The sequence below is a fragment of the Caretta caretta genome, chromosome 8 (assembly GCF_965140235.1).
Source record: "Caretta caretta isolate rCarCar2 chromosome 8, rCarCar1.hap1, whole genome shotgun sequence".
Classification (NCBI taxonomy): domain Eukaryota; kingdom Metazoa; phylum Chordata; order Testudines; family Cheloniidae; genus Caretta; species Caretta caretta.
Window position 1 is genome coordinate 96,344,953 of NC_134213.1, and position 279,487 is coordinate 96,624,439.

At 45.3% G+C, this 279,487-nt stretch overlaps 4 protein-coding genes and 1 pseudogene across 13 annotated transcripts; 3 read left to right on the forward strand and 2 right to left on the reverse strand.

Annotated features, from left to right (window-relative positions):
• Positions 1 to 35,710: 35,710 nt before the first annotated feature.
• On the forward strand, positions 35,711 to 173,541 carry SSBP3 (single stranded DNA binding protein 3). 6 transcript variants are annotated; one of them, XM_048859758.2, is made up of 18 exons: positions 35,714 to 36,292; positions 37,066 to 37,138; positions 37,345 to 37,406; positions 39,410 to 39,494; positions 130,676 to 130,765; positions 153,155 to 153,235; positions 153,940 to 153,999; positions 157,503 to 157,569; positions 157,669 to 157,745; positions 162,632 to 162,720; positions 162,875 to 162,923; positions 163,746 to 163,781; positions 164,361 to 164,415; positions 166,033 to 166,103; positions 169,523 to 169,601; positions 170,463 to 170,491; positions 170,830 to 170,931; positions 172,115 to 173,541. In XM_048859758.2, the coding sequence occupies exons 1-18, from the start codon at positions 36,237 to 36,239 to the stop codon at positions 172,142 to 172,144; spliced, it is 1,191 nt and encodes a 396-aa protein (XP_048715715.1). In that variant the 5' UTR covers positions 35,714 to 36,236; the 3' UTR covers positions 172,145 to 173,541. The 6 variants fall into 6 exon arrangements, with proteins under 6 accessions (XP_048715721.1, XP_048715717.1, XP_048715715.1 ...); XM_048859759.2 differs by having other exon boundaries at positions 35,896 to 36,292; positions 162,656 to 162,720; XM_048859760.2 differs by lacking the exon at positions 153,155 to 153,235 and having other exon boundaries at positions 35,712 to 36,292.
• A 22,791-nt stretch (positions 173,542 to 196,332) lies between these two features.
• MRPL37 (mitochondrial ribosomal protein L37) lies at positions 196,333 to 204,363 on the reverse strand. Its single transcript, XM_048861249.2, has 7 exons — positions 203,865 to 204,363; positions 201,749 to 201,932; positions 201,150 to 201,265; positions 200,407 to 200,592; positions 199,957 to 200,114; positions 197,182 to 197,385; positions 196,333 to 196,568 (listed from the first exon to the last, which is right to left on the reverse strand). Exons 1-7 carry the CDS (start codon positions 204,250 to 204,252, stop codon positions 196,464 to 196,466), a joined length of 1,341 nt encoding a protein of 446 aa, XP_048717206.1. The 5' UTR covers positions 204,253 to 204,363; the 3' UTR covers positions 196,333 to 196,463.
• Positions 204,364 to 204,452: 89 nt separating this feature from the next.
• Positions 204,453 to 219,135, forward strand: CYB5RL (cytochrome b5 reductase like). Of its 5 annotated transcripts, none has more exons than XM_048861251.2 (7): positions 204,453 to 204,523; positions 207,582 to 207,761; positions 209,038 to 209,186; positions 210,186 to 210,273; positions 213,452 to 213,556; positions 215,952 to 216,155; positions 217,902 to 219,135. In XM_048861251.2, the coding sequence occupies exons 2-7, from the start codon at positions 207,585 to 207,587 to the stop codon at positions 218,103 to 218,105; spliced, it is 927 nt and encodes a 308-aa protein (XP_048717208.1). In that variant the 5' UTR covers positions 204,453 to 204,523; positions 207,582 to 207,584; the 3' UTR covers positions 218,106 to 219,135. The 5 variants fall into 5 exon arrangements, with proteins under 5 accessions (XP_048717208.1, XP_048717209.1, XP_048717207.1 ...); XM_048861252.2 differs by having other exon boundaries at positions 204,459 to 204,558; positions 218,300 to 219,135; XM_048861250.2 differs by having other exon boundaries at positions 204,467 to 204,558.
• Positions 219,136 to 219,727: 592 nt separating this feature from the next.
• LOC125641390 (uncharacterized) lies at positions 219,728 to 227,153 on the reverse strand (annotated as a pseudogene).
• Positions 227,154 to 233,676: 6,523 nt separating this feature from the next.
• CDCP2 (CUB domain containing protein 2) lies at positions 233,677 to 259,903 on the forward strand. Its single transcript, XM_048861474.2, has 6 exons — positions 233,677 to 233,820; positions 244,546 to 244,893; positions 245,703 to 246,044; positions 247,412 to 247,765; positions 257,799 to 257,977; positions 259,398 to 259,903. The coding sequence occupies exons 1-6, from the start codon at positions 233,745 to 233,747 to the stop codon at positions 259,713 to 259,715; spliced, it is 1,617 nt and encodes a 538-aa protein (XP_048717431.2). The 5' UTR covers positions 233,677 to 233,744; the 3' UTR covers positions 259,716 to 259,903.
• Positions 259,904 to 279,487: the final 19,584 nt, after the last annotated feature.

Sequence of the window (279,487 nt, forward strand, 5' to 3'; positions counted from 1 at the left end):
ACTATTTTTCACTGCCAGTAAGCCAACACTCTCTGGACAAGGCTTGACGTGCCAAATCTGTTGTAACAAAACATTAAGGGGACAGGGAAGCGTTTTCTAAAGGAAGTAAAAGACAAAACTCCTAAGGTGAAACATCTGCATTAGCCTGCAGAGAAGCTGATCAGGGAAGGGACTGCAGCAACAGCATTCAGGTGCACTGCCAATCCCCAACTCACTAAACAGAGCTCAAACTGGGAGTGAAAGAGCTGTGGTTCTCCTCTGAGCTCCATCTCCTGTCCAAGTCCCGCCAACTTGAGAAGACAGCACAATGCCACTTGCAGTAGATCATGTTCTGAACTGCACAATCTTACCTGCTGGGCTGGGCTCCTCAGGTTTGCCCACGCTCCCTCAGCTATACCCACAGGCAAAACTAGATTAAGACCCAAGCATGACAGCCACACGCCTAGGTCACTGCCAAATGTCAAGATGCACAGGTGTGTGCCACCCCCAGAAGATTAGCTAATGAGTCCAGGACATTTTCCAGGCTTCAGTGTTCCCAGAGTCGTGTCCTCCCAATAGAGGTATTTTCCTGCTCTTTTCAGACTAGCCATTTCGCTCCCTGTTCTCTGGGCAAGGACAGCTATTGTTGAATAGCCACATCACTCCCCACCCTAGTCAACTGATTCCTATATCCACACAGAGATATCCCAGAGATTAAAGTTGGAACATTTGGACCAGTCTACCACGGTCCAGTGTTCTTGAAGGGCAACGGTGACCCAAGGACCTCTATATGCCAACTGGCAAAGAGTACAGGGATCCCCTAGGTTCACCCAAAGGGCACCATGCAAGTCTCTAATAAAAGCCTGTATCACACAGGTCATCATAACAACTGCAAAATTTCCATATGGATGTTGTGTAAGGAATTATGTATATACACCAAAAATATGTTCTTAAGGTCTATGACTAGGGACTGGTCACCAGAAAGGTGAAAGGCAGGTTTTCTTTCAGACAAGAAATGTTTGTCTGTCTGTTTACTTGTAAATTAAGTATGGTTCACAATGGGCCTTCACTTGCAGTCTGAGCCAAATGTTAAAGAAGGATTGTGAGATCTTCAAAAGAGGAAATTTGCAGGACGAAGTGAAACAGCCAGGGAGAGCCCTGGTTACAAGTAAGGACAATTTGGGGGGTATAACTAATGGGTATGGAGGTGCACCCTCATCCTTCACTTAGGAAGTAAACCAACAGTGAGTTTGCTTCATGAAAAAGGGATCTCAGATAGGTTTGGTTGAAAATGTAGAAAAAAACTTTAGGTGAAAAACATTTTTAGACAGGAGGATAACTGGTTAGTTAAGTTTAGGTTCTAGAATGCATGTTATGATTTTGTTTCATATGGAACCAGTGCTTCATCTGTAATGAGAGAGGTGCCAGGGCTCAAGCAATTTTTTATTTTCATAACAGACTTGGCAAACCCAGAGGTGCCAGGGCTATGAACTGCCAGCCTAGAGGTGCCAGGGCTCAGCCCTAGCACAAATTAAGCCCTGTGTGTAAACTTTCATTCCCATCTCTCACACTGGTAATTACTTGAACCTCTTCATTCTTAAAATAAGTTTCCTTTTGTTTTACTGTTGAACCAAAGTACTGTGTGCATTACGGGAACAGGGGTCAAAGGTAAAACTGGTTAACTGTGGTACGCTGTTCCTTTGGGAACAGGGCACCTGGGATTTCTGAGGATATCTAGTGATCAGGGGCTGGACACTTCGGAGGGACTCAGGGGCTGGGGTGTATCTACTGCCAACCTTCAAGGCAGGGTTGGGGTAGCTCAGAGGAGCGGACAGGCTGGTTGGGTTAAGGAGCAAACACCCGGCTAGCACATACCAGACTCCCTCACACTGAAAGCAGGTGGTAACAAAGTGGCTCACAGCCCTGGGTCCCCCAAAAAGTGTCATAGCAACCCAACCACATCTCAAGGGGTGGCGGGGGGGCAGATCTGAGCTAGTCTAACATAGCTACGGATCAACTCCATTAGGATATTCTACTTACATGGTTTAAGTCAAGTCTAGGAGGCTGCCTGAAGTCAAGTTGTACTTGACCTCTGGTACCTAAAGAGCTGCTACTTGATATCCATTATTTAAACTATTTTTACTGTAAGTGTGAGGGGGAAATCAAGCATTAATTTTACCATTGGTCTTGGAAACGCTGCTGGATTAGCACGTTCATAAACACCGCCCTTGGATACCACGGTGTAGGCACTTTACATATACTTAAGGATAGACCTAGGCTGGCCTCAGTTATCTGCAGAATAGTCACAGCTGGCTGATGACTGTGTATGAGGAGCAGTTCTCCTGCAGTGGGGCAATGAAGACCATTTGGAAGTACTGCTTACAGGACCCCAGGCTGATGTTCATGGCTACTTGTCTGAGGACAGGAAGAGACAGACAGAAGTGGCACTTGAAAAGCAACGTACTTTGTACTATGAATGAGAACACCCCCCTGAAAGGAAGTTACCTTACTGCACCAGTTGCACCCCTGTAGCATTTCTAGTGAAGATGCTCTATGCCAACGGGACAGAGCTCTCCCAGAAGCAGAATAAAACCACCTCTGTTAGCGGTGGTATAGCCCTGTCCACACAGCACTTATGTCAGTGTAACTTATGTCACTCAGGGGGTGGTTTATTCACACCCAAGTGACGTAAGGTAGGCTGACATAAGCTGTAGTGTAGACATAGACTCAGAAGTAGTAGAGCCAGGAGTAGGTAATGGCTCAGATACAAGATCTCCCTCCCCAGACAATGCCACAGAAAGGACCTTTGAGCATGGGGAAGAACTGAATGATCTGAGAAGGAGAAGGTGTTAGTGCCACTCATGAATGGGTGTAATGAAGGTGCAAGTAGATCTGGGCTATACTTAATATTTCCTCTCTCTTTCTGGGATTTAAAGAACAGTTTTCTCCACCCCCAGCCCACATGTACTTGGATCTCCAGGGCACTTTTGGAACATACAGCAGCCAAACTGTCCAGGTTCAGCTAGTTCAAGGTCAGATGATCTGCTGGAGTGAAGAGAACACGTGGGTGACAAAATGCAGCTTGAAACTCTCTAACATTCACCTTCAGAAACACATTCCTACTGCATTTGTAATGGAGAACGCAGTTGGGTATTTTCACACTGCAAAGAGATGTCATTTCATAATTTTACCATAAACTGCAGGTCATAAATGAAACAGTGGAGCAGCGACTTGGATCATATGTCCAAATAAATCACTTCATGGAAGCCCACATACAGGCAGAGATAGCAATAAACTCTTCCTTGTGCCTTTTGAAATACAACCTTACTTGGCCGTGGCCTCCTTACATCTAACAAAGCTTCAGAAATATCCAAAGGGCAGTGCACAAACAAAAGCAGCAGATATTAACTGGTTACTGCTCTATCAAAGAGGGTCTTCACTACCTCTGTTTTCTCCCCCTTCAGTCATTTCCCATTCACCCCCTTTTGAAAAGATCTGATCAATTTTTCCTAGTGATCACCCCATTTCTCTCTCTCATGCTCGCTTGTCCTGTTTTCCTCCTCTCCCCCTTGGCTTCACCTTGTAGCACTTAACGGAGGACACCACTGGTAGTGATAAAATGGCTGTTCCTGAAAATTTATGGAGTTTATCAGTGAATAACTCCTGGAGGTGAAGTGGTCATTGAGCTGTAAGTGGGAGCTGTTTATTTAGTCATAAACTCCTACAATAGCACTGGTATGGCTCCTTTCCCCAGGATTTCTTCCCAAGAAACGTTTGGGATAGGGGACTTTTAAAAGTCACAAGAATTATCTCCATATGAGGAGAGATTAATAAGACTGGGACTTTTCAGCTTGGAAAAGAGGTGACTAAGGGGGGGTGGGGGGAGAGACATGATAGAGGTCTATAAAATCCTGACTGGTGTGGAGAAAGTAAATAAGGAAGTGTTATTTACTCCTTCGCATAATACAAGAACAAGGGGCTACCAAATGAAATTAATGGGTAGCAGGTTTAAAACAAACACAAGGAAGTATTTTTTCACGCAACGCATGGTCAACCTCTGGAACTCCCTGCCAGAGGGTGTTGTGAAGGACAATACTATAACAGGGTTCAAAAGGGAGCTAGATAGATTCATGGAAGATAGGTCCACCAATGCTATTAGCCAGGATGGGCAGGGATGGTGTCCCTAGCCTCTGTTTGCCAGAAGCTGGGATTGGGTGACAGGGCATGGATCACTTCATGATACCCTGTCTGTTCATTCCCTTTAGGGCACCTACCATTGGCCACTGTCAGAGGACAGGATACTGGGCTTGATGGACCTTTGGTCTGACCCAGTATGGCTGTTCTTATCTGTTTGGGGATTTTCAGGGAGATGACACATTTCTGGCCTGGTCCAGGCAAGTATTAACATTCAGCCCCAGTTTAAACCTCAAGAGGAGGTAGGAGTATGACACAGCATGCGTTTCCTATTTCCCATAATTTGTGATATTTGGTTTTTGGAATGAGGGGGAACCTCATGTAAAAGTGGGAGAGAAAGGGTTAAGTACAGTTTCTCAGGGCTGGGCTGAGCACAGAGTTAGGGCAAACCATTTGAATTCATATCATGATTAGGGGAGGGGACTTCAGGGCTGGAGCCATCAAGTTTGCAGCTCCTAGCCAAAGGGGGTTGGTTGTGTTTCAGCAAGAACAATCTTGGCAAGTCCTCCTCTAGAACCTGGTGATCCCTGCATCAGACTTGAAGGGTTCTCCACCCGCATGGGGTACAGCATGAGAAATAAGCCACATGAAACCTACATCATCCTAGCATTGCTGCGTGACTAGGGTGTGGCTGTTTGCTCAAAGCATGGATGGGTTTGCCCCAGGTAAGCACCCAAAAGCATGGATGATTAGACCACCCTTAGCTGAACAGCTTGGTCTGCAAAATTAAAACTAAAAGCCCGGCAAGAACAGGGTCTTGAACAACTTTCGCACTCCCATTGAATGCACACACATTAAAACAATACACTCAAAAAGCCCAGTTGAGTCCTAGCTTACGGTGGACACTGTGCAATTCGTTATGTAACGCTATCTTTCCAGAAGCAGTTTTATTTCACATCCAGGCCAGCTACTGTGTCTTCCTGGTTTATCTGTTTTTTGAATTTATGATTTAACAACATTTGCAGATCCCTCGATTGTTCCTTCAAAGTAGGAATGACTGAATGATCTGCAAATACTCTGGATATTTGAGTGACTGGAGTCTGACAGTTCTCCAAACTCATAAATTTTAGATGTAAGCTATGATTCTATATTAATCATTGTATTGTCTCCCATTGATACTGTACACAGGGGAAACACTGTTGCCTTTCAGTGGCAAGATCCTTTCTAGGGAACAGTACCCATCAATATTCTGTAAGACGACATCTAGAGTTCATCCCACCTCATTCTCAAATGTGAACCAAGAAGCCTCCACTGCATTTTCACCTAACACATGCAGTATGTTCCCCACAGGTTTCTAAGGCTCCTTCTATCATTCTGCAGACATTTAATATATCAAAAGTCATTTCAACTCTTGTCCAGCAACATTTCCTCTTGCAGCAGGTTTATCTTTGAAGGGCAGGTAGTTCCAGATTGTTGGACTTTTAAGCCCATCCTGCCACCACATTGCATCTAGGAGACACACAAGGTGGGTCCTCCTTATTACAACAATTGAGCTATGTATCTAGTGCCACCATTATGTGGGTCTCTTGGAGTAAGAGAGCATTGCACTGGTAAACAACAGTTGGTCCACTTGCTGGAGCAGCACCATTAGCCTAAATTGCCATGCAATGCCTTGAGTTTGAAAGGCGTTCTACCAAACCTTGATTCCATTCTGTGGGAACTAAGAGGAAGGGCACATGCAGTGACCATGCTGATGTCAGTTTGGGGACCAGGATCAAGGATTTTGTATCCCTCTCTCTACAATCTGTTTGTCAGACTTGAACAGTCTGGGAGAGACACACCAATGTCATCGGGGAGTCCTTAGCAAACCAGCTCCTTATCAATGGAGATACCCTGACACTGACCTTACCCCATGACTACTTGTGGAGTAAGACACTGTTCCGTGTGAGTAAGGGGATTGCAGTCCAGCCTTATGAAAGTTTGGCTGCCCTTCCCCCCCCCCCCCCGCCACCCAGTCCCAAGGCTGTCGCAGGTTGCCAGGCATGTGTAGATAAAGGAAGGATCCCTGAGCAATAGTCAGGCTGAATCTAGTCAACTGCCAGTTCAGAAAACCAGTCTGTCAAGAATGGAAGAGCTTTGTTTTGTTGACCCCTCCACCCACGAATCTATCTGCATCTGAGACACTGCCATTCACTTCTGTCTCTTGGAGCCTCTCTCTAAAACTCCAGCCACATCACCTGGTTCCAGTGGTGCCTGAGGGTAGATCTACACATCTACACTTCAAAGAGAAACCCAGGGCACCCCGTCTCAGAGCCCCGGGCAATTGACTCAGACTTCAGCTGCAAGACTACAAGTAGCAACATAGATATTTTTCAGAGTAACAGCCGTGTTAGTCTGTATTCGCAAAAAGAAAAGGAGGACTTGTGGCACCTTAGAGACTAACCAATTTATTTGAGCATAAGCTTTCGTGAGCTACAGCTCACTTCATCGGATGCATACAGTATAGCATAGATATTGGAGCCCAGGCTCCAGCCCTAACATCTATGTGCTATCATTATACCCACAGCCTGAGCGCCACAAGCTGGAGACACAGAGCTTTCTATGGTTTGGATGGAACATTCTTGTATCCTGGGCTGATGGTTTACTCCAACCCTTTCCCCTTCCTTTCAATCTTCACCTCAGCTCAATACCCACCTGCCCTCCACACACATATCTCTCCGCCCCAGCCCTCTAACTCCATTTCCCTTCCATGTCCCCTCTCCCTTCACTCTCTTCCATTTAGCTGATCCCCTTCTCCATCGCCGCCCCCAGAAATCATGGCACTAACATGCTGTTTGCTGCCATCACATTGTTCACTTTGCTCGTGTGTTCTACCCCTTCCACTATCCTGTAGGTCTTGTCTATTTAGATTCTAAGCTCTTCAGGACGGGGACTCTGACCCTGTTTGTACAGGGCCTAGCACCATGGAGCACCATTTCTGGTTGGGCCTTACACGCTACAGAAACAAACAGGATTAACACCAACAGGCACTGAAGTTCGGGTTTCTTCATTTTTACACGGTAATTAAAGTGCATTAGTTACCTTACTGTAAAAGCCTAGTGGAGACAAGGCACTGTCGTTTTACTGCAATGTTGTCTAGGCAAGGTGAACCACAGGTGGGGTGCAGGAAGATTTGTGTTGACCTCACCCAGCTACCTTGCAGTACAAACTACCTGCAACTTATCTCCACTAGAATTTTACAGCGAGGTAGCCAGTGTGCACTAGTTACCTCATTAAAACCCTGCACCTTTTTGGACAGTGAAGACGACACTGTCTCAGTCTCCTCTGATGTATTTTTCTAAGCCATTTTGCATGCATCCACACTAGACCAAGATTGTGGAGGGAAAGTGCATTAAACTGAGCAACTGCCACGGGAAGAAATGAAAATCTACTTTTACCCTGAAAGATGTGAAGACAAATATCATGAGGGTTTTTTGTAAAAATAGGGTCTAAGTCAGCGGGTCTCAAACTGGGGTCTGTGGACCCCTGGCACTCCACGAGGGTACTCCAGGGGGTCCACAAGTCATGTTCAGGGCCACCGACCCCACTGATCAACTCCTCCACTCCCTCCCAGCCCTGTGCAGGAGGTGCTGGGAGGAAAGGGGAGGAGCAGGGACGGGGCACGCTTGAGGGAGAGGGTTGAAAGAGGCGGGGCAAGGGGGCAGGGCCTGCGGCTGAGCAGGGGTTGAGCACCCCCAGGGAAAATTAGAAGCCAGTTTGGGGGTCCATGAAAATTTTAAAATCAAAATGAGGGTCTTCAGGTTCCTCAAGTTTGAGAGCTGCTGGTCTAAGTGAATGATCCTTTAGGTCAAACTGCCTAGTAGCAATGCAAGATTTAAGGTGGTGGGGGGGAAATGAAAACCCATTTGACCCCAAACAATTTGGGGGAGGGGTGGAATTGTTGTAGGGTTAACAGTTCCCTTTATACGGCATTAGGATTTTCTACCCAGTACTGAGCTCCAGGTAGGGAAGTAGGATCCAGGATTCCTAGGTTGTCTTTCCATCTCCATCAAGTTACCTTGGGCAAATCATTTCATTGTGCCTTAAGAATTTTTCAGATGGAAATTTTAAGTTACAAACTTAGCTGCTTCCCAAGGGTGTCTGAGAGACTTAATGTATGTGAGGCACTTGGAGACCCTGAGATGAAACAGGCCATACATCGGAAGTATAAATTATGTATTTTTAACTCTCAGGGAGACTAAGAAGCTGGTTTACATTCTCAAAAAGAAAAGGAGTACTTGTGGCACCTTAGAGACTAACAAATTTATTACATTCTGCGTCTGGCTACAGGGCTGGTTCCACCTCTGCTCCCCTCCCTTAGAGCACCCCCGCTGAGCTCAGGCCTTCACCTCTCCTGAGATGGAATTTTGCAAGAGCAGGATCTAGGCTGCAATACCCTGTGTTTCAACTTTGCTTACCCAGTAGCTCCAACTGGGTTCAGCAACTCCTGTTCTTCCCTTTGAGACACGAAAGATTGGTGAACAGTGCGACCAGAAAACCTGCTTACACCAAAGTACTGGTATTTACCACATTGGGAACAAAGCACAAGAGAAAAGGCTTTTAAAAAAAAAAAAAAAAACCACCCCACCAGTTGTCTAAATGCACATCTGTCTTCCCTAGGGCTTACCGTCCCTCCGACGTTAACCCAGGCAGGCCCAGCTTCTTCAGACCCCCAAGCAGGTGCCTGTCGCAGCCTGGTTCCTCTCCAAACAGCAAAAAGAAAAGGAGTACTTGTGGCACCTTAGAGACTAACCAATTTATTTGAGCATAAGCTTTCGTGAGCTAACGAAAGCTTATGCTCAAATAAATTGGTTAGTCTCTAAGGTGCCACAAGTACTCCTTTTCTTTTTGCGAATACAGACTAACACGGCTGTTACTCTGAAACCTCTCCAAACAGCAACTCTGCAATTACCTCCCTCCTCTTCAGAGAGTCCCCTCGGTTTCCTGGTTCTCAGCCTTGGCCCTGCTAATCAAAACCAGCTCAGCAGGAGGTCAAGCCAGACTCCTCAGAGCCAATGGCTTTGTGCCATTGTCCTATAACAACCCTCAAGCATTTACTAAGGGTTAGTTTGCCCTGGGTTATTCATCTCCCCCCTCCTGCTTGCTCCTCCCGACAGCCTGCTATTTCACAGTAGCCATTCCTATATGCAGTACGTACAAGTTACAGAGCAGCTCCCATAGAGAAACCAAGGTGGGTGAGGTAAAAATCTTTTATTGGACCAATGTCTCAAAAGAGAGAGAGAGAAACCTTCGAGCCACACAGAGCTCTTGTTTTCTCTTATGCATTGTTCCTAATGGGACCCGAAGAAGAGCTCTGGGCAGCTCAAAAGCGTGTCTCTCTCACCAAGGTAAGTTGGTCCAATAAAAGATTTTTACCTCACCCACCTGGTCTTGAATACCCTGGGACCAACATGGCGACAGCTACGCTGCATTGAGCAGCTCCATGTCCACCACACTCCCCTCTCTGTATAGGGATACAAGATCACCAGAGACGCCCTGCCTGCCTCATGCAAACTGTCGGCCAAAAGCAATAGCAACTCATGAGTGTACTGTGAGAGTCCACGGTTTTCTTAAAGGCCCAGGTCTGGAGACAAGCAATGACATGAAAATCTCAGCTTTCATTACGTAAGTGAGTTTCCAGCCGTCATGGTTGTAGAGAAAAGCTTGAAAGTGTGACCCGAGGGAACACTAACTGCTCAAACCCCAGAAGGCAAACTCAATTTTTTTTGGAGCCCGACTCATGATTTTGAATGCCTGGAGTTGGTGATACAACTACCACCAGCAGGGCTCAATGTGGTATTTCTAGGAAACAGCTGGGCCTGGAAAAGTCAAGACCATTGCTATACAGATGCTCATTCCATTGAATATTGCACTAACGTTTTTCCAAACTAGGGGGCCATGCCTATGCTTCTCTTTGTAACCAATCCTTCTCTGTAGGAACAGACTGTGTTTAGTACCGTCCTTTCAGTTATGAAGCCACATTTTGCTACCTATGCACATAACGGTTGAGGGGATTATGCCCTCTGTGCAGAAGGGAGTTAATGGCCACGTCCCGCATTTACAGAGAAGGAAAGAAGTCTCCTTCCTAAATTGCTACACTAGCCCACCCAGTTACAAATGCAGTTCTGCTCTGAGAAGTGCAGACAGAAAATGCTGGGGGGGGGGGGGGGGGGGTTTACATGTTTCTCAGTCCCCAGCAACTCTTCAGCTGAAATTTGCCAAGTTAATCAGCAGTATTTAAAAAAAAAACAAACACACACACACACACCCCCCACATTTCCCTCTCTGAGAGCCCCACAAACTCACCCTGGGCTCAGAGTCAAGCTGGGATCTTCCTGTCTTGGACATCACAGTAAAGATTCTGCAGAACAGGGTTAGGTAGGTATATGAGAGCAGAACTTGAGCATCCTCAGAATTGTTAACTCAACTGCAGAGTCAAGCCAAGGTAGTATCCAACTCATTCTTCCACTACTGCTGCTGTGCTAATAGGAGAAGAAAACCTCTTTTGGTCACCAGTGGCGTAGAGACCATTACTCACAGGAAGCAGGTGGGGTCTTCCTTACATTGGGGGTGCAGGGGGGGGGTGTTGGCTAAAACAAACCCAAGTTCTTTCTAAAAAGAAAAGGAGTACTTGTGGCGCCTTAGAGACTAACCAATTTATTTGAGCATAAGCTTTCGTGAGCTATAGCTCACTTCTTTCTAATTTCCATGGAAGGCTTTCAGAATTCCCCTCCCAAACCAACTCCTGAGCTCAGGCAGAAGACCCCAAAGACACTTGGCTCTCAGCTCCCCCAACAGCTGATTTATCAGGATCATGTCCCTTTAAGAGAGGGGCCACCAGCAGGATTTGAGAGAAAGGGCTTAAAGGAAGGTTCCTCTCTTCTAGGATTGTACACTGGGTATGTTAGTCACAGATCAACCCCAGGCTAGCCCTGCCCTGAGGCACCAAATAGCAAAGCCTGAGCCAGGAAGGACACTTGGAGCCAAAGCACCAGCATAGTACAAGCAAAACTGAAGGTGGGCTCATCAGCCTTTTTTGGCTCTCTCTGTGGGTGGCGGTGGGGAAGCATCCCATATAAAAGCATGTTGGGCCCGGTTAGAGCACAGCCAGCCAAAGGCAAAGACATGTTAGTCATCCTGTTTTCTAACAGACTGATTTTTCCTAGCATTGACCTGGCTGCAAACTCTTCTCGCTACCCCAATTCCACCCCGCCCTGCAGAGACACTGCGCCTTTTCTTCATGTAACTAGATACAACGCTTGACACTCACCAGCAGGAGAAAAACCCTTATTATCCACAAAGCTTAAACTGTAGCTCTAAGTAGCTGTGGAACGGCCGAACATGTGGCTCAAACAAGCAACGTTTTGAAGATGCTCCCAAGCAGAGCTTGGGAGCCCCATTGGCGCTCACCTGGGAGCTTGGAATACAAGCCCAGCTACTCTCTGGCTTGGTGGCCACGGGGCTTGTCCTGCTGTCAAGCTCAACTCACAACACAGGGAGAGACAGTTAGCGGTGTACATTTGGTCTAGCTGCTGTGTCCATTTCCTGGTCTCTCCGAAGAGAAAATAAGAGCCCTGAGGTTAAAGCACTGGACTGCACTCAGCTTCCTGCTCTGCTACAGATGTGCTGTGCAGCCTTGGGCAAGTCACTTAGGGTAGGTTTACACCACCAACAGCTGGGAGCAAGCCTCCCCACCCGGGCGGGCAGATTCGCACCATCAGGGCTCGAGCGAGCACTAAAAATAGCAGCATAGACATTGCAGCTTGGGCGGTCTTGAGAGCACGAGTCACAATGTCTCCAGCTCTTTTTATCAGGCTAGCCTGAGCCCCAACTAGTTGGTCTCCCCGGGCTGGGGCTCTCTCCTGGTGGCAGCGCAGACATACCATTAGCCTCCCTGTGCTGCAGTTTTTGCTCTGGTAAGGGGAATGATGCCACCTACCTCCCTGCGGCAAGGACAGGCTTAGTGAACTGACCTTCGTACAGTGCTTCGAGCTCCTGGGATGGGAGGCTGCGTAGCACAGAACGGTGAAATGACAGTGTCCAGAACAGGCACCTGATTACACTCAGAGTCAACTGGAAACCTGAGTGCCTCGGGGTGGAGATTTTACTGGGTTCTTAACCCTCGTACAGCTCTCAGCTACTGCAGCGACAGATGCCACAGAAATGCCTTCTGAGATAGAAGCCTGCTGTGGTATTCCCCAGCTGCTGTGCTCTTAGTTTATAGCGTGGGACTTTCGGTCAGGGAAAATGTTGCTTTAAGGGAGGTTTCCCCTCGTTTATTTACTAGTGCAATGCACGGGGGGATTGATGCCTTGGCCAGAGTGCTGGAAATTGTGCAGCTGAGAAGTAAGTGTATGGTTTGGGTCAACTGTACAACATCCCTGTGTCCCAATTAGCCCTGACTGTTCTCTTCCAAAGTAACGCCAATTGCTTATTCACACTCATATGCCTCTTGCTGCGTCCCCAGGGAGTAGGTTACCTACAGGAGCCATCCAGACCTCTAGGGGCAGAGCCGTGACAATTTACAGCTGCTGAGGAGCTGCCCCCCTCGTATTTACTGTAAGGAAAATGACGTGGTTTTTATAGATCAGAACCAAGTTAGTGCTTTGAGCAGTGGGAGCCCCGGAGAGCCAAGTCCTCTCTCCAAAGCACAGGGACAACATGGACAGCAGCAGTGCTGGCTTCAGCAAGCTGACCCCTGGCCGCCACACACACCCCCCTCTTTCCTGCAAAGAGGAGAGCCAGTAGTTCAGCAGCCATAACCCATTCAGTCCCAGTCTGGGGAAACTAAGTCAGGCGTAAAATCTGGACACACATCAGCTTGAGCTGGGATCCCAGCAGCTTAATTTTACACCCACTACAGTAAATGGACGACGACGACACTGGGCCAGATCTGGATCAGTTAACCTGAGGTGAAGAGCTCCCAAACCTTTTAATCAACAGCATAAATCTTGCTTTATTCCCAGAGAGCCTGGTGTAGGGTTAGAGAGGGAAGCCAAGGCTAGCGGATAGGGAGCTATATGGGAACTCCTCCTCTGACCTGCTGTGTCACCTTGGGCCAGTCACTTCCCCTCTCTGCGCCAGCTTCCTCTCCCACCATTGGCCTGGCCTGGCCTATTTCAGATACACACCCACCCCTGACTGCAGCAGACGTAGGCCTACCTGAGCCAGCTCACTGAAAATAGCAGTGTGCCCATGGCAGCTGCCCAAGTACAACCCTGCCTGTGCCCTTGGCTATGTACTCAGGTGGCCAGCTGGCTTCCCAGCTATGGTTAGCAATCCAGCTTATATGTGCTTCAGTCAGACACCCTGACTGCAGTGTGGACACACCCTTAGACCAGGAACTTTATAGCCGTACTAGGTGTTAGTACAGTACCTGGCCCAACGGGGCTCTGATCTCAGTTGGGGCTAGGTGGAATTGTAATACAGACAAGACTTCTGCTTCTAGATACAGTGGATTCCACATGCCAATCCCTCCCCCATAGTTCTCAGCTTGGAACCTGCTCAGAAGGAAAGATTGGAAGCTGTTTGAAGTCACAGGACTGCACCATTTAATTATTTCTTTTTGCCTCTTGTGGAAGCCAGTTAATGCAGCTTCCAAGGGCTCAGAAAGGCAGCACTGCCAGCAAGGAGGTTATCTAATGGCGACACACCAAGTTTTACTGATCTGGTAATCAGGAGACTCCTCAGTGCTGCGACTCACCTGAGGCAAATCTAACTGGATTCTCTCTCTCTCTCAAAAAAAAAAAAAAAAAAAATAGCCCCTACTCCGAAAGCCTGCTCGACTCAGAGGGTAACAAGCCTCCCTCAAGCCAGTCCCCAGCCTAGTGGCCGCTCCTCCTCTGTGATTCCACCTTGGAAACCCACCACTGTGCATCTGCCCCACCCATTCAGCAACTGGGGAACAAACTCTGGCACATCCTGTTCTGAGCCCTGGACCCTAGAAATCAACCTCCCAGAGCAAGCCAAGCCAACATACCACCTGCTCCAACAGCAGCATTGCTGCCCCATTGGAACCACTGCCAGGCAGACTGGAATGGGAGTCCAAGGGGAAGGAGCTCCCCCTGGAAGAGGCAGGAGAGCCGCTTTCTGGCTAGGGGACAGCCCAAATCAATGCTTTCTATGAAGGGAGGAGAACCGCCCCTGTTATAGCGGGGGAGGTGGGAATCGCAATTCTCCCAGCTTTGTCACAACCCAGCCTGGCCTCGAGAAGAAGGGTGATTAGAGCCCTGCTCCAGTGCCTTAGCCACCAGGAGATCTGAGGTCACTCCTAGCTTAGGCACAGGCTTCCTGGGTGAGCTCGGGCAAGTCACGGTGCCTCAGTCCCCTATCTGTGAAGTGGGGATACTCCTTCCTGTCGTCTACTGTGTGTCTGCTCTCGTTAACTGGCAAGTTCTGCAGGGAAGGGAAAAATCTCTTACCATGTATAGGTACCCCTAGCACAGTAGGGTTCTGATCTTGGTCCAGAGCCTCTAGGTGTTACTGTAAGACAAGTAGTAATACTATTCTGTGCACCTCTGGGCCCATCCAAACTCAGTGCCTCAGACTCCCAATACCATCCACCTCACCCGGGAACGACGAGACTTACAACACATCAAGATCCTTGGATTAGAAGCCCTGTATCATTGCGGGAGGGCCATTAGGACACATCTTTCTGCCTCACCTGCATGTTGGCTCTCAGATGTGCTCTCAGGAGTTTTGTTCCCCCTGCACTCCACCGCCACCCATATTTCCTGCTGGTAGTCTTCTTCTGTGACATCTTGCTCAGATGTTTGCAGCTGGATAACCTGTAGACAAAGGTTGCCTGGAATTAGCATATCAGGCATAATTTGTATTTTTTATAAGACAGTACTAGCTAGAGACCCCAGCCCAGGTTGGGGGCCCATTGTGATCAGCACCATAAAGACACATTAAGAGAGATTTCCTGCACCTCAGAGTTTACTGCATGTATGCCTCCCTCCTTCAAATGAGATGAAAAAGGGACGTCCTGATGAGTTGTCATTAAAGATCCATGGCACTTTGAGGAAATAGGGCATTTCACCCCAGTGTCCTACTGGCCACATTTTAATTCTGATTGTTACACTCCAGCCACTTCCTTTCCATGCCAACGGCAGGAGAAGCCATTCCGGGGTGTCAGGTGCATAGCTTGCAGAGAGCGTTGGCACCCTTCCCAATGAGGTGCTGTATCAACGCAGCACATCACCACATCTCATTCAAAGCTAAGGCCCATCCAGCCTCGCAGAACGTTCACGTCTCTGCTCTATGACAGGAGCAAAGCGCCGTTAGAAAGTGCCGTGGGAACCTGGTCCTCAGCTTAGAGCTCACCCTGACCTCTCCCCCAACAAAGGAGGAGCTTGCAAGCCAAGGGATACTTGCAGGTGTTTGCAAGCTGGTTTGTAGAGTACCAAGCAAGCCAGGGAGGTATAACACCTTCCTAGCAAGAAGCTTGTCTAAGTACGATTCACTAGAAAGTGATACCAGCACAGGCTCCCTGGCCAGGGAGGATCGGTCACAGAGCCAAGTCAAGCAAGACACCCAGGGTACCCCAATGGCTTCCATTCTCGGGCTGAGGAATACCAGCTTCTCTTTCAGACAAGGTTTAAGTGAACCTGGGCAAGTTAAACAGGATCAGACCCTGAACCTTCCTCAAACCTCAGACTGGGGTGGAGCCTATAAGAAATTGGTTAACATTGGACAGAGGTTAAGTTTTTGTTTCCCTGAGTTTCTGCCCTTCCTGGTTCAAGCCAGAAGCAGTAGTGGCTAGATGCTCAGAGAAAGGCTGGAGATGCCGCAGGAACAACTAACCTGGCAGTTTCAAAAGGTGTGGAACCAAGGAAGCACCTGGAAGTCTAGATGCCTCTCAGAGCATCTTGCAAATTCACCATTCACAGACAGGAGCATTGACAATTTGCTGAGTTTTCACCCAGAAGAGCTACCAACTCCAAACCAGGGCTCCCATGCCAGTCCTGAAGAGCACACTGGTCAAGAGACATGGGAGGCATTCGTGACCTTTGGGCTGTGAGCTATGACCTGGATAACCCAGCAGTACTTCTTCATGTTACTGAAATCCTTCTCAGCCACAAACTCACACCAGAGTTTCCTGGGGTGCCCAAATAGCAAGCTCATGTCAAGGTTTGAAAAAGCTCTGGGGAAGATTTGAAGCATGGAGAGAGAAGCATGATTAGAGAAGAGGACCGAGCTCTGGATTCCATCACTGAGTCAGTCACTCAACGATCCCGGGCAAGTCACAATTTTACGTACAGCGGATAGTTTGATGGCTACCTTTAACAGCACTATTAATTATGTTACTACTTGGTTCATATTCATTTCCCTTCCCCTGCCATCTTCCCTTTTTCTGTTGGGAAAACAATCTTGGTGTTTGTTTTGAAAATGCTGTTTAAAGAAATATAGACTAGTCAAGTCAGACGAAAGTCCTTGGGGAAACATAGCTATTGGCTATTGCCATAAATCCCAGCTAAGGTCAATGGAAGCTGGTATGTGCTCAGGATTCTTGAAAACCTAGCCATTTATTTAGTTACCCAAATACAGGAAAGTGAAAAAAATATGTAGGAATTTAGGGTTAGGACTCTATTCCCCCTTCCCCTCCTCCCGATCTTGGCCTAAATGCTTATCCAATCCTTTTGGTTTTTCATAAAGACCAAAAAAAAAAAAAAAACATTCAAAAACGTATAGGATTATTTTGCTTAGTAACAGTCAAGTGTTAAAATGGGGGTGAATACACCAAGATTGTTCCCCCACCAAAAACTTTAAAAAAATTTACAGATGAGTTTGTTTTAGTTATATGCCCCAGTCTCATCAGCAATCTGATCATCATCCTGGCTTTAAGAAGTCAGAACAACTCCAAGCGTGGCTCGCTGGATTGTCTAAAGTTTCTAAGAAAATTTTTAACTTGCACTAAATGAATTAGAAATTAATGACTTAATTCACTTCACCTCTTTCTGGGAGCAAGTTTTCCGGAACAGATTAAAATTATCTCAAAATGTATTCACTATTCAGAATTATTTGCTGAGTAGTTTCTGGGAATAATTCTTGTTTGGTGCATCATCGACAGCTTGGAGCTATTGGATAGTCAACCTCTAAGCTGTTTGATTAGACATCAGAAGCAGAAATTTATCACATAACCTGTTGAGCTAAGCATGACACTTAGGCAAGTTGCATTTGCTCTGCACACACACACTCCTGCCTCTAAACAGTCACTAGAAGAGCTGCAGAACAGAGACATAAAAAGAAGTGCAAAGGGCTCTAGATCTGCAAGGTGCTCAGACACCACAGCAACTGGCAATATAGAAATGTCTTCTCAGCAGTCTGCGTTCCCCACCTCCTCTAAAAGCAGAGTCCACACAACACGTGAAGCCTAAAAATCATCCCCTTCCTGAGTTTGGCTTTATTAACTAACAAGCGAGCAAGAAAGGGGACATCAAACCTTCTCTGTGGGTTTGGCTGTTCAGCTCCTCTGTTGGGACACAGCCTATATCCTAAATCCCCTCAGACCAAGGGATTTCAGACTGGTCCACACTTAAAATGATATAGAAGCACAGCTGCACGGATGGAGCTGCACCGCTGTAGTTAATGTCAATGGGAGAAGCCCTCCCATCGATAGAGCGCTATCTACACTGGGGATTAGGCATCGCTCATAGGGTGTGGATTTTTTATACTCCGAGTGACATAGGTAAGTTTGCAGTGTTGACCAGGGCTCAGTGAGTTAGCAGAACCCCCTTAACCCTTTCCCGTCTGGAACACCGCATGCTAACGGAGTGGGGCATTTCAGGCGAACACTGACAGCCTGTAGCAAGTCTATAAATAAACTGAGCAAACAGCCACACCAAGCTGCAGCTTCACATGAACAGTCCCAGCACATTTTGCGGTAGGAGCTCAGCTGGGATTACTGAGAATCTGAACACACTCGGATCCATGGAACATTTCGATCTGGAGCCAAACTTTGTGCTTCAGCCCACTTCTGGATGCAATCTAACCCTTCCAATTTACTCTATTAGCACCCTGTAGTATGCTTCAAAACAGTGTACCCGTCCCATTAACACTACGTCCACATGTAAACGATTTTTAAGAGAAAGCTGCATTCAGAATGGGTGCCTGGGACCGGGGACTTCCCCAGGCAATAAAAAAAAAAAAAATTGCTTCGAACATGGCTTCACAGCCACCAGGCTCATCCAGTGACATCACATGGAAGATGTGATACAAGAATACATTTGTTATGCCAGCCACATGGTCAGTGAAGCTGTATACTGAGGAACACAATTTTCAGGAGTTCCCCAGGCAAAGGCCTTATCTCTAAAGCAAACCAGTTCTGCTCGGTTCCCCAGAATAGCACTTGCAGCTCCTCACGGTGCTTTTCTCTCCCCTCCCCATCATTTAGATGATCTCACTAAAGCAGAGACACCCTCAGTTCCCTGCTGGGTTAGCTTCCTGTATACCAATAAATCACAGCTGATTTGACTGCTGTGACAAAGAACTACTGTTTCAATTAAAGAAGCAGGGGAAAAAAATTAAGCTGCTTAAACCAATGTACTTTTCATAGGTCCATGGAAAATGAGAGTCTGGAAAGCCCTGCATTTCATACAACTGGCAGACAAAAGGTATTCTGCGGGGTCATAACAGGACCCCAACCCCAGGCAGATTCAGCAGGGGACTAGCAAGCAATACAAAATAAAAGGAAAAAAGGAAATCAACAAGCCACAAACATTGGCAGTTAAAAGGAGGGATTCTACAGCACATAGGTGCTCGGAGGGTTCATTCATGCACGTGTACGAGGTGGAAATACTATGTGAGCAGTACTAGAGAAATACCTCTCAGTTGCATTACTTGCAAGGAACTGATCTCGTGCAAATACAAGCTCTAAGGAGACACTGCACACAAACTGAAGTGAAACCTGTGTAGATACTACAGAAGCTGAGTTCAGAGGCTAAATGTTGAGACAGCCATCTTACTGCAGTGACTGCTGGTAACAGTTCAGCAAGGATTCCACAGTCCGAAACATTTTTAGCATAAAATGCAACCATTACAGAATTGATGTTGGGGGAGGGGAGAAGAGATAAAGAGGGGACACGCTTGTACCGGAGCTATTGTTCCAGAAACCTTATGTGAAAGCTTTAGTAAATCTCAGTGGTTAGTATATAAATGCTATGCAATTCTTTACCAAGAGAAGGAGTATTCGATGGCGCTTTTTAATTTCACATTCTTTTGTTTTTCGGCTAGCAATAGATCATACAGACCGTGACAGACACGGACTGTCTTCCTAGAACTGCTGCAGGTGCAGCAGCAGTCCCACTATAGCTCCATCACCATGGTGGAGCAGCCAGCCTGAATTTGAGTGAGTGGCGCTGTGACCTGGCACACAGAGTCACAACACCGCTTAAGTGAAGTCGTTTCAGTTCACATGCAAACCCACACCCGTGGATGAGTGGGCAAAGGTTGTCTTCCCCCACAGCTGAGACTCATTTCCTATTCCCAACAGAGCCCAGGAGGGAGGAAGGAAGTGGGTAAAGGAACCACTTCCTTCTCCAGCAGCATTAAGCTATCAGGCAGAGATGGGAATTCACTGGCACTTACTGGAGGGGAACATCACTGAAGTGTATTACCACCCCCCGATCTTTATGTTTCTTTCCTTCCATCTCTGCTCCTCCTCACTTTTACTACTGCATTTCCTGTCATTGTGACTTTTATACCAAACAATGCCTCTTTCGGGGGCACCAAAGCATATAAAGAAGGAACCAGAGCAAGAAAAATGCAAGTAGCAAAGGGTGGCATTAGAAAGACTTTTACAATTCAGAAATATTGGCTGAAACGCATGCATATGTATATATTGGCTGTTTGTAGTTATTCACATTAAAAGGTAGGAGCCCAGAAGTGAATGTTTGCTTAGGGCCCAGTGATGAGTCAGTCTGGCCCTGTTTAGGGGGAGAATCTGGATTTCTGTGCATTAGTTGAAGGCTCCAGAACAGGCAAAGATGCAGAGGCCTCATTTGGATAAGACCCCAGGCCTTTGGCTGCTTTCTTGGAGCCGTCCGATTCTACAGCATTAGGTAAAGCTCAACATTTTCATCTCTTCCTTTTCTCCCTTATGGAAAACGCCCATAGAATTTAGCAGGGATGGAACAGAGAGTCTGATAGAATTGACTCTTAAAAGCTACAGAATTTGATGAAAAATGCTCCCCTTTCTGTAGGGTGACTGAAACATGCTATGGAGCTCTCTAACAAGTTCTGTAAGATGGACCAAAAGCCTATAAAAAAAGTCATAATTTGCTATGGCACTTCTCCATGACACTCCCCCTCCCCCGCACACCCCTGTAGGGAATAGGAAGGACCTTTTCCCATTAATGATTAGCTGAGATGAAAGATCAGTGAGCAAGTCCCACCAATGAATTCCAATGGGAACACCTTGGTGACAAGCCCAGCTCCCTCTCACATCTTCTGGGCTTCCCCTCAGGGCGCAGTCCCTGGGCTCCATCTTTTGGATCAGTCTCTAGCTAGTAGGGTTCCAGTTAATGGGATGCCCCCAAGGCCCTTCTTGCTCTCCTTGCCCATCCCCACCACTGCTTTTAGAGGGCGAGACACACGGCTCTGTTACTCAGCTCTTCCCCCAGCCCACTTGTCAGTCTTCCTCCCTGCAGATAGTTCCACTGCCTGATTTTGCTGCTGTTCAGAGATTTCCCCAAGCAGCCCCACAGCAAAATGGGCAGGACTCTTTTCAGCTTCACTGCGGGCCACCTGGCTGTGCATAGCAGATGTGGAAGTGCCAAGTTCCCCTCAGCTGCTGTGGAAAGGCAGGATCAGCAGTAGAGGCCCTGGAGCGCTGTCTGCAGACTCAGTAACGCAGCTGTGCCTGGGCTCATTTTGGCAAAGTCTCCTCACAACATTTTAAAAACAAAACTAAAGCTGGGAGGCTGCAGAAACCGATAACGGATTCCCTGCTTCCCCCCTCCGCAAAGTCACCAGAACTCACCAGTGGCAAAAAAAGGGAGGTTTTCCCCGAGCTCACCCTGATGCTGCTCCTCTGCAGTATTGCCTCAGTGCAGTCCACACCCTTCTCCTGCTGTATCCCTCACAGAGCCGGAGGGCCCAACATTCCACATGGGGGACTCTCTTTTCCTTCCTTCATTGACCCGATTATTAACTGTAGCATTGGTCCCACCTGATGTTCCAGGTGGGCTGGGCATGAACAAGTCCTGCTCCATTGCTAACCCACAGACCGACTAAGTCTCCTATGACCTGACAGCGTTGACACCTCAGCAGCAGCCATTACAAAGCAATAATCAGCAGCGAAAGGGTTAAAATAACTTCTGACAATATGAAGGGTGTTCCTCCCACAATCTACTGCACTCCTGCCCTGCAAGGAACTCAAGCCGAACCCAGTTTGTGCAGTATGTCTCCAGGTGACCTGGCTTCTTCCATCCTAGAACTGAAGCCGGGCAGTCCTACGGATGAACAGAAGAGGACGGTAATACCAGGTGCCAAGGAAGAAGAAAAGGGAAATATTTGCAGAGTTCAATAAGAGACCCACGGAAGGAAAGTCACAACTGAGAATTCAGTTAAGATGAAGCAAGAACCAGAGCAAAAAGTCTTTCTATTAAAGGTGCAAAAGATCTGTGGGGTCATTGGACAGGGCCTTAGCTGAACCCTCCCCAGGACAGTTTAGCAGCAAAGGAGATGCACACGCTGCAGAATAATGTTAACCAGCAGTCCGGGAGTTAAGGGGACCAGCTCCTGAGACTGACTTTAGAAAGGAAAAAAAGATACATGACAGGATCACCTCACAAAAGGAATAAGAAAGTTAGGTTTCCTCCACACTGGGGGTGGAAACTGCAAGGTCTTTAAGTACAGCTGTTAGAGCTTTAACTCAGCCAGGATTGCCCCTAATTAAAGCCTAGGCCAATCTAATTAACTTGGGAAGTGCCCAGATCCTATGGGGATGGGTGCCAATACAAAACCTGACAGGAACAGAGAAGAGTATCTCGGGTAATCAGTAGCATGGCTTGATTTTAATAAGTGACTATTGATTACAAAACAATTATACTAAACATAGGGACAACATGAACTACAGACAAGCAGAACCCCACCCGCCACACACAGTGTCCTGGATGCTATGCCCCCGCCCCTTAGTACCTTATGTATCCCTCATTAGCACATCTGCACAGCTCTTTAGAGAAGTCAGAAGTTCTTCAATTCCTCAGTGATGTCACAATTCTTAAGAGGCTCATAGAGAGTAGTTTTCTACCATATAAACAACCACCACCTTTTGAGAGTGGGAAAACCAACAGTTTTTCCACCTTCTCAGGATCAGTCTCTTGACACCACCCAGAGCAGCTACAATCCTTTTTTCAAAAGAGGTTTTGTAAGCCCCACATACTGCAGAAAAAGCCATAGAGCAAATCTGAGTTCCCATCACATAAGGCTCTGCATGATTGCAGGGATTTGCCCACGCGAAGCCTATTGAAGGATCCCAGCCATAATTCTAGGTCAACTGGTATGTTTTATACTGTTGCAAAATCCAACCGCAGCGCCAAATATTAGGACGCTACCAAGTAATGAGTCCACAATTCCCAGAACCCTGCCTGTGCTATAGGCCACATTTGTAGCAGTTCAGTAAGTTCCATGTAGGACATTAAGTTGTTGCAATTCCATTTTAGATCCAGTAGCATATCTTGTTATCTAGTTCAGCTTATACAGCCTGGCTTTATAACACCCGTACAAAACAAAACATCTTGGCCTACATAGGGTAGGGAGATTGCTTTAGAAATTTGCTCGCTACAGCCACATTGAAATCAGTTCAGCCAGCATGTGTATGCTCCCAGCTTAGATAGGAGTTTAGAGTTACCAAGGTAGGCAAGGTACCAGGGCCCTTAGAGCTCAGACTCCCGAGGTAGGCAGCAGAGAATAGAATAAGACTAGTGATGGGCAAATCTCCAAAGTAGAGAATCAGAAGGTCCTTTGATCTAGAAATCAGGTTGGAAATCCGAGGAGAACACACATGTGAAGATTTGATGCTGTCTGTCCTGGACAAAATCAAGAAGTGCAAAGATATGTGGAACTAAAGCTTCGACCAACAGTAAGGAACACATGCCTAACAATTCTGGTAGGATTTTACAAGGGAGTTTGGGGTGGGGAGAGATCAGTGGTGGAGTCAAATCAAGAATGGAACTAGCTCAAGGAAATTAACTGTACTTATGAGCTTTCAGGACAGCATCAGATAAAAGATCAATGTAGCAGGAGGAAAGATGTACTTGGGCTGAGGCATAGGACTGAGAGTTAGGAGACCTAGATTCTAATTCTAGTTCCACCACAGGCTTCTTGTTTGACCTTGGGCAAGTAAAGGAACCTCCCGATCTGCAAAATAAGAGCAAGAACAGTCCCCTACCTCTAAGGGGTGGTGGGAGGGCCAGTTCATTAGCATGTGGCCAGGCCTGAGAGTCGTGAGGTACACCCCAGCAGTGCCTGCAGATAAATGGGCAGGGTGTGGGGGCAGTGACAGGGCAAGCAAGAGTATCTTTCCCTTTACTGTGGTAGGAGAAACGCTAAAACCGGAAAGCAGAACTCAAATGGGAGTTGGCCACTTCCCCTTTCCTATCACTGTTTAGGATATGGTCGGCCTACTGTGCAGCCACAGACTTTTAGGTCTCATTACCCGTTTACTCTGACCTTTCCACAAGCTAGTGAACTCCCCTTGCCCATCCCACCCCAGAGCTCACCACTGTTGCCCATTAGAAATCAGGAGAACCCATGTGCTAGCAACACAGGGCTCCACACACTGAAGTGGGTCTGTCCCCTCAGAAGCCTCCCCTAGCCAAACAAAGGACAATGTGGTTTTATGTCAGTCTTGTCTAAGGTATTTCTATATCTAAACCAAACACACACTTACCAGCTCCCTTTCAGCAGCCCTGTCAGAAATCCCTTGTACGCAGCACCCACCATTTTGATCACTTTATGCACTGAGGCTGTATTGCCCTGTGGGAGCAATAATGACTCAGCTGTCTGAGGATTTTTCCATGATGCTGGTTTGCTCATTGAGGGGATATTTAATTGCACAGCTAGATATCCCTTTAAGGGAGAGAAGAGCTAGAAGGAAAGCAGGTGTAGAACACAATAGAAAGGTCTGACTCACCAGCCTCTCAGCAGTTGACACTGATGTACACAAGTGGGGTAAGAAAACTGGATAGAGAGGCAGGACCTTATCCAAGGTATCAGGGTGATTAGCATGTGATGTTTTGCTGTTAATTTGTTTGCTATTTACTGCATCAAGTTTTCTCTGGAGTCAACCCTGCCCTGCCAACTCTGTAGCAATTGAGAATGGAGAATAGAAATACGGTTATCCACTTTAGTTTGAGATCAGAAGCAAAATATGACTACTCAGTAATGGTCACTTTAGGCTAGGTTCTCAAAGCGGAGTCAAGTGTCCTAACATCTAATTCCTAAGCACCCTGCTTCCTAGTAGAATTCACAGTCCGCAGCTTGGTGCCCAGGTTCCCCATGCATTGTGTGGGGAGAGTTAGGCACCGAAAAAAGGAATTCACAGAAGCCACCAAACTGAACAGGGAGCCGCTTAAGCTAGCCAGGAGTGAAACACAGAGAACAGAAGTAGGACGTAGGGACCAAATCCACAATAGTACTTAGGTGGCTGGTTCCCATGATCTGGGTGGGTCCTCCTGCCCTCAAACAAATTATTTTGCCCTTACATAAATAGTTTTTAAGTATCTAATCAGATACTCAGGCTAAGTTCACAACAATCCTGGGAAACAATATAGTTTGGTCTTAACGTACCAAACGGAGAATGCCCCCAGAGACAGTTCACTCTCAAAGGCGCAATCTCTGTTAGAAACTCTGGACAGAAAGGCATACAGAAGACAGCATAACAGAAGTGCTCTGTCATTTGTGTTTTCTTTCATAACAGAACTCCTGTTGTCGATAATAGTGATTATTTTGCTTCGTTATAACAGTGGCATAGCTAGGAATGGAAATTTGGGTGAGCCCCAATGTATGGTGGATGGGCAATGTCCAATACCCACCTTCAGAGTGCATGGTTTAAAAAAAAAAACAGACTGATAATTAAGTTGAGTTCTCCCCTGGAGTTTGTCAACCCTTTCCAGCAATTCCTCCCCCGGCCCCAAAGAACAGAGAGAAATCCATCCCCTTATAGCCCATGGGTTAGAGCATTCATGTAGGATGTAGGAGAGCTGCTTTCAGACTCATGCTCAGCCTGATTTGGAGCAGAGACTTGTATTGGGGTTTTCCCACTGCTCTGCTGCTGACCCTCTGTGACCTTGGGCAAATCGCTTCACCTCTCCTGTTTTCCCTTCCTCCCTTGATCTGTCTCATCTGTTTAGACTGTAAGTTCTTTGGGACAGGGATTTTAAATTATTATGTGTTTCTACCACCAAAGAGGCCTTGATCCTAGCATTTCTAGGTGCTACTGTATAAAAACAAATAATAACTGCACGTATCTGTATCCTGGCTGATAGAGGATGGAGTAATAAGGGAAATGGAGTAGTGGTTGGCTGACAACACACAGGACAGAAATATAACTTGAGATCTCATATACTGTTAAGTATAAAGAGACTAGGAAGGATCTGGGGGGCTGAAATTCTAAAACCTTTGGCATGAGGCTTAGAAGCAGTTCAAAACAACTAATTAAATTCTGGTCTGCTTAATCAGAGGTATTGAACACCAGTCAGAAGAAATTATTCCAGCATTTTGTATGGTGCTGTTTGAAGCCACACTTGGCATCTCATTCTCACTTCTCATCTTCTTATGAGGAAAGGAAAAGAACATACGTAGAGAATAGCGAGTGTACAGCAGATGGTGACCAGAATGATTCAGGGACTTGAGGAACTAGTTGAAATGATAGTGGTGTTCTTTGGAAAAGAAGACACATCATTTACAATATATGCAATGTAACGTTCTGAATGAAAAATTCTGCAAGACTACCTGAGCTCTTGCAAAGACGAAGAGTTTGTGAACTAAAATAGGATCCTAAATAAACATGAGCTCCTATATATAATATATTCTAAATGATTGTTGTGAAGGTCAAGTGTATAAAAGGGTTCAAAAAAGAACTAGATAAGGTCATGGAGGATAGGTCCAACAATGGCAATTAGCCAGGATGGGCAGGGTGCAAAACCATGCTCTGAAGTGTCCTAGCCTCTGTTTGCCAGAAGCTGGGAATGGGCAACAGGGGATGGATCACTTTATGATTACCTGTTCTGTTCATTCCCTCTGGGGCACCTGGCACTGGCCACTGTCGAAAGACAGGATACTGGGCTAGATGGATCTTTGGTCTGACCCAGTATGGCCGTTCTTATGTTCTTTATATGTAACACAGTGTTTCCCAAACTTGGGACACCGCTTGTTCAGGGAAAGCCTCTGGTGGGCCCGCCTGGTTTGTTTACCTGCCCTGTCCACAGGTTCGGCCGATCACAGCTCCCACTGGCCGCGGTTCGCTGTGCCCGGCCAATGGGGGCTGCGGGAAGTGGCATGGGCCGAGGGATGTACTGGCCGCCGCGTCCCACAGTCCCCATTGGCTGGGCACAGCGAACCACAGCCAGTGGGAGCCGTGATCGGCCAAACCTGCGAACGTGGCCGGTAAACAAACTGGCCGGGCCCCTCAGGGGCTTTCCCTGAACAAGTGGCATCCCAAGTTTGGGAAACACTGATGTAACAGATTATAGGCTACAACTGATTTATGTAACATAGTGGTGGTATGTAACAGAGAGGAGTAGTTCCTTTCACAACCACATATTTTGGAGAGTGGGGTGGGAGGAGGTATTGTTTCATGGTCTCTGTGTATATAATGTCTTCTGCAGTTTCCACAGTATGCATCCGATGAAGTGAGCTGTAGCTCACGAAAGCTTATGCTCAAATAAATTGGTTAGTCTCTAAGGTGCCACAAGTACTCCTTTTCTTTTTACATATTTTCTGATGCTCCCTCACTACAAGGTTGCCTTTATATGATGCCTTTCTGTGGCTGGCCCTTTAAATCTGGCTGAGCCAAACAGCTACAACCCTAACCTTTTGGGCCAAAATCATTGGAAACAGTGAAGATGGTAACATGAAGATAACATACAATGAATGCTGGGACATAAGTGGTCGACGTGTAGGGAAAAAAATCAATATGCCTCACATCAGTAGGGTTAAAGTGTGGACAAAGGATCTTAGTGAAAAGAAAGGCCTAAAAGAGGTTAAAATCTATAGCTGTGGACAAATGCTTTATAATTGGAAAATTATACCTCCTGAGGTAGATATGGAATTATATAATGAAACTGAAAGAAGAAAAGAAGTGTTAAATGTGCAGGAAGAGTGGGAGAAGCATTGTGTATTCCTACACTCAGAATCAAGAAAGCTGTAAGGCTATCAAATTTTGTAGCCGTTTTGATGGCTGAACTGGCAGGGATAATGCTTACATTAAATTGGGTCAGAGATGTACACCCAACTGCCACGGTCATCTTGGCAATCACTACTGCCAATCAGAAATAGCCCTTCAGATAGCAGAAATGATACACTTAGTGCAATATTACTGTTAACAACAGAATTGACACAGTGGGGTATAATCATAGTACAGTAGAACTTCAGAGTTACAGACACCAGACTTATGAACAGACCAGTCAAAAAGTTTACTACGCAGAAGAAAGTTCAAAGCTGCATTAAGTCAATGGTCAGTTGTAAACTTTTGAAAGAACAACCATAACATTTTGTCCAGTTACCAACATTTCAGAGTTACAAACAAGCTCCATTCGGAGGGTCTACTGTAATAGCACACGTAGGGGTAGTAGGCAATGAGCCAGCAGACAAAGCGGCAAAAAATGCTGTTAAAAAGGAGCAAGCTGATTTAGAGATTCCCTTTAAATAAAGTGGAGTTTCAAAATCTAATTAAAAATGAGTTAACAGAGGAATGGCAGGAAACACAGGCAAAAGAAACAAAGGGGAAACGATTCCGTGAAACATGCCCAAGAGTGGAAAATGCTGAGATACTCCAAGACCCTGAGAGAAAGCATGAAGTGGCTCTATTTGGCATTTGAAATGGCCATTGTGGCTTAAATAGTAATTTGTTTCCAATAAACAAAGGCAAAAATGGATTATGTGGGAGGTGCAAGGTCCAGGAAATGGTTGATCATCTCATTTGGGTGTGCAAAGCATTTACCATTGAAAGGGGGTATTTATAAGAAAAACTTAGAAGCCTTCCGGTATCAAAATTTCTCTGCAATGCCTAGTAAGAGCATCAGGAAAATGGGGCCCTATAAAAAAAAGCAATAATGAAATTCTTCAAGAACATTGGGAAAGGTGACATATTTTAATTCTTGAATTGTGCTTAGCTGCCATGGACTCAGCTAGGGAGTCTGCTGTGCCATGAAACACAAGAAGTAGAAGCTACAATCCTAGAGTGGCCATTTTGCAACTGGGAGCCGCTGCTGCTTGTGTGTTCTTCTCTTTCTCTCAGGCAAGTACACTGAATTCCAGTCTTGCTTTTGCCCTTCTTATTCGTAAGGCAATGGCACATTCTCATAGCATTCTCAACTCTTTTAAAAGGAGGGAAGAGAAACGTGCGCAACATGGCAGCAGGTTCAAGAGAGGCAGTTGAAACCAAGAGCAGTGGACTTCAGAGAAAAGCAGCTAAAATGATTAGAGCATTTTTAAGCAGTCCTGTTGCTTTCATTATTTAAAACCAAGCAAGGCCCTAGAAAATACCCAACAAGGAGAAACCTGTGCTAGGGAAATAACTTAATTGAGCTTTTTCTAGATTCACCAGAGCTTGACTGTACATGAGACAATTGATACAGGCTTACATGACCATGCTAGATACACTTGCTGGTCTTCAGTCTTTGATTTCCTGTTTAAACTTTATAGAGCTACCGAAGTAAGTTTCATATCTATGGTAAAATGTTATTTCAATTAGTCGCCTTCCAATCTTTATTGGCAGTTGTGTCCAGAATTCTGGTTTATAAACTAATGTGATCATTAGGCTGCAGAAGTGGGAAAACGAAGGGAGGAGTGAGGAGTGGGCGGCTGCCTTCCCACTAGATGAAATCATAGCGATCATCAGGGACAGCCCAATGAAAAGCATGCTGCAGTAATCCACTATGGGGTGACAAAGGTGTAGCTAATCAAGGCAAAGTTTCTGTCTGACACCTTCTAGCCAAGCACAGCTGAAATGACAGAGCTAGCTGTACTTCCAGAAGCAACCCAGCATTGGATAAAACCTCAGCATTGGAATCTTTAGAAATAAACAGCAGGCACACACTTGAAGATACATTACTTCTGTCATTGCCTCTTTGCCCCAAGCAGCCAATATTATTCCTGTTGTATCCCAGCTGAACTTCAGCCAGCTACTTCCCATCTGTAACCCAGTTTTGCTAGACACTGGGATAGTGTTCAGGTCCAATGAAGCAGCAATGTAGAGGTGACTGTACCTGCTGTATCTTCTGATGGCAAATCATCTCGCTATTTGCCCTAGTGGCCTAAACAGGGAGGATGGTAGACAGAATCTTGCAGCACTACATTTGAGACCCTGGGGCAGATGACCAATCGCCTCTTGCTATTCTGTCCAGTGCAAGAGAAAATGGGAGCGTACTCAAGGGCAACTTAATCTGTCCTTGCGGACCTGCCTCTCAATCTATTCCAGGATCCAGAGGCTTGTCAGCAATACCTCACAGCTGACAGCATCAAGGGCAGCTGATGAATCTGAAAAATTCAGTGTGGAAATGTTATATGTGCCATCACCAGGAGATCAGTGAAGGCTTCGTATCACACCAAAAACAGGTGGAAAAGGCTCAAGGAAATCCAAGTCCAGTTTTTGTCTATGTTGCTTCACCATCTTCTTGGTACCTTTTCCCCCCAAAAAAGATTGTCAGCAGCAAACAGTGGGGCTGTTTTTGGTTTGTTTGTTTGAGCACGGGAAAAACCAGTCTTTTGTTGAAGGGCTCCTAGCACCTGGTCCTTCTACGGGGAGGTGTTGAGGCTCTCCACCTACAATGTCTCCCCTGAGATCCGCAGGGTGTGTCTCAATCACCAGTCGAAACCAGAAGCTCCCCTATCACCTCAAGAACAGTAAGCAAAACTGGATGACAGACGGCTACTCCACCACAAACAGATCTGCTCATCCGGTCCCAGTCGGAACTATCTGATCACCCTGTAGCTGAGCGAAGGCAGCCTGGATTCACCAGGCTGTCCACTCCTAGGCACAGTTCGGCTGGACTGTCCTTTGGGGGAACATGTTTGAAAAGACCCAGCAGCAGCAGCCTTGTGGGGAGGGATAGCGCAGCGGTGTGAGCATTGGCCTGCTAAACCCAGGGTTGTGAGTTCAATCCCTGAGGGGGCCATTTAGGTATCTGGGGCAAAAATTTGGGATTGGTCCTGCTTTGAGCAGGGGGTTGGACTAGATGACCTCCTGAAGTCCTGTCCAACCCTGATATTCTGTGATCACACAGCACTGAAGAATAAAAAAAGGGAGTTTAGTGAGGCAAAACCTGAGCCAACCAATCAGATTGCTAGGATGCCTATTACTCACTGATAAAGAGTTAAATTATAAGACTCCATTCAGGAAAGCAAAGTATAAAGAAAGCCTGCACGCTTATGGCTAAAGATTCTGATGGGCCACATTGCACTAGAGCTGTTCTCAAATCAAAATTCAGCAGAAGAGTGAGAATCTGTTACTCTATTGAAACAACATATTATTGTGTCAGGTAAAATGATTTAGCTTTGCTCCAGTCACTTCTTACATGGACACCACCACCGGAGGAGGTTTGTAGCTTTACTGAATGCCTTAAACCAGCCAGGAGCGGCAGGTCTCATGTAAAATAGTGTTGACTTTAGTGGTGTTTTGTGAAATTAGATTTCAAATTAAAGCAAAGATCTATTTAATTTTTTTTAAAAGCTTCCAGGGGCATTTACAGTTTTTGTTAATTTAACCAGATCATAGCACATTGTAGAGAGATTTTTTAAAAAAATATTGCTATTCAAAATGTTTGAGGCCCTGATCTTTCAAGTACTGACATGCACAAACAATCCCATTTGTTCCAATGGAACTACTGCAATTACTCCTGCATGTAAGTATTTGCAGGATTGGGGCCTGGGTTATTGCCTACCTTGCAGAAGTTTTGTGAGACTTGATGATGCTGAGTTTGCAAGAGCAATGGGACTGCTCATGTGCATAAAGTTATTAAAGTGTGTAAGTGTTTTCAGGGTTAGGGCCAATGTTTGTAAAGTGCAAATGATAATTGTTAATATTTTATTCTGAAAAATTCTTTAACCAGCTTGAAGTGCTATAGACTTTGAAAGCAGGTTTCTGGCTCTTGTTTGGAGAATGAGATCAGAACAACAACATCAAGGTAGAGGCAAAGTCTGAAAAAGGGTCTCTTTCCAGCCTTTTCCTTATTTTTAGTGCTGATCCAACATCTGTTCCCGTGGAAACTGTAACTATAAGCCAGTAGCTGAGAGCAGCAGTTCTTGTTAGTTTCAGTTGCTGGCTTTCAGTTCCTGTTTATGCCCAGATTTCCATAGAAATGGCCATTGGAAGGTGAAGACAAGGAAAGGTAAGGATTATAAAATACAGCTTTTGAAAGCTTGATCTTGAGAGAAGAATGCTTGGTACAAGGATTATAACTGTGGTTAAAATCAGAACTCCCGAATGCTATTTCTGACTCTGTAACAAACTTGTTGCTTGACCTTGGTCAAGCCACTTAACCTGCGTTTGTCTCAGATTCTCCAGCGGTACAATGAATCAAATACTTAAACCTAACTCCTGGCAGTGTTCTGAAATGTATTGAAGGCTTGGAGTTCCATAGCAAGAGCTGCTATAGAACTGCAAAGGATTATTTCCATTGCTTCAAGTTGTTCTACAGAAACGGTGTGAGGAAAACTGCTGCTAGACGGTGGGCAACCAGCAGCAGAGAAGGAAATCCTAGGGTTCAGCTCCTGGCTGCCTGCTGAGATCTGCACGTCCTACTTTCAAAATTCAGCCACTGGCTTTCAGTGGAAGTTGTGCTTAGAGGTTGCAGGATCAAGCCATTTACAAACCAAAAGGGTTTAAAATAGTACCTAACCTCAGTGGAAAAGCCCAAAAATGTATCTAATCCTACTGATCCAGGACTGTTCCCTAGAGTGGTTTTCTAGTCTGTTGTCTAAATGAAATATTAAGTTTTGCATTAAACTGGGTGAATGTGCTAAGTTAAGGGAGGACTTGCTGGCTGAATTGTGACCTGGTGGTTGTCTGGATACATGCACAGCCTGACTTCTGACTAGCCAATTAGATTTCTTCTGCTGCCAGGCTGTGAAGTCCCCATTTTCATTAAACCCCTTCTAAAGCATGGAACCGCCCTGCCCTCAATAAGTGATCAGGTTATTATTAGATTGCTCAGTTTGAACAAATTTGGCGATGTTTTAATAGCTTTGGAGATAATAAAAGACAGTCTAAAATGTGCTTCATAGCATATAACAAATGCCAGTGTGGCGGAGGGCTCTATGTCAGCTGGCATGACATGTCATGAAGTAGGATCTGGCTAGTGCAGCTTTGGGGGACTGGAAATGGAACAGGGCAAGGCCAGGGAAGACCAGGATGAAACTATTCGTGCTGAATGTCGGTTACCAGTGCTGTCTGGGACATTCTACACATAAAACTACATTTAGGTAGCTTTTGATCGGAGCATTTGCAGGTGACCTGGGTCGAACTTGCAAATATAACAAACTTAAAATATAAATTAATATTTTTCACAGTTCATCCCTTTCCCCATTTTTGAAGATGTTTAGTGGAGATGAAGGTTGGCTCCCTCCCAGCCCAGCATGCCCCTACTTGGGCTTGCAGTGAAGTCAGAATGCTGAATCTATCACATCATTCTAATTCCCCTGGTAACCAAGTGATGTCACAAACATCGGCCTCTGATTCACTGCAGCATCCACCAGCAGAAGTTGGGCAGTCAGGGAGAAAGCTTTTATTCTACAACAGAAGTCTGCAAAAATGGCAAAGAAATGGGGCAGAGGGTAACGGGCTCAAGCATTTAGCCTGAAGACACGATCTTTTTGTTGAAGTTTTCCCCAGTGTGATGTCACTTTAAATTTAAAAAAAGCTAGTTTCTAAAGAGAGAGCCCCCCACTTAGAGTAACCCTGGTTCAGAAACAGGATCTGTTGTCCCACCCTGCCACTGCTGCTGTTCTTGTTTGCTTCAACTGACATTCCTAACGTGGGTGGGGAAACTGTCCACTCTCTGCATGATGTCAGTATCCCTCTGTCCTGCAGGCAAGTGCCAGGGGCTAAAGTAAGGAGGAGGATCTACTCTGATAAAAGCAAGAGGGAGATCTCACTCCTCCTTGCCCTGACATGGAGGAGTCCCTCACAGTCCTCCCTCCTCTGTGGTTGGCACTGAGAGCTCCCACTCCTGTTTCCATCTACTTTAATAATATTTGTAGGGAATAAATAGATACTGGCACTCTCCACCTGGAGCTTCCTACATGCACTTAAAAAAACCAGAAACCCTCCTTTCCTCTTCACCTGCTACCTACACTGTCTGCTGAGCCTCTGGAGTCAAGCCATCCCTGGAAGGATGACCATTGGAAGGGGCTGAGTGCAAATGACTAGCATCAGGAGTCAGTAGTGCATACTGAAAGCCATCTCCGTCTACCAGCTGTGCTCCCAAAGTATATGCCAACACTTGCCATAAAATACTGCTCCATACTCGCCAGGCATTTGTTTTTGGTGGTGGGGCAAAGGGTACTGTTTTATTTTTAGAATGAATTATCACTAGCATTAGTATCCCTTATTTAAGTAACATTGCAGGAATTACACATGTATTCTGTGAGGGTGAAGAAATGTTCTTCTTGGGAAGTAGCTGAATTTTGTCCAAATGTGCCTCACAAACATAGCTAATCCCCACCCAAAGGGCACAACTAGCCCATATTCTAATAATAATCTTGCAAGTAAAGGGCAGGGAAGAGATGGTTACAACTTGGCTGACGAGTGATAGATAAGAGAGCTAACCTTTGTGTTTTACAAACCAAAGATTTAAGGAAGTTCACACTAACAATTGTAGCAGCCTAATTTGATTACTGCTGGCTGGCTCAGAGAAACCCGATTTACTCCTGATACAAAAAATGGCTGGAAACCCTTTTATATTCTATGTAGAGTGTGTCTCCCCCTCCCCTGCTCCATGCCCACCCCTCTTCTCTCCCACACAGTCACACACGCAAATCTTATTTAAAACTTAAGAGTTTCCACAGTAGACTGCTCAGCAGCCCCCTTGAATATTACCTTTCCAAATAAATCTCAGTGACCCCGCAGTGAACAGATTAAGTCAAGGGGCGTGCACAGCGTTTAGGGCTTTCGCATTTTTTGGGAGACCATTGCATTCATGGGCACACATTACTCCAAAAAAAAAAAAAAAGCCACCTAGAGTCTCCTTTCCAGACAGGCACATAGACACCGCTCTTTCCTGGCGTGGAAAAGTCCCTTTTAAAAAATGCACATTAGCACAACGGCAGTGAAATTTAATGGGCTGGTGTGGTGTTTTAGCTTAGATTAACCGGGAGGCTGAGTTTCCCTACTTCCACTGTGTTTTCCCCGGGACACTGACCTAGCCTCTAATTGTTTGGTGATAGGCATGTAAGGGGGAGGGGCGTTACTTGTTTATTGGAACAGCGCAGTTAAAAAAAATCAACCAAGGCGAACAGTTTCAAGGCTCCCCTTAGGATATATCCAAACAGGCAGCCAATCGGCGCGTACACGGCTTTTTCAGCTTGTCTCTTTTAAAGGGACAGTACCAACCAGCTTATATCACCTTTAAAGAGAAACAGACATGAAGGAATGGGCTGGAAACACCGCCTCTCCCGCCCCCCTCCTCCCAATCAAGAGTTTTTAACTTCACACTGGAGAGAGAGGCATGAATTGCAAATTCTGGCCTGTGGCTCTGTCGGTTAAGACAGGCTCCAGCCAGGCTCCTCGCCTGGGTCACGGAGCTCGAACCCTCGTCAATTTCCTCCCTCATCCTGGACTTTCAAGTTTGCCTTGTTTAAAAAGCAGGCGCCTGCCCCACGCCCCCAGTCACTTCCGATGGCTCCGGCGCTGCGCCAGGCTCCCCCCTGTCCCCGGCGTGAGGCGCTCCGAGTCCTCGCCTGCCAACGGCAGGGCAATTCGGACGCGGGGTGGCATGGTCCCCCGAGACAGCTTGGGCTGGGTGCCTAGGAGCACCCAGCGCTTCCCCACGAGGGGAAATAGCCTCAAGAAAAAAAGTGAGCAGCGAGGGGGGGGGGTGAGGCACGGGGCTACACGGGGGGTACGGGTAGACTGGGGGCAGCTGAGGGTAAAGGGATTTAAGAGCAAGGCAGGGGAGGGGTGGAAAAGGGCGGCTGGGGAGGGTGGCCGCTGGGGGTCTTGGGACTAGAGGAGGGTAGGGGAACGGGGCGTTAGGGCAAGGGAGCTAGCGGGGGTGGCTCATAGGGGTGGAACAGGGTGGAGAGGGAGGTGGGAGGTGAAAGAGGGGAAGGGTGGGGGAATTAGGGGGCAGGGCACGTGGGAGATAGGTGGGAACACTGGGAGGGAAGAGGAAGCCAGAGGGTGAGGTAGGCAGGACCAGCACACCCCCAGGCCTCCAGCAGCAGGAGAAGCCCCACACCCCATGGGGCCCTTTACGAGGCAGGCTGAAGGCGGCCGCCTCCGCCTACCGCGGAATAGCCCAGCTCTCGCATTTAGCTCCGTATTACCTTAACATGCCGCTTGGGGGCGGGGCGGCCCCGCCCCCCGCCGGTCGCCGATTGGCCGGGGCGTGTATCAATTGTGGAACGTTGACGCCCGCCGCGTTCCATCCCAGGGTAGCCACGTTCGGTTGAGCTCGGAGTAGCCGTGGTGGTGGCGGCAGCCGGGGAAGGAGCTGGGGCAGGAGCGGTTCCAGGGTGATGGGGGCCAGGCTGGGGCTGGGGCTTTGACAGCTGGAGCCGGAGCGAGCCAGCGGGGAGGCAGCCAAGGCCGGGGCGAGCCAGAGCGAGGGGATCGGGGCTGGGAGACCAAGCGGCACCGAAGAGACCTAGGCAGCGGCGGCAGAGCCAGTGGCGGCTTCGCCTCCTCCTTCCTGCGGACCATGTTCGCCAAAGGCAAAGGCTCGGCGGTGCCCTCGGACGGGCAGGCTCGAGAAAAGTAAGCAGGGCTTGCGGCGCTGGGCGAGCCCCGATGTTGGAGCGGGGTTCGGGGAGCTGGAGGTTCGGATTGGGCTGGAGGCTCCGCTCTCACGGGGTCTCCCTTAGGGCATTTTTCAGACTTGGCTGCTGCTCTGTCCGGGGCGGGGGGACGGGGACGGACGGGACGACGGGGACGTGCTGCTTCCACCGCGTCCTTTTGTCTGACCCTGTCTGTCCGTCCATGCAAGTGTAAGGGGCGAGGGGCTTTGTTTGGGCACGATCACTTGCTCCCCGTCTGGCCCCCTGGCTTAGTGCTGGCTGCTGGAGTTTGTAAGCTGGGGCAGGCAGAGGAGGTTGGGGCAAAGGGACTGGAGACGAAGCATTCTGTCCTCCCGCCCCCTCCCTATATCCTTATACCCTCAGCTTTCCTCATGCACTTCCAGGGTTGAACCAACCTTTCCCCCCCTTTTGTGTGTGTGGAGTTGCTGGGGCTCTGGCTTGCCCGCGGCTGGCTCAGTGACTGGGGATGCTGGCTGCATGCTGGATTGTGCATGTGCCTTGAGAAGTAATTTTGTTTCCTGCACGAAAGTAGGGTCAACTTTTGGGGCGGGAGGGGGGGTAGAGGAAGGGCAGTTTCCATCGCTCCCACTCTGGGGGTGGTGGTGGGGCCTTTCCTGCCATAGGTTTTGGCATGCATCTCCCAGGAGAGGAGGCACTGTTTTGTCGGAGTGGGACGGTTTCATGAAGTATTTCCCAGTGTAATGGTGTCTCTCTCTTTCTGTACTTTTACAGGTTAGCTTTATACGTCTATGAATATTTGCTGCATGTAGGAGCGCAGAAATCAGCACAGACCTTTTTATCAGAGGTAAGTGTCTCTATTTATTTTTGACCCCCCCCTCCCCTGATAGCCTTTGTTTTCAGAAGCAGCCACTGTGGCCTCCATTTTGAATTTTTATCACCTTTTGCCATTTATTGCTAGTTGGCCTCAGAGCCTCCTGGCTATTTGGAGGAGCGTCCTCTCTCCTCTCGCTCCGCCTCATCTAACCGATTTGCACGCTTTCTTGTTTGTAGATCCGATGGGAAAAAAATATCACACTAGGAGAGCCTCCTGGGTTTCTACATTCATGGTGGTGGTAAGTGTGCATTCCTAGTTCCCCCTGAAAAAAATAAAAGAAAAATGTTTGATCTTAACCCGCCTGTAAGAAGAAAAAAAATAGCCTAGGTAAAAGTTTTGGCTTGATCCATGTCTCATTTGATAAATAAATGCTGTGTAGTAACAGGGTATGGTGGTGAACTGTGGCCTTTTACTAAGGGATAAAATTTTTTTTTTCCTTTGGCATGAGTAGAAACTTGTCCTTTGTTACAAGGAAGAAGGGGAGAACTTCCTGTTGGTTTCTTTCTTCTTCTCGCTGGATAGTCAGGGTATCAAAATAAATGCTTGCCTGTCCCTCTGCATCATTCTAAAGCAAGGGCAGAAAGGATCTCTTGCTTTCTTTGAGATGGTGATTCAGGATGACTTGATCTTTTGGGGGCTCTTTTTGGGTGAGGGGAGGAGATGCCATTTTCCATTCAGTGCCGACTGGTGGAAATAACAGTTAGACAGACCCAGTAAGAGGTCTGTTTTTGTGGCTTATCTTTGGCAAAGGTGTTTTGTTGTGGCAAACTTGCAGGGCTCCTAAGTTTCTGGAGAATCTACTGTTCTGCCCTGAGAAGCAAGGGAAGACTAATTGCGTCCATGAATTACTGTTAATGGATTTCAAATGCCTTTTCATTTAAAGTTTGCAGTAGCGTTGTGAGCATGCGGCAGGTGTGTTGTTTTTTGTTTGTTTGTTGTTTTTTTAAATAAACCAAACAAACATACTGGCTAGACTGAGAGAGATTTTGGTCATATTGCCAAAATTCAGGAAAACCAGGCATACACGCCTCCCAGTTTTCCAGAGCAGACACTTTGCGTTTGGGAGTGGCTGAGACTGGAGCCGCTGTGAGTTCCCCTGCAGCCAGTCATGGAGAATGTTGTATTAGCTGAGAAAACCAGTTCCTAATTGCATTTGCCAACTTAGTGCAGGATGCTTATGACATACAAAGCATATAGCGTAGACTCGTCTCGGAAGATCAGATCTGTGGTATTACTGGACCTGTGGAGGGAATTGGGTTATGTTGCATACATAGGCAGTCTAACTTCTGCCCCTGCCTGCATGTTGGGTAACATGGTTAAAGAAGAAGGGTTTGGGGAACATGGTATAGAATGAAGGCTTTTGGATCCTGCAAAACGGGTTTCTCTCTGCCTGCTGCCATATATATGCTAATACTGTCACTGGATTGCCATCCAGTCAACTTCAGGCTCTCAAGTGGCAAGATGCTGCCCTGCAATCAGTGCAGGTCAACAAGAAGTAATGAGTCAGTACCTACATGCTATGCTGAGTGGGGCTCTCTGTATCTGAGGGAGAGTAGTCTAGGGGCGCTTTGAGATGTTCTTAACTAGAAATCCTGTGCGCAGTCAACACCAAAGCGATCAAAGAGAGTTTTATGTATGGCTTCCCATGCCAAAGTGAAATTTCTGTGTTTGGGTTGTACTCATTGTGGGAATACTTCCTACATGTGAGAAGCGTTATTTCAAGGTTCAGTAGATTAACACTGGAACTTGAAGCTCCAGACTGGATTCTTGTAAAGGGTTGCTCAAAATTTTAAGTGTAGAAAGGAGGTTTGAACAAGCTGAAACAGCTGGCTACTGGAACACCTTTTGGGGGTAGGAGAGAAGAGGCATCCTGAGATGACAATGTTGATAACCTCTTAAGTTGAGGTTTTAGAAGTCCATGAATTACCTTTCTTCATTTCAGCAGATTGCCAGCTCACTGTAACTGTTACCAGGACTAATTTTGTCTCTTAAAATGTTTAAGGTGACCCAGTTTGAAATGCTTTTATTTGGAGTTGTTGCTAGAAGGTTTGAATGGAATGAAATGGGATGCATGATTCTGATGGACTTTAAATGTTCTCGACTACAGGCCAATTGAGGTGGAAAGCTGTTTACCTTTACTGAACTGTTGGCACAGTTTGTACTATGGCCCTGTACATTTGCTGTTTAGTATATAGGTAATAATTAGTAACTGGATCCTGTTTTGCTTTTTCTGCCATGCAGTGTATTTTGGGACCTTTACTGTGCAGCTCCTGAAAGGCGAGATACTTGTGAACATTCAAGTGAAGCAAAAGCCTTTCATGATTACGTGAGTAACCAATTTTTAATCCTTGTTGTAATTAGGGGGTCAGATAGCTTGATCCTCTTCAACACACCAAAAGCAAACTTAGCCAACTGGCCGTACTTTTTTTTTTTAAATCACGAGTGTTCTGACTTGGTTGAACAGTATTCCATAATGTTGCAATTATGTAAATTAGTTCAGATGTTTATCTTGAGTGCTTAAAGGTATTCCGACTATTGGTGGAATTAAGTAGTTTTGTATAACAATGGACACCAAAGCATTACTGTAGCTGTGCTTTGGGGGAGCACTACTGAGATTTCTTATGTTGAGGACATCTCCTTTACCTTTTTCTGTGCAACAAAAAGGCTGGTATGTAATCTATGGATCTGAAAAGGGGGAAATCTTCAAAGTGCAGTTTCTTTAGTGGTGGGGGGGGGGCACGGACTCTCTCCACTCATTGCAGACAAAGTGCACTTAGGGCTACTAGGAAGCTTGCGCTGGACGTCCAATAATCCTGTCTCAAAAATATCAATATAAAGGTACTTCATTTCATTAAGACTGCATTGCAGTCTTTTTCTTTAACCCGTTTTTGTTGAAGGTCCGGTTTTTAAGGGCTGTGGAGTGTCTGGAAGAGAGAAATTATTTGAAAATGATTTAGGTATTGGTTGGGAGTGAACAGGTTGGACAGGCTATATTCTGGGATTGGATGTGAAGCAGTGACTGTTTGTTCTTCAGATTTATGTCCAGGGGATCCCAGGTAAATAACAGATGTGCATAATAAGGGTATCGGCAGCTGGCTTTTTTTTTTTTTTTTTTTTCGGTAATACAGGGCAAAATGCTTTCTGAGCAACTCCATGACTAGAAGTCACAGGGCTGCTGTTGCTTGAGGCTTTGCAGCCTTCTGAAACTGTTGGTGGACATGTTAGGCTGACTGTTCTGTGTACTCCTAGGCAAACTTTGCAAATTGTCAGTCTCTGGGATGGAATTGTTCTAAAGACCCTGGCTTGCTGGCAGTGGTGATTTCAGAGTGGAAGGATTTGAAGATGCTTGATAAGAGCAGACTTTGTTCTTTTTGGATCAGGTCATATCAGCATGGCCTCCGAGGTACACCTTTAAAACTGCAGTAGCCAGATAATCTTGCTGGTGCTCTGAGTGTTTTATGAAACAATTTGGCACTTAAATCAGACTTGACTAGTGGGAATCTTCCTCTGTCATCAGTGTCACTTCTACCATGACCTCTTCCAGGGCGGAATCCAGGGTAATAAAGGGTGGAGCTGTGGAGGGGGGAAATGCTCCTGCGCAGACGAGACTGCTCAATTAAGACTCTAGCATTCACATGAACTTGAACATAAGTTGTTAGGATAGTGACCGTGGAATGTGAACTGAGGAATTGATGCAAGCTTGGGCTAGGTTGCTACAGGAAAATGTCAGTGAGCTTCATTTTACTATCAGCAACAGCAGCCCTCTTCTTCCTGTCCAGCTCAGTATCTTCAGGAGAAAATGGTACAGAACCTTTTCCTTTCCTGTTGTTACTGCCGTGAACCTGCCTGTGCATCTGCCAGTCTCCTTTAGAACATATGTAAGGTTTTGTCCTGTAAATATGACGCAGTGGATGAGTTCCAGACCACACTAAAGACCTCCCAACTGCTCCATCCGTTGCCTGGTGAGGCATTTGTTGCTGGGGTGGCAAAGCATGAAAGCTCATGGGATATAAATAGTGAAGTGCTGTTTGAAAATATTTGCTGTGAATGTGTTAAAGGTGGTGTTTCCATCAAGCTAGCACATGTTTTCAGAACTGGTTAAAAAATAAATGTCTCAATAGTGGTTCAGGATGCAGAAGTAGAATTCCCCCTTGATATAAGCCAATCGGGAATTGCTGAGCTGTCCCCTAGAGAAATACAAGGGGAAACCGGCAGAAATTGCTCCGATTTCCTTGGGTCTGTGTGTTCTACTGTGATTTTTCCTCTCTTCCTTGGAATTTTGTTTTGTGACTTGCTGACCATTGGTGAATACTCTTGTATCACATGTGCCATTCCGTATGCACTGCAGATTTCAGAATATTTCAAATGATGTGGCAAGGTCCTTCATGTATTGTTTTTTAGATAGATTGAATTAAAAGCTTAGACTTCATAATCAAGAGTATGAGATACAAAGTGACTGACTACTTGCCAGCAGACCTTTCATATTAAGGCTAACTTTGATAACTCAAGTTCCTGAAAACTCTGCTGGAGATTGCAGCTGTGTCCTAGTGGACAGTTATTCTTGAAGCATCTCTTCTGTAATTTTCAGTTTCCTGAATGTGTTAAGACTCCATGATTGGCACAGCAGGCCAGATTTTTTTTGGGGTGGGTCTTATATGCACAACAAAAGGTGTGCTTGATTGTATTCACAGCCAAGATATAGCAATGCTAGCAGCAGCCTTACAATAGTGTCTGAGGATTTAGTGTATTTAGAGAAATTAATCTTTTTTAGCTTGGTAATAATTCTAACAATAGGCATGAGTGCATTAGAGTCACAGACTTCTTTAATACATGTTGCTTTAAGCTTACAGCAAATAGACACAATCCTGATTGTTGTTTGATTCTCAGTGTAATACAGTTTCATAACAGCCCTAATACTTTACCTTTTTAGTTTTATTATGAAGACTCATAAGAAGATTTGCTTTCTCCCCATTCCTCTCCCTTCTTAGTTACAGTTTTATTCTCATCATCCTCTCATTGGCCTTAAAGTGGTTGATTACGTTTCTGCTTCACGTTGTTGCTTACTGCAGATGCTTAAGGGTTTTTTCCTCAAGAATCAATGTTTTCACAGCAGGAGAATGTAGTGTACTTTACAGGGTGAGGAAACTACCTGTATAAAACTTAAATATTGACCAAAGAAAGAGCAAACGATAACCTTTTTATGTGAATAGGAACCCATTTCTCCGAGAGACAGGTACATGGCCCATGGCTCTTGTGTGAGTGCTCTGAAAATGCAGAGAGACATAGCACGTTCATGGGGCAGTGATGCTAGATTCTCCTTCAATGGCAACACCAAAGCGGTCTCTTGTTGACGCACTAGTCTTTTCCATTGGGAGTTCTGTTGTAGGGTGGTGTTCGTGCCAGTCTTTGTTTATGTAATATGTGGAAGGATGAGGAGGCAGAGGATATTCTTGTTTGGGGAGGTGGAGTCGGGGGAAAATTTATCCCCTCAGGGTTACTAAGGAGCGCCGAAGTCTAAATGGAGGCTCTTGTCACCTTCTGAACTTCCTCTTAAATTACTGTTCCAAAGCAGAACATCTGTTGCTGAAGCTGAAAGGAGTGTTGAAAATGTGTGAAGAACTGCCTGCAAATCTTGCATGACCTAAAGTTATGGGGCTGCTCAGTGGTTTGAACCAGGGTTTGATTCCTTATCCCTTGCTCATTGAGTGTGAAGGGGCTGGCAGTACTGTTCCTGTGCGGTTTGCAAATCGTGAACAGAGTGGCCAGATAACTAATAGTGTGTGTTGGATGTGGTAAAAATAACCCATTATACAGCATGTCACAGATTTGTAGAACATTGTTTAATCATCACCAATTACAGAACTTGGTTTTTGGAGGTTGCACATGTCTGCAATGCATAAAACGACATTTATTTACCAATAGACTTTGCAGTTGCTCCGATATACATTTGTGGACTACTCTCAACTTTCACCTTTGTGTAAATGGAGCACTGTAAAATAATCAGCTCTAGATGTTTTGGTCTTAAAACCGCTCGTGCCTGGTGCCTAGCACAGAAATCATACACCAGTTTGAAATACACTTTAAACTTGGAAAGTTTCCCTTCCATGCTGCTTTCCCATTGTTTACCTTGGAGGTGTGGTCATTGGGCCACATGAAGAGGCACATCTCTCAAGATCAGCTGGCTTAGGGAACACACGCTTTGGAGTAAGAGCAGCAGCATGCTTCATTAGCAGAGCGTTAAGTGTGGTATTTGCATGCTGTGTAATTTCCATTTCACTTCCCAATATAACCTTATGAAAACTAATAGTAGCAGCAGGAGAAATTACCAATTTCCCCCATCACATTTTAATATTTAAATAAAAATCACTCTTTCACTTCAGTCTCTCACGACTTTTCATGACGTCTTGATTAACCCAGGTCCTCACCTGGTTAGGAAATGCCGTTTCCACAGAGTTTGAGCTCTTAGCTTAGTTTGAAAGATGCTGTGCTTTGGATGAGATGCTGTGCCATAATACCTGGTAGTGGGAGCGTAATGTATAAGAGCAGGATTGTGTTAGGGGTCATTATTCTATCCAGACCAAGCCAAACACTGTAGCTTTCCAGTGTGTGTGAAAAGCCAACACTCCTCAATAAATTATTCTTGTCTGTAGCTTTGCTATAGCCAGCCTATTCCACAACATCTACAGAAACAGTTTATCCAATAGTAAAAAGCATTAAAAATTATGTTCATTTTAAGCTGCATACGTTGATTTCCAGTGGACTCTTCTAATTTGACCTTGTCTGAACTTTGTACGCAATCCTTATCAATTAATGTACTTTATTTTTTGGATCTTGCGTGCAGTGGGAATCTGGTCGAATTGGATACGTTTTATTCTCTGCTTCATTTTGGGGTTGTGAAAACATCAAAAGGGAGTGTGAGGGAGAAATATCCAAAATCTGTCTCCAGTTTCAGTATTTTTGTGTGCGTTTCCAATAGAAAATGTTATATTCTCTCTGGAGGTTACTGTTATTGGCACGGCTGCCTTTATCTTGCTTCTAGGCAAAGCCCCTCTGTAAGCACACTCATATTACAGTGTGCGCTGTGTTGCCAGACACTCTTGTTGCAGGTTTCATTGTGCATCTTCTGAGCCGGTGAGCTACAAAGGGATTGTACAGCATGACAGGGAATTTCAACCACCACGTTATCTCAGAATTGGCCGATTGATGGTTGCAGTTCAGCATTTCAACATTGTGAAAGCCAATACAATTTGAGTTAGCTGTGATGACTGCCAGTTTAAATACCGCAGTGAATTTCCGTCAAATAGCTAATACATAGAATGGGGAATTGCAGAAAACTTGATCACCAGAACCACTTTAGTCGATTTTGGCCTCAAGCTACAGAAAATGAACTTAAATCTAGTTGACTGTCGCTACATACTTTTTGTGGCATTATTCTGTCTGCACAACCTCCTTCAAGCTGAACTTGAGAGGGCGAGAAGTATCGAGAAAAATCGCTCTTTGGTCACGAGATTTGAAAAAAACACAAAAACCAATCCCCCCCCCCTTTGCATTCATATATAGGTTTCAAAAGGTGTCTGTCCCCCTTAGGGCGGCTGATGGGGTAAGAATACTAGATCATTGGATTGTGTCTGTATGTAAAATAAAGCACTGGGTTTTTTTTTTAATGGTTTAAATGATTTTTAAAAATGTAAATCAACCCAGCTCTTCCTGTCCAACTTCTCCTGTCTTGTTGAAAGATGCATTTCTAAAGGATTAATGGGCAGTGCACGGAAAGCTGTGATTAGTCCTGGAAAAGATGGTATGGCTGGTTCTGCAAAAATATCTCATTTGCTTCACATGTCTAATAGTCCATGGTTTTTTTCTTTCTTTTGAAGGTCTAAAAATCACCTGTTGTGTTAAACGGTACCTTTTGGAAATCCCTTATGCCAGGGGTTCTCAAACTTCATTGCACTGGGACCCCTTCTGACAACAAAAATTACTACAGGACCCCAAGAGGGGGTCCCAAGCCTGAGCCTGCCCAAGCCCCACTGCCTTCGGGGATGGAGAGGGGGCAAAGCCCATGTCCCGCAGTCCCAGGTGAGGGCCCAAAACCAAAGCCCAAGGGCTTCAGCCCCAGGCAGGGGGCCTATAACCTAAGCCCTGATGGCCAGGGCTGAAGCCCTTGGGCTTGGGCCCTAGCATGTCTAAGCTAGTCCTGGCAACCCCTGTTACCAGATGTGCCCGTTACTTTTGGGTATGCTCATTTATTAGGGTTACTCTTCGGGGTGTTTGGGGGTTGGGGTTCTGTAATTCTATTAATGTACAGTAACTCCTCACCTAATGTTGTGGTTATGTTTCTGAAAAATGCAACTTTAAGCGAATCCAATTTCCCCATAAGAATTAATGTAAATGGGGGGATTAGGTTCCAGGGAATTTTTTTTTGCCAGACAAAAGACTGTATAGTGTGTGTGATATATATGCATGCACACACAGTATAAGTTTTAAACAAACAAGTAAATACTGTACACAGTGATGATGATTGTGAAGCTTGGTTGAGGTCGTGGAGTCAGAGGGTGGGATATTTCCCAGGGAATGCCTTACTGCTAAATGATTAACTAGTAATTGGCTAAGCCCACAAGGGTTAACTCGTTGTTAAGGTAGCCTCACACTCTACAAGGCAGAATGAACGGAGGGAGGGGAGACAGCATGGCAGACAGAGACGCACCCTGTGTGTGCGAGAGAGGTGCGCGTTTCCCCTTTAAGCATGCTGACACCACTCTTAAGTACCCTACCTTGTTAAATTAATCAGCAAGCTGAGACCACAGCTCCTGCCAGGAAGCTCGCTTGGTCCTGAACCCTGTGTTGTCCCTTCAGCTCTATGGAGATGGGGTAAGCGGGGTGCAGGAGCAGGGGGAAACCCTGACATTGCCTCCGTCTCCCCCCCACCAAGTAAGCAGGAGGCTCTGGAGAGCTGTTCCAAGGCAGAAGGCAGGAGCAGCACATGGCAGTGAGGGGAGGGACAGCTGAACTGCCATTGCTAGCCTGCTGGGCGGCTGCTGTACAGGGAACTTAGGGGAGCAGGGAGCTGATAGTGGGGCTACTGGTCCGCTTGGGTTCAAGCCCCCACCAGCTAGCTGCAACGGGCTGCTCCTCCTGCAAGCAGTGGACAAAGCAGGCGGCTGCCAAAGGATGTTATAAGGAAACATTGCACAACTTTAAATGAGCATGTTCCCGAACTGATCAGCAACGTAACAACATTAACCGGGATGACTTTAAATGAGGACTTACTGTACTGCCTATGTCATTTGTGTGTTCATATGGAGCTCTACTCCTTCCTTCTGCAAGTCCCCTCCCAGTGGAGCTATCCTGCAGGACCTAGGTTCCCCAGGGTTGGGTTCCTCCAGCCCTAGAACCAGATGAGCACACACACACACTAACAGAGCAGGTCTGAGCAGACCAGGTCAATCAGCACTCTCAAGGTGTGACAACCCCTTCTTTATTGAATAGTAGTGATAACTACACAAGGAGAGCCTAAACCAACATAGGTTACATTAATACCTGAGATAGAAAAGAAAATAGAGAGAGAGAGAGAGAGAGCTCATCCACTCCATGGAACTTGAACTGTTCAGGGTTCCCAGGTGATGGTGGTAGCTCAGGGTCCTGAGTGCTGGAGTCAGGCAGAGCCCCCAGCACAATCAGTTAGGAGACGGAGCCCAGTGGAACAGATGCAGAGTTTGGGTCCATGCATCAGAACGCTGACTGGAGGGTGAGTAGGAATTTTTGTCGAGAAAATAAAATGGTTCAAGGGAGAACGCTAGATTTGTTTATAGGTAAACTGATGACTTAAGGGTTTTCTTTAGGCTAGACAATAGGAGCTGATCACTCTTTGCTATGGGTGATGTTTTCTTCCAGGGAGCTCACAATGCAACTAGGCTGCTTCAGTATTTTGGAAATCATTCAAGGATTCATTACTAGAATTGGCCTGGTAACTGCTGAGCTGGGTGTGTGCAGGCGTAGGTTTATTAACATCTGGAGCAGAGATCCCCCATGATGCAGTGCGTCCCTGCTTTTCTGGTCCCAGAGTTCAGTGCGGTTCTCTGTTCTCCATTCTGTATGCAAATGGAGATGTCTCCCTGTCCCATCTTTCATGCAGATGGGGCTAGGGAAGTTGACTCTGTTCTTCATTTTGTATGCTAATGGAGACATCTTAATCTTGTCACCCTTGTCAGGAGGGGTCTAGGTGTGTCTCCGAACCCCAGTCACTGCTCTCTGGAAGTCTTTTCTCTGATCGGTTTGGCTCAAGTAGAGACTGGGGGTATGGGGAGGGGTGTCTTTCATACCCAACCCACAGTTTGAGAACCGCTGCCTTACGCGATGCAGAGACAGCAGGTGTGGTGTTAATATTTTTTTTCTAAAAGGCTTAAATTATTGGTGTTAACACACAAATTTAATCAATAGGGGACAAGCTGAGGCTCCTTCAATAGAGCCTCATCTGGGCAGAATAAGATAATATGTATTTCAGTCCTGCTCCCTCAATGGCCACACACCAAGTATAGGATCCAGACAGTGGTTTTTGAACTCTGAAAACTAAGCTGCCAACTCCTCAGGCCAAGACTGTTCTCTGCAAGTGCTGTACTGTGGAAGGTGTTGCCTTCTCAGGGAGGTGATGTGCCCTAAGGTATCTGTAGAGGTATTCTCCACTCCTATTACTCCTTCACTACCAACAAAAAAAACCTCAGCTTTTTTGTGGCCTTGTTTCCACAACTTCCACTAACCTGGCAGTCTGTGCTAGTTTAAATGTGATTGCACAATGCCTTTGTTTGGTGCCCTTTAAACTAGTGTCTGTAGGGGATGATCTTGGTGTTTTAAAGATTTTTTTTTTCTTTTTTTCCCCCTATCCATTGGTCTAAACTGTAGCTCTAACATTGTACATTGTAGCTGTTAAGATCTGTTTTGTCAGTGTCCTCTGTTCTTGGGACAGGATTGTTTACCATTTCAAATCTGTGCATCTCAGTGTGGAAGGCAGGATGTTGTGTCCCCTTAAGAGAGTGGTTCTCAACCTTTCCAGGCTACTGTACTCCATTCAGGAGTCTGATTTGTCTTGCGTACCCCAAGTTTCACCTCATTTAAAAACTACTTGCCTACAAAATCAGACATAAAAATATAAAAGTGACTCAGCGCTCTATTATTGAAAAATTGCTGACTTTCTCTTTTTTTACCATATAATTATAAAATAGAACTATTGGGATATAAATATTATACTTCCAGCTCAACATATAGAGTAGTATAAAACAAGTCTTCATCTGTATGAAATTTTAGTTTGTACTGACTACTTTTTATGTAGCCTGTTGTAAAACTAGGCAAATATCTAGATGAGTTGATATACCCCAGGAAGACCTTTGCTTTCCCCAGGGGCACCCATACCCCTGATTGAGAACCACTGCCCTAAGAGATGTAAAGTGTTTGGATGTGTATTAGGTAGGCTAACCATGGACTCAGTTGATAAATCGTGTTGCAGTTGTTCTGGGTATTCAGTGTCTATTCTAGACCATTCACGTGCATGGTTCTTGGTACCACTTCAGCACCAATGAAGAGCTGTTGTTCTTGGCTTATGTGTAGTAGACCCATATCGTAAGACTTCATAGTGGTTGCTATGCTGTGCAACCGTGTCTTCTCAGGACTTCAGAGAGCTGGTCTTAAGCACCTCTCCTTTCGCGTCCGTTAAAGTGATGAGCAATATAGCGCCTATGAGGCCAATCGGATTCCGTCTGTTAGAGGACATCGGTGCGCACACGTGCTAGCCACTTCGTTGCATACTCTACCATTTAAAAATTTGTCCCCAAAGGCTGGGGTTGACAGGAGTTTAATGCCATCAGTTAGGAGCCTCTTGTAGCCGATCAGTGACCAACTAGGAAGTCAGTTACATCTGTACTGCGCTCTCTGGCCACAGCATCTTTTACAGTAGCAGTGATGCTGGAACTCCAGTTCTGCTGCTGCAAAAGAGCAGAACCTGTTCCATGCAGTAATTTTGAAGAATCCGATTTTGTCACGTTTCCATTGAAAAGAGGACATGGACAGAGGGGGTTGCCAGCAAACTTCACTCCCTTGTGGCTTTGGTAAGGAGATGCTTGCACAGGCACAAACTAAACAGACTGCTTCCCTGGTAAGAAATATGCCTGTTCTGTCTCCAAGGCATGTTCATATCCGTTCAGTAGGGCCAGAGTTTCCCAATAGGTAACGGAACAGAGGAATTTTCTTAACATTTGGCACCTTTGCAGGATTATCCGTAAAACCCCTAAAAGGAACGTAGAATTTTCTCCCAACCTAGCAACATGCTGATTTTACAATCTTCTGCACATGTCTACCCATCTCTTTTTGGATGGAGGCATTTGAGGGGAAAGGATGGTGGTCTTTTCAAGAAGAATAAATCCATGTGCCTTTAAGAGTTTCAACAACAGTCTCCAAAGCAGACGCTTACGTAACTTTTTAGGTGTCTCTTTCCCCGCCCTCCCCATAGAAGTTCACTTTTTAATGAGCCAAAGCTGATAAATATCAGCTGTCCAGACAAGTTTATTTAAGATATGTAAAAGCAAAACTGTATCATTAAAATACACCCCCCTTCATTTAAGCTCTCAGTTTAAAGTTGCGCTGTTTTAATAGCATTGACGGTTCTTGCAGACAAAACCATCTCTTTTTGCCTTGGAATGATAACGTGCGTATAGCAAGGATTATTGAAGTGTTGGATAGTTGCACCTTCGTTTAGTTGATATTGATGGAAAAACAAGTTTAGGGCACTCTGAAGTCATGGCGCAGAACTTACGCTATATTCTTTGTGATTGGGGTTCCTAAATATTTATCCTGTTCTGTCCCTAATGAAAACAAATTGTCAACAGTTGTTCAGTAACTGACTAAATTAAAATCTGTAATTAGTCAATTAGATTAAAGAGTTGGCACAACCTGATTGTATCATGCTGGTTAGGTTATTAAGAGAAAGGGTGTGATTTTTAATTACTGAATGCTAATTTTGACAGTTTCAAATAGAAACAGACGTTTTTCCCCCCCTCTGATTCTGACTGCCTCTGTAAAGTAAGACCGCCACATTTATTTTATGTCAACAAATAGTGGGAAGATGCAAACTTTTCAGATTAAATCCCTTGTGGATTTAAACCCGAGAAAGAGTTGGGTGGAAAAAAGTTACATTAAACAAAATGTTTTAAAAAATGGTCTTTCGAAGACCATCAGTAGCAAAGTAAATCACTTTGTATTATAGCCAGGAAACACGTGCAGATGGAATTCGTGTGCCGCCCCCCAGCTCTGAAGTTGAGCACACCACGAACTGAGGCCGCCGATAGATCCAAATCTAACAATGCTCTTGTAGCAAATAAAATGATCCAATCATAGATTTGTTGGATGTGGTGGTTGTTTGGGGGTTGGGGAGTAGGAAATCTCCCCTCCTCCCCCACCTGTGGGTGTTGCAAATCACACTTCCCAACGTAAGGCTTAAGAAGCTCAAAGGTCTGTATGTCTGTGTTTTCTCTCTCTTCTCTCTCTCCCCCCACCCCCCAACACACACACATACACAATGTTCTTGCTTGCTGAGATCACGTGTGTTGTGTGTTAGCTTTTTGGGGGTGGCGGGAGGAGGGTTACTTTGTATCATTCTTTCTCCTCCCTGCTTTCCCCTGCTTAATGGCCATTTTGACCACCCTTTAGCCAATCGATGTTTAGTGCTGAGATTTCAGTGATACAGAAGTGAGTCATTTTTTCAACAACCCCCTTTCTGCCCCCCATACTGTTAGCTTTAGTCACCATTGGAGGGGCCTTGGTGGCATTTGGAAAGTGAAGCCAGTCAAGGAGTAGTAGGTGGTTAGGGAGTGGGAATCACTTCCCCAGGCAGTATAAAAGGCTACTTTTTGTTTGTGATGCAGGATTCCATTGTTTGCTTCAGGAAAACACAGCCATGTGTAATGTCAAGCACCCAGGCTGAGCTGTTCTGAGACGCTTGCTGTAGAAATCCCTCCATGGGCTCTAGGTGTTTTGTCTGTGATTGACCCCCGTCTCAGTGGAAGTTTGGAGGTGGGTGTTCTTTAGGGCCCAGACGCTGACAGATTTGTAGCTCTGGATAAATCCAAAGCTTGTAAGCCTTCATTCATTTCCTTTGTGGTCCTTTCAGAGGAACAAAGAAAATGAAGCAGAAGGTGCATATGCAGTTCACGTATGAAGCCAGGGTGACGATGACCTCTTTTATTGGGGAGCTCAGAGAGCTCTCTGAACCAACAGTATGGGCCAGCCAGGTACTACAAGGGGTGCAACAAAGGGTGTGTTTGTGGGGCAAGGTTCTTGTTCAGAGGCAGCAGAATTTCATTCTAGAGTTGAAAGGCCAGAAGAGACTACCAGATCAGCTGGTCTGACCTCCTGTATGTCCCAGGCCACCAGCACCCACATACTAAACCCAACCACAGAAATGAGACCAAAGCAATACAGCCCTCAGGAGAAAACATGTATCTGCTTCTCTGATTGGCAATTGAAGATTTGTTAGGTCAGTGCAACATGTATCGGTATGAGCGAGGCTTTCCTGTTCTCCTGATCATTTCCTTCCTTACCTTGGAAACTTGGATTTTCTCCTACCTTTTGTTACATATTTTCCCTTTTCAAACCACCTCTTGCTCCATTGAAAACAGCTGCAGGCCAGTCCTAGGAAGCTAACCGAATACTCGGGGTTTTTAGAATACCGCATGTGCATTTGTGTGCTGCAGCTGCAACAGCCTGTAAAACAGAATAAAAAGTAACCTTTGCCCAGATGCTGAATAAATTAAATGGCAACTGATTGTGCAGAATCCTTGCTTGTGCACAGGGTTTTAGAGGCGGTGTCCGTACCACTGTTGGGTAATTTCCTTTCTTTAAGGAGTCATGTAAAGGTAGAGGATTAAAGAATGGGAGAGGGGAGAAACCTAATGCTGAAACTGGTTTATCCGATTGACTGTAGTCCAGCTGCGAGAGAATGGACATAGAACTGCCTTGGTTCTATACATTCTTGCGCAACTAAACATCAAATGTTGGGTGTCTGAGTGTTAACGCCTGACAAATGGCTTTGGATGCACTATGCAGTTGGATGGCTTTCTGAGGTTTCATCTCCCAAGAACCACAGATACAGTTCATTTTGTGATAAGCGTTCCTGCTATTTAGTAGGAGCCTCAGAGTGGAGCTTGTCCTTTAAAAGCATAAACTTTTGACACGTTGCTGGTGCTTGTGATTTTGTTTACCAATTACGGTAGAATCAAAAGTGACTTGAACTCCCCCTTCCGGGGGAAAAAAAGAGTACTTTGTCAAGAGAGCTCGTTGCTGACCTTTTTTCCTTTTCAGTTCCAAACTGCTGGCGAGTGAATGCAAGGGGAGAAACGCTTGCCTATGCAGATTATAAACGCTCTGCGACCCGTTCTCTTTTATTACGGGGCAGTGTGGTCTAGTGAGCAGAGCACCGACTTGATACTTGGCAGACATAGGCTGTGTTCCCAGTTGTGCCGCTGTTGACCTGTTGTGTGACCTTCCCCTTTGTGTCTTTGATTTTCCTCTGACTTCTCCATGTAGTTTGTAAGCTGTTTGGGGCATAGACTCTGAGTGTTTACAGCACCCAGCACAGTGCGATCTGGCTCCTCGGTTGGAGGGGACCCTTCAGGTGCTCCAACAAGAAGTAATACATTATAACAATGGTAGGGTGTCATTTTAGTTGAAAATACTTGTCCATTTGTACAATCTCTTCATACCTTTGGGGAAAGTGGAAAGTACCCCTTCTGATTTGCCATTTTTAAAATAATCCACCAACCCCAGGGGACAACGGTATGTAAATTGTGCATTTCATAACCTTTATAGGACATGTAGAAAGAAACCAGATTGCTTCTGAACCTTCTGCTAGGTGTTCCAGCTTTCCCTCTTCTATCCATGCCTACCAAATAGCTTTTGTCCATCCAGGGAGTGAGTGGATGCAGCTTTTCAGACAACCTATGCAAACCCCTTCCCATGAGTCAGCTAATCTGTCACAGCACAGCCATAACTAGGTAAAATTCAGATCACATTTGTCACTTGCTGGCTTCTTTTGTCAGGAGTTGGCATTGAAACCTGCTCACCAGGTTCTGAGTAAACAGACCTATATGTTGTAATCTGCCACAATTTATATGAGCAGAAATGAGTGGGTCTGCAGGGCTTGTAACAGGGTTGTTGAAGCAATAATTGTGCCCGATAACTGATTCAGGTTGCAGAACAATTGTGAAGATCGTTAACTTAGCGAGCACTTTCCCCGCTCTGTGATCATCTGTGATCACCTCATGGTGAAAGGCTGTGAGATTCAGAATTGAGGGTGGAAGGGGAGTTAAGGGAAGAATACTGAAAGCCTTTTTAAAAAAAAACCAAACAAACCCCAAATGGAGCCAGAGATGGGAGTGCTGCTGTTTCTTTAAACTGAAAACGCTGTTGGTTTACTGCTAACTGTGGGGGAGGGGTGATGTTTTACCCTGGTGACTTGCTGAGAGTGAGGTTTGTAGCAAGCTTAAGCCCTGATACAGCAGGATGGGAGGAGCAAGGAGTAGCCGCTGCCTTACCAGTTCAGCACACTGTGTAGTTTAGAGGTTTCCTTGGCTTTACTGAATTAGCACGTCTTTTATTTTCTGACCAGAAAGTTAAATTACACACCGTGCTTGAGGATGAGCAGGAGTTTGTGCCTTTTGAGATCACAACGGTGCATGGTCTGGGGCGCGAGCACGGAGCAGAACAGGGGTGTTGGGAATGAATACCGTGCTCTCTCCTCACCATGTGGAGTTACATCATTAAAGCACAAGATTCTAGCAGAGTGTGGCTTTGGCTGACTTCCCCTCTCCCCGGTGTAGAAAGCATCCCCTTCTGGCCCGGCCCTGACTTGACAGGAACATTTCTCTTCTCAAAATAAACAAAGGTCCGCGGCTTTGAACGTCTGATCTTTGCCACTTGCATCAACAGTGAATCTACCTGCCAAGGAGCTGGTGAGAGTGGGGCCTGTTCTCAGTGACAGGGCATTGTTGGCTTTGGCAAAGGGAGTGGGGTGGGAGATTGGGGTGGGGGACTGCAAGGTGAGGATGAGTGCGTACTGAAAACCTTGTGCTTTTCTCCTTCAAACTCATGTGGATTAGTCTGTTGGAAAACCTAAGACTTCCTTCCCCGTTTTTATATGACTAGAGCATCATTTCCTTCCTGTCCTCTTTATCCCCATTTCGCCTGCCCCGCAGCCTTCCTCTCCCAAGCTGCTCCAGCCCTGTGTTGTGTGCATGCAGTGGACCTGAGGAGTTTATTAACCTAAGCCTTCACTTCGCTGCCTACAGTGCTTTTGCACTCCTCAGAGATGCCCAGCGTCACAGCGGGGCTCTCAGCCCCTTGTGTGGTGTGCCCCCTCCCACCCAGTGAAAATAAAAGTGAAATTTAGAGACTGAGAATGTCTACATTACAACAGCACAGCTACAGCGCAGTAGTGTTGACGCTGCCTTTGTCGACAGAATGGGGTTTTCCATCAATGTAGCTAATCCACCTCTCGGAGAGGCTGTAGCTAGATTGCCAGGCCGCAGGCGGAATGCTGCCATTTGTGTCTACACTGGAGCTCAGGGCAACTTCTCTACGTCACACACAGTGCAACGTTTTTCACAGCCCTGAGCCAATGTGGCTAGGTCGACCTAAGTGTTAGGTGTGGGCTTAGGCACGGAAAGTTTCACTTAGCGGCTTCTGGGCAGCAGACATGCTGAGGGCACTGAAGCTGGTTGGGTAATGCTGTGGAAGTAGAGGGTGACACAGGTCCATCTGCAGGAGCGCTATGGTACTGCAGTGGTGAGTTTCTTTTGTTGTTGGGCCTGTGTGCTTTGTGTTAAAGGAAGAGGGGAAAATCCAGTCTTCTGCCAAAGATGTAAAGGTTAAACGTGTGTTGGTGGACACTGCTTGTGTTGGAATAATGGGACTCCCCGTGTGCAGAGCAAAGTGGTGGGGGACAGAGAGGCTAGTGAAATGGTGCTGGGCTTGACAGGGAGAATAATGCTTTGCATGGAGCCTTCCAACGCTCTTCTGACCCACAGGACTGCCTGCCTTCGTCACTCCTCTTAATTCATGGAAATTGCCATGAAAAGACAGATGGTTTTTAAAAGTTGATTTCTGTCTCGGCTTTATCTGCTTGGGATTCGTTTCTCTTTACAGAGCAGGCACTGCTTTGGCTGGTAGAAGCGGTGATGGAAGCTGTAGTACAAATTGAGGTTATTGACACCATAAGTCTTCAGTTTTTATATCTGTAGATTTCTCTTTGGCATATTGATGTTTCAGACTGGACACAGGTTAGGGAATCTACATCTGTACGCTGTTTGTCTAAGGAGAAATACTCAAGTGAGCAATAGCTTGTCAGGCGGCTGTTCAGAGTTTACCTTCACCAGGCTGATACTTGCCTTTGCATTTCAGTTTGAATAGTGCTAGTGTGGTTTTAAAAGCACAAGTCTCTCTCGGGGTGGGGGGGTGACTTTTGGGTGCCCAATGTTGATTATTCTTTTTCCTTAGAAACTTTTAATATTTTTATTTCCAACAAGCTCAGGTTTAAAATAACAAAACCGAACCCTAACCTGGATGTTTGACTTAATTTTGAAACCAGAACATTAAATCCGCATCCCTTTTTTATGAACTACAAAAATATTAAAAGTTTAAGATCCATTGTCTATATTTTGAACCCCTTTTATTTTAAGATCAGTTTGCCAACTTTCTCCATTGGAGTCTGAAGGGCATGGTTAAAAAACCTGGTTTAGCAACCGTCTGATAGCTGGGGTGTGTCTCTCATCCATGTGGAGGCGTTGTAAATAAATGTTGTTTCTGGTCGCTTTCCCAATATGAAATCCATTGGTTCTGCCAAGTCAGAAGTATGGTGCTGGGCACTGGACTTCCATTAGGAGTGGAACGTCCATCATGAAATCCTAATGAGCAAACTGTGGTATTTTATTTCTTTGCTAAGGTCAAGGATTTTTTTTAATGAAGCTTTCCTCCTAGTTTCTGTGTGGTGCTTATAATGGGTTAAATTTGTGCATGGCTTGATGGGGGCATGTACCTCGTTAGAACATTGATGATTTTTTTCCTTATAAATCCTGTTTAAAATAAAGACTAGGTTAAATCTGCAGAGCTGCTCTGATGGAAAGCGAGAGATGGAGATGATCGCGATTCAAAAGGGAACATTTGTGGCATAGAGTTTGCATGGGCCGAACAATAGAAACACTGTGGCTTGTGCGCAAAGGACGTGGCGCAGATGCGGAGCAGTTAGACTGGCGTGTGGAAGGAATGGGGGCAGGGCTTATTTGCATAACTGATTGTTGCCCTGGGGATTAAGGTGGGGGAAGGGAAGGGAGGCGGTGGGAGCACAAAGAAATCTACAGAAAATGCAGATTTTTTTTTTTTACGGGCTCTGCCACTTCTGCTGTTGGGTGCTGGCTGTGTGCAGTGTTGCTTCAACCCACGCAGTTCATTCGTGCCATCCTGCTGACATACGCTTCTGCCTGGTGCTGCTACTAGAGCTGTCATCTGGGTTTGTTTTCACTCAGAGGGCAGGAGGAGGTCCACAAGGGAGACAGCCTGGTTGCCAAGGGATGAGGTTTTTAGCCGCTCCTGATGTCTCTTATAAAGGCAGTGACTCTGCAGCCTGTCGTGTCAAGATAAAGTCCAAAGGAAGACCTCTGGCTGTGCCTTATGCTAACGTTTTTTTTAAAAAAAAGCGTGTGTGTAAACCCTTAAATATTTGATCTTGAACGTTTATCCCCCCTGGATGCAGGAGCTTTTTGTAGTGAAAATCTGCTTTTGCTTCCCATCTTTTACTGCCTGTAACAATTTTTTCCCCCGAGCCGTTTTTGCTTCAGAGTTTACTTTATGGAGCTTCACAAGGCTGAGCTTGTACCTCTGATGATTTTTCTAAATACAAATAAGCTTTCAAAGCAGAGGATGTGTTCTAGCTAGTGCTGTCTTACCTGAACACTTGTAAGTGAAACCTGCCTTGCAAGGGGACATGTCCACCGGCACATCCTACCCCAGGGGAAGAGGGGGTGTTTAACTTGCTCTTAAAACAGTGTGTAGCTTTCAGGGTTGGCTTTCTTATCTGAAAGATGTTTTTGCAAGTCCTGGTTGCTAATCCAAATTATTACATTTGAAAGGCAAAGCTACCGCAAATAAACTTGAAATTTAAGTTCTGTTTGGCTACAGTCTGTAGCTTAGCTCTGGCACACTCTAGAAATGTGCTATGGACAGGGCAGTGAGGAACACTTATGGTTCTGCTGTTTGGCCCAGGGGGTGAGTAATGTGGAATGGAGGATTTCCAGGCAGCGGGGCAGGATGGATTGAGTCAGGGGCTTCTGGGTTCTAACTCAGACTGTGGCACTGACTCTGTGCATGGGCTTTGGCAAACCACTTCATCCTGTTGCCTCTACTTCCCATTCTGCAAAACGAGCTTAATTTCTTGTTTTGCAAGGTGCTAAGGGTGTTACACAATGAAAGTACTGGATGCAATAGATAGTGCTAGCTCAGAATGGCAGCTAGTCAAATGAACCCTCCTGTCTGCTTTGCCAGGTGAGTGCATGAAAGTGTGTCTTATTTACTGTAAGGAATGTAGCTCAGTTTAGCCAGTTAGTTGCTTGGACAGAGCAATTAGGTTAAAGGATAAGGGGAAAGAAGGGCCTTTTTCCAGTGAACAAAATTAGCAGCAGCAAGGGGGGCTTCCTTGCAGAAAATGCTGTAGCCTGTCTGTTTGGGGTCAGCAGGTTTTTATTTGCAGTTTAGGGGCCACCTCTCCCAAAGTGAGATGGGGCACACTGTAAGTGGAAATGGTGGCTGGAGCCCAGCTATGCACCAAGCAAAGCCTCTTTTTCTTCTGAAGGCTGAGTACAGCTGCATGTTTGAAAACCCCTTGCTCTGGGCTGACCAAGGCCACATCTACACTGGCATTGCAGCAGCCTCGCTGTGCCGGAAGGGATTTTTCTGTTGCTGTGGGTAATCCACCGCCTCACGTTACAGGAAGCAGATTGGCATTGGTAGGGCATTCAGGCCAAAGGAATGGCTAACGGGGAGGCGAGGCTGAGAAGTGGTCGGCCACTTAGAGCCAACAGACAAGCTTCTTGCTGAGTTGGACTAGTCTTTCTCCTTTGGGCTAACAAAATGGTGGTGAGCAGTGTCCTGCCTTTTACACACCTCCACCACCATCAAACACAACTTCTCACGTGCACCTAGATAGCTGTGGGTTCTTCTAGTTGGCAGCAGAAGGTATTGGCTCAGAGGCCTTAGTGTTTGATTCCTCAGACTTTTCCTCTTGGCCCTCAGTAGAAAAACGATGGTGCTGATGGACTATGTAACGCGTAGGGCCCCCACCACCTTCTGTGGGAAGCCCCTGCCTGTGATGGAGCTGCAGCTGCTAGTGGGGGCAGTTGGGGTGACTAGGTGGAGCAGCCAGTGTTCGAGTGACAGTGCGAGCTGCCTGGTGTATGTGACTGGTGATTTACCCCACTGTTCCGTCACTGCATGCCAGGGAGACCCAGTGCCCAGTCATGGGACTCGGCAAAGCAGCAGCATGGCCTTCATTCCTGGCAGCTGCAATGGAGATGATGGCTGCCCTGAGCATTACTGATGTAACTCTTTTCCCAGTGCTCATGTCTTCTGGTCTCATCATGGAGGGGAGGGGGAAGACTGGGTCTGGGGAGGCTGTGTGGAAGTGACCAGATTCCTGTGTCCCCACTTGCATGGATTCATGCCTGAAAAGTAAGGCGTTTCATTGTAGGCTCTTCCCTTCTCCTTTCCTTCTCTCTCCCCCCCCCCCCCCCCTCCTCCAACCAAGAGAGGCGCAGATGGGGTCTGTGTGTAAATCACATAGAAGGATTCTGTCTCCTGGAGCCTATGCCCATCTGCCTGCAGGATCGCAAGGTGAAGCCATTCTCTTTTATCTGAGAGCCTGAACTGTGACAGAGTTGCCACTTTGAATTGGCGGAGTAACCTCAGCATGAGTTTTAACACACATGATAAAGCAGTCCTGAAGTGTGGCTTTGTTCTGTAAGTTTCTCTGCCATTTGCACCTGCTCCCTGGCGACCTTCTCTCCAGCTGAGTGACCAGATGCGGCTGTTTCAGGAGCCAGCCAATGTCTCTCAAGTGCCAGCCAGTTGCAGTTGGTAGAACAGAAGGAGTTTCTCCTTTTTTCCCAGCCTCCCTCCCTGATGTGCAGCGTGCTGTGGTGTTTTCCCTTGCTTCCTGCGGGGGCTCTGAGTTGGGACTGTAGCTTCCATCTAGGTTCTGGGCCCACTTCAAGGTCTTGCTGCTCTTTCAAGTGTACCTTGCAGGATTCTCCATTTCTCCTCTGACACATCTGGCTACATCTCAATACTGGGTTACTAGATGAGCTGTTCCACTCAGCAGTTCCCATGTTACCCATTCAGCATGGAACGGCTCTTTCTTAGATGTTTCTCTGTGTGAGGCAACATAGCATTAGGGATGTCACAACCATTTTTGGAGAGCAAGAGGGCTATCTGTTGCTGCATAAGGTAGGAAGTGGCCTTGGCTATTGCTTTGTGAAAGTAGGAACTGCCAGATCGGATCAGAATCAAGGTCCCATCTAGTCCGATGGCCAGTACCAGATGCTGCAAGAAGGTGCAAGAAACCCTGTGCAATATTTAACTCAGCTACTTCATTGCTTTTAGACAAACATAAAATGATGGGGTCTAATTTAGCTGTTACCACTCGAGAAAGAGATCTTGGAGTCATTGTGGATAGTTCTCTGAAAACATCCATTCAGTGTGCAGTGGCAGTCAAAAAAGCGAACAAAGTTGGGCATCATTAAGAAAGGGATAGATAATAAGACAGAAAATATCATATTGCCTCTATATAAATCCATAGTACGCCCACAACTTGAATACTGCATGCAGATGTGGTCGCCCCTTCTCAAAAAAGATACATTGGAAAAGGTTCAGAAAAGGGCAACAAAAAATTATTAGGGGTATGGAATGGCTTCCATATGAGGAAAGGTTAATAAGACTGGGACTTTTCAGCTTGGAAAAGAGATGACTAATGGGGGGGAGGATATGATAGAGGTCTATAAAATTCTGACTGGTGTGGAGAAAGTAAGGAAGTGTCATTTACTCCTCCTCATAACACAAGAACTAGGGGGTCACCAAGTGAACTTAATAGGCAGCAGGTTTAACACAAACAAAGGGAAGTATTTCTTCACACAACGCACAGTCAGCCTGTGGAACTCCTTGCCAGAGGATGTTGTGAAGGCCAAGACTATAACAGGATTCAAAAAAGAACTAGATAAATTCATGCAGGATCAGTCCATCAATGGCTATTAGCCAGGATGGGCAGGGATGGTGTCCCTAACCTCTGTTTGCTAGAAGCTGGGAATGAGTGACAGGGGATGGATCACTTGATTACCTGTTCTGTTCATTCCCTCTGGGGCACCTGGCATTGGACACTGTCAGAAGACAGGATACTGGGGTAGATGGATCTTTGGTCTGACCCAGTATGGCCATTCTTATACTGCTGGTGATCATCCTTAACACTTGAAAAGATGCCACCTCTGGGCTTCCTGCTCCATTGATACAGATCACTGCTCAAAAGATCCTTTCTTTTTTGACATGACTATCTACCTTCTCTCAGGTCTTTCAAAGGTGCCTACCATGTACATCGAAGTCCTGATTAGAGAAAGTGGAAATTTCTGCAGTTGGGGGCAGTTTGTAGTGAAAAAGTTGTTTCCCACTCTTTTAGTGCCTTGGGTACTCCTCCTCCAACCCTCTTTGACAACCAGAGCTCATTTCACTGTAGAAGCTGGGGACAAGTTCGTAATTGCCTTATGACTGGTACGTCAGTGGTGACTGTCTGCATCTCATTGCTGTCTTGACTTCATCATCTTGGCTGTGTAAATCGCTTCCTCTACAGCCTTAGAGTAATTCTGAGGCCTGAGATTCTTGCCAAGTCATACATGTAGGAAAATAACCTTTAGGCGAGGATGGATGGAACAGAGGTTAGGGTGCTAGTCTGGGAGACCCAGATTCAGTTACGTCTGTGACCATGGGCAAGCCACTTAAAGGCCCTGTGCCTCATTTTACTCTCACTATATGGGGATGATTGTACTTGCTTGCATCACAGGGATGGTGAGGATAAATACATCATAGTGAGGTGCTCATTGCTGTGGTAATAGGGGCCATAGGAGTACCGAAGATACATGGTTTTTGTTTCGTGGCAGAGAGAGTGGGTATTGGGGACTGAAGTGGCACCATTTAATAAAAGGATGTGGGCTGCCACCTGAAACTAACTTTGTTCCTATGGATTTTGTGTGTGAGGTCTTATCCCAGACCTGTATTGTTGCCCACCTTGACAAATCAGTGATACTGTAGTGACTTGATCAGAAATATAGTGAGTAATGCAATACTGGGGTGTCTGGAGGCCAGGAGGAAACCTTCAACCAAGTTTCAAAGCCCTTTTTCACAAAGGTGCTGCTCTCAGGGTGAGTCCTGGAACGCTGGGCTGGGGTGAACACTATTCATATTTTCCCATCCAGGCTTTTTTCTTTAAAGCCTATGGGACCCGACACAGACGAGCTTTACGAGGCTGTGTTAAAAGAAGCGTTACTCGTGCTTCTCTTGGAGCCTGGTTGGTGTCATGGCATGTCTTAACAGTGCGTCTATCTTTACCTGCAGTCATTAAGGAGTTTTCAGCATTACTTATATAAAGCCTTTGCACTTTCGATTGCTTCATTGTGCAGTACAATGGATTCTCTGTCAGTGTGCCAGCTAATTAATTTTAACTTTTAATGTTGCTTCATCTCGGTTTGCTCTCCGCATTGTCCAGTTTTAGTATGTTCTAGGGTGTTTGTAGCTCCTGCGGTCCGTTGTCTTGTTGCTGGAAATGATGGAATTGGATGGCATACTTCTCCCTTTTGGTCCCCCTCTCAGCAACTAGTTGTACTCGTGTGTCTCCGTCCTTTTGTTACAAATATATTGATCGGTTTGGGGTGGGGGAGGGAAGCAATTAGGGGACTGTTCAGCAAGTTAGTTCACTCAAGCACATGGTTTATTCTGGGTGGAAGCAGGCTCTGAGTGCAGTATTCACTTAGCGTAATCTGATGAAAATAACAGGCTATCACTGCTTGGCTTGCTGATTTGTAGTGAACATGCCTTGTAGGAAATGATTGGGGAGGTGAAATAGTATTGTTTGAATCTTCGTTACACAAGGGCTCATTCATCATTCCCATGAAGCACACACAATCAGGAACAGAACTATTCCCCCCTCCCCCCCCCCCCAAAAAAGCCACAGTATGTTAATTAGCAGCTTGGAAAACAAGTATTTTTGTCCTTTCTCACCTTCAATATAAGATTTTTAAACATCATTGGGGTAACATTGCGCTGTTGAGCGTAAGACTTACAAACTCTGCCGACTCGAAGGCACGGTGCTGTTTGGATGTAACACAGGGATGGTGAAATGTCACATCCGATCAGTTCATCATCTCAGGGAATGTTCTGTGTGTTGGTGGTCAGAATCCTATTGAATTTAGTGACCTGCTGAAAGGGGGGATAAAAGAGAATAGTGGGGTGTGTGGAATAGGGCCACATACAGAGCCCTGAGAATTAGGGGACCTCAGAATTGACATATGGGGGACAGATGGAGGACTTGAGTAAATGGAAGAAGGGGGAGAGAGGGTCATGGGTCACACGCATGGTCCTGGCATAGTGGAATAGTGAAGCACCCTGGCAAGGGAGAGCCCATGGCATTGGGGGAAGATGGAGGACCCTAGCATGTTGGAGAGCAGGGAATGTGGGGGCGGGGGCACATAGTCTGGCATGGGCGGAGGGTTGCAGCATGTCCCTGAAATCAAGGGGCAGGGAGCTTGTGTGTGGGATGGAGAGATGCAAGGAGCCCAAGGTGCAGGCAGTGCACTCAGCCTGCAGAATCTGCAACTTCTTTGGATCTTTTTGTAAGAGGCACCTCTCCGTTTCAGTTCTGAGACCCCTTTGAAACTCCTGTGTATGGGCAGACCATTGGACAGAATTTATAGAAAACCAGGGAGAGGCAGGTGTGTATTGCAATCTCTGTTTCGGGAACATGCATTTGAAATAAGTGAACATGAAACCATCCCCATCCTTCCATCCCACGTTTTCCATTTTTGGAAGATAGAAGGAACCAAGTACATAGCTCATGGACCAGGATCTTTTATTGCAAAAACAATAATTTGATCCTCAGGACCCTTCCTTCTCTCCAGCGTTTGCATCAGATGGCTTCAGTTGTGTGCACCATATCTTCATGGTGTCTTGTAGGTTACCTCCCTCCTGCTCATGACCACACATGCTACCTCTCCTCCTGTCCTTGTTTGTATAACATGCACACATGGAAAAGTAACTTTAGGAAAGTATGGACATATTTTTAGTTGTCATAGTGAAATAGACGTGATCATAGCACCAGGTGATCACGCAGGTCACTTTCTTTGGGAGAGGAAGGATGGACTGGTGGTTAGGGTGCTAGCCCAGCTCCCCCATTCCACCCAACTTCCTGTGACCTTGGGGAAAGATTGCTAAGTCTCTCTATCCCTCATCCCTCCCCATTTGTAAAATAGGGATGGCGGTAATTTCCCTACCTCAGAGAAATTTGTGAGGTTAGATACATTAATGGGGGCCATATAAGTAGCACTCCTGCCATCAAGTGACCAGCCAGGGATCCATGAACAGCAGCCAGGGAACTGGTGTTGAGTTTTTCAGTGCTGGAGGGTGGAGCGGGGAATGGCGATCTGTATATACATGAACTCCAGCTTTTGAATTTGAAATGGTGGGTTTTGTCTGAATGCTGCCAATTCGTCTAGGAGGAAAGGCTACTGCAATGGAAGGGAGGGAGCCCATCCTCCGGTCAAGGAATTTGAAATTGATGCCTTTGTGTTTAATCTGGTTATAAGGGCAGCTATTACAGATAATGAATTTTGCCTGTCCACATAGCTGTAATACAAGAACCTAAATGTCTTTCAATGTAGAGAAGGTTACTCCTCTTTATTTCGGGTTGTAAATTTTGCTGGTTACAGATGTTGAGAGTTGATATACATAGCTAATTAAGTTATTGTTTAAGCCAGTTGGCAAGGAGCAGGGACGAGTGTATTGAGAGGGAGCAGCTAAACTGTTTCATTATAACTTATGGAATTGTTACTAGCTATGCCCATTTGTAGCTCCCAAGCCAGGACTGCTGGTCTCCCCTGACCAGGCTTGTCTTGCTGAGAAAGCATGTCATCTGGGCTCTGATGAGGGCAGCATAAAGAAGCTATATGGCTTTGCGGGGGGGATTGAGCAAGGCTTCTGGTTTGTGTTTTAAATCTGTTTTCTTAAGCTGTTTGGGAGAGATTTCTAGTAGAGTCATATAATGTGGTAAATGAGCTGGGTTTAAAAAGAGGAGCATTTCTGTAGCAAAGAGTGTTTTTGAGAACAGCATACTTCTAAACACTGTATGTGTAATGGGGGGGTGTGCGCGGGGTACACACTGATATCAAGGGAGGAACAGGTTGGCTGAGGCATGGTAGTTCAGAGAGATGGCAAGCCTTGATAGCCTGCATTGTCTTACAAGACAAACCTACTTGGGCTACTGTTGCTGTATATGTGCTCTCGGGTCAGGTGGATAGCTGCATGTGGCCAAAGCTCTGTGCCCACTGCACCTGCTGCAGAGTGATCCTCCAACCCAGGTCCTTTCCACTCCACAACTGGTGCAGGTGAAACACAAGATGTGTGCACTAGTCTTGGGTGACAGCATTTGTTGATCGTGGTTCCAACTGGTTTGGGCTTTTGAGCCAGGCATACCTGCCTGGTGTGAGCATTGAGGGCAGGGCTAGTCAATTAGATTTTTCTCAAAGTCCAGATTTCTGGGTAAAGGTATAGTCGAGACTCCAGAGACAATAATAATGGGGAGGGGAAAGATAAATAGATTTTTGGGGTCTGTTCAAAAGAGTCTGGCGGTCCGGGGTTGGCCCGTGGTCCCCCAATTGACTACACCTGTATTGGGGCCTAAAGCTACAGCACGGTGTCTGGGAGTCATTTAAAATGGTTTGGCCCGTTCTACATTTGCCAGGCAAACTATTTAAACACTTAAAACTAGTTCAGTGAAAGGCCAGTGGAGATGGGGGATTGAACTGACCCAGCAAAGAAGTTAAGTGATCTGCCGTGAATGGTGGTGGTGGTTGGGTCCTTACCCATAATGCAGTGTGATGGAGACCCTTGCAGCAGAAGAAGAGGAAGTGCTGCAATGAACCGTTAGCCCAGTTTTGCTGTTTCTGAAGATGGCTGCTTCTCTCCTAAGATAAGCTGCAACAGTTTCCAGCCCCATCCCTTAATAATGTCCATGTGCTGCCTGGCTCCTGCCCTGACTTTGATGGCATTGGGTATATATCAGCACCAGACTTTTGGTACTTTCCTCTACAGGTCACCATGGAATTCATCCTCCAAGGCTTGCTGTGATGTGAACATGCATGCATGCCCCCTCCCTGCCCCCCCCCCCCCCAAAAAAAAACCCCCAAAAAACAAAACCATTTTGGGTCAGGGCAGAAATCTCATGGACTTCAGTGGGGACTTTGCCTGAAAGAAGGACTGCAGGACAGTCTTCTCTCACTACCACATGTATGGCACTTTTGCATGCTTGACAACCACTAGGTGCTACTCATTTGAACTCATTAATGTGAAATGAATTAGAATGAACTTCGAGGCATTCAGCTTGTCTCGACCCGAGAGCAGCCTGGGGAAAATGGGGGTGTGGTGGCGGGGGGGAAAAGAAGGACCCTGCAATACTGGAACATCTCTAACAATGGCAAATGTAAAGAATTGTGCAGTTACCATCTCATGTTCACACTTTGGCTGGGCAACCTCTTGAGGTTCTAACAAATGTCTGAAATCGGCTGTTTATAACTGCTTGGGCCCTGCACCGTGGCAGGCACTGGATATTTTTGAACCTGGCAAGTACATGGTTAATGTTTCTGTTGCCAGTTGAGGCTTTTTCTTCTCTAAAGAGATTTTGACTCTCGGAATGACAGAGTATTAAATTGCTTTGACTGCAGACCAAATGCTCCTCGCCGCCAGTGTCAAATTAGTACTTGAGGTGGGGGGGGGGCGCAATGGCAGTCTAACAAGGGCATCGTTTTAATTTTTGGGGGGTACATGGGGTGTTATCTTGGGGAGTGTGAGGCAGCCCTGCTAAGCTTTTACTGTAGCTGATCATATTGCGGGGTGCCTGTCCCTTTTAGAATCCGTTGGGTAGTTTCTCAAACATTCCATATCTGTATCCCTTACATAATAAGAGCTGGCAGATTACCAGATTCAGGTTCAGTGTGCAGCCCAGCGATAAACTCTAGAAACAGTGGCTGCAGGGCCCAGCCCCAGCCCCGTTGCCATTCTATCTCTATCCCAGCATCTCTGGTCTCCTTTTATTTAACTTAATAAAAACAATGTAATTCCCCTCAGCAGTGCTTAATGCTGACCAAAGGCAAAACCTGAAATTCGCCTCACTTTCCCAGGAGCTTGTTGGGACTAGCTTGGAGGCGGGAGGGAAGGGCCGCCTCTCTCCCTACAGCACATTCTCAAGTGGGGGAAGGATTCCAAGGGGTTCTGAGTGCATTTGGCTACACCTCTGTCCTATTAAAACTCAGCAGGTGCTTTCTTCCCCCTTCTCTCTACCCCCTCCCCTTTCCTGCACTTCTCGTCTGCTTCACCCTTGAGTTCTGCCATTCTCCATTTTCTTCTCCCTTCTGTGCATCTTCCCCTCCCCCTCTTTCTATTTCAGTCCCTTTTGTTCCAGGCTCTCAACTTCTCCAAGGAAGAGAACCCTTGTTTTCTCCCCAACATGTGCTCTTTGCCCCCTTCTCTTAGCTGTGCCTGGCAGAGACCTTTCCAGCAGAGAGCAGTTGAGTGTCTTTCCAACATGCTGTTAGTTAGCTGGTCAGAAGGGGGGTCACTAGGGACCTCGGGCTCTGTCCTCCTTCCTCTTGAAACTTTTAGCTCCTGTTTGTTAGGGAGCAAAGGACTGAATTGTATCCCCCTTTGTGACATGCAGAGGACTGAGTTGTATCCCCCTTTAGTGCCGTACTCAAGCTTTTTGCCTTTTTCTCCTCCCTCTTTTTCCCTACCTGAGGATCACCCCCATTCTGATTCTGCTGTACACTAGATGCTTGCTTGGCTGGTGGAATCAGCAGCTGAGTGTAACTGATAAGATTCTAGTCAGTTTCACCCTGTCATGATGTGTGGGAGCTGTAGGGGCAGATGTGATCCCGATCAGGCTGGTGGATTTATTATCCGCACAAAGGAGGGAGGCAGAAAATAAACTTTCTGCAAAGCGGAGGGATCCCTCATTCGGCTGCTCCCGGTGAACTGTGAAATAGCCTGGGATAGTCTAGTGTTTGAACTTTACTCCTCTTTAGAAAATCCTGTTTTAAAGATCTCGTTCAAGGCCTGTGAACAACTAAAACGTGCTGATAATTTGTTCTTCCCGTAGCTAAGATGAATTCCTAGAGAGTCCCCCCGTCTCTCAAATTACATACAAAGTTGACAAAACATTTGGCAGTGCCAGCATTCTACTTTATGTTCTCTGACTGTACTTCTGTAAAGCCTTGGGCATGCCGATACAAAATTCTTCCATGCTTGTGAGTGAGAGAACTTGCTGTGGAGCCATGTGGGTGCAGGCGGGTCTGCGGCATCGCTGGTGGACTTCTTTGACATGAAGCTATTTGTGTGGGCAGGGGGAGAACCTTTTGTCATTTGGCAGTGGGTTCCTTTTAGCCAACTGGAAGGTGCTAGTACGCCATTGGCCATCTGTCGCCCTTAGTATGGCGTCAGTCTGCCTTCTGTTTACCACAGAAGGGTTTACCCATATTCTGTAATACAAGTCCACTAATTCTGACCACGAGGGGTAGTAAAAGTTCCATTTTTGCCTTGCATGTTCATGTTTCATATGCATAACCTGGGGTTGTTTTTTTCATCGCCTTGCCAGATGCATATGAAGTTTGCTAGATCTTTTTTTATATTGTTCAGTAATGTTGGTTACTAGGAAAATACCTAAAACCAAGTATATCAAACAGAAATTTCTGGTGTGTTAACAGACAGTAACCCCAAATTTGTGTATGTTGCATTATTGGCATTACCCTCTTGTTCTAGTTAAAGGGTTAAAAATTATGGGGAAGTTCAGCTAGCACTTGCAAGATATGGTTGCCGTAGCAACAGGCCTTCTAATCTGGTAGGTGACCTGAGAGACTGTGGAAGATGCAGGGGTTGGTTTGGCATTTCATTATTTCATGAGGCTGCAGCTCTCCAGCTGGTTCATTTCTGAGCGTAAAGCTGCTGTTCCTGCCACTAGAATTACTGGCATTCCAAAACAAAACAAAAACTGTTTGGATTACCCAGAACAATGCAGACTGCTCCTTCTAGGCTTGGCGCACCGTCCCTCTTGCAAATATTTTTTTTTAAACTTTGAATTTCTTTGTCCCAGCTAGAGGTTCCTTGTTAATATCACAATGACAGTGTGGCCTGGTTTTGTTGAGGCAATTATTGTTGGAGACAATGTGCAATTTACAAGTAGTTTTGTGATATTACAAATAAATTAGTAAGCCAACCTGTTTTTAGAGGCACTGATGCTCAACTTGTTTCTTTTTCACCTGCCTTTTGTAGGTGATCCACAAACTCCCTTGGTGCCATAATCACACAGCAAATCTCAAGCCCAATAAATACTATTTAAACTTGTGTATTATAGATAGGATTTCCTTTTTGCTTAAAGGATTGGTCTTATTAGCTAAGCAGAATGGATTTCATTTTCTGTGGTGCTAAGGTATTTCCCTAGGCCCTTTTGGAACCTTGGCGAACCTAACTCCTTTCTGATTTGCTGATGTAATGCAACGCCAGAAGGGATAAAAGCCATCAAACTCCTTTTAAATAGGAAGCTGGGGTTTGAACAAAAGCAGAGGGAGTAGGGGGCAAATGTGGATCTAAAGGCTGTGGGGTAAATGAACCCAGTAAAGACAATACAAGGTTGTAGAGTGTCAGACTGGTCAGTGAATGACTTATCAGCACTTTGTAGAACATGAGTCTCAAAGGAGAATTAGGGATTTGGGGTACTCTGACTGCCCAGAGTAAACTTTTCTTTACACCGCTGTTCAATGCAAATGGGAATGCTGGCCTATAATATATAGGGGGAGTTCATGCATTTCAGGGGTCTCACCAGTGCGTGTGGGTCACTTGCCAGGGTTATTTGGGTATAGCGCACTTAATCTTCCCCTGCCATTGCAGGGGCTCAGGCATTGGTGAACTTTGGTCCTTCCTGTTGGCTGTCTGTGGCACATAATAGTTGAATTTCTTGTGGGCTGTCCGACTTTGGTCTAATTCCAGTATTGTGCTGGGTGGCTTGTGATATACAGGAGGTCAGACTGGAAGACCTAAGTCACTTTTGGAAATGAACATAGGCACTTTTGGAAGCATGGTCGTCTGTGATGCCTTCAGCACCGTGATTACACTCCGCTTTGGTCCATCTTGTCAGACTTGACTAACAACTTACTCCAGCTCTAGGTAGACCTGGGGCTTGGGTGAGGATAATTGGCTCAGAAGACGGTTGTGGGAACAAACACCATATTTGCCCCATTGGAGGTAGTGCAATGACTGTGAACTACTCAAGTCCTCATTTCACATAGCATCCGGGAGCAAACTCAGGGGGCAGAAGTGTGGCCAAGGCTGCTTTTGTCATCTGTACATTTAGCTGGACCAGCATAAGGGTCACCATGGGGTGTCCGCCCTTGTCACCTTGAAACCGGGTTCTGGCAATACACTCTGCATAGAGCTGCACCTTAAGATTTCTTAAACTTAGTTTGGCCCAGAATGTGACTGTCCATTTAAGTAATACTTCACATTGAGAGCATTCATTTCGTCTGTTCTCCAAGATCTGCACGGGTTCAGAGTTCATTTCGGGGTTTAATTTAGGATGTTGGTGTTGACCTATAAAGCTCTTTCTGGTTTGAGCCCTGGGCTGCAAGAGACCACCGGTCTGCCTACATGATACCCGTGCACTTGCAGTCATTGCTGTGGCTTGAGCTATCAATGTATGGTGTGAAAGGTGGTGATACAGGAAGGCCAGACTCCCTGTCTCTGGAACTCTCTCCTTTTGTCTGACCAAGCATCTTGAGGGTGTGGTGCAAAAGGGCCTGGGTGGTATTGAACATGATTAAGGGCAGGGTATATTGAGAGCTATGGTAGATCTTTAATTGCAAAAGGCAGTTAGGAGCTGCATTAGTGATAGGCTACTGTGAAGTGTCTTCAGGTGGTAAAATTGCATATTAGGGATATTTATCCTTTGTGTTAATATTTTTATAGGTGCCTAGAGCATGGATAGATGCTATTAATAAACCTAAATAAATAAACTCAGGATTTGGAAGGCAGCAGAGAAAATGACAAAAGCCTTGCTGATTTCACTTGCTCCTGTGGGAGAAGCACTGAGTAGTAGGGAAGGGGGCAGGCCCTGTGGAGAGGGAACCCAAGGGAAGAGGTGGCGGGGGGGGGGGGGGGGGGCCGGCAGAGAGAGAGAGAGGGTTAGGTTACAGGAGACTCCCTTCTCCTGGCAGCAGCCTGAAAGCTGAGCGCAAAGCAGAGTCGTGGAGTCCCAATGGCCTGCAGATCCAGTGGGAGAGAAGGAGCTTTATTTTCCTTTCCAAACACCAGCAGCTGTGAATGAGAGCTTCACATTTCAGACATCTGCTGGTTGGGGTTGATATGAAAATGCCCCCATCCCCACCGCCACCCAACAGGGGCACACCTTGATAGGAATCCCAGCCCTGGAGGTCTAAGGCTGTGCTCCTTTCCAGGCAATTGACCCCTGTATGTGGCTGGCAACGACCCCACAATCTACCCTGTCAGCTGCTGGGTTTGTAGCCTGTGTGTCCAGCCTCTGGCTGGTGGTCGGCTTCGTTCTCTTACCAGCTGATGTTTGAGCCCTGAGGCTATTGATTGATCCTTGGTGTAGGAGGTTGCAAATAATATGTTGGCTGAGGATCTACAGACGCTCCGGTGGAATGAGGCAACTCCTCACAGTGCACTTATCAAACAGCTTGCGGTTCCCACCTCAAGGCAGGTGAAGGAAAAATGCACTGTGACCAAAGAGTGCATCCTGAAAACTTCAGCGTTTTAGATGAGATGCTCATTAGCTGCAGCGAACTCTGGTCTCAGATGGCATTGGTGTGATGTGAAGCCCTCGATTACATAGTGTACAGAGTCAAATAGGAACAGGCCTTTTAGTACCCTCATGATTTTCCTGAACATGTTAATTGACTGCAGAGCTAATGAATCAATTAGAAAAATTACTTGCTGCAAAGACCCCCTAGCCAAAATACAGTGGAGAGTCTTTCTAGAAAGTGATCTGAAGGCTGAATGTTATAAATCTCTTAAGCTTTGGCTCCAGCCACAGTAAATCTTTCTGCTAAGTATCTTGCACACGCTCAGTGCTTGGCATGTGGGGAGGGGGGAAAAGGGCCTCTTTGCTAGTGAGAGCTGTTGTGAAAGTTTGTCCCATCTCTTGGTAAACCCCACCCAGAAGCGTCTGTGTTGGGGATGGACAGGATGTCTGTAGTAAGAGTCATGGGATGGTATCTCAGCTCTCTCCATTGCCACGCTTCCCTCCCCCCCACACCCTCCCCTTGTGCGGGACTGTTTGGTGACTTTAAGCCAGCGAGCGATCTCTCTTCTCTGCCTATGACCGTTTATCTTGCACATCAAGAGGAGTTTTTGGACCCTTGCCTGTTGAAGAGACGGTGGAGTCGATACAAATGCCGGGTGGTGCCTGTTCTGCAGTTACTAAAGTACAGCAAATCCTGTCTTAGCTTAATGGATAGCCAGAAGTTCAGATGTTCTTCTGTGCAGGCTCGGTCAGTACAGGGGTGCTTCATTACTACAGCTTGTGAGCTCCTCTCCTGCCTAAGCTTCTGCACTAAAATTGTGCTTCTCTCAGAATGAGTCCCCGTGTCCCCATTCCACATGCTGCCTATTGACCCCGCTCACCAGTGGTTGGTCTCTTGCCTTGTTGTATATGTACATGTTGTAGGCAGAAGAGGGGAAAGGGGAGAAAAGTTCCCAAGGCTTAAAGGCACATGATCAGCTTGTTGGCTGAGTTCACCAGTTAAGGTAGCCTAAAAGCTGGTCAGAAGCATCGTAGCAAAGGCACCGTGACTCCCCCTATGCATGTATATGCTGATGGGTGAATATGAGTGATGTGAAAGGGAGGTTGGTAGAGCCCTGCACGGATACAGAATTTATATCTGCAGAGCTGCAGGACTCTAGCAACAATGAGCGAGACCGGCCAGGGCCAGCGACTGGGCCAGGAACTGCAGCGGCAAAAGCAGTAGCATGTCGGGCCACGGCTTGCAGGAGTCCGCACCCAGCGCAGACAGCTCCTCTGGCCTGGCTCTGCTGCTCCCAGTCCTGCCTGCTGGGGCAGGCACCAGGCTCACCGGCAGCTGTCCCTGGTCACACTGTGTGCAAGCACCTTGCACGCTCCCAGACAGGAGTCACACACCGCTGCATGGACGGGACTGCCTCGTTGGCTCGGAACTGGCTCTGGGGGAGTGGTGACCCGCTGAGTACTTTCTGCAGCGCACAGTTTCTAATCCAAGTAGTGACCCACCCTGACCCTCATGGGATCCTAGTCCGGTTTACAGCCTTCTGGATTAAAAGTAAATGGTCCTCACTCAGGGCGTGGTTCTTGGCATTCCAGCTATACTATGCTTTAGCTGTAGGATTGCGTGGAGATGGAAGTTGCCACGAAGGAAGCAGAGACTAAAGGATCAGAAGGCAAAATCCTTTACTTGAGCATCTTGTCTCCTCGGAAGTCTGAGACTGATCTTGATTTTTAGGGATTTTATCCCTTTTCGTGGGGATTTTTCAGAGTTCCTGCAGTTCCAAGAGCAGGCCATGGAGAGGGTAAAGAAATGCTGTCATCGGTAGTGTACTTGTGGATCATTCGGGAGTGTATTTCATCTCTGTTTAGAACAGTTGTATTTCTCCTGCTGGGTGATGAGCTATTAACCACCCCACCCCTCTCCACCCGCACCATTTTTACAGAGAATTTTCAGGAGGAATTTAACTGATAACCTCTATTGAAGATCCTGCCTGAGATCCTAGGTACGTAGGTGTGCCACATGGGGGTGTAAAAGGTTAACTGGTTAACCGATAAGCATTTGGCTTACTGTTAACCGGCCTTAACTATTAACCCCCTGTGCGCTGGCTGGAGGGGCCTCGGGGCCAGCCTCGTTGCGCTGGCTGGAGCGACCCCAGGTAACTGGTTAAGTGATATAATTTTAATCGTTCAACTCATTAAGTTTTCTAAGACTTTACTTATATCCCTAGTGCCGCACCCACCCTGCTATGTCTAGCATGCACAAGCAGAGCTAGCATATGTGAATTACACCTCCCAGCGGCACTGCAGGCGTACCAAATGGCAGTCTCTGTTTAGGAAAGCAGAATACCATTGGATGGCTGGGGTGTTGTGTTATTGTGGGTGTTTGCGTGTCAGCCCATACATAACCTATAGATCAGGCTACAGGTCCCATTCACTGGCACATGTTGTCTTTGGCTATTTATAATGCTGTTCAGGGAGGGGTGGGGGAATAATTCCAAACAAATGTTTGCTTGGGACTCAAGTTGAGATCAGCAATCTTGTTTTCACAAACAGCTTCTGTCTCCAGAGCGCGAAGAAGGTGGTTTTAAACCAGAGCAATACCTAGTTCTCTAGGTAGCTACTGATTTTAGTGCCACATGTTTGATCAGCACTGGAAAGGTTATTCCAAGCTGCTTGTTGTTTTTTTCCCTTCTTCCTCTTAGAAACCGTGGTGATTGCTTTACAAACTAAAAGAAATAATTCCTTAATGGAATAGGTACTTGGTCGAGTGTCCTATTGAGGAAGTATCCAGAAATTCTGCAGAATGTGGACAGTGAGTATTGCCAAGCCTCGTGCTGCTTAGTGATTTCCTGTTGAAAGTGTACATGGGGAGGAAACAAATTTCTCCTCCTTACCCATGTAGGAAAAATGGGATCTTGCACTGGACACATTCAATCATAAACACAAAGATGGAAAAGTGTCTGGAAGACCTTTCTTGCCAGTACATTTTGAAGAGGGAGGATGATAGCTGTTCTATCAACCTTAAACCTAATCTTGTTCAAACCCACTGCCACAAACTGTTCTTAATCACCTCCCCAGTCATCTTGAAACTTGGCATGCCACATCTCATTCCAGGCCAGGATTTTTCTAGGAAGTTTGAGGAAATTTTCACAACACCCTAACTGTAGTACACCTCTTCTGATCTTCTTCTTCTTCTTCTTTTTTTAAACCAAAATTTGAATTCGTTTGAATTTTTTCCCAATTTATTCTTTGGCTCATGTTTCCAATCCGGCTTGACCTGGAAATGCCAAATTCATGGTAGATTTCCCCCCCACCAACCCCCCACCTTGCTGAGAAATGCCCTTTCATCTTGTCTTTATTCTTTGGAGAGGGGGAAAGGTCCAGCACCAGTTACCTAATTAAAAAAAAACAACTTGTGATTCTGAACACCAACATAGGCAGAGAAAGGGTTACCCATGGGCTCATAAAAGCAGTAATAGAAAAGGGAGCCTGTGAAATGCTCATAGAGGGCGCTGAAAGGAAAAGTAAGGGCCTGCCGAGCCAAGCCACGGGGCCATGAAGCAAGGAGGGATGGGAAATTGAAGGGCAATTAATATGCTTAAGATGTCTAAGTTAAGGACTGATAGTTTTATTTCTTTACTTCAGGGGAGAGTTTGGCTCAGTATGAAGAAAAGCCTGGTTCTGACTTGCTTTATATTAAGCTGGGGTAGAGAAATGGTGGGTTGAGTCCCTTAACTGTTCACCTCCAGGCTTTAACTATTTGGTTTATTTAGAAGATGCAGTATTCTCGTAAAAAAACATATGGGTGCTTGGGTGCTAAATGGGCTCTGCTGAAATGTAGCTATTTTTAACCAGGCTTTTTTGGGGGGGGGTCTAACAACTTGTTTAGATTTCCCCTTTAACCGGTGTGAATTTTTAGCGATTACAGCTATAAATTAACTGAGTAGTCCACTTCATTTAAACTCCTGGATACAGAAGATTGCCTCCGGAACCACACATTAGTGAAGGGACCAACTCTCCTAAGGAGCTTACAATCAAAAGACAAACAATAGACAATAGCTTAGAGAGAGAAAGCATCAGGTGACGATGCAGTGGGTTTATCACCCAGCAGTGTGCTAATGGGGTTGCAGAATGACACTGATCGGTTTCATGGTCACTCGTAAATGAAGCGGTTTAATGTAGACGTACACCCTGTAGTTGGGATAGAACAATTGACTTTTATTGAGAGGAGTGCTCATGTTGCTACAAATCTCAGCTGGCAAGCTTGAGCAGTGACTTTGCAATGTGCGTTTTGCTCTTTATTGGCAACTGCCGTGAGCCAAGCTCATCTCCAGAAACGTATTCTAATTGATTACAGCCTGTCTGGCTATTGCCCAGAGTAGCTACTTTATAAACTTTCATTTGTGATTGTGTTCTCCATGAAGCTGCCAGGAGAGTGAGGATTTGTGACTCTAGATTCTGAGTTGTTTTTGTTTTGTTTTTCCCCCTCCAAAGTTTGTGATTTACAGTTGAGCTGTCACTTGCTGTGAAGTGTTCGGAAGTTCAGTTTGGTGCTCAGGAAACCAACAAGGCAAACAGTCCTTGGGAAGGTTTTGTAACCAATATCCAAGTCTTCTGTGGAGAGGCTGGGTGTTGACATACTGTCACCTAGCCACACGTCGCCAGCTTTGGTGATGCTATTGGATTCACTTACACCCATAAGTCACTTCAAGGTGAGTAGTCCCATTAAGCTCAGTGGGATTACTCAAGGGTGTAAATGTTTGTGGGATCAGGGCTTTTATTCTTGTATAATGTGGGGTGGGGACATTCCTTCTGGACACAAGGTAATAGCTTGACTGTCTTCTCCCTGCCATCCATGCCAGCTTTGCCTCCACTGGGAATTTCCAGCCGTCGGAAGTGAGGCACCAGTGTTAGGTGCAGTTGTGCAAATCCAAATTGTAGACAAGGAAAGCTGAGATTTGAACGGTTGCAAACTTGCCTTTTGCTGGAAGCAGTGGTTAGCGAAACTGCTTTTGGCCCTTTCTGCCGTTGGGTTTTGTGCTGGTGCATCAGTTGCTGGCCATTGGCTGCGGGAAATGGGGCTGGTTCCAAGTGTGGGCAAGGCTTAGGTTAGGTATAAAGTGCACTGAAGCATCTTGTTTGACTGTAGATATTGCAGTTTGACACTTGAGTACGTTTCTGGGCACCCCAAAGCGTATCTTACTGAAATGATTTTATTTCAGTCAGCACATGCCTAAAAGCTAGCAAAAATTGTGCAAGTATTATAAATGTTCTACCAAGATTAGTAAGATCCAAATAAACTCTTGTCAGGCAATTTCTGCAGTATGCTTCATACATCCTTGTAATCAAAACTAGTGTAAATGAAAGGGTTTGTATGCATTATTAGCACGTCTTGTTTATGAAATCCTTGGGATTATGGAGGGTTCTCAGCTGCTTTCAGTAGAGCCCTACGCTGATATCACACTTACATGTAGCACCTTTCATCTAAGGGCACTTTATCTGTGACTAAAGTTCATCCATATGTGGGATGAGTAGCAGTGTCTATTTCAGATCTCACAGTGACACTTCAGAATGCAAAATGTGTGACATGTAAAGTATAGGTGGAATCGAGGGATGATATGAAATACTCAGATTTCCATCTTGCAAGGATGCTAACACCCCTATTTACATATGAGGTGCCATAGATTGAAAACAATTAGTCTTGTCTTAAACCTCTCTATGCCTTAGCGGAAAGATATCAATCACCTTGGAACGTCGTCATACTAGGAGGCAGTGGTTCACTGTCCGCTTAAAGAAGATTCAGCCTGCGGCAGTCACAACCTCCCTGTAGCAACATCCTTGGGATTGTGAAATCTGATACTTCTGCTGTGTTCCAGGCCAGGGAACTGGCGGATTCTGGCTGAGGTTCACTCAGTCTGAGCAGGGCAGAACCAGGTTCTTTTCCAAGGGTGCAAAAAGAAAAGGAGGACTTGTGGTACCTTAGAGATTAACAAATTTATTTGAGCATAAGCTTTCGTGAGCTACAGCTCACTTCATTGGATGCATTCAGTGAAAAATACAGTGGGGAGATGTATATACACAGAGAACATGAAACAATGGGTGTTACCATACACACTGTAACGAGAGTGATCAGGTAAGGTGAGCTATTACCAGCAAGAGGGGGAGAGGGGGGGAACCTTTTGTAGTGATAATCAAGGTGGGCCATTTCCAGCAGTTGACAAGAAGTCTGAGCAACAGCGGGGGGAGGAAATAAACATGGGAAAATAGTTTTACTTTGCGTAATGACCCATCCACTCCCAGTCTTTATTCAAGCCTAAGTTAATTGTATCCAGTTTGCAAATTAATTCCAATTCAGCAGTCTCTCGTTGGAGTCTGTTTTTTGAAGTTTTTTTGTTGAAGAATTGCCACTTTTAGGTCTGTAATCGAGTGACCAGAGAGATTGAAGTGTTCTCAGACTGGTTTTTGAATGTTCTAATTCTTGACGTCTGATTTGTGTCCATTTATTCTTTTACGTAGAGACTGTCCAGTTTGCCAATGTACATGGCAGAAGGGCATTGCTGGCACATGATGGCATATATATCTCAGTGAGGATAAGTGACAAGGTGTGGGTGCACGCGTGCACATCTTGAGTGAGTTAGTTTTATTGGGGGTGAGGGGAGACAACAGGATGAAATACTTGGAGTGAAATTGCTTGGAAGAAGAATGGATTTCCTGCACAGGCTTTAAAGTGTTCCAAGCTGGCCAAATTCCAACAGGTTTCCAGGAGCTTCAATCAGGAATCCTCTGGTACTGTCCACACCCTTCCGCAGTGATTTGCTGTGCAGGATAACTGAGGCCTTCAAATCGTGTTGCACGTTGGTGGTGGGTGTTCCATTATTCCTTGGGACCCAGTATTGTGTGTTAGTAACTCTGGAGTCTTTTTTCCTCTTTAGACCTGTGCTGCTTGTGAAGGGTTCTGGGCTAAGAGCTCTAAAGAGTGAATCCCTTTGTTCACGGAACAGGTTCAGCATGGGCAGAAGCAGTGCAAATTTGGTCATGCTTTTCCCTTCTTTGAGTCAGGGAGCGTCTAGATGCTTTTCAAATGTAAAGGAAGAACATCTGGGGTGCTACCTCAATCCAAGTAATAGGACAGTGCTCCTAACAGATTTGGAGTAGGCAGTGGAGTTTTTGCCTGAAGTGGTGAGAAGGTGGTTGTCTCCATGCCTGGTCTGTCCTGGCCTCTGCTCAGGCTGTTGACAAGGGTACCAATTTGTGATTTAGCTTCATGCCTTCTAAGGAAGGGGTGAAGCCTGAACAGCTTTCAGACTGTAAAGACTCAGTCATTACTGAGCTGGGCTGGATTTCAACCAGAGGGTGACATAGAGGTGAAAGTCTCTCTATATCCCATTACCAATCCCCTGAGCCATCCAGTCACTCATCCTAATAAGGTCTAATACACTGTGAGCCAAATTACAATAGCCTTAGCAGAAGAAACCAGTGTATAGCCTACCTTATTTTGTAAGCCCTCTGTCCCATCTGAAATACGTTGGCATCTAAATTGACAGTCTGTTTTTTGTCTCCTGACTATATAATGCTTAAAGACCCCAGACACTTTGTAGGTGTATCTGGAGTGTAATCTCCTAGTAGAATGGATGCCTGGTAGAGAAAGTTGCGAAGCAGTTTGTACTTCAGTAAGCCCCTGTTTTCAGATAGTAGCTTTGTGACCTGATCGCCAGGTTTAGTCTGTTGCCAAAGGTGAAAATGTGAGCAAAAAAATAGTTCAGCCATAGGGATTAAACTAAAAACAAAGCATCCTCCCCCCTTGTTTAAAAACTATACAATGATGGTGACTTTAACACAGCTGCTGAGGTAGTGCCTGGCGTCTGAAGTTTGGCGTGGAAGGCGTCCTTGCTGGGAAGTGGTGTTTGGCCTTAGGAGGGAATTGGTTTTGATTCTACAGTTACAAGCATTTGAAAGTTGTATCCCAAGCACGTACACTGGAGGTTTTTTGCAGCCTTAAATGCTTATCTAAGGAATGACCTACTGGGCGTGTGCACAGAGATAGCTCTGCTTCACGGTAGATTGTTCGGTCCCTTGAATTGCTCTGAACTAGCCCAACAGAGGGCTAAATATATCATGGAAAACCATGGGCCAGCAACAGGGATCCTCTTGCAGTAACTGTGCTCCCCATCAGAATGCCCCAGGAATTAGGGTGTTGAACACAGGGCAGGGTGGTAGGAGATCCTGTGTTCTGTGCTCTGCTCTGCAACTGGCCTGCCTGATTTCTGTCCACTCTTCTGTCAGGCTGCCTGTAAATGGGGGCTTTGTAAAGCCCTCTGAGAGCACCATATTAATAAATTAAATAAAACCACTAAGGGTCCGGTGTTCATGTTAACTGGAGATGGAAGGTGGTTCAGCGGCTAGGGCATTTGGGTGGGGTCTGCTCTGCTACTGACTTGCTGTGTGACCTTGGGGAAGTTGCTTCACTTCTGTGCCTCTGCTTCCCCTCCTACTCCTTTTCTTGTCTATTTAGGCTGTAAACTCTTCAGGGCAGGTTGTCTCTTACTGTGTTTGTACAGTGCCCAGCTCAGTGGCCCTTGATCTTTGTTGGAGTCTCTGGATTCTGTCATATGGATGCTTATGAGGATAGTGCCTGGAGAAGTTGTCCTGCCTAGAGAGAGGCCCTATGGTCTCGTGGTCAGGAGAGCTTGCGCCTAATGCAATAGACGTGGATTTTAGACTTGGTCTGAAACTTGCTGTGTAACCATGAGCAAGTCACCTCAGTCTGCCTGTCTGCCCGTCTTTAAGTTGATACTTGCCTAGCCCATGTGCATGGAGCTGGAGGTTGTGCTTCTGTTGTAATGTGTGCACACCAGGGGTCAGAGTGAGGGGTTGGAGTTGCCTGGCTTGTAGTGCTTGCACATGCAGCCTTGCAGTGTTAAATTCACGTTTGCTTGCATTTAATGTTACAGTATACCCCAAATGCCAAGTTTGTTTTCTTGCTCTCCATGACAGTCAAGGTTGAAAATAAATTCTCTTGTTGTGTAGGGGCGGTTAAATAAGATTGTGGAGGTAGGGTAAGTAGGTCTCGTTTACGGTAAAGTGTATATAACGCTTGCACCTTTTCTGCATTAACTTCCTCCAGAAGACCAAATCTGAGATCTTTGTGGGTCTCTTATTAAGCCTAGAGACCAAGCTAGTAATCAGTTATCCTCTGGTGGTGGAACACTTGTGGCTTGAGCTATAGACTAGACCAGGGGTGGCCAACCTGAGCCTGAGAAGGAGCCAGAATTGACCAATGTACATTGCCAATGAGCCACAGTAATATGTCAGCAGCCCCCATCAGTGCCTCCCACCCACCAGCAGCCTTGCTGATCAGTGCCTCCCCCTCCTGATCAGCTGTTTCATGATGTGCAGTAGGCTCTGTAGGGAAGAGGGGGAGCGGTGAGGGCACTGCAGGCTCAGGGGAGGGGGCGGGAAGGGGTGGAGTGGGGGCAGGGCCTGTGGCAGAGCCAGGGGTTGAGCAGTGAGCACTCCCCGGCACTTTGGAAAATCGGCGCCTGTAGCTCCAGCCCCGGAGTCGGTGCCTACACAAGGAGCCGCATATTAACGTCTGAAGAGCTGCATGGGGCTCCGGAGCCACAGGTTGGCCACTCCTGGACTAAACTGTTCTCTCTCTCAAATGGAGTGTGGGCTGAATCCCACAGCCCGGTGTCCAGTATTCCGACGCTAATGAGAATATGTATCTAAAGTCTTGGTGCGATGCTTGTCTGTCTTGGTGTCACACTTGAAAAATGCTTAACCAGAAGGAACTTTCCTTTTAAATTGAATTAATCCTTTGAGTGCTCTAGGATATACAACATTGCTCCCATTCAAGGAGACTTGCAGGGCCCTCAGGATGCTGCTTTCTTACTTCAGTTGAAGAAGTAGAAATTAAGCGGTCCTTAAGAGTTGTGGCCAAGGGGACGTAGAGGGCAGCATGGGAGTAGTTTTTGCTAAGAATCTCAGGTGAATTATTCTAGCCAGATAATGGCGGAAGACGCTATTGGACGCAGGAGATACGTTCCCCCCTACAGCTCCCTCCCCAAAAAGTCTTAACTTCTTTAAAATAAAACTGTTCTGTGTGATCTAAAATTAGTCTTTGCCATCTTGTAATACATTTTAATTATGAAATTTAATTTAAGCTCCTGTCATGTCTTTCATTCCAGCCTCCCAAAGTGTTCCTAATGGTGGACTAGCCGGACTTTTTGGCATTATTTTAGCACATCTCTTGGTTCCAGGAAAATGTAGCTCTTCCAAATCTCTTTTCCCTAAAATATTATGGGAATATGATAACCCAGATTATGTTTACACTTCACATACAGAACTGGTTGCAGTGATATATGGCAGGCAGGGGAGACTTTGTGCGGTTTACTCCATATGGTTTTATTTTGGAAGCGTAATTTTTTTTACTTATGAGTTAGCTAACAAGAGACTTGTTCCTATCACAGAACCAATTTAAGAGTAAAGTGGGGAAGTTCAGAGTATATTGACTGCCTCTCTATTCTCATGTGATTTTTAAAAGCTGGCTTTATTTGAGTATTAAACAGCTTGAACCTTCTAACTGACCACACCTCAGCCTGCATCCCCCGGGTCCTTGCCAGTGCAGAGCAGGGAGACACCTGGATGGCTGTGCTCCAGCCCACTTGAGAGCAGAAGTGCTCTGTGGATGTGAGGGTGCTAGCGATTGTCCTCTGCCCTGACTTAGAAGTCATTGTTGCTCTCCTAGTGTGCCTGGTCTGTTACATTGCTCGTGCAGCAGTGTGGACTAGTGGCTAGGACACTGCGCTAGGAGTCAGACCTGGGTTCTATACCAGCCTCTGCCAGTGACCTGCCCTGTGACTGTGGGCAGATTACTTTCCTCCTTCATGCTTCTGTTTCCCCTCTTGCCCCTATCTGTTCAGACTTGTACCTCTTGGAGGTAGGAACTTTCTCCCCCGATGTGTATACAGCACCTAGCGCATGGGGGGGGGGTGATGTTTGTTGGGGCCTCTAGGTGCTACCACAATTCAAAACTAACCGAAGCATTAGATTAAAAAGGGGCAACATGTGGGCAAAGACTGGGCTTGTATGGGTTTAAAATCCTGATGCTAATGAACTTAACTACACTCTTGTTAACTTTGTTTGTTTTGGTAGTGCCTGAAGACCAATCGAGAAGGGGCCCTCGCTGCACTAGGCCCTTTACAAACAGTAGCAGACAATCCTTGCCTTGAGCAGCTTGTAGTCTAAACAGACAAGACAGCCGCAGGGTTGGGGAAGGGGTAGGACACACAAGCAAGGGCGTTCACCAGGATGGCAGCAAATGAGACATTACTGCCCCTGTGTTTTAGGGGTGGCTTTGGTTCAGGGGGGATCAGCTGACTGGGAAGAAAAGTGAAGGGGGTGAATTGAAGGGAAGCAGGGGACCAGGTGGGGAGAAAAGGGAAGGAGGGGCAGGTGTGAAATACTGAGGGGAAGAAAGACAGAGGCTTACAGCAAGCAGCCGATCAGTACAGGCAGAGAATGACCAGTTGAAGCTGTAGAAAGATCTCTGAATGTGCAAAGATCCAGCTTTGGCTGCTTCTGCAGCTGCTCCTGCTGGCTGGAGTCTGTCTGGTCCCGTCTCCCCCCCCCCCCCACCTTAGCCCTTCCCTCATGCCTTGCTTCTGGTGCTAGGCGGGGGTCATTTGGCACCCATTCAGCTACGCTCTGGTTAACCTCACACTCCAATTCATGCTCCCCATCATTTTGTCATTTTGCACTGGGCAGGATCAAGCCCCTAATCTCAGAATAGGTTAGTGTGACCATCTGATAAGGACCAAAATGGAAACAACTGCAGTATTGTCTGGCTGACTAGTGTGGCTTCACAGACTTTTTTTTTCTGAGGGTTGTTTGCCTCGTTACTTTCAGAACAACCTTATTATATGTTCCCCATTGACTGCTTTAAACCATGGCTTTTTGTGGGTTGCCAGCTCAGCCCCAGCAGTTCCAGGCTGGTGGAACTGAAGGGGGGGTCAGTGTGGGCAGGAGGGTGAGACAGTGAGTACACGCGTGTGTACGCCTCAGCCCACCCACCCTGAGCCTTTTCTTGTGTTCAGCGTTATAACAATCCTCACGAATCTTGCACGGATAAATGGAAGGAATTTGTGATGGGTGATGCACAGGACTGGAACTCAGGAGACCTGGCTTGTAGTAATGCTACACACCAGCCGCTCAAAATCCGGAGCGTGTGGATCTTTTGGTGCTGTGGCTTCTCAGAAATATGTATGGATCCCCAATTATTTATGCTGGTGGCTGATTTGTGCTTTGGGCACTTCCCAAAAAGTGAAGAAGTTCATGCCTGGCTCAGAGGAGCTCGCAGTCCAACTGACAAGACAGACTTGATTCACTACATGCAGCACAGGAGAAATAAGTCTTCAAGAGGGACTTTAATGTGGACAGGTTAGAGGTCTTGTGGAGAAGCTCAGGGGCGTGTCTCATACTCGGGGGCTGTGTGGAAGAGGCCCAGAGTTGAGAATCTGACAACCTGGCACACCAGGTTGGAAGCATGGGAAGATTGGAGGGATGCCAAGCAATGTCAGGTTTGCGAGAGGGGATGAGCCAAGTCATGAAAAGCTTTGGTGGTGGTGACGAGGCTTATATTTGGGATGATGCTGGTGGCGAAGCCAATGGAAGGATTCACAGGGGAAGTTACGGGATCAAACTGGGCAAGGAAGAGGAGGTGTTCAGTGGGTAACCTTTTGTATGGGGGCAATGTGTACGCTGAACGCTTGGAGGGGACGGAGGGAGGATGTTGCAATAATAAAACTGGGTTGTGATTAGAGCCTGAAAGGGAAATACGAGAATGAAGAGAAAAGGATGGAACGTGGAGGAAGGAGCAGCAGGATTGGGAAATTGCCTTGCTCCAGACAATAAGACTGAGGAAGGAGTTGAAAAGAAATAATCCCCAGATTGCAGGTGTGAGTGAGGGAGAAGATTCGGGGGGAGGGGTGTACAGTGGTAGGAGAGGAGGTGACTTGGAAAGTTTTGGGTTTGGCTATGTTCAGTTTGAGCTGGTGATAAGGCATTCAAGAGGAGATGTCAGAGACGAGCTGAGATGTCGAGTTGGATCGAAGGCAAGGCTTTAGGGGTGGAGAGAGATTTGTGAGTCATCAGCATGCAAATGATCACTGAATCCTGTTAGCTGAAACCAGACACATGGTGTAAAGTGAGAAGTGCAAAGGGCTGAGGACATGCCCACAGACTAGAAGTGGGGGAGTAGGAAAATAAGATCCACTGAACATGCAGTCAGAGGGGTAGGAGGAGAACATATGTCCAGGATGTCAAGGAGAGGATGTCAGCAGCAGAGATGTTTGGACTGAGTAGACAACTTGAGATTTGGCCAGCAGGAGGTCATTTGGGAGCAGAATCAGAGAATGTCAGGGGTCTTCCAGTCTGAATTCTAAGACAGAGTTGCGGGAGGAGAAATCAGTCGAAGGGTTGAAGGTTAGAGATGAAGTGATGACGAGAAGGCCAGGTGGAGGGGTAGCTGGGGAAGCAGGTGGGGGGGGGGGTGTTTATATGGAGAGGGGAAGGAGTCTGAGGACAATGAATGGGGTTGATATGGAAGGTGAGGGAGGTGGTGAGAAGGGATGGGATCAGAGGGGAAGGTGGAGAGATGACTTTGAGAGGCTGTAGTGTGTGTGTGTTGTGGGGGGAATAGACAGCTGGGAGGTGGTGTTGGGAGATCTTGAGGGAGGGAGTGGTTGCAGATTAGTAACTGGGATTGGCAGAGGGAGAAGTGTTGCTGTTTGGCCTAGCAATGGAGGTGCAGGACACCTGTTGTTGGAGAACATGGATGCCCTTAGGGTTGCCTAAAGGTAGGTTTGCTGTGAACTGTACAGGGTACATAAGGGCTGAGTTCTTTCCTCCTGCAGCCTCTGCTTTCTCCTTGGTGTGCATGGAGACTTTCCTTCTTGCTGTTTGCTTGATAAAACTTTGTTACCCAAAAAAATGGCATTTATAAGCTGAACTGACAAATGCACCTGCAGTGTGCACCTCCCAGACACACAGGTATTAGTAGTAATCTCTTTCTCAGAAGGGGGAAAGGCGGGGCTTGGTGAGACCTCCAGTAGTTCATTTTACATCTGTCTGCCTTGTCTGTCAAGGGCAGCTGACCACACAGGTTAACTTTTGATCCCTGTGTGGTGGATTCCTTTGGGTTCATTGGAAAGTCTTGTGAATTTTGTAAAGCAGCGAAAGAGCCAGCCTCTTGCTCTTTTGTTTTTCCCCTTTTGCAATGTGCGAACTGCATTACAGTTGGAAGAATGTCAGCAAGGGGTGTTACTGATTTTGACATTCTGTAGAAGATCCCCTGGGATCACTGGGTCACTGCACTGTGTTCTAGTGTATATTTACTACCTGCATGGTCTGCTGCTGAGGGCAGGCGATATCTGGTCATATAAAATGTCTGAATTGCAATGTGGTCTAGTGGCTCCAGCAAAGTGTTGGTGGATAATGAAATCCAGGGTTTCAAAACGAAAAAGCTGCAACTCACTCTGTTCAGACAAGTCACTTTGACACAGGCAAAAATCAGTAACCAGTCAAAAAATTGAGGCCCTGGAAAAGATGTGGAGTTGAGTGAAGGAGAGACAGACTTGTATGTGACGTGCCATAGAAATTGATGGAATAGAAAATGTAGTGTATAGCAGAACATCTCAAGACACTAAACACCCTTTTCATGGTAGCTTTCCTTCACATTATTCATAATTCATTTGATTTTATAGAAAACAAATTCATTTGCATGCATTAATTCTGGCAACGGTGCTGTTTTCACGGAAGGAAAAATATAAACAGGTTTATTCCTAATCTAACAAGCTTAAAAAAAAATGCATCTTTGATTTAAGGATCTTGGTTTTTTGGAGCATACTTAGAATGTCACTGAGAGAAATTTGTAGTTCTTTTTTTATTGTGATAGTCAGTGGTCTAGTTTTAAAAAGAGAATTTAAAGCCAGTCTTGGAGCATTATAAAATGTTGTTGGCTGCCCAGTCACCCATCTTTCTGTGCTGTTAGTCTAAATCTTCCTGGTGTTGCAATGACTGCTGATAGTGGACATGAGGAAAGTAACCAAAATATGCCAGATACACATCACGTTTCAGGTATTGGTGCTGAATTTTTTTCAAGTCAGCAAGTGGAATAGCTGCAATGTGTATAATCATGTAAGTGAAGAGCTGTGTATCAATAATCCAGTTGCTTGCTGTGTGCAGTGTTCGTTTGCTTTAGAAATGATATGGCAGAACATCCCTGAGGGTGTACTAATATATATTTGGCATTGTATTCCACTAAATTTAAAGGCAGGGTCCTCCTTGTGCAGAGAGATCCAAGTCAGTGGAGCAAGAGCTTTAATTCAGCTGTTTGTGGCCCGCTAAACTTCATTCCACAGGTGCATGGATCAATTGAAACTTCTAACCAGACTAAAGAGCGCCTCAGACGTGACTTCTGAAAAGGATTTGGCAGTGTATTTGCAACAAAACTCCTAGAAATTTAGGGTTACTCTATCACTGACATGTGCATTGTTGGAACTGCTGAAATGCTGGTTTTGAAGCCAGAAATTAGATAATTATGGCAGAAGGTCTGTGAGAACATTTTTGATCTTTGTTCTGGGCTTAATTAACCTGAAATTTTTGGAAAAACAGGAAATTTAGTCCTTTTGATCACTACATGGTCTTCATAGAAGGAGGTGGGAGACAACATGGAGCATAGTCAGGAGCATATAGCACTGAACCGTTAGTAAGAATGAACTAGTACAGATGCTAACCCATAGAGCCAGTTGTTCCAGGGCATACTGTGTGCTTGGGGTTAGCTTCACATGGAATTTATTGACCCACTTTGTATAGAATGTGGTGGTTGTAGAGAAGTGGGCTCTCTTAATATTTGTGCTTTCTTTTTTGTTTCCCCACTTTTCTGCAAAGTATTTTGGAAAACTCTGACAAATGCGTATTGAGAGCTTCATGACACGTATTCTCTTACTCAGTGTTCAAAAATAAATGCTGGCTTTCAGAACCATATTCGTACAAAAGCATCTTCCATTTAAATGTATTTAAAGAGCAAGCCCTTTATTCTAGGGGCATAAGGAAGCTTAGAAGCCAAGTAGTGTCAGGAATAGGGTGGGTGAGGCTAAGGATGGTTAAGTTGTAGCTGGGTTTGTCAGGATGAAAATAGCTGCGTCAATCCCATTCAATCTCTCGCTTCTGTCCCTGGGGACAATTGCAAAACAGGTTTACTGGTGCTTACAAATTCATAGAAAAGCGTTCCTTATCACAACGTCATAATTGTTATGACTCAGAAAAGTAGAATTGCCATTTTCCTTTGCTTCCCCCTGCTCCCCCCCTCTTTGTTGCATGAAGAGTCCCTAGTAGCAGCTGCAGAATCCTAAAAACAGGGCAATGCTTTATTTATGCTAACTGCTACATTTGACTTGAAAATTGTGTCCCACTGGGTCTTGTGGTCAGCATATTACTGCTTGATTGATAGCTGTCAGAATGGCAGTTTGGGGCAGACTGCAAGGGGTGGAGGAGAACAGATGCCCATTGACTTTAGGGACTGAGTGTAGCCCAGGACTGAAGAGCACATTTGAAAACAAAAGCAGATGGGAGGGCTCTGGTTAAGCCAACTATTCTGACACTTGCCAACCAGCAGAGAAAGGAAAACCCGTAAGGTGGCCATGTTGCTTTCATGCTGCTCTAGATGGCGAACACGTCTGCCTTGAGGAAATTAAAAGATGAGCCCCACTTGATGCTAGAACTTAGCTTAAACGTTTGTTCGTGTTCTCAGCCATCCGTAACAAGCATTTTTTACAAAGGCCATTAATGCAGATATCTGAATGGCAACCTCTCCTGTTCTCACCCCAGCCCCCAAAAAGAATAACTTGTCTCTAGTGGGTTTGTGCTCCTTTCCATGGTTACCGGTAACCCCCGGTCCCAGTGACACATCCACGATTACATTTCCTACCCCAACCAGTGAATTTTCAGCACAACATGTTGTGGGAGCTGCACTGAAGGGAAGGATGCAGCTGGGAAGAATAGCAGATTGAAGGTCTGTAAATTGCAAAGCCAGCTCAGTCAAGTTAATTGTAAGGATTACAGGTGACCATAACCCCCTTGCTGCCGTTTTGACTCCTGTGTCTGTAGCCTTCTAGTTTTTTGTTTTTTCTGTCTTCTACTTGGTCCCTGCCTCGAAGGGCTTGCAGTCTGTCTCACTGTAGCACAACAGGGTGACCGCAGTGCAAATGAGCTGGATGAATTATGGAAGTGACAGGAGTCTGACACCCTGGTCTGAATTGTCTAGCTTAATGCTCCCTTGGGGAAGACTCCTCCTCCTCCCGGATCCACAAGATGTGCTCCTGCTGCCATCTGATAATACAAGCGAGTGCCGGAAAAATACCTAAAGAGAGGGGACAGATGGTCAGTGAGTCTCTTGAATAGTTTTAAAAAATAGTTTTTTCCTCTTCCATTTTCATTCTCAGAGCTGGGTGACTTATCAGCTGATAATAGAGGATAACATTTTTAGATCATGCTTGCTCACTGGATTCAATTTGAAACTTTCTCTCTCTTAGTTGTCCCAAAAGCAGCTAAGACCAAAATGTAAAGGCGCCCTTGAAAAATTTGCCCAACACTTGCTAACCTGAGATTAAGCCTGCCAACCTGGCTGATAAATGCCTGCCCACCATGCCCTCTGTGATTTAAAAGGAATCAAAGAGCTGGGTACTGTTTGTTGTGTTTTATTTAATTGTAGATTGTGAATTGCCTTTCTATTTGATACATTAAGTGTTATTAGCTAGTCAAATAACAAAATAATTTTTCATTTGTTTACTCAATGGATTTCACTGGTTGTGTCGGAGCAGAAATTAAATTAATTCAGGGAAGTCCTACAGTCCTTACACTGTGTTATGCAAGTGTGTCAGACTAAATGATTGTTGGTCCCTCCTGGCCTTCAAATCTATCTATCTTTGATGTGTTTACCAACTAGTATTTGATCATCCAACAGAGCTGGTAGAGAACCACAGGAAGTACCTGTTTAATAGATTATTCCACAAACAGTGGATTTTGAATAATCTATCCACGGTTCTGCCAACCTACTTGACATCTTTTGCTTCTTATACCCCGTTTCCCTCCTGGCTTCACTACTTTGCTATAATGGATCATGATCTGTCATTTTCAGTATTTGCCCGCAGTTTCCTTTTGTCCCTCCAACTCAACTTCACTGCCCTCATGTTCTGTAGTTCCTCCCATCTGTTTTCTTTCCTTTCCCCCCAAATTCTTTCTACTGTTTCCTTTTTCTTAGTTATTTCCCCAAATTCTCCCTATCTTCCTGCTTACCTCTTTGTCCACCCACATTTGCACAGGCTGCCAAAGTCTTCAGAACTCCCTGGTAGGGGATTGGAGAGCAAAATGGTTGTTAATTGAGGAATTTCATTGCTGTTTTAAATTAATTGAATCATCAGCATGAGTAACGGGAAAGAGCAGTATCCTAATGTATATGATATGGATCTTTACGTTAGCTTTGCTACAAAATCTAGAGGGCTAGATCTTGGTGTAAGTGATTGTTAACTGATGTATTGCGTCTACATCTGCAACACTGAGACGTCTGCTGCTACTTAAAATGTTCAGGTCATACATCTGACTTGTATCCTTTCTATGTTGCACCTAGATTGGGCATTAAAGGAATATTGGAGCCAGCTTTTGTCTATGATCTGTTCAGCTGCCGTCGTTAATAAAATACATGCGCATGCATAAATGCACTTATTTTTGATAGTAAAGAAATATTGAAGGTGTTAACCTCCAGTGATCCCAACATTCTCCTTAAATGCTGCTGTACTCAGCCAGATCTAGGGGCTCTGGAAATGTAAGCATCTTAACCGCCCATTCCTTGGCTTTTTAGATTGCCAGAGGAATTCTGTTGAATCAGATTGGTTTGGGTCTCGAATAAAAATCTCAGCCAGGGGTCTAAATTTGAGACAAACGTGCAGGAATGGAGTTCCTTCCCATTTTTTGCCCCTCAGCATTGCTGTGGCATCTTTTCCATACCCCGTCAGTAAAATCATTGCTTCCTTCGCGGCACTGGCGACACCGGTCTGAATCATCAGCATGAGTGAAGCCAAATAGTATCTGTGACTCCCTTCTCCCACGTTGAAACAGAAGGAAGAGACCTGGTTGCTTCTCTTCTGAGCAGACAAATCAAGCTTAAAGCTCCTTTCTGTTAAAGGATCTGTCTCGCATGCTGAGTTTCTATACAGATAAGTTTCAGAACCAGAAAACTTTCTCAGTGTGTCTGGGTACTCCATATTGGACTAAACTAGTGATAAAATTTGGCACCATGTCAGACAATCCATCTTAAAAATCGCCCTTACAAAACCACCTCATTTAGCAGATTTACTGACATATTGGAGACATTAGTTTGCAGGTACTAAATCACCGCAAATCCACTGGACTTCATCTGCTCAATGCAGAACTTTTCAAACTACGAAGCAGGATATATTGCTACTACATCAATTTCATATCCTTAATCTGTCCCTAAAACTGGAGTTTTCCCAAAGGACTGGAAGAGAGCTAAAGTCATTTCAGTCTATAAATCTTAGGAGACCAACAGCTGTGGACCTCAACCCACCTTCCCCATTGTATGCAAAGTTATGGAATGTTTAGTTTGCTATCAAATCTCCGAGCGTTTACAGTAGAATTCACCAGAATGATGGGCAGTCAAGGTCGAGGCTTCTACAACTTATTCTCTGTAAGTCACATACAGTGTGCTTTGCCAGGGTTTTTTGGAAACATGGGAGAACCATTTTGTTCTTTTTCTAAAGAGAAGTTTTGACACAAAGAACTAAGATATTTAGAATCTGTTTCAACATCTGGACTTTTCTGATAGGCCATAACTCTAAAATGGTGTCAAATCTGACTTGGAGAGAGAACAGTATATTCAATGTAAAACCTAAATCTTTACCCTCTGTTCTAGTAGCATTGAGAAAAGAGCTCAGTTGTGGGCCCCTTACTGCATTTAGGTACACATAAATGTAAAGCTTTCCTTGGTGCATATACTGAACTGGATGCACTTAATATGCTGTCCTGTCTTATCTTGTCTAAAAGCGTTCTTAAGCTGTTCACTACTGCAGTGTAGCTGGTTGTCCCAGTTACTGTGCTAACAGGCTACTAGTTGAAGTCAGAGGAATGCAAGGGCATAACTGTTATATCCAGCCACACTGGCAAATCCTGTTTTATGTGATACTTTGTGTCCCAGGAGATCTACTATTTTGATGCATCCTACATGCATCAAGCAAATTCTTATATGTAATTGGTTTAGACTGATCTGATTGGAGCAGATCATGCTTTGTGGCATGTGCCTTTCACCTGAAGATCTTAAAGTATTTTATAAGCACTCTGGAAGGGAGGTAAATATGCCCAAATTTATGTATGGGTAAAGTTAGTCGCGGATTGACTTGCTTATGGGTTTGTAGCAAATCTATGATAAGCAGGCATAGAATGGTTTCAGAGTAATGGCTGTGTTAGTCTGTATTCGCAAAAAGAAAAGGCACCTTAGAGACTAACATAGAATGAGTCCTGATTTCCAGTTCTAAACCCGAACGCCATTCTTATGCTCCAAACAGTGGAGCATCTGTGAACTCCGTACACAGGGAAAGGGGTTAATGGATATCTATTTCAAAACATTTTTTTTAATTCCATGAAGAACGTGTTCATTTTCACCCAAACCAAATTTCTGCATTCTAGCCTACTAATCTGATGTTCACTCTTAATGGCTGCTTACTCCAGAGAGTTCAGTTCTACAAAGTATCTTGAGTGTATCGTACATTCATTACTGCATTTCAAGGTACAAATCTCAAGGCTGCTTAACCAACTATAAAACCAATCAGATGCTGCCTTGTTATGAATATTGCTCTTCACTTTTAACTTGTGCTTTACCCAGTTTATAACGTACGGCTATTGAGTCCAGCTCAAGAAAAGACTCTTGGGAAGATGTTTCACTTTCCCCAATCTCAGAATTCCTCAGTAAGCATTTTCAAATATGAATGCAAATGGCTGCTGCTCTTGTGCATGGATGTTTCTAGAAAAACTCTATATTGAGCGTATCACAAATCAGTGCTGAAGCGCTCATCTTGACAAATTATTTTAAGCTTTATGTTTTGAAGATCACATAATGACCAATTAAAAGTGGCACTTCCTGGAGGAGAAAAGACTCATTTATTGTATCTGCTAGTTTATCCCTCTACGCAGTGTTGTTGTAGTCATGTTGGTCCCAGGATATTCGAGACAAGGTGGGTGAGTTAAGACCCCTGTGTGAGTTTGAAAGCTTCTCTCGCCAACAGATGTTGGTCCAATAAAAGGTATTACCTCACCCACCTTGTCTCTCTAGTTTGACACATGGCATACCCACACAAGGATATGCTTACAGCCTTGCAAATCTGCAGATATCTGCTTTATATCCATGGAGCATGTTCGCAGATCGGATGCGGATACAAATTTTTTATCCATGCTGGGCTCCAGGTACGCTGAAGAAAGCAAGAGGCTGACAGAATACGGAAGCTAGTAATTATACCTCAAATATTAGGAGTAGGAAAAGACCATTAGGGCCAACAGACCAACTGCTTCCATGGGGTTTTAACCCACTGTCCTGCTTGTTCCCCCTACACCTCAACATCTTCATTCTCACCTCCCTGCCCTCAGTACATGAAGTGGGATGTTCTGTTTTGAGGACCTCAGCTCTGCAGTGCCTGTTAATGCTGATGGGAATATGTACAGAGACAGCATCCACTCATCAAGGTGAGAATAACAGTGTTCACTGATCTCAGTTGGAACCCATTCGATTTAGACAATACGCTCTTGTTGTAGAGTTGTGCTTACCCTCTTTTCTTCCTGTCTACTTGACGAGTAAATAAATCCTGGTCTTCTGTGCCCATTGCCATGTAGCAAGCTGTAGCTCACGAAAGCTTATGCTCAGATAAATTTGTTAGTCTCTAAGGTGCCACAAGTACTCCTTTTCTTTTTACAACTATTTACGTGGTCTATGCTGCATGGCTGCCCTGTGGCACTTTCTTTACTATGAAATCTGTCTGGTTATGTCCATCTAGTGCACTTACTTTTAATATATGGCTACTACTTACCATGTCTACAAATGCAGTCTTTTCCTATTGTATATTATTGTGTGCTCTGGCACTTGGCAAATTTCTCCTTTTCCAGATTCACGCGTTTCTAAAATTCAGGCATTTCTCAGATAAGCTTTTGCTCAGAAACTTTTTTTTTTTGCTTTATCCATCCATCTGTGTGTGTTTTTTAATATATTAAATCTCTTGTGCATTTCCTAACATAAAAGCAAAGTAAACTAGTCTGGCTATGTGGACAGAAGTTTGAAATTGCGACATGTCGCCATAAAGAAATACTTTACTAGTAAATCGTGAACTGAGTTTCAGAAGTTCTCCGCTTTTAAACAGTTGTTTGTATTATAAACCAGAAGCCTGAATTGTAGTTGATTTTCTATTTTAAATCTATACACTAAGCCCATCAGCATGAGGCCTGCTCTAAAATAGGCTAATTTGATATCCTTGCTCTGTCTAAATGTCCCTAATAAACAAAAATGCAGAAGTGTTGCTGATCAGCTAGGCTGACCAGAGAAGAGTTTGCTTGATCAGATCAAACCTGTATTTGTATTCCCTTTCCAGATTTAAAGTCTGGAACCTGAGAACTTGCCTGATCTCTCCAACAATTGAGATGAGACAAAGGAGGAGGGGTGTCTGGGAAGAAAGTATTAAATGTCAATTTACTCCTAAAGGGGGAACGTACCCAAGGATTTCTGGGTGTGTTTGACTACCTTAATTTGAATTAATCTCTCTGTTCCCGTAAAGCCTTGCTAATGTAAAACTGAGCTTCCTGTCTGGATTTAAACAGTTACTCAAACCATTCCCTGCCTTTTCATTAACCACAAGAGTAAGCATTGAGTCATGTCAAGAATTTTAAAAACAGGGTTAAAGTTTATGCTCCCGAAGCTATGTTTAGGCTTCCAAATAAGCTTGACCTGATTGAAAAACAGAGTACCTACCCTCTGCTTCTGTTTGTTTGTGTGGAGCTTTCATGTAGCAATAAGGGGGTGGGGGGAGGGAAGAGACTGTCTGAGGTTATTGGGAACTGAGCCGGATTTATTTATGACCTTAACTTTAAGCACCCATTTTTGAAAATCTCAGTCAAAACTTCAGGCTTCCATTTTAAAAGTGCCTGTGATCTAAGTGCATCCCACAGTAAATTAAGGGACACTAGAGTTGACTACTTTTCAGGTTGACAAAGGGTTAAGTTGTTTCCACAGTTTTCCTTGCCTCTGATGCCTTGTGTTAATTTTTGTGGGTTTGTTGCCATATTCTTTTTTTTCTTTTCCCTCAGTCGTTTTCTCTCCCTTATTGCAGTGTATGAGACTTACACAAAGTGAATGGGTGAAGCTGTAACCTGACCTGACCTCTCAAATTCACAGGGTAAAACTGAAAAACAAAGTCTGGTTTCTGATCTTTGTGTTACAGTAATCATAGGTGCTACTCGCAACATTTACTTGTTTATTATGTCTCTTTAAGAAGTCGGAATGTTGAGCATGCCGTGCAAAACGCTTCATGTACAAGAATGACACGGTTCATTCCTTAATTCTGGCATCTTTACACACTAAGGCTGAGATTTGCACATAGGAGTTAGTGATTTGGGTGCCCCAGTTTCTCAGGGTCCAACCAGAAACACCTCAAAGGCAACTTGATTCAAAAAGTGTTGAACAACCATCCACTCTTAAAAAAAAAAAAAAAAAAAAAAAAGGGGGGGGGGAAGAAATAAAAATAAATCCTTGAAGGTGTCTCAGGTTGGACAAGCAGAATCACTAGTTAGTCTTGAAGATATTGATCTAAATCTCCCACTTTCCATATAGTAGAGTTCCCGGTAAGAAATTGGATTACATCTGTGGATAGGCTGGGTAAGGTAGGTCTCCATTCCCTCCTCTCCTTCAACTATAGGCTGTCTACACTGCAGCTGGAGGTGTGATTAGCAGTGTAGGTAGGCGTGCGGTAGCAAAGTAATAGTGAAGAGATGCAGTGCAGACTAAAAACAAGAGTATGTACACGGGGGATGGGGCATGTTTGTGTAGCCCATGCTGAGTTGGTGTTGCCATGTCTTTAGCAATCTAGCTCGATGAAAGCTCACCACGGGGCTGCCTGCCTGAACTGCAGTCCCACTTCTGACTGCAGCGTAGATCAACGCACAGACTGGGTGGCCCTGCTCTTGTTGCACGACCCTCACGGAAACCCTGGACCGTGCCTGATGAATGGGGGGGCCTCACTCTTGGCCCTGTTGCTCCTTGTGGTCACGTCAGCTCATTTTTTCCATGGCATATGTGGGTTTTTAACTCTTTCCTGTTCCTTTTTCCTCACCATTAACCCATGTGTGTTGGAAGTGGAAAGGCACCTTTGGGCAGATCTATCAAAATATTCTCAAACAAGCGTTTTTTTTTTTTGTTTTTTTTTAAAGCTAATCATTGTGACTGCATCCCAGCTGCATTATGTTGTTTTCGCAAGTTCCTTTATGGCCCAATGGAGGGGGGTGATTTTGCTGTTATTGCCTCGCGGTAAAATCAGCCGTAATTCCATTCGAAGGAGGCCCAGCTTAAAGATGATAGTTAACGAATCCAGTCAAGGCTGTTGTGGTAAAGGCACCACAAAAGCTGCAGCCTGGGGGAAGATTTGAAGGGCCCTTCCCTGCAATAAGAGAACCTTTTAGAATCCACATTGCCGCTTTGTAAAGCTTAGCAGGGTGCTGTGCTAATAAAAGCCCCTGGCTTCTGATGTCACTTCCTTTGGCTATGTGGAAAAAGCTTTCCCATGATGGGAATTGCCCGGCTTGTAGCTAAGTCATCTCTCATAGGTTTGCACTAAAATATTGAGTCTATTCATTGTTGTTCACGTACTGCCTTGATTCCTTCATGTCTGAGGAAATCATTGAGAGTGTGTTTTTTATTTATTTATTCATCGGAGTCTGGCTTACAAATGCAGTAGTTGTTTTCCTGGGGTACGTACAGGACAGAGGTTGTGTGTGCTGCCTGCTTCCCATCCCTCTTTTCCCCATCACCCCCACCCCCAACCAGAAGTTTGTGTTAATGAAGGGTATTGTACAGACTTTAGTCACTTCCAGTCTAACCTGATTTGAACGTGTGATCTCAGTTGAAAGTCTCCATATCTCATTACGAAGCCCCCAATTTCACCCATTGAATGATGCAAATTGTTGTACGTAACAAAGTTGAAAAGATTTTTAAAATGTAATTTTAGTGCATGTAAATGATGCTAGTCATAAACTCAAAAGCCAGGTGTCAAGAAGCGGAGAGAGCCTCCATACAGATGTGTCACAACTGTGCTGTTCGAGCACTGGACCTCTCTTGAACTTTGGCCATCCATCATACCAAAACAAGAATTTGATATAAATCCAGCAGAGGCCAGATTGACTTACTCCAGTGCTTTACTGGAAAACATCTAGTACAAGGAGCTAGCAGTGTGCAAACTCTCCAGATTTTAGCTCCCACAGCATTCTGCCAACTTTCTCCTCGATCCAGTTCTGTTTCCAAATCATAAAATGTGAATGCACAGCTTGAAAAATCTATAGATATGCAAGTTCATACCCCCACAGTCACTGTTCATTGCAAGCTGGTAGGTCTCATTGTTTCCTGTAGCACAGTGGACAAGTGTGGTCCGTCTCCCCACCCGCGCTGTAGATTCTGGGTTTGTAGAGTGGGGGAGGAAGTGATGGCTGGGTGAGGCAGATGTATTTTTTTTAAAAAATACCCACTTCATGTCATGCACATCTGTGGCTATTTGAATACAGGCCAATATGTCTGTAATGAGGTAAAACGTCTTATCCTATAGCTGGCCAAGGCATGCCAAATTGCAGCCTGTACTGTTCTGAGAAGCTCTGGGACAGCTTAAGTCAAGAGGAGTACCCCTAGAAGCTATCACCACATAGTTAGAACCATCTCAGGTTTACCAGTGTTCCACCACTCAATAAAGCATTGGGCCATTTGACTTCCCTGGAGTTGCCTACATTAGGACCATGTTATTGAGAACAGCAATGTGTCACATAGCAGGAGTACATGAGGTGTGCTGCAGAGGAAAACATGCCCTTCATGTGAGCACTTTTGACCCACTGCTGCCATGGGGCAAAGCCATCTCTAAACTGCAAAGATTTGTCCGCTCTTCTGCATCAGTCTGTTCTCCTGGTCATCCTTCCTCTTGCTTGTGGGCACGGTTTTATGGTGTCATTAATGTAGCAATTTGATGAGGAACCCTCTATAATCGGTCTCCATAACAGCATCCACTTTGATGGACTCCCTAGCCTCTGACATGAGCCTCCATAACTGTTGCTTGGCTTTGTCTGTATTTGATATATTTAAGATGCCTTCAAGCAGAAGCTCAGAGGTTCCTAGGTGGAACTTCAGGTTGGGGGAGTGCCAGCGTTGAATAAGCTGTGTGGCCTGTCTTCTCTCATGTGTCTAGCTGTGTCTTCTTGAACATGCCACCTTGCTGCAGTCTGCTCTTGAGTCTGATCAAACGTTTAGCTACTAGGCGATAACTGTGAGAATTCCAAAAGATGGTACTGGAAGCCAAGGGGCTTGTGGGCTCTGTTAGGAGTAAGTCTATAGGTGTCACTCTGATGGCATAAGACGACTCTGGGTTCCAGAAAAGCATGTAACACTGGGAGGTGCTTACATCTGGCCAACAAAAATGAGTTTCCAGAAGAAAAATAGAAGGTGACAATTACACTGGGTCCTAGGCTGCTCAATTCAGACATATGCACATGAGGGTTAAGACTGTGTATGTAGGGGGGAATTTGAACATTTCCGTTTTTCCAGTTGGTTTGAAAATTCAGCAGAAACGCAGCCCTGCTGGGAATCTAGATGAAAATGGTGCCTGCTGAACTGCACCGATTCTCCTGAGCCGATGTAATTGTCTCCCTCATGTGAACAGTCTCAGCGGTCCAGGCTCCAGCTCTGAATGCACAGAGCAACCAGCAGCCTCTGATAGTTCAAGAACCCGGTAAAGCAAAATAAACAAACCTAGCAAGACGTTTCTATGGGCAGTTTGTAGTCCCAAGAATTCCCCCTCTTTATCGAATGCCTGTTAGTTCCTGGGTGCAAGTCAAATTCAACCAGTGCTGGGATATTTGACCATGCTTGTTGGAGTTGAACAGATCTGACAACTTAATCACACACATTTAATTCCCTTCCTCGTCTCAGTGTTTTTCTGTTTAATCCTTTGGATTCTTTTCCCATCCACTCCAAAATCAGCGTTTCTTTAATATTGTTGGGGGGAGGGGGGTGGTCTCTAAACAAGATCCTGTGATATTAACTCCTTTTTAAAATGAGTCCCCACCCTCCGTTGTTTATATTGCCCCTTGACAGTGATAAACTAAAATCTCCTGCTACTGAGGCCTTGTCTGCACTGGCAATTTACAGCGCTGCAACTTTCTCGCTCGGGGGTGGGTGGGTGGGTGTGTGTGTGTGTGAGAGAGAGAAAAAACACCCCCCCTTGAGCGCAGCAAAACGCCAGTATAGACAGCGCTCCCAGCGCTGGTAGCTACTCCCCTCGTGGAGGTGTGTTTTTGTTTTGTGTTTTAAGAGCGCCGGGAGAGCTCTCTCCCAGTGATCTGCCGTGACTACACAAGCCACGTTAAAGCGCTACCGCGGCAGCTCTTTAGCGTTGCCAGTGTAGACTAGCCCTAAGACTTGTTTCCCTGCATCGTACTCCAATTTATTATTGGGTGAAGAAGTCAGGGTTTTGAATCCTGGTGTGTTAGGGTTACTTGTGAGCCTGCTTCCCTAAGCTGAGTTTGTTTTTAACTGATTCACAAATGTGTCCAGCTTGTATTAACTTTTTTTCTTTCGAAGAGGAAGCATCTTTAAAAGAAGTGAATTTTGCAAACGTTAGGAACAGTGTAGTGCTTGCATTACCAAACCGACTGTTCCTTTGCAAGCTAAAAATCTGATGGGGTGGGAGGCATTTTCTTCAAATTCATTACTCAAACACTAGTAAGCTTAAACAAAAAAAGTATGGTTTTGATTTAGGGTCCAATAAGCAAGTGCATAAGTCTCAGCAGGATCGGGATCTTTTGCTTTTAGGTTACAAAATCTTGCCACAAGAAATGTGCAGCATTGCAGAGCTTTATTAGATAAGGGGTTCCCCCACCTGCAACTTGGAAGTTTGTATTGCATAGGCAATTGGAATTGTGGGTATTGAGGGTACCTAGGAACAAGCAAAATCCATGGTAGGCTACAGTAAGTAAAATTTTGGGTCCAACACAGAGGTGCTTCCTCATGCTTGACCAGTAAGCAATGGCAAGGCTTCTTGTCTTTTTAACTCCTGGTGGAATAAAAATCTGGAAGCAAGTACGGGAGGTGAGGGTAGTAGATGCTGAAAGGTGAAACTTTCTGGGCACTGTAGGAGGATTTAATTGTATTAAACCCAGAGATGTTAACGGGAGGGTGTCATGCAGGTAAATCCCCATGTAGCATCCAGGAACTTCACAGTATCAAGTGCATTTCAACTACACCTCCCAAACTGGAGACCAACTTAACATTCTGGCTAGTGGTCCAGAGAGTTTGTTGGGAGTGGGAACTTGGCTGATGTAGCTGAAATCTTGGAAGACTGTAAGATGCCTGTTGAAGGGAAAACAAGACGTCCTTGGCTAACAGTAGCAGAAAGATGTAATGATTTGTCCTTGGAAGTCTTGCATTATGTTGATGCACAGATGAGGCTGTATCAGCTTTTCCTTTCCTTTTCACTGTACAGTTGCCATAATTAGTTCCCGCGGGGCGCCCCCCCCTCCCCCCATGTGCACTCTGTATCCTGCTCTGGAACACACCTAAGAGTTAAATCACTCTGGAAATCAGACTGCTCTGACCTATCCTCTTCCGAGCCAAAGGATCTTCCTACCGGTCGTTTGAAATCTGACTGGCCTCTATAGCTAGATTAGTCTCTGACTTTTTCAGAGTGTGGAGAAAGCCACCAGTGATAGCAAATAATGCTGAATTACATGGTAGCTTACCTCAAATTTACTTCCCATCACTCAAGCTAGTTTATTAACTTTAAAATGTCTCCAGTAAGTACTGATTCTGGGAGACTGGCTTTTGGAGCAGCACCCCACAGATAACTGCAGTAAACTAATTACTCCATGGAAACAGGTCCCCATGCTTATTTTAAAAAGCCCTCGTCAGTGTGCGGACTGAAATTTTGCCTGTTCAGTCTTCCCTGTTTGTTGCATCCTGTAATACGTTGTTAAACTCGCTTCAGCACAACACTAACAGGTGGCAGGTCTCCTGGATCCCTTTGCAACAACTAGATGTGACTGGGTGTGGTTATCAGAGGCAGTGTGGCCCAGTGGATAGAACATTGGGCTGGTACTTGAGACCTAAGTTCTGTTCCTGGCTGTGCTGGGTCAGCGCTGGCAAGTCGCTCCCCCTCTGCGTCATTATAAAATGGGGATAAGGTCTCCTTTGTAAAGCACATTGAGACCTACTGATGGAAAGGAGCTAATTCCCAGAGGTGAACCGGAGCTGCTCCTGCTGCAAACCAAGAGAATCTCCATGTTAGTCATTTTCTTGCGGATATTTAGAGGACTTAAAAGCTAAACCAAATGGTGCTACTCGGGACATGGTGCATGGTCCATCTGTTTCAGTGTGTTTGTCGCAGCAGGGAGATGAGCTGTAGCTATACGCCTGAGTAGAGTTTGTTAGTAGTCATTAGTCACCTTACATGGGTGGTGGTCACTTTTTCAATGTGTTTTGGAGGTAGTAATAATTTAAGGTGTCCAGATGCTGCAGTGCTGGTTAACATGTGCAGTTGCAAAAATAAACAATGTGAGGGAAATTGGCAGTAGGTGTGCACTATTCAAGCCATTACTGCTGCATTATATTGGAGACCAGATACACCCTACCCTCTAAAGCGAGCCTAATTTGTGTTCAGGCCTGATTGCAAATCTTATAAAAAGCTGGGAGAAGGGGGAAACGTAGCTCTTGGCCTCCTGAGTCGGTTACCTTGCCCAGATAAGAAACTTGAGCCTACAGAAAAAGATGAAAAAACATGGGGCAGTCCCCCATCTAACCTGTGCTCCTCCCTGCTCTTCTGTGGCTGCATAAATTCCTTTGATACAAGAGCAGTGGTCCAGCTCTCTATTCTTGTAAATCACATGGCTGCTCCTTATCATGCATTTCAGAGGGGAATGGGAGAGAAGAGGCAAAGTCTTGTGGATGAACGGAGGTTGAACGGTTCAGAAATGTTTGAACATTTAGCGGTGGTCCAGCAATTGTGAGAACCTGGCAATGTTGTATGGTTGCAACAGAGGCCTGAGTCTCTTTCCCCATCAGCCTCTCAAGCATCTTTGCATTAGAGCTGACCTTGACATGACTCAGAGTTCCTAAGAGAGGGAAGGGAGGGGAGCAGAGTTTCTGGGTGGGTCTAATCCCTCACCACCTTTCCCTGGAGCCATCAGATCTCAGCGGCATTCTGGAATTTTGTGCCAGCTGCTGCAGCTGCACTTACAAGGTGCTGCCCCATTCGGCACTAAATATTCTGGAGGCATATCTGGGATCTGAATGGTTCAAGCGCCATATGGCACAAAGGGATTAGTCAAGACTGGTCGTGTGTGGGGTGTCCTATGGAAAGGAATACTCTAAGGACATGGGAATAGGATATATATTTGTGCATTGTCCAGTGAATGAGTTATGTTTGCATTACACCAAGTGCACATGGTCGTTTGCAGACTAGTAAGAAGACAAGGTCCAGTGACGTGGCAGGCACAAGTGTCCTGGAACAAATCTTACAGTGAGGGGCCCGTGGCATTCATCATCTTGTTTTCATCATCACCTTCTCCATCTTGCAGGAATAGAGATTTAAAAGGCAACCTGTGTGATAAGAACCTTAAAAACTTTGAGGGTGGCACCAATGTCCCCGCACCACATGTAACATTTACAGTCCCATGTGTGGCTGTGTAGCTAGTAAATTCTGTTTCACTTGTAGCATTTAAAGATACTTGGTCTTAGGAGGATTTTTCGGGAAGCTTTTCAAGCTCACCTTTTTCATATAAAAAAGCCTACCCAAAAATACTTGACAAAGAATTTCATGGTAACGCCCCTGTGTGATTGTTGCGTGCTGTCCAGAGAGCTTCGCAAAGCTAGACAGCAGTTGGTCCACTCTCAAAGAATACAACCACAAAGTCCATGTACCATTTCCAAGCCCTGCAGGGCCTTTGAAATGCCTTCAGGGTGAAAAACTCTGAGGACTCACCGAGGGAGTCCTCTCGTAAACCTTGTGGTTGGATTATAATGCACAGGACTGCCAAAGGAAAACCTCCCCTTTGTCAGGATAAAGCAGGCCCTTTTGGGCTTTGATTCACTGTAACACGCCTCAGCCGTGTTTCTTTTGTGGCTTACTCTTTCTAGCCAAGTGTTCCCTAACCCCACAAGCTGCCATCTGATACACCCCATGATTTAACCTCACTGCCGGCTCAGCGCTGACTTGAGGGATTGTGCTGTGACCTGGGCAGACTGGAAATGTTGGTCTGTGACAGCCATTCAGCCGCAAAACGTTTGGTGGTCCCTAGTTCTACTGCCTTAAGTTACAGCCGGTTCTTCCCCATATGACGCAGCCAGACTGGCTTATCCCCCTCCTTCTGCAGTGGTGACCTGACAGACTCCTTGCGAGGATTCTGCACTGTAAGGTCTACGGCTCTCCTCTCATCCTGTGTGACTGGAGTGGTCCCAGCAGACTTTTAGCAATCTCTTCCTCTCCTTCTCCCTTAGCGACAAGCTCTGGCCATTGCACTGGGCACTTATGAACAAAGCCCCATTGCTCCAGCAACGGGATCTAAGTGGATGGACAGTTAGGCCCAAGTGGAGCCCATTTGACCTCAGTGGAACTTTGTGGGGCCTAAGGATCCTCTCACGTGGATCCGATTGCAGATTTGGGGCACAAGAGAGCATTGTGGATGCAGTCTCCCATTTTGAACAGCCAGGAGTGAGAATCCACTGGTAGCTCCCTGCTGCTGGGACTTCCTCCGGGAACTAAGAGTGTCACGCCTGGCTACGTTGGGGACTGCCACTGGGCTGGACCATATCAACCTACGTCTGACACTACAACGAGAATAGGATTCTGGTACTCTCCTCCCATTGCCAACTTCTGTTTTATTCCTCCACGAAGAACCCTGAGAATACCTCCTTAATCTCCCCAGTGCTCCCATCCCACTGTGCTTCACCTTACAGGTCCCCATGCCTCCAGCTAAGAAGGCCTAGATATGGGAGAAGCCCTCCCCTTAACATAGCGCTGTCTACACTGGGGGTTAGGGCGGTGTAACTATGTCACTGAGAGTTGTGGGGTTTCCATGCCTCTGAGCAACATAATTACACCGACATAGGTTGGTCGTGTAGACCAGGGCTGAGATTTGAGAGCAAAAGGGAGGCAGTGTTGAGCAGCATTGGGTGTTCGCTCTTCTCTGGCTCAGAGCTCTGCATTTTCAGCCTTTGCTTGAATCTTGGGATCCCATGTGGCGATGGGGGGAGGCTGAACTTTTCAAGGCAGTCTGTCTTGGCCCTGTGTGGGTTTACAGACGGGGATAGTCTCAATACTAGAGACCTGTCCATCAGTAAATGATTCTGTAGCTTCAGTGTTCCTCTTGGCTTCCTGTAGTCTGCCACCACCCAAGCCTTTATATCTAGTCCAGGGGTGCCCTTGTGGCTTGGATCAATTCTAATTGACTGGTAGCTTCTTCCCAACTTGTTAGCCCAAGTACCCCAGCTGTCGGGGTGGGAGAGGGCATGTGATAGCATTTTCAGTAGTGATAATCTTCAAAAGCTGTCTGAGAAGGGACATGGATAGTAAATACCTGGGGATGATGGATAGTTAAGGCAGTCACCATCTCAACCCTGTTCGCCTCAATTTAAGCCATTTCCTTCCTGCTCTGTTGGCGTATTTAATACTTATCAATAGCGTTCTGTAGAATAAATTATAAAGCCAGTTGCTACAAATGGTAATATTTTTCTTAACCTGCCATTTTGTTACACGTGGTGGTGGGGGGGGGGGGGGGGGGATTTTTTTTAAAAAGGCTTTTATGGAAAACTTACTCTTCACAGATCAGTAGGCAAGTCAATTACAGGCCTTTCTGAAAGCATGCTCCTCTCCAGCCTGCCTGTGAGGGGCTTAAAACCTGGAGATGCTGGAGGAGAAGTGTTGTTGCTTCTGTAGGTACACAATGCCTATTTGAATATCTGTGGAGGGTTACAGCAACATTTCAAAAGGCTTTCATATTATTGCACGAAGATGGTGGCCACATAGCTGTCAGCTTTTTGTCTAAGTGAAATGGGCATCTTGTCAGGGACGGGCAGATGGCGTTCACCTGCTCTGGAAGAACTCTCTCAGACTCGCCATTGGTGTTGTAGAATAATAACAGACAGCTGCTAGCAGTAAAATAGGCTTAAGCAAAAGCGATATTTTGGCATTCAGATGCTTGGAAGTGCACAACAAGAATGGGAGAATGTCCATAGTATTTGCATTAATTTTTTTCCTCCTCTTAAAAGATAATATACAAAGTAGGAACATTTTCTACAGAATAATCAGTGCCTTGATTTGTGATCCCAGAATCTGGCCTCAGTTTCCCCCATCATTCCTTTTTTTCAGAACTGACTCAATCCTGCAGTTCCCCTCAGTTGCCCCCTCTTATACCTGACTGACTGTTCTCTTTGTAGCATTCACACCTTATAGTGAAGCCAGAGCTGATAAATTGCTAAATACCAAGTCAGAAAAGATTATATCAATGTGTGTATGCTTCTAGACCTAATGCCTTCGGGAGGGGAAAGAAAACCTTGCATCTGACTTCCAGAACTAGGAGAGGGGGGATTGTTTCAGTGCAGACAAAATTGTTTCCTGCTAACCCTTGCCTAGGTTTATTGCGGGGGAGGGGAGGAAGCATGTGAAGCTAATTGCTTTTATTTGGGTTTCTTGAATTTCAGAACCCTTTATCTCTTGTCAGCTCTTTTAAATGTAAAGTTAATGGCTTAGTTAACTTTGTATGATCAGTTGATGCTTGTTTAAGATACCCTTACAAATAGGACAGCTGTAATTTTATTGATAAGATCCATCCGTTTAAACGGGGCTGCACGGAGTACTTCCCATTGTGTGTCCCTTTTTGCTGTGGAGTAATAGCAACATCTTGGTTTTGCAGATTTTCAAAGTATCATGCAGCATTCTGTGTAGCTCGACATGAGTGGCAAAACCTTTATTCAGAGCAGCACAATGTCTGTAAACGTTTTGGATAAGTAGAGACTTCTTTAAAGAATAACTCAGTAGTGTAAATATAGTTCAGTGCATGCTTTATCATGGATTTTTCTTTTCACTTAGGTTCAGTTTAAATCTAGCCCTCCTCCTCCTCCCCTTCCAAATGTCATTACCGTTTGAGCTGGCCAAATAAAAAGGCAGAGAAAGCAACAGTGAAAATCATTTGCACTAAGAAACAGCAGTCCCATCTCTTGAAGCCAACAGGCTTTTGACAAGGGATTTAGGGTTAAAGACGTATTATACCTGTTCACTTAATTATTAGTGTTTACACAGTGTCATAACTGAATGGTTTTTAGCAAGCAAGACATGGTCACTGCCCTGAAGAGCTTATGATTTGAACATATCTATCAGTGGTTTTCATAGTAATCTGCTCCAAAGTTTTAATTTTCAAAGCTGTTTGGAAAACAATGGCTCTGTCTGCATGGTTGAAGGGGAAAATATTTTTTCAGACTTAACTTGTCCTAAAAATCACTAAACCTCTTAAATTGATTACCCAGTGACAGAGGAGCTAGGTGATACCACATTCCACTTTAGCCCCTTACCCAGAGATGCAGCCAATTGGCTTGTGTATGTTTGCATGTAGTTAATTTTGTCTAGACACACATGTACATGTAATGTGTAACCCTCTTCCTTACTTCTGCTCTGTTATAGGCACTGCGTGAAGTGCCATTTCTCCCTGCTCTAGCAAGTAGGCGTGGTGTTAAACACAATATCACGCTTTGCCTTTCTTTTCAGTACCTTTGCGCCCATACAAGAAAGGATGATATGCAGGCTAAGGCAAGAGCTGACCCATACCAACCCTAGTGATGTGATGTTGCCTTTGCTGCTTCACTAGATAGTTAATCCCTTAATTGCACTCAGGCAAGCTTTTTTTCCTATCTTAATTTTTTCTGTGTTTTGAAGCTGCTGCTACTTGTTCTGTTTCCACAATTGCTGTCCCTCCCCTCACCTGTTCCCCCACCCCCACAACACCTCAGATACTGGAAAGTGCTTAACTGCCTTCTTCACCAGATGCACTGGGTGTCTGAACTTCACTGCCTCTTCTTACAGGTTGAACCTTCTGATCCTTTTATGAGTTGTCACCCTTCATATGCCCTTTCCGGATAGGTGTCCAGGAATCTGCCCTCCTACATATCTGGCCCCTATCATGCCAGCATCTGAGCATATCCCATTCATTATGGCTCCGTTGAAGTGAGCTGTAGCTCACGAAAGCTTATGCTCAAATAAATTGGTTAGTCTCTAAGGTGCCACAAGTCCTCCTTTTCTTTTTGCGAATACAGACTAACACGGCTGCTACTCTGAAAGGCTGTTGCGAGGATAACTTCATTATGATATTGGGGGGGTGGTATTCTCCCCGTTTTACAGATGGGTTCTGGGACATAGAGTAAGCAAGTTGCCTAGGGTACAGCTGGCAATTGAACCCTGATCTCCTGCATACCAGTCTAGAGCGTTGGGCTCGGACCGTCCTTCCTGTCCCAGTCACCTCTGATAACTCATTGAGCGTGAAGATGAGAGGACGGATTTTCAGGGAACAGGTAAAACCCGGGACTGGCTTATAAATAAACACTAGTGTGGGGTGGCAATAAAACCAGAATGCATTTTGGTGCTCGTTGTGCGTTCCTTTGGTGAGCCGCACTGGGTAACAGCTGTCAGTTGACCAGCAGAGTTAGTGTATTTTTTCACTATGCAGTGGAGAACGCTGCTTACGACCTTAGCCATAGCAGTCTGAAGAGCCACAGCGCTCTTGCAAAGCTGCCTCACGCATTGGGCATCACTGCTTACCCTTACAAGGGCTAATCTTTTGCTACCTGTTCTTCTGGAAAGCTAAATCACCCCTCCCCTGTGTGTGTGGTCAAGGTGATCACTTCCAGTTTCTGGAGGAGGTAAAGTTCTCCAAGTGCACTTCAGCACTGCCTGTGGCCAGACAGTGGCATTGAGGCAGAAGCATGTGGGGTGTGTTCAGGTGGAGTCCCTCACTTGCTCTCTCCACTGGGGATGTGGATGTTAAAGACTGCCTACGAAAAGGGAGAGCTTTCTGCTTTCCTTATGGGTAGAAGCAGGGCCAAGTCAACCCATTGTCCGTTTGGGGTCAATTTAGGCTCTGCCAAGGAGATAGCACTGGGGACGGAGGAGCAAGCTTATCAATTAGTTTCTTTTAGAGGGAGGTATTTCTCTTCTAGTTCAGCCTTTTCAAAGGTAGCTAAATAAGAGAACTCAATTTGGAGAGCTCCATTGCTTAGCCTCATTCTAATGAGGCTTTTATTGTGAACATAAAAGAAGATGAAATGCAAGTACATGTGTGTGTCCAGAAGGGAAGTATGCTGATGAGCATGTGGCTGAGTGACCCTTCGTAATTACAACATGGTGGTAACAGCACATGAAGTGAGAAGCAATGCAAGGAGTAAACACCCATCTGCTTTAATGCTCACAACTTTGCAGAAACTCTGGCAAAATTGCCTCTCTGAGCAGCTTTGTTGTGTCACTTTTCTTTTGTTTCAGAACTCCGAAATTGAACTGTAAGCTTTCTCTAAATCTTGCGTAGGTAGGAAAGAAGCAAGCCCAGAGGGAGCTTAGGTGGCCAGTATAGCCATAAAAAAAAGGAATTATGCCTCTTTGTTGTAGTAATGTGGAAACTATTTGCTGTGGGTTAGGGTGTCAAAGAGAAAAGTATAGTGGTGTTGATTGTCATGCTGCAATGAGGTCAATAAAACTGAAGAACGCTTGGTAATAGATGAAGGGTAGATTAATTGCCTTAAGCAATTGCATTATCTAATGAAAGTTTCATATAATTATTTTATATAACTTTTTGGCAGGTGGGTCCTTAAATTGATAGTATTGATTGCTGGAAAAGAGCCTGGTGTTTCTGTTGCTGGAATTATTAGAGGAGAATTTATAGTAATTAATATCTGTGTATTTACATAATTTTTTTAAGCTTGCTAATTGCGTGCTTCAGTGAAACCCATTTGAGCTTGTTTGGCAGCATTGGAAGTTCATAAACTTTTTTTAAATGTTTAGGTTGGAAGTTGATTTTGCGCTGGAGGTTTGGCATTAAAATAAATCCTTGTAACCCTTCGATTGTCAGCGCTTTCCAAGCTGCCAGTGAAAGAAACGAGAGCACAGCGTGTTCACATTGGGAAGGCTGTAGTTCAGGTTGCAAAGTGACATCTGTCAGAACGTCATGAATTTACTCAGTACATTTCTGAAAACTTTCTTCTTTTTTGGGCTAAGGAGTCACCAAAGGTCAACTTTTGGGGAACTCCGGAAAATCTTTTCAGCTGCTGGTTAGCGGTATGTGTGTATATCGAGAGAGTTTTTTAGCTTTAAATATATATTTGCTGTTTTACAAAATGAATTACAGAGCCTGATTCTGAGTACACACCAGTGTAAGTGCTGTGGAGTTACTCTTGACTTCCAGCAGGGTAAATCCATTTAATATGCAGTCCCTAACTCTTCACATTTTTGAAGCCAATCCACAGTGAGGGATGATTACTGAGAGCTGAGTTAAAAACAAGTTACAAAATCATAGGAGTAAAATATGGCTATGCATGCACAATAAAACACCTCCCTAAGTTGTGTAATTACATGCATCATTCTGGAAGTGGGCCGCTGGGTAAGGGAATTGTGTAACTATCTAGTGCCGTAGCTAGTTACTCTGGGAGAATTTTTTTAAAATGTGAAGAATGGAGTTGGGAAGAAAATCCCATTGAAAGTCAGTGGGACTAGTGCTGTTAAATCCTTTCAGCACTTGTGAAAATTTCCCCTTTTTGTGGCAAGCGTGTTATACCTCAGGCAATATGAGCCATTTATGTTATTCTTGACACCTCAACTTTACGTTTCCAGACATGTTCTCAAACATGTAACAACATTGCATTAGTATCGTTTTTATTATACTATGTTACAGTGTTGCCCAGAATGTGCCATGTGCCGAACAAACGTATGGGAAGAGAGACCCTTGTTTGTCTATTTTTATAGTGCCTGTCTAATCTACAGTTTCCATAGCTAAAGCTACCTGCCCTCATCGCTGGCAGTGTAGCCAAACAGGGGACTGCAGGTTTCAGAAGGATTTTCCCTGCCAGCTAGTCCGTAAGACAGGAAAGCTTGGAACTGCACCCACTTTCGTACATACTGTATTGTGCTTGGCTTCTTGTATGAGCCATGAAACTGCCACTGGGAAAGCATGTGTGCTCTGCACTCCCAGAGCTGAGGCAAAAACCGAAGTCCGTAGATCTAAAAACAAGAAGTTGCCATGAAACTTATTGAGAATGAGGTTGAAAACACCCTTCTATCACCTCTTTTACGGCATCTTAAAAATAAATTAATTAATTAGATAAATCCAGAATTGCAAGGGGACCAGAGTAGCTTAACCCCCTTGAGTTGAATTTTCCAGTTGACCAGCTAACGGAATGATTGAGGATGCGTGCGCACAGCTGTCGCTTGCTTCAGTTTAGCACTGTATCCTTTTGAGTAGCTTGTCAATTATATCTGTGTAAACAAGCTTATTGGACAGTTACTGAGCAAGCATCGCTTTTAAAAAAACAACAAAACCCATTAATTGCCAGTAAATAATATTTGGCCTTATTTAACCTCTGTGTATGTGTGAGCCCACGAAGAATCTTGCTCATCTTCCTTTGTTTTCTTAGTCTATTGTCTTACAGCTTTCATTTTGATTTTCTCTCTCCTTTTTTTTAAATTTGGTTGCTGTGAAATTTTGCAGCACTGCCAACTTATTTCCTTAGGATATATTTAGATAAAGCAAGATCAGCAGAGAGTGATGTGTGTTTGCGTAAGGATGTTTGTAAATGTTAGCAGTAACACTGTCAGGATTGTTGAGCAGATGTCCATGAGATGCTACCAAGATCCTTATTTACAAATTTGTAAATGGCTGAAGGGGTTTCCTTCCCAGGGATAAGGGGGCCACCGCCTTAAAAGATTAAAATCCTATTGTTTTGAGTCTGAAGCTACTCTGTTGTAGCTGCCGTCTCAGATTATCCATTACAAGGGAAAAAGCTCTGTATTAGCCTGGAACACCATTGAACCAGTGTTGCCTTTTTTAAAGCATTGGCTTTGTATGTGAAAATGTGGGGTTTGGTTTTGTTTGTGGGGGAGGATAGAAAAATACACGCTTGTTCCTGGTTGAAAAATAAACTGCTACTTTAAGGATTTCCTTGGTATGCAGCTATCTGAGATGGTGCATTATAAGTAATCATAAAAATCTGCTAAAATATTAGAAGCATAAGTAGAGTAAACTAGTCATCCATCAAAAAGTCTCCTTTGCAGTAAATACCCTTTTTCCCTCCCCCCCTCCCTTAACCTTGAGGTCGTAGTATAGGTCAGAAGCCTGGCTCTCGGATACCATTCATAGAGTTAATGCATAGTTACGCCACAGCAATCCTTTGAGTCTTTTTTTTTCTTCCTCCCACTGTTAACCCAAATCTTCACTATAGCCTGTCTGTCTATTACATGATCTTAAAGTAAAACGCAATTAATGTCCTATTCCAAAACCTCTAGTTCCTTTACTTACAGCAGAGAAAATGTTAGCCTCTTGTTCTCTTTTGGGAACCTCTGCAAATTACCACAATCTCCTCTTTTTTGGAAAAAAGTGTGTGTGTGTGTGTGTGTATTCACCATCACTGAATATGTATTTGTGACACACCTGTTTTAAATGTTTGTGGATTTGGCTAGAAGGAGCAATGTACATCTGACCTTCGATGGAAAATTGCCATCAACCCCTCTCTGCACCATCTCCCTCATTCTTTTCAGGGCTTAAGAGCGCTTAAGTTTTGCCTTCAGTCTGGAATCTATTTGAATTGATGCGATACTGAAGCTTTTAAGAATGTAGAGGAAATGCATCTTCAGACTGTTCCAAGGTTGAAATTGAATTGTGTAGGACAGTAAGGCACTGTGACTCCTACATATATAGTGAGCAGCTTCTCATGTAGTGAAGTTGCTAGTTTCATGCATTGCATCTTAATTGGGGAGAGAGGGAAAGAGAGAGTTAAATGTAAATTGTATGACCATTGCTCATACCTTATTCTGCCACTAGCTTTTAAATCTCTGGAATAGTGAGGCAGTCTATTTGAATTATTACAGTTACAGGCTATTAGCACGGTAAGAGAGAGAGTAAAGTGCTGTTACTGTTAATATGGAAACTATTCCCAAATACTTGGTACTACATTCATGGCTTTTTCTTTTTTTCCCTCTCATCCCCCTCGGGGAGTTTTGGAAACAGCAGACAAAATGGTGGTGGGAAATATGGTGGAGAAAACACTTTGTATATAGTATTTTAATATGTTAAAGCTGTAAGCTGATGGACGTAGTAGTTGAACTTTAACTGCTGGAACCATTGCTTAAATTCCTCCTTCCCCGCACGCTGTCACTGTTTGCATAAAATTTTCAGAGTTATTAGCATGTTGCAGTTTTTTAGTGTAACAAATTATGGCGTCTACAAAACAACAGTGTTACTCTGTCGTGTGGTGTAAACTCTAAAAAGGGGGCGGGGAGGATCATTTGATGTAATGCAGGCACTACTAGCCTAAAGAGACTAATGCAGGAAATCATCTGATGTTTAGATCTGTATGAAATGGTCAACATAGTGCCATACTCTGTTAATCAGGTTACTGTGAGGTGTGGTAGAGTTCTATTATTAAATTTAAAACCTCACTATATAAGATGAAGGCAGCTTTAATGAGATGAAAAGGCTTAACTGGAGTCCAATTAAATTGTCTTACCTGTTTATGCCGTCTGCTGAAGTCCTGACCGGTAAGTTAATTCTTTCCTTTATGCTCTCGAAGCCTATGTTGAGGGCGGCGAAGTAGATAGATACCAGATCACCCATCTGTCCCAGCCATCTCTGAAAGTCTGTACTGGGGATGTGAATTCATGTTGCGTACCTCCAGGGCAGATTTTAAACAAAGCACCATACAGAGTTGTTTTGTGAAGTAACTGCTGACTCACCTAATATTTAGTCACTGCTCATGTAAATTTATTTCAGTACATCCAGAAGCACCTTTCTGAGACTCTAGGGGTACGGCCAGCTGTGATAAGAACCATAGCTGGCTTGGGTCAGCTGATTCAAGCTCGTCGGCCTCTGGCTGCAAGGTTATAAAATTTGCTAGCGGAGAGGGTTCCACTCTGAGCCTGGATGTCTACCCTGCAACTTTTAGCCCCCTAGCCTGAGCCAGCTGACCTGGCCTCTGAGATTTGGTGCCAGGGGTTTTTATCACAGTGTAGATTTACCCTTACTGTTTAGGCCCACAACCACCGTGTCCAGTTGCCTCCTGCTGTTCTGATTTGTGGTGATCGTGGTGTAGGCAGCAGGCAACACCCAGAGAACCTCAGATGAGAGGGCTGAACAGTGCAAAGTACTCCACAAACATGAATCAAGCAGCCCCGTTAGGTAAATACTGCTCCTATTTTCCAGATGGGCAGACTGAGTCAGAGGGTAAATAACCCGGCCACAGTCACACAGGAAACCAGCAGCAGTTGAAAATGGAGTCCAGGAGCGCATCTCCTAAGCACCATGCACCACACTACCTAATGAAATGCATTACTTTAACTCAACTCCCTTCGTGGTCTGTGGAACTAGAAGGCTGGAGGGGAAGGGATGTGGCTGTGGCCTGTAAGTGCCCTTTCCAGTTCTATGAGGAAGAAATGCAGTGAGAGGGGAGAAACTCAAGTTTTCACCTCAGGTTAACAATTCTCTTTTCTTCACGGATTTGATGTGGCTCAGGGCCCTGCTCTGTAAAGGGGTCCCAGTGTGCAGAACCTGTGTTATGATAGTGGAATGCACATGTCTGTCGGCCCTGGCCCTGGCCCTGCACAGAGCCTCTGAGGCCACTTTTTGTGGGTGATTTGCTCTTTCCTCCTCTCCCCATGCCCTACTTTTAAGATGTATTGCCTGGAATAGCCCAGCTGTGAAAATCAGGGCCCGGAGGAGTTGGAGGCAGGGGTGGGTGTGTGAGAGAGATCTTGTATGTTCTAGTCAAAACTATACATTCACTAAGGCTTTATTCCCCCACCCTCCTCTCCAACATGCTGGCCGTATGAATATTGTCTGATGCTGAGGGCTTGGCTGAGCTTCCTTTGGACCTTAAAAATCCCTCTCCGTCATCAAGCAGGTGTTGCATTGATCGAGACAAAGCCCCCCATATCCTGCCCTCCCTGCTGGCTCGGGAAGTGAGACCCAAAGCCAGGAATTATGCCTGTGAATCAAGTAGGAAATATATACCCAAGTGTCTTGAGGTTAACTTCAATTTTCAACTGTGTGACCCATTAAGCAGCTTTGCTTCGTGCCACTTGTGACATGGGAAAGAAATGATATGATGGCAGTGTGATTATCCTGACAAGGGGGAGAGAATGGAAGTGCTGTGTTTACTTGCAACAGCATTGTCTGAGGGCTGCCTTGTTAAATAGGGCACTCTCACGCTGGGGCCAAGCTGAAAGGCAGGCCGGGGAAGAGAATATCTTGAGCCTAATGCGCAAATGCTCAGCCATCAATTTTTTTGTCTTCTCTTTGCTTCCTGGCAGCAGTCTTGTCTCCCTCCCAACCCATCTGCTAGAGTCTGAAGTGCTATGTCTGATAGAACTGTTTGTACTTGTTTGACACCCTGTTACAGGGAAAGAAAGCCAGTCATAAGCAGGGCTGGCTGGCTTGAAGGGTTTACCGAGCCTCAGATCCTTTTGCCTCTAATGCTCATGTACTCTAAGTAGCCACCACCTAATGACGTTGTTTATTTTAGTCCAATTTCTAACAAACTTGTGTCTATCTCATTAATATTATTACACCCTCCAGTACTAGCTAGCAACCTCAGCTGGAAGGTCAAGGGTTAAATTAGCATAGAGACAGAACTCCTTTAGTCCCTGGAGGATAGTCCTTTCAGAATAGATCAGGCATGGGGTGGGGGGGAGAGGAGAAGCTTGTACTGCTGCCTGAGATGTGACTAATCTGTGGCTAGACTGTGGGCTTTGGTCTTCACTGCTGGCTTTCACTAGCATTGGAGGTTAAGAAAAATATATTTTCAGTGGAAAAACAGTGCCCTGTGTACCCTGGAATTATTTTTCAGCTCGCTGAATCATAGAATATCAGGGTTGGATGGGACCTTGGGAGGTTTAGTCCAACCCCCTTCTCAAAGCAGGACTAATCCCCAATTTTTGCCCCAGATCCCTAAACGGCCCCCTCAAGGATTGAACTCACAACCCTGGGTTTAGCAGGCCAGTGCTCAAACCACTGAAGTGTCCCTCCTACCCAAGCGAGTGAGGTGCTTTGTAGGAGCAAATGAAGACCCAGTTTCTGCCACAAAGAGTATGAAAGCCATACGTGACACAGCTAATGAGATTCTTGCAGGTTGGGGGGTGGGGTGGGGAGGAAGGAGAAGGGTGACAGTGAGACGTCACTGAGGCATGTGCACGTGTTGATAGTTCCCTTAAGTTTAGTTCTTCTTTTGAGCTCTTGAGGGTATGGCAGAAGTGGGTTTGTAGAAGGGATTTGGAAGAGGGGGGACCAGGGCGTGGCTTGGCAAAGTGGCTTAAGGAAGGTGTTCCATACCTAGGTGGGCACTGCAGAAGATACGAATGTAGGACTTGGGGAGAAGAAAAGAAAGGCCTTGACTTTGGCATCAATGGGGGGTGGAAATACAGGTCAGCACTGAGGGATGTGGGCCCTCAAAAGCCAGGGTTAAGAGCTGGTGCATAGCACCATGGGGTGCCCATAAGGGATTCAAAGGGGAGTGACAGTGAAAATGTCAGGCAGGTGAGGGCTTTGGATGGGCAGGAGGATTGCAAAGAAAACATCTCCTGGACCAGATTAGAGGTGGTAAGTAGGCTGTGGACATGTGAATTAGCCCTTGGGATAGAAGGGAAGGGGTGGATTTGATGTGTGACTATAGAAGCAATGGGATTTGTTTACTGCCCAGGTGTGGGAAGGATTCTTGTCTTGCATATTTTCAATCCCATACTCTTCAGCACACTGAACATGTAGAGGAAGAGTCAACTTGAGTTTAATAATTAAATAAATGCTGACCGTGAGAATTATTCATTTTTCATTCAGTAGAAACAGTCCGTTTCTGAAGTAACTGAACTGGATGCATCATTTAGACTGAACGTGAACCAAAGATTCTTGTCACAGAACTTCGGTCCAACTTGCTGCAGAAATACCCATAGGGCATCAGGAACAGGATCGTGTAGAAAGATAGGGTGAAGTATTAAATGTCCTTTATTGTTGAGCCAAAGTGGCTAGGTTGCATGCTCCATCAGGATCCTCGCTGCTCTGCTTGCAGCAGGGCCTGGTTTGAGAGCAGATGGCAGGAAGTCAGTTCTTTAGAAGAGAAATATAGTGCCATGTAAATTAGAAAGGGGGAACTCTTGGGAAATAGGTCTTGTATGGAGACCTTCTTTTAGTATTTCATCAATTAGTGACCTACACCAGGCAAAACGATCATATAGACCAGTGGTTGTCAACCAGGGGTACATGTACCTCTAGGGGTATGTAGAGGTCTTCTAGGGGGTACTCAGCTTATCTAGATCAATGCTTCTCAGTCTGGGGCTTGAAGCCCTGAGGGTAGTCATGGGACAGGTTTAGGGGGTTGCATATGCAGTGCTGGCATTGGGCGGTGGCAAACAGGGCAGTTGCCTGTGGCCTCCCACAAAGCTAAGTTATGTGCAGGACTTTGGGCTCCAGCCCCGGACGGCAGGGTTTGGGCTTTAGACAAGGCTCACAAGTGAAAAACAGGCTCAGTATTGCAGTGAAATGTAAGTACAATACTTGTATTCCAATAGATTTATTTTGCAATTATATGGTAAAAATGAGAAAGTCAGCAATTTTTCAGTAGTACTGTGCTGTTAGCAAGCAGTTTTTAAGTGAGGTGAAACTGGGGATACTCAAGACAGATCAGACTCCTGAAAGGGGTACAGTCATCTGGAAAGGTTGAGAACCACTGATATAGACCGTCTTTGGGTAGAAAGAAATAATGAATGCTAAGAATCCAGTGAACAATGACTTACACATTTGACGTACGCATTGGGAATGTCATAACTGATCAACTTTCAGAAGCTCAGATCACTCAATGGAGAGTCGGGAGGTGAATATTCATAACCTTTATTTCTTGCCAGCTTGACCAATTACTGACTCTTAACAAAACCCAGAAATGTTGCGGCAGTTTGAGCTTTTATTATTATTATTATTTTTTTTAATGGGGCTTTCCTTCATTACCTATCACCATGGTATTCAGGCACCTCGAACGCTTGAATGGGGTTTATCCGTACAACTTTTTTCCTGAGAGATAGGAAAGTATTAGCCCCATTTTACAGATGGGAGCAGAGGCACAGGGATGAAACAGCCTGCAGAATGTCAGCCAGGAAGCCTCTGGCAGAGGCAAGAATAGAATCTAGATTTCTTGAGTGCCAGTCAAATGCCTTAACCACACAACCGATCTTCCTCTTGCCTCTTCCTTACCTATCAGATGCTGCAGGGTTTCAATGGAGAGCAATTTGACAATGGAACCAGCTTATTTTACTGCTCTAAAAGGATACTTTGCTATTATTCCCCTTTTCACTTCAGTCTGAGCCCTAAAGGCACTGTGTCCCGTGCCTCGGAGTTGTGTTCAGACTCCAGGATCTGCTTGAGTTACTTGGCTCCCTCGCTTAAGACTAGTATTTCCCTTTGGATGTTGGGTCTGATGGAAGTGAACATATTGTTTGTGTAATTGTTAATCAACTGAGTGCCTCCACTAACTTTTATTATTTGTATTACTGTAGCACGGAGGGGCCCTAGTTATGTACAAACAGAACTAAAAGATGGGCCCTGCCCCGAGAGACTTACAGTCTAATTATACAAGATGTGTATAGACAGGCAGGAGAGTGTATTTTCCTTAGTGTGCCTGTGCTCTGAAAAGTGAGTCTGGAAAATGCCACTGCGCTGCTCCACAGATCTGCCACTTGTGCATACGTGCGTATCTGCTGGCTTCAGTGGCGGGAATAGGGTTTTCCTGCTTTTTACTCCTAATAGCCCTGCAGAGCCTCTGCGGCTAAGAAAGTGAGCAGGACTCTAGTGCTTCTCTTGTTGTGTATCAACCGTTCCAATCAGCTACTCCTGAGCAAGCTTATTGAAGGCAGCGGAGGGGTTCTGTGTGTGTAACCAAGGGCAGAACTCAGCCTGCGGAAACTTTTATTCCGGTGGTGATGCTTGAGAAGGCAGACTGACTCATCGATCTTGGGTTGAGTCTACAAAGCTGGTAGTTAGGAGAAAATACCTTTTTTCTTGTAAAGTGGGCACACCTGTGAAGGAGTCATAGCTAGGCAATAAACCTGGAGCCCTGGGATGCTGCCACTTTTACAAAGTCGCTTTTTATAGTATATAACCACCCTTTAAACTCTACCCCACATTTTAAATAGGGCTCATTAGATGTTGTAACTGAGTGTGCCTTGCATGCTACAGGTTTTTTTATACCTTCTGGGTAGGCTGTGTGGTTGTGGAATTTTAGAAAGAGGATCAGTTCAGCATAGGGCTTTTGATTTCCGGTCCTGGTCTGCTCCAGGTCTGTAGGAGCTGATAGTGCTGGTAAGGTGGCTGATAAAGGAGAGCAGGCTTCTGTAGTCTAGTCTCCTGTGAGCTATAATGTTTTGGTTTGGGGGTTTAATGTGTGGGAGGTGGGTGGTGCTGGTGGGCTGTGATATGCAGGGGGTCAGGCTAGATCTGGTGCTCGCTTCTTGCCTTAAATTCTGACTCAACAGTAATCCAGTGGTGCTGAAAAGCTCGCGTCCTGTCCAGGCCTCTAACTAGAAGGGTGGTGAAGTGATGTCAAACAGGGTGTGCCCAGCAAAATGCCCTTTCGTCTTCCAAAGTCGCCTACCCCCCACAACATCGCTGGTACGAAACAACTCCTCGGTCCTCCATTACACAGGAGCATGAAGTAGTGAATTGTGGCATTTGAGCTCTGGTTTCCCCATATGCGGTTAAAGTACCACACTGAGCGTTTAGCAGCTGCAGCTAGAATGCAGCATGCAAAAAGGCTCTGTCTCATTTAGAGGTTAGTCCTTGTGTGACAGCCCTCTTTACTGGACACTGTCCAGCACACAGGGCTTCCGCCTAAACAGAGGCAAATTGTTTTCATTGTTAATCTGGACTTGGAAAGTGAATTGCTGTTTGTCTTTCACGTCGTGGGCCCTGGGTCCTGTCTGCGGATGTGTAAATTGCACCACTAGTGAGGTGAGATACAGGAGCAGAATAACTATTCCTGTGGAGATTACATCACTACCTTCTGCTGGAATGACATGCTCCAGATCCTTCACCAGAACACACTGAGCCATGTGAGGATATGTCTCTTATGATTGTGACACATGCTGCAGAAGGCTTAGGTGAATAGTTACATGTATGGGTGTGTGTATATATATAATATAAAATTTCCCCCTTGAATGCAGTTAACATGGTTGGGTAATGTGGATTTCATATTAAAGATTAGTTTAGGAAAACAGCCTTGTTTTTAATCTCTCCTTAAGTGCTATATACATTTTGACTTAAAACCATTATGCCCTTGGTCTTCAGAGTTTTTTGCATTGCGTATGAATTTAATACATTGAGTATGATTATGCTCCACTACAGGAAAATCTTTCCCTTCTATGCTTCCTGTGTTACTGGACAAGATCTACACAGGCTGCCAGTTACACGCTGTAGACACACCCATACACATATGGACTGCTTCTGGCATGTGTACGAGGTGATGCCCAAACCTCGTACATGGATTCCTTTGGCTGCTAATGCACTCTGGACTTCAGATTTACAAGTGTCTGATTGTAGATGCAGGTCTACTTTGTGCATCTCAGCCAGGGAAAATCTGCTCCACAGAGCATAATGGGTGGGGATGAGGGTCCTGTTCGCTATTGAAAGGGGATAGAGGCAGTTGATTTACAAGGAGCATGCTGAAATAATCTGCTGCTGCTCAGTCTCCACAACAAATTAGTGGACTGTGGAAGTGCTAGAGAAATGTACATCTCGAAGAGTGAGGGTTTTAAGGCTGCCGTTTCATTGAATAATTTCAGTCTGGCTGAAGCCCAATTTGGGTATCCTGTACCTCCAACACTTGAGTTATTGTCACATCCTTTCTGTTGTGTTTCTAGTTCTGCTGCCAGGTACAGGGGATTGCATTACAGGAGTGCATGATTATTAGCTTTTGGCAGTGGTGAGAGCCTGAATGGCTTCCTCGTGCACTGGAAGGCTGGTGTTTAGTACCACAGCTTCCCCCTGCTGATAGGCTGTTCCAGTTAGCAGGGCTTCTGGCAACACCGCCAAGCAACACACAGTCTTTTTGTGTACCCTGGTGTCAGGGAGCCTGCATGAGTGCTCTCCTACAGATAATTCAAGTATCCAGCTCCTAGCTGTGGTGTTTTGTCCAATTTCTATTGCGTTCTGACCTACATCATTCTTTATTTGCAAAGCTATACTCGCAGGCAGCAGTAATAAATCAATTAATGACTCTGATGAATCGTTTAATGGCTGACAAAATAACACTAAAGCCAACAGCTTGGATCTCTACAGCAGTACCAGAAGACGCTGGTTGACTCAGGGTAGGGAGACGAAACAGAGACTGTTAGCTCAATTAGTGCAATTAGTGTGCGATTTAAAGGCTTAGACGGCATCTGCTGGAGTACCAACTTGGTGTGTTAACTGAATGTCTAGGTTTGGAAAGCAAAACTCAGAGATCCAGATTTTTGCTATCCTACTGGCTGCTTCTGTTTTTAAAAAATACAGATCTATTCAGAACTGTTCCATGAGTTGAGTTGTGTGTCCCGCCAAGAATAAACTTACCCTGTCTCAAATCATGCAATGCTCCAAGTGCACGAGGTCAGTCATAGCTCAGGCCCCTGGAAGGAGGTAAATTACCTACTCCCTACTAAAGTTGAATGCCAGCAACAATACCAGGGGCACGGAAAGATGTGAACCATCCCAGGAATTGCTGAATGATTTGAGGAACTTGAGTTCATGAATTTTATAAAAGTACCATGGCTTGGAATTGCTTGAAGCACTGTCAGTCTGGCCTGGACTCTGTCACCACCAGAAAGTTAGGGAAGATGAACAGACAGGAGCTAATGGTGTACTCCACCCTTTCCATGCCTGGAATCCAGCTGGGATATTCCCTCCCACACATTTCATTTAGCAAGATAGGAAGAGAAGCTGGCCACAACCCACTTCTCCCTCCCACCCAGTGATAGCCCCTTCTTGATTGGTTCAGAACAGGGGATTTTTTGGGTGGGGGGGAGGGGGGAAATGAGACCTCTTTCGCCTACTCCTGACTCGGATACCGTGTGTGCTTGGGCTAGCGAGTTTATCGCTGGGCTGTAGTCCCTGTTTGTAGGCTGTCAAGCTGCATCTGCAAAGAGTTTGGAGATCCTTGGGTGCAAGTGCTCTGAGTGTGCAAGTATGTTTGCTTCTAAAGTTACAGCTGCGGCCGTGGATGTGAATATCTCATGGCCAACAAGGTTTTACCACTCAGAAGTGACTGTCAATAGGCAGGTAACAAGATTTGATTTGCCTAATACTGCGTGTTTATTGAGGTTGGCAAAGAGCCTTTAACATAACTAGACAAAAAAACAGCATGTGTGTATAATCTGATAATGAACATGGCTGCACACAAGACTTCCTAATCTTGTGCTGTATAAATAACACTGTTTACCTGCTGTACCCCCATCACAATCTGTGCCTTGCAAATATCCACAGTAGGAAGACCCGTCTCACATCCGGTTACAACAGATATGCCCTCATACAGTAAGGGGGACTTTACAGGGGTCTGTTTTACTAATTGTCCAAAATATCAAATGTGAGGAGTCAGAATCATCAAACATTGAGTACTGTTATCCTCTTCTTACCTAGGCCTGTGGGTCTTGCTTAGACATCCCCCTCCCTTCAACCCATCCAAAATGCAAGCGCAAATAGCCCTGCCTTGCCTGGTTCTTTTGAATCCCTTCAGTATCTTCCCCTTACCTAGAGAAGTGGTAGATACTCCATTACTTGAGCTCTTGCATTCAGGGTTGGGTGTCACTCCAAAAGACATGTTACAGCTCAAACGGCAGTTTATGGGCTTAAACCAGCAGCGATTGGATGAGGTTTTATGCAGATCGCACTATAATCGTCCCTTCCAGCCTTAAAATAGCCGAATCCCTTTCAGCAACAAATCTGAATACTGCCACCGTGCACGAGTCGGCTCCGCCCTGGCTTCGTTTCTTTGCTGCCCCCTCTTCGCTGTGCCCAAGCTATAGAGGTAACCGCTCCCATTCTCATCCGAGTCTTCCAGTCCTGCTCCCTGCATTGAGGAAACCCTACCCGTTGCACCACTGCTCCATCCTCTTGCTTTACAATCTCTTCCCTCACACTCCCCCCGGACTTGTGTGTGTTGTCTGCTTAGGAGAAGCTCTCAGGCGCTCTTGGCACTACAGAAATAATGTTGAACTTTGTTCCTTGATGTCGCACCCGAATTGAAGCAACACGAGAGATACCGTAGCTCTTGGCGTCCTCAAAATGAAAACTCTCTTTCCCGGGCTCCTAAACACTTTCCCCGTGCAGTCTGGTGTATTGAAAGTACTCCTCACCTGCAGCTTCCTTTGAAGTCGGTAGGAATTGTGGCCTCTCAGCACTTCGGAAAATCAAGCCAATACTGTAGCTCTTAGTGTGACAGACGGGCTCAGTGGTAACATGGGTCCCTCGCATGTGAAGAATCCCTCTTTAGCCAGAAAATGGATCAACTGGGGAAAAAAAAAGGGGGGGGGGTGTCATCTCGTCAGTGCCTCCTAGGGTGACCAGATGCCCTGATTTTATAGGGTGAGTCCTGATATTTGGGGCTATTTCTTATATAGGCACCTATTACTCCCCACTTCCTGTCCTGATTTTTCATATCTGCTATCTGGTCACTCTAGTGCCTCCAGCCATTGCAGGATTTTCCCCTTGGAGAAAATCTAGAGGAGAGCAACAGAAATGATTAAAGGTCTAGAAAATATGACCTGTGAAGCAAGATTGGAAAAAAATTGGGTTGGTTTTAGTCTGGAGAAAAGAAGACCGGGGGGAGACATAAAAGGTTGTTACAAGGAGGACGGTGAAAAATGATTTTTGTTAACCTTTGAGGATAGGACAAGAAGTAATAGACTTAAATTGCAGCAAGGGAGGTTTAGGTTGGACAATAGGAAAAACTTCCTGATTGTCTGTGTAGTTAAGCACTGGAATAAATTGCCTAGGGAGGTTGTGGAATCTCCATCACTGGAGGATTCTAAGAACAGGTTTAGATAAACACCTGTCAGGAATGGTCCAGTTATTATGTAGTCCTGCCTTGAGTGCAGGTAACTGGACTCGACCACTCCAGGTCCCATCCAGTCCTATACTTCTCTGATTCTATAATCTCTAGTGCCTTGCCCGGTCTAATGTTAAGTGTCTCCATCAAGGGGTACCTTTCCCCTTTGAAAAGCGCTCTGCTAGACCTCTTGGGTAGAATACCTTTTCTGGATCTTCTGCCTAAATTTTCAGTTGTTCCAGATTGTTCCTAGTTTCTTATCATCCCACAGTTCTTATCAGTTCTCCCTTCTGAACTATGATTTGTATTCCTGGAGTACCTAAGTGTCCCAGTCAAGATCGTACAAGCCCATAGTAAGAAAGAGTCCCTGCCCTGGAGAGTTTATAATCCAAATAGACATGACAATGGGTGGGGGAGAAGTAGTAGTAGCCCTATTTTTCTAGTGGGGGACTTGGGCACAGGGAGATTAAATGACTTGCTCAATATCACAGGAAGCATATGATAAAGCTGGGAGCCAAACTCGGATCACCCATCTAGTGCCTTAACCACAAAACCATCCTCCCTCTTTTCTTGGTATGTGCACCCTTCAGGTAGTTGTGGGGTTGAAGTGTAGCAGGAGAGGAGGCTAACCTGGTTTAGACACTCTTGGTTGATACCAGGCAACGCAAGGGGCTGGTAGTGAATTCAGAGGTGAATGCTTTTACCCACTCACCACTTTAAAAGACACCCATTTAATGTAGAGCATGTTAGTGTGGCATCTGATGGCATTGTAGTGACTCTTTACTGGGGCCACTGCCAATTCATTCATGTCATGTGTTCTTGCAGAGCTGGTCCAAGTGCCATGCATTTGGGGATATACTGTTTCTCTTAGGTCATAGGTAGGCTGTTGTATAGAGGGACCTTCATGTTTAACTTAGTGTTACTGGAGAACAGAGGAGTTGGGGAGGAGAGTTAAAAAATAAAATTTCACTTTGCAGTCTTTGAAATCATTCATCAAGTACTGGCCAATCTGGCTCCAATCCTGCAATGTGCTCGGGCACTTGTGGGTGTTTAATTATTAAATTCTGCCAAGTGCCACATGTGCATGGAACTGTACATGTAAATGGAGTGTGGGGGTATGGATCATGGAAAAACAATTCTGGGATTTCATGGAAAATGGGCACAGGCTTGAAAACATTTGTATTGTGCCCTGTTTATCTGCTCCTTAGCTCTTGCCTAGAGAATGCAACACAACATTCTGTTTCAACCAGGAAAATGTAATAACTAAATTAGGTGGTGGGGGAGGGTTCTGTTTACGCTAGCAAAACGTATTTTGTGGTATTTTGTGGTGCATAGTTCTCTGCCATTGCTTAGGGCAGCCATGATGACTTTATTGCCAGGGTACGGTAGCCTTGATAAATGAGTATTTTAGCTGAGGTTGACCTAGGTCCCCCTACATGGTGTTAAACCCATGTGTTCTTTGCCCATTGGCAGTAACCAGTCAGATCACAACACCTCTGCTTTCTATGGCACATAGTTCGTATCTGGTATAGATGGGCCCTGAAGTGCCCAGATATGTGAACTGTATTATTCTAAAATGCTTTGGGATCTGTTTAGCTTTGGGAGGTTTCCCACCAAGGGATTATGGTGTGCTGGAAATCTCTTGAAACCATAAAATACTGCCTGGCAGCTTTATTGCAGTGCTGCCTTCTTCGGAGAGAAGCATTTTGTATGATAGAGGGCTTTATAAAGGAAATGTTAAGTGGATTTGCTGCAGTTTGGCGCTGGGTCTTGTATATTTTCTCATTAAAAGCATTCATCTGCCTTGCAGAGAACCTGCAGTGTGTTCAGTGGGCTTGAATTAAGATTTCATGTCACTTCTAAAGTCTGACCTGCAAAGGGGAGAGAAATTGGGCTTGTGCCCCTTTTTGCTGCTCTGTATTGTATAAAGACAGCCTGAAATGGGTGGGTTTGTTTTTCCTGCTAGTTATTTTTAACTGTACAAATACCAGGAATGTCAGATCTGGTTCTTCCTTGTTTTATCTGGAGGATTCTGCTTCTGATGCACAGTTGCATTCTCAGCCCTTAATTTGGGCTGAAGGGGTGTTGAATCCCCAAGGGAAAGAATGTTTTCTCCCGAGTGCTTTACTTAGATAAGTGGTGTAACAAATCTAGGCTTTAAACAGCCTGGATAAACATCACTTCTCCGGCATTCAGCTTTTGCTTCCTTGTACTTGTGATGTCATCCACAGTATTCCAAGGTCCAGGCCTGGTTCTTTCCCCCTCTCCAGTGTCAGGTCATGTTTAAACACAGGCTTGCATGGATGGGGCCATGTGTATGTTGAAGGCAGCCTGGTTGAAGCACACCAGTGGCTTTGAATAGTGCTGAATTCAACAGAGGCTTGGTTTTGGGGACGGCAGTGATGGGTTGCGTGGCTCTTGATTGCCTTAGAGCCATTTGCAAGGGATATGACACACCTGCAGGCTGTCTTAACTTCTACAAATGGGTGGGGGAAGAGGAGTGGTGAAGGGAGGAGATGGGTAAGTGAGAAACTTAGTCAACATAGTAGAGACAAAAAGTGTTAGGCTGAGTTTTGGGGGTTTGTTTTTTTTTCACTTGGGCAGCGGTAGATGCGCTACACCAGTGCACACCCTGTGTTGCACTGGGGCAGCATTGTCGTCTTATAGAAGTGTAGGACTGGAAGGGACCTGAATAGCCCATCTAGTCAGTTCTGCCTTGAGGGCAGGGGAATGAAGTCATAAATGAGGGGTTTGTTCTTGTGTGTGTTATATATGGTTTTTATTTTGGTAGTTCCTCGAGGTCCTAATAGAGATCAGAACCCTATTGTGTTTAGGGACTGTATGCATACGTGAGAGTCCCTGCCTCAGTGAGTTCACTGCCTACGTAGACAAGATGGACAATATGAATGGGATGGAAAACAAAGGCATAGAGAGGTGAAGTGACTTTTCGCAGATTACTCAGCAGGCTTCTTGACTCCCATTCCAGAGATCTCAGTTAGACCACACACTGCCTCCGATATAAACTTCCCTCATCTAGGGACACCCTATACTATTCACTGAAATAATTTAAATAAAAATAAGCTTTCCACCTGCCTGTGCTTTTGTGAGAGCCAGTTATGACCATCAGAATTGGTGGAGGTGGGGTGAGATGAGGCCTGCTTCATTGTGTACAGGAATGGGACGTGCGTATTTGACAGAATCACTGCTGGCTCCTTAAATGTATGATCCACCAAAAAGGATGTTCAGATGTTGTAACCAGTACTACAGAGATTGGTCTAGGTAGCACCTCCTGAGAGTTGACAGTTGCTATTAAACCTGGAATTTTAGGGTTCATAATCTAGTTCTGTAAATTGACAAAATGGATTAATTTACATCAAACAATTTAAATCACTGACTTCAATCATGATATAAATCAGCAAGTAAATCACCTATTTTAATCATGTTTTACATTTGTACTTTTTTTTAGTTCTTTTCCTAAAGGACTGGTTCTCATTAGTTTGTAACTATTAAAACGTGTTGATTTGCAACTAAATATAGCCTTTGCACTGTTTTTGTTACTACTTTTTGCTAAGCAGGAAGAGTTTGTGTGTACACACTTATTTAAGCAGTTAAACTATGTAAGTTACATTTGTTCAGCTTCTTAATCTTTACATTTTTTACTATGCCAGAAAATGGCAAATACATTCTTTATTTACCAGATTAATTTTTTACTTGTGATTTTTTTGTCAAGTTCTACTTGAATGGTAATTTAAATTCAATTAAAATGCACATGTAAACTTTTTACTTTAAATAAAACTACCTAAGTGCTGGATACTTTTTAAAAAAAAATCGAACGTTTTGCATTTAAAGCTAATTGATTTATGAAACACTGAAAATGTTATCTGTAGCTAACTGATTGAACTGATTGTCTCTGGTCATCATGTTCTTCAAGATTTTTAGAACTAGTAGAGCTCATCCTCTTACACCTAGTTTTTATTTAGATTGGATGAGGTAAACAAGCTCTCCTGCCTTTTCAGCTCCCAATTGGTTTCTTAACTTTGAATGAACTGAGCTAGTTCAATAAACTGAATTGAAGAGAATGTTCTCTCTGCACCTGCAGAAGAGGCTAAGGCTGTCCAAAAGCTGGTTTAATACTTCTATAAACTCTGGTTCTAGGTGCTTAGCCAGTGACTTCCATCGGTTCAGGGGTTTGCCTTCCTTTAAAACTTGGCAACAAACATGGACTGCTTAAAATTATTTGTTGTATTTAATTTAAATGACTTTACTAGATAAGAAGTTTAGGGCCTTAGTTCATTTGGAAATGTAATTGTAAGTAGGCTTGTTTTTGTTTTTTTAATTAATTTAAATAAAATCTGATTTAAATTTTAAAAATTAAATTTGACTTTTTTTTAATCCACCCTGTAAATTGCCTTTGGTCCAAATAAGCTTTGCAAAGGTGAAAGCGGTGGCTTATGATGTTTGCTGTGGATGGCTTTGTGGGGAGAGATTGTTGCCATGTTCTGGCTAAAAGATTTTAGAAGCAGCCCGTCTATTTCAGATCCTTATTGTTTGTAATGTTTAATAAAAATGCTTTATACTGATTTGGCTATAAAATATAATGCAGGTAGTGGGGCGAACTACAAACCCATACAATCTAAAGCAGCACTTTCCCCTTGCTTCCCCCCTGACTAGCCAGCGCCCAGAACCATTCTGGAGTAAGTAATAGCTGTGACTTAACAGCTCATTACATGCGGCTGGTGGAGCAGGAGCTGGCTGCCTGCAAAGGCAGAGAAACCTAAACCAAAAGTCAGGAGCGCGAAAGTTCCTTCTGAACTAATTTGCGCAGAAACCGTCCTGTGCCCTGGCTAAAAGGGGCATTCCCCACAACCAGGCTGTTATTTTTTCCTTCAAAAAACACTTACTCTGAAACCTGTTATTCTGCAACAGCCGTGTTAGTCTGTATTAGCAAAAAGAAAAGGAGTATTTGTGGCACCTTAGAGACTAACCAATTCATTTGAGCATAAGCTTTCGTGAGTTACAGCTCACTTCATCGGAGGGGGGAGGTATTTTTTCATGCTTTGTGTGTATAAAAAGATCTTCTACACTTTCCACAGTATGCATCCGATGAAGTGAGCTGTAGCTCATGAAAGCTTATGCTCAGATAAATTGGTTAGTCTCTAAGGTGCCACTTGCAGAATAATGATCCCATGCATATGAGGGGCTTTATTTATGCTCAGTAGGTTATTTCTCAGTCTTTCTGCTTAGTATTGTTGTGTTGGGTTTTGCACTTTGCATTGATAACACAGCCTTTTCTCACAGCAAGGTGTAAATAGCTTGACAGTTTCAAATTACACTGAACTGAAACCCAGGCATACAGGTTGTTAGCCTCGAGGCAAATTTTCTACCCAAAACTGAAACTGGCTTAATAATTTAAAAGCGCTATGAAACTGGCTTCCCTCCCCTCCCTGTTTAAATACATACAACCAATGACGCGCTTGGAGTGAAGGATAGACTAGAGAGGCTATGGAGGGAGCAGAGGTGAATTCAGTTGGGTGATGTGCTAACTGTCATATGGGGCTTTCTGAACCCAAACTCGCTGCCTGGACTCTGAATCTGAGGGCTTTTGTTGGCTGAAATTGGGTGAAATATTGTGGTGTTTTTCAGCTGGCTCCTGACTTGTCATAAGGCTTACCTTGCCCATTCGACTGTCTTCCGAGTTTCTTGTTTTGTTGAAATTGCCATCGCATAAATTACAATAAACACTTGAAGAGATGCCATTTACCTTTTTAAAATGGACTCTCCAGTGTTCCTCTCTCTAAAGAAGTTTTGGTGGGAAGGGGAGATTTGTAGGTGTGGGACTTAAACCAAGAAGAAAGAGGATCTTGCTGTGTTTTGATATCTTGTGGGTTTTCCTTTGTGAATGCAATTTAAATGACCGGAGGAAAAGAGCAATAGTTCTGTTACGTAACATCAGGTAGACAAGTTTATCATAAAAATTCAAAGGAAAGTCATCACTGATTGCATTAAACTCGGTCACGTTGGTTTTCAAATTACTCTGATCTTTAAAATGGCACTGGAAGTATCGGCGTGCTCGTCTACAGATAAGTGAGCAAACAGCAGAATGATTATTGCTGTCCTAGAAGGGACATTTCTGTCAGCTGTGGTGTTGAGGGAAGAAATCTTTCTTTTCCTTCTGAGTAGCAGCAGCCTTACATAATGCTGCTCCTTTTTTCAAGCAGAAACTGCCACTTACATTAAGTAGCAGGCCAGTTCAGTGTGTACAGCTATTCTTTTGACACAAGCAGAATCTGCCAAATTTAAACTAAGATCCTTCAGTTTGTTTCCACAGGTGAAAGGCCAAAGCGGAGTGATTGGTTCATTAAACTGAAAGTGAATACTCAGTTTAGTCTTGCAGCTGTTTATCTTTAACTACTGTCGTTATAAAAATGGCCAGTTCACTCAGCAAAACCTAGAAGGTGTTCTCTGTTTCACGGCCCGCTACGGGTTTGATATGCACGCCAGAGAACTCCCCTTTGCCCCACAATATATATAATATCGAGGGAGGAAATATGAATACGGTTGCTAAATGGGAACAAGTGTTATCCAAGTAACCTGCACTCTCTGCTGTACACAAGGGTGAACAAAACCAAATCATTTGTCTACCAAAACAAAGGCTTTCAGCAGAGCCACTTGCAGTTTAGGTATGCAGTCCAAGCAACTAAAATGTAAGGAAATGCAAAAGCTTTGTGAGGGACCTGGAGGGAAGGGGCTGTATGTAGAGCTGAAGCATTTGCAGTTATTACAAGACACTTACTGGAAAATAAATAATAAAAAGGTGCAAGGTGGGGGATGCATCTTCTTCGAGGACAGAGCAAAACAGTGTGGCAAATCTGGAAAAATAAAGCAAGGACTTGTTAAGTTTATTTTTTAAATAGTTCCAAATTCGACACATTAGAATCCAAAATCAGATTCTCCAATGGATTAACGATACTAAATATCTTGGTTACTTTAAAAAAACCAAAAAGCCTCAGTTTTTGTAGGGCCATGAACAGGGTGCAACGTGAGCTCTTCCTCTTGTTTGTTAATGGATAATGTAAACTCCATTCCCAGAAGCATGCTGACCAGAGAGAGAGAGAGAACAGTGGTGCAGGAACAAGGAAGTAAATAAATGGGAAGGGGTAGGGGACAGGGTGTTAAGTCAATTGGAAGCCCTGACCAGTGGGTTCAGAGTCCTCACTGATGATCTGTGAAGAGAAAATCAGTAGGGAAAGAGACATAGGTGCTTTTGTTCCAAACCATCTTGAAAGGGGTGTTTTTGTTGTTTTTTTAACTCAAGTTAATGATGCCTTACCTGAGGGCATCTTTGCTGATTTCTTTTGCCATGAATGCCGCTGTTGTATTTCTAAAATACGTACTTACCATAATTAAATGGATGGTGTGGAAAAGTTGTTTAAAAAGTCACTTTAGGGTCAATCCCTGCCCTCAGTTGCACCCAGGCATAGATAGAGGTGACCTGAGCAACATTTGGTCCCAAGATATTAAACCTAAAGACCATCATCGGCTTCCATTTTGGTTGAATGCTTAAGCATAGTGTTCTGAAAATGGGCATAGAGGGTGCAGGTTGATTTCATACCCCTTTGATGCTATCAGTGATTAGTTGTGGGTTAATTGGTATAGTGGGGTATGACAGCAGAGATTGCCTTTTAAATCTGACATGAAATCAATTTGTCCATCTTTCTGTTTCCTGCAGAGCGCAGCTGCAGCCCCAAGTCCAGTACTAGGAAACATTCCTCCTAATGATGGAATGCCAGGCGGTCCCATCCCTCCAGGTTTCTTTCAGGTAGGTTTTGAACTTCCTGATTCTTTTTGGTGGTGTTGGTCCATGTGTCTCCTTGGCTTCTTAATGTCAGCATTGCAGTTTCCAAGAGGATCCCAGAAAATAGTCTCTTGATTAATTTTTTTAATTAAAAATGCCAGAAGTAGCCAATCAATTGTAACGTTCTGCTGCTGTTCCACGTTGCTTTTTGTAAGCACAGCAAATTAGTCTCTCTGATTCTTTTTTTACAATTGATATTTTTCCAAAATGGCTTTTTTTGGGGAGGAAGGGTGGGGGAGATTTTATTTATTCTTCGGTCATAATGGGCTTGTGCATAATTCAAAACATGCTGGATTTTGGTTCTTGGAACCTTTTCCCTCTGGTTAACCACTTGATTTTTTCCAACTGCAATCACTGAACGCATTTAACAAACACTAGCTTAAATTGTAGCCACAGGCAGAAGCAGATTCAATATGGGTCAAAAATCATTGCATGTCAAGGAGACACCTTGTAAGAATTTGCTGTAAGTGTCCTCTCCATTTCCATGGTTCATTTTACTTATGCCCTGATTCAAGACTTGGCAATATAATCTATGCGTGATCCTAATGGGAAGGACTTTAAAGAGCATTTGGAATGGAAGCTTTAAGATTTATTACTTGTAAGATGTTTTTAATTTCTCTGGAACCTTTTTTATGCCATGTATATGTGCTGATTGCCACAATGTGAAATCTTGGTGCGTTATGATCTTATTTCTTAAGGAATAAGTGCTTGTTCATGTAACAGATGAGCTGGCTGTCGGTGGGCAATATTTGTTCTGACCAGTTGCTATTGTTATCTGGGTTCATGATTTGCCTACAGGAGAAGTTCTTGGGCAATAGACAGCTTTACTTGATAAACTGATTATGATTTGTTGTGGCAGTATTGTGGTTGATGTGCATGCGTGGAGAGATGGGATCTTTTTGTTAAACAATTCCCCATTTCCTGAACACGCTCATGTCAAAATAAGAACATCTGAATATTGATTTGGCCTGTTGCAGGGTTTACCAAAGCGCCTCTGATATTGGAGGAGACAAAGAGAAAAGAGGCGATGCCTTGCAGATTATAGCTGCTGCCAGCAACTTGCGTTCTGTTCCCTGTACATAACAAATGTGTTTCCAGGGTTTTAATTTTCATTCTGCTGAGTGAGAAGTTGGTCCATACCCGTCCCGCCCCAGCCTGCAACCTCACACCTCTGTGGGGTTTCAAATTTCAAAAAAGTTGGAGCAGATCCAGAAGTGACACATTTTATTTAACCAAAGTGGGTGTGGGGTAGGAGTGACAGAGGGAATTTAAGCTTCTTTTTTCCTTCCTCTGGTTTATAATGGCCCACAGCTCTAGTAGCCGTGGTGTCCATTGGTGGGCTACAGGGCTCCCTCCACATGATTCACTTGTCATAAGCAGTGCTTCCCTAAAAGCTGCCTCCCACCCCAAATTCTACCGCACACATTTCCTTCCCTAAATGCCAGCCCCAACTGCCGTCTCCCTCACCCCTGGAAAGGAGGCCACGTTTTAGCAGTGTCTGAACTTTGTACCAAAACCACCGTAATTTTTTTTTTTTTCGGTGTTCAGATAGTTTCCACTTTTGGATAAGCTGGAGACTGTAAGCTCTGCCTGCTCCGGCATCTTGCTAGTGGGTTTCTGTGTTGAGCTGTTAGCTGCTTTTTAGTTAGTTTCTTATCTTCGTAGGAGAACAGAACACTGAGTTGGAGAGGGCAATGTCTGAAGGGACACAGGAAATGCAAAGGATTGAAGCAGCTAGGATTTCCCTCCTTGACCCTAATGTGTCAGCCTGGGCAACAGACTGACTAGTCCACTAGTAGATGGAGGCAAGGAATGGGACCAGAATGTAGTAAAGGCATAATGTGGAGTCCGATCACTGAAGACCATTGACTTGGTGTAATATAGGGGGTGCTCTAACTGTGCCCTAATTGTTTTCCAGACTTGACCCACTACGTTGGATTTTGTCTGTTAGTGGTTAGTATGGATTCCAGTAACTTCAGAACAAAAATTCTGTTACAGGGTAGCATTAATCGGCACCTCAGAATCAGATATGACCCCTTCCCCCAGTGAGCTTAACACCAGATACAGGATAATTCAGGAAGGGAAGGTCTGGGGGTTACTGAGGATACCAAAGGAGGAAGGATTGCCTTTCAAAGGTAGTTTTTAGCAGGGTTAGAGGAGGAAGAGGCCTGGCATATGAAGCCAAAGAACTAGTTCCAGCCATCAAGGGAAGCATGGTAGGAGGTGCAAGGCCAAGAATGGGAAAAGGAAAGCAAAGGAGAGAAGGGTCATGGGGGACAATAAGATCAGCCCAGTCTGTCTCTAAGGCCTGTAGAGTTGTCAGTGAAGATTACAGGGGAAAATAAGGTGGTCAGTTTGGGGGGTGATTAGTTTAGAGGTGATCATGGACCTATCCAGAGCCAAAAGCCTGAAGAGTAGGAGAGACTGGAGATAAGGGGGCAGGTTTTGGGTGTATTGGAATAGAGGTGGTGGTTGAAGCCATAGGGTCACTGGGACGGAGTAGATCTGAATATAGCGTGCACAGCTATGCGCTCAACAGGCTCTCACATCGTAATGCTGGGTACGAGGTTCTCTAGGGCTGATGAGGTTTGTAAAAACTCTTTGTGAAGCTATTTACACTATAGCCTGTGGGCTAAATGCGTGGCCGGCAGAGTTCTGAAATCTAGCTATATCCAAGATGATGGTGGCCCTGGGAGACTACTGGTCCCAGCATGCAATGCCACAGCTGCAGGCCACAATTTTGTGTTCGAGTTTGTGGTGGAGAATGCATACAGTCTATTCCATTTTATAAAAATTAGCTGCAACCTTTCATCTTGTGGCAAATGGTAAATGCAGCCTTCAGTTGTGCAAAGCTTGGACCCACTTTGATGGTAAAGCATTGTCATTAGATCCCCGTTGCTGCCGGGCACCTTGCCAGAAATGAAACGCTGTATTTAACAAGTGCTGTGTACACATATATGGGTTCAGAATGTTAATGAACTAGTGACAAAGAAATTCTGATATGTTGATCATGTGACTGTACTGTGGTCACATGGATGGTTACCTGCTAAAATTCCCTTCTCCTCCTAAGAGTGACCTTTTGTACAAAAACATTTTTTCCCTTCACTCACCGTCAAAAAGATCAGAGAAGCTCTTCCCATTCTAGTTAGAAAGCTAAATTTGTGCCTAATGTCAGCAGCAGTAGAATAGACCTCTCCTGTTCCTAGTAGTGGACAAAAGGGTTACCGTTCAAGAGCTACCAGCAAAAGTTTAAGGCATTGTTAGTGATGAGTAAATGCCGTGTGTGTGTGTGTGTACACATGTATGCATATATAATAATCATGAGACGTGCTCTGGTTATATATTTTCTCCAAAGTTTGAACTCTGTATGTAGCTCTGTAACACACTCTGATGAAATGGAAAGTTGAACATAAATCAATGTCGGTTGCTGTGTTAGCTATGCATCAGCAGTTAGTGTGAGAGGTGCACCATAACAAAGCACTAGCTAGTCAGTGTTCCTATACTGCCCCCTAATGCTTAGAGATCTTGGGAGTTGTGAAAGATGGTGGGATTTCTGAGTTCGTTTTTCATTCGCCTCCTTAGCGTTCATTACCCAGTATAAATGCATTTGTTTACTAGCTTGTAAGCCTGTTGGTAAAACAGCAGTGAGACTACTGGAGGAGAAACTGAGGTACTGTATGTAACTCATGATCCCCCTAGGTGAAGCTTTCAGGCTCCCAGGCCTTTTCTGGTATCACATCAGATGTCTCTCATTAATATTTCTAAAGCCTTGATTATTACACTTCCAAGTAGCTCTTATTGAATTGTGTGAGTGCTTCTGTGTTACTTATTTCTCTTGTGCTGGAAAAACTGGAGATCCTTGTCATTTATTTTCTTCTTGGGTTTCCGGCATAAACGCATCATTCCCGATAGTGTAGTAAAGCTCAGCATATGCCTTAGCTTGCTCATAAACCAGTGGCAGTCTGTTTTCTCTCTAAAAATATGGGGTGGGAACTGATTGGTTTAAAAAAAACCAAAACCTCCTAGTAGTGTAGACACCAGATTGCTGCTTAGCTAGTTAATAGGGATAGACCAAAAGAGGGTGTAAGCCTGACTCTGCAGTTCTAGGCTCCCCGGATCAGAATCGCTGGGCTGCTGCTGCCCCACCAATGCGCCTCACAGGCTACGTGAAGAGTCCTGATCCAGAGCTTGAGGGCCAGAACGTTGCATCTCTCTTGCCACAGTTCCAACTTTCCTCCCCCAGGTAGTCTCGTGCCTTGGGGAAAGGACAGCAGTAGCACAGAGCAGACCTATTTGCACTTAAGTACATGTGTAGCCAGCCAACCCCGGCTCTTCCACTGGGCCAGAGAATGAAGCCACCATCAGTCCACCCTGGTAGGGTTAGTGCGCCACTCTTACAGCCCTGTCACTGCTGGTTTTATAGGAGTGGGAGCCTCAGGCCATCAGGAGAGGATGGCTTTAAGAGGATGGCTTCATTGCTGGCAGGGCCGTTCACATATAATATGAATTTAAGGGGAAACGGAAGGGATTTTCCTTACTCTGCTACCATGTCAGGAACCACCATTTTTCGCAAGTTAGCCTTGTTACATGGGCTTCTCTACTGGAATGTAAGCAATTTCTGACACCGATTTCTTACCCTCTCACTACTCTGTGGACCCCTCAGAATAACAAAGTGTTGGCAACAGCCACAGAACTTTCCTCTCCTTAACCCACCACCTCTATGAATCTGTCTTTGCTAGACAGCATGAGAAGGGCAAAACATCCTGTCGCCTGCTCCCAGGCAAAGTGAATGTCGTGAGACTCCTAGGAAGCAGCAAGAAAATACAAGGGGTGAGGGCTTATCCTATTTTTTCTGCCTGTGGAAAATACTCTCCAATGGGCTTCTCATACCTAGCCCCCAGGAGGGCCCACACAGATCAAATCTCTAATGGTTCCCCATGGGGATATCTCGATTCAAAACTCTCTATTAAGCGGTATGATACTGTCTAGCCAGGGTTCAACATGCTTACTGGACATCGCTCCCCATAGTGGATTTGCATTTTCCACCAGCAGCTTCTACATCTTCCCTCCCAATTGAGGATGACATCTTCCCAAGAGAGCATGGGACTAAAGATTAGTAGTGGTCTTAGTCTTCCAGCTGCTCACAGCAGAGGCTGGCTTTGTCTGGCTGACCATTACATCTGGGAATGATGTTCAGCCCAGCTAGTGGAACAGGGTTTTCAGTCATATAAGAAACCTGCAATTTAGAGTTTGCAACAAATGCTGCCCCGTTTCCTGTGAGACAAGGGCTGATCCTTACAGTGCTCTTCGTTTTCTCTTGATGCATTGCCCCAATTTCAAGCCTCCGTTCCAGGCTTCTCCTCCTCCTCCTAAAACAAAGAGCTCTCTTCCTAGAAGCTCAGGGCACTTGAATAACTTTACCTTCAGCAGTCCTCTTTGCTTTCCTAGGAAGTAGAAAGCTGTGGCATTATGCGTAGAGCTCAATTGTGGCTTGGCTTCTTTTGACAACCAAAGCCCATTTTTCCAGCTCTCCAGCACATCCAGTGCCTCAGACAGTTTGTGAGAGATGGCCAAAAGCTTAGCATATAAAGGTATTAGCAACAAGAGGGGTCTGGAGAGCTCCAAGACAATCTTCTGCAACAGTAGGTTGTCATGGCAAACTCAACCCCACAATACAGGTGCCAACAGACAAACCCAGGGGAACGAGGGTCTAGTTGTTGTGGAGAGAGATGAGTTGCTTTCTACCGAACTGGGCAGGAAGTCATTACCTCACGGTCCGCACAAGTAATCTAGCAGGAGGTTATTTGAGCAGGCAGAAAGTTTTTCCCAGGGAGTGGTGTGTGCATGCGGAAGCATTCACAATGGGTGTATCAACATTGCCCTAGTATTTGGATTGGTGAGAACTTGCCAGATCTGTTCCACAAGGGACTCATTCTCATACTTGGAACTGGTTACTGTGTTTTCCTGTGCCTTCCCTTGCATATGATGGGATTTCCAATAGATTCTCTCCTTGGTGGTTACTTGCAGAGGAAGTGGGCTTTGTTGGCCTCCTCTGGCATTTTGGTTAGTTTCCAGGAGAAGTCACATGTTGGTTGGCTTTGATACCTCTTAAAATGAAAGTTCCTGACCTCGCAAAGCCATCAGATGGGGAAAAAGAGGCTTTTCTGGCAGGATCTCTCCTCCTGATGGTAGTATTAATTTGAACCAGCTTAAAGAATTATTGTCCTGTTTTGTCCTTTGTTTCTTTGCATTGCAACTTCATTGTCCTTTAAGCACCTTCTGCCATCTGTCTTTCTAAACAGCGTTGTCTGCCTTGGAGAGTTCCCAAGCTGGCAGCCTGGGCATGCAGAGAGCTGTATTTGGGTTCTTACAGGGAAAGGGTGGGCTTTCCTTTCATTATTTATGCCAAAGAGTCAGATGCTCCTTTCATTTGAATTGGGATGCAAGACTCCTCCCTCAAACTATTGTCCTAACCTAGTCACACTTGGACTGTAGGTGGTGGTGGGGGCTGCTGGATATTCTAAAAGGGCACTAAAATGTTCTCATGAAGACAAGAGAGATGGAAATCTTTTGATAATCTTGGTAGTGTGGGAGGGAATGTAAACCTTTGAAATTCAAACTCGTAAGCTAAAGGACCAGGAAGTGTATAGGAGAAGACTGTTCTAGAAAGAATTCCCTGCACCCAGGAAAGTAGAGCTCATGAGACATGAATTGTAGCCAGAGCCTTGGCAAAGAAGAGGTTTGCAGAGTGGTCCCTTCTGGCATTCACAAAGGGTTGCAGGTTTAGACTCTTCTCCCCTAGGTGCAGCCATAAGTTGTAGAGCTCTTCAGACAGTAAGTACCTGTTTCTTATTCTGTCACTAAATCCTTGTGTATTGGGTGTATTTTTAAAGAGCATTGTTGTAAAGACAATCTCAGACAATGAGGATTCTTACCTGTCAGTAAACTTAATTTCTGAGTTGCTTTGCCAGTTCTGAGGGCCACCTCCCTCCCAAGTCACTTCATAGCTGGGTGACTCTTTTGGGGAGTGAGGATATGGAGAGGGAGATGAGGAGTTATTGAAAGTCTTGTCTTTTATAACTTTTTTCTTTTCAAAGCTCATGTGGTCTGTAACTTATCGCTGCTGGAGTTTGATGTGTGGGACAGAACAATTGGTTAAAAGAACAAAGTAGTATTGTTGAGCGAAGGAGATGCTTGAAGCGTTTGATGCCAGGAAGGAGTCTACGTAAAGTTTATACTAGGAGTGGTGGGATGAAATGTAGAGAGAAATGTAAACTGGCTCTCAGGATAAGCTTTCAAAAGTACCATAGTGATTTAGGAACTAAAGTTCTGTTTTTCATAAGTGACTTCGCAGTAGGTGAGAGAATGTTAGTCATCAGGCCTCGCTTGCTATCCAGAGAATTAACGCTCTGTCACACTCAAACCATACACATGTAATAGTCAGGAATACAGCCCCATAAAGTAAGGGAGAAATATCTACCCCTAGCACCATCTTAAATAATTCCTCTTAATATCTGAACTCACATCTATCTACCCAGTCCATCTACACATTTTCAAAAGTGACTTAAGAGCCTTTGTCCCATTGAAAGTCAGGCACTTATGGACTATTAATATTAATATTATTAAAATATTTTTTCCAAAACGGCATTACAAAAGTGACACCCCAGCCAAACTAGCGGTAAAACTACAGCAGTGTAAACATTTCTGAGCATGGTCAGCTTTGCAGTTGGGAATGCAGCCTCTAGCCCTGTGGCAGTCTCCCCCATGGGCAGTGAGGGATGCGCTCATTATTTGAAACATTTAAATTCACTGCACAAAGCCCACAGTAAATGTAAGGAACTATGGAGAATAATCGTGAACTGTCAGGAGGATGGACTCCGTGACCTATAGCTGTTCTCTTCCTTCTCTTAATTTATATGATTCTGGAATATCACAGCTATGGGGAAGGATGGGTGTTTGACAGTGTTCCAAAGCAGGATTGGTCCTGCTTGACTGTCACTTACCTTGAGCAGGGAGAGTAACCAAGCTGTTCAGCAATGTGTGGGACACTAAATCCAAACTTGCAGGTAAGAGTCGTCATTTCAGATGCCCATAGGTCAGGCAGCCATTTGAGTCTCCTAGTAACTGAGGTATGGCTTGCTAAACACTGAATTTTGCGCAGCTGCTGCCAGAGCCCTGTATCCTGAACCTGAGTACATGATGAATCATGCTGCTGCTGCTGCAGGACAGGGTTTCTTTTTGTTTTTTGTTTTTTTTAAGTTTCCTGTCGTTTGGGCTGTAAAATGCGGTTGCATTCCTGACTATTGCATATATGGCTTGAGTTAAAGTAGAGCATTAATCCTTTGGATAGCAAGTCAGGCCTAATGCCTTTAATATGCATCTTACCTACTGCTAATGTTGTCGTGATTAAACTGTGGAGTTCTAAAGTAGGGGGGAATGATGGTATCTGCTGCTATGGAAAATGCCTCTTTAATCTCTGCAGTGTTTTCTGATAGAATGGTTGAAGGTTCTTTGATACATTCCTGCACTTATTTTGAAGGATTCCAGAGTTTCTCTAATAAAGAATTTTAGTGATTTAATTTTCCCAGTTGGCATCTTAGAATTCTATCTTTTAAAAGGGGGGCTAGATTCTCTTTTTCTACCCAATAAAATATACAATTTCAGACCTCTCTCTAATGATGGCAAATCACATTTTGGGTACCCTCTTTTATGTTGGAATGTGTATCTAGAGAAATATCATTTAAAATGTGGGATGCCTTCCTTTAGCGAAGTATAAATTGTAGATAACTTGTTGTGTTGATACTTTACCTTGTTATACTATTCTTCATTATTCTCCCCACCCCTAGAGGTACTTAAAAATGTTTTTAAAAATAAAAAAAACCCATTATCTGAAAGTGTGCATCTCATAAAAACATGATCCATTTGTGCTAAATTACTCTTGAAACATAAATTGACACACATGCAACTGTGATCGCTTGTGCAATTTTCCATGTTTAATATTTTACAAGAAGGTTGAGAAGTTGAGCTCATGAAAGATAGAGTGGAAATAATCTCATCAGCAACAACAAAACACTTCTATTATCTATTGGTATAGATTTGTCTCTGAGAAATATATTTCTCATAGTCTGTCTAGTTAAGGCCACGGTAATGAGCCGTGCTGACAGAAATGGACTAGAACACCTACAGGTATCTGTAATTGTCTTCCCAGACCACTCTGATAAGTCTTTCAGAAATACCTGAGAGAAGATAAAGCAACTTGTGTCAAGCAATGAGTTAAACCATTGTTTCCCAAAGTGTGGAGGGAGATTGGGCAGGTTGTTTCCTGAAGTCTCCTCTTTCATTTAAAAAAGTTTCTAGCTGTTATGATTGTGAAGAAAACTTTCAAAAAGCGAATTGAGCATAAGCAATGTAGACTCAAGCAGATCTCTGCCAAGAACTTGAAATGATGTCTGAGTTGCAGACCGCCCTATTCGTTCCATTGGGTGCTAAGTCAGATGCCGATGTGTCAAATGTCAGCATAATTAACTATTCACTGCTCATCAACATATGTAAGAAAGAATAGGAATTATGTTCAGAACATCTACCCCAGCCCATCTCAAAGTGGGGATGACCCAAAGAACTAGCCAGAGTAGGGCTGCTGGGAGGGGAAATGAGTTCAATTTTTCTGAAAAGGGGCACAGCTGTCACAAGTTTGGGAAATAGTGGGCTAAACCGTCTAAAAGAGATATTGAAATAATCACAAAGTTCAGCTCTCACTTGCTCAGAAGCACTTGTTTTTCCCTCTTAATACGGAGTGAAATCCCTGATAATTAGTCTTGTACCTGAACAAGCATTTTTAAAAAAATCAGGATTTTTTTTGTGGGGGTCTGGCCCCATCCTATTAGACAAGTTTAGGTAATGTATGTTGAACGTCCCAATAGAAGCGTTGGCTCCCCTGATTGGAGCCAGTTCATCGTTTCATTAAAGCATTCCATATTGCTGAACCGTTGTGATCAGTCAGATGAGTTCACTGATAGATTTATAACCAAAAGAACAATTGTCTTTTTTTTTTTTTAAACTAGGAAAATAAAGACCCAACAGGCACTCTTGGTTGAAATGCAATTCTCCTTGGTTGTAGAACATCTGCAAATATTTAGAGAGAACATCCAGACGTTCTGGTCTTTTTTTTTTTTGAATAAGAGGTACGAAATGAATCTTAAGCGGTGCTGTAAAAGCTGGAAGGGATTGGGATGTAGGAGAGCAGAAGAAAATAGAATGGAAGGCTGCAGTTTAATTTGAGCACAATGGATTTAGTGGCCTCAGGGTAGCAGACAGGAAGTAGCTAACATTTTCAGATGCTTGTTGTTGTTGCCGTTTGAAAACATCCAGCTCCTCCCATGCTGCATAACAAGTTGAAAGAGCATGCAGTGTTTGCCGAGATGTTTGCATAAACTGTACATCTGCAGTTATATTATCCAGAAGTAGCTGTCATGAGCATTACTATTGAACAATAATGCGGCCATGAGGATTTGATTTACTGCCATGTGCTGCTTGCCAACAAAATGTTTCACAAAGTCTTGAATTTCCTGGGAGTATGTTACAATTTCTCGCGTGCTTGCAGCTTGCACAGGGCCATTACTGTCTGTCTGTCTATTGTGGAGCGGATGGGGAAGAGGGGGCAAAGATTTGGAACTTCTTGGAAAGGACTCAATTAACTGCTGCTGCTCTTTATGCTGAGCTGTATTTTGGCAAATTGTGAACTTTTTGGAGATTAAGCAAGCTGTACCAGAAAAAAGGACTGTCTGTTTGGAAGCGTGCAGACAGATCCCAGTCCAAGACCAGCTTTTCAGAGGAATTCAGAAATGTGCTGTTGTGAATTGCAATGATCTACTTGCTGATCAGTCTTACTTAAGAGCAGAGATTGATCTCTCCCCTTTTAATTAACACCGGCAGGTAGGGCAGAACCACTCTAATGCTTTTCCATGAAATTTGGGTGGGAGGTGACACACGTGTCAGACTGCACGCTTGCTTCATGCATTCAAGTGTCGCTTTTAACCTCTGCTGCTATGTCCCAGGTGATTGTTCTCATGTAACACTTAAGCAGGGGAAAAGCCCGGGCTAGTTGAGCGTGAGTGGAGTATACCTTCACGCAGCTGTTCCATTAGGAACGGAAGGGTCAAAAGATGAAAGCCCCAAGCAGTAGCAATGGCCAATTCCAAATTGAGGCATGGATGTTTTCAAATATCTGAGTGTCGAACTCCTTTTCCAAGTGGCTTAAACGGTACCTGAAACTGTTCTCAAACACAACTGTAAGCAGTCTGTGCCCTCATCTAACTCCTTCTAAACCATATGACAAGGCTTGTTAGAAGAAGGTAGACAGCATCTTAAGGGGAAAAGCACCGAGTCTACAGTTGATGCTTTTCAGTCACAAAAAATCCCAAGATGTACTTCCAATTTGAAGGCGGGGTGGGGTATTCATTCTCTGTCAAATTGCTGATGTTTTACTCTGAAACACTTATTCTGTGAAATAGATTTCCTGGTCTTAAAGCTTTAATCATAGCTCCAAAATTTCAGTCTGCTTTACAACAATGCCCTAAATGTATGTTAACCACACCTACTTGCACGCTGGTATATGGAAAACTCCTCTTCGGCAGAAGCTGAGTCACGGCTGCATTGTGGGTGCTTAACTCTGCTGTGACGAAAGTGCAGCTTTATTTGTCAGGGCAATTTAATGATGGGTGTGTTTTGAAACTCTTGCTGTGCATTACTGTTCTCTGCACAGCTTCAGCAGTGCTGTTCTCCTATGCCGCTTCCAGTCCTTCTCCACGCTGTCGTTGAACCCAGGCTGAAATGTTCTTGCTGATAACAGCTTTAGCCACAGACGGGGTGTCAGAGTCTATTGAAATCAGTGTTCAGGCAGGACATTGACTATTCTCAATTCTTCTCTGAGATCTTTCCATTTTTGGAGGGATGTAACTGACCATTTGGGCATGTGTGTTCACTGCCTAGAAGTTTCTTGAAAGTTAATTAAAAGTCGCTGGCTACCTTGATTTTTCCAAAAAGAGGTACTCACATTTTGGGGAAGCCACTGGATTTCCTGTAGCAGTTCCCTAACGATGCTTTTAGGAATGATAATGATCTTTACTACTTTTTTTATCCCTCTGATGCCTTGTGCAATTAACAGTAGACCATTCCGCTCTGAAACTGAAGTCCATTTAAGATAAAGGCAGAAGGTGTTACTGAGATGTGTGGCAAAATGAGAAATCCATCTTTTAGCCTTATTTTAAAAAGCAGCTTAACTGTAACAGTTAATGACTTTCATTGGTCTCTCCCCGGACGTAAATAGAAGAAGCTAGGGTGACCAGATGTCCCGATTTTATAGGGACAGTCCCAGTTTTTGGGTCTTTTTCTTATATAGGCTCCTATGACTCTCCCCCCCCCCCCCCCCCCCGACTCCTTGTCCTGAATTTTCACACTTGCTGTCTGGTCACCCTAGAAGAAGCAGTACCTCCTGGTGGTCGGGAAACTGTCGTATGTCGTCATAGTCTTCTTACTCCATTCCCGTCAGAGCAGCAGTATACCTGGTGTACTCTGAAACCAGGTGTACTCTGAAACCATTCTTAGGGTATGTCTACACTATGAAATTAGGTCGAATTTATAGAAGTCGTTTTTTAGAAATCGGTGTGTGTATATATATACGCTGGAGGGCAGGGATAGGATACAGAGGGACCTAGACAAATTGGAGGATTGGGCCAAAAGAAATCTGATGAGGTTCAATAAGGATAAGTGCAGGGTCCTGCACTTAGGACGGAAGAACCCAATGCACAGCTACAGACTAGGGACCGAATGGCTAGGCAGCAGTTCTGCGGAAAAGGACCTAGGGGTGACAGTGGACGAGAAGCTGGATATGAGTCAGCAGTGTGCCCTTGTTGCCAAGAAGGCCAATGGCATTTTGGGATGTATAAGTAGGGGCATAGCCAGCAGATCAAGGGACGGGATCGTCCCCCTCTATTCGACATTGGTGAGGCCTCATCTGGAGTACTGTGTCCAGTTTTGGGCCCCACACTACAAGAAGGATGTGGATAAATTGGAGAGAGTCCAGCGAAGGGCAACAAAAATGATTAGGGGTCTGGAACACATGACTTATGAGGAGAGGCTGAGGGAACTGGGATTGTTTAGTCTGCAGAAGAGAAGAATGAGGGGGGATTTCACAGTTGCTTTCAACTACCTGAGAGGTGGTTCCAGAGAGGATGGTTCTAGACTATTCTCAGTGGTGGAAGAGGACAGGACAAGGAGTAATGGTCTCAAGTTGCAGTGGGGGAGAGCTTAGGTTGGATATTAGGAAAAACTTTTTCACTAGGAGGGTGGTGAAACACTGGAATGCGTTACCTAGGGAGGTGGTAGAATCTCCTTCCTTAGAAGTTTTTAAGGTCAGGCTTGACAAAGCCCTGGCTGGGATGATTTAATTGGGGATTGGTCCTGCTTTGAGCAGGGGGTTGGACTAGATGACCTCCTGAGGTCCCTTCCAACCCTGATATTCTATGATTCTATGAGTGTGTGTGTCCCCACAGAAAATGCTCTAAGTGCATTAAGTGCATTAACTCGGCGGAGTGCTTCCACAGTACTGAGGCAAGCATTGACTTCCGGAGTGTTGCACTGTGGGTAGCTATCCCACAGTTCCCGCAGTCTCCACTGCCCATTGGAATTCTGGGTTGAGATCCCAATGCCTGATGGGGCTAAAACATTGTCGCAGGTGGTTCTGGGTACATATCGTCAGGCCCCCGTTCCCTCCCTCCCTCCCTCCCTCCGTGAAAGCAAAGGCAGACAATCGTTTCACACCTTTTTTCCTGAGTTACCTGTGCAGATGCCATACCATGGCAAGCATGGAGCCCGCTCAGCTCACTGTCACCGTATGTCTCCTGGGTGCTGGCAGACGTGGTACGGCATTGCTACACAGTAGCAGCAACCCATTGCCTTGTGGCAGCAGACGGTGCAATAGGACTGGTAGTTGTCATCGTCATGTCTGAGGTGCTCCTGGCCACGTCGGCCAGGAGCGCCTGGGCTGACGTGGGCGCAGGGACTAAATTTGGAGTGACTTGATCAAGTCACTCTCTTTAGTCCTGCAGTCAGTCCTATTGAACCATCTTATGGTGAGCAGGCAGGCAATATGGATTGCTAGCAGTCCTGTTGTATCATCTTCTGCCGGGCAGGCAAGAGATGAGGATGGCTAGGAGTCCTACTGCACCGTCTTCTGCCGAGCAGCCATGAGATGCGGATAGCATGCAGTCCTTCTGCACCGTCTGCTGCCAGCCAAAGATGGAAAAGATAGATGGAGTGTATCAAAACAAGAAATAGACCAGATTTGTTTTGTACTCATTTGCTTCCCCCCCTCCCCCATCTAGGGGACTCATTCCTCTAGGTCACACTGCAGTCACTCACAGAGAAGGTGCAGCGAGGTAAATCTAGCTATGTATCAATCAGAGGCCAGACTAATCTCCTTGTTCCAATAAGAACAATAACTTAGGTGCACCATTTCTTATTGGAACCCTCCGTGAAGTCCTGCCTGAAATACTCCTTGATGTAAAGCCACCCCTTTGTTGATTTTAGCTCCCTGAAGCCAACCCTGTAAGCCGTGTCGTCAGTCGCCCCTCCCTCCGTCAGAGCAACGGCAGACAATCGTTCTGCGCCTTTTTTCTGTGCGGACGCCATACCAAGGCAAGCATGGAGGCCGCTCAGCTCACTTTGGCAATTAGGAGCACATTACACACCACACGCATTATCCAGCAGTATATGCAGCACCAGAACCTGGCAGAGCGATACCGGGCGAGGAGGCGACGTCAGCGCGGTCACGTGAGTGATCAGGACATGGACACAGATTTCTCTGAAAGTATGGGCCCTGCCAATGCATGCATCATGGTGCTAATGGGACAGGTTCATGCTGTGGAACGCCGATTCTGGGCTCGGGAAACAAGCACAGACTGGTGGGACCGCATAGTGTTGCAGGTCTGGGACGATTCCCAGTGGCTGCGAAACTTTCACATGCATAAGGGCACTTTCATGGAACTTTGTGACTTGCTTTTCCCTGCCCTGAAGTGCATGAATACCAAGATGAGAGCAGCCCTCACAGTTGAGAAGCGAGTGGCGATAGCTCTGTGGAAGCTTGCAACGCCAGACAGCTACCGGTCAGTTGGGAATCAGTTTGGAGTGGGCAAATCTACTGTGGGAGCTGCTGTGATGCAAGTAGCCCACGCAATCAAAGATCTGCTGATATCAAGGGTAGTGACCCTGGGAAATGTGCAGGTCATAGTGGATGGCTTTGCTGCAATGGGATTCCCTAACTGTGGTGGGGCCATAGACGGAACCCATATCCCTATCTTGGCACCGGAGCACCAAGCCGGCGAGTACGTAAACCGCAAGGGGTACTTTTCAATAGTGCTGCAAGCTCTGGTGGATCACAAGGGACGTTTCACCAACATCAACGTGGGATGGCCGGGAAAGGTACATGACGCTCGCATCTTCAGGAACTCTGGTCTGTTTCAAAAGCTGCAGGAAGGGACTTTATTCCCAGACCAGAAAATAACTGTTGGGGACGTTGAAATGCCCATATGTATCCTTGGGGACCCAGCCTACCCCTTAATGCCATGGCTCATGAAGCCGTACACAGGCAGCCTGGACAGCAGTCAGGAGCTGTTCAACTACAGGCTGAGCAAGTGCAGAATGGTGGTAGAATGTGCATTTGGACGTTTAAAGGCGCGCTGGCGCAGTTTACTGACTCGCTTAGACCTCAGCGAAACCAATATTCCCACTGTTATTACTGCTTGCTGTGTGCTCCACAATATCTGTGAGAGTAAGGGGGAGACGTTTATGGCGGGGTGGGAGGTTGAGGCAAATTGTCTGGCTGCTGGTTACGCGCAGCCAGACACCAGGGCGATTAGAAGAGCACAGGAGGGTGCGGTACGCATCAGAGAAGCTTTGAAAACCAGTTTCATGACTGGCCAGGCTACGGTGTGAAAGTTCTCTTTGTTTCTCCTTGATGAAACCCCCCGCCCCTTGGTTCACTCTCCTAACCACCCTCCCCTCCTCCCTTCGATCACCACTTGCAGAGGCAATAAAGTCATTGTTGCTTCACATTCATGCATTCTTTATTCATTCATCACACAAATAGGGGGACAACTACTAAGGTAGCCCAGGAGGGGTGGTGGAGGAGGGAAGGAAAATGCCACACAGCACTTTAAAAGTTTACAACTTTAAAATTTATTGAATGCCAGCCTTCTTTTTTTTGGGCAATCCTCTGTGGCGGAGTGGCTGGTTGGCCGGTGGCCCCCCCCACCGCGTTCTTGGGCGTCTGGGTGTGGAGGCTATGGAACTTGGGGAGGGAGGGTGGTTGGTTACAGAGGGGCTGTAGTGGCAGTCTGTGCTCCAACTGCCTTGCCTGCAGCTCAGCCATACACTAGAGCATACTGGTTTGATCCTCCAGCAGCCTTAGCATTGAATCCTGCCTCCTCTCATCACGCTGCCGCCACATTTGAGCTTCATCCTTGTCTTCAGCCTGCCACCTCTCCTCCCGGTCATTTTGTGCTTTTCTGCACTCTGACATTATTTGCCTCCATGCGTTCGTTTGTGCTCTGTCAGTGTGGGAGGACAGCATGAGCTCGGAGAACATTTCATCGCGAGTGCGTTTTTTTTCTTTCTAATCTTCACTAGCCTCTGGGAGGGAGAAGATCCTGTGATCATTGAAACACACGCAGCTGGTGGAGAAAAAACAAGGGACAGCGGTATTTAAAAAGACACATTTTATGAAACAGTGGCTACACTCTTTCAGGGTAAACCTTGCTGTTAACATTACATACATAGCACATGTGCTTTCGTTATAAGGTCGCATTTTGCCTCCCCCCACCGCGTGGCTACCCCCTCAACCCTCCTCCCTCCCCGTGGCTAACAGCGGGGAACATTTCTGTTCAGCCACAGGCAAACAGCTCAGCAGGAACGGGCTCCTCTGAGTGTCCTCTGAAGAAAAGCACCCTATTTCAACCAGGTGACCATGAATGATATCTCACTCTCCTGAGGATAACACAGAGAGATAAAGAACGGATGTTGTTTGAATGCCAGCAAACATACACTGCAATGCTTTGTTGTACAATGATTCCCGAGTACGTGTTACTGGCCTGGAGTGGTAAAGTGTCCTACCATGAAGGACGCAATAAGGCTGCCCTCCCCAGAAACCTTTTCAAAGACTTTGGGAGTACATCCAGGAGAGCCGCGAATGCCAGGGCAAAGTAATCCTTTCACATACTTGCTTTTAAACCATATATAGTATTTTAAAAGGTACACTCACCGGAGGTCCCTTCTCCACCTGCCGGGTCCAGGAGGCAGCCTTAGGTGGGTTCGGGGGGTACTGGCTCCAGGTCCAGGGTGAGAAACAGTTCCTGGCTGTCGGGAAAACTGGTTTCTCCGCTTGCTTGCTGTGAGCTATCTACAACCTCATCTTCTTCGTCCCCAAAACCTGCTTCCGTGTTGCCTCCATCTCCATTGAAGGAGTCAAACAACACGGCTGGGGTAGTGGTGGTTGAACCCCCTAAAATGGCATGCAGCTCATCATAGAAGCGGCATGTTTGGGGCTCTGACCCGGAGCGGCCATTCGCCCCTCTGGTTTTCTGGTAGGCTTGCCTCAGCTGCTTAAGTTTCACGCGGCACTGCTTCGGGTCCCTGTTATGGCCTCTGTCCTTCATGCCCTGGGAGATTTTGACAAAGGTTTTGGCATTTCAAAAACTGGAACGGAGTTCTGATAGCACGGATTCCTCTCCCCATACAGCGATCAGATCCCGTACCTCCCATTCAGTCAATGCTGGAGCTCTTTTGCGATTCTGGGACTCCATCATGGTCACCTCTGCTGACGAGCTCTGCATGGTCACCTGCAGCTTGCCACGCTGGCCAAACAGGAAATGAGATTCAAAAGTTCGCGGTTCTTTTCCTGTCTACCTGGCCAGTGCATCTGAGTTGAGAGTGCTGTCCAGAGCGGTCTCAATGGAGCACTCTGGGATAGCTCCCGGAGGCCAATACCATCGAAGTATGTCCACAGTACCCCAAATTCGACCCGGCAAGGCCGATTTAAGCACTAATCCACTTGTCAGGGGTGGAGTAAGGAAATCGATTTTAAGAGCCCTTTAAGTCGAAATAAAGGGCTTCATCATGTGGATGGGTGCAGGTTTACATGGATTTAACGCTGTTAAATTCGACCTAAAGTCCTAGTGTAGACCAGGGCTTACTAAGGTTCCCCTCCAGGTCATGCCAGGTTTATATCGCCTTTTCCTTATGCGACAACCTGCCATACCCCAGAGGCGAAAGCCCCTAGATATGCAGCCAACTCATGTAACTCGTGTGTGAGACCATTAGGTTGACATAGACACTTGCCATAGCTAGGTTAAGCACCAATGCAAAGGAATCGTATCTGCTCAGTTTGGTAATTCTCCAGGGTGTGTCAGCTGGTGGGAGAGGGTGGTTTAGCAGTGCTGTTTCTGAAGCTATGTGGCTCTTGGGATAAGCCCTCTGCTCTCAAGTAATTCCCTCCCCCCCCACCCCCCTGAAACAAGGTTCCTGTTGGTTTGTTTTTTCCCATGTCAATTCCTGCAACCCAGCTTGGCTTCTTGGAATGAAGAGAACCTTCATGGAAGGACTTTAAGGAAGACTAGTGACCCCTCCACCCCCAGCCTTTCCTGGCATGTTCGGCGCAGGGCTCTTAATTTGGAGTGCAGTGCTTGTGAGCACCGAAGGATTCCCCAAGCACTTACCGCCCCATTGGCACACCACCAGGTCTGCACTGCCTCCTGGTGTGCTGGACAGCAAGGCAGTCTTCACACTGGGTGCTGGCCTGTATCCCCTTCAGTAATGGCCTTTCCTGCAAGCCAGCCTCTCTCTCTCTCTCTCCCCTTCCTCCCCCCTTTTGCTGACAGATGGGTTGGAACTCCCTTGGGGACTACAGCAAAACACTGCCTGTCTGCTCCCCCTGCAGAGTCTGAATCCAGCCGCAGAGCCTGCAGGCATGTTCCAGTACAGGGCAGAGACTACCTCACAGGGGGTCCAGCATCAAACCGTGTGCTCTTCTGGATAGAGCAAGCCCTGGTTATATCGTGGTTCCTTGATGCTTCCTGATCTCAGCTCCTGCTGCTGCCTTGGACTTACTGAGTCCCATACAGATTCTGGCATCAGCGAGGCCCCAACAGACAATGCCTCTCCTTTTCCCCAGGAGTTACCTTAGGATCCCCCTAAAGAAGGCCTTTTGCACAAGGTCTGAGAAGGTGCTCACTGAGACTCGTCTCATCACTGTGCCACGCTCCCTCCCCTGTTGAAGTCATTGGTTGCATCCTGATATCTCTCACTGTGTGTAGCTGTAGCTGCCGGTTGCCTCCTGATTAGGTCACCCGGGGAGCCAGAATCTCGTTAAGCGGTGCCACTGGCCCTTACTAATGCTCCTTTCAAACAGCCATCCTTGGTGTCTGTTTCCTGACTCGCCAGATCCTTTCACCTGTCTTGCAGCTTGGTCAGAGGGTTAAGCGAGCTGGGTTCCTTTTTATTGCATTTTTGTAGACCTGTAGTTACAACTCTCTCTGGCTGGGCAGGTTTGCATCACAGCCCTAGACTGTGCTTGGCTTAGAACACTGAGCTCCTCCTAAAGCAGTCAACGGGAAAAGGAACTATCCGTCATGAGCCTTTATGCCACTTAGAAATGCACTTTCATTCTCAGGAAGCAGTCTGGTTAATAATTTCTATCTGAACCATTCTCATCTGTGGAGGAAGGTGTAATGCCTTGCTCATGGCGTTGGGCAGTCTCATGAAAGCGGCTACATTCTCTCGCTTCGCCACAGCGAACAAATGATCCCATTCCCCAGGTAGATGAATCAGCACACCAGGAAATGCTGTAGAGATTGGGGTTCATTCTGCCAAAAATGCAAGGTATTGGATGGAGAAACATCAGGCCTCTTAGCAGTCTTATAGGTTTCTTCCCAACTTGTGGTCAATTCCTTCTTTCCCAGAGCGTTACGAAATTGAGTTGGTCTTTTCTCTTTGGATACAGTATTTGGGCAACAGGCCCGTCTCTCTGTTCTGCATATGTTTTTCAGGATGAAGAGGGAGTGGTGTGTAATCTATAAATAGAGAGAGAGAATACTTCTTGTGGGAAATGGCCATTTTTGAGCTCAAAGCTACCTGAATGTACATCATAAAGGATCTCTTTAATCTTGAGGCAGTTTTAACTAGCAAGGGTTTCTCTGTGGTGTCTTTCATTTGACCCACGATCACCTTTTTCTTTTATTTGTAGTGACTGTTGTTTTACTTACTCACTAAGCTCCAGTCCTGCAATTTGCAGCATGTTGAGTGGACTTCATAGACTCCAGTGGAGTTCTTCACAGGCTCAACAGTCCATCTGCATGTTGTCAATTGCAGGATCCGGGGCCAAATTTACTTTCTTCACATGGTTGGTGGGTGGTGATCACACTGGCAGCTTCCCTGGAGGTCTGACTTCTGTCTAGCATAGTGGATCCATCACAGAAGAAAGGCAAAATGAGATTTATTTATATTTTTTTGCATGTGACTGATTTCTCCTAGTGAGATCCATTACTCTGGACAGACTCCATTCCCTGTGCTTGTCTAGTAGGTATTCAGTAGATAGTTGGTTTATTATGGGATTTTCTCCTCTTTCAGTTCAGGAAGGGAATGTTTAAAAGGGCCTCAGTGAAATAAACAAAATGATTGGGGTTCAGATTGCGATGTTTCTAGCTTTGTCTCCTCTGCTTTGGAAGGATTTCTTTGGGGAGGGGGTGACATCAGTTCTGCAAACATGCCAGCAGGGGGAAATATTCAGAGGGTTTTTTTTGAAGTGGTGGTGGGGCATGGTGGGGTGTTGCAACTCTGAGTTAATACTTCTGCCAAGAACAGTGAATCTAGAAGAGGTAAGAGAACTATTCTTGCCATACTGTACTAGTTATAAATTACAAGGTAGTACTAGTTATGTATGTCCTGTTAATGCAACAGATTCATTTATATGAGCATATAAACTAAACATGGAAGATTGACAGAGGGCTGTTCTGTTTTAATCTTTGTGGCTGTGTCTTTCTGTGTAACACTTTAAAAAAATTCCTCTTACTTTATTTAGGTTGCACTCAAGTTTCTGTAGTACAAAAGATTTGCAGGTGCAAATGTCCTGCCTTCATTAACTTCCCCTCCCTTTTTAATTTATGTGATTTCAATTTTCCTTCCCTGTACTGTTAATTAGGGGACCCCTCTAATCAGTACCATTATCACAGTGGTATTCATGTTTAGGAAAGCTGCTAAACAAATGCTTGCAAAATTGCTAAATGGCTAATTAATGTCTGTTAATTAAGAAAATTGCTCATGGTAACAAACCATGCCATTGCTGGCAGCAGCTAGAAGGCGAACACTTGTTGAAATTAGTAATGTGGCAGGTATAGAACATCTGCTGCTGTGCTTTTCCTGAAGTGTGTGGCTGCTTCACATAACATACTTACAAGGCTTATTTGCTTTCTATACCAATTACAAGTTCTTGGACTTGAAAATTTTTTTTTTTTTTGCATTAACATGCATCAGTGTATTCTTGCTCAGAGCTCACATTTTCCAAACAAACTTTCTTTTCATGCTTTAAGGGGGGGGGGATTGGTATTCAACCCCAAAATGTCAGAAACTGCTGTCTTGTGGTGTTAAAAGCTACATGAACTAATCTTTCTTTTTTCCCCCAGACATGTTTAGTATCGCTTTACTCAAAAGAAACTTTACTTGCATCATTTAGGTAATTCGTCTTGAGGAAGGATATTGCATCTTTAAGGGTAACAACACAGCCCTGCATGTAGAAATGGGTTGGAGTTGTGCCATCCATTTATTGGAGCTAAACTAGGCTTCAACTTAAATATCTGGCACAAACATGGGATGTGCTTCTAAGCAAGATCTTTGCCTCAACACTATTTTTAATACCTTGTATTAACCATTTGACCCACAAATCAAAAGGAAGCCCTTTAAGGTGTTCCTTACCTTCAGGAAGGTGTGGGAGGGTAGTGGAGAAGACTTTTTTTCTCTCCATACACACACTTTTTTAAAGCGTATCCAAATGTATTTGTCATTGCAGACTGGTTGAATTCTAAACCATTACTGTAAAGTTGCTGGTGTGCTTTGACAGATGTTCTATTTTTTTAATTAATTTTTTTTTGCATATATCATTATTCGTTGTTCTTTCATTACAAATGAATAGAAACTCAGCTAAAACGAGACTGGCCTCCCTACAAACAGATCCACCAGTAAATCCTTTTTAGCTCTTTCTGCGCTTTCATGTGCTAATCTATAACCTCCTTCTACTGTCTGACCTCACAGGGACCACCTGGTTCTCAGCCCTCGCCACACGCACAGCCTCCACCTCACAATCCTAACAGCATGATGGGACCCCACAGTCAGGTAAAGACACTAGAAATATGTAGGCCACTGATAACGGGGCTTGCGTTCTATTTTGCTCTTTAAGCTTGTTGGGTCTGATTGTCAGCTGATGTGAATCAGCATAGCTCCTTTGATCCTCATGGAGCTTCGCTGATTTACGCCAGCTGGGGATCTGATCCTCAAATTTATTCTTCCAACATCATGCCAGCGCCAATATGAAATGTTTGTTTCCTTTTGATTTTGTATGTTCAGTTGACAATGGATTAGAAAGTCCATTCGTAAGTTTCAAATATACATAGCTGTGATAGTGTGAGAATTTTGTTAATTTGTGTTGTGTTTTTTTTAAATTGCATTCATAGCACTGATATGAATATATGGTTTAAGTGCTTGGCTTTTGGTTCTTGGCATTGGGTTTTTTTGCTTCATTTACCAATTTTCTTTTTCACTTGGAAAGTGTCTAATAGTCAGGGTCTCCCATGCACTAATTTTAGCAGCCTTATATAGTACTGTCCAAGTATGTTAAACCATCTCTCCAACAAAAATAAATCTGTGAAAAATACAAAAATGGAGTGTGAAGATCTGTTTTTACCAACTCGTTTTTAAAAAAGAGATTTCTCCAGAAAAATGTGTAGATTGTAACCAGAGTCTGTATGGAATGTAGTAATTCTCTTTATCTCCATGCTGTGAGTGCATCCTGTCATTGAACTAATTTCATGTAATTACAGCCTTTTATGTCACCGCGATATGCAGGAGGTCCCCGGCCCCCCATCAGAATGGGAAACCAGGTATTGTATTTCCTTCCTCTGTTACCTGAGTTAAATGGGGGATTTTAAACCGAAACTTTTTTGGCAGTAGGGGGAAAACCAGACTTTCACAGAGCTGAAGGTTTCTTATATTCTTAGACAACTTTGTGGTATCACAATTCAAATAACATTAACTCACTGATTAACAAATTCCATCACAACATTTTCTCCGCTTTTCATGAGGGTTTGTAATGCATTGAATCTCAAGAAACCATTTGCTGGTAGAAACTCCGTCACATAAATGTAAATATCAGGATCTGGCATAGGAATTGTGTTCTGTCCACTGCCAACAGCTTCTTCTCTATCAAAAGAGCTTCCATGTAATACGCAGTTCTGAGTTCTCCTTTATAATCGCACAACTTCTTGGTTTTCCCTGACTGTCTCCCATGATTTCAGCTGATATAAACAAAATTATGCTATGCGACTGATGATGGTTTACAACAAAGCTAGCTTAAAATGTAAATTTTCCCTGGAATCTTTAAAAATTAAAGTGATGCATATAATCCTGCTGTTAGAGAAATGATCCACCAGAACACTTCGATCAGCTGCAGGGTTAAATTTTAGTTGTGCTTATCCTCTTCCTTATGGCAGCTTAAAAGAAAATGGGGTTTTGTTCATATAATTATGAACATAGCCTGTTTATGTGCAGGAGTTTTAAGATTGTGGCATTTTGTTGTAATTTATCCTGTTGAAGCATATGCTAAGAATTTAACCAATTACTTTCCTTCAGTTTCTTTTTAGCAAAAGGTGTAGCACAAAATACATCAGAAAAATAGTTACCTACTTAGTTTTTATTCCAATAAGATGTCACTTTACTGTTAACAAAGGAAGACCTTTTAAAATAAACCTTGTAACTCTTGTTAGTGCATTACGCTGTCTGTTAAAACACTGTTTTATAAATATGATTTAGAAAACGCCATTTAATTTTTAATACTTCGCTATGACTTTTTTTCCCCCAGTAGTAAGTGGCTCTTGTTACTTTCGGTCACCAGAACTCACTCACAAATGGTGCATATGCATTCTTTCTGTTTGAAACATTTAGGCATCCATTTTTTCCCTGTATCTCTGTTTAGCTGTCTGATTGTAAGAAAAACTTGTGAAAGAGAAATCCGTCTTACAGCCAACAAGCTTGTCAGTTACAAGAGACCGATTTGGTTCCCAAAGTGTTGTGTTGGTAGAGATAAACACTGATTATCTTACCAAGTACTAAATAAGATGAAACTTCTTATAATGCACTGAAACCAGTATAAACTCTTAACTCCAGCTTTTCCCTGTGCTGTGAGGAATCTTTAAAAATAAAAACAAAAAAGCCTGTCCTGGACAGTGTATGTTTCTTTTGGGGTTATAGGGAGCGAATGGGGAGGATTTGAGGAAGGAAGGTCCACCTGGCTTTACACAACTCCTTCACCTTCTCTGAATTCTCATCCTCATTCGTGCTGGTGAAATCTCTCAGCCCTGCAATGAGAAACCTGCACATGGAAAATGACACTGATTAGGCAGCTCCATGTAACTTTTTTTTGGAGTGCTTTACAATGGAGGACCTCCCCCTAGTTAGGACCTTAATCTCATGCTCTCTGGTGCCTGGCACGGTGGGTTCAGGGAAGAGGACTGAAGTCAAGTGGCTAAGCACATCTCTCTTACCTAAAGATGGAAGACCAGAGGATGAGATCAGCTGCTTGACACCCTGCTAGGACTATTGATGTCCCACCAGTTGAGAATGGCTACGCGACAATTTTCTCACATGTGCATGCATAAGAGTGCACAGGTGTGTTCAGATTTTCCTCAGGTAGAGGTTCTAGCTTCCAGCTAGAGGTTCTAGCTTCTGCCTAGTGTAAGAAAACAGGAAAGTGAAACTGATTAGGAGCAGAAGTTAAACAGACAAGTCAGTCTGTGCTGTCCAGGCCTGGTGAAATGCAGAAAGACAACTCTTTTTGTAAAGGGCAGTTTTACCATGTCCCTTTAAATCAGGCTTGCAAGACGTCCCAAGCTCTTGCTGCTGAAATATGGACAGCACAAGGAAAATGCTGGATTATCTGTAAGTGCTCTGGATATTAGTCTTGTACAAATTACATGTTGTAGAACACTATTTTGATTTTTGTCTAATAGCGTCAAGGTGGAGTCGTGGTTCCTTTCGATCTCAAGTTGCAATGATGTATCGGAAATGTTTGTGAACGGGCATTGTGAGGGATATATTTGTAATGTTGCAACTTCAGAATCTCGGTGTTCTGTGCTTTTTGTTTTTATACACTTGATAATTTAAGTTAATGAGGAGGATAAAACTAATTTGACTTGAAAATAAAAAAACAAACAAAAAAAAACAAACCCAAACCTGCTGCATTGAGAAATACTCTCACAACTTAGCTAGGTTACTGGCTAGATCAGAGGTGCAAAAACATTACAGCAGGGCCAAATAAACAAGAAATGAGGCAGTAACGATTAGGTGAGAAACACTTTAATAGCAATGTGAACCATATATGAAAAGTGTGTTTATTATTTTCCTACTTCTGTCTCCCAAGCTGTAAATCTATAAAGATTTGGAATGAAAACCTTCCCTCTGTTACCTGAGTTACCTACTCATGGCATTGATGTGTTGCCTGGCCTGCGTAAACTGACATCCTTCCTTATTGGAGAGTCTCTAAATTTTTACAGCATTATCTATTTCATGTTGGTATTCAAATAAAAGAAAAGCAACAGTGTTTCAAAATTGTTTACAGTTTGCTTCCCCAAGGTGTATGGTATCTGTGTTTTCTCTCCCTCTGTATTTGCACTGAGCTGTACATGGAAGTCCTCTTTTGAACTTTAGATTTGTTGTCCAAGTGGAGTATGACTTTGAAAAAAGAAATACAGTGTTCGGGATACTAGGAAATGAGTAAATATACATTTTTAGTAGTCCTAAGGCCATCTTCATAAGCTATTCAGTAATTTTTAAAATCATCTTTGCAGATGAAATGTCTCTTCACTGGCAAATAAATAACTTTAATATATTTACATAGCATATTTGCCAAGTGTATACCTTGAAATTACATTGGCATCAGTATCATTTCACTGAAGTGCTTTGATCAGACATTCTCTCATCCTGACAGCCATGTGGGTCCCCTCCTTCTATTTACTTACAACTAGAAGCTTGGAATTGGACCTTCAGTACAGTAGTGTGAAGTATTACAAGAGAACTGGGGGTGGTTTTTTTAAAGGCTGTGAAACAAAAGTAGGAGGGTTATGAAAGCGAAGTTGGGCAAATTACAGGGATTTAGAGAAACACGTCATGGAAGATGGCTCCACAGATGTATACAGGTAGGAGCTGTGGGTAAGCAGAGGAAGTTATGACAAGTCCCTCGTTTCCCAGAAAATAGACCACGTCCCCTGAATTCTTTGTGTTTAAAGCCTTGAATTTAAACTACATATTTTGGTTACATATCTGAGAGCTTATTTTTCTTCTCCCCCACCCCCTACCCCCTTTTCTTCTCCCCCACCCCCAATTTTTCTAGCCTCCAGGGGCTGTTCCTGGTACACAGCCACTGCTGCCCAACTCAATGGACCCTACACGACAACAAGGTAAACATGCTCAAGGATGCCTGAAGGTGTCTCTCTGTTGGCTTTGGGCCAAACACTGTTACTCTGCTATAATGACTTCATTGATTCTACTCCCAACAGGGCACCCTAACATGGGAGGACCAATGCAAAGGATGAATCCTCCACGAGGGATGGGCCCCATGGGTCCTGGTCCGCAGGTAAACTTAAACTCCTGTCCAGTGCCAAATAACATCTTACGACTTCATAAAGTTTATAAGCAAAACATCATCCAAACAATCTCTAGGGGTTTAAAGAGCTGGGAGTTCTTCTCACATACTCTCCATTAGCACGAATGCATTTTACATTCGCGCATTGCAGCTGGAAAGCCCGCGTTCCAACAGTTGTATCTTCAGAGCTCAGCATCCTCATTAGGGATATTGCAGAAGCCCCTCTTGCTCATTAATTGGAGGCAGTGCTGTTTAGCTGTGACCACGTAGTGATGGTGAATGCATTATCCAACTTGCCTTGATAACACTTCAGAAAGGGAGTGCCCACATAAAAAAGTAAGCCATTTATAACGGGAACATAAAGCTTCCCTCTTCTGTATTCTGTTTTTCCCTATCCTATTCAATAGACTATTTCACTTCTCTGGCATTTAAGCCATTCTTTGTTTCCTGGATAAATCTAACGCTTGCCTCTTTCCCCTCTCCCAATTTTACCTTTAAACTTCAGATTGGGGATTTTCGATGAGGGAAAAATTTGCTGATGAGGTTTAGGGATTTTCCCCCAAAGTGGGATATGCTGAGTGATCTTCTCATGAGCTACAGAAAAATTCTGACTCCCTTTTTTTTCCTGTAACTTTTTTCCAAGTATATTTCAGAAGCTCTTGTCCTTTCCCAGGCGATTCAACAAACTTGTTAGTTTCCTTTATGGTAGGAGCTAAACATCGGCGTTACTGAAGAATCCTCAGTTTGTTTTTTTTAGTGTTAGCGGAATATCATTCTCCTCTGAATTTTCACTAGCATGAGTAGTAGCTCGACATCCGACAAAATCTTCCGATTCCTGAATGATGCCAAATCCCTCTTTGGTTGCATACATATCAGGGAGTGGGGGAACCAGTCCAATTATGAGTAAATTTTAAATGAAGTAGATCTGGGTTAATCTATTCTGTCTTTGTGTTGATTCCTTTTAACAAGTGAATTTGCATGCTACTATGTTGACTCACTCCTGTTTGTTTGTTGTGATAGACTTTAAACAACGTACTACCATATCTCGGACGTAGCTTTATCCTCCCTGACTTCTTGTTTCCTGTGTTGTCTTCAGAGCTGTGTAACCCTGGAATAAATGAATGTGCGTTGCACAGGTTTCCCAGGAGGCTGTTGAGCTAAAGGGGTCTTGTGTGAAGAGAGTTAAGAAATTATTTAACTTATGAGAAACTATTGAATACTGACAAGAAGGGAGAAAAGTTGATTGAATAAAAATGTACATCCCTCTCCTTGGGCATGGGTGTGAAACTCGGCTAGATTCCCCACACCTCAGAAAAAATCCCAAGCATTCTTTGCAGGCAAGCTTAGATTCCAATAGCTTGGTTATACATTTTAATGGTCTGACACTGTCAGGAACTGGTACAACAAAGCTCTTAATAGTCCCACATGTATGATTACAAAAGTCTGCATCTGTTGCACTTGCATCAGCCAAGCAAAAAGTGCCATGAAAGTTCTGGGTGCTCTCAGCAGTTTGGACAAACCAAGGTGATTGCCATGGAACTTGAAAGCTGTTGTATTTTAATCAAGCACCGTATAGGTTTTCCCCAGTCCCAGGTGGTATTGAAAGTTTTGAGTGTTAGGGCTTGCTTTCTTATGCCGGGACTATTAGAGCATGTACATTAGAGAGAGCGCCTTGTTTAATGTTCCTTTAAACAAGTGCAAGCCTGTGAAAATGGACGTGCAGTCTCATCAGCCGGTTGGCATGTTTTTGAGTCTTCCCAAAATGCTCAAGAAGCAGATGCCCAGAAGCTTTAGTGCGTGCATGAAATAATCAAAAATATTGAACAAGTCACCCTTTTTGTTGTGTGTAATAAATCAGTGTACATGCTGCACACCCACTACCTTCCCGAAGTGTTTTTTCAAGACCTTCTAAAATATTACTTAATAAGCATTTGTATGGAATACATTTTTATCCAACCAACAGTAACCTGCAGGCATGTACCAGCCACCTGATATTAACTGAAAACCAGTCATCTTTTACAATCTAGCATCATGTTTTAAACTCTTGACTTCCGATCTCTTTTTTTAATGATTGTAGCGTTAATTCTGTGAACAGTAAAAAGGCATTTGTTGGTGCTGCTGAGGTTAGATGTGTCAGTGCTTCTATTAAATACGGGCTTCCAAGGGTTTATAACTTCCCCTTTTTAATTCACATTTTGCTGAAGCTTGACACCTAGCTTCTCAGCACAAAGGCACCTTTTCCCCTTTCTCTAACACCTTTAAAACTCTTTGGCCTGTTTGGCTGTTTCTTTCAGCACCAGTTAGAAGTACTAAGTTTTAACATGGGGTTTTATGTAGCAGTTCAGCATAGAAACTGAGATTTGATCAATTAAGATTTGCTAGTGACTTCTTCGGGTAACCCTTTTCATCCTCCTAAAAGTATGCATGTAGATAAGATAATGGGCCCTAATTCAGCAAAGCATGTCAACGTGGGCTTAAATCCAAAGAGTTCAATGGGACTTCAGTACATGCTTAAAGTTAAGGAGATGCTTAAGTGCTTTGCTGAATTGGGACCATAATGAAATATTTGTACTCCTGCAACACCATTCTGTTGACCTAGCTGTTGTGCTTTGAGTTACAAATAAAGGTATGATGGCAGGGGAACCAAAAAAAAACAAACCCCAAAATGCTCTGTCTTATGAGAAACCAAATTTCCCAAATAAGCCAACCCCAAATTCACTGGTGTAAATCAAAAATATTAGTGGAGTACTACACTGCCAAGCATTAGGTACAGCTCCAGTCCTAGGAACGAACACGGAATTTGCTGGAGACCCCATTTATCCCCTCATTCGTGGCGAGAAGAGAGCCTCTTAGCCGCTGACTCAGTCTACACTGCATGCCTCTTGGGAGGGCATGTAGGATACATGGAGCTACATGCCACTGCGAAAGGCAAGCTGTGTCCACACGGCGATGCATAGCGACACATATGTCGGGGAAAGGCTCTGGCACGGGGAGGCAGCAGGAAGCTGCCAGAGCCTTGGGGTCTTTCCCTGCTTTGGGGAAAGACTTCAGCAGTGGGACACCTGGCTTGGGGAGTAGATTACGTACCCAGAGGGTTCAGGAGTGTGTCTTACTCTGTTTATCTAAGCAGCACCTCGTGGTCTCCATTGCTGTTATACCCATGCTAGGGGAACTAGCCATGTGCGGCGTAAGTGTATCTCAAGAGCTCTTTGGGAACAAATAGAAGTTGTCCCATTCCAGTCCCAGAGGGACAGCTGTCCGGATACAGAGCCTCAGGAATACGCACAGTCAAGTTAAAGTGGGGGAGGGGGCAGTTCTCTAGGCTCTCTCAAAGAGATGGGGGAAACCCGTTGAGTGAGTAGAAGTTTGCAGGGGGAAAATGGGAGTGTGTGTCTGTGAAACCCGGGAGCCACACAGGTTTTGTTCCTCTCCTTGAATGGAAACCCCCCCCTGCGTTTTCTGAAACAGGTGGTGTAAGCGACTTGCACTGCCATGCTCGCAAACACAGGGAGCGCAGAGCAAGTCTGAGGGAGAACCCTTTTGATCAGGCACTTCATCTAGTGACTGCACCGTTTTTCCCAGTCGCTGGCTGTCAACATCCTCCTCCTCTTTATCCCTTTTACAGTCGTGGTTTGCTGGGATGGGTGCTTAGCTCCGTGTGTGGGAGTGGTGGTTTCCTAGATAAACCAGCCTTGCAAAACTGCTGAGGAAATAAACTGGTCCAGGCACAGAAGAAACAAATGCTATTTTACCTTGAATGAATGGACAAGAAGAATTTAGCAAGGCTGATGCACACTGCGAAAGGCATGCCCAGATCCGTTGGTGATGGGCAACTGACTTGGAGAGAGGCAGAGAAATTCAGCATGAGGATTCCTGCTCCTGGAGCCACAGCATTCTCTGGCTTGGCATTACAATAGATATGTTCTTATAAGATCAGGTACACTGATCGGAGACTCCTGTGATAGGCAAAGCCAGGGGGTGACATAAGAAAGGAGAGCAGGTGCCTGAGTTGTTTACAGCGTTTCTGTGTTGCATGTCACCTTCCATCCCACCCCCTGTGCATGCGTTTGGGTTTTACTTGCTGACGCAGCATCAGATTTGACTATGAAGAGGTGCGAGTCAGTGACTTGGTCAATCTGAACAGTTCTGTAGGAAAATCGAAGTCCCGTCCCTTCCCTTGCAACTCTGCGGGCCGTGAATCTGTGTGTGTGTGCGTGTGCGTGTCTGAAATGCACACTGTTCTGTAGTGACTTTAAGACCAATCTTTTTTTCTTTTTTTAAGCTTGAGATGTAACCCTAGGAGGACAGGTTGCTTTTCCGTATTTAGAAGGCTACTGCAAACGTTCATGCTGTTGGCATCTCTTCTGTGCATCCCATTGCTTGCTCATTACACTATAGCAATGATCTTTCAAGCAGATACTTTTTTTCTCTGTCCATCCACCCCCAAACAAAAGAAAGGGGGGAAAAAAGAAAAACCACAGGCCAGAAACTGATATGCCTGCTGGAGCTGGGAGGGAATTTCCCTCACTCCATAATAATTGTATTGCACGGTTGGCCGGGGCATTCTCTTTCCTCTGAAGTGGGCCACTCCCAGAGGGCAGGTCCAGGTTTAGGATAACCCAGTGCTGTGCTCCAGTCTGCAATAGGGAAGCCATAATGCAAAATCTGTCTGGCTTCTGTATAAACCTTTAACAGCCTGTGATGTCAATGGAAAGATACCATAGTCCTGTTTTATTTTAAAGTTTTTAATTGCTTGTATGTTCATCATCATCTAATTTTTTATTAAAGTTCATTTTCACAAACTAACCCTCTTGTTTTTGTTTGTTTGTTTTTTTCCCTTCTCTTTTCTTCTCCGGTTTCCCTTCTCGTTATGGTAGACTGATCCTTGGTTATCATTGCAGAACTATGGCGGCGGAATGAGACCTCCACCCAACTCTTTAGGCCCCGGCATGCCTGGAATTAACATGTAAGGCAAAACCCATGATGCTTTAACTCTGGTGTCTGACAGCAGCTTTGACCCTTGATTTGAAATTACTTTGGAATCCCAGTTCTACATTGCTGTTGAGCTGTATCTTGACGTGCCATGTATAAAAAGCTTTTCTTTTTCATTTAAACTCTAGGGGCCCGGGAGCTGGTAGACCATGGCCTAATCCTAGCAGTGCTAATTCAGTAAGTGTCTGTCTTTTTATCAGTATTAGACTAGAGCAAAAGTTTGTACATGAGCATCTCTTCAAATATGACTTCCTTCTCGCGTCTTTTGTTACTTCTGACTAAAGCCTCGTCTTTTGAGCCAGCCAGTGTACAGGTATTACATGGACATGCCTGAGTATCAGGACAGGAGAGTAGTGTTATACCCATTTAATGTGGACAAACCCCCAGGCAAACATTCACCGTCCTCCATACCATCGAGTGCTTCCCAGCGAGCACCCAGCTAAGTAGAGAAGATTTTTATGTTGCACAGTGTTCCGTTAATTTGGTTACTGCCTTGGTGTGTCTAAAAGTTACAGTTGTGTTTCTTTGTTCTAATCTGTTCCTTAGCCAGTTTTCTGTCCATTTTCTTTGTGATTCAGGGAAAAGGTGTGATACTGTGCAGCACTGTGGGCACACACACACACAAAAAAAAAAAAGTAGGGGGAAGGAAGGAGACAGGATCTTCCAGCAGCAGCCTGGTCATTCGGTGACCACAGATGTGTCTGATGTAGTGCAGAACACCCACAACCTTGCTCTTGAACCATTAATTTTTCTTGCCTTTTTATATCCTGCCAATAGTAGGGTTTTAGGGATGGGGTAAGTGAAATATTGTGTGCCAGCATATTCAGTGCATGATGGGCATTTATAACCCATCAGAGGCCACTACTGTAATTCAACCGAATTTCCGCTTCAGTTTGACAAAGCAGAATGTGCGCACCCGAGTTAAATGTGTAAATCGGGATATTACTGATGAAATGCTGCATTTCAGATAGGTGACTCTCTCCTATGATCTGTTTATAGATTCCATATTCTTCTTCATCGCCTGGTACATACGTGGTAAGTTCCTGGGCCTAGTTCTTATTTCTAGCCAGATTTGTGGTCAGATTTCAAGTATATACGTTACAGGTCATTGACTCTTTGTACACACACATGTGTATGTAGATATAACTTATTCGGACTTATAAATAGATTCTCGGTGTGAGTTAAACGTATATAGCGTAGCCATGTCCCTCCATCCTGAGTTGGTACAGAAGTCTGGGTAGAGGCAGAAATTCTAAAATGTAAGAATGTTTGTTTCTAGAAATCTGCATGTTTTCTGAGTACCCAGAACAGCCTCCCTTTCCTGTAAATCTAAAAAATGTTTTAGAAGGGGTCCCGTGGACACTGCAAATGATTTCCACTCTCTCCCATATACACCTCTCAGATGCTTTTTTTTTTTTAATTCTGATTTTGCTCGAGGCTTAAACAAAGCATTGTACTTTGGCTAGGAGAGTGCATCAAAGGTTTTAGCAGGAGATTAATGCTTGGCTGAATACCAAGGTGAGACATTGTTGCTGACAGCAGCAGGATCATGCTGACCTATTGCAGTATATGTTATCACAGTGGTTTTTGACGTGTGTTTAATCTTGTCTACAGGGGCCCCCTGGTGGTGGAGGTCCTCCAGGAACACCGATCATGCCTAGTCCTGCAGGTAAAATTCAACAGCCGACGAATTCAGCACTAAAAAACCCAAATTTGCTGATTGTTTTCAGTGATAGCCTCCTAACTCCTCAGCTCACGCTCAGCTGCCATTCCATTGGATTTCTGATCACGTGCAATCGTATTGAAAGAAGCTTTTGGTGGTTGTTAGGATGGGGCTTTGTATTCACTTCTCCGCCCAGGATTGAGTTTCAAGAGGATGAAAATTCATGGTGGGGGGGGGGGACTCTGAGAGCACGTGTGAGCACATATGAAGTAGGGAAGAGGAGGGAGCTCTTCTCAGTGTCCGGATTTGTCTCCCTGAGAAGCAGCAGTCACTTCACGTTTAATCTCCGTGTTACTAAAGTGAACCAGCCTTGTTTACATGCCTCACTAGAAATGTGCAAAATGCTGCTTGTTCTTTGACAAAACGTCCTTATAAAAAATTGACTCTATTTATTTGTCTTTCCTTTCAGGCTGGTTAGCAAACAAAAAGCGAGGGAGTTATTTTGTACTGTTTAGGGGCTGACATCCCAGCTACCGCTTGCTCTTTAATAAAATAAAATACTATTTTTAACCTTGGCTTTGTTTATTGGCTACAGAAAAAAAATCCAATCTCTATTTACTACAAATGTTTCCTGTGCCCCTTCTTCCCCCACACACATTAACTGTGACGCTTTCTCCCTCAAAAAGACCAAGTCAGGCTGTGGAGGCTGCCATTGTGGTGGTCAGATTTATAATGTGGACTTGCAGGGGCTTTTGAAAACAGCTTTGCAAAATTCTGCTTGTCACAGGGAGGCTAATTCCCTCGCCCCCAAATTTCTTGTTTTTTGGATGGGTCACTAAAATTTCCCACATTGATTTTTTTCCTCCTTCCCCACATAAAGGTGGGCATGTAGATTCTGCATCAGGACTGGTAAATTTCTCTGGCAGTTTTGCAAGGCTGATTTTGTAATTGTTGTAGTGATCAATCGGAGGGGATGGCGGGTGGGTGGGCTCCAGGGAAGTAGCCTTGCTCTGTAACTCTGGTATTTCACAGCTGCAGGGGTGGAGCTAAAATGTAATATTACGACTGTCTTTCTGCTTCTGCATTTTTATGAGAACTCTGACCTACATTTCAGACTAGGTCATAATAAAACAATCCATATGTCAATGGGTGCTGCTAGTCACTGCCCCAGTGTTCTGTCACTGCAGCACACTTGTAATTCGTGCATTTATGTATTGTGACGTGATTAAAATGGTTTGTCTGTTACCATGTGCACTATAAAGACCCAGGTTCCTTTTCCATACTGGTTCGGAGATTTGTTTTTAATACCGGTATTGTAATAATCTTGGATAATGTTTGGATAATTCTGAGGTGTTAAGTGATACATAGAAGCAAATTATCTTTCTACGCTGCTTCTGACGAGCAAGCCCTGTGATTCTCAGTAGTTGAATTATTTTCACAGTTGAATTTCTGTGATTAAAAACTTTGTGAATCTTCATTAAATACAAATTAGCCAGAAAATGGTGGTACTTACAGGGAATTTTAGGTGATAAAATACAAAAGAATGAGTTCAAGTGGCATGAGTTTGTTTTAATTAAGAAATGAATTAATCACTCTGACTTACTGGGCTTCACTGTTCTACAGATTCAACCAATTCAAGTGACAACATCTACACAATGATTAATCCAGTACCGCCTGGAGGCAGTCGATCGAATGTAAGTCTGCTTTCTAATAATTTACATATCAGATACCATAACAAATCATAATTAACTTCATCAGTTGAGGGTAGAGCAGTTTAATTGATTTCAGCCATTGGTTACAAAATAGAAATAAAACAAACCATCAGAAAGTGATTAACTCTTCATCAACTTTGTTAATTTTTTATGCTTATTAAAATGGGGCTGTTCATGCTGCTCTGGCCAAGATCATGTCAGTAATGCATCCAGTTAGCAGTCGCATTTAAAGGGATACAGTCGTCTTATAAACTACTCGTTTTCAAAAATTGGTTCCAAGCACTGCCTGTTTCTGAGATCCCTCTGTCAGCGTGGGTGGATTTTTGTGATCATTTGAGAGATTTTTTTTCTCTCTCTCCCCCCGGGAGGGTGAGTATATAATAACAAAAGCTCGCACCAAAGGGAAAGCTGACTCTTCAGGGGAGAACAGCAAAACTGACTAGACCCAAAGGTAGGGATTTTCAAGGGATGAACTGAATTTCAGTGGGATTTGGGCTCCTCTGACAGTCACAGCCCAAATCAATGAACTGGATAAGGGGAAGTGCAGAGAAGAGGGCCATGTTCATTGTGACGTTGATGGGTGTTGCAGGTGAAAAAGATCAGACCAGATTGACTTTTCTTGACTTTAAGGGTATGTCTGTCCTGGAATAAAAGACCTGTGGCACAGCCGTGGCTAGGCCTGGGTTAGCTGACTTGGGCTCATGGCGCTTGGGCTGCAGGGCTAAAAACGGTTGTGTTTGGGCTCTTTGCAGGGTCCTGAACATCTACACAGCAATTTTACAGCCCTGTGAGCCTGAGTCAGCTGACCTGGGCCAGCTGTGGGTGTTGGCTGCGTAGATGTACCTTAAGGGGCTTTATAACTGGGCCCTGAAGCTTCATTCTGTGCTGCAGCTTGGCACATAAAACAGTAAGATGTCAAACCCATTATTGACGGGTTTGGGGGTGTTTTTGTGCCCATGTTGGCTGCATGTCTGTTTGTACAGATATTTGCTGGTTTTGACTCTGTTTTGTCTTCAACTTATGAAGGTAAAGTGACTCGAGTGGGAACTCCCTTGGCCATTTCCAGTAATGTGATCATTGCAGATCTAGGGACAGGGAAACAAAATGAGGGAGGTGATGAGGATAAACAAAAACCTTCCCCCACTTCTTTACAGTAGTGCCCACTCTGTGCTCAGTACTTTCCAGTCTCCCAACGAGGGTGGGCCCTGCTGCAAGGAGGTGACGCATTATTGAATCTGCCTGCCCCTGTTCAGTGTGGAGCATGGGAGTGTGGCACCCATAAGTGGCTGCATTGGCTGGATCAGCTGTGAGGATCCATCACTCCTGTCTGTGTGCTGAGGAGGAATGGTGTGGGGGTGGGAAGACATTGCACCCATCCACTTAGAAAAAGAAATGGTGGTGCCAGAAGGTGGGTGCGTCAGAGCATGACGGTTCCACCTGAAGTCTGTTTTGGTTCGGTGCTCGGTAAGGGAGGAGCTGACGGCATTGGCTTGGAGGAGCTGTACAGCAGTGAGGAGAGTGCTCCTCCATCCGGCCCGATAGCAGGCCTGGTACTCTGGGTCTCTAGGCCTTGCCTGAGCAGAGGCTGCCAGTTGGCCTGAATCCTGGAGTGCTCTTCGGCTTGGTATGGAGAGTGCAGGCTGCTAGCTAGCTTTGATGGCTTTATTCACCAGGAAAATGGCAGAGCCGGGTTCAATTAGCACCCCTGTGCTCATGGGTCAGGAGCCTGGCAGATGTGAGGCACTTGACGCCCAGGCTTCAGACTGCTCAAGAGCAAACCCCATTGTCTGACTTGAGGAGCGGCATGGGTAGGCCCCAAAGGGAGGCGATGACGTTCACAGCACAGGGGGCTGAGGGGTAGATCTAGCTAAGGTGATCATGTTGAAGCCTCACTGATCCCTGGGAATGAGCAGCACTGGGGGAATGAAGATGAACGGTGGTGTAAGGAAATATGGCCGGCTCCCTCAGCCGGCCATTGAAATGTGCTGGCAGGAGATCTTTGGCCTGGATTTGCAATGGTAGATCAGGTTGCGCACCCTTCAGGCGAGAGGTGGTTTTGCCATGCAGTGATCTTGGAACACCCCCTCATGGCCAGAGAAGGATGTCACAAGCACAGTGGAGTGAAATGGGGGGAGCCAATCTTCGTAGGGCACAGCATGTTGACCCCCGCGTTGGGTTATAGTGGCTGGTTCACTTGGGGATATGCTGGTGGGGAGAATGTGTGCCCTTTAGACATCACTTCCTGGCTTCAAGGAAGTGTAACTGTTTGGGCTGCCCGTGCCCACGGGGGGGAAAGTAGCTGCAGAACCATTGTGCTGCTGCGTGTGTGCCTCTGTCCTCTGAGAGAGCACTGAGTGCTGCTGACAAGGCAGCTGGGGGTCACCCCCCACATGTGTGCATGTCCCCGCCCTCCCTGCCGTTCTTATTGGGGCAGACCGTCTGATGGCGGGGCAGGAGGGGTGAAAGGGTCACACGCACGTGTCTGAGCATGGGTTTCACTGCTGTGTGTTTGTGACTGTGTTTCTGGAAGAGGGGTTTGAACCCCCGCTCACCATAGCACCTTAGAGCATTAAACCAGGTGGGAGAAAGGAAGCCCTCCCTATCGCGCCTGACACCCGTCATATTACCCGCTTGCCTCGTTGGGTGTCTTGGCTGACTTGATAGCCCTGTGATTCAGGTCCTATCAGCCTGCCACAGTGAGCTATTTCCAGAACGGTGGGGGGCCCTGTCCACTGCGGGTGTATGGTCCCAAAGGAGGGATATTAGTTTCTCTGTAAACACTGTTCATGGTGGAGGTCGCAGAGGGTGAAACCAGAGCCCTGCTATTCTGTGTAGCTATAGAGTCGGGGGTAATTGAGTCGAAGGCCAGAGGGGACCACCAAAGTGTCTGAGACCTCCTGTATGTCGCAGGCCACACCACCATCCGCACACTAAATCCAACAGCCAGAACTGGACCAAAGTATTACCGCCTGCACCCCCTAGTGATGTAGCCATGCCAGCAAAACCCCCAGGTAGATGCAATGGTGCTGACAGAAGAGTGCTTCATTTGTGGACATGGTATTCCTACCCTTTCGGAAAAACTCCTTCTCTCCACATACTCTGTCTACACTGGAGGCTGTGTAGGCATAGCTGTCCCAATGTGGGCTCTGTAGTGTAGACGTAGCCTTAGTGACCAAGACTGTAACTTTTCTGAGGCGGATAAGTTTTCAAGGGATATTGCTTCCCTTCCCAACCCAACGGGAGCCAGGTCACCTTTCCATGTCTGGGCAAAATTTGGATCATAGAACATTCTGCTCTGTTTTGAGGCCATCTTTGCCAGTGGGAGGGCTAGTGTGCTTGATGCTGATAGGAGTACGGGTCTCTTATTTTGGGGTTACATTTTCTGCTGTTTCCTTTCTCAGTTCCCAATGGGGCCCGGTTCTGATGGCCCAATGGGAGGCATGGGCGGTATGGAACCACATCACATGAATGGATCGTTAGGTAAGCTCAAGGTTGGCTGAGCGGGAAGCGCACTAGAGCTGACCCGTAACAAGCTGATTAGAGCTCTGTGAGGGAGATACTATTGTCCGGTGGCTTTTCCTGCCTTGCTCCTGGTGTACTAGTCAGTGATTTTTGGAGGCCCATGAGCACTGTGAGCTCTCAGAGGTCTGAGAATCACCCTATTTCCTCCGGCCCATACCCCACACAGCCTTCTTTTGCCTTGACCTACCTGCCAGCTGCCTGTCCGCCCACGTGGCTGGATACTCTTCTGTTGTAGCATGGAGCACTATCGCAGTCTCACTGGAGCAGCATTGATAGATTCAGTCAGAAAAGGAGCTTAAACGCAAAACCAGGGTTGGTGTTTAATTGAAAGCAGTAGAAAGGCCACCATTAACCTAGAGTCTGTCTCCTATGTTGTCCTGCTCTAGGAGCTATGCTATAGCTTGATCAGTGTCCGAGTGCCACAGGGAGAGCCAAGGCCCCTGCAACTAACCTGCCATTTTTCTAGTGCCATTCAGTAAGAGTGCCCGGCGCTTTGCAGTCAGGTGAGCGGTCCTCCACTCCCTGGAGGCCAGCATACAAAGGAAAGGCAGCTGAGGCCCCCCACCATTCCCTTTTACCAGAGGCAAATGTTAAGAGGTGTGGGATTAACACAGCTGTGACCTGTATTGCTTGCTGCTAGCAATGCCCTGGAGTAGCTGCATGTAGCAACCGCCTCCTGTTTCTGGATGGCATTCTAGGCACCTGCCCAGCACCTGCTCGAGCACTGAATGGGCTAGCCAAGGAGAACTGCATTAACTCTGAGCAAGGAATGTCACTAACCTGCAAATAAAAGTTCTCTTTCTTCCCCTCTCTCGATAGGGTCAGGCGACATAGATGGACTTCCAAAAGTAAGTGTGCACTCTGGTGACCGTAAAGGTGAATCATTTTCCTTTCAACTGTAGTCCGTCCTTCCCTCATAAAGCATCAGCAGTGAGACAATTGTGTGTGTGATTGGAGAGTCCCCAATGTAGGGGGAGCAATAGAGGGACACCAGAGGCTTTCTCCCATCCTGTAGCCCTTTCCCATGAGACATTTGCTTCGGCGCGAACAGAAGGTTGTATAAAACACAGCCGTTCTCTCCTGTTTTCCCACCGGCTGCTCACAGTCGTTAGCGAGGGATTTTGCCAGTCTGTGCTCAGTGACGTATTTGAGGCATACTCCCCTTCTCCTTCTTTTGTCTCCTTAGAATTCTCCAAACAACATAAGTGGCATTAGCAACCCCCCGGGCACTCCGAGAGATGATGGTGAACTGGGAGGTAACTTCCTCCATTCCTTCCAAAATGACAATGTGAGTTGCTCAGACACCCAGTCTCTAAGCCCCCTCTCTTTTGGGATCACAAAATTTATAAGGCTCTGTCTCTGCTTCCTGGTGGGGCCTGAGGTCTGGAGGGGCAGAGGTGATCGTGCTTTCTTTGATGATCGTAGAGAAAGCATGTTGTCATTTAATACAGATCTAGCTGTGGTCCAGAGGACTCGGCACAGGGCTGGGAGCGGAGAAGCCCTGATTCCTAAACCTGATTCTGCCACTGCCTTTCTGTTTGACCCAGGGAATGTTGCTTAACCTCTGTGCTTTGGAGACCCCTATCCAAGCGAAAAACAAAAAGTAGCAATAATAAATCTTCCCTGCCATTTGCGCTGCATTTTGAGATCTATTTCTGAACAAGGTATTGAACCAAAAAGCATGTAGGCTAGACAAGATGGCAACCGCATGTAACAAATGAGGCTGAGGGGGGAGAAAAAACATGACAGCAGTAGGGTCACGTGCTTGTGTAACCCGGCTCTGTGCCCAATTGGTAGGGTTTTTTAATAAAGGTGTAAATAAACCTTGCTGGCCCCCTTTCTAGCCATCGTGTGCGTGAAATTGACTCTGGTGAAAGTGAGCTATCGTGGTGAGCTAGAGACAAACATCTTCGCTCTGTGAAAACCTCCGTATACAGCTGTGCTGCAGTTTGGAACAGCAGGGAAGCTGCAGGTCTAATCTTGGGACCCCCTATTGATGCTTGAGAGCAGTTTTGCTCAGGCTTGCAACACCCCCTGCTGTTTCCGAGCTGCCCCTGAGCAGACACCGCTAACCATGCTCGCTTTCAGCTGCCAACAAATGTGCATGCATCTTTGAGATCTGCAGAGTATTTTCACGATGGATTTCAAGCTCTACAGATGCAAGAGGCTCCCCCTCTTTTTTTCTCACTGTATTTAGCATTATATACATGCATGCATTTAAATTGCCTCCTACCCCATACTGTTTTGCTTATTTTCTCCCTGGAAAGACCATTATGCAGCGGATTATGTGCTGATAAATTAAGAGTCTCTAGCATATTCTATCTTTCTGATTTATTACATCCAATTATGTTGCTTTATAGTTTTCATAAGCCCGAGTCTTACTTTCATATCCCCTCTTCCCTGGCCTTGGCCGCGTTCAGTATTTCAGTCCTGTTTGCCCAGTACTCATTCTGTGCTTGTCTCTCTTTCAGTATTCCCCCAGCATGACGATGAGTGTGTGATTTCCCTCCCCCTTCCTCTTCTCCAGGATAAAGAGAGTCAGCTGCCATTTGGAGGATCTAAAAGAAATTATGCAAGAAGAAGCTAGGTGTATTGGCAGAGAGACGCGAGGGGGCCAAACCCCAGTTTTAGTTTCATGCAATAAAAAGGCTGAACTTTTTATTCCATAAAACATGAAGGACAAAACTTAAAATATTTCAAGACGTGACAAGATCCTTCTTGTGCGGAAGGATTTATATATGTACATGACACTTTTTTTTTTTTTTTTTTGGGAAACAAATGGAAGCCTCCAGTACCCAACTCCAACCTCTTTGCTTTGTTCTTTTAAACCTGTTGTATGTTTGTGCTGTGCTACACCAGGAAGCTAGTCTAGATATGAAATCTCATGTTGTCTCTGTTGTAGTCCTATTTTTTTGAAAATAAACTGGACAGTTTACAATTGGCAGTTTTTGTTCGGAAGGCGTGTTCTTGTTTTTGTTTTTCTTGTTTGCAGCACAACGCCGCCTCCTCCAGAAGAGACTCCTCCACCTCATAGAAAGTTGTTAATGCAGTTGGCCCCTCATAGGATCACATCCTCAAGAATTAATTGTGATCTTACTATCTGTGACCGTGGCATGCACTGTATTAGTCTTTTTTTCCCCCTCTTGGAATACAAGGAGAGTTCAATACTTCCCCCTGCGAGAATCCTTGAGCTATATTTCCCCCCCACCACTACCACCAAAAAAAGAGAGAAAGAAAGGGTTAATCTGACCTGGGATTTTGTAACTGTGATCTCAAGCTAACATCTTTGTTGATTTTTGGTTTTGTATTTTTTTAAAAAAAGATGTGATCTTATCAGGGTTTCGCTGTATGTGTTTTGGAACTGGATGGAGATATTTTAAAGTAATTGTTCAAATGTATACTTGCTATTCTGTAGGCTCACTCTGTAACAAAAAAAAAAAATAAAAACAAAAATGAAAAAATTACCTTTCTTCTCTTGGTAGAGGTGACTACAGAAAAGTAACCAACCAACCAACCATGTTAAAGTGACACTCGCCAGAGTCTGGGATCTATGTACATTACACTACCCTGTAGTTGGTCTTTGTTTTATAAATCTCCACTTCTGATCCATGTATATCACATTATGTAAAATATTATCTCCCTGGATTTCCCTTTGTGCCGATTATTGAGAACATTGTATCTTGTTTCAGTGTTTTTTCTTACCTTGTAGTCTGGTTCTAAAATAAGAGAGGGAAAAAAAGTAATTATTATACATTGTAGTTTGTGTACGATATTTGTTGATAATGTTTTATTAAAGGGATGTCTTTTTTTCTGCACCCCTTCATTGAGATGTTTTTTGGGAACATTGGCTGGTTTTTATTATTCTGACTGCAAGACATGAGATGACAAACTTTTTTTAGTGTGTCATATGAATTTTTTTAAATGTTTGCCTTCTTTTTCCTAGGCATTTTAATTGTGCTTTACCTGTAGAAGGTCGTGGGGGGGGGTGAGGGGGGGGCTGGGGGGGGGAAAGGGTGTCAGTCTCATAGTTACAGTCAGGTTAATATTTAAAAATAAAAAAAAAAAATCAAATGAAGATTTGTTGTATTGCTGATACATCCGTGGTCTCCAGAATGGATCATCTTTTTTTGTTTTGTTTTTGTTTTTTGAAGTGAGAAATGACAGACCGGTTTTAATGTATTTTAAAATGGATAGCTAAATTATTGTCTTCATTGGTATGGGATGGTTTTTGAATGAAACGGTTTTTTCCCCCCTCCATGCTGTAATAAATATAAACATAAACATTTGAGTTCAGGTCTCTGCTGTTTGTTACTGGGATTTGCCATGAGAAAGCTGGGCACTCTTTTTTTTCTTCTAATGACTCAAACACTTTCTGTACGGTTTTGGGGGGGCGGGAGAGTGTATCTACTGAGGATGGGCCGTTTTAACCCCTCCCCCACAAGGGACTTGTATCGAGACTTTCGGTTCCAGACAGAGCGGTAGGGTTTAGAAGGGGTGGCAGATCCTAGCCCCAGCTTTTATCCGCTGCTTTGTCAGTTGCAGAGATGCCGCTCAGGGGCTGGTGGAGAATTCCTTCAGCCCAGAGCAACAGAAGACTGAGGAAAGCAGCTCTGTACTCTTTTCCCCGCCCCATTGGGCCCTAGTGTAGAGGTGTGCCCGTAGCAATGGGTTCTGGGCTACACCGCCGCCTTGGAGAAGCGGCTATAAATTAGAAAAACCCCTTATGCCAGTGGCCATTTCAGCCCACGGAGTGGCCCAGAATCTGGGCTGCACCAAGGTGATATAAAGTCAAGCTGCACCTTCTGAGCTAGGCCTCTCAGGAGGTGCTGTGTAGAACCTGGGCCCCCGGGGCAGGGGCAGTGGGATGAGTGAATGCCATGGTATGGATAGTTTCCTTTGGGCTATGCCTGCGAAGGACTCCGATCTGTGGGAATATCTCTGGAAGCTTGTCTCCAGCCACACTGGGATTGGAAGCTTTAACAGTAATGTCGGGTGGAGGGGGGTCGAAGTCAGCGTTTCTTCGTCTTAAAACTGAAATGTTGATGGACAGCATGTGTCTTATCCATTGGAAGAATGTTACAATTCCCCATCCTATGAGCGTGCTCATTGGGAGAGAACTGATGGGGCCTGGGGACCCTTCTGTTAAAAGTGGATGTCAGTATTTTAAAAACACCTTTAGGAGCCTCATTGGGAAAGTGAGATTCCCTGCATGGGGGAGGCTCTCCACACCGCAGAAAGCCCTGTGACTCTGTGGGGTGAAAAGGTCCTCCTGCCCCCCCTATATTTGCTGGGGAAGTTGAGCCCATTAGCAGCCAGTGCAGATGGACGTGTGGGGCACCCATTAGATCTGCACGAGGAGTCGTGCTGGAGCACCACTGCCTGCTATGCAGGTGGGAGCAAGATGAGCCGAGTCCATTTAGTCTGTCTACATGGCAATCAGAGGTGTGATTGCAGCTCAGACATACCCACGCTAGCTTTAGTCTAGCCAGCCTGGCTAAAACTAGCCATGAAGATGTGGTGGCACAGGACCCCAGCGCTGGCTAGCGATGCAAGTATGTACCCAGTGTTACGGGCGGGCTTGCACAGCCAGCCCTGAGGCCCACGCTGCAACAGCTTCACTGTGATTTTTAGCCATTTGAGCTAGATTAAAGCTCTAATGCGAGCGTGCCTAACTGGGCTGCCGCCATCTCTGATTGTAGGCTAGACAGCCCAGACTCTGGCTTCATGCTGGCTTGTGGGCTGAGAGAGAATTTCACCCTAGGAAAATTGTGTTAAGTGTATGCCAGGTATCCATCTTCATTTAAAAAAAAAAAAAAAAGTTGAAAATTCCTCCTTTTCCCTTTCAGGGGTCTCATCTTCATGCAATTGTTGATTGTTTGCCATTTGTAGAGCAGGGAGTGCTTTATACACAAATATAGACAAGGTCAATTACAATGTAGCTCCCAGGTGACATCAAACTGTGTGTGCTGGTGATAGGCATCAGCAGACTAAGCAGTTGCTGAGGGCCCCAAGCAGCTCAAGGGGGCCCCCTATTCTCTTTTTATAAGAGCTTGTCTGTTTTAGAATTGGGAAGCCTAAAATATTCCTACTTAGGACCCCCAATGGGCTAGCACCGGCTCTGCAAACGCTCAAAACAAAGTGGAGAATGTAGGGAAAGGAGCTGGATTTTATTTGTGGCCAGCATCTGTTGCAGGAGATGCACAAAATCCTGATTGAAGGTGAGGAAAGGATATTGGAGTGTTAAGTTTACAGCTTTGTTTTTAACGAATCGTAAACATCCAGTCAGCATGTGCTGTTCTCACATACATCATGTGGAGGTTCTGGTGTAACTCCAAGGGGAAGGTTACTTTTTTATACCCTCACCCCCACACACACACAATATGAAAAGACCCAATCTGCAGCACCGAGCACAATGGGTTCCGTAATTCCCAGGTGATATTGCAATACAAGGTAATCTTTAATGTAGCTATTCTGAAGAAAACACTCCGTGACAGCTCTTCTCTCCGATTTTGATGTGACTGTTCTCGTTCTGAGCTAAGGCTGTTGTGAACTGTAACTACAGAAAACCCCCAGTGTGGGGTTTGAAGGACTGGCTCCTGTCAGAGCTCTTTTTGGAGTTGGGGTGATCTCTGGTAAGCTTATTAGCATGCATGCAGGGGTTTGTTTTTAATGTTTTTTTCCTCTGAAATGCCTTTTACCTTAAGAATAAATGTGCTTGCATAGAAAGAGCTGTTTGGTAACTTGTGACTGCTGACAATGCCAGCTGTTCATAGCGTTCGGAGAGAGAGCAAAGTGCAGATGCTGGCCTGTTTAGGCGGTCTGGCTTGCTGGGGATATCGGTATAAGCAGGGAACTTTGAAGCTTTGAAGAATCAATCCTGAAGCACTTGCATGAGAGGAAAGTGATCAGGAACAGCCAGCATGGATTCACCAAGGGAAGGTCATGCCTGACTAATCTAATCGCCTTCTATGATGAGATTACTGGTTCTGTGGATGAAGGGAAAGCAGTGGATGTATTGTTTCTTGACTTTAGCAAAGCTTTTGACACGGTCTCCCACAGTATTCTTGTCAGCAAGTTAAGGAAGTATGGGCTGGATGAATGCACTATAAGGTGGGTAGAAAGCTGGTTAGATTGTCGGGCTCAACGGGTAGTGATCAATGGCTCCATGTCTAGTTGGCAGCCGGTGTCAAGTGGAGTGCCCCAGGGGTCGGTCCTGGGGCCGGTTTTGTTCAATACCTTCATAAATGATCTGGAGGATGGTGTAGATTGCACTCTCAGCAAATTTGCGGATGATACTAAACTGGGAGGAGTGGTAGATACGCTGGAGGGGAGGGACAGGATACAGAAGGACCTAGATAAATTGGAGGATTGGGCCAAAAGAAATCTGATGAGGTTCAATAAGGATAAGTGCAGGGTCCTGCACTTAGGACGGAAGAATCCAATGCACTGCTACAGACTAGGGGCCGAATGGCTAAGCAGCAGTTCTGCGGAAAAGGACCTAGGGGTGACCGTGGATGAGAAGCTGGATATGAGTCAGCAGTGTGCCCTTGTTGCCAAGAAGGCCAATGGCATTTTGGGATGTATAAGTAGGGGCATAGCGAGCAGATCGAGGGACGTGATCGTTCCCCTCTATTCGACATTGGTGAGGCCTCATCTGGAGTACTGTGTCCAGTTTTGGGCCCCACACTACAAGAAGGATGTGGATAAATTTGGAGAGAGTCCAGCGAAGGGCAACAAAAATGATTAGGGGTCTAGAACACATGACTTATGAGGAGAGGCTGAGGGAACTGGGATTGTTTAGTCTGCAGAAGAGAAGAATGAGGGGGGATTTGATAGCTGCTTTCAACTACCTGAAAGGGGGTTCCAAAGAGGATGGCTCTAGACTGTTCTCAATGGTAGCAGATGGCAGAACGAGGAGTAATGGTCTCAAGTTGCAGTGGGGGAGGTTTAGATTGGATATTAGGAAAAACTTTTTCACTATGAGGGTGGTGAAACACTGGAATGCGTTACCTAGGGAGGTGGTAGAACCTCCTTCCTTAGAGGTTTTTAAGGTCAGGCTTGACAAAGCCCTGGCTGGGATGATTTAACTGGGAATTGGTCCTGCTTCGAGCAGGGGGTTGGACTAGATGACCTTCTGGGGTCCCTTCCAACCCTGATATTCTATGATTCTATGATTCTAAGCCTGGAAAAACCCTGGTCAGGCAGAGGAGAGATGTGGGCCTCTACGGAAGAGGGGTGATGGCTGAGGAGCTGGGAGCCTAGAGCCCAAACTACAGGTGCAATTACCCTGAACAGTGACAAGGTGCATAAATGTTTTTCTGCATGACCTTCTGACCTTACGGTGGAACAACTATTACCAGGTCTAGGATTCGTCTTTTTTGTGAAGAGAAAAAACTTTACCGAGGTTCTGCACTTCAGAACTTGTCTGAAATGTTTTGATTTCTCAATCTTTAGATAACTGAGGGATTGTATGCTGGATAACTGCTAATCATTTGTTGTGAACTGTTGTTTGACACTTGTCCTCTCCATTTTTCATAACTGATTGGCATAGAGAAGGTAAGTTTTTTTACTTGAATTTTCCTGCTTTTTTTCCTTTTGCTTGTGGAAAGCTTTAATAGGGTTTGAACTAGCCTTTCTAATAAATGGTCTGGAAATGTGTCTCTTAAACAGAGTGATGCAGCTTTAATGCTGCTCTCTGGAGAGCTTTTCTTCAGGGGGAACATATTTTGTATCTTGTATCATGTAAGAATAGTATACTGTGGCTGTGCAAAACAAGCCCTGAACCAGGAACCAGTCGCAACACTCTGAATGTTCTAGCTGGGTGGGTGAGGGGGGAGTGTTTTTGCAGAAGACGGTTTAATCAGTTTTAGACCCATCTCTGCTCACTGCACCCCATGATTTGCTTCTCAAAATGTCTTTGCATCCCCAGGAAGGGTTTCATTGCTGATGACCCACAGACCACTCAGTGCAAGATGAGCTGTGTGACACGGTTGAATTGTTGCACTGAAACTCCTGTGTGGTTTAGAAAACACCAAGAAAAATCTCCCTGTCTACTAAGTCCATTAGCATAAGGGTCGACTGGCAGGGTAAGTTACCCTTGTGAAAACCAGAAAGTATTTGTGTTTCTAACAAACCTTTGACTTGTGCGTTTAGATTTGTTTCCCATCTCGCCCAATGCTGCAGATTTGTCTTAAATTGAGACTGCAAACGCCAGACTTCTTGTTCAGTGTAAAGTTACTCTTTGAGTGCTTGCTCATGTCGATTCCATCTTAGGTGCGCACATGACCATGTGCGTGGTCATCTGAGATTTTTGCCTTAGTGGTATCCGTAGGGTGGGCAGTGGTGCCCCCTTGAGTGCCGTGTTCATGCGCCGGTATATTGGATGCCGCCAGCCCTACGCCCTCTCAGTTCCTTCGTACTGCCCAGGGTGGTTAGTTGGAGCACCTTTCCTTGCATAGCAAGGGCTGGCAGTTTTTTGTATTTATCACTTTAAGCCTTAGGGCCTTGTAAGTAGTTGTTTATAGTAGTTAGTGTTAAGTGTAGTTAAATGTTAGAGTCCCAGTGGGGACTTCGCCCCAGGCAGGGCATGCCCCAGTCTCTCAGCTTTTAAGCCCTGTGTGGACAGTAACAGGCCTATGCCGGTAAGTGACCCCCCACAGCAGCTGCCTCAAGTGCTTGGGGGAACCACACATGAGGGATAAATGCCATATTTGTAAAAACCTTTGGCCCGGACTCAGAGCAGGACATTCGTTTTATGGGCACTCCTCATGGAGTCCGCCCTTCGTCTGGCTTCCGAGCCACCCTACCAGGACTCACTGGGTGCCTCACTGCGCCCCCATCGCCAGTGCCCAAAAAGAAGTGAGAAAGCACGGCTCCCTGGGCAAGAAGGGCCACGGGTCACTGGGCAAGGAACCCACTTCGGGCCGCCCAGCCACTCTTGAGCTGTGCATTCGTGCCTCCCAGGTCAGGGCCCTTAGCCCCTTAGAAGGTCCTCTACCGACTCCCAGGAGCAGTATGGGACCTAAACCACTGACTGCACCGACGCCTTCCCAAGCTCCCCTGGTGCAGATAGCAGAAGCTTCCGCCCATGCCGCTGATGCAGCACGTGCCACAGGAATCAGCGAAGGCTCCCCACAGGGGCAAGCCAGCCTCTAAGACCCCTCAGAGGGCAGTGGAGCGCTGCTGATCCCCTGAGACAAAGCAGCCCTCTCCACTTCCGTGCTGCAGATCGCCGGAGTCACAGCCCAGATCCTCTACAGCTTGCCCTCGGTCACGGGCACCACAATGGCGGTCCCCGCCATCTCGATGCACGTCACCTGGGGGAAGATGCCTGTCTCTGTACTACGACCACCGTTCGCACTCTGGCTGGTTGTCCTCTCGGCGCAGATCCTGCTCGCGTGTCCTGTGGGAGCGTTTTCAGTCACATCTCCGGTCCCCCCGGCGCTGGTACCAGTCTGCTCGATACCGGCACCGATCCCCTGGCTCCAGGCGATGGTCAGCAGGCAGACTCCGGCATCAGCAGCCCCACCATGGTCACCAGAAGGGGATTCCTCCAGCACAGAAGGGCAGTTCAGCCCCTCGCCTAGACCGCACCAGCACAAATGGGCACCCAAGGCTGCATCTACATTGGAACCACATTGGCAGCACAGCCAGGGGCCAGCGCAGTGGCCTTATTGGGGCGCATGGGAAATGCCAGCCACGGCAATGCCCCCTTCACAGTGCTCATCGGCGGCCGCCGCCTCAGAGCAACAGCTGGCGGCACCAGGCTCGGTGCATGAGACCTGCTCGGAGATCAAGGCAGAGAAGAGTGCACCCACCTCCAAGCCTCTCCCACCCTTCCCCCCCCCCATGGTGGAAGATGCCCCGGGGCCTCCCCCGGTGGTACAGTAGTCATCCTCATCCCCAGACGAAGCAGTTGTGGGACCCTCAAGGGCCAGCCCGCCGGACGAGTTTAAAGAACACCAGGCCCTGCTTCAATGGGTGGCCGAGAACTTGGGCCTGGAGGTGGAGGAGATGGCTGAGCAGGCGGACACCTTGTTTAACACCTCTTCTCAGCCTCTACCCTGGCCCATGTCACACTACCAGTGCATGACGGAGTCCTTAAAATTGTCAAGATGCTCTGGCAAACTCCTTCATTCATCCCTCCCACCTGGGGCAGAAGAGGAGGTCCCTTGGGACATGACAGGATTCTAATTCTGAAAGCAAAAGGGGGCTTAAGACCCATTCTGGACCTGCAACGCCTCAAAACAAGTCTCTCAGGAAGTTGGAATTTCACATGGTCTCCCTGGATCCAGGAGACTGGTATGCCACCCTCGACTTGAAGGATGCCCGTTTCCATGTTCCAAGGTCAGACATTTCCTCCATTTCATATGGGAGGATACCATTTCCAATTCACGGTGCTGTCCTTTGGCCTCTCATTGGCCCCAAGGGTCTTCACAAAATGTATGGCACCAGTGTCCACTTACCTGAGACGTTGAGGAGTCCAGGTCTTCCCGTATCTTGATGACCAGCTCATCAAGGGCAGGTCTCAGGAACAAGTGCAGAGGAGCCTCGATCTGATGCATTGCACCTGCCGCAACCTGGACCTGTTGATAAACGAGCAAAAATCCATATTAAGGCCAGTCATAGATTCATAGATACGAAGGTCAGAAGGGACCATTATGATCGTTCTTTCCCGGGTAACTTAGATGGGGTAAGATCCAAGTTACCCGGGAAAGAATTTTCTGTAGTATCTGGCTGATGAATCTTGCCCATATGCTCAGGGTTTAGCTGATCGCCATATTTGGGGTCAGGAAGGAATTTTCCTCCAGGGCAGATTGGAAGGCCCTGGAGGTTTTTCGCCTTCCTCTGTAGCATGGGGCACGGGTCACTTGCTGGAGGATTCTCTGCTCCTTGAGGTCTTCAAACTACAATTTGAGGACTTCAATAGCACAGATATAGGTGTGAGGTCTTTTTTAGGAGTGGTGGGTGAAATTCTGTGGCCTGCATTGTGCAGGAGGTCAGACTAGATGATCATAATGGTCCCTTCTGGCCTAAATATCTATGAATCATCTAGTCTGACCTCCTGCACAACACAGGCCACAGAATTTCACCCACCCACTCCTGCGAAAAACCTCTCACCTATGTCTGAGCTATTGAAGTCCTCAAATCGTGATTTAAAGACTTCAAGGAGCAGAGAATCCTCCAGCAAGTGACCCGTGCCCCATGCTACAGAGGTAGGCGAAAAACCTCCAGGGCCTCCTCCAATCTGCCCTGAAGGAAAATTCCTTCCCGACCCCAGATATGGTGATCAGCTAAACCCTGAGCATATGGGCAAGATTCACCAGTCCAACAAATAGAGTTCATCAGAGGGTTCTCAACTCCACGCGAGCCAGAGCCTTCATTTCAGTGGCTCATTTTCAGGCCAGGTCAGACCTGATTTCCCATTTGAAGAGCCACCCACTCACCACAACTCACATCTGCCTGATGTTCCTGGGCCACATGGCCGCCTGTACATATGTGGTGAGTCATGCCCGGCTCCATCTACGACCTCTGCAGGCGTGGCTGGCGTCTGTTTACATCCCCAACAGACACGACCTAGACCAGGTAGTCAGGATGTCGGATCACATCCTGTCTTCCCTGGAGTGGTGGTTGAATCCTGGGTCGATGTTGGAGGGAGATCCCTTCATGGCCCTGGGCCTATCGCTGACCCTGGTCTCAGATGCTTTGGACTGGGGCTGGGGAGCCCACCTGGGCGAGCTCAGTGCTCAAGGCCAGTGGCTGTGGGACGATCTGGCCCTTCATATCGATGTCAGGGAGCTAAAAGCAGTTCACGTGGCCTGCCAGGCTTTCTTGCCCCACCTAAAGGGCAAGGTGGTACAGGTCCTCACTGACAATCCTGCCATGATGTATTACATCAGGCAGGCAGGGCAGAGCCAGGTTGTTGGCCCTTTGCCAAGTTCTCTGCCTTTGGGACTTCTGTGTGCGTCATGCCATTCATCTGGTAGCCGCAGGGCTTACACCTGGTAGACTGGGACGTGCTCTGCCTGGGGCACTCTGGGATTCTAACTACACTTAACTACTTAACGCTAACTACTATAAACAACTACTTACAAGGCCCTAAGCCTCAAAGTTTGCCCAGGACCAGGAATGTGCTAGCAGATTATCTCAGCAGGACCTTCTTGTCTCGCCATGAGTGGTCACTCCAGCCGGAGACAGCCAATATGATCTTCCAAAAGTTGGGAACTCCCCAGGTGGACGTGTTCTGTTCACTCCAGGGGATGGACGGGTTCCCTGTCAGATGCTTTCCTGCTCCCGTGGTCAGGGGCCCTGATGTATGCCTTCCCACCAGTGCCATTGATCCTTGTGAAGATCAAACCGGACAGGGCAAATGTTATCCTGGTAGCCGCCCTGCCGTGACTACCTCTCTGGCCGGACCTGCTGTCTCAGGACTACAGCAGTATTCTGCATCCGAACCTAGAGGTGTTACTTGTTGGCATGGCTACTGCATGGCTGAATGCGGAAGAGTGGGAATGCTTGGCCCATGTTCAGCAGGTCTTGCTGGGTAGCAGAAAGCCCTCCATCGGAGCGACTTACCTGGCCAAGTGGAAAAGGTTCACGTGCTGGGCTTCACAACAACGTATCCAAGATTATCTTCTGCACCTCAAACTTCAGGGCTTGTCCCTGACATGGTTCAGGGTCCACCTAGCCACTATTTCAGCTTTCCACCCTCTGTTCCAAGGCAGGTCAGTCTTCACTCACAACATGACAGCCTGGTTCTTGAAAGGTCTGGAGCATCTCTACCCTCATGTCCCTGTCCCTCCCTGGGATTTGAATCTTGTGCTGTCAAGTTTCATGGGGCCTCCCTTCGAACCTCTGGCTTCCTGCTTCTCTCCTGGAAGGTTTCATTCCTGGTTGCAATAACTTCTACCCTAAGGGTGTCTGAGATCAGGGCTCTTCAGAACCAGCCTGTGTGGTATTCTATAAAGATAAGGTCCAGTTGCAGCCTCACCTGGCATTCCTGCCCAAGGTTGTTTCACAGTTTCATACCAGCCAGGACATATACTTACCAGTCTTCTTCCCAAAGCCCCATAAATCCAAAGAGGAACACAGGTTGCACACCCTGGATATCAGGAGGGCGCTGGCCTTTATATTGACAGGACAAAACGATTTTGCAAGTCAATGTAGCTGTTCGTTGCAGTGGCAGACAGGATGAAAGGTCACCTGGTGTCTGCTCAAAGGATTTGGTCCTGGACCACAGCTTGCATCCGATGCTGCTATGAGCCGGCAAAAGTGCTTCCATCTGCAATAGTCAAGGAACACTCAACTAGAGCGCAAGCATCATCAGCGGCCTTCCTGGCTCGGGTGCCGATCCAAGAGCTCTGTAGAGCTGCTACCTTGTCGTCTGTTCCACATGTTTACCTCCCATAATGCGCTTAGCCAGCAGGCCCGGGACAAGACTGGCTTTGGCAGAGCAGTGCTGCACGCTGCAAGACCGTGAACTCCGAGCCCACCTCTGTTGATACTGCTTGCGTCACCTAGAATGGAACTGACATGAGCAAGCACTCGAAGAAAAAATGGTTACCTACCTTTCATAACTGTTCTTGGAGATGTGTTGCTCATGTCCATTCCATTACCCGTTCTCCTGCCCCTCTGTCGGAGTTGCCAGCAACAAGGAACTTAGAGGGCATAGGGCCGGCGGTGCCTGATATATCAACGCATGAGCGCGGCACTCAAGGGGGCACCACTGCCAACCCTATGGATACCTCTAAGACAAAAATTTCCAACAACCGCACACGTGGGCACGCACACACCTAGAATGGAATGGACATGAACAACGGAACAGTTACGAAAATATAGATAACCGTGTTTTCCTCCTTATGTGCTCATCACTCTGTAGAAAATATGCATATTCCTTACCTTGAGCAACCCAGGTTATCCTGTGTGAATATCAGTAATAGCTGATAACACAGCAGGAGGAAATGGGGGTAAGGAAACTTTGGTTCTATTCCCAACTCTGACCATTGTTCAGTCTGACTTTGGGCAAGTTACTTCTTGGTACTGCAGTTCCCCCATCTGCAAAATGGGGGTGATATATCCCCTTTGTAAATGGCTTTGAAATCCTCTGTTGCAAGGAGTTTGTAAGAGCAAGGTGTGATCATGCCAATTATTTAAAATGTAAGGAAGGATTGTGGTATTTTCATGTTAGAACAGATGATACCTGATGGGGGGTATGCAGAGGTCAAGCATGGCAAAGTTACTGCTTTTTCCAAGCACTTTCAATGCAATATAACTTTAAATAGTTTTTATCAGTTACTGATGAGAAATGAAATCCTTCTCCATCTGACTCTTAGGGCTTGTCTTCATGTGAAAATTAACCCGGAATAAGGGATGGTGTGAACTTAAAGCAGATTAACTATTCCCAATTAAATCCATGTGTGGACATTCCTTTTCCAGAATAAGATTGCCGTATTCCAAATTAGCTCAATCCACTTTCTGATTCTGAATAAGGCATTTCTACCCTAATTCCTGAATGAGCATGTCCACTCATGGAGCTTATTCCAGAATACCTCCCCATGTAGTCAAGCCCTATCATTCAAAGACAGGAGTTGGAAAACCAATAGCTGTCTCTTGGGCTGGGATGAAAACAGCACAGAAGTGCCAAACCTACTCACAAATAAGCTTAGCATTGTAAATTTGATTTTTAAAAGTGTATTTTAACATCACTGACCTGTATCCGTGCCGCATGGGCTCCTATGCAGGCATATACAGTAGGGAGGAGTTGCTGGGTTGCTTACTGAGTAGATAACATGTATTTCCTGCTACCCAGCAACCCATCTGCACGTACAGAGAGCAGAAGCTGTTGCTATCCTGGACCTAGTTTATCCTTTGACTTGGGTATAAGGTGACCTCTGAAAGCTGTTTGCTAAACTTGATGCCCTGTGGGGTGCGGGAGAGAGTAGGGATTAATTTGGAATCTTCTGATGCTCTCATGTTCTCCATCTCTCTACTTGGCCCAACAGCTGAGAATCAAAAACCCTTCCAGCAATTAGAGGAAAAAGCAAAGTTGTCTGTGTGGACATGCAAAGATTCCACTCTCAGTGCACGTCCAAATGAGTTCAGATTCTTTTCAATACTAAAGCCCATTGGGGCCCTGCCTGTGCCCCGAGTGCCCCCTCACAACCCATAGTCTATGGCCTAAAGGGCAGGGCTATTGCAATCCCCTCAGTTCCTTACTACCACACAAAGCTTTGAGATTGAACTCTATAGTGTCCACATTCTCTACTCCTAGCGAGCAGTTCTCTCCTGTTGGGAAAGGATGGTTGTTCTTAAGTTTCGTGGTGTTGGGCTTTCTTTGCTAATTAGCTTAAGATACCTAATTTTAGAATGCAAAAAGAAAAGGAGTACTTGTGGCACCTTAGAGACTAACCAATTATTTGAGCATAAGCTTTCGTGAGCTACCACTCACTTCATTGTCATCCCTGACAAGGGATCTCTCCCTAGTACAGACCCTCTGTACATTAGCTTAAAATGGCTGGGTTTAAGTTCTGCCCCACACGCACTGCTGCTATGCCAGTGAATAGCAGGCACTTGCGATGCATGCTCTCGTGTGCTGCTCAGTCTGCAAGTCCTTCACCAAAAGAACCTGGAAGGTAAGAGACATGAAGCACCACTTCAGAGCTGGAAGGGGATGGGGAGTTAACAATAGGAAGAGCTCTCCCCTTTCCATTTCACCATTATGTATGGTATAAGGGGTGAACTCATTCACACCAGAAACCCGCTGTTCCTTAAGCCCTTTAGACTGCTTTTCTGTTCTTTAAGGGATGCTGTTCCTATGGCTGAAGTTCTCCGAGCTTCCAAAGTGGACTGACAATATTGTCAGGGATGACTGAAAACCAGCCCAGCCCCCAAAGACCCAGTGAGATAAGAGTAAGAAGGCTCATGAGTGTTCTGATTTTCCGGTACTTGCCTTTTGACCAGGCCATCCCTTCCCTCCTCCCGTATAACCGTTGCAATGACTGTGCTGAGAGAGACCGTAAAGAGCATTGGTCTGACTCTTCCCAGAGTGGCTGCAGTGGATGTCAGGGCTGTCTCAGTTTATTACTGTGTGGCTATGGACAAGTTACTAAGTTCAAAGCTGTTCTGTTCACTCCTCACTGAGGAGAAAGAGCCTTCCCAAGAATGACAAGGAGTCCGGTGGCACCTTAAAGACTAACAGATTTATTTGGGCATAATCTTTCGTGGGTAAAAAAGAAGTGGGTTTTTTACCCATGAAAGCTTATGCCCAAATAAATCTTAGTCTTTAAGGTGCCACCGGACTCCTTGTTGTTTTCGGGGATACAGACTAACATGGCTACCCCCTGATACTTGTTCCCAAGAATGGTCAGATTCTGGCTGTAAAATCCTTTAGGCCGGGAGCACTCAAATGTTGCCCTCCCCCAGCTGAACCTTCCTCCATTTCTTCATCTGGCCTATGCTGTTCATGGCAGAGTTGATGACCCCTACGGGGCCCTGCTTCAAAGAGGAAACCCACATGCTTTTAGATGTCTCATCCCTCGTTCACATCTCTTTTGCTGGGCTGCTAAGGGCCTGAGAAGCCATTGAGGGTGTAAGAGCTTGAAGGAGCAAAATGGGCTCCCATCTTGGAGAAATGCTGGTTTGTTTGTTTTTATTTTTGTTTTTAAAGCAGTTGACAAGCCAAAGTTCAGGCTCAGCCTTCCCTTAGTCTGTGTGAGGGCCTCCCCCAGGGCCAAATGAAATCACCCCTGCTCTTTGTGAAACCCCAAGGAAGGTGTCAGATTCCTCTCAGATAATCCTTTAATCCTGGTGCACTGTTTTCAATGGCCCCTTGGGAACAGCTCATATAGACAGTTGGTTCTGTAGCTCCTTGGCTTGTGGCCCCCTCCCACAGAATAGCCAGCATGCAAACTCTTCCCTGTGCCAGCGAGTACAGCTGCCAGAATTGCAAGCCAGCCGGCTGCTGTCCAGGGGCCTCTTGCCTGGCTCTGCTGTTCCTACTTTCCTCTCCAGCTGCTGCTGTTGCTTTCCACACCTCATTCCTGAATCCCCAGGGAGGAAGGGGTTTAAGCATCTTCCAGGTGGTCCTGTTTAGACAGGAGAGTCAGGGCACTGCAGGGTATATTATGCCACCTGGCTTTCCATCAGCCTATTCCCTATTATATTCCCCCTAGAAATCTCTTTTCTCACTCCCTTTGCTCTGACGCTGCAGAACTGGATCAGGTATGAAGGGAGCTCTGTGTATCTACCTGAAAAGGCCTCTAGCACGTGGCTGTCACGATTCTTCAGCACTCCTTAAAATTGTGTCCCTTCTTCCTTGGCACCTCCCTGCGGCCATATATACTTCTGCATAAGTCTAATTCCCTTATAAGCAGGGAATTGTTTTCAAATGTAACATCTAAATTGGGGTGGTGGCTTATATGCAGATATATATGGTATCTTTGTGCCATGTCCATGGTGATGGGTGATCAAGCTTTAAGGTGGGACCTAACAGGGCTCCTGTGCCTTTAAGGCTTCAGTGGTTTATCAGATTTAAGAATGCATTGAGGAGGCCGTCACTGCTCAGCATAAATAGGCTAGATCCCTACGTGGCCCTCTTCACTGTTGTATCCAGGCACTCTCATTCCATTAGACCTGTCTTTTGGGCTCAGACGCTTTTCTCTGTGAAAGGTGTAAAGCAGGCACCTGGGCATCCTTTCTCCCATCGTGATCTCTGCACCGCAGTTGTGGGAAATGAATACAGCACAGTGTAGTTTAAGGGTACGTCTCCACCTGAGAAGGAAGGCAGGAACTCCAGTTTGAGGAGACACACCTGCACTTGCTTTCATTGAGCTAGCCTGCTAAAAATAGCAGTGTCGCTCTGGCAGGAGGAGCAGCAGCCCCAAGTGCGTACTTGTGGTCCCACAGCTTGTGCCTGTGCAGCTGCATTCTATTTTTAGTGCATTAGCTCAATCAGAGCTAGAGAGGGTATGCCTCCTCAAGCTGGCAATCACACTAGTTTAGACTTATCCTAGTCGCCGGGTGCCCCCAGTGTCCTGACACTGGGGTAATGCTGCTGGAATTTGGACTCCTGCTGTCCACGCTGGCATTAAGATATGCTTGGGCAGTGTAATGTCCTACTTGTTTAATATTTCCAAATCCCACTGTTCCAGGCAGGGCCCCAGCTCTCCGCTTAACTCCTCCGATGGTGGTGCTGGGATTGTATGGCAAATGTTTGCTCTGAACGTACTTTATAGAACGAATGGAACCTGCACTACTCAGGACCTCAGAGCAGCATCTGCCAATACACCCGTATTAGAAGGGGAGTAGCTGAGTGAACTCTTCTGTCTGGAATGTGTTCCCTGGTAGAAAGACTTGTTCCAACAGGGTTTCTCTTGCACCTTTCTTTGATGCAGCTTCTGCTGGCCAGTGACAGAGATGGGATAGGATTAGACCATTGATCCATCTAGTCCAATATGACCCTGCCTGTGGAGTAGCATAGAGCCACTCTCAGAAACCAGCTTCACTGGCAAGGGCTTTCCTATATTATAAGGTGGGCATGCTCACTCAAGACTGTCAGAAATGTAACATTCCAAAACTCAATCTTGTTTACATTAAAAAGGAACCTCTTGTTTGTTCCCTTCCCCATATGACCTTCATTTCTGTTAGGCAGCCACCTCTCCAATACAGCTACCAGATGAGGACCACTGGCCCCTTCCATGCTGTGCTTCTGCTATAGTAAGACTGAGCCACGAGACATCTGCTGAATGGAGAGGAGTGGCAGGGGACAAAGTGGCTGAGGATAGGTTTCCCACCCCTCCTTGGGGAAAATAGCCCTGAATGATTTTAGAAATCCATGAGAGGAGAGTGCTGGAAGATCAACTCCCCGGTGACCAGGCACTCCAGTGAGCAGCATTGTCACAGGGTGGACAGGAAGCAGACTGGGATCCCTGTATAAATGTTCAGCACCTCAAGATCTAACAACAAGCCCCAGGGAAGTATTATCCATGATGTAGAGATGGGGAAACTGAGGCAGAGTGGATGGTAGCATTTTTTGGGAGTTCCTAGCTCTCAAGCTGCTGGCCTAGGTTGCTTCTCTAAAACCTGAAACTCTGGGGGTGGGGAAGAAACCACTACCAGAGGGAAACAGTGAGGACGCTGTGTGCCTGACCAACTTTCCCCAGCTCCTTATACTTTTGACAATAATACTCTGCAATGGCTCCCAGTCTCTGTGGCTGTGAGAATGCTACTGAACTCTTGTGTCCAGCTCTAGCGGTCAGGGCAATTGGGCATGATTTAAATAGTAGATTTTAATTCTGTTTTGCATTTGTTCTTTTGTTTTCCTGAAGAGAGGTTGATTCTTATTGGTTGGTAACCATTAACCAAAAACAACTAAACTATAGCTAACAAAACTAAAATTTTGGTTCTTCCTTTTACTAACCAGGAGGCTGCACAATGTCTACACACAGTTATTTAAGCAAATATATAACCATAACAAAATATGTAAAAACTAAGAATCTGAATAAATGTATGTTAAGAAATGCATCACTTACCATTTTCTATTTGCTCTATTCTTTTTACCTGTGATTTGTAGTTGAGCTCTGGATGGAAATTGGAATTAAATTAAAAATGCACAAAAACATTTTAAAATTGGTTTTTTAGTTAAATAAAACTATCAAAAATGCTGCACACAATAAGGAGTAAATTTTATCAAAACATGTTTTTCATTTAAAACTGATTAGACCAAGGAAGAATTAATAGTACTTGGTAGATTGAACTGATTGGTGGCCACAAATCATGTCCTGCAGGATTTTAAAACATTCTCACCTAGTTTTTATTTGGAGATTGGAAGAGGAAAACAAGCTTTCCTTTTTCCATTCCCAATCAGTTTTCTAACTTTGAATGAACTAGTCATTGAAATGAATTAGTTGAATAAACTGAAATGAAGGATATATTCTCTCTGTACCTGCAGAGGCGGCTACGGTTGTCAACAGCTTGTTTAGCACATCAGCTAACTCTGCTTCCAGGTGTGTAGCCAGTGCCTTCCACCAGTTCAATGGTCTGACCTTCTTTAAAACTCTGGCAGCAAATATATACTGCTTGAAAATTACTTTTTACATAATTGGAAGTATTTTAATAAATTATAGTACATTTTGGACCTTAAAATAGATTATCATTTCAGATTTCATTTTAAATATTTTTATTTTTAAAAAGGAAAAATGTATTTCTTTAAAAATATAATTTAAATTAAAAATATTATTTTATCATTGACTTCTTTTTATCCTACTACTGCACAGCTCATACAGCTATAGGAGGAGGACTGGATTTTATTCCTGCCCATGTGTCCTCAGCAAACTTAAATTCTGATTACAGTTTTAATTCTGTCCTTGGTGCTAAGAATTCAGCTTAAAAATAACACAAGATTAGGTGCTGATGCATTAGCAGAAAAGAACTCAGGTTGACTTTCAGATCCATGGCTGAGTGAGTTATGGAAGAAAAACATTGTGCTGCAGATCCAACCTGCTGAAGTCAGGATAATTGGGGGGAGGGATAGCTCAGTGGTTTGAGCATTGGGCCTGCTAAACCCAGAGTTGTGAGTTCAATCCTTGAGGGGGCCATTTAGGGATTTGGGGCAAAAACTGGGGATTGGTCCTGCTTTGAGCAGGGGTTTGGACTAGATGACCTCCTGAGGTCCCTTCCAACCCTGATATTCTATGATTCCTTCACACTTTGCCATGGTGGCCATGCCTGAAGATCAAGCCTAGTAACTCCATGCTTTCACCACTGTCAGGAGCCCATGCATCTTCTGCATGTTAGTGCAGGGTAATGTTCTTTCCAACTGTGTATTGCACAGCCAGCAGATACTCAGTTCAATGGTAGATTTTTCTGGTGGGTCATGCCCTTCCAACTACGTGCTCTATCAGGCATAACCCTCCTTAGCTTACAAAATCAGACAAGAATAATAGCCCTTATCTATGCTTCTGTTGCATTTGTATAGGAAGGTACAGAAGAAACTTTCCTGTTGGTTCTTGCTGGGGTACGTACTAATTTGTTAATACAGGAATAAGAAATTGCCAAGATGCACAAAAAAAAAATAGTCTCCGGGGCCTAGCCTAGGGATAATTCTCTCCCACATTTGTTTTCATTAGTTAAATGCACAAGGAGGGTATGTACCAGCCGGGGTTCCAGTTGAGTACTGAGTTGACAGGGTAGCACTATTTGCCCAAGCTGTAGTTCGATTTTATACCAGGCCCGCTTCAAGGAAACATACTGTTTAAGAAACAACTCTCCCCTTGAACAGCATGAAGGATTCAGCATGAGAAATGTTTTATCTAAGCCCTGAATACCTGTTGAAATAGTACAGACAGGAGATCAATGAGTGGGAGCAGCTTGAAAAGCCTGTCACAAAACACTCTGGCTGGTCCCTGCAGGGGCCAGCCTTAGAATTGTCACAGTACTGTAGAAATCGGAGGAGGAGGTATTTCTCTGCTCATAAGAGAGGGAAACAAGGGGGTAGTTGAGGCATGTTGAGAATACTGATTACTCGTGGTTACTGAGTATACGCCTTTTCCTACATTCATATGCGATGCTCACAAAACCTAGCCTGGTCTCCAGCTGGTGCTGGGTCTGCTCTGTACATAGAGCAGGGGTGGGCAAACGTTTTGGCCTAAGGGCCACATTGGGGTTCTAAAACTCTATGGAGGGCCGGGTGGGGAAGTCTGTGCCAAACAGCCTGGCCCCCGCCCCTGACTGCCCCCCTGGGCCCATCCAATGCCCCTGCTCCTTGTCCCCTTACTGCAACACCCAGGACCCCACCCCCCATCCAACCCCCCCGTCCCCTGACTGCCCTGATGCTTATCCACAGGCCCCCTGGGACTCCCACACCTATCCAATTGCCTCCTGACTGCCTCCCAGGACCCCCTGCTCCTTATCCAACCCCATCTCCACCCCCTTACCAGGCTGCTCAGAGCACCAGTACCGGCAGCCATACCGCCGTGCAGCCCAGAGTGCTGGCAGCATAGCGAGCTGAGGCTGTGGGGGAGGGGGGATAGCAGGGGAGGGCTGGGGGCTGGCCTCCCCAGCTGGGAGCTCAAGGGCCAGGCACGAGGGTCCCATGGGCTGTAGTTTGCCCACCTCTGATGTAGAGCCTGTCCAGCTTTTACTGGTGGCTCCTGCTTAAGTGTGTTCCTCCATGGAGCCTTCACATTCTCTCTGCAATGTCTGACACCCCATTACTGCCTATATGTAGCTAAGTGACAATCCCAGAGACTCACTTTAGGCACCCTCTGGGCTAGATTTCAAAGCATGTTAGCCAGAACAAAGCTCATGCTAGCAAGGGCCTATCACTGCTTCCCTGGCCTGCAAATGTAAGAATGAGCTGTGTGAAACAGTCCTACGAAACAGTGTCTGCTCTAGTCAATGGCACACCTCTGTAAAATGGCCCCCTGGGGCTTCTTGCAGCCTTAAGCTTCGGCCTGTGTTTCCCCTATTGAACCTCTGGGGCACTGTTCTTTCTTACTGCCTTTCTAAATTGCCCTTCTCTTCACTCTCACCCCAGCCAGCGATCTCCAAGCTCTATTCACCCTCTTCCATAAGAAGGTAGTGCTTCAGCCTACTCAAGTCTCTTCTGCGGGGTGTCTGAATTTCATTTGAACTGCTCCATCTCTCTTCCCTACCCCCAGTCATTCTTGGAGGCAGCGATCCTGTGAAGTGGAGCTGTTCCTGTACTGAGAGCCCTAAAGGTTTCTGTAAATAATCCTGCCTTCTATTTTGCCTGTCAGTGAAAGTGTTCAGAGGGGACTCAAGCTCAACACCAGACTGTCTAAATGGCCAGTAGAGTATATTGAAAGCTGCTGTACCCAAACAAGCATGTGTGGTGCTTTGCCTCAGGTGGAATGGACTCTTAAGAGGCAGGGCCACCACCTTTTGGCAACCAGCAGTTTACTGCACTAAGGCCTGGGTGCTTCCAGCTAGCGCCAACGCTGCTGTGAGGGAGCCAGTAGGGGAAACTGACACCTCCGAAGCAAACCAAACAAGCATTTTTCTGTTTTTTCTCCCATCTGTGAGCCCCCTCCTACTCACGTGAACATTAAACTTCCCATTTTCGGTGGGAATCCAGGCTCCATGCTGGGCTGTAGTGTAACGCTGCCCTGCCTACTTCCCACATGCGCATGAATGAACCCGCAATAGTTCTTGGAGCATTTGGAATCCTGGGCCCTGCCAGCTGCTGTCAGACTGGGGTTTAGAGTTTGAGTTGCAGACAAGCAGCCGATGGCCCGCGGACCGGCACCAGTCCACGGACCACAACTTTGAGTAGCAGTGGTCTAAAGTACCAGCTGCAAGAGCCAGGAGTGGTGCTGCTCTAAGGCTTGCCTCAGTAAACTTCCCATTGCTGAGCTCTGCAGGGAGGTTACTTCCACACGGTCGCTATCTAGGTGCACAGCCAGGGTCCTGTGCACATGTTGGAAGATGGTGGTACAGCCCTTCCCCCTCCCACCCCCCCGGGGGGGTTTACTGCCCACTTCTGGTGCAGGAGTTCATCATTCCTAGCTACTCTCCCAGCTCTGGTGGAGATACTGCCACGTTTGACAGCTGATAAACTACTGTACCTGCCGCATCAGTATTAAACCTGGCCATCCTGGGAGTGCAAATAGGATTGTAAGTGTTGACCATCCTCAGGATATTTTCTCTAGGATAAGTTAGCACCTAGAGCAGGAATGGAGGGAGCCAATTTCATGGAGGTACTTGGGTTATGTTGCTTCTGCAGTGTGTCATCTTTATTCTGGAAAGGAACCTAAGGGAGCAGGGCCATTGGCTAGCCTATTCTAGGCCAACTGCTTGTAATTGTTCTGAGAGCCATGTGACACAGCAAATGCCAAACCAAGCTGGAGCAGCAATATATTGGCACCTGACAGGCAATGCAGTTTTTGTATAGCTATTAGTCCAGATTTATTCCTATATAATTATATGCAAAGAATAGACTCCAACACAATTTGAATAGATGAGCTATTCATCTCTTGGGCAAGCAGAATTAATATAATCTAGATAGATGTAGTACATCAATTGATTTCCCCCCCCCCCAGCATTTGCCCTTGCATATTGAATTTTTCAACTTGATTTTACAGAAGTTGACTTCAAGATTTATTGGGTAAAACTGCTGGGTATAACCCAGAATTTGGCTAGTGAAACTCTGACTTCCTAAACAATTTGAGTAGGGGCTAAGGCTCTTTGTTTTCTATTATAGGACCACCCAGGTGGTTTTTACCCAGAGCATCAGCCAAGATAAGAAAGCAGAGACTAGTATCAGATTTGAGACACTAGTATGCTCAAGAATTCCTTTAGCACTGAGCCTTAACACTGCAAACCATCATGTTATTTCCTACATGGGAGTGTGGAGTGAGAAAATGCTTACATGTGAGCTACAGCCAATCCAGCCTCCTTGCTTTCAATTACAGACACTGATCTGAAGGTAGAGAGTCTAAATTCATAGATTTCAAGCCCTGACAGGATCTTTATGATGATCCAGTCTGACCTCCTGTATAACACAGGCCATAGAACTTCCCCCAAATAATTCCTACAGCAAATCTGTTAGAAAAACATCCAATCTTGATTTAAAAATTCTCAGTGAGGAAGAATTCACCCCAACCCTTGATAAATTGTTCCAATAGTTAATTACCCTCATTGTTAAATTTACACTATATTTCTAGTCTGAATTGGTCTAGCTTCAACTTCCAGCCACTGGCTTGTTATACCTTTCTCTGCACATTGAAGAGCATACTATTAAATATTTGTTCCCTGTATAGGCACTTCTAGATTGTACTCAAGTCACACTTAACCTTCTTTGTTAAGCTGAACAGATTGAGTTCCTTGAGTCTATCATTTAAGGCATGTTTTCTGATCTTGTTAATAAGTCATTTTTGTGGTTCTTCTGACCCCTCTCCACTTAATTAATACCTTTTTTGAATTGTGGTTGAGGCCACTTACTATTGTAGCACCACAGGGTATGTTTACACTACACCTGGGAGTGAGCTTCCGAGCCCGGGCAGACAGACTTGAGCTAGCATGCTAAAAAGCAGTGTGGTCATTGCAGCTCTAGCAGAGAGAGACTCTGGCTACCCACCCAAGCTCAGAGCTAGGGGCTCCATCCTTTCCCCACCCCTAACTAGTAACTATAGAAACAAAAACTGTTTTGACACCTTTGCAGGCTAACAGGACTCTACCAGTAATTGTGCCCTGAAGAATTTCAGTTCTCTGCCTCCAGAGAAATGCCATTTTGATGGTAATACGATAATCTAAAGTAAATCACTAATAAGGAGCTGGGCACCAAGTTATCCAAAAACATACTAGAAGTAAAACCAAAGTGTGGTGATTGTGAAGGCCCACTGTCCCCCAAGACTTTATGCATAAAGCTTTATAAGGTGGGTTTTCTACATAATGCAACTTGGAACTATTGTGCTGTTTGCTTTGGAGTCAGGTACCCACTCAACACATTCTGTGCTCAGGTTCTGCTCTGTGTGGATTTCTGCTCTCCCAGCTGCTACATCCAGAATTTGCTCCTACAAACAGAAATAAATGGCAGTTTGTATATTCCCTCTTGGTGATGGTGGAAAGTTGGGAAAGTACTAACTATGGCTGGGTTCATTAACTTAATGCATGTGTGTATAATGGTACAGTTAAGCCACTGCAATGGAAGTTTATATTCAACAGCACACACTTACTTTAAAAAAGTCTTTATTTTCAAAAATTGTTAGGTTTTAAACCCTTAGATTACTTCATTTAAGAGCAGTATACTATCACATTTGCTTAGCTGTACGATCTTCTGATGAAAAAATAGCAGAAATTAACTTAAAGGATTTTGGTATGAGTAGAATCTTGCACAGCTCCATGCAAATACAGTGCCAGAAACTTCTTGAATGTGTCAGGTCGATAGCCATATATTCCAGGAGGAAACTGTGGAGAAGAGACTTGGATATTCAGTTTGTAGTGAACTGATACTTAACCAAGTAATAGTCTTATTTTACTCGAAAACAACTTGAAATATGGCAGTCTATCTGAAACAAGCCTTCTTTGACAGGCAAGTGGGTTTGAGTGTATTTCCATTGGCATTACACTGATGGGTGGGGAATTTACCTAATGAGATTGAAGAGTCTTCCTAGTCTAAGGGGAGCTGACAGTAATATTCTCTCCATTTACTTTATATTGAAGCTGACTGTTGCATGCAAACATACATTTCCTTAGTTACTTCACTGGAGAATAACTTTTCAATAAGCACAATGAAATTGTACATCTATGTAAGAGGTCTCCATTTTAGCAAGTTTAATATAAATTGCAATGCAGCTGAATACATGGATGGATATATATAAACAAACAAAACAAACAGACTGATAGTTATTCTCTATTAATTCAGTGTACCAAAGTTTTATCAGAACTAAACAGCCTATTGTCCTATCTATATCAATACCATCTGTACAAGCACCCAAGGCTCAAAATATATGTAAAGGGGCAGGATTTCCACTATATAATTCTGGTGAGTAAACTAGTTCTCTCAAGCCTGTTAACTTACCTTGACAACTCTCTTCCTGATTCCTGGAAGATACCGGATGTAGTCATACATATACTGATCAGAATCAATCCAGACAAGGTTTTTAACACCAGCGCTAGAAGCCAAGTCTGTTGTATTTAACTGGAACACCATGAACTGGAAAATACGACCCTCTGTACCAATGCTTTGTACTACTACCGGGTGTTCTAAAACTTTGGGATCATCCTGGGTGGAGGTAGAGGAAGAGTTACAACAGACACTGGATGAGAAGATGCAGAATCAGCAATCATTTGGTTTAAAGCCAGGACTTTAACAAATGTGTTATCTTGCCCAGAAAGTTACTCTATTCAAACAGGTTTTGAATATAGATTTTGCATTTAAATTAGGGCTGTTAACTCACACAATTAACAAAAAGATTAATTGTGATTAATTGCAGTTTCATTGTTAAACAATAGAATACCAATTGAAATTTATTAAATATTTTGGATGCTTTTCTACATTTTCAAATATATTGATTCCCATTACAACACAGAATACAAAGTGTACACTGCTCACTTTATATTTTTGATTACAAGTATTTGCACTGTAAAAATAGTATTTTTCAATTCACTTCATACAAGTACTGCAGTGCAATCTCTTTATCGTGAAAGTGCAACTTAAAAGGTAGATTTGTTACATAACTGCACTCAAAAACAATGCAAAACTTTAGAGCATACAAATCCATTCAGTCCTACTTCTCATTCAGACAATCACTAAAACAAACAAGTTTGCTTACATTTACGGGAGATAATGCTGCCCCCACTTCTTATTTATGGGACCTTTGTAGCCAGCATTGCAAAGTATTTACGTGCCAGATATGCTAAACATTCGTATGCCCTTTCATACTTCGGCCACCATTCTAGACGACATGCTTCCATGCTGATGATGCTTGTTAAACAAATAATGGGTTAAATTTGTGACTCAACTCCTTGAGGGAGAATTGTTTGTCTCCAGCTCTATTTTACCTGCATTCTGCCATAGGTTTCGTGTCATAGCAGTCTTGGATGATGACTCAGCACATGTTCATTTTAAGAACGCTTTTGCTGCAGATTTGACAAAACGTAAAGAAGGTACCAATGTGAGATTTCTAAAGCTAGCTACAGCACTCAACCCATGGTTTAAGAATCTGAAGTGCCTTCCAAAATCTGAGAGGGATGAGGTGTGGAGCATGCTTTCAGAAGTCTTAAAAGAGCAACACTCTGATGCGGAAACTACAGACCCCGAACCACCAAAAAAGAAAATCAGCCCTCTGCTGGTGGCATCTGACTCAAATGATGAACATGCGTCGATCCGCACTGCTTTGGATTGTTATCAAGCAGAACACATCATCAGCATGGACGCATGTCCTCTGGAATGGTGGTTAAAGCCATATGGGACATATGAATCTTTAGCGGATCTGGCATCTAAATATCTTGAAACACTGGCTACAACAGTGCCATGAGAACACCTGTTCTCACTTTCAGGTGACATTGTGAACAAGAAGCAGGAAGCATTATCTCCTGCAAATGTAAACAAACTTGTTTGTCTGAGCAATTGGCTGAACAAGAAATCAGGACAGTGTGGACTTGTAGGCTCTAAAGTTTTAATATTTTTGAATGCAGTTTTTTTTGTACATAATTCTAGATTTGTAAGTTCAACTTTCACGGTAAAGAGAGATTGCACTATCGTACTTGTATTAGGTGAATTGAAATATAGTATTTCGTTTACAAATATTTGCACTTTAAAAAGCAATCAAATATAAAGTGAGCACTGTACACTTTGTATTCTGTTGTAACTGAAATCAATATTTGAAAATGTAGAAAACACCTAAAAATATTTAAATAAATGGTATTCTATTGTTTAATAGTGTGATTAATTGCAATGAATTTTTTTAATCGCTTGACAGCCCTAATTTTAATTAAATATCATTCAACTGGCAATGGAATATAGATGTAAACTGAACTACATGTCTGTTCTAGTTTTTCATTTCAGTTACACACAAGACAGTTGCTTCACTGATTTCTACCCATTGCCAGTCTACTCTTAACCTTCATTAACACATTAAAATAATTGCTATTGGTATAATAAGGTGTTACTCTGAATTGGCAAACATCTTAATCAAAACATGTCTATAAAGGTTACCTATAAATCCCTGGCCTACAAAATCACTAGATATCAATGCAGATTTCAAAATATTGCAACGTCAGACTTAATAGAATTTACAGGCTCTCACCTCTAGGTCATCAGTTCAAATTCAATCCAGGTCAACAGTGACTAAGTCATTGCCATCGAGTGGCCTCTGATTCTCACTCCCGTTTCAAAGGGAGAGGCGTCCACATCACAAAAAGTCCACTGTGGTTGGCATCCTTCTTGGAACTTTCAGCTACAATGCTAAGGACTGAACTACCCACTCCCACCTAGTGTTCATTCTTCTAGGTCAGGATTGTGGCACAAGGATGGGATGGCATAGGAAAGCTTGGACCACAAACTCTGTGCTATATTTGTCTGAATTAAAACTCAGCAACAGATACCTCCTCTCTCCACAGTTAAGATAAAGTGCAGGTAATAAGTAAGTATTTCAACAATCTACCTTCAAGTCTGTGAGCTCCAATTTTGTACACTTGAAAGCAAAACTCTCTTTGCTGCTGGCTTGCAATTTATTCATCTCCAACCACCCCGGTTGTACTGCACCTTTAGATAATACCATTACAACAGCCTCCATGAACAATGACTTCTACTATAGAAGTAGTAAGGTATGACAGTCATTTTAATACGTACCCCATACAGAATCTTGGCCTTTGCCAGTGCATTGCCAAAAGCAAACATGAGCATTTTAGCCCGGAGTTGTTCTGGTCTAAATCGGACTGGACGAACATTGGCTGATTCCACAAAGTACAGAGTGTGAGGATGAGGGTAGGGATAACCCTCTCTAAAACCTGGGTTATAGGTAACCATGAGATACAAAAAAACAGTTTAATACAAAGTTAGTCTCTTTTACTCTCTTCAGTAATTATTAAATTTGTATTAACACAGGTTAGACTTACTGCTGTGAAGAACATGTAAGATACCCTATAGCAGCACTAGCCAATTGGCTAATCCATTCTCAACTGTACACCATCTAACCTCAGCACATGAAACATTTAAGGGAATGGGGAAGTTAAAGATTTTAGTGCTGTCCACTAGTACATAAATATTCAAGCTAATGTTTAAGTGCTACGTAACTTTTACCTGTATAATTTCGTTCTTCATATACATTAACTTCCTGAAGATCAATTGTAGGAGAGATGGGATGGAAGGTCTCTAGAATGTGGTTTTCAGTAGCCAGAATCTCATCCTTGGAGGCTATTGGCAATAATGGATTAATGGCATTCAAAAGTATTCCATTCATGCCACGAACCTGAAGAATAGATGATTCTGTAAAAAGAGATTATATTGCATGCACACATTAAACAAAGACTCACTAAACATTCATACTTAATTTAGAATAAATCTACCACACTATTAGATTTATTCTTCTATTGCTATAATTTTACTGTAATATGTATTCTAAGGAAAAGATGCCCTAGGTTTCATTTGCTAATGTTTAATACTCTATGGAAAAATGAAGCCATAGGCTGACCCCTGCAGAGTCAACCATGAAGTGTCACAATAGTATTACTGCAAAAATACTGATTTATTTTGCAAGGCACCTCTCTTTTCCCTCCTCCTCCCGCCCACGATTGTTAAGTAGCAGCCCAACTGGAGACAACATTTTACACAGAATACAAAAATAACACTTCTATTTATTTAGTTCACTAGCTACTGATCCCATGTAAGTGTGGCTTGAAAGATTGTACAGATTTCATGCACACACTGTAGTAAACAAATTATCAGTTCTTTAGGATTCTATCAGGATTACAAGTAAAGAGAAAGAGAGAAGTGTTTTCTACAAAAAAAAAAAAAAAAAAGAAAGAAAGAAAGAAGTTACTAACCTCTCTCCCATGTAGCCGCCACTTTGTAGTCTCTAGCCAACATTCTTTTAGCGAGGGAAGGATACTTGCTAGCCATTGTCCTACACAAATGTAACAAGTCTTCCAAGAGTACAGGGCTTTAGAATGAGACAAGGATTAGTAGGATAGGATACAAAAATGACTTTGAAAGTTATGAAATATGTAACGTTTCCAAATGGTTAATGCAGATTTGTTTAATACTTCAATCCATCTGACATACCAATCATGTTCCAAGTTGGCAATGATAATGTTTACTTTCAATTATTAAAACAATTGACATCTGTATTAGCTAGGATGTGATCCAAAATAGAACTAAGTTTGTACAAACCCACAGACTGTTACACACTTTGACATAAGATGAAAACAAGTTTTGAATATACTCACAAGTACAATTGTAAACAAGTGAGTGCTGGCAACCAGATAAACTAAATTCACCTCAGTAACATTAAACAGTAAATATAATGTTCTGCTGGTAATATAGTTTTAAAAAAACCTGATACTTTTAACGGGCTGTTTGAAGCAGAGCTGCCCTGAAAAGGCTGCAGTATAAGTAAAGATTTCTTTAACTTTTGAGGACTTACCAATAACTCTCTCTCTTGGGAATAAGTTCAGTGGTATTCCAGACACGTGCATGAGAAACTGCATTTTGTACTCGCTCATCCTGATTCTCTAGTTGGTTGGCTGGTTCATCAATAATACTAAGTACTTTTGGAGGTAAGCCTTCCATTAGCTTGGTCTTTGTTAGCCAGAGTGCTTGCCTTACTCCTTGGAGTCAAATCAAAATATATTTATTGAAGATATTCAGCAGTGTTACCTATGCCATAAATGGGTTAATATAAAAATGGTCTTTTACCTATTGAATCTTAAGCACTTATGCTACCACTAATATAGAATACTTCTCAGCATGACCAAGTTATCAGGAACATTAATTTTATGTAGTCTGACCACTTTCATTTATGTACAACATCGAAAAAAGTATGCATGCCTCATTAGCACCATATAAGTTACACCATGCAATATTTATTGAAAGAGGTTAGTTTATAAGTGTTTTTCCCTACTCATTTTTTAATTCTAGTATATTGGCTTATGAATTACAAGGAAACAAGATATGAGGGACTACGTATAGCACAGCAAAGAACGGGGTAAAAACATTTCTTTGCATATTATACTTAATGTTAAACATAAATGGGATCTTGCATTCTGCTGCATGCATAGTTCATCTGAAATTAAGTGCTGGTATACCAAAGGGAAAGAGAGCCTGTACCCCTTGCCAAAGTTTTAGCTTTCTGTTTAAATTATCATAGTAGCTGGGGCCCCAACAAAAGTCAGAGCCCCACTGTACACAGCCCTGTACCTTAAGGGGACATAGTTCCTAACCTGCAGCCCTTGCAGACTAATCCAGTATTTTTGTTGGTCCACCCTCCTGAGAAAGTCGGTGCTAGACTACTATGCGCACCACTATTCTTGTATACAAGTGAGCGGCGGGGGGGGGGGGGGGAAGAGCGCAGCAGAGCCCACACCCCACCACAAGTCAGGTTACAGCCACTCCAGCCAATGCAAAATGCCTTCTTGATATGAGCTGTTTTAGGACAACAAGCAGCCTCCACCTGAGTTATAGGTAGGGCCCTACCAAATTCACGGTCCATTTTGGTCAACTTCATGGTCATAGGAGTTTTTAAAATTATAAATGTCATGATTTCAGCTATTTAAATCTGAAATTTCAATGTTACAACTGTAGGGGTAGTAACCCAAAAAGGAGTTATGGAGGGGAGGTGGGTTGCAAAGTTACTGGAGGAAGTGTTGTGGTACTGCTACCCTTACTTCTGCACTGCTGGTGACAGTGCTGCCTTCAGAGCTTGAAGAGCAGAAGTTGTTTGCTGAGAGCCCAGCTCTAAAGGCAGACCGGCTGCCAGCAGCAGTAAGGATGGCATGGTACGGTATTCCCACCCTTACCTGGGAGCTGCTGCTGGTGTGGTGCTGCCTTCAGAGCTGAGCACCTGGCCAACAGCCACCACTCTCCAGCCACTCAGCACAGAAGTAAGGGTAGCAATACAGTGATTCCCCCCACAAAAAACCCCCACACTTGTGATCTCCCTGCAACTCCCTTTTGGGTCAGAACCCCCTATTTGAGTAATGATGGTCTCCTCTCTGAAATTCGTATAGGGTAAAAGCACACAGAACACCAGATTTCACAGTCTGTGATGTGTTTTTCATTGCCCTGAATTTGGTAGGGTCCTAATTATAGGCTAGGTCTGGCAGCTAGTTGTTGCATATTATTGTAATTGTCCCTTGACTGCTACTCCTGCTCTCTCAGGCAGGCCCTTCTACACCCCTCCTCCCAATCTAAGGTATGTATATGACCCCAACACTTGTAGCATCTGAGCACCTCACAACCTCATGTATTTATAATAGCGCGATGGGGGCGGGCAGGGCAGGGCAGCAGCTGTTATCCCCAGCTACAGCAGCGGCAGTGAGGCACAGAGCTGCAGTAACTTGCCCAAAGTGACCCAGGACAGCAGTGCCAGCTCAGGGAACTGACCCTGGCTCTCCCGAGGCTGGTGCCCGAACCGGGGGCCGCCCTTCACCCCACCCCCACCCTGCTGCCTGCCCAGGCAGGGCTGGGCGCTGCTGCCCCCTCCCACCCCCCGGAGGCCTGGCTCACCCACCCACCCAGCACCTCTCCCCCGCGCCCGCTACCTTCCAGCATCTTGGTTCGCTGGTGGCACACGTAGCAGACGCGCTCCTTGTAGAGGGGCATCGCCTCGTAGCGCGGCCCCGGGGAGTGCCGGGGGTCGTGCCAGCCCCGCTCCCAGCGCGGGTGGCGGGGCCGGGCCAGCCAGGGCACGAAATACTGCTTGCCCGCGTAGGTGACCTGCTCCAGCCCGGGGATCTGCTCCTGCACCGGCCGCTTGTCCTGCCAGCTGCGGGGCAGCGGGGCCCCCTGGGGCGGCCCGCGGGTGGTCCAAGGCGTGCGGGGCAGCGGCCTGCCCGGGGCCTGCACAGTCTTGCCGCGGTGCGGCCCACGCGGGCCCCACGCCCGCAGCGCCCCGGCCGCCGGCCTCACAGGCCACCACAACCCCGCCATGCTCGGCTCCCGTCAGGGACTCCGGCCCTGGCCCTCCTCGGCCCAGCCACCCGGAAGAGTCACCGACTGGGGGCCGCCATTTTCCCTAGCGCGGGGCACACCGGGTACGCAGCGCGCTCGCTCGCTATCCCGGCGACTGGCGGCACCGCCGGCCAATGACGCCTGCGTGAGCCCTTTCTGATCCCGCCCTCCCGACGAAAGGGGGCGCGGCGCCAGTCGGGCTCTGGGGGCGTCGAATGGCGGGGGCGTGGCCTAGGGCACGCGGCCGTTGGTAGGTCGCGAGCCGGAGGATGGCTCAGGGGCAGGGTGAGGAGCCGGGCCTGAGCGGCGGGCGGGATCCCGGTCGGTCCCCGAGCTACCCCCGCGTCCGGCCCAGCCGGGCCCCTGGCCTCCGGGGGCCCCCAGCGTCCTCCGCCAGCCACGGCCCGTGGGCGCCAGCGGCCGCTGCCGCAGCCTCTGGGGGGACCTGGTGCGTGGGGGGCTGGGCAGAGGCGCCCCACGCCCTGGGGTGCCCACCCCACCTGGGCTATAGAGAGTCGTGACCGGAGCGGGGCCGGGCCCTGCCCCGCCAGCTGCGGAGTCAGCAGGGTTGACAACTTTCTAATCCCACGAACCCGCACACCCCTGCCCCGCTCGCCCCGTCCCCCGCCCACCCGAGCTCACCTTCACCGGGCAGGGGGCTTCGGCTGGGGATGCAGGCTCTGGGGTGGGGCTGGGGATTTGGGGTGCAGGGGGCTCTGGGCTGGGGGTGGGGTGAGGTGGGGGCGTGAGGGCTCCGGCTGGGGCCAGGGATGGGGGGTTTGGGGTGCAGGAGGGGGGTCTGGGCTGGGGCCGAGGGGTTCAGAGTGTGGGAGGGGGCTATGAGTGGGGGAGGGGTGTGGGCTGGTATAGGAGGGGGCAGAAGGTGGGGGTGCGGGCTCTAGCTGAGGGGGTGGGCTCTGGGGTTGGGCTGGGAATGAGGAGTTTGGGGTTCAGGAGGCGACTCAGGGCTGGGAGTTGGGGTGCAGGCTCTGGGAGGGTGTTTGGGTGTGGGTGTGGGATGGGGCTCAAGCCTGGGGTAAGGAGTGGGGATTGTGGACCTTATTAGGGAGTTTGGATGCAGGAAGGGGTTCTGACCTGGGGTAGGGGGTTGGGGTGTGGGAGCGGTTTGGGGTGTGGGCCATGGCCATGCAGCTCTTACCTCAGGTGGCTCCCAGAAGTGGCCGGCATGTCCAGCTCCTGGACAGAGGGGCTAGGGGGCTTTGCGCACTGCCTGCTCCTGCAGGCACTGCCCCCACAGCTCCTGTGGGCCGCAGCCCTCAGCCAGTGGGAACTGCGGAGCCAGCTCTCGGGGCAGGAGCCAGTGGCCGCCCCTGTGCCTAGGAGCCAGACATGCCGGCCACTTCCGGGAGCTGTACGAAGCCAGGTCAGGCAGGGAGACTACATTAGCCACACTGTGCTGCTCACCAGACTTTTAACGGCTCGGTCAGCAGTGCTGACCAAAGCCGCGTGTGTTCTGGTCAAAAACTGGACACCTGTCAACCCTAGCTGAGGGGCCCATTTTCAAGCCTGTCTCTGCCATGGCACAGGCTGGAACTGTCCATCCATGAATGCAGAGTTTCTCCCATAATCCTGTGACTCCGGAGCTGGGGCTTCAAGAGAGCTGCCCTGCAATCTGCCCTGACTCTGGGTCCCACCAACTGGGATGATTAGCTGCCACCTCCCATAGCTACAGAGAACAGCAGGCTCCCAGTCTCGCCTTTGCCTGGTAGCACGATGGAGTTGCGTGGCTGGGCTGGACTGCAGGGAGAAGATGGATTTATCATGCTACAGCCATACCTGAATCACAGAGCTGAGGGGCATATTGAACGCCCTCCCCAAACACTGCTCCTGTGTTGTACAGGCCCCTTTTGCCTACTCTCAGTCCAGATTGGAAACTCACCAAAGCAGAGACCTGCCTTCCCTAATGTCTTAGGCTCTTTTCCATCAGAAAAATAGGGGCATAGTACCTGCTCATGCTGAGCACCCATGACTCCTATTGACTTTGCTAGGGGCGATGGATGCTCAGCGTGTTGCTCCCTCCAGCTAGACTGCTAAAATCAGTGGCCGCTTTTCAAAATACTGGCCTTAGTGTTCCATTTCTCCATCAGTAAAATGAGAATAATAATATGTTTGTCACAAGTGTGAAGATAAGTTTTAATGCTCATAAAGCACCATGAAAATGGTTATAGGTGTTAAGTATTCTTCAACGCTGCCACTTGTGGTTTTATAATTTTCCTCATGTTTGAATGATAGAGCATTAATAATATCTAGCTCTTATCAAACACTCTTTAACAGTATATGCCAAAGCACTGAGAATAATATCAAGTTTAGCAATACATTAAAAAGTTATGATGTTCCACAGAGGTCGGTTTTGGGACTTCTGTTGATAGGACATGATCTAGGACTGTCTAATATAAGGATATTTGGATGGGGAGTTAAAGATAATTCTACCAGTCCTTGCCCTCACCTACTTATTCGATCTCTAACCCTGTAGCAACTCTCTTGCTCACCAAAATGGCCCTTCACGCGACTGATTTCACTAAACATTGCTCCCTGTCAAGTTCCTCTCTCTAACCACCACCTATGTTTCTCCAGCATCGCTTATCTTCCAGCCTCCCAGAGGTTGGACCTCTCTATTAAAAGCTGGGGCAGCTGCAGGCCACATTTTAGAATGTTACTTTTCACGTTGAATACAGCACTTTAATAAACAAAATAAAGAAGGAGGGGATTTAGAGAAAGACGCAAGATAAAGATGGGACCAGAGCACACCCTGTATTTATCTTTAATGTAGGCCCACAGAGATAATAAATTTTAGGTCACAATGCTCCTCTTTGGTTACTGAAGCTGAGTCTAGGATTTAAAAAATATAGCAATTTATATGAATACTGAGAACATCCACAGTTAAATTCTTTTTTCTGTCTAATGTGTACACAGTACAGACAATTATTCTGCTGGGCATAAACCGGTCACCAAACTGATAAGGGGTTTCTTACACCTTCCTCTGCATCGTCTGGTATTGGCCACAGTCACTGACAGGATACTAGACTTTGTAGGGCATTGGTCATATGCAGTATAACAATTCTGTGTTAAAGTAGAGGATTGCAGCCACTAAATGAAGATGGAGCGTTGCTTGTATCAAGTTAGCTGATGTGTCTTCAGCTAGATAAAGTTTGGATGCCTCCTGAATTAAATCTTCAACATATTGAGATGGATGTCTCTAAAGCAGCAGATAGCTAACACCAGATTCATGTGTGCCTCTTCCTTAAAACAAGTAGCCCTGTGAATGATGCTTGGGTTGTGTTTTGTAGGTAATGAGTGAAAGTGAGGATGACTGGCTCTCTCTTATGCCTACTGAACCCTTGCCATCTCAGTGCTGTGGCAGTGGCTGCAAACCGTGTGTCTATGATGTGTATCAGAAGGAGCTAGCCCAGTGGGAAGAAGCCAAAGCAAAGAAAGACAGAAGCCTCCTGAGCAAACAGAAGGAGGAGGTAGGGACTTTAAAGGCCTTTTTCATAGCATCCAGTCAGTCAGTACTTTTATCACATTTGTGTTTGTAAGCGTTTGATAGCTGTTTGATAGCTGAGGGTGGGGTGATCTATAATGGTCTTTTACTAGAAGAATGTAGACTTCCCCCACAATATCTGCTGTAATGAAAGTTCCGAAACTCTCTGGATTTCATTATGTACCTCATTAAAGTGCAGTTTCTGGTGCCACTGCAGCAAGCTCACATCACATGAAGGTGATACAATAAGGATAAAGCTTGTTTGTGCAGGAGAACTTTCTTTGGGGCCAGTCTGAGACTGTGGAATGAACTCACCCAGAAAATTAAGGGCCATCATAAACTTCACCATCTTCCACTCCAAGCGCAAGGCGCATTTTTTTGAACTTGCTGTCGCTAACATAAATACATAGCAACATGTAAAGTCCTCTAAAATCCTACCAAACCAAGACACCTTCCTGCACATACGTCTTCCTTTGGGGAGAGGATGAGAGAACAAACAACGCATGACAGGTGTTACGCACATTTTTAATGCACTACTGAAAGTGTTCAGATATTACAGTGATGTGCCCTGTGTAGAATAGAATAGGTGATGATTCCACAGCATGAGGCAACAAGTTTTTAGGGAAAAAGGCAGAGTGTTGGCATCTCTTCTACCATGATAGCATTCACTGTTCACCTTGGACAACTTTTATTTTACTTCATTTTCAAGTTCATATATTGAGGATAAAAATTAATATTTGACATAGCATTCAATTATTTGACTCTTCAAAACATAGTTTTATTCCTGTCAAATGCCCTTTCAGATATATCCAACCATGCTGGTAAAGCTGGAGGTTTCTACTAACATAATCAGCAGTGAAATAATTAACGGTGTTGGTTTTTAAAATGGTCATCACTGGAGTTCAGCGCTAAGTCCCCATTAGGATTTTAAGCTCTCTTAGAGCCGTTTCTACTGAACTCTCTCTGCACAGTCAGAAAGACAGCATTGCACTGAGTCACGTTTAGAAGGTTTTCTTCCTGGTCGTAGGATCGGAAATCTAACTTTTTTTTAAAATGACATCTTAGATTTTGAAAACAACACTGCAAAAAACAAACCAGCAGAGAGACCCTTAAATCTGTGCTTTTCCCTAGAGTTTTCAAGGCACATTTTTCTGGGGTCCTAAGTTTCACCAGCTCTAAATTCACACACAAGGTTTTTTAAAAATAAAAGTGAAATAAAGGATGCTGTCCACCCCAGTAATTGCTTATTGTTGTTCTTGCAGAGTAGTAATTCAGAATTAAATCCAGATACATTTACTGCGTTCAAGATAAGCTCTGTGGAACAGCTAACAGAGGACACCTGCCAGTATACATTTCAGCTGCCAGGAAATAGCAGCCTGGGATTGAGTTTAGGACAACATATTGTGTTAAGGTACTGTCCCTGTCTCTAATTAAACAGGCTATGTTACATGACTTAACATGCAGTTTGTCAATATACAAAGATTTCATACCAAGTAAATCAGCATTTCTGTGCTTCTGTAATGATACAGTTGAAAGAACTCATGAGTTTAAGTTTGTTAATTTTATGGTGAAAGCCACTCCATAGCTTCATTTTTACCCAACATTAGCTTTGTGTTGGTGGTGGGGAAAGAGAACTAAGGGTGGCTAAGGAGAGCAATTAACAGAAGGAAAAAGAGAAAAAGTAGTCATTTCAGCAGATGATTTATATCCATGTAGCAGCATGAAGGCAAACTGCTAAATCAGGAGTTCAGTGTTAGGCCCTGTAACTTGGGGTGGCTAAGCACAGTGCAATATTGTATCCAAAGTCTGTGTGCTTTGTGGCTGATTGCCAGCTGAGGTCAGGAAAAACATTTGCTCCACTGGCATAGTATTTGCCAAAAAGGGGCCACATGGGAGGAGCTGTCATCTGTGCTAGTTTCTCATGGTGACCACTGTCAGATACAGAAGAAGGTCAGACTGTAGGCACCATTGATATGTATCAGTTATTATATATTTACTGGATGCTGTACAAACAGTGAAAAACAGCCCCTAGCCCAAACAGCGTACAATCCAAATTTACCAATATAGCATTCCTCACGATACTGCACATTCATCTGCTCCACACAAAATGTCTGTTACTCTCCTTTGTCGGATTTGTCTGGGGAAGCTGCATGTGCGACATAGGTGGTGCCATTGCCTAGAGAATTGGAGGAATACTAGGGAGTGTCATAAAGGGTCTGCAGAGAAATCTGAGGTTATTTCACTCCCTGGATGTGTAGCTAATTGAGGGAACATCTGTCTCAGCAAAGGATGACCCATGGGGAGGAAAGACTGCTGTTTGTTTCAGACAATAGCCTTTGCTCATTGCTCCAAAGAGTATAAATCAGTGATTCCAGTAATGGTTTCCTGTACCATCTTTTTTTCTTCTCAGAGGGATGGTGAATGGTTTGGAGGTTCAGAGAGCTTATACTCCAGTTAGCCCTGTAAACGCTGAAGGATACTTTGAAGTTTTAATAAAAGTAAGTAGTCTATATTAGATAAGATTGTAAACAATTTGGGACTCTGTTGGCAATTGTGCTTTGCTGATAAGAGTGGTCATTTCACGTACACAAAACTGAAAGAGAAAAGGTGTCTTGTAAATAAATGATTTACAACATATTCCCTATTAAGTGATCCTTACAAAATCAAGGCCAGAGTTTTGCAATTGACTATGGTGGGAATAGGATTAGGGCTTAGTTCTAAATCCTGTTCATTCAATCCCTGGGGGAATGATGCCCCTCTGGTCCTGTTTCACCCCTAAAGTCTGTCATGTGAGTGCAGCGTCAATGCCAATGGAGGATTTTGAAAGTTTGTGATACAGCAGGAAATGAACCCAGCTCTCCTGCATCCCTGGTCAATGCCTTTATCACAAGATGAACCTTCAGCAATTAGGCTTCTTGAGGGGTTGTTTGCTTTAAGGACACTTTTCAGGGAAACTGAAATTTTCCTGCAAAATGTGTAGAACCATAAAGCATCTGTTTTGTGGTCTTCACATTTAGAAACTGATACTGAGACCTGTTTGGAGTGAAATCCTGGCTCTATTGAAGCTAATGGCAAAGTTCCAATTGACTTAAACAGGGCTGGGATTTCACCCCTCGACTTAGGTGGAAGTTTTGCCTGAATAAGGACTGTAGGACCAGAGTCATCAAAAATAATTATTTTTTGAAGGAAATCAAAATCAGTTCCATCTTTCTCGTCAAATTTACATATCTCGGCTAATTTCTGGAGGGGGGGGGGGAAGGAGGATGAATTTTACTCCACGTGTAAAATTCTGAGAGCTACAGCTTCCAGGCAGATTAGAGTACAACCTCTGCATGTCTCCCAGGAGTTTATACTTTTGAGGATTTATTATTCATTTGTATGATAGAACGTAGTCCTTTAGAAATGTGTGTAGCTTTGATAAAAGACATTTATGGGTGGGTTATTTCACTATTGTGGCAATCGGGGAAAAGTGCTACATTTGAGGTGCATTAATAGGATACATTTATAGGTTGACTGTGAAATTTCATGTATACGTGCTTATTACACAGGTTTTGCGTTTCAATAATAATAGTAATGATTGTAATAATACCTTTCCTTTATATAAAACCTTTCATCCCAAAGGGAACTATAGTGATTCTCTGGCAGTAATAAAAGACCTGCAACACCTCCTCAGAAAGTACCCATTTTTATAACTTGCTGTGTAGGTTGTAGTATATTTCACACTATTCAGGCAATTTTGGGAAGTACTATATTATTATTACTGTGCAATCCAAGTACAGTTCAAACCCCTCTGTTTCTTATTGTTACACTATCACGTTTATGATATTACAGTTTAGAGTGAGGGAGTTGCTATTTACCATGCATAACCCTCTGTAACAGGGTCAGCCAGCTTCTGAGCACTCCCCTTGTGGCCTAGGGTTACTCTGTTTCCCCTTCTTCGGGGCCCCTTAAGAACTGCACAGTCCACAGTACTTAAAACAGTCCCCTTCTGGGATCCAATTTATTCAGTCCTCAGAAACACATTGCCCTCCAGGCCCCAACCCCCATTCAATATCTCTCTCCCCTTCAGTAGAAAGTCCCCATTCCTCTTTTCCAGAGCTGGGTCCTAATTTAACAATCACTCCCGTGCTTTACTTGGCTGGAGTTCATCCTCCTGGCTCTGAGTTCTCATGTTCCCTGCAAGAACCTTTCCTCACTCTCTACCACAGCTTCCTGCTGCCCCTTATAGGGGAATCACCTGTCTTTCTCAGGGCCCACAGCACAGGTGGGCTGGAGCAGTTCCTTCAGTAATCAGAGTTGGCTAGCCCTAGGCCTCTAGTCCTTAAGTGCCAAGCCATACTTTTACACCCTTCTGTAAGTAGTTTTATCTATGTATATATAAAGTCTGCTGCAGTTTCCACGGTATGCATCTGATGAAGTGAGCTGTAGCTCACGAAAGCTCATGCTCAAATAAATTGGTTAGTCTCTAAGGTGCCACAAGTACTCCTTTTCTTTTTATAATGTTACAGTTTCTTTTGGTGTAAAACTGAGTGTAGAAGTTTTCACCCCAGGAGATATTTTTTCTTTTTGTTTACAAAAATTAATTATAAACCAGTTCAGACATTTCTCATTTAGATTGAGAGGGGATATTTGGGTGTGGAGAGTGTTTCAGTTCCAAATGCTTTTCCCCCAGTGCTGTAGGGAACAGGAAGTAAATGCTAATTTGCTACTGCCTTATACCTTGTGTTGCCATTTATGTTTGTGGCAGGTGAGTGTAAGATGCTTACCATACAAACCGTTCTAATCTGATAACATTTTCCACCCACTGTGCATAGGTGTTAAATGACTACCCAAGATGCAAGCCCCATTGAATGTAAAATGTCTCTGATAGTATCTTACAGCATGGATGCCACTAGGGATGGTAACAGGACTAACTGGATGATCCCATAGTTTTAGCGTTTTCCTTTGTGTCCTCCTCTATTGCAGGCAAGCTCTGACTCCTGTCAGTAACAAAATAACAGTGTTTTCACAGTGGTTTTGTACCCGTTAGGAAAAAGAGCAGTTTTTGTGAATGCCTTTTTTAGTGAGGTTCATGTCAATATTTTTGTAAAATCTCAGAGCATCCTTTCACATTCAGATGATCTGTACTAAAAATACCCATTTTAACATTTCAGATGGGAAACCTGACTCTGGTTCAGTAGTTACTTGCTGTGCCATTGTAGCATCTGGGAGATCTGAAACAAAGTATACAATATGTGGTGTTCATTTGAATATCAATACCCAGAATGCACTTCCAGCTCCCAGTCATTTAATAACCATGTTACGTGGCTGTGTTCTGAGCTCTGGAGAACACAGGAAAGCTTGCTGTGCTTTTGACTATGAGGAGTTCTTCTTTGTGTGCTTTGTAAATGAGAGTTCTGATAGGCTTTCGTAGCTTCAGAAAGCATAGGCTTCATAAGTGTGTATTGTGTTTACATTATATTCAAGCTGGATTTAATCCAGTATCATTTCAGTTAAATGACTTTGCTACTGTTACAAGTTTATATTATTTTGCAAATAGAACAGTCATTTTTTAAACCCCTGAAATGTTTCCCCCCCTTTTGTTTAAACAGAGATAATTTTGTAATTAACTTTAAGCTGGGAAACTTTCCAGCAAAGTATAATTATTCTTTCCTTTTGTGTGATTTTTTTAAATAGTGCTATGAGGCTGGGCTAATGTCACAATATGTAAAATCCTGGATTGAAGGAGACACAGTCTTTTGGCGAGGGCCATTTGGAGGCTTCCCATATAGCCCTAATCAGGTTAGTTATATAATAAATACAGAATGGCTCAGCACATGGCAGCTCACTTTGTGTAATGTACCAAAGGGAGATTGTCAATTAGATTACTATTTTGATTATTTGAAGGATTTACACATTTACTGTACAGTGCTACAGCATTTAAAGTTGATTGGAGTAAATGGATCTTGTTAGAATGCAAAATATGTAAGGAGGAGGGAGATTATAAAACACTAGCAGGGGTTGCTGACCATCCTTTTTATTAGTGTTGAAACGAAGAAACCTGGTCAGAGTTATCACCAAAAATTAGTGCAAATTTGTTTTGTATCACTTTGAACTACATTGATGTTCAAGACCAAGTTTGACCAGAGCAGAGGTGTCAAACTCCTGGTCCCAGGGCCAGATCTCAAGCATTTGATATATTTATGCGGCCCATGACATATCATCAGATTATGCAGACTTCAGTGAGGTGTGCAGTTTTATGTCCATGATGCTGCAAATAGTGATCCCATGTATGGATGCCAAACCCCCAGCAAAAATGACTATATCAAATTTTGGAGAGATTTCCCACAAACATAGGGACTGTTACTTAATCCCCGCCTTTTTGATGAGATGTAGAATTGTGGCTCTGGTCGTTAGAGATCCCATGGCACTTGCAACATAGGAGTGTGAAAACCCCAGGGATCTGGCCAAATTCCAGGTAGAGCAATTAGATTCTGCCTCCTGAAATCCCCCCTGCTGTTTCAGTTGGGAGTTATTCTTCACTTCTCCTTCAGAACTCGTGGATCAAGTTTATGCTGGATTGCCAGAGGTGACTGCATCCTAACAGAGGGTGAATCATCCCTGTAAATACAGCTCATAAAACACATTCTGACCCTTGGGTGAAAGTCACCATAGAAGCTCAAACTGTTTATTATTATTTATATTATTTATGAATAATGATAATAGATGGAAAATATTTTATGAGTTCTGCTAACACCTGAAAATAAAATTCCCTTTTATTTTTGCATTCAGAGCTATTTGTTACCAAAATACAACAAAACTTATCTTACTTTAAAAGTGGATATAGCTCAGCAATTTAAATAGGTCATTCACAATAAACTGGACAGTCAAAATATATCGCAAAATAGTCCCAAAACACTATCTCTGTGCCCTGCTTCTAGCCTGCTCAGCTAATTTACCAATTCATAAATTAGAATAGGTTTTGCAAACTGTACCACGGGGAACCAGCCTTACTGGTACCCTAGGCACCTATAGGACCTGGTTTGAGCGGTGCTAAGCACCCCTGGCTCCCACTGTTGGCAGTTCCAAAGAATTAGTATACTGTATAAATCAGTGGCCTGTATAAAAGGAAGCTGAAAGTTTCATAGCACTTAGGATAGATTTGTTCATAAAAGATTGGCTCCAACTTCCACTGAAGTCAATAGGAGTTGGAGTGGGCCCTTTAGTTTGCAAACCTATTCTCAGTCTAATGGAGCTTTGGGCTTTGATTTCCACAGGCCACTAACTTTTCTGTTGGGATACAGCTCAGATGTCCTCAATCCAGCTCTTGAATGAGAGTGATTCATTTGGCTGTGAGCACTTCATCTGATTTTGTATGGATTCGTAGGATTTGCCATTATCAGATCCTACCTGGTAGTTCATCCAGTCCGATATCCAGTCCTTAGCCATGGCTAAAGGGGGCAGGCCACCAGACTGGGAATCAGGAGACCAGGGTTCTCGTGACATGCTGTGTGAACTCGGGCAAGTAGCTGAGGTCCTTCAGCTCTTCTGAAAATCAAGCCCTCCTCATGCCTGAACTTCCTAATCTATAAATTGGGGATTATAATGCTCACCCATCTTTTGTATGTGCTTTGAGCTCTGTGGATAAAAAGTGGTAAGTATTACTATTATTTGTTTGGAATGTCCACTGCTGCTGAGGAAGGTAGAGAACTTCCATAATGCACCAAACAGTTGTACAGAGAAGGAAAGAGTTCCTTCCTGCAGCGGTCCAAACCACACTCTACAACATGTGATCTGAGTGCTTTCATCTTTATCTCAGGGCATGTCTACAATGGAAATATAAACCACTGCTGATAAGGGGTGTTGACAAGGGGTGCAGCTGAACTGAGGCTCAACATGTTTTAGCTGAAATCAAGGTTAAAACTCAGGGGTATGTTCATATCCAAGAAAAAATCGTTTTCATTTGATTTTTTTTTTAAATCCTGAAAATGTTTCTGTTGAGCTTGGGTTTTGTAAAATCTTGCCTTTGAAAAAACTAATTTTTTTGCGTAAATGTACCTGACACAGTCCCCCATGAGAGAACATATCTGATATTATAGGCCTGCTATCGCACCCTTTCAGAGGAATGGAGTAATCTAATAGGTTTTTCCATTTCCAATTACTATAATCCAATCAAAATCCTCCATTTAATTTCTAGTATGGAGAACTTCTTATGCTTGCCTCTGGTACTGGCATAGCACCAATGCTCCCCATCCTCCAGTACATAACAGAAAATGAAGATGATGAAACCTTTATAACCCTGGTTGGTTGCTTCCAGACTTTTGAAAATATTTATTTGAAACCTCTTCTCCAAGATCAGTCTCGATACTGGAATGTCAGAACATGTTACGTCCTTAGCCAGGTAACATTCTGATATAAATACACTCATCCCTGGGTTCTCTGTGGTGAACAACTCTCTGCCTTCTCTGCTTTTTCCTCAGTGTTATCTAAGTTGATTGCTTACCAGTGGACAAGGCCATGTGTTGATCCAGTAGCATCTGTCTGATAACATGTTCTTAAATCCTGTTCATACTAACTAGCAGACTTTCAACTGTATCACTCACTAGTTGACCTGTCTTCACAAAGGTTCTGTTAGGAAGCTCCCATTGCCCTGTGTCCACCATGGAATATTTTCCCCCTCCAAATTGATCATTGCTGCATCTGAAAAATTGTATTTATAAAACTCTCAGCTCCCTGTGAAACTCACAATAAACAAACTGCACCCAAAGGATCTTCTTTTTTCAGCACCCATGCATTGATTTGTTAGCTCCTTTCATTCGCTGCTCACATTCATTAGCTAGTTTCAGTCATCACAAATGTTCACTGCTAGCTTGGTGTCTCACCTTACAGCATGTATCCACCCAGCTATTCATCAACTCATCTCACGCTGGAGTCCTCTGATGAAGCCAATGTCACATTTATGTGTAAAAATGTTGGGGCCACATACTTAAAGTTGCTAACTATACCAAATTCATGGACAAGAGCCTACCTCTAAAGTAGCCTTCATTTTCAGGGGCGCTGCTCATTTAGTCTCAAATTTATGTATGTTCCACACAAATCTGGTGTTCCCTCACTTTTATTGTTGAAAATTATTAACATCAGAAATAAAGATTCATTGCATTCAGATTGTAGAAAGTTGTTTATGCTAACAGTGTGAATCACACAGCATTTTAAGTTTCCTGCATGTATAATTTTTTGTGTCCCTCATTGTGGAACTTTGGGTCCCACATTTAGCCAGTTTGGGCAATGGGGAGTAGAACTTATGACCTTCTGCTCCTAAAAACCTTTTTGCAGGGCAGCCACCAAAGAATAAGATGGTCACAAACGTTGAGGAGGTCTTGAAATTCCATCCTGTACAGGACAGTGGTGCCTGTTTGACACTAATCAATACATGGCAGTCCATACTTTTTTTTCTCTTATCTTGTCTCATTGTGATTTCCTCTCATAAGAGGTTTGTTCTAAACACCAAGTTGTTCAGCTTCCTTTTCATAATTCTATCTGTCTACTTATCAGTCAGTTTTATATGGTTGCCCATCATGGTAGTATGTGAGCACCTTCCACATAAAATCAATAACAATAGCAAAGGCCCTAGTGGACTTCATGGAATATCTGGCATTTCTCCCTTTTCAGGGTCAAAACTCTGCTTGGGGTAGGGTTTTATTTTTGCAGAGGGGGGCTAGGGGGTTGGGAATAGAGGGAGGTTTTCATATTGTGAGTGTCACTTCTGATGGGAAGGCTGACTCAAAGAGGAATGTTTTGCAACATTTCCTAAAAATGGTCAGATTCTGGATTTGCCTGATCTCCTCTGAAAGATTGTTCCACAGCCAGATCCCCTTGACAGAGAATGCTTTGTTTCCAGCTCACACTTGATTCATCCTGGGCTTTGTGATTTGCATTGTCCTGGAAAAGCACAGCTGTGGCAGTGGTTCATTTACATCAATTATTGACCTGGAAGAAACCACCTTGATGCATTCCTGAAGGGTAAACTTTCAGATGAAACACTGTCAAGGGAGGTCGGATGTTTGGTCTAAGCATTAACTCTTTAAAGTATTAATGATCCTTTTTTTCTAAAATAACTTGATACAGTGTAAACTTTTTGTTTTTCCAGGAATTTTCCCTGGAAAAACTTCCTTGGAGCTATCAAGAAAACACACACACTGGCCGTATAACTGAGAACTTGATTAAGAAAATGATAAATTCCTGTAGAAGAAAGCCATTTGTGTTGATTTGTGGCTCAGTAGCATTTAATGAAGATATGACTAGATGTTTGAAAGCCATAGGACTCAAAGAGGATTCCTATTTTGTATTTTAGCAGTGTGTTCCAGACCTGCTTCCTCTGAAAAGAAGTGCAGACCAAGCATGCACCTGTTTGCTGTTTCCTATGCAAACATCAATTTGAACTTGTCCTTTGACCAGTTTGGGTTTCTCGTGCATATATTTTCATATGTTTTTGTATAAAATATTTTATACAGTGTCTTTAATATAATTCTTAATATATTATTTTAGAAATCCCTACAGGCTAGCTGACAGACCATACTTGCTACAATAACTTGGCACAGCCAGGAAAGAGAAGAATGATAGTGGAAGCAGTATCTCAGAGTTTCATGAAAGAGACATTTAACATTACTTTTACCTCATTTTTTTGTGTCATCACTTTCATTTTGTAATTAAAAAGTAGAAGGTAAGTAACTCTGCTCCGATCTGTGCATCGTTGTCATGGCACTAACACCCTGAAAGCCATTTGGGTCTATCATGTCACTCTGCACTACTGGGAACTCTTAATCCAGAGGTTATTGCCATAAGGGACATTAAGTGTATGTCTACACTGCACAAAAGACCAGGCTTTGATGCAGGTTTGAACCTGAGCCCGTTCCAAATCAGTCAGATTCAAGTCAGCAAGCAATCAGGACACAGGTCCTAGGACCTTCCTAGGGCGGTGGGTCAGAGCCCGACTCCTGTTGTGACTCAAGTCCAAGCCCTCTCATTTTGCAGTGTGAACATAGGTCAAACCGAAGGTCTGTGTAGTGTAATAGTATGGATGCGTTAACACAGCTATGAGACCTGGATCCAGCAATTGTAAACCCAGGTTTACAAAGCAGTGTGGATGCTCAAACACGGGCTTGGAAACACTGAGTCCACGAGCCTGGGTCCCGGAGACCCAGATTTACAATGCAGTTAGACATACCCTAGTACTTCTGGTCACTGTGCATTTATGGAGCCTTGCCTCATGATGTATTAATGCACTGGTATGGGTTTGCACTGTATACCCAAAAAACGTAAAATCCTTTATCATTTGTGTACAACACTTCACATGGAGAATAAAAATGTATCCTAAAAATCTATTTGAGAAAGTGTGTGCATGATGTTCTAGCTGCTGTTAAACCTCAGTTTCTCAGGGATGATGATTATTTGCTTTTCTTGCTCCCAAGCATTTGATAATTTCTGTTGTTTATGAAATGGAAGCTATTTTCAAGGTAGAAAAGCTATTTCATGGTGACTGCCTGACTTTTCCATAGGCAGAGGGCTGCCAGAACTGACTTTGTGAACTTCCCAGGAACACTGCCTCATATCTGGAGTAATGTTTGGGTTTTCCACAGGGCTGTTCTGGAATGCTCTAGCATTGTGGGGGGAGAAAGGGGCAGTGCATAGAAGCTGCTAGGTAAAAATACATCCAGTGATACGAGGATACTTAGCTTTGTAAAGCACTTTGAGGCAGACCGGTGAAAAGCACTATGTAAGAGCCAGGTATTGTTATAGGATATGATAAGGCATCTTGTGCACATAAGTGTACATGTGATGTATGGCGCACATAGTCTCTCTCCACATCTTTAAATTCATCTGTCAATTAGCATTTTTATTCTGTTTTAGAGTTTCTTCCCACTGTGTATGCTGTAGCTATGGCATAGTTCCAAGTTCGTCATCAAACACCCGTGTCTGAGTGTCTCTCTTTACTTGTAGCTAATAACATACCTTAGCTCTTCCTATGCGAAGGAGATGTATTTGGATTGTTACTCGAAATAAACAGCATGAACCAAAACAACACAATAAAGTGTCTCATTCACATACTGGGAGGATGTGAAGTTATCTGAATGAGGGTCCCACAGACACTGGCTAGCCACCACTATATCCACAGTCTCATCTTTGCTTTTGTTTCCAATGGTGACGTTGACAACTAACTTATACCGAGGAGGAGTGACTTGCTTGACCAAGTGTTTTCTTTCTTCGCTTAAAGCAATAGTGAGACTGGCACATTTTGCAGGCTCATAAGAGTAACGTTGGTGCGTTTGGTCGGTAAATATTCCCTTAGCAGCCCTTCCGCTCTGCCACAAGAGGATTTCTCTTTCGGTATTGCCGACGAGACTGGACTCTGTAACAAAGACCTAATGCTATAATATGATTTAATTAATTTATTTGTATTACGGTCATGCCCAGCACCCTTAGGCAGGATTGGGGCCCCATTGTTTTAGACCCTGTACAAACACACACACTTGTGTGTGTTACAATTGAACCACAATAAATTCTGTTCCAACAATATGAATCTCTACATTTCAAAGAGCTACGAGGTTTAACCAGGTTTCAGAGGAACAGCCGTGTTAGTCTGTATTCGCAAAAAGAAAAGGAGTACTTGTGGCACCTTAGAGACTAACCAATTTATTTGAGCATGAGCTTTCGTGAGCTACAGCTCACTTCATGAAGTGAGCTGTAGCTCACGAAAGCTCATGCTCAAATAAATTGGTTAGTCTCTAAGGTGCCACAAGTACTCCTTTTCTTTTTGAGGTTTAACCAGGCAACGTCCAGGCAAGTCAGTGAGGGTTGACTCCAATTACTGGGAGTCAAGAATTAACCCACACACACACACACACACACACATTAATGGAACTGGGTCAGAGTGCTGGCTCACAATACAGTTGTCCCCACAACACAAAATGTGGTTCTGGTTCCCCAGCATCAGTAAATGCTAAGATATATCCAGGGCTTTTGCCCAATTCGGACACATGGTTAAAACCTGCTTAGGTCTGCACTGGAATATCAAACCATATTTTAACCGTCTTGGGGGCAGCCACTATACTATTGTGGTAGATGGGGAAGTTCTGTGAACCTGTCCTCTCTAGTAGGACTTCTATCCCATGCTGACTCCCAAGTCCTGCCCCAACATATGTTGGGTGTCATAAAGCCTGAGATAGATTCTTCAGTAGCTGGCTGTACTTTGGCCCTGGTTAGGAACACAGGGGAAGGCATCATCTTAGATCATTATAAGCCAAATTTTCGAAGACTTGTTCACATGCATTGAGCTTTGAAAATCTAGAGGTTTTGCTAAACGCCTGTGGGTGCGTCTACACTGCAGCTGGGAGCGTGCTCCCCTACTTGGGTAGGCTAGGCAGGTGCACTAGCTCTGCTCAAGCTAGCACGCAAAAAATAGCAGTGTAGCTGGGGTAGCACGGGGGAGACTTGGGCTAGCTACCTGAGGACAAATCCACCCAGAACCCCAGCTATGCGCACATGCACTTAGCCTGAGCCACTGCCTGTGATACCCCCAACTACACTGTTATGTTTAGTACGCTAGCTTGAGCAAATTGCATCGGTGTGTGTGTGTGTGTCCAAGTCCATGTCTGAGCAGGGAAGCATGCTCCCAGCTGCAGTATCGATGTACCCACTGTGACTCTTTGAAAATGCAGGGGTATAACTTCAAGTTAGCAAAGAATGGGAGAGTTAAAACTGGAACTGTTACTTTAAATTCCACCCCAACATGCCTAGGTATTTCAGCACATATGGAACACGATGGGGCAGAACCCTGCCCAGCTGGTCTGGCCCTTCTGCTGCTAAGCCTTCTCTCTTTGTTCCTGGCTAGAAGGGAGGGAAGTGAGAGACACACAGACTAGGCTGTGAATATTATTGGGTTGCAAGCCTGCAAAGGCAGACTGCAGGGAGAGAGCTCAGCCATCTGCATTCCCTGGAGGAGGGAAATTCTTCAGTGGAATTTCCCCTTAGTGTGGGAGGTGGCCCTGGAAATGTGAAGAGCCTTAAACAGCAGCTCTCAGCGCAGCAATCTCTAAGGCAACGGTGCCCAAACTTTTCCTGTCGCACCCTCCCCTTACAGTAGTGGAATCTGTCCGCACCCCGCACCCCCCCAACTACTGCATAATTGGCTCAGCAGAGGAGCTTGGGCGGAGCTGGGGGCAGAACTGGGGATGGGGGAGTGGGGAGCTGGGGCTAGAGGCGGAACTGGCCTGGGGGGCAAAGAGGGAATGAGGGCAGAGCTGTGGCCAGGGGCAGGGCAGTGGGGTGCTCCCCCCTCCCCTTGGGGGCTTGCCCCTCTGAACATTCCTCTGTGCCCCCTTGGGGGGGAGGGGAAGTATGCCCCCCAGTTTGGGGACCACTGCCCTAAATAGAGTTCACGTCTGGGCAGACCCTAATGATCTTTATTCTCCACTATCCACAGACACTCTCCCCCACTCCACTTAGTGTTTTGTCTTGGTGGGTTAGGTTAAGATTCCCTCTGCCTAACCTCGGATTTACACCTTCCCTTGCTCAGGCAGCCCTGTTTGGAGGAGGTAGGGGCCCTTGCTAAGTGTGCTGAGCTTGAAAGCCATGCTGCAAAGACAGGCTGTTCTTGTACTGCAGCCCCAGCCTGTGTGGGACACTAATGCTCAGTTAGCAGGATGCTGCCTGGGCTCTTTATTTACTAAAGGAAGATGGGTTTTCCCACTTTTCAACAGACTCTAGGAGCAGAACAGAGAAATATCCCATAGGAAGAGTTTCATTGAAAAAATGCTTCGATATTGATTGTTGCATCAATTATTAAATGGATTCTTAGTGCTGTGTGTGGGCAGAGTCATCTCTGGAGATGCAGATGGCTCATTTCATGTCAGAATGCTGGGATCAGAGAGATCAGCTCATCTCCTGGCCAATGCAGGATTGGTCCCTACAGGACATTTCCAGTGCTAGACCCATGACCTAGCAATGAGGCTTTCAGTACTTCCCCAAGGAGACAAGTCCACCCCCTAATGCAGCTCCCTGCCAGGAAGGTTTTTCCAATACGCAGCCTAGATACTCTCTTTCTTAATTTCACCTCATTACTTCGTGTTCCTGCCTAAGTAATTCCTCTCCCTACTTGGTACTGTGGTAAACCCTTGATCAGCTCTGAAGTCCCACTGTTTGACAACATCCCTTCCATTTAAATTAATCCAAGTCTTTTTCAACTTGTGGTTTATAGATTCTTACATGGTAGAAACTGTGTGAGACCCAGATATGGCGTAACTCTGTTTCTAGTGAAGCAAAATGGTTTCAGTACAAACTAATCAATTGTGGGCCTGATGCAGAGGTCTTTGCTGTTAATGGCAAGACTCCTCTTTGACAGGACTGACCTGGCTGGTCACCATTATTCCTCATCCCGTCCCCCCCCTCGCCCAGGACTGCTTAGCTGACAAATAGCAATCCCTCAGTTCAGGCACAGCAGCTGAATTGCAGGCCCCAGGTCACACGAGGGTGAACGTGTCATGAGGCTGATATATGCTGTCTCTTAGGAGCACATCACTGCTAGCCTCCCTGGTAGAGAGCTCTCTACCCCCTCTCCTGGCTTCCTGAGTAATGTTGTATCCAGTGGGTACAACAAATAGCACAAACTGGGGACACGGCGTGCAGCTGGATGGAATGGGGAAGATAAACCACACAAATAAGAGCATCCTAGGCACTGCCATCCCAGACCAGATCAGTGAGCCATCCAGGCAGGCATCCTGTTGCTGACAGTGGCCAGTGATGGATGCATACTTTGGAGGAAAGCAGGGGAAACTAGGAATGCTCTGGCCACCTGTACAATAAGCGAGCCTGGAGGAAGCATGTTCTTTCTAAGCCCAGATGATCAGTCTGTTCCAAGCAATGCAATGACTAATCACAACCCTTGTAGTTTTATCCATGAGCGTAGCAATGGCGGCTATTCTGAACAGCAAAGGCCTGACCCAAAGCAGGAGTTATGGGCTCAGCACCACTGAAAATCAGACATGAAGGCCTTGTCTTCACTCAGAAACAAGGTGTGTTCTTAACTCAAGTTAGCTAACACACGGTAACTAACATGAGGTAAAATCCTAGTGCTAGATCTAGGATCTTGCATAGTCTTTAACTCAACCCACTAATATGTGAAACACTACCAACTGCCTGGTCTTCACTAGGATTTTAGCTGGTGTTAGCCTACTCAAATTGGGACCACACCTCTTCAGCTAGAAAAGACGCATTCCTATAGGTTTGATACAAACCCCATTGATGTCAGTGGGGTTTGGATCAGGCCCAAAGGGCAAAATTTTCAAATAAGCTCAGGTTCCATTTAGGCACCAGAATCAGTGCACATTGGGTGCTGAACTCTTTGGATCTATCATATATAGACCACTGGTACCTGAAACATGCACGTATCCTAGTCACTGAAAGAGGCCTGAGCCCAGCCCAGTCCAGATCTTCAAAGCTCTTGGAACAGTTCCTAGACAGGGCAACTCCTCTGTGGTGTGTCCCACTGTTATTGGCATAGAGTATTCAGTCTTCATTGCTAATTGAGGGGATGTCACCATTCTCCTCAGCCCCAGGAATGTCCAAGAGAAAACTGCCCTGAGCATGTCATCGGAGAGACCTTGTGCTAGGCGGATGGAACACGTACCTTCTCATTGATGATGGTGATGGGCTTGTGACGAGAGATCTGGAGTCTTGACTTGTTTTTCATAGTGGCTCGGTTCTACAAGTCAAATCATGCTTTACCAGGTGCTAAGATACATGAGCAAGACAACAACGCTCCAGGCCACCTTTCATACCCACACACTGGTCAGCTCGTCAGGACAGGGAGTGGCTGACTGTGGGCGTGTGCACGGCTCCGTACAATGGGGCCTGCAGACACTGCGGTAGCCTTCACCATTCTTCAGCATCTTTCATCAAAGGATCTCAAAGCACTTTACAAAGGTGAACTAATTAAGCTTTGCAATGTCCCTGTGAGGCAGATAAGGGATCACTTCACCTACCACTGCAACACAGCCACCTCTGGAATTGAAGGCAGCAACAATACACAACATTTTAGGGCTGGAACTGAAGAACAACACTATATTCACAGCCATATTGAACTATCTGTATTCACATAGCCTGCATTTGACTTACAAGCATCCAAATACAGCCTTATTTTGTTTGCTATAAGGGGATCTCAAAGCACCTTATGACTGTTACTGAGCTTAGCCTCACTCCATCCCCATGAGGCAGGTACCGGTGTCAGTATCCCTGTTTTATAGCTGAGATGCTGTCATTTGACAACGTTGCACAGACGGTCACAGTAGCTGAGCTGGGAACAGACCCCAGCTCCCCTTACTCCCTGCCCTGGGCGAGGGGAATTTAGCTAGAATGTCATTGTCTGAGTTGGAATTTGTCCCAGACGCTGTGGTTAACATCTCCACTCCTACTGTAGCACTTTTCTAAGGGCTCCTTCGGGCTTTGTTTGTTTAACTAGGCAGTCCTTTAATACACTCTGTGGCTTAGATGGGAGCTATCCACTGTCAGACTATTAGCCGGCATCTCTAGCTATACTGTACATCCTGGAACTGTCTCCAACAGAAAATGCCTGAGCCCCAGTATTAGGCATTATACGTTTTACCTGAGCCCGAAAACAGTGGCTGTGTCTGGACGACAGAGTCAATGGCCAGCCCACTGCTAGCAGCTGCCTTAAACAGGTAGGGGAGTTAAACACATCATCATCGATTCGTGCCATGAGTCAAATGGATTTAATCCCAGGGCTAATCATGTTAGCGGAGGCCAGTTTCAAAGGGTAGGTGGGATGATAAAGAGAGTCTGACTGGCTCTCCTTCAGGGATTCACTCCAGGACTGAGCATGGTCCCCAGGAAAGGGGCGCATGCGGATGTCTCTGTTAACCGTGCTAGCGAGGGTAAGGAGCTCTACAGCACAGCTTCGAACCTCTGCAGTCAGGGCCAGCCTGACAGGGGTGGGGCTGATCAAAACCACTGGGCTTTGTCCCACTGCCTGTGGGGGATGATCACCTGCTTGTGTGTGTGTGTGTGGTGGGGGAGCAAAGGCTGTGGGCCTGCAGAGGGCTGGGAATTGTGGAGGTTGCATTGGGCAACAGGGCCCCAGGCTCCGTTTTACAGTTTGTGCCCATTAATAGGACCTTGGAAAAGATGCTTTTAGCAGCCTCTTTTTAGCCTCTTTTGCTCATGTTCTGAAGCCTCCTGGTGTCTGCTTGAGGGGGATGGTTACAGCTATAGGACACAGCAGAAGGGTCACTGGAGCCTTGCTCTTAAGAGGCTCTGATTAGGAGCATCTCTACAGCAATAATCACAGTACCTTAAATTCCTTAGTGAGTCTCTGGGCGGCTAGAAGTCCCCTCAGGCTGACAGTGGCTGGGTTAGAAGTTGTGGCTTCTGAAGCTCTTGTGGTTTCTATGCCCATCTGAAGCTTGGAAGGTGAGTAACCGCCAGCAGCAGGAGCATCTGGGGACTTAAGGGGAATATACGGACCAAGAAGTAAGTGTGTGTGGATGTCTGAGTGAAGAGACATGCCAGTGTCATGACACCAGCTGCAGGAGCGTCTGGTCCATGGCGTCCGTCTTGGACTCTTCCCCAAATGGAATTTTGTGACACACTCACTGAGCTGCTAGCCACCCATCCTGCCCCAGCAGCTCAAACCCTTGGCCTGCCCCAAAGTGAAGATAACAAAAATACCAATTGAACCCTTTAACCAAACAGGCAAACCCCAGCCAACCCCACACATCCCACTGCACATCCCAGCCACCCACAGTGAGTGTTAATGGGGGCAGCGAATGCCCTGCATCTCTGGGCGAGGATACATCACCTTGCTAATCTAGGTTCTTACATGGGCCCCAGCACCACAGTAACTGAATGCCTTTTCCTCGCTGATATTAAATAGGACACACACACACACACACATGTTGAGCATTTGTATTTGAAGAGGGCAGTCTGTATTCATGTGTACCCTATACTGTATTTGATTTGCTGCTGTTGCATAGCTCTATAAGCACTTCTCCTGGGGTGGGGTTAAGGGAGGAAGTATGATTATTGTTATTATCACCCATAAAATAAATCCAGGCACTTAATGACCTTGGCAGAGAGCATTTCCTGGGGATTAATGACAGATTGGTGTTCATGTCCCTCAGGCTGTCAGCTCCTCCCAGCTGGACATTAATCCACAAGAAATGTCTTGGGTATTGATCCCTATTGCTTAATTAATAAATGCACCATGTCTTACTGGCTTAGATTTAGAGGCGGCCCTTTCTTCTCTTCCTGCTGCATTGAAAGTGACTTTTTTAGCACCTGTCACTCTTTCTTTTGAGGCCTTTGGGTCTTTTGGTTTCCTGGCATTCATCTGAGTGTTGTTTTGTTGCCGCACCAGAGAATTTCACCCTTAGAAGGAGGGAGACAGATGACACGCTTGCTGTCTTCTGCGTTTCCCTGGCTAATGTGGCACGGCACAAGAAGCAAATCTTTCAGAAGCAACACAAAGTCTTGATTATCCTCAGCTGATTACATCCGCTTTACAAGAGTCTGCACAAAAAGGAGCATGAGCTGTCGAGCAAGAACATTGTAATTCACCAAGGTTTTAAACGTTTTCTGTAATAATCAATTTCTTGCCTATGAGTCACCATTCATCTTCAGTACTTTCTTCATTGGGTGGCTTTGCTATCTTTAGTTCTAGGCTACCAACTGTCTTTGAGAAACAACCACACTAATTAGGAGCGATTACCAGTCTATCAAGTTTTAAAAGTCAGGTGCACTGTCCCCATCTGACTTGGAGCCCTGTTTTCAAAAGTGGTTCGTGGTTTTGGGTGCCCAGCCTGAAGGGGCCTGGTTTTCAGAAGGCGCTGAACACCCTCCCCTGTAAATGAGGTCCCTTAAGGTGTCTCAAGTTCAGACCCAAAAAACTGAGTCATCCAAAATCACTAATCCCTGGCTTTGGAAATCTTGGAGCCAAGATCATGCACTTTTTAAAGACTAGGGCTGCGCTGTCTCACCCAATCAGATTTCAAAACAGAGTTCATCTGAGTGGCATAGACTAAATGATCTGCTTCTTCCTTAGATTACAAGGCAGTCACATAAACATTACTGTGTTCAGGGTTGCCTTTGGTAAACGATGTGCTTGCTATCTTGCCTGGATCATTCCTAAATGGCATTATTCCTTCACTGCCTGTCTTAGAGCTGCTCACATGTATTTTCTCATGTTGAGAATGCCAGTAGTATTGGCCAGGAGAGTCAGGATCCAGTTCTGGGTTCACTTTCAGGACTGTAAATTCGGAGTAACTCCCATCAGATCGGCTGAGTTACACAGGTGTAAATCTGAGTGAGCAGAGTCAGGCCCTCAGTGTACCAAAAAGATTTTCCCTTTGCAAATCTGGAATGCATTTTGTATTAAGAAAGGTAAATATGTAAAAATGTGCACTCAGAAGGTAACAGGCTTAATGTCTACACAGTAGGGCCACACTACAGCCACCACCCATTGTATCTCATGGGCTCCAGGGACGGTGACACTCTACTCACTGACAGATAGGAAGAAGAATTGTTTTTGTCCTACCTGCAGATGGCCTTGGTGTAGCCTCTGTTCAAGGTGCTTTGCTCTCCTTGTGACAGCCACGTTAAACACTGACAAGATTAAGTTAAAATAAAATGAAGCCACTTCTACTTAACATGACTGCCTGCCCTCCAGTGTGTACAAAATGGATGGCTGACATTCCTCCTGCTACTTATTCTGGCTACTGTGTTGACTCTATCCAGGCCTCCACCCTCCATAAACATTAAGGCAAACAAGATTTGCATTTCTTTTTCTGGAGAGAGAGCAGGAGAAAGAAGCATTATTTATATAGTATTTGCTTTGTTCTCCCTCAGTCAGCTGGTGAGATGTTACTCTATTAACCATTAGAAATCCGGCCCTTTATTGACAAAATTGGTGGTTCTTTGGCATGGCTCTCCGTTTGTAAGCATAAACTCTTCATGGCTTCGGAGCATGTGGCTGGTGAAACTAACATCCATAGTAATCTGAGGGGGCGATCTTAAGTAAAGCAGTTCAGGAATGTTGCCTACATTGAGGTCATAAAATTATAACAATATGGCAATGTCCTAGGACTAAATTGTTTCCTGTAGGGGTTATTTCCATGGGAAATAGTATGGTCAAGAGGATAAGGAATGAGAGGAGGCAAGCACTGTGGTTTCTATTCCCAGCTTTGCCACTGACCTGCTGTGTGATCTTGGGCAAGTCACTTCACCCCTCTGTGCCTCAGTTTCCCATGCAACTCTGTGACTTGTCTATTGTAAGCTCTTTGGGGCAGGGGCAGTTTCTTGCTATGCGTATGTATGGTGCCGAGCACAATGGGGCCCTGATATTTGGTGGGGCCTCTGGGACCTATTGTAATACAATACAATAATAAGAGGAGACAGGAAATTCAGGGTATGTCTGTACTGTAATAAAAGAGCACAACTGGCCAAGGTCAGCTAACTCAGGCTTGCAGGGCTTGAGTTGCGGGGCTATAACATTGCAGCATAGATATTCGGGCTCGGGGTGGACCCTGGGGTCTGAGACCCTCCTGGGGTCTCAGAATGTAGGCTGCAGCCCAAGCCTGAATGTTTACACTGCTACTTTATAGCACCATGAGCCCAGGTCAGTTGACTCTGAGACTCGGTACCCAGAGGTTTTTTATCGCAGTGTTGACGTACCCTCAGTATCTTTGGACAAATGTTGTTTTGGACCAATTCTTCTTTGGAAGCAGTGGGTTGCCCCACCCGCCAGTCTACCAGGAGAGGGGTTCAGCACTGAAAATGCACAGCTCTCCTGAGCTTTATTGGAAGCCAGGACCATCTTTGTGGTGTCCCTGTGCTTCCAAGGTGCCTCCTGACCAATGGTTCCATAGTGTCTCGGGATGTCCCCGGGGCACTGGGGATGGTAATCCTAGTGTAGGAGGAAAATCAGTGTACAGATGCCAGCAGTGTCATTGCTAGTTTACTCTAGAGATTCCCACTGATGTTGAGTGAGGACGGCGGTGACTGAACCAGCAGCAGCCCAGACTAGTTCTGTTCATGTCTGTGAACCTCTGACTGGGAAGTTTTTGGTGCTAGCTGGCTGTCCACGAGCACACTTTGTGGCTGTGCTTGGCCAGTGCGTTTAGACTGTGCCTGTCAGGGGGCGCATCACTCACCACGAGTCTGGTGCCTCCTCCTGGGGATTAGCTCAACGCCAATGCCCTCCCATCCGTGGTTTGCACTCTGTTGCTCTGTCTGCAGGCAGCCCTTCCCATGGCCCCAGGAACTGCAGTGTCCTCTTCGTAGCTCAACCCCTGGCCGTGTCACCATCCATGTTTCCCGCTTCTGGCGGTTAGTATTGCAGTCCAAATCCTGCCACTTCCCCAGTGGTGAGTTGGAGGGACCCGGGCCTGCCTACTACTACAGGTCCCAGCCCAGGGTCCCTGTGTAGAGCAGCCTCCTGCTGCTCCTCTCACTCCTCTCACTGCTGTTACGATTCCCTAGACCATTTCCCCATGGCCCCAGCTCCTCCTTCCCCCTTACCTCAAGGCCCTCAGCTGCTCAGTCCCTGGAGTCAGCCAGGAGCTCTCCCTTGTTCCCCTGGTCCCTGCCAGCAACTGACCTGTCCATGCTGCTAGCTTTCTTTCAGCCTTCTAGGGACACAGTTCTCACCCCTTGTGCTCCCAGCAGCAACCAACCTCTGCTCTGCCTGCAGCTCCTTTTCTGTGAGACTCCTGAGCCCTGATTGACTACTCCTTGCTGTCTCTCTCCTATTGGCTGTTTCCTGTGCAGCCTCCCTAGGGTTTTAGTAACCTCTTGTATGCCAGTGTGGGGTAAACACCCCACCACGGTGCCCACTTGCTCTCTCCCACCTTTGAGCCTGGAAAGGCCAAATGGTATTCTCCAGCAGTGCCACTAGCCCCACTTCTAGTCCCAGTCCCCCGACGAGCTCACACTTAGCGTGCACAGAAGCTGATGCTTTATAAGTAGATTCAGGCAGGCAGAGCACAAAGGCATTGACCCTAACCCTTCCCTGTGTGCACCCATGAAGATTTCAAACTTCAGGGCCTGTGAGCCCATGTGACCTGGATCTGGCATAAAACATTTGTGAACCTCTTTGGATTTAACATTAGAAGGCTTTGCATCAATGTCCAATGGGAGATCTAGCATTTTGCCCATCTACCCTGATTGGTAACCATTGAATACCTCCATCATAGTCACCATTCCTGGTCGAATGACCAACCCAAAATATGTTACTTGCAGGAATCATCCTGTTAATACACAACATTGTTGAGGGAATGAGCATGATGACTTCAATATGACCAACCCCAGGCCTTCAAAAATCAGGAGATTGGCTCAAAAAGCATGAGAGAAAAATTATTGTTGGGTTCTTCTTCTTGAGCTTCTGCTGTCTGAACCTTAACTTTACAGTCAGGTCACATTTTTCAAGCTTTTCTCTGCAGCCATGAAAGCTAGAAACGTACTGGGGTTTTTTTTAAAATGAAAAGCTGGGGTTCGCATGTAAGCATTTTACTCCAGGAGCTGATGATTTCAGGAAAGTACCAGGTATCATGAGACTAGAGATAAAATTAAATTAACAAAGAACATGGCTGGGCTATTGTCTGAATAAATGCAGGGGATGCGAGTTGGTGATGGAATACAGCCTTTAAAATCTTGGATTGAATTCTATCCCAGACTGGCATTATTTGACAACTGCTGGAATGCCTGTGTGAAATGACTTGATGGGTCCCAGTCCTGTTCTTAGGGGCTGAGTGACCACATCAGAAAAACCATCCTCGTACTTAATATCTTCCTCTTTATCCTTCCCAAGGCAGAATGGGCCTGAGGCTTAATTATTCTCATCCCCAGAAGTGATCCCGCCCCATCAGGGTTAAAGCATATTGGCTGACGACATGGAGGAATCTTCACCGTGGCTGCTGCAGCTGTACCTCATCAGTGAAGAGAGGACCCTGGTTTCCAAGACTGCCAGCTCAGCACCTTTCACCAGCTCAGCACGGATACATGATAAGGACATGATGCCATCATCTGCTGAGGACGTGGTGTTTTGCCTGATCATACCATGCTAGAAGCAATGCTTCATCTCACCACATTTAACGAGGGCAGACTCCCCTGCTTAGGGAGTCCAGGGCTAACTCGGGCATTAGTGTGTACTTAAAACAGCACCAAATAACCCCTGCTTCCCTCAGTTGAAATGCAATGCATTCTTTGTAAGTGAATGCTGTGAAATAGTTCTCAGCGTTCATGGAGGTTGGGCTAGAAAAAAAATCAACAGAGGAGTTACAACAACAAACCTGGAGTGGTAGCAACCTATCTGTGCACAGCGGGAGATGAAAGCCAAGTCAGACATGCCAGTGAACCAATCCCGGTCCTCTCACACATAACTATTTATTGTTTAGACTGTGCCACATAAAGAAAAAGGGACTCAGAAGAGCTGAGTCCAGAACTGCTCTGCTACAGAATTCTTGTGTGACCTAGGGTAAGTCACTTCATCTCTCTGTGCCTCTGTTCTCCATTTGTGAAATGTAGATAATATTTCCTTTCTTCCACCTGTTGCCTGTCTAGTCTATTCAGATTGTAGGGCAGGGGCTGAGTCTTTCAATATGTATGTACAGGGGCTAGCAAAATGGGGATCTACTCTCAGCTGGGGCCTTTGCATGCTACTGTAATACAAATAATTATTAATAATAACCAGAGATGAACATGGTGTTTTTCAGACAATAAACAGGGGCATGTTCCTGCCCCTAGGAGCTTACAATCTAAGAGAGAAAACACAGCAAGAGATGACCATAAAGAAAGGGTAAGGTATAAAACAAAGAGGACACAGGGTCTGATCATAGCAGATGCATCTTGTTAGTTCCTCTTTTTAAAAAAGCAATATATTAAAATGGGAAGTCGAGTTGGGACACTAGGGGGAAGGAAGTCAATTTAAAATAACTTTTGTATAATCTTTTGGAGGCAAATCTTTCAGGACATTCTCAGCTAAGCAAACCTGCTTTGTTGCCCCTTGAATATATACAAGTTTCCTTTTTCAACATCAGGCTATGTCCAACCACATTCACAGGTAGTAACGAACCATCAAGCTTTGCCAGAATCCTGCCAGGTTTTCAGACTGCTGCTTTTTGCCACTCAAGCCAAGATACAAGACTTAGCCGAGAAAACGGGCTGCCCTTTCTCAACTGTTTTTCACCAGCTAAATGCTGGTTAAACATGCTCCCCCTTCCAGGCCCTGCTGTGCAGCACAAAATCCTTCTGCTTATTTCACTGGCCATTTTGAATTGCAGTTACTACTAACTAACCAGTGCAAGCTTTTGGGCAGATAACTGAGCAAGCACCTTTGCATCTGAAGATCCCTGAGTCTTTGATATGCGCATCGCATGACATTGCTGGGAACAGCAGTGAAATGTGTTTTTTGTTTAAAAATATGGACAAAAATATGTTCTCTGTTTCTCTTGCTTTTATCAACAGTTGGCTTTGTGCAGCGAGTGCCTGTGCCGCGGTATAAATCAAGTTAATTCCTAAGGTACTTTTCTGTGTTAAGGCCGAAATTCCCATTTTGGTTCACTGTCTTGCATTGTGAACTAAATTATTTTCATAGCCCCAGAAGGGCACGTTGTCAGCACAGACTTACTGCAGTTATATACCATAGCCGAAACATTAATATCTCTTCTAAATATAGCGTATTGACAAGGTATCTGGTATAGTGTAAATCCTAGGGACATTTGATCCAGATCATTAAAACCAAGTGAAGGGAGCAAGGAATAGATCAGGTTACTAATTCAAACATGCAATGAATTATTAATTCCTCTATTAATACTACCGGCCTCCTACTTTTTATTTTTTATTTTTTTTCAGCTAGGCGGCTTTGAGCAGATCCTTGCTGTTTCACGACAGTAGATTTGTTTGCCTCGTAGCACAGCTGTGTCTGAGGATGCGGCGTATTCACTTCGGGTGTCTTGTGGCAATGACTTTCTTGTGTGTGGCAAACAGGATGCATGCTAAGAAAGGTAAGACTCTGTTCGGTTGTGCTCTACATCAAAGCACCAAGGGTTAACTTCCAGGGGCTCCATCATTTTGATGTCCAGCTGGGGTAGCTCTTACAGGACTCTCGCAGCAGGCACGCTCCTAGGTCCCCTGCTGTGTGTATGCATGAATGAACGATGCCCGTTTCATGGGCTTTTTGATAGTCTGTCTGGTTTATCAATATTTGATGTCGTTTTAGGACCTGATCCTGCCCGCCCTTATTCACACGAGCCATCCTTACACACACACAGTCTCATTGACTGCAACAGAACTAGACATGTGGGGAAGCAGTTGCAGGCCAAGCCCTTATGCATTGTTATGCGTTATTATTATTACCGTATTTACTCATTTGTAAATGGCTCTCTTTTATTTAGATTTTTAATGTATAGACAGTACAGTGTGTGCAGATGTGGCCTGGGGCAGGGCTGCTCCCTATTCTCCAGTAAGCAAGTGGTTAATCTTAGCCAAACTTCCTCCTCTTGCACATGTGCTCAGGGGATAGGCTATCAAATGACTGCTTGGAAGACAGGCAGTGAATGGCAGGGCTCCCCCTGCCCCCAGGGTCATCGGACTGAGTTGAGTGCCAGGCTGGGGGGCATTTGCAGTTGCTCTGGGTTTTTTGTTGTTGCTTATGTTAAGCTGATTAACCCTTATCCCTTGCTGGTGGCACCCTTGCCCTGTGTCCGCTGCGTTGTCCCAACTATTTACACAGTAGACTGCATGGGCCAGTTCTTCAGCTGGTGTCTCTATTGAACTTAATGGACTACGTACACCAGCTGAAGGCCTGGGTCTAAAGCAGTGTGGAAGTTCTGGATTTGCTTTTTAACTATAGATATGAAATATTTCAATCGCATCACTAAAACCTGTGCCATTAACTTATTCATCAGCACTTGGACCTTCTTTGTAGGAGGGTGGTGAAGCACTGGAATGGGTTACCTAGGGAGGTGGTGGAATCTCCATCCTTAGCGGATTTTAAGGCCCGGCTTGACAAAGTCTTGGCTGGGATGATTTAGTGGATGTTGGCCCTGCTCTGAGCAGGTGGTTGGTCTAGATGACCTCCTGAGGTCCCTTCCAATCCTGATATTCGATGATTCTATGTAGTGATGTGTCTGGCCTGCGGGAGGTTACTTTTTGCTCACCAGACACTGACACAGGATCAAATGCTTAAGAATGCTGCTTGGTTGAATTTGTGTTTCATTCTTTTAGTGTGTGAAAGACTGAAGGGTGGCACTGTGGAAGTCTCTACATCAGTCTCCAGTTACTCTTCTGAAATATTTGTTTGCTTCTCTAAGTATTTATTTTTTTAAAAACCCACCATCACAACAAACTACTCTTCTTTTAAACTGGTTCAGAAGTAGGGAAAGTCCAGCAGAGGAAATTCCGGCTAAAATTTCACTGCCACATTAAGGATTTTGTAGAGTCAGATATTGACAGCTTGGTTTTGTCACTAAATTAACTAGAGAGACTTACACTCCCTCCCTTGGAGGAATTCAGATGTTCATTAGAAAGACACAGAGGCAAGTCACACAATTTGGACCCAGATCAGAACTTCAGCAAACTTAAGAGCTGTTTTTAGTCCAGAGTTTTAGCTCTGGCTTGTCTGTAAAATGAAGGCAATGTGGACTTGATCCTGGACTAAGAACATGCATCTCTCAGATCAGGCTATGAAATCTGTCATGTTTTCACCGATAATCAGTGGAGGTCCTGTGGCAACAGCATCTCCCAGTGGAGCTAGGAAGCCAAAGGTGCATAAAACATGAGCAACCCAAAAGTTAAACTATACCCTCTTGATCCTCCCAGGGTTTGGTTTCAGTTCAGAGGATGGGCAGGAGTTTGGGGCTGTCCTGGTGTCTGAGTTAGTCAGGATAGATGTGGACTCTGGGAGCTACTCTTGCAAGATGCTGATCCCTTCAGTGCCTTGGAAGCCAGTGGGAGCTGAGGGTGCTCACTTTGTAGGATCTAGCCTAAGGCTGGAGTATTTCCTTGCTGGAAGAGAAATGAGTGGACACAGGTTCGGGGATGCTGCATTGCTGCTCCGTGCACGCTGCACACAGAATTACAATGCACACATCGTCTTCGTGGTGGCCTCAGAGCGGGATGGGGCAAAAATAGTAGAAGTGCTCACGTGGGTGCAGCACCGCATCCAGAATGTCGCTCCAACCAGCTCTGTATCGAGCCCCCAGGCACATGGCAGCTTCCCTGTGTGTTTTAACTCCTCCAGGAACACGTACTTAAGCTGTCAGTCAAAATTACGGCAACTCCAGCCAGCTGGGATATGTCGTTCAACCTCGCGGGGCTTGGAATTGCTAAATCTGGTGGGGCTGGGCCAGTGGGTTGTCCCCCTTTTCCCATGTATGTCTTAATTAGAATTATTATATTATATAATATTATATTATAAAATAACACTGAGACGTCCCAGCTGAGTTTGGGGCTCCATTGTGCTTGATGCTGTATGTACACATGTATGTATGTCAGAGACAATCCCTGCCCCAAAGATCTTTCAGTCTAATCAGAGGTGATATCAAGGCACAGAGAGGTGAGATGACACCTCTAAGGTCACACAGCAGGTCAGTGGCAGGGCCAGGGCTACAGCTCCGATCTCCTGACTCCCAGGCCACTAGACCACACTGTCATCTGTTCTGCAACACGAAATAAGTCCACTTGAATTCAATGAACCTCCCTCTTAATCCAAAGGCCTCACACGGTGCTGGCTGCTCATGAGCCAGTGTCACTTACTGCGCTCACTTAAGTACCTTGAAGCACTGAGCTATTAATTCATCAGTAATTGTCTCTGAAGTAACCTTTACCCCCCCTGCAGGCTCCCCGCTTAGCTATTTATTTCAATAACATTATTAGTTTAATACCTTCCCCTCATTACTTTATCGCCTATCCCTGGTAATTACCATGTCAATTTGCTATCTGACCATCCTGCCCATGCGCAGGTGCCCAAACACACAAATGTACATTAACCGTTTGTCTTTGACTGCTCATCACAATGCACATTTATGCCGAGATCCTCCATGCTTAGCAGGTCACAGCACTGCCAAGCATAATGAAAAGCAATGTGACTGATTTGCAATAGACTTTGCCCAGACTGAGAGCATATTGACTTGTTTGGGAATCTACACATGTACCTCAGAAGGGACAAAAGGTCTTTCTTTGCTCCCAAATGTGGTATACAGAGCCGGATTTAGGGGAAAGCGACCCAGGCGACTGCCTGGGGTGCAGGGCTTGTGGGGGGGGCCTTGGGCTTGGGGTGCTGTTTTTGTTGTTAGCAATAAAAGGGAAAATAAAAGGTTTGAAGTAAAATGTTTCAGGTATTCCTTATGTGGATTCATTTTTCACTAACCTTCTAGAATGTTCTGGACCTTTGTAGAATCTCATGGAACCTTCCAGACTTTCTGAGAACTACATTTTCCTTGAACCTCCTAGAATGTTGTCAGCCATGCCCTCATGGGTGTATAAGGGGTGGGGCATTGCCAATCAGTCAGTGAGATATAAGAATGAAGTGAGAGCACAGTTGCGCTATTGTGAACCTTGTTTTATTGTGTAATTGTGAAAGTACACTTGTGTTTTAAGACTTGAAGCGTGTAAGTAGCGACTAATAAAGGACATATTTAATGAGATGCCAGAAATAACTACCAAATCCCTTTCCATGCAACAATTTAAAAGAAATACTGTTACTTCTTTTGCCATGCTTAACACGTAATGTTTGATGACTTTCTAAGACTGCGGAACATAGACTTTTGCTCTCCCTAACACTATCTGTTTTCTCCTGAAGAAAATAAAAGATGTCCCTGAAGAAGCCTTCAGGAGCTCAGTATAGAAAGCAAAATGCGCAATTGCAATCTAGTTTGCAGCAAGGGACAAATTTGATGGGAAAATATCTGAAACCGAACAACAAAGGCCAGGCTTTAGGCAGTAGCAATCGTCTCAGTGCAGAAGAAATTGAGGAGTGAAGTGTAAGTGATGGAAGCCCTATTGCTAAGGAATTAGCAGATTTTCCTGAAGATAAGAAATGGAAATGTGAGGAAAGTGGTGGAGAATCGTCCAGTTTTCCTGGCGATGTAAAGAAGGGTGATGATAAAGAAGAATGTGGCTCACATGAAAAGGAGAGTGATGACAAAGAAAAATCTGTTTTACATGAAAAGAGAGAAACTATATAGAAGAATCAGCCTCGCATGATGACAGAAACAGCAGTGAGAAAAATTGCACACCACAAATCGATACATCAGATCCTGCTTTATGACCAGCGATCCTAAACTCTGCTGATATTGATCATACAGTTTTGAACGAGCTGAGCAAAATCGAGGATATGACATTTCCAGTAAATAAGCAGAAGTGACACTTCTCAGAGTCACACTGTGAAAGAATGCTCAAGAATGGTGAGAAACTGAATCAGCTTTGGCTAGTTTACTCAAAATCAGCTGACAAAGTGTTCTGTTTTTGTTGCAAAATATTTTACAAGAATGCCAAATTGTTGCGTGCGCTTTCTGTGTACAATTACCGGCATAGCTTAACTGATGCTCTCAAGCAACATGAAAAGTCACGCAGCCATTTTATGGCCTACTCCAGATGGATGGAGGATGAGTCGAGGCTCAAGCTGAATAAATGCATAGATGCAGAAAAGCAGAGCATTGTTAATGTAGAAACCAAGCATTGTAGGAACGTGCTCAAGTGTCTGATCTCAATTACCCTCTTCTTGCAAAGAATAATTTGGCTTTCTGGGGCTCATTGGACAAGTTGTTCACTGAACATAACAGTAATTTCCTCAGTTTTGTTGAGCTCCTTGGGAAATACAATGATTTCATGCGTGAGCACCTACGTCAAGTAGTTTGTAAAGAAGCTATGGACCATTACTGCAGCAAAACAATTCAAAATGAATTGATTTACCTTTTGGCAAGGAAGGTGCTTGATAACATATTGTTGCAGCTCGGCAAAGCAAAGTACGACGCCGTAATAATGGACTCCACTCCCGACATTAATCACAGTGAAAAGATGTCATTTACAGTAAGATTTGTTGATGATGAGGATGGCTGTATCCAAGTAAAGGGACACTTTATCTGTTTCCGTCCTGTGGATGACTCTCCTGGAAAAGGCCAAACAGAACTGTTTATGAACATTTGGAATGAGAATAAAATTAACCTTCAGAACTGCGGCGGCCAAGGCTATGACAATGGTGTGAACATGAAGGAAGAAACAGTGGTGTTTAGGCAAGGATCCGTGAGCTGAATCCAAGAGCTTTCTTCGGGCCTTCTGGCTGCCATTTATTCAACCTGGTTGTGTGAGATGCAGCGTCATCTTCTTTAGATTCAGTATCTCTCTTCAGAGTACTGCAAAAAATATGCATCCTGTTTTCAGCATGAACTATCAGGGGGACGATCCTCATGGACAATGTTACAAATCTGACAGTGAAGCCACTAAGTGACACTCTTAGGGAGAGCCGCATTGACAGCATAAGGTCAGTGAGGTACCGAGTGACTAAGGTTTACGACGGCCTGATGGAACTGGTGCAGTCTGCATACTACAGATGTCATACAGATGGTATGATGAGATAACATGATTTTGGCAATTAATTGATCTTTAACTATTCCTGGTAAATAGGCCCAATGGTCTGTGATGGAATTTAGATGGGATGGGTGTCTGGCTGGTGAATCTTGCCCACAGGCTCAGGATTCAGCTGATTGCCATATTTGGGGTCAGGAAGGAATTTTCCTCCAGGGCAGATTGGAAGAGGCCCTGGGGGTTTTTTGCCTTCCTCTGCAGCATGGGACACAGGTCACTTGCTGAAGGATTCTCTGCACCTTGAAGTCTTTAAACCATGGTTTGAGGACTTCAATAGCTCAGACATAGGTGAGAGGTTTATTGCAGGAGTGGGTGGGTGAGATTCAGTGGCCTGCATTATGCAGGAGGTCAGACTAGATGATCATAATGGTCCCTTCTGACCTTCATATCTATGAGTCTATGAGTCTAAGTAAAGCCAAGACCATTATCTGACACAAGGCACAAAGCCTGGCATACCAGATCACTGACTTCAAATCTCTGGTCTCAGTTGTGATTTGGCACCATATCCTGTTCCAAGTAAATGTTGTAAGCAAGGCATTACAAACTCAGTCGATGGACATCATGACTGCTACTGTTTTGATGAGAAACTGCCTTGATTTCGTTGTGGCCTACAGAGACAATGGATTTGAAGATGCCATCACTGCTGCCAGAGAAATGGCGGAAAACTTAGGAGTTGAGCCTGTCTTCAAGCAAACTCGTATTCATCAGAATAAGAGACAGTTTGGTTATGAGGGCAGAGATGAGATGATGGGAAGCTCGGAAGAAAAATTCAAGAGGGAGTATTTTTGCTCTCTTGTTCACACTCCTCGAGTATCCATTGAAGAAAGGTTTGGACAAATGAAGCACCACGAAAAGCCCTAACCTTAGTAGCTGTTGGCAGACAGAAGAACACTCTTGAACAATTGTACTGACCTTCACAGGACACTGATACTTGGGGAATGTTCGGACGTCAATGATAAAGACCTCTATGTCAAATTAGACAACATCTGTCACATTTTGCAACACGGGAAGCACTCTCCACTCCAAGTTCTCCAATTCATTTATGATGCAGAGCTGAAGGACACTTTTCCTAATGTGCAAAAAGAAAAGGAGTACTTGTGGCACCTTAGAGACTAACCAATTTATTTGAGCATGAGCTTTCGTGAGCTACAGCTCACTTCATCAGATGTTTACCGTGGAAACTGTACTCCTTTTCTTTTTGCGAATACAGACTAACACGGCTGTTCCTCTGAAACTTTTCCTAATGTGTAGATAGCTTTGAGGACTCTGCTCATGCTGCTGGTCACAGTCGTGAGTCGTGAGTGCAGCTTTTCAAAGCTCAGGCTCATTAAAATGTATCTTCAATGGACGATGACCGATGAGAGACTGACATCACTTGCTATTTTGTCGCTTGAAAATGCCATTGGCCAGTCTTTGAATCTCTCTGACGCTGTGCTTCAGTTCACGAGGACAAAGGCAAGAAAAGCAACCTTTTGAACTAAAGGACAACGGTTAACAGTCTAAGGCTGTCACCTACTGTAACGCTATTTAATACTAGTCCACCCAATGTTTGTGCAAAGTTCAATTTCTTAATGTTAGTACATTTCAGTTATTCTTAAAATTAAAAAAGTTTCTGTAAGCTTAAAGGAAACAGTTTTTTTTATTTGCTTATATATGGCATGAATAAATACAGATTTACAGATCCTAGCATGCAAATTTATCATCTTATATGACAGAGATAAATCATGCGTGTAAATCATGCATCAAAGTCATGAAATGGGCTACAAATGCAATAAAAACTAAGGTATTCAAAAGTTTAACAAATTAAGGGGGCATTTTGTCTAGGGCTGGCCCTGGTGGTATATGCTTAGCACAACTGCACATTCATCCACTCTCTGATTCTGGTGAGTTGTAGGTGTTTGCCAGCTACTTCACACTCCCTTTATTTTATAGTAACTACATTGCAGTATAAAAGAGCGAACAATGGACACTACACTGCTTAGACTGGGCAAAGCTGGAGGTTTTCTACACAAAATGCCGATGTCATATATTGGGCATAAAGTGGAATGACTTAATCTGTAATGCAGATGTTTATGGTCATGCCAGTCTACAGACTACTGGGGTCATTGTTCACAGACAATGCCTTACGCTTTTTGGACATGTCGCAAGAATGCCACAAGAGGTTCCAGCGAACGCCGTTCCCCGGGTGGCTTGTAACATCCGGGATAAAATTCCACCAACCAAGGGTGGCCCAGAAGCAGACCCCCTATTAAACGGATTCGTCAAGTCTGTTATGATGTTGGACTTTTGGGCCATCAAGCCCTTGTGGCCGCACACGAATGGACCAAATGGTGAATGATCACTATGGCCAACTGTTCAGCTGTGTGTTGAAGAAGAAGACGTGGTATAAAGTTTTCATTTGAAAATCAATCGGTAAATCCATAACTCACTGGTAAATGAATCAAGCCTTTCACTCCTGTTTCTCTGAGCTTAGATTTTCATATACCAGCTTTAAATATTTCCCCCTCCCCCCCAACATATTAGCACTGGAAAGATGAAAGTTAATAGAATGCTGACAAGACTGACAGTTCTGAGTACTCACCTACTTTGACAGTGGTTTTGTTTTACAGTTCATGCTTTCAGGGGCCAGGTGTTTGTATGCTGTGACATACTCAGGATACAATCTAGACTAGTGAGTAACTGGGTCACCCCTGCCTGCTAACCTGGGGTGCCCTTTACACCGTTTTTCTGTTGTTGCCTCCACTTTCGGACTGCTCACTTTAGCATATAAATCCCTCCCTGCTATGTCTTGTGCATTGCAGCCCGCCAGCCTGAATTAAATTGCAGGGTGACCCCAGCACATTCCCACTTCCAGATTTCCCCCCAGAAATGTATGTACTGTACTGCCCAGCCCTCTCCCGGACTATACAAACTCATATAAAGTCCTGCATTTTAGTAAGATAAATGATATGCACAAATCCTGTAATGCCAGATGGATTTGCCCAAACACTTCAATTCAAACACACGCACTTAGATAGAACAAGTGTGCTAACTAGATTTAAGTGAATACAAGTAATGAGGCATAAAAGTCAGAAATGGTTACAAGAATGGTTACAAGAAACATAAAGAGCAAACACAACTAATGCCTAACTTAATGAACTATGATAAATTCAAAGCACAGTTTTTCTCACCACACGTTCTCAACAGTCTTACTGGCTGAACTTCTTAGGCCAGGACAACTTTCTGTGTAATGGCTGCTTCCTTTGTTTCTTCTGGTGCAGTGAATTGGTGGACAGAGAGAGAGAGAGAGAGAGGGAGGAGGAGAAGGAGGAGGAGAAGGGGACGAGGTCCCTCGGTGTGTTTGTCCCCCTTTGTATAGTGTCAGTCTCTCCCTTGGAAAGCATTTCCAACTGAGATTCAGGAGACAAAAAGTCTGTTTGGATGAGAACTTATTGCTGTTTGTTTGGGGTTTTTTTGTTTTTTGCTAAGATATAGATTTTTCGCCCATACCTCCTTTCCTACTAAAGAATGGCCATTTATCAGGTACTGGCCTATTGCCCTCATTTACACCTGGCTGAGGTGTGAGCTTGCCCTTTGTCTCTGAGGGACTGGTTTGGCCATCCCCAGACCTGAAACATGTTTAGTAGAATCTTATAACTTTACACACAATGTTGCTACACATGTTTTACCAGGACAATAATGCCCAGCAAATTCTGAATTTTCAAATGACACCTCATGAGGCATACTTTGTACAAAGATTGTTACAATAGTGTGCACGGGGTGAATTCAGGGGTATATTTTCTCACAGGTGCCTTTTCCAAACAAGCTCCTCTGTGGACTTTTCCTCAATAAAATATTCTTCCACTGATTAAAAGACAACGTTTGGAAGTAAATGGATGGTCCAGTCCCCTTGTGGGGAAAATACAGGCCCCAGCTAGCTCTCCATATGCTCAATGGTAGCCAGGAACATTGTGTGGTTGCTGTTGTGTATTGGGGGTGGCAGGATACGCTACTGTGGTTCTTGATGTTTTATGACTCCTAATGTTCCAAGAAGATACTTGCTTCATACACAGTAGCATCTCTGGTCCGCCTGAGAGGTCTGCATAGAGGAGACGGAGGGAATGGCCACCCAGCACAACATCCTTCTGAATGGGGTGCTGGAGGTGTCAGATCTGCCTTTTAGATTCAGTTAGTATTGTTGTCATCTCCCAGACAGTCAGTGAGTTCTGGAGTGCGAAGGCAGCTTTCCAAGCAGGGTATAACTGAGGCCAGTGTCTCCACTGGTTTCAGATTCACTGTGCTTTTTTTCCAGGAAGAAAAAGGTCAGAAAGGACCACACGGAACTCATTTCCTGGAGGAAGATTTCAAACAGGCAGCATGAATTAGAATGGGAAAGCTCTCCTGTGTAGCTATGTGTATTCATCTATTGCAGGGATCAGCACCTTTGGCACGCAGCCCATCAGGGAAATGCACTGGCGGGCTAGGATGGTTTGTTTACCTGCAGCGTCCGCAGGTTCGGCCGATCACAGCTCCCACTGGCCATTCCAGGCCAATGGGAGCTGCGAGAAGGGCGGGCAGCACATCCCTCGGCCCACGCCACATCCCGCAGCCCCCATTGGCCTGGAATGGCGAACCTCAGCCAGTGGCAGCTGTGATTGGCCGAACCTGCGGAAGCTGCAGGTAAACAAACTGTCCTGGCCCACCAGTGGATTTCCGTGATGGGCCGCGTGCCAAAGTTTGCTGATCCCTGATCTATAGATATAATATAAACAACTCAATGACCTGAGAGGGGCCAGTATCTTGAGATTAGAGGGGCAAAGGATTGGGAAGTGAGTGAGCAAACTATCCCTGAATGAAAATAGATTAATAAATCACTATTAATTATTGTTTCTGTAAATGACTTTGGCACAACAGCATCACCACCACGTTGAGTTCCATCTTAAAATCCCACTTCTGGGCTCCTGCCCTCTTTTGCCCGAAGTACTTTGCAAATATACAGAAAATCACTTTGTGCACCACTGAAGTGCAGACACTTTTAAGAGCAAGCAGCTCCAAAGAGCAATTATTGTAACTGGTTTGCAAATCATCAGCTTCGGAGATTTACCAAGCAGATAAATATTCTGTGGTTTGTTTGTTTTTTTTAAGCAAAATTTTGTTTACTCTAGGTGTCAAATGTGGTGGAGTCCTCTCCGCACCATATGGCAACTTCTCCAGCCCTAATTTCCCTGGACTCTACCCGTATGACACCGAGTGCACTTGGCTCATAGTGGTCACAGAAGGATCCTCAGCCCTGTTGACCTTTGACCACTTTGACCTGGAATATCACAACAGCTGTGACTATGACTACCTCAAAATCTACAACGGCTTCTCCGAGGATGAGGGGAATCTCCTGGGAAAGTTCTGTGGCAAGAGCTCCCCTCCACCGTTTACTTCTTCCTGGCATGTCATGTCCATCATCTTTCACTCGGATAAGCACGTGGCCAGTCAAGGCTTTTCTGCAACTTACCGGAAAGGTTGGAACAGTTTTTATGTGGTGTTTCCTCAAAAGGTTAATGCATGAAATGCCTGGGTAAAAAACTTCTAGGTTTGCTGCATAGCAGTGGACAAAGAGACTGTTACACAAGCACCTTTGAAACAAACAGTGTCCCACAAAGTAGAGTTAAAGGATTATACAGAGTGAACTAATTAGGGATGTGATGAACACCCGGCTCAGTTCTGATGCGAATCTGGTCTGTTTGAGGGTGTTTGAATAAACTCTGCTAAAAATCTCTTCCCCACCCCCGCCCCCGCAAATTACAGGTCTCGCATAGTGTCAGGCTTAAAGTGTAGCTCAGGTCTGAAAAGTGAGTCTGCAAAATCCTGGGGTTCCAGGCTTATTTGCTTAACTGTGTTGTTAGACCTGGGCAATGAACAGCAGGGATGCACAGGTATAACAGAGTAGGATTCAGCCCTGCAATGGGACCGTAGTGCTGAATGAGCATCATGTGATGTACCATTTTGACTAGTAAAAAACAGGACAGGAGAGTAAAAAACACTTTCCCTACAATGCCCCCTGAAGGAGGAATCTCCGAGGCCCAGTACATTAGTCCATCATCAGTCTCCAAATGGAATGAAACTTGGGTTGCTCTGCTCATTTGGTGTGAAACTTCTTTTCCTTATGGAGTTGGAGAAACATACAGCCTTCTACACCCCAAAGCTGTTTCTTTGCCTCCTTTGTTCCTCTTTCTGGGGTTGGGACATGTGTGTGGATGTTCTCCATCCCCTTTGTGGGCTATGGGACTTCCCTCTGCTTCACGTGTGTAACCTGTCTGTTTGTTTCCAGACGTTTGTGGGGGAGTGCTCACGGGCCTTTCCGGCGTGATAACAAGCCCCGATTACCCCGAGAATTACCCTAATAATGCTGAATGCCACTGGATCATCCGGGCAGTGCCCAACTCCGTCATCAAGCTGGTTTTTGCTGACTTTCAGATGGAAAACAACGAAGGATGCAATTTTGATTATGTGGCCGTCTATGATGGGCCCACTATGGGGAACATGCATCTCAGCCACTACTGTGGGAATATGAAACCCCCTGATATCGTCTCTTCCACGCATGAGCTCCTGGTGGTGTTCAAGTCAGACTTCAACATAGGAGGTAGAGGCTTCAAGGCTTATTTTTTCTCAGGTACGGAGGCAACTGCTTGTCCAGCATAAGTTACCGGATATATGGAAGCCCTCTGGGCCCTCTCCTTCTCAACCACTGTCCCAGGGTGTTGCTCTCACAAAGGAGGTATAGATTTACTGTTCCTCCACCAATGGCAAGATCTTTTGGGTGCAGACTGGCAAGTGAAATGGTTTGATGTCATGCTTGTGAATTTTAAGCCTTAGTATCTGAGGGGCTCCCAGAGGGTGGAAGAGGCCCTTCAAGCGTCTGGGTCGTATTCATTTAAATAAAAAGTACATTTAAGAGCGTTCTGACTTTAACTCTAGAGAGACAGAATCATTCACTGGGCAGGTGACTGAACTGGGACTCAGGAGGAAAGAGTTTTATCCCCACCTCTGTCCCAGCTCGCCGGGTGATCTTGAGCAAGTCATTCCTATCTAGGTCCTTCTGCGGCCCCAATTACTATAGCATTGAAGCCTCTCCAAAATGTTTATGGGGCACCTTTGTAGAGAAATGGTATCAGCCTCATTTTACACATGGGGAACTGAGACACAAAGAGATCAGGGGACTTACCCAGAGTCACGCAGGAAGCCTGTACCAGAGCTGGGAAGTGAACCTACAATTCCTGTGTCCTAGGTCGGGGTCAAGACCACCCACCCTCAGTTAGGGCCATAGACTGCTTCCTTGAAGTCAATGGCAAAGCTCCCAGTGACCTCGGCAAGGTAGCACTGTCAGGAATCGGGGCCTGCAACAGCAGAGCCAATCTCCAGGCAACCTAACGAGCACAGCTGGCCTGTAGCAGGCTGACAAATAGGCCACACAGCATGATTGGTGGGAAGAGTCAGCAGACTGGCTCTGAAGGCCAGCTGCAGCAGCCGTGCAGTGGCTGCGCAAAGCGTTTGCCCATGGCTATGACAGTCCTTGTGTCTGCCTAGTCCCAGCCTCGCCTCACTCCAGTTAACCCAGGCCTGACCCTGACTCCTGCTCTGAGCTGTAACCATGACCCCTGTCTATGGCCTGGTCATGTGACATGTTAAGCTTTTAACTTCTGTTTCCCTGTCTGTAGACTTCCCTTTTCCCTTTTCCCTTCTTCGCCAAAGCACACTAATGTCCTCAGTTGAAAAGCCCTGCATGGGTGCGCGTTGTTTTCCCTATTCTTGAACTCCTTTGCGTTGTGTGGAGTCTGGCCACAATTGTGCAGCTAATGACCCCCCTAATTCTTTGAACGTTTGGGGCAGATTATACAGTATGTAACTGTGAAACCTTTATGTGGAAAAGATAATTGTTGAGATATATTTTAGCAATAAAATCAAGGGAACCCCCCAGCAGCTGCTCCCTCCACCAGAGGTTTTGGTTTGGTTGGTAATGCCTTTTCTTTTTCTAACCAGGCGAATGCCAGGAAGTATACACAGCCGTCAAAGGAAATTTCTCCAGTCCTCAGTATCCCAACTTTTACCCCAACAATATCAAATGTCATTGGACCATCCAGCTTCCCCCAGGATACCGAATCAAAGTCTTCTTCCTGGACTTGGCTCTGGAGGGGCGGAACAGTCTAACAGATGGCTGTGATTACGACCATCTGGCAGTGTTTGATGGAGGCACTGAGAAAGCTTTCCTCCTGGGGAAGTGGTGTGGGAGAGAGATGCTGTCTCCCATAACATCCACTCGAAACAAACTGCTGTTGGTCCTCCACACAGACAGGAACACGGCCAACAGGGGGTTCTCGGTAGCATATATTGGAGGTAAGGCATGACTCAGTGCATTGATCCGGTTCTCCCTCGCTCCCTGCTGATAGTTGTAGGGCAAGGCTTCAGAGAATTATAAATATGGGGACAGTCAGTAAAAATTGTTCTAAAAGTACATGCACAAAAATTTGAGCAAATCTGTGCACCAAACTTTTGCATGCATGCTGTTACTATAATTGCACATGCAAATTGGGCAAGTGTGCAAAAGGCTAGCCAGTGGGGAGTTATAACTGGCTCTTTGCATGTGCGATTACCCAGCTGTACCTCTGCAACCACCGTAATTGCACATATCAGTAGGGTGACCAGATGTCCCAATTTTATAGGGACAGTCCCGATTTTTGGGTCTTTTTCTTATATAGGCTCCTATTACCCGCCACCCCCGTCCCGATTTTTCACATTTGCTGTCCAGTCACCCTACATATCAGTTGGACACTCCGTTGTTCAAATGCCTAGTCATAAAAAAGTGCATGACATATTTTTGTATCAGCATTTCACACATGCAATCAGACCTGCAAAGACACTTTTAAAAAGAAGTAGTCCCTGGGTTATATACTAACCCAGCCACCTAGATCTGGGATGGAAGGGTTCTGAGACACTGAACAAACAAAACACTAGGCCATGTTTATGCCTGGTGACTCAGCCTGTGGAGTGACACCAGGCAGGAGTTTGGCTGATAGGGTCGTGCATAGGAGACTGGCCAAACCATGACTGGGGAACTGAGTACCTGTGTTCCCAAACCTTGTCTTGCTAAGATAGCTACAAACTTACATAAGCTATTGTTCGAATACTTAACACAATGGCATCTGGGCATCCTCCAGTAAACTCCTGCCCTTCATTCATAACAACCACCCTTCCACTGATTGGCAAGAACTTAAAAGCCTGATTTAACAGGCAAGCCTTATAACATGGCCAAACTTGGCTCCAGTCACCTATGAAAAGGAGCAAGATCCTCAAGTTAGGAGGAGAGAGGAGAGGAGAGAAAAGGCAAACATGATCCTAGGCTGTATGAGGCTAGGCACTTCCAGTAAAGAGAAAAATGTTTAATGCCCCTGTACAAGCCACTGGTAAGACCTAAATTTGGAACATTGTGCACAATTCTGGTCACCCAGTTCTAGAGGAATGGATTCAAACTGGAACAGGTGCAGAGATTTGCTACTACGATGATCAGGAGAAGGGAGGGCCTATCTTATGAGAGAAGACTGGAAGAGCATGGCTTGTTTAGTCTAGCAACAAGAAGGCTGAGAGGGAATATGATTGCTCTCTGAGTCTAAATACATTTGGCAGGCAAATACCAGGGAGGGTGAAAAGCTATTTAAGTTAAAAGGACAATGTTTGCACAAGACCAATGGGTATAAACTGGCCATGAACAAACTCAGGCTGGAAACTAGACGAAGGTTTCTCACCATCCGAGGGGTGAGGTTCTGGAGCAGCTTCCCAATAGCAGTTGTGGGGGCAAACAATTAGTTTTAAGAAAGAGCTGGACAAATTTAAGAGTGCAATTGTATGATGGGGTTGCTTGGGATGTGTGTGGGGGGCGGGGGCGGCCCTGGGGCTCACTTCTGGTCTATGTCTATGTTCCTGAAAGCTCATGCTTCAGAGTTTCAGCTGGCCACCAGGAGGGGGCAGGAAGGGATTTTGTGCACGCCCCCTCCTCCATGTATTCTGGGAGGTTGTGTGGTGATGATGGTGGTTTATTTTTGTGTTTATATCGCCTTCCTCTGAAGCATCAAGGTTGGCCACAGTGGGAGAAGGGACGTTGAGTGGGATGCGTCGGACCAGGGCTCTGAGGTGGCTCTGAGCATTCTCATTCTCAGGTGCTGGGCTGGCTGGTTCTTGCTCACGTGCTCAGGCTGTAGCTGATGGCCACACTCCACATATTTTGCCTTCCCTGCAGTGTGTGGATCACTTGCCAGGATTATTTGGGTATCTCTCACTCAATCATTTCCCTGCCACTGCAGGGGCCTTGGGCACTGGTGCACTTTGGTCCCCTCCTATTCTCTGCCTGTGGCACATACTAGTCTAGTCTCCTGTGGGCTGTAATACGTGGGTCTCATTTTGGTTGTTGGGTTTAGTGTGTGAGTGTTGCGGGCCAGTGATATATAGGAGATCAGACTAGATGATCTGGTTGCTCCTTCTGGTCTTAGACTCTGAGACTCCCCTGAGGGGCCGATTATCCCACATCTACCTTCTATGGGGTTTCTTATGCACCTGCCTCAGAAGCATCTGGTGCTGGATGCTGTTGCAAACAGGTTACTGGACTATATGAGCCATGAGTCTGATCCAGACTGGCAATCCCGATGTCCCACAGAATATGTTCTTGCCTGTCCTGGAAAGCTCATGCCTCAACCTGCCAGCAAGAGAAGTTTTCTGGCCTCTGTCATGTGGGAGAGCAGATGAGATGATCGTATGGCCTTAAAATCTGTGAACCTGAAGTGTCCTAGTGGGGACCTATTTAAACTCTCTCTCCTGTTCTTTGATTATTATTTATATCCCCCATGTCTCCCACATCTGGGGACTAATCTCCTGCCCTCAAGACAGGATGGAGGTTTGGCTGGAATTGGCAGAGGCCCTTACTCCTTACCTTCAATGGCTGAAATTAGCACAAGCAGTGAGCCCACTTTTGGGGGGAGGGGGTCCATAGCAGACTGGCAAGAGGCTCAGCAAGAGACTCACTCTCACAAGGAATATTCCCTTGGAAATAAAAGTGTCCTGTGGACTCTGTTTTCAGTGAGAGCTTCCTGGGCGTTCTATCTGTAAAGCCACATAAGTATCCTGGGGTTTGTGAGGTACCAGCAAGGGCTGTGTCTTTGGAAACGACCCAAGCCACACTCTGTCAGCCTGGAGGTTCCAGGATATGGAGATAGTTGGCAGGAGGAGCTGCCCAGATGCTTTCTTGCTGTGTAATGCTCCTCATATAGTTGTCAACCTTTGTGCCTCCTCAAAAGGGGGTGAATTGATGGCATTCATTGTATTTCAAGATAATTGTGTTGGAGCTGACCTGTGTGTCAGGGATGATTCATGACCTATTTCTGCTCAAGATGATCCTCTCTGAGTATTCAGAAGGCTTTTAGCTAAGGAGCTGCTTGTGAGTGTTTGCAGATGGGACTAGCATAGCCTCTACTGTGCTTTCTTTTTTCCTCCCCTTACAGTCACAGTGCAGGGTAACCTCTTGGGTTGGGTAATAGAATGAGAAGGGGGATTATAGCTGAGCTCGGTAGCATTGCTGTAGTTTAAGGTGGAATCAGTGTGGTGATTACAAACCTCATGTACTTAACGTTTTATAACTCAGCCACCAAAGTTCAAACTTGATGTATGAGATTCTGAAACCCTGGCGAAACATCGGAATGTCTTATGCACAGAGACACAATTACCCCAAATTATACTGGTGGTGTGCTCTGGGTGCAGGATTCTTCTGGGTTCTGCAGTATAAAAGACAGTAGCTAGTTGGTTTCAGCCACAGTGACTCCAGAAAGTCTTCCGTTTTGCCTAATTTTATGTTTGGCAAGGGATTAATCTGCTTCATGCCATTGGCATTTTCAGAAAACTCAGTGGAGCAAAGGGGAGGGAGGAAGGTCTGCTGATGAAAGGATAGGACTGAGGAATTGGAAGGAGGTAGCTCTAGTCTTTGCTCTGCCACCAACTTCCTGTGTGAGCTGAGGTAACTCACTTAACCACCCAGTGCCTCAGTTTCCCTATCTGTAAACCAGTGATAATGTCTCCCTTCCCTACAGGGGTGTTATGATGCTTAATTCATTAGTATTTGTGAAGTGGTTTGAAATCATTGGATGTACTAGAGAAGTGCAAAGTGTTCTATATTAATTTTTGAGTAGTGGCTGCTCCTGGCATAAGGAGTCTGTAACTTACCAATGGATTTTTAATTCGGGCATATTTTCCATTAGAAGCTAGTGATAATTATATGAAGAGGCCAAGTTAGGCCCAATGCCTCTAACTAAGAAGCGGCAGTACATATGGTCAGCAACAGATCCTTTTAGCAGCCCATAAACATATAGGTTTATGATTTCAAATAGATCACACCAAGTCTGTTTAATAAGTACGTTTTAAAAATGAGAATGTTAACCCTCACCATGCTGCTGTGAGGGAGGTTCATAAGCATTCTCTATTTTGTAAATGGGGAAATTGAGGGGGAGAAGCTAAGCGACTTGCCCAAGTCTGCTGGAAGGACCAGTGTCACTGTGGAGTTCACACAGGGGCTGCTGACTCTCAGCTCTGTGCTCAGAGCACTAGGTTGAGCTGCCTCTCACACGAGCTTGAGAAAGTGCACTAAATACCACAGACAAAGGATCCCTTTTAAGTCACACTAAAGTTGTCATTCTGACTGGCAAACCTAGGCCATTCAAAGTGCAGATGGTACTCCAGGACATAGTATGGTCTGTGCCCATGTATATAATTCCCATTGGTGTCAATCATGCACGCCTGTTAAGGGCATGACATGGCCCTTATTTAGCTGTGTCTACACTACGAACCTTACAGCGGCACAGCTGAACCGCTGCAGCTGCGCCGCTGTAAATTCTCCTGTCTAGCTGCTCTAGGCCAGTGGGAGAGAGCTCTCCTGCCGGTATAATCAAAGCACCCCCAACAAGCCGCAGTAGCTATGTCAGCGAGAGAGTGCCTCCCGCCAGCACAGCACTTTCCACACCGGCGCTTTTGTTGGTGAAACTTTTGTCGGTTGGGGTGTGGGTTGTTGTTTTTTTTCATACCCTGACCAACAAGTTGCACCGACAAAAGTGCTAGTGTAGACATAGCCTCACAGAGCCGAGATATTGCTGAGGTCTTTCTGCCTTCAGATCCATCCTGGGTCACTCTGATTTTGTCATAATTCACATGATGAGTGAGCTGCTGCGTTTAGCCTTCTGGGCCCAGATCCACATTAGCGTTTAGGCTCTTAACGTCCAGTGATTTCAGTGGACGGTAGGAGCCTAACTGCCTATGTCGATCTGGTTCCTAATGTCTGTTCTGAATCTGAGGCCTAGTCTACGCTACAGAGTTAGGCTGACGCAAGGCGCTTATGTCGATCTAATATAGAAGCAACTACACTAAAATTTCACTCCTGCCGACGTAACTGCCCGTTACACTGAAGGCTTGTACACATTACCACTTACGTTTGTACAACTTACATCGCTCAAGTAGGGTTGCCAATTTTGGTAAGATGTATTCCTGGAGATTTCATCACATGACATAATCTTTAATTAAAGATTACTCTTTAATTCCTGGAGATTCCAGACCAATCCTGGAGGGTTGGCAATCCTAGATGTGAATAAGCCATCCCCCCTGAGTGACATAAGTGACACCGACCTCAGCGCCGGTGTGGACAGCGCTATGTTGGCAGGAGAGCTTCTCCCACCAATGTAGCTGCTGCTTCTCGCGGAGGTGGTTTTATTATGCCGACGGGAGAACTCTCTCCCGTCATCTTAGAACGTCTTCACCAGACAGTTTACAGTGGCACGGCTGCAGCACTGTAGCATTTCTAGTGTAGTCAAGCCCTCACTTAACTCCACCTCCACGAGAGGCATCGAGTCAACGTCGATGTAGTTAGGTTGGTGCAGTGCCCGTGTACACACTGTGTCGTTTGCATCGATTGAGACTGGCTGTCAGAAGCCATCCTGCAGTGCCCCACACTGACCGTACAATCGAGACAAGCGCTCCTGGTGAGGAAGCACATCGCCAACAGGAGAAGCAAAGTGTAGCCGTGTACAAGCGACGTCATTATTGGGAAGGCTGTCTGCCGACATCAAGGAGGATGCCTTAATTGTGTAGCGTGGCCATGCCATGATTCTGCTTCCCGCCTCATAATCACTGTGGTTTATTGTTTGATTTCCAGTAGCATCGAGAAGCTGTCATGGAGAGCAGGGCTGCATTGTGCTAGGCACTGTATATACACATAGTGAGCGACAGAGTGTAAGCTTTTCAGGGCGGGAACTAAGTAGACAAGACAGACAAAGGTGGAGGAGAAGATGGAGGAAACCGGTGCAGAGGTCAAGTGCCTCCCCCAAGGTGATACAGCAAGTCAGTGGCAGAGCAGGGAGCCAAGTCTCCTGAATCCTGCTAGACCCCGTTGCATAAATCCATATGATGAATGTTAAATTTTGAAAGGAAAAAGTAGAATGTAAAACCACTATTTTCCTCAGCAAATTATCTCTGCATGTTACTTTCCTACACCTGCCAGTGATCTGTGTACACACATCCGCTTGCAGTTAACAGTCTGTGTGGTACAAACCTACCATAAAGAGCCACTGCATAGGAGCATGACCATTTTCATGATGGAACCTGGGATTGCTTCCTACTGCACAGAATGAGCCTCTTGTGTGAAGTTTCCCTTGCAGTGACTCTTTCTTTGGAGTAGAGATTCAAATGGTAGAGTGTTCTGCTCTGGTTCCAGAGAGGAAGGGTGGCCTGGTGGGTAAGGTACTAGATGGGGCTGTTGGCGAAGAGGGTTCAATTCCTCCCTCTGTTGTGGGTGCCCTGTGCGATCTGGCGTCCCTTGCTTATTTGTATTACAAGGGGCAGGAGCTGTCTCTTACCGTGTGTATGTACAGCAGTTAGTAGAGCTGGGGTCCAGTCTGATTTGGGATCTCTTGGCACTAATGGACAATGCATAACAAACACCGTAGAGGCTTGAAACTGCTCTCATTCGTCTGGTCTGCACTAGCAGGGTTAGATCCCATGGTGGCAAGTACACTAGAAATGCCACGAATGGCACTCCCTCAGTGGCAGTGGAACAGTAGGAGAATGTAAAGAAAAGGCCCCAGTGGAAGTCCTGACACTAAACTGGGAGGAGAGGTAGATACGCTGGAAGGTAGGGATAGGCTACAGAGGGACCTAGACAAATTGGAGGATTGGGCCAAAAGAAATCTGATGAGGTTCAACAAGGACAAGTGCAGAGTCCTGCACTTAGGACAGAAGAACCCCATGCACCGCTACAGACTAGGGACTGAATGCTAGGCAGCAGTTCTGCAGAAAAGGACCTAGGGGTTACAGTGGACGAGAAGCTGGATATGAGTCAACAGTGTTGCCAAGAAAGCCAATGGCATTTTGGGATGTATAAGTAGGGGCATTGCCAGGAGATCGAGGGACGTGATCGTTCCCCTTTATTTGACATTGGTGAGGCCTCATCTGGAGTACTGTGTCCAGTTTTGGCCCCCACACTACAAGAAGGATGTGGAAAAATTGGAAAACGTCCAGCGGAGGGCAACAAAAATGATTAGGGGACTGGAACACATGACTTATGAGGAGAGGCTGAGGGAACTGGGATTGTTTAGTCTGTGGAAGAGAAGAATGAGGGGGGATTTGATAGCTGCTTTCAGCTACCTGAAAGGGGGTTCCAAAGAGGATGGATCCAGACTGTTCTCAGTGGTAGCAGATGACAGAACAAGGAGTAATGGTCTCAAGTTGCAGTGGGGGAGGTTTAGGTTGGATATTAGGGAAAAATTTTCATTAGGAGGGTGGTGAAACACTGGAATGTGTTACCTAGGGAGGTGGTGGAATCTCCTTCCTTAGAAGTTTTTAAGGTCAGGCTTGACAAAGCCCTGGCTGGGATGATTTAGTTGGGGATTGGTCCTGCTTTGAGCAGGGGGTTGGACTAGATGACCTTCTGGGGTCCCTTCCAACCCTGATATTCTATGATTCTATGACTCATGGTGTGCTCAGTGCGGTAATGGGCAAAGTATATAAAATGACATACAGAGAGAGGGCTGTATCAGGCTCTTGTAATTAGCGTAAATATTTTTCTGTCTAGGTGGACCCATGAAAGGATGTTAGTTGGGCTGTCCATGTGATTTATGGTCATTTTAAAGGAAGCCTTCAACCCAAGAACGAGGATCCATTTTCTCCTCCCCTTGATTTAATGCACTCTATTTATTTGGTAAATCTTCTAATGGTTCTATAATGTACTAAGTGTAGTAAAGTGACACAATTTTTTCCCTATTGATTTTGTTGCATCTTATTAGTTTCATAAGAGTCTGATTCTAACAGAGTTCATTAGAATAATTCAATAATTCATATTGTTAGTGTTTGGGCTCAGCCTCGGTGGGAGGTACCTTTAAATATAATGGGCTTTTTTGTTCTTATTTCCCTTTCCCCTTGGTGTCTATGCTTGTTTTCTCCATGCAGAAAGGCCAGCTGCTATATAGGCAGACACAGATGCAACACTTTCTGTAGAACTGTAGATGCAGGGCCTGATTCTCCATTGCCCTGCTCCTCAGGTAGGCAGTTACACTAGTGCAAAGTAAAGTGGGGTCAATGACTGCCCAAGGTGCATGGCCGTGAAGAACCAGCACGAACCTAGCATTTTACATCATCAGAGTTCAGCGTCGCCTTGATTCGTCTTCTCAACACACCTGCCAGGTAGGTATTGTTACCCCATTTCCTAGAGCGGGGGACACGGAGGAGTAGAGCCCGGGGACACCAATGTACTCAAGGCCGTTCCAATATTAGGATGCGGAAGATCCGAGCTCCCAGTCCTGTGCTTCATGCTGTTCAGCCACGTGGTGCTTCATACCCATGCCTGACTCACTGAGGGATTCCAGTCCTGAGAAGCTGCTGCCTTGCTGGTGCTGGGTGTAACGTTTCCCACAGCCGCAAGATAGACCAGCAGGGTCGATAACAGAAACCGTGAGACTCCCATGTTTTGAGAACTACCTCCACATACCACATGCACAGACTGTCTACGCTACAGCAGTTACGGCCCGGCAGCTGTGCCACGGCAGTGTAGACGCTTCCTATGCTGATGGAAGGGGGTTTTCCATCAATGCAGTTGATCCATCTCTCCAAGAGGTGGTAGCTATGTCGATGGAATAATTCTTCTGGCGACCTACCTGTGTCTACAGCCGGGGTTTAGGTTGATCTAACTATGTCGCACGGGGCATGAAATTTTGCATGATGTAGCGCGGTGGCCCTATGTTTTAGGTGTAGACCAGGCCTGAGGTGGATCCACACTGGGACCAGAGTATTTCACAGAGAGCGGGGAGGAAGGCAGACCAGTCAAACTGTTACATAGACATGCCTGAGGAGAGGGTTCCCTCACCAGTGCAGAAAACAGAGTGCTCAGCTGGTGACAAGAAGACAATCCTACACTGCTCTAGGCCTGGGGCAGGAGTTACACATCGTTAAAGGGCACATTAGACAGTACCATGGCCCTGCATTGGGGTGGCACTGAGCCGCATTGCCCCATGAGGACCACAGGAAGGCAGAATGCTGTGCACATGCTCTCAGACCTTTTTGTGGGATGCAGCCTTTAGCTGACCAGTTTGATTGGCATCCTTCCCACCCCACTGCTCCCCCAGGGCGGGGGCTGGCAGAACCAGACCCAAAGTATTAACCATGTGGTGTGCGGACACAATTGGTAAAGCCAAGCATGCCAATAATGGGTTACAAACTGGTCTGAAACGTGCGGCTTCAGCAGGATCTTGGATAACTAGATCCCAGGATGGTCAAGTCTTTTTAGATTGTCAGAAGTGCTCTGAATCACATCCCGAAGCAAAGGGATCCAATACACATCCTGTGGTGTTCCCAATGGATGCTGATGCAGAATCTTGCTAACCCCAAGTGTTCAAAAATCATGAGTCAGGCCCCCAGAAAATCTGAGATTGGGTTTAAAATTCATTAGACTTTTAAAAATGATAAACGTAGGGTACTTTTTCTTTGTCTTCTCCTTTCTGAGCCTTTAGGTTACACTCAGATCATGCACTTTCAAGCTCTTCTCCACTACCGTAAGGACTAGAAACTTTACTGCGTTTTTTTTTTCCAAATGAAAGCTGAAATTCTCACATAATCACCTGACTCCAGCAGCTGGGGCTTTAAGAAAAACATTAGATATCAGAAGACTCACAATAAAACTGCAAGCATTGTCAACATTGGTCACTTGCTTGTGGATGCCACTAGTAGTCTTCTTTGTATGACATGATGACAATAGCTACAGTGCTAGTCTCAGCTATGGGAACTGCCTTGTACTGTAAAAACCCACTTGGCGCAGTCTTGTGAATTTTAGACAAGCTTCTTTCTTCCCCCCCAACAGTTGTTCCCGTGAACGTCAGCTGCACGCGAACAGATTTCCAGATCCAGATTCCTGTGCAGTCTCTTGCCCAGCTGGAGAGAAATAAGATTTATTTAGGGACCCCAGCCTGTCCTGCCCAAGTGGTTGGCCTGAACTTTAAAATACACACCAGGTTCGACACCTGTGGTACTGAGTCCCAGGTAAGTGATTAGTACAATAAGGAGTGAATCCTATTTACCTAAAACAAATACAGTAAGATGATAAAAAATCTGCATCCAATGATGCACATGCATGCATGCATAGTAAGAGACAGTCCGTCTCCTGAAGAGCTTACAATCCAAATATACAAGATTAACGGTATGTCTACACTGCAGAGGGGAAAAAAATCCCACAGCACCAAGTTTCAGAGCCAGGGTCAGCTAATTCAGGCTCAAAGGGCCGGGTTATGGGGCTAAAAATAGCAGTGAAGAATTTGGACTTGGGCTGGAGCAACTTGCAGGGTTTCAGAGCCCCAGCATCAGTCTGAGCTTGAACATCTACACTGCAATTTTATAGCCCCACAGCCTGAGCCTGGGCTTGTTGTGGGTCTTTTATCACAGTGTAGACGTACCGAAAGGGTCTGCGAGAAAGGGACTATTAGCCCCATCCGTATAATGGGGATAATGAAGCACAGAGAGATGAAGTGACTTGCTCGAGGTCAGAATTTTGTACAGTTGAATTAGGATATGTTCTGTTGGGTCACTGTAAGCTGCTCCCCACGTGAACACAGGCCTGAAGCAGAGGGCACTGTGTACCCAGCTTTTAGTTACTCAGATAAAACTATGCACATGCTTTTGGCAGCTCTGATTAAATTTCCCCCTGCCTGGCATGAGCAAGCCCCACCATTGCTGCATCCAAGGCACTCTGTGCACTGGACACAGCTCTGGTCTCTCACACTCTGGCCCATGGTAAACTAGCCCCAGTTCATAAAAGGGGAAACTGAGGCACAGAAAGGCCCACCTCTTTAGAGATGGTCACTGATTCTGGGTGACTTACTTTGGATATCCAACATGAGGCTCCTTGGGTCTTATTCAGAGATGCTGAGGTCCTGTCGCTCCCCTTGACTTCAGCTGGAGTTTGGGATTCTCAGGACCTAGGTGCTGGACAAAAAACTGAGGAACACAAAAATCAGTGGCCATTTTTGGAAAAACTTGGCCCAAGTCACTTCCCTAGGCCCACACAGCAAGTCAGTGCCAGAGCCAGGAACAGAATCTACAAGTCCCAACTCCCAGACCTTTATGGTGAGCGTTGGCCTGACATGGTTGAGTGGCTGAGCACTTGCAACTCTCATTAACGCCCCTGTGAAATAAAGCTCCCTATTTCTAGGGAATTTGATCAACCTGGTTTCTGCCCCATGGCCTAGCCTCATACACTGTCTTATTCTTAATGCGCGTTCTCAGTGCAAGTTTTCAGGCTGCTGGCAATGAAATGCCATGAATACCCTGTAACTCTCCTTTCCCTGGGAAGAGCCTAACTCCAGCCATGCCCTGAAACTTGTTACTCTGGAGGCTTAGTTTTTATTAATTTGAAAGGCTGACAAGTAAAAACAAACCCTTGTCCTTTAAAACCTTTGTCTTGTAGAAAAGAAACCACACGTCTGTGATTGTCAGTATCCTGTATATCGACTTCTCGGCTGGGAACCAGGAGGACATTCATGAGTATGAAGTGCAGTGCGAGCCTAAGAGGAAAGAAGCCTCAGTAAACCTTATCTCGAGCTCTGACCCCTACCGGCTGAACCAGTTCAGGGAGAACCTGGTGGAGTCCCACGGGCAGGATGCAGAAGCAGTGGAGGCCGATGAGAGCAAGAGCCAGGACACCAGTGACATTGTCTTCATTAGCATCTGTATTCTTGCCGGTATCCTCATGGTGATTGCTGTGGTTGGACTCGTGCTGCTATAGGATGCTGCCTTTGGCCCAATTCCTCCTTGCCTGCCCTCCCTCCCCGTCACAGACACACATGCACAGCCAGTGTCCTTTCAGCCTAGATCCTGGGCTTAGAGTTTCAATGCAGCTGCTAAAATGGAAGCTCAGCTTCCATGTCCTGAAACAGAGGTTGGGTTGAACCTCCATCTGCTTTCTGCTCTCTGGAGAAATCGGTGCACGAGGGAAACAGCTCCTTTTCTCAGCTGTACTTTTTTTCTTTCAATCTGTCAGTTGGGTTTAGGAATCTGAATCTTGGGTTTCATGACTCTTCCTACAGCTGCTTCCAGTGGTGGGGCTACCGTAAGGGCTGTAATATTTTTTGCCTCTGGCTAGAAATATCACTATAAATAAATTTTGGCTGAATTTTAAAATACAGTACACTGGGTAGATATAAAGCCCGTCCCTATCGGTGTATACACACACACGCACATAGCCAAGGTGGGGGAGGTAATATCTTTTACTGGACTAACTTCTGTTGGGGTGAGAGAGAAACTTTCGAGCCACACAGAGCTCTTCTTCAGGTCTACACTGCGCGTGCGCACGCACCCCCCCCCCCATTGTAACAGCCATAGGATACATTGCATTTATCATACCTCTGTGACCAACTCAGCTGCTCTCCCTTCTTTCCATGTCTCCCAGGACTTATTCTCACATTCCAACCCTTTGAGCAGCTTCATCCACTTGACAAACGAGAGAGAGAGAGAGAGAGAGATTTTCTTCTTTCCCCCAAATGTGGACTTTTCCTCAGCAAGCCCCAGGCTGTGCAGTCTTCAGCACTATGCTGGTGACCAGTTTGTAGTCCAATAGCTCTAAAAACTAGAGCGAGGTACTGTTACAGAAAAGGCCTTTTCTCCTGACGCTCATGCTGCAAGCCCTCCAAGCCCCCCTGTGATCTCTCCTCCAATATTTTCCTTTTTCCCCCCCTCATCTCGAAGGCAGCTTCCCTTTGACTGTTAGCACCTTGTATGACCCAGCCCCAGCTACCTCCAGCCCCCACCAGGACAGTTCCTGGGTCTGCTAGAGCAGGAGCCATTGCAGAGTGATGCAAGTGGCTCCCTCACACCAGTGTCCCCAACCGCTGCTGATCCTTGTGCTTGCTGTTGCGAGATTTTCTCTTGCTGCTCAGATCCCGTTACAGAGCCATGTCAAGTTCCCTCTAGCATCTCAGTGCCATAGATAAGGGAAGCCATTTAGTTTGAAAAGCTGGAGTGTGTAAACAAAACAAATTGTACTGCAGTGCAGCGAGACCTTAAAATACTGTGTGTCCAAACAGGGTCATTCAAAGGATGAGCAACTCAGCCTAAGGGTAGACAGCATGTGAGTGGGTAATCCGGGAGTCCTTTTTAGCAGCATTATCCTTGAACATGGGTCCATTCTGATGAGGATGCTAACTGGATAATATTTCTATAATAGCATCACATCATGTGGCTAAATCCTCCTGTTGCTGGTTTTACCTGCAGTATTATTAACAGCTGTCAACAGGATTCGCAAAAAGAAAAGGAGTACTCGTGGCACCTTAGAGACTAACCAATTTATTTGAGCATAAGCTTTAAGCATAAGCATAAGCATAAGCTGTAGCTCACGAAAGCTTATGCTCAAATAAATTGGTTAGTCTCTAAGGTGCCACAAGTACTCCTTTTCTTTTTGCGAATACAGACTAACACGGCTGCTACTCTGAAACCTGTCAACAGGATTGTGACTCAGGCCTGGTCTACACTTACAAATTAGATTGACTTAGTTATGTCGCTCACGACTGTGAAAAAATTTGGGCCCTGAGTGCCGGAGGTAGGTCGACGTAATCCCTGGTGTTGAGGCAACTAGGTTGACAGAAGGAGTCTCCCATCAGTTATCAGTGGTTCACAGTCATGCTGGAAGGGCATAAAGAGTGGGTTCCCGCAGGGACCAGTTCTGGGTCCAGTTCTGTTCAATATCTTCATCAACGATTTAGAAAATGGCCTACAGAGTACACTTATAAAGTTTGCGGACGATACCAAGCTGGGAGGGGTTGCAAGTGCTTTGGAGAATATGATTAAAATTCAAAATGATCTGGACAGACTGGAGAAATGGTCTGAAGTAAATAGGATGAAATTCAATAAGAAAAAATGCAAAGTACTTCATTTAGAAAGGACCAATCAGTTGCACACATACAAAATGGGAAATGACTGCCTAGGAAGGAGTACTGCAGAAAGAGATCTGGAAGTCATAGTGGATCACAAGCTAAATATGAGTCAACAGTGTAACGCTGTTGCAAAAAAAGCAAACATCCTTCTGGGATGTATTAGCAAGAGTGTTGTAAGCAAGACATGAGAAGTAATTCTTCCGCTTTCCTCCGCACTGATTAGGCCTCAACTGGAGTATTGCGTTCAGTTCTGGGCGCCACATTTCGGGAAAGATGTGGACAAATTGGAGAGAGTCCAGAGAAGAGCAACAAAAATGATGAAAGGTCTAGAGAACATGACCTGTGAGGGAAGATTGAAAAAATCGGGTTTGTTGAATCTGGAGAAAAGAAGACTGTGAGTGGGACATGATAACAGTTTTCAAGCACATAAAAGGCTGTTACAAGGAAGAGGGAGAAGAATTGTTCTTCTTAACCTCTGAGGGTAGGCCAAGAAGCAATGGGCTTAAATTGCAGCAAAGGAGGTTTAGGTTGGACATTAGGAAAAAATTCCTAACTGTCAGGGTAGTTAAGCACTGGAATAAATTGCCTAGGGAGGCTGTGGAATCTCCATCATTGGAGATTTTTAAGAGCAGGTTAGACAAACACCTGTCAGGGATGGTCTAGATAATACTTAGTCCTGCCTTGAGTTCAGGGACCTCTAGGTCCCTTCCAGATCCAGTTTCATGATTCTATGATTCTATCAACCTAGCTATGGCCTCTCAGAGATGTGGACTACCTACCTTGATGGAAAAACCCCTTCAGTCTACAGCAGCAGCACAGCTGTAATGTAGACATACTCTCAGACAGTTTTCTTCAGCTATCCCTTGATGCGAGGATGATATTTGCCAACGGGGTTCACTGGTGAGTTTTTAAGTAGCTGAGGAGCCCAATTCTTGCTCTGCAGATTACAGGTATAATCTCGGAGGCGACGTTGTTGGCTGGAGTGTTGTGCCCTTTCTTTCTTCCTTTGTTGCTTCTCTGTCTTGTGATCACATCTGTTCTCCACCAAGCGAGCTGAGGTGCCAGTGTGGTGTATGGTGTGGCCCCACTGTGTTCTGTCCCGCGCCAAGTCCTCCCAGTTTGTTGGGTTGATGCCTCCCTTTCTGAGGTGTACTTTCAGGATGTCTTTGAAACACTTCTGCTACCTTCCACAAGCCCTTCTTCCCTGACTTAACTGAGAGATCAGTACTTGCTTTGAGAGGCAAGGGTCAGGCATACGTACACAGTGGCCAGCCCAGCGGAGTTGGTGTTTCATGACCTGCGCTTCTACACTGCTGATGTTGGCTGCAGAGAGAACGTTGATGTTAGTGCGTCGGTTTTCCCAGCTGATCCTGGGACTCCTCCTCAGGCAGTGCTGCTGGAACCCCTCCAGCTTCTTCAGGTGTCATCTGTAGGTGACCCAGGTCTCACACCCACAGAGAAGGGTGGGGATGACAACTGCCTTGTAAACCAGGATCTTGGTACCTGTTTGCAGATCCCTATAATTGAAGACTCATTTGAATAGTCTTCCAAAAGATGTGCTGGCACAGCGGATCCTGCATTCAATTTCTGTGTCAAATGCTGGCTGTTTGGAAGAGGTGGCTGCCAAGGTATGGAAAATGGTCCACATTTTCCAGGGGTTCTCCACTGATGGTGATTTGTGGAGTACAAAGAGTAGTTTGCGCAGGTGAGGGCTGGTAGGCTACCTTGGTTTTCCCGATGTTGAGAGAGACCTAGGCTGTGATAGGCATCTGCAAAAAGGTTTAGGGTACTTTGCAGTCGGCCTCTGGGTATGCAAGAATGACACAGTGATCTGCATACTGCCAATTCTTGTGATCTTAGATTTTGTTTGGCGATGTCGAAGATTGAGGACTTGGCCATACATGTGATACTGAATCCTGATTCCGTCAGGAAGGCGGTCGCGAATGAGAATCAGGATCATGGCAAGGTAAATGGAGAAGAATGTTGGAGCAATGACACAGCCCTGCTTGACACCAATGCAAATGATGAATGGTTTGGTCTCTGAGCCGTTGCACAGAATGGTGTCAGTCATCCTATCATGGAGCAGTCTGATGATGGAAATTAATTTCTGTGGACAGCTAAACCTACACAGCACCTTCCATAGGGCATCACAATTGATAGAGTCAAAGGCCTTGGTTAGGTCAATGAATGCCATGAACAGTTCCTGGTGTTGCTCTCTGATGGACCGCAACTTTGTCATGGTGGAGAGGCTTGCATGGGCTAAAGATCCTCAGAGCTATATCATCTGGAGCCTTTATACTCCTGGTAGGGTCCCTCTTGGTGAGCAGGTCTGAGGCGAGGCTCCTGACTCATCATGGTCCAAACTTCAAAAGACCCCGATGGTGGATCAGGTGCATATAGAGGAACTTCTAGTACTCTGAGGCTGTGAAGGCAGATGAGGGCTGCAGGAGGAGGGAGGCCCCTGGTTGTCTTGGAGCTCCTTGCCACTGGGTCAGGGTTTTCCTCCTGTCAAGTTTCATGTGGTTACTGACTGTGCACCGGTTTACCCACGTTAAAAGATTTCATGCACAGGCCTCTGCCAAAGGGTTCACACCCACACAAAGTCCTGCGGCGACAGACAAGTGGCAGAAAAGGCAGGAGCAGTGATCTCTGGGAGTCCTCAAGACAGTCACACGTGTATGAAATCAAATGCTTTACTGGTAGATTTCTTATTTCTTACATAAGGCATCAACTTGCAGCTATACTAGCTAGGGTTGGGATCTGAGAAACTAAGCAGTATTAAGACTGGTCAGTTCTTGGAAGTCAGATCTTCAAAGGAAATCCAAGGAGACTGTAGGAAGTGATGTTGGTGAATCAATAGGTGGCATTCTTCCTTCTACATTGGTACTACACCAGTAGCCTGGGCTGGGGTTAGGACATACTTCTCCTGGAAGTAGGCATCTTTTAGATGAGACATTGAAGTCCCCTGATCAGATTAGATGATCTGTCACTTTCTGTCCTACAGTGTTATGTGATACTGCTCAGAGAAGATGGGTGAGGTAATATCTTTTATTGGACCAACTTCTGTTGTTGAGAGAGACGCACTTTCAAGTCACGCTGAGCTGCTCTTCAGGTCTGGGAATGGTTCTCGCAGCATCACAGCAAAATACCAGGTGGAACGGATTGTTTAGGATAAGTAGTTAACACACATTGTAAGAGACCATTCAAAGTGAAGTGGCCTGTTAACATGTGATGCTCATGTGTGGTGTTAGATAGCTGCCATGTTCTTCCTCCAAGTGGCTGCCTTTTAGTGGTCCATGAATGACGACTTTGTGAGTTTGCCTACAAAGCGTTTGGGAATCCTTTGTGATGAAAGGCTGTTTTTGTAAAATGTAGGGCCAAATTTATCCTCAGGACAAATGGGTACAACTCTACCGAAACCACTGGCACTACCCCAAGGATGAATTTGGCCCCATCCCGATGACCCTCGGTAACCCCACCGAAGGTAGCCAGTTGAATGATTCCATACAATTCTACTCTGGTAAAACACATTCAGACAACTAAAAGGTAATATATGGCCTCAGCATCTTAGCCTATGTGTACAAGACCGGTGCTGGCTAATCACAATGTTTACATTACAGTACTTAGAAATGCCAACTACTGTTCCCGCAGTAATGAATGGGCCTAATTCCATGCTAATTCTTTTCTGCGTTGATTTAACCTACATTCTTCAACTGGCCAGAGCAAGAGACAGTGGCACTGAGTAGGAAGTTGGAATTCCCAGTCACCTGCAGCATATTCTGTCATTTTCTGCTCATGAGCCTGCACTGGACAATTATGCTATGTCAGAAGAACGGTGATACTGGGTCAGACCAATGGTCCAACTAGCCCAGTATCCTGTCTTCCAACAGTGGCCAATGCCAAGTGCCTCAGAGGGAATGAACAGAACAGGCAATCATCGAGTCATCCATCCTGTTGTCCACTCCCAGCTTCTGGCAATCAGAGGCTAGGGACACCCAGAGCATGGGGTTGCATCCCTGAGCATCTTGGCTAATACCACTGATGGACCTATCCTCCAGGAACTTATCTAGTTCTTTCTTGAACCCTGTTATGTTTTGACCTTCACAACATCCCCTGGCAAAGAGTTCCACAGGTTGACTGTGCATTCCTTTTATTTGTTTTAAACCTGGTGCCTATTCATTTCATTAGGGTAACCCCTGGTTCTTGTGTTATGTGAAGGGTAAATAACACTTTATTATTCACTTTTTCCACACCATTCATCATTTCATAGACCACTATCATATCCCCTCGTAGTCGTCTCTTTTCCAAGCTCAAAAGTCCGAGGTTGTTTTTTTTAATCTCTCCTCATCCGGAAGCTGTTCCATACCCCTAATCATTTGTGTTACCCTTCTCTGTACTTTTCCAATTCTAATATATATTTTTTGAGATTGGGCAACCAGAACAGCACGCAGTATTCAAGATGTGGGCGTACCATGGATTTATATCATGGCATTATGATATTTTCTGTCTATTATCTATCCCTTCCTAATGGTTCCTAACATGGTTTGCTTTTTTTGATTGCTGCTGCACACTGAGTGGATGTTTTCAGAGAACTATCCACAATGACTCCACAACCTCTTTCTCGAGTGGTAACAGCTAATTTAGACCCCATCATTTTATATGTCTAGTTGGAATTATGTTTTCCAGTGTGCATTACTTTGCATTTATCAACAGTCAATTTTATCTGCCATCTAGATGCCCAGATGCCCAGTTCAGTAAGATCCCTTTGTAACTCTTTGCAGTCTTTGGATTTAACTATCTTGAATAATTTTGTATCATCTGCAAACTTTGCCACCTCACTGTTTTTCCAGATCATTTATGAATATGTTGAATAGGATGCAGATTCCTGGGGGACACCATTATCTACCGCTCTCCATTCTGAAAACTGGCCATTTATTCCTACCCTTTGTTTCCTGTCTTTTAACCTGTTACTGATCCATGAGAGGACCTTCCCTCTTATCCCATGACTGCTTGTCATTCATCATACGTAGATCTCAGCCATTTATATAACAGTAATAAGTCATAACAATAAAAATAAACAATACTTTGCCCTTCCATAGCTCATCTGTGTGTGGGTCTCTGAGTACTTTACAACCACAAGGGAATTCAGCCTCCCAGCCCCTCTGTGGCTGGCTAAGTATCACAGATGGGGAAAATCAAAGAGAGAGAGAGAGCAGACAGCTGGGCTTCTCAGAGAAGCTAAGGGAGTAGGGCACCCAAATCCCTCTGAAATTCTATGGGAAATGGGGGCCTAAGTGCCATAGGCTCATTTGAAAATCCCAGTCCTATGATTTAAATGACTGCCGTGAACGGCACAATGTAACTTCTTAGGTAGACAGACTTCCCAAGGCCCCCTGGGGGTCCTCCATCAGAGCTGCTAGCCACAAAACCTACCCAAGTGACTTGCCCATGGTCACCCAAGAAGTCAGTGGCAGAGCAGAGAATTGAAACTGGGTTAGTCTCAGCCCCCTAACTAAGAGATACAAGTCTTACTATTCAAATCCCTTAAATTGCAGACAAAATAATCACTGTAAAAGCTCAGGCATCATGTTTACATGTTTGTGTGTGTGTGTGACTTAAATCTTCTTGAAAGTCAATGGGAGTTAGACACCGAAATACCTTTGAGGATCTGGGCTTTAGGAGCCTGTCACTTTTGAAAATGGGACTTAGTCATCTCAATGGCTTAAGCCTTGCAATGCTGAGCAGAGCAACACCTGAAATATCTTTAAAAATCTGGCTCTTAAATCATTTAGGCACTTCTGAAAATTTCACCCTTAGTCTTTCTATGCCTCATTTGTACTATGGGGATACTAGCTCTGCCCTACCTCACTGGAGTGTTGTGAGGATTACTATATTAAAGACTTTGAGCTACTCAGTTACTACAGTGATGGTGGCCATATAAATCCTATAGACAGAGGCATGCTGTGAGGCGCAGTTCATGAGTGCTTGTAAAGTGCTTTGAGATCCTTGGGTTGCAATCTCTATAGAGAAATACAAAGGTTTATTATTACTTGCTATGTTTGTGACACCATGCACCTCTGGCTTCATCAGTGTATTACAGCCAGGGGACCCTGCTTTATTTCTTTTGGTGAAAGTGTCATCTCCCAGATCGCCTTTGCCAAATGCAGGTGGTGAGTAGAAGGGCAATGTCTCACAACCTTTGAGGATCCAAGGTCAATAGTTTCTTTATAAATAGTTTCTAAAGCAAAAAAAAAAAAAAGGGAAGGGGGAGAAACAAGCCAAGAGACTCCATTACAAGGAGCTGAGACACTGCACAAAGAGTGCGGGGCTGATATATTGATATTTACAGTCCCACAGATAAAGGGCATTTGGGGAGGTAAAAAAGAAATGAATCTGCACATGCCACTCGTAACAAGGAGCCTTTTGTTATCAGGGTCTTGACTGATTCAGTGTTTGTTGGAGCAACGCGTTGCTAAATGCAAGATTTATGGGTGGAGTATTTGCCAACCATGTTAAGCTCCATTAAGGAAACGTTTTGTTAGTGTGCGTGTGTGTGTGTGTATTTGTGTATGTGTGTGTACATGCTCGGGAAACAGGGCCAAAACCCCCCACTGTCTGCAAATCTTTTATGCAAGTTAATTGCTACGTATGTAACTGTCAGCTTGAGACTAGTTTCAAGATTTGACAATTGAGGCAACTTAAAGATATAATTAAACTTCTTAGCAGCCTGATCCTGCGAGGTGCTGAGCACCCATAGTTCCTATGGAGCTTGGTGAGAGTGGAGGCTGCTGAGTACCTAGCACGAGGAACTCAGCAGAGGGCAGAATCAAATCCCTAGTCTGCAAATAGGTTTCTGTGGCTGAATCTTCTGGGGCATAAACTGTCCCTGAGCCAGGACTGACACCCTTGGACCTCTGACTGCAGCCAGTGGACCTGTGCTATGCGACAGGAAAAGATACTCTGTGTAGCTTTTAGTTTTGCTCTTGAAAAATGAACCTACTTGATTTGATACAGGTCCTCATATTTAGGACTCCCACTGACTTCAGTGGAGTTCTGCACACTTGTAGAGGAGAAAGATCACCTGCTGGATCTGAAAAGCCTTTCAGCCTCTTCCCCACTGCTCTGCCCTTTTCCCTGGCCAGGTAAGGAGAGAAGCTCTCAGTCAGGAAGTGGCTGGGCTCTATTTGCGAGTGGGAGTCTGGGATGCTTCTCGCAGCAACCAGGGCTGAGTCACCTTGTTACCACCTGCCTCCAGTGCGAGGGAGTCTTGCCTGTGCCAGCTCCCTCACATCACCAGCCTGCCAGCCATTCAAGCACTCTCTCCTGCGCTACACCAGCCCTGCCTTTGCCCTGCAGGTTGACAATAGATGTACCCCAGCCTGCAACTCCCTTCCAAGTCCCCACCCTGTGGTATCCGGCTCCTGATCACTAGATACACGTAGACATCCCAGACCCTCTCTTCCCAAGGGAGCTGTGAACCCCAGTTTTACTTTAGATCATTGCTTCTGTCTCAGACATAGCACTGGGTTGAATTACAGTAAAAGAAAAGGAAAGGTATTTAAGAAAGAATAGAGATTCACTAGAAACAAATGTGAATGATGGAAAAAAATGCTTTACATAAAAAACAAAATCATAAAATGTGAACTAGGCCTGCACTTATTAATAGTTACCTTTCCTAGCTATTAAAGTAGATGATGACCCCAAAGTTTAGTCTCTTGCAGTGTTTTCTGGCCCCAAGGAGCCAGGACCCAGTGCACCCCAGCTCATCAACATACTTTCTCAGTGAATCCATCCAGAGAGTGTCTTTCTCCACGCTGTGATAATTATCTTTGATGGTTTTCCATTGACTTTTCTGGGTTGGTGCATGAGTGGACAATTGAGCAATACATGACATAATCAGCTAGCTAGGGAGAGGTGACAACTCCCTCCTGCTTGAATGGGCCAACACTGAGACATCTGATTCCCTGGTGACCCACTTTCCCTTCAGGACCATAAAGTATAATTTTCAATAAAGTTGCATTATTCCTTAAATATTAATCATTGCGAGATGTGTGTATGGGTACAAGTATTGAAAAGTTACAAGCTTTCAGCAGAGACCCCACATGCTACCCTTCACAGATAAATGCCAGGGAAGTGAGCTTTGGGGTTGGGATAGTGAGTTTGTCGGGTCTGAGAGAGGAGTTGCTAGTACAGAACAGTGAACCCTTTACTCGTTGGCACTAATGGGCCTCTGTGTCACAGAGCTGCATGGCAACAGGGGGCTGGAGAGAAGTCCCAGGAATTGTGGACAGAGCCACACATGAAACAGGCTGTGGCTGCCGGATAATACAGTTGGGTGTAGGTCTATGTGGGACTTAGCGGGGAGGCAGCAGCAACGGAGCAGGGAGACAGTGCAGAGGGGCCCCAAGGGAGAGATGCTAAGTGAGCCTTGCTTGGAACTCTGCACCTGCCCATTGGCTGGAACAGAGCCTGGATTGGAGAGGGCACCCCAAGCCTGAAAAGCCCTGACTCTCCGCTGACTGCCCAGGAGGTCCCCAAACAAGAACTGCTATTACTCATGTTGAGCTCTGGCTCTTTAAGCCTCTGTACCTCGGTATCAGCCACCTTTCCCTTTTCTGCCAGCCCTAGTCAAATACCCTTTTCCTTAGCCATGTTTCTGAGTGCATACTGGGAACCCCTGGGCTAAGTGTCTACAAGGCCTGTTACCATCCCAATTGGAGTACGCCAGGCATGCTACCAGCACTCTAGGGGTTCAGTGTACCGGGCAGCCACAGTAATTACAGTCGATTCCTTCCCTTTCTACCCCCAATGAAATAGTCCAAGAGCTCTGCAGTGCCAGAGTCCAAAATGGAAAGTGAAACTTCACTATGTTCACACTGAGCCAGATTCTCCTGCTACAGAAATGGCCACAGGAGTGGGGCAGGAAATCACTGCCAGGGTCACGCAGGGCATTTCCTGCAAAGCATCCCCTTAAGAGACAGGGTCCAAGGCCTTGCATCCCAAAGGACCCCCTAGATGTGTGTGGACAGACAGTGTCTGCAGGGGTAGTTCCTGGCCCTATTGGTCTCCCTTGGCTGGGTCCCTCATGGCTGTTCAGCAGCTGTTGCAGAGAGGATCCAAAGGGAATGAAGGGTGGGTCATTATCTGCTTGGATATCCATGGGGCACTGTGCCATGGAGCAGCGCTAGTCGCCTCCAGCTGGCCTGGTCTAGTCGTTCTCCAGCTCCCAGCCCCGAACATCAGTGGAACCTCTTTTGCATGAAGCAGCCCTGGACTGGTGCTCTTCAGTGCAGACAGAGATCCAGCCATGGATGGATGTTCCCTCCCATAAGCAATCTGTCCCATAGTGTTTATCTTCATTCTCTGAGCATCAGCGATGTAGTCAGCACTTTAACCAGAGAACTCCTGGTTCTCTTCTTTTTTACCCATCTTCTGAGGAGATATAGATCAGTGGAAGGAGGCCATTACCCAGATCAGTGTTTTTATTTACCAGCCAAACCAGGGAGGGCTACTCTGATCTACTGTAGTCTTACTCTCCTCATGAGAAGTACGAGGAATCCTCTGAATAATGCGAGTTCTTCCATGTAGCACGGCCCTCTACCTTGAAAGGTGCTAGACTTCTATGGGGCTCAGCCCAGGTGGAGTCTGGTATAATTCCAATACTTATATGAACAGGACCCTCCCTTATGAACCAGATTCTCTGCTGGTGTAGATCAGCATAGTTCCACGGACTTTGAGGGAGCTGTGCCGATTTTCACCCGCTGAGGTTGTGTCCCTTCAGAGCGATTACCCAGGTGATCCATAGCCCGTCTGATTAATGTAATTTGAAACCACAGGAACATTTCAGGGCAAAGGCAGCCATGCAGCTTATCTCCTCTCTGTCAAATGTTTGCACCCTGTCATGTTTTCTTCTTGTAAGTGCTTGTCTGACTTGTTCTTGTATATGTTCACAGCTGCGTCTGCTCTGGCTGGTGTTAGTGATCCATTCCGCTCGTTCATTACCCTCTGTGTAAAGAAATGTCTCTTGTATTCCCTCTGTGCTTGATCCTTTCTTGGCCTCAATTCATACCCTGATGTACTGGAATCTCTAATTTTCTCCAATAGGTTTTGGCATCCATTTTCTCACTGTCCTTCAGAATTTTGCATACCTCACTCAGGTCCTCTGTTAAACTTCCTCTTCTCTAATAACTATGGACCTTGATTTCTTAACCTGTAAAAAGCTTTATACCACTGTGATGTCTTCAGACTAATTGACAGTAATTCACCTCACCACCCTTAATTAGTAGCCTAATGGTATCCTACATTTATATAGCTTCTCTCATGAAGGCACCCTGAGAGCCATATAAACTATACACATGATAGTACAGCATGTGTTAGCATATTACAGGCATTTACCACACGGCACCCTTCTCAGATAGGTAAACCAGTGTTCTCCACATTTTAGAAATAGGGAAACTGAGTCACTGAGTAAGGTTAAGGCCATTTTCAAAAGCAGCCACTGATTATGTGGGGAGCTGTGTGTTTGAGTGCCCAGCTGGACACATCTGAAAGAGCTGATATTTGGAAGTGCTGAGATCCCACAACTCCAGCCAAGATCAATGGGAGCTGCTCAGAACCTCTGAAAACCAGAGCCCACCATCCGTATCACAGGTTGGGCATCCAAAACTTGTGAAGCCACAAAAAAGGGTGGCCATGTTTGAAAATTTGGACCCCCCAGCAAGCCCGTGGCAGAGTCAACACTAGCATTCAGAAGTTCCGGCTACTCTTCCGGAGCACAGTCTACTAAAACCACACTGCTTGATGGCGTCAGATGGGAATTGCTTCACTGAAATGCAGCCAGCTGGGGTAGCGGGTGACAGCCACCTGGCTCACAGCACACCAGTGATTTGGGTCAATGGCATCAAGTCAGACCCCCCTAGACCCACAAAAATAAGTGCCATTGTGTCTTTAATATCCATGTCGTCTTGAAATGCACTGCCAAATGATCCACACGTGCCTAGTAACATCAGGAGTGGATGTGACTCTGCCAGGGTATGAACCTGTAATTCTAGAAAACCTGCGGACATCAGGCCTGATGTTTGCGCCATCTAAGCCATCTTCTTGGAGAGCAAATGTCTGATGGAATAAAGGGTTGGATGGAGTCAGTGATCCAACTTCTTGGCTGCTCTGTGGCAATTCTGAACCAGACAGTCAACCCCAGTGGCCCTGAAGCCAAGGTAGGTGGCCACAGAAGGATCACCCCGTTGTAAGGGTATCTCTCAGGGAAGTACAGCTGGTGCAAGGGCTTCTATGCCACCCCCTCCTTATGGCTGGTGGCAGAATCATGGCTGGGTGACAGGAGACATGGCCTTGGCATCACTATGCCCCGCTGCTCCCTAGCTGCTGACAGACAGCACAGGTTCAGGCATTGATTTCAGGGCTTGGCCAGGGCCACAGCTTGCATTACTGCATATATAGCGAGGCCTCGCTTGGATCAGGGTAAATAGCTCGTCTAAAAGTAACGTTATAAATCATAGGTTTCAGAGTAGCAGCCGTGTTAGTCTGTATTCGCAAAAAGAAAGGGAGGTCTTGTGGCACCTTAAAGACTAACAAAGGTATTTGAGCATAAGCTTTCGTGAGCTACAGCTCACTTCATCGGATGCATTTTCCACTGAATGCATCAAATAAATTTGCAGGCTCAAATAAATTTGTTAGTCTTTAAGGTGCCACAAGTCCTCCTTTTCTTGTTATAAATCATGTGCTGATGGCTTTAACAAAGAGCAATGGTTGACAACGAGGCCTGGACAATGGCTGTATTGTAGCTTTGCAAACCGTATCTGACTGGTGGAGGCCAGTGCTCCTGTATCCAGCTGACCTTTCCAATCTCAACAGGACTCTGTACTGCAGTTAGTGTTTGCGTAACTCAAATAATTACGATAAAGCTGGGCCGTTTTTCTGCAATATTTGTAAACGGCTTATTCTTGGGAGTGGATTTAGGACTGGTGAAAGGTGCTGGATTGAAAGCCCTGGAGACTGCAAACCCTCAGTTTATTCACAGACCTAGTACAGCAGAACAAAACTGGGTTAGCCTCTCAGTGGCATTCCAGGAGTTCTACAGATACCCTTGCATGGGTGATCCCCAATGCCCTGCTCCGCGCCCAGTCTAGCTGCAAGTCCTTCCTCACGGTCGGGTAGAACATGGAGAACCCTTCCACTTAGTTCAGGCTTTGAGCTCATATGTCTTTAGCAACAACCTCCAAAAATGACGATTCTCAAAAATCACAGCCCCTGCTTTCAGACTGTCCTGACAATGGCCATGATGGGGGTTCTTTGGAGAGCTGGAAATATCTGCTGCAGTAGTAGCTAATCAAAAGTAAACTAGTTCCACTGCATTCTCAGGATCTTGCCTTGGCGAATCGATTGGGTCTGACCCTCAGTTATCCCATTCCTGGCTTGGTGCAGATACTGAGGGAGCAGTGAGGGGAAATAGCTTTAAGCTGTCTTTGCATACCCCATATTCAGGGCTGTGCAGGTCCATGCCACCCTCAGCGTAAGTTAGAATATCCTCAAGTCTGCTATAAAGTACATGGTGCTTCCCAAGGAATAGGACCCCTGGGAAGCAGAGAATCACAGCATTAGTGTGTTCTGGCCACACCTTTATCATGTTCCCAATCTGCCCCTGTACCAGTCTGCAACACCCTTACACCAGTTCTACTCCCTCTGGAGAGGCCTTCTGTGGGATGAATATTCTCAGAGGAATGCTTATGCCTGATTTTATGCCCCTTTATGGTGCCAGAGAGGCATAAAGGGACCTTCATGTCTGTTGTAGCTGTTGCCAAGGCAATAGCGCAGGTGTGGAAAAATGCAATACATATTTGTGAACTCTAGAGGGCGCCAATGAAAAGCGATGGAAAGTAGCGTGAAGAATAACAAGATGGAGGAGCTAATACCTTTTTGCAAGTTAATGTCAATACAAAATCGTGATCCAAAGTGGCACAATTATTTCCTCAGGAAACATTTCCAGCCTTGAGCCCGCAGAGTGAAGATGTAGTGAGGCCTCTGAAAAGGTCTTGAGAAATGAATCAAAACCTCTGAGAGAAACGAAAGCTAACCACCAATGAGGGCCAGGAAATGTCCAAGATGCTCACAGTTCCTTTCATGGCAAACAGCATCCGAAATGCTGTACGGAGTTCAATGAAATAGTTGGATTGAAATCATAAAGGATAATACAGGAAGAGAGGGATTGCAAAGTGTGACAAAGGGCAAGAAGATCTAGTTTCAGTTTAGATCTGTTTTCAGTTAATTCTTTGAAATTGAGGCCGTTTCTCATGTAAAAGTGGCTCAAATGGATCTTCTGCTAAAGGGCAGCAGAGTTGCATTCCGTCCCAGCTCAGCTTCATTTGTCTTAATGGAACAGAAAAGCCCTCACTTACTGAGAGCTCCAATTTCAGTGGAGCTCCAAAGTGTGGTTTTTCAGTGTTTGAATCCCATGTAGACAATTATTGCTTTTAGCCACCTTAGGAAGAGCCTAGTGAAACTGCAGGGCAAGGATATTTCAGCTAACAGGCAGGGGACTGATTTTTCCCTCCCATCCCTTTAGCTTACTTTTAAATGTAGGTATCAAACTAGAGCTCAGAAAATTAAATAGCCATGCCAAGATGGCATGACCTATACGAAATGGACTGTTATTAAATGCTGAAACACCTTTGGCAGAGATTCACTGATAATGAGTTTTACTCCCCTCCATCCCTTTCCTCTCCAGAGAGACAGGATTGCTCAACTGAGGGGACTGGTAGTAAGACAGAGAACCCGAGTTCTTAAACTTTATCAAAAAGAAAAGGAGTACTTGTGGCACCTTAGAGACTAACCAATTTATTTGAGCATAAGCTTTTGTGAGCTACAGCTCACTTCATCGGATGCATACTGTGGAAAGTATGCATACGATGAAGTGAGCTGTAGCTCACGAAAGCTTATGCTCAAATAAATTGGTGAGTCTCTAAGGTGAGTCTCTAAGGCCACAAGTCCTCCTTTTCTTTTTGCGAATACAGACTAACACGGCTGTTACTCTGAAACCTAAACTTTATCAGAGGCTGGATCAGACCTTAATAGACAGATCATCTCATGGACACTTCCTCTGTCATTCACTGTTGAGTGGGCCACTCCTCCTCCCAGAAATTGCTTCTGTGGGAAAGTTCGTATTCATGTACTTTTAATGTTCTTTAATGCAATAAGTGTTTTATCCCTTTAAAAAATGTTAATCACACTGCTCACTTTGGTTCTGCATTTCATCCTCCTTCTCATCAGTTCCGTCCCCCTCTCCCTCTATTTGTGCTTCTCTGCTGCCTGGCTGTTGCCAGGTTTCACATGCTTAACTGCCTCTTCCTCCCACCTTCTCCCATTCTTTTCTTCCCCTAGGCATATTCCCTGTCCTTGGATGCCTCATTGCCTTCTCCTCCCCTCCACTGGACATTCCTTTCCTGTTTTTGCCCGGCAGCTGCAGTCTCACTGCTGGCTGTAGCCTTTCAGGGCAAATCCTGTTTCCTCATCCACTTGCCCCCACTAGGTTGGCTCCTCCACCTTGTTCCAGATGCTCCGGCTCTTCTTTGCAATCTGAAGCAAATGGAAACAAAAAGGAGAGCCAGCACCACATGCCCAGCCAGTTCTCAGTGGACCATCAGCACTAGGTCTTGGGAGTCAGGCCACAGCGTGGGAACCACTGATAACCATGGATGGATCCATTCAGCTCTGAACTGCTAGACATGCTCTGGCCCAGGTCAGCAGTGATGGAAAATTGCTACCATCTGTTCTGAAAAGGAAAAAAACTACTAGAAATACTGAGATATTATAAAATCTCCTTTACTTTGGGGAAATGGATCGTAGGATTTTTTTGGTCCTTTGTTTATTATTGTGCATTTACACATTTGTCTTTAGAGGGTGTGGATTCAGAATAGTACATTTTTAGAGCCTGACCCAATGCTTATTGAAGTCAATGGAAAGACTTCAATGGTTGAAGCCAGAGACAGCATCTTTCATACTAAAAGCACTTCACAAGCTAACGGGATTGAGAGCACTAAGCCATTTCACAAAGGCAGACTCCTGAAACAGACTCCTGACAACTTTCCATGACTATGGACTTGATGAGTCCTGTTAAGGGCTGATATAAGGAAGTTGGTGATTGGTTGTTCTCCATGTCCACTGAAGGTAGGACAAGCAGTAATGGGCTTAATCTACAGTAAAAAAGATTTAGTTTAGATATTGGGGGGGGGAAATTTTAACTATAAGGATAGTTAAACTTTGGAACTGGCTTTCGAGGGAGGCTATGGAGGTTTTTAAGAACAGGTTGGACAAACACCTATCAGAGAGGTCTAGGTGTACTTGGTCCTGCCTCAGAGCTGAGGGATGGACTAGCTAGATGACCTCTTGAGGACCTTCCAGCTCTACATTTCTATGATTTTATAACTTTCTGTTCATTACCAATCTCTGAGCAATCCAGCCCCCATGTCTCCAGCATTCAAAACTGGGATTTCAGTACCCCTCCATTCAAATCCTGCCTCTGTCCCTGGCCTTGGACAAGTCGCTTAGCCACTACATCTGTAAATTGAAGATAGTGGTTTACTTGCATTCTACCCTTACAATGGTGATGTGACGCTTCATTAGCATTGGCATGTTCATACAGTGCTTTGAAAATATAGTGATATAAGCTGCTAAATTTATTAATCATGATGTGGTCACCTAGAACTTCCGGTTGTCACTGTGCTATACACCATGGCTACTCAGAACTTCTGACAAGAAGCAAGTATAAAAATTTTGATCATTATTCTCAAAGCACAGATCCAACTTACAGGAGCTAAAGGAGAATCTTCTTTATTTGCTATCAGCATGGGGCCTATGACACATAGTAGAGCAGTTCTGAGTCCATCCAGTAGAGGGCAGTGGTACACATATAAACTAGCCAGTTTACTATAATAATGAAGATTCCACAGAGAGCTCTGTTGATGTCTTCCTAGCTGATCATGTAAAAAATCTCCTTAGACCCTTATTAACCTGAAAATACTGGTAGCAAAGATTACCAGCTTACACTCAACCTGAAATTCAGGGATGCCAAAAGGGACTAATAAATGTCTATATAGTTTACAGAGCTGCATTAAGTACTCAAGAGTATTCCTAAGCTCAGAGAACCGTAGCAAACTCAGCACACTAAAATCAGCACTGAGCTGCACTTAATTTCTCTGAAATTGTGCTTAATATTGTCGCCTTGAAGCTCCATAGACACTCATGTGAGAAATTGACTAGACTACTGTACAAGCAGTTTCCTTGGTGTAATTGCTGACAACCTGGGAAAATTGCACCCAAAAACTGAAAAAATAAAATTAAAACATTTAAGTGTTTTTAAATCTTTTCTAGTTCAAATGTGTTTCTTATTTTTTAACACTGTATTGTTTTTGTCTTTCACATACCACTTTACCATAAGGATGTAAAAAAAAAAGGGGGGGGGGGGAGGGAAGTGCACAGTTAGTGTGGTGGCAACTACCCCACCATGCCATAACATTAATTCTCTGTCTCTGTCGTCTGATATGCCAGACTGTGGCTGACATTCTTGGAATGTGGCATTTGATACTGCGCGGTTACTAAGACAAATGTGCCTGAGTCTCATCAAACTTGCTTTCAGAGAGGAAGCGTGGTCTAGTGGTTAAGGCATAGGAGGACTTTGTCTGTAAACTTGAGCAGGTCACTTCACTTCTCTGCATCTCAGTTTCCCCATCTGTAAAATGGGGATAATGATACTTGTTTACCTCACAGGGATTCTGAGAGGTTCAATTCATTAATGTTTGCCAAGCACTTTAAGATTATCCAGTGAAAGGCATTATGGACACACATGGTATTATTGTTGTTACTGTTATTATTTATTTATTGATGGTTTTCTTCTTCTGATCTGAATGCCACTTCCTATCATCTCATTTTGCTTAGCGCAAACGAGCTCATTACTCTACATAGAAGATAAAGTCTTTTCCATTAGCTCAGGTGCGGTCTATCTGTCACGTGTCTGCATACAAACCTACTCAAGGACAATGGGGAAAGACCTGGGAGGGTAATACACATTGTGCTATTGTTCCAAGCAAGGGAATGCATTCTAACTATGTGAGTGTAAGGATGTTGCTTATACAGCCATAAAAATATCCTGCAGGTATATGATGACAGGAGGAGCATGGTGGACAAGGTGGCTCAGAATTTTTCTGCCCCATTTGCACTCTCTGGGCCTGGCTTCTGCTGGAGCTGTTGGTGCTGTTCACTTGAGGCTCATACTCTCTCATGTAGGACACCTGAAAATGAAGATCCCCAGAGTCAGTGGCTAATTCTGAACAATGTGGCCTGGAGTCATGGATTAGTGCTTTCACTGAGGTGTGAGGGGGAGGACAAAAGTGGTGACTGCCGCACCCTGCATGGAACTTGGAGGGAGGAGTTTGGAAGAGGCCCCAGGAAGTCAGTCTGTGTGCACATGGCTCGAATGCTAGCAGCAATTGCCGCATCTCTGAAAATAATTCTCTTACTAAAGAGCCAGTTTAGTTTTACAACTCTGCAGTTTCCTTGTGTTACTGTCCAGCCAGCAGTACCTGAGCCAGTGGAGACATAGGCTATGGCTATACTAACG

Coding starts and splice junctions, on each gene's coding strand:
- SSBP3 (XM_048859758.2), top strand. CDS start 36,237: ATGTTCGCCAAAGGCAAAGGCTCGGCGGTGCCCTCGGACGGGCAGGCT. Junction 166,104..169,522: donor CTGGAGGCAGTCGATCGAAT/GTAAGTCTGCTT, acceptor TTCCTTTCTCAG/TTCCCAATGGGGCCCGGTTC. Junction 169,602..170,462: donor TCACATGAATGGATCGTTAG/GTAAGCTCAAGG, acceptor CTCTCTCGATAG/GGTCAGGCGACATAGATGGA.
- MRPL37 (XM_048861249.2), bottom strand. CDS start 204,252: ATGGCGGGGTTGTGGTGGCCTGTGAGGCCGGCGGCCGGGGCGCTGCGG. Junction 201,266..201,748: donor CCCAAGAGAGAGAGTTATTG/GTAAGTCCTCAA, acceptor CTCATTCTAAAG/CCCTGTACTCTTGGAAGACT. Junction 197,386..199,956: donor AGGCCAAGATTCTGTATGGG/GTACGTATTAAA, acceptor ACCTCCACCCAG/GATGATCCCAAAGTTTTAGA.
- CYB5RL (XM_048861251.2), top strand. CDS start 207,585: ATGAGTGAAAGTGAGGATGACTGGCTCTCTCTTATGCCTACTGAACCC. Junction 210,274..213,451: donor ACTTTGAAGTTTTAATAAAA/GTAAGTAGTCTA, acceptor TTTTTTAAATAG/TGCTATGAGGCTGGGCTAAT. Junction 213,557..215,951: donor TCCCATATAGCCCTAATCAG/GTTAGTTATATA, acceptor TTTAATTTCTAG/TATGGAGAACTTCTTATGCT.
- CDCP2 (XM_048861474.2), top strand. CDS start 233,745: ATGCGGCGTATTCACTTCGGGTGTCTTGTGGCAATGACTTTCTTGTGT. Junction 244,894..245,702: donor TTCTGCAACTTACCGGAAAG/GTTGGAACAGTT, acceptor GTTTGTTTCCAG/ACGTTTGTGGGGGAGTGCTC. Junction 246,045..247,411: donor CAAGGCTTATTTTTTCTCAG/GTACGGAGGCAA, acceptor TTTTCTAACCAG/GCGAATGCCAGGAAGTATAC.